The sequence below is a fragment of the Nymphalis io genome, chromosome 28 (genome assembly GCF_905147045.1).
Source record: "Nymphalis io chromosome 28, ilAglIoxx1.1, whole genome shotgun sequence".
Lineage (NCBI taxonomy): Eukaryota > Metazoa > Arthropoda > Insecta > Lepidoptera > Nymphalidae > Nymphalis > Nymphalis io.
Genome location: NC_065915.1, coordinates 4,999,257 through 5,221,553, shown reverse-complemented (window position 1 = coordinate 5,221,553; position 222,297 = coordinate 4,999,257). Strand labels below are relative to the sequence as shown.

At 35.3% G+C, this 222,297-nt stretch overlaps 8 protein-coding genes across 14 annotated transcripts; 4 read left to right on the top strand and 4 right to left on the bottom strand.

The window, feature by feature from the left end:
- The first annotated feature begins 358 nt into the window (after window positions 1–358).
- On the top strand, window positions 359–5,667 carry LOC126779026 (serine proteinase stubble). The gene is made up of 8 exons (XM_050502775.1): window positions 359–575; window positions 804–996; window positions 1,514–1,637; window positions 3,083–3,212; window positions 3,354–3,474; window positions 3,887–4,134; window positions 5,157–5,264; window positions 5,489–5,667. Exons 1-8 carry the CDS (start codon window positions 359–361, stop codon window positions 5,665–5,667), a joined length of 1,320 nt encoding a protein of 439 aa, XP_050358732.1.
- A 5,049-nt stretch (window positions 5,668–10,716) lies between these two features.
- LOC126779085 (probable chitinase 2) lies at window positions 10,717–28,232 on the top strand. Of its 2 annotated transcripts, none has more exons than XM_050502916.1 (9): window positions 10,717–10,882; window positions 17,201–17,365; window positions 18,587–18,782; window positions 20,946–21,042; window positions 22,717–22,932; window positions 23,600–23,794; window positions 24,452–24,585; window positions 25,225–25,400; window positions 26,313–28,232. In XM_050502916.1, the coding sequence occupies exons 1-9, from the start codon at window positions 10,807–10,809 to the stop codon at window positions 26,597–26,599; spliced, it is 1,542 nt and encodes a 513-aa protein (XP_050358873.1). In that variant the 5' UTR covers window positions 10,717–10,806; the 3' UTR covers window positions 26,600–28,232. The 2 variants fall into 2 exon arrangements, with proteins under 2 accessions (XP_050358873.1, XP_050358874.1); XM_050502917.1 differs by having other exon boundaries at window positions 26,229–26,373.
- A 555-nt stretch (window positions 28,233–28,787) lies between these two features.
- On the bottom strand, window positions 28,788–51,861 carry LOC126779091 (probable chitinase 2). The gene is made up of 9 exons (XM_050502927.1): window positions 51,698–51,861; window positions 38,911–39,075; window positions 37,713–37,908; window positions 36,208–36,304; window positions 33,429–33,644; window positions 32,813–33,007; window positions 32,185–32,318; window positions 31,483–31,652; window positions 28,788–30,025 (listed from the first exon to the last, which is right to left on the bottom strand). The coding sequence occupies exons 1-9, from the start codon at window positions 51,771–51,773 to the stop codon at window positions 29,784–29,786; spliced, it is 1,491 nt and encodes a 496-aa protein (XP_050358884.1). The 5' UTR covers window positions 51,774–51,861; the 3' UTR covers window positions 28,788–29,783.
- On the top strand, window positions 51,790–142,044 carry LOC126779087 (probable chitinase 2). Of its 3 annotated transcripts, XR_007670269.1 has the most exons (10): window positions 55,910–56,036; window positions 57,241–57,405; window positions 58,137–58,332; window positions 58,779–58,875; window positions 59,311–59,526; window positions 59,797–59,994; window positions 60,579–60,709; window positions 78,505–78,677; window positions 78,985–79,332; window positions 141,977–142,044. XR_007670269.1 is itself a non-coding variant. In XM_050502923.1 (9 exons), the coding sequence occupies exons 1-9, from the start codon at window positions 51,883–51,885 to the stop codon at window positions 65,458–65,460; spliced, it is 1,503 nt and encodes a 500-aa protein (XP_050358880.1). In that variant the 5' UTR covers window positions 51,790–51,882; the 3' UTR covers window positions 65,461–65,612. The 3 variants fall into 3 exon arrangements, 2 of the variants coding, with proteins under 2 accessions (XP_050358880.1, XP_050358879.1); XM_050502923.1 differs by lacking the exons at window positions 55,910–56,036; window positions 78,505–78,677; window positions 78,985–79,332; window positions 141,977–142,044 and adding exons at window positions 51,790–51,931; window positions 61,138–61,316; window positions 65,189–65,612; XM_050502922.1 differs by lacking the exons at window positions 78,505–78,677; window positions 78,985–79,332; window positions 141,977–142,044 and adding exons at window positions 61,138–61,316; window positions 65,189–65,612.
- Window positions 66,022–221,159, bottom strand: LOC126779134 (probable chitinase 2). Of its 4 annotated transcripts, none has more exons than XM_050502992.1 (6): window positions 221,149–221,159; window positions 73,270–73,434; window positions 69,888–70,083; window positions 69,344–69,440; window positions 66,801–67,011; window positions 66,022–66,147 (listed from the first exon to the last, which is right to left on the bottom strand). In XM_050502992.1, exons 2-5 carry the CDS (start codon window positions 73,385–73,387, stop codon window positions 66,820–66,822), a joined length of 603 nt encoding a protein of 200 aa, XP_050358949.1. In that variant the 5' UTR covers window positions 73,388–73,434; window positions 221,149–221,159; the 3' UTR covers window positions 66,022–66,147; window positions 66,801–66,819. The 4 variants fall into 4 exon arrangements, with proteins under 4 accessions (XP_050358949.1, XP_050358948.1, XP_050358947.1 ...); XM_050502991.1 differs by lacking the exon at window positions 221,149–221,159 and adding an exon at window positions 220,242–220,341; XM_050502990.1 differs by lacking the exon at window positions 221,149–221,159 and adding an exon at window positions 74,535–74,622.
- On the bottom strand, window positions 79,563–85,953 carry LOC126779152 (U-scoloptoxin(01)-Er1a-like). The gene is made up of 4 exons (XM_050503025.1): window positions 85,865–85,953; window positions 81,350–81,519; window positions 80,986–81,066; window positions 79,563–79,959 (listed from the first exon to the last, which is right to left on the bottom strand). The coding sequence occupies exons 1-4, from the start codon at window positions 85,893–85,895 to the stop codon at window positions 79,906–79,908; spliced, it is 336 nt and encodes a 111-aa protein (XP_050358982.1). The 5' UTR covers window positions 85,896–85,953; the 3' UTR covers window positions 79,563–79,905.
- LOC126779088 (probable chitinase 2) lies at window positions 144,198–150,250 on the top strand. Its single transcript, XM_050502924.1, has 9 exons — window positions 144,198–144,307; window positions 145,454–145,618; window positions 146,149–146,344; window positions 146,812–146,908; window positions 147,123–147,338; window positions 148,160–148,354; window positions 148,760–148,890; window positions 149,300–149,472; window positions 149,824–150,250. The coding sequence occupies exons 1-9, from the start codon at window positions 144,238–144,240 to the stop codon at window positions 150,090–150,092; spliced, it is 1,512 nt and encodes a 503-aa protein (XP_050358881.1). The 5' UTR covers window positions 144,198–144,237; the 3' UTR covers window positions 150,093–150,250.
- Window positions 211,017–221,289, bottom strand: LOC126779089 (probable chitinase 2). The gene is made up of 9 exons (XM_050502925.1): window positions 221,154–221,289; window positions 220,077–220,241; window positions 219,352–219,547; window positions 218,788–218,884; window positions 216,680–216,895; window positions 215,697–215,891; window positions 215,201–215,331; window positions 214,594–214,766; window positions 211,017–211,387 (listed from the first exon to the last, which is right to left on the bottom strand). The coding sequence occupies exons 1-9, from the start codon at window positions 221,221–221,223 to the stop codon at window positions 211,119–211,121; spliced, it is 1,512 nt and encodes a 503-aa protein (XP_050358882.1). The 5' UTR covers window positions 221,224–221,289; the 3' UTR covers window positions 211,017–211,118.
- Between the last annotated feature and the right edge of the window lie 1,008 nt (window positions 221,290–222,297).

Below are 222,297 nucleotides of genomic sequence, written 5' to 3'. Positions count from 1 at the left end.
AACAAAAATACAGCTGTTATTTTCGTATAGAGTATAAGTGACCTTATGTAATTATAGCCCAATGAAAAACACTTTCTCTGTTAGTAGCAAGTATATATTGTTTTTAAACATTATTTGTATAAAACTCGGATTAAAAACTTAAATAAAAAATTACCAATTTAAATCGTCGTTAACAAAATAAATTAAGCTACCGCTATTTTTTTATGTAATGCCAAAAGTTACTTATTAAACATTAAGCAAATTCACCGTTCATTCTATTAATATCTATTTTTTAATATTATTTGTTTCAGAAACCATTTCATATTGACCGGCCAGTTACAATTCACGCTATGTCCGAACACCATAAAAAACCTTCATTATGTCGACGGTGAACCACGATGACACATGGATATATTTTCTAAACTATGGAAATGATAGAACTAGCAATAGAAACTCACATACAGACAAAGTGTTAAAGAAAAGAAAAAATGTTTTTAATATCACAAAATGGCGGCCTAAAACAAGATGGCGGGTGACTGGAAGGATGTTAATAACGTTTATGATTTTGAACGTAATTGGGGTGACTCATGGAGAAAGTAAGATTATTGTTTATGAAAATTTGGTTTTTATGTTTTTTCAATTTCTTTTCTTAATTGAACAATGTAAAGGATTAACTTTATACAGTTCGAAATAGAGATTTTTTTTAATTTGGGTGATAATCATTGGGCACCGTAAAATTCCAGGGATTCTGAGACGAAAATAAAATTATATATATATATATCTTTTTGCAAAATATAAATAAAATATGGTAACTTATTTTCCAGGTCTAACGAGTCGCGTGCTGGCTTCCTTCCTCGGCTACCCCAGCTCGTGCAACATCGGCACAGAAGTGAGACCTTGCACATTGTCTCTCACTTGCTGGCTTCGAGGCGGAATCAGGGTGAAGGGATGTGGTAGCGGCTGGCTGTTCTCCTGCTGTGTGGCAGCTGAGCCTTTGAGGAATGACTTTGATAATACGTATGTGAGCTTTTACAAACTCTTTTGGCGTTACTGTAGAATTGAAGCATATCAATTGTAATCATAATGATTATATATTTTTACGATTGTACTTTATTATTGGTATTACGACCAGAACAAGGATTGCATCAAATCCCTGAGAATATTACAACTAAGTGTGTGTCTTTGTTTATATATAGTATATAGTATATTGTGTGATATAATTATCGCGTTAATTAATTCGTAGTAAATAATTACAAAATAATGTGTGAGAAATTAGACGTACGTTGTATTTATAAAAATTACCGTTTGTATAATGATTTTTATTTAAATACCTAATGTTTTTGTAAAACATCGTTTTCAACTTTAAAATCTAGGTTTTGCGGGTATGCCGTAACATCGATGCAAAATGGCGGACTACTAAAATTGTTTAAAAATAAATAGCATATCACTAAGCAAAAATATTATACTTAATCCACAATTTATTCATTTAATACAAGCTATTTAATAGAATACAGAACTTCTTAATCAATTTCAGGATACCTTCTGCAGACTGGAGGTACGAATATAAGGTTGTCCCGCCAAAGTTGCGTCAGGTTCCACAACGAAACGTGGTACCCACCAACGTCTTCCGGCGAAGAGTTGACGATGATGTCAGTCAGGTATAAATATACTTCAAATATAAGGTACAAATTGAAATTAATAATATATCCCATCAAAAACATAAATGTGAAATGAGAGCCAAGTTCAACGACAAAAGAAGTAAGATCTAAATGGGTGCCAAGTTCAATGGTCAGTCCTGAAATTTATTTACAATAATATAAAATGTTTTATAACAACTTAAAATATCATTTTTTCTTATAACTTAGAATAATATATTGTACCAACTCGCATTGGAGCAGCGTGGTGGAATAAGCTCCAAACATTCTCCTCAAAAAGGGAGAGGAGGCCTTAGCTCAGCAGTGGGACTTTTATAGGCTGTTACTTAATATATTGAAGCCTAAAGTCTGAGCCATGTGGATGCCAAATTTGAACTTTCTAAGTCAATAGAGGTTAGAGTTTTGATCTATAGGTCAATTAATATCTAAAAAACCGTTTGAGGTGTGTTTATGAAATTTGGAGCACATATGTATCTCGCAGGTCCTCAATACATGAGCTAAATTTGACATGTTTATGTAAAATAGTTTTTGAGTTATAAGAGGGTCAAAAGTGGTTCCAAATGGTTCGTGTAATATTACACACAGTGCTGCTCGTCAGTTCTGTTAGCTTGGCTTTGGCCTGATACGCTACCGTGTGTCTAGATTTGTAAGTAAGTCTTTAAATGTGCCACTAATAGGTTAATGCTTTTTCTTCTTTAGAGAAGGTTTAAAGTTTATTCCTGAAAGCTTCTAAAATACGGGTTAGTCCACATGTGGTAGATTTTCATCCGACTTATGCAAAAACGCAATGAACGGTAATAAAATATAATTCAAATTAAAAACCTTAAAATAATAAGTTGTACTGATTTGCTAACGAATCGCATCTTCCCGACTGTACTGGCCGTCGTCGCGTTTGGACTCTACTACCACTTACCATCAGGTAAAGTAGAGTCATTTGCCATCCCGGGGCATATAAAAAAAATAAAATCGTGGTGAATGTGTGAAATATACGTACGATACAAAATACTTTTCGTTAAGTCCCTAGCACGATTAAATTAAATCTAAAGTTACTATCAATTCGGAATGTAGATCCTATCGAGAAGAACTGGTAAGAAATTCAGTAGTTGCCCTTTTTCTGACTATTATGTTTTTTTTATAGAATAGAAAGGCGGGCGAGCATATGGGCCACCTGATGGTAAGTGGTCACCAACGCCCATAGACATTGGTATTGTAAGAAATGTTAACCATCGCATACATTAATATACAAATTGGTATACATTTTGTAACACTATTTTTATATAAACAATAATAAAGTGTATTTCTTAACATATAACGTTGGCCTCCTAATTAATTAATTAATTAAAAAAATATATAATACGCCTTATTAATTAATGTTTTCTTAACGTGAGATGAGATGATAAGATTTAATAATGCTAAAAAATAAACAGATTCTTAATCTCCTCTTCCAGGTCGATTGCGGTCTTCCATCGACGAGAATATTACAGAAAAGGATTATTGGGGGCAGAGAAGCGAGGTTTGCTGAGTTTCCATGGCAAGCTCATGTCAGAATATCGGAGTTCCAGTGCGGTGGTGTATTGAGTGAGCTATCCTCTAATAAATTGTGTAGTTTTTAATTGCTTTTTCATATTATATTATCAGCAAATCAGTTGTTTGCGGTTGAGAATTATTTTTTATTTTTCAATTTTAAATTTCTGATTTTTTTGTGATAATTAATTTCAGTATCGCGATGGTTTGTCGCGACAGCTGCGCATTGCGTCTCGCGTGCTCGGCCTCGTGATATCGCTGTGTGGCTTGGAGCCCTGGACACGACCGCTGGCACTCACACTGCTAGAAAGCTTGGGTATATATTCAATTAGATTATTTACATTGGATCTTTCAAAATAAATATTTGTAAAATCCATCCAATTCCGGTGTCTTCTCCAACCGATAATAATTAGTGTATTATGCTTCCTCACGTGCCTTAGATTTAGTTCGTGGTGGGGCTTTGCGAAAGCACGTCTGAGTAGGTACCACCCACTGATCATATTTGCTACCGCCAAACAGTAAACGTAGTATTGTTGTGTCCCGGTTTGAGCCCGTGAACCTGTATAACTAAAAGCATAAAGGATATGGTGCGTTTAAGATGTTAATATTTCTTACAGTGCCAATGTCTATGGGTGTTGGTAACTTACCATCAGGTGGCTTACTTCTCAGTCTGCCTAAGTAATATAATTTATTTTTTATTAGGTAATAGACATAGTCTAATTTTGCAGGGTTGCTCAGAAGATTTTGCATCCTCTATTCCAATTTCGAATGACTCAACCAGATAGATACGATATTGCACTTCTCAAGCTATCAAGGCCGATCACCTATACGAGCCACATATTGCCAATATGTTTGCCAGATGTGGACCTAGAGTTACGTGGGAAGTCAGGAGTGATAGCCGGATGGGGGAAAACTGATGCTAGTAATGGTCATACTGGCACGAACTTATTGAGGTCTGCAACCGTTCCTATTTTGAGTAAGTATCTTATTAGTGACGTTTTTTTAACTTGACGAAAAATATATCTCGGTTCTATTTCGGGTACTACCTTAAATAGTACATTTTTATGTATCTCATATACTTTTTAAATAAATATCTCCTTCAATACACACATAAGCCGTGTTTACGCTATAAAAAAAATTAACGATTAAGATCAGCCGAGATGGCCTAGTGGTTAGAACGCGTGAATCTTAACCGATGATTGTGGGTTCAAACCCGGGCAACCACTGAATATTCATGTACTTAATTTGTGTTTATAATTCATCTCGTGCTTGAATGTGGACCGACGACCTTAAGAAGGTGGCGGGCACCAACTGGATGCGGAAGGCGGAGGACAGGGAGCTTTGGCGCACCTTGGGAGAGGCCTATGTTCAGCAGTGGACAACGATTGGCTGTTGATTGATTGATTGATTTGAATGTGAAGGAAAACATCGTGAGGAAACATGCATGTGTTTAATTTCATTGAAATTCTGCCACATGTGTATTCTACCAACCCGCATTGGAGCAGTGTGGTGGAATAAGCTCCAAACCTTCTCCTCAAAATGGAGAGGAGGCCTTAGACCAGCAGTGGGACATTAACAGGCTGTTTCTAATTTGACTTAAAAGCTGAGATGGTGAATGAAAATCTTAAAGGAATATTGCGGGTTTAAATTTGCACAAGCGCTAAAATTTCATATCCTTAAGCGCAATTAATCTCGTGCTCGACGGTGAAGGAAGACGTCATCTAGAAACCTGCATGTGTCGGATGAAAATCTTCCACATGTTTATCCATCAACCCTTTACAAACCGTTTAAACTATCTCCTCAAACAGACCTTAGCCCAGCAATGGGACATAGAGTTTATTTAACTAAAGAATGAGAAGCATTTCCTTGAGCATTACAAGAGTTTATGGATACGCAATGATTACCAATATGATATTATATACGAGTATACATATCTTTGTTCTATTAAAACTTCTAATACATAACTTTTTCAAGTATTTGCTTGCTTTACTTTTCCAGGCACTGAACAATGTATAAATTGGCACCAAAGCAAGCAAATCTTGGTAGAAATCCACTCTGAGATGATATGCGCTGGGCATTCCGATGGTCACCAAGATGCTTGTCTGGGTAAGCCATATTTATCATATGAACATATTAATTTTACATGTTTATTTAAAAAAGGGGAAGGCCAACTGGAAATGGGAGCCTGATGTTAAATAGTCACCAATGCCTATAGACATGGTACTGTAAGGAAAACTAATCATACCTTCCATCGCCAATGCGCCACCAACCTTGGGAACTAAGGGAGCGAAAATATACATATATGCAATATTATTCTTATAACTTTCTAGGTGACTCTGGAGGTCCTCTAATAGTCCTGGACAGCGGGAGGTATTACTTAGTGGGTATCACGTCAGCTGGCTTCGGTTGTGGCGTAGACCACCAACCTGGTATATACCATAACGTGAAGATTACCGCTAGCTGGATTAAAGAAGTTCTCAGTCCAACTCCTAATTTTATAGACTTTTGATATTATTTACAACAATTAATATTTCTAATGAATCTGACAGTTAACGTTTCGTACAATTGGCCGTTAGTTTTAAAAGTTATATTATTATAGTGCAATGAATGCTTGACTGTCTATTTTAACTTAATATTAGTATATTGTACGGGACCAATGTTATGTAAAAAAAAACAAACCGTTAGTACTTTTTGTAAAATTTTATATTGTGATATGTTATTATGAATGTTAATAATTATCGATTATATATATAAGAAATAAAGGCCAAACGATAACCATAGCAATTGCAATATGGCGATCGTGGCTCATGACGTCATATGCTATGACATTTAAAAATACTAATCTAACGATACTCATTTGTGTATTTGAATGTAATATATATTTATTTTTATATTGCTTAATATTTCTTCGTAAATAATATTGAACACCATCGGATTTTTTCTATTTAATTTAGTAACTAAAATTTAGTTGATTAAAATTTTTAAAAAACACATTACGCGCTAAGAACATTTGTTACGTTATAATTTCAACGTGCTGATGATGTCGAGAGGAGGAATAAATGCATTATAAAAGAAATAATATTTTTATAAATAGAACACTTAATCATATAAATAAAAATCGTCAAGCCTTTTACGCGAGAAAGCTTCCAACTATATATATGAATAACTTTTTTATTATTATATTTATCCATTTATGACGAAGAACAACATTCAAATACCCAATAGTTGATCTATTTAAGATTATTATATATTCGCTCCGCTGCGATATAGCCGGGTGATAAGAATGTAAAAAATATGTCTATATAATAAAATACACTATAATTAGTAATAAAGAACAATTAAATCTGAAAATTAAGATGCATTTCTAATTGAGTCATTAAATATAAATTAATATTAACAACTCATTAAGGGTCAATCCAAACATCACAGTCATTTAAATATAATGATTGAAGTACGTCTGTATGTATCCTAAAACTGACTTAAGTCATATTCATCTAATATTTATAATTAAATATGATTAAGGGAACCACACATATATTTTCTTATATGCAAAGTCATTTAAATTTCTTTATATTGTTTTCATTTTGGCAAATTGTCAGATGATGGTGAGTGGTCACTTTTTATTGGACCCTCCTTTGATTACACGAACCTGTTAGTTATCTACTAGTGGTGATGGGTCTTTCAGCCAATGACCAGTTGAGACCGAGCCAGCACAATATGCATATACAATATGCACAGCGATTGGTGCAAGCTGGCACGCATAAGCAACTGAAAGACGTCAGCTTTAAAAGAGCCTAAGATGTTACGTCCTGTTTACCTGTACATACACTGGCTCACTCACCATTCCAATTGGAATCTCTCAACATAGTATGCCTGCTTGGAACTACTGATAAGTTTGTAGACGAGAAGTACACCAATTAAAGATAGGTCTAGTGGTAGGCCACTAGAGCACGTTGCTTTAAAACAATTTATTTATTTTACTGACAATTACAATACACATTGTTCATTTGAAACACATTTATTTTACACTAACCACCACTTAGTGACCTATATATACGGACAGACATAATGCTTTCACTTATTAGATATCTCAAGAAATTAATATATTTTTTTATTTATTTGCCATTATTTTATTTTATTGGCTGATTTGATCTCTATTTATTTTTGTTTTTATTGTTTTATTAAAAAATAAATTATTCAAAATTTTTTGTTTGTTTTAATAAACAACCCGTTGAAGTCTTGGAACTTACACCACCACGCAGCTCCATAATAGGTTGATGGGTGCACAAATGGCAGGACATTATCTAATACATGTGTACTCACGATCTTTTCCTTCAACGCTGAACACGAGGTGAATTATTACTAATTGAGAACATGAAAACTCAGTCGGTACCCAGATTTGAAAACGTTATCTTCAATAACGTTTGATGTTATTCTGTCTATCTGTGATTTTAAGCAGCCTCTTTTTAAAATTATATATCTATTCGCGAGTTACCAAAACCAAACAAACCATTTTTTACCTTAGACAATCGCCGCTACGTGATAATTTAAATATTTTATATGTATATATTATGATTATCAATCAGTTCAAATTGTAGATTTTAAAGGAATTTCATCACAAACAGAGTTCCACGCTCGCGAGGCCGCGGGCCTTATTAGTTTATAATATTTGATTATCTTGTTACACACACGGCATTGTAATGTAATTAGTATTACTATTATTATAGTGAGATGAATTATGTGTGAACGTAATAAACGCTCGTGTCACTTATCATTATATTCAAAAATTTGTCAACGATTTTGAGAACGACAGCATTTTAGTTTTGATTACATATTTTTCATTATAATTATTTATTATTCTCTGGATGCGTTCGTTTCATACCCAAGGTGTAATTTTATTTTAGATGTATATAAGTGCATTACTATGACGCCAGTAAGTATTCGAACTCTAAGATCACCCACCAGGAAGGTCTCGAGCTCTGGCAGGACTGAGACTCGTAAAGGATGACAAATGAGAATCGAAATCAAAAAGAACTTCTCCTTAGAAATAATATTTGGGCAATAATATTTATTAAATTCTTTTATTGAAATGAAAACTTCTTTAGGCGCGTTGCGCTTGTTTATCGTTGGGGATAGACTCTTGGCTTCGAATCACCGACATGCTAATGTTAACATAATGAAATCGTCGAAACAACAAACAAATTAAGTTTTGTGAAAATTAATGTGGATAATAATTATTGAAATTTATCTAAATACTAACGATATATGCAAATAATATAAGTGTATTTTAACTATTACTAGTTAAATTAAGCTGTATTAATATTTTGTACCGAGTTTGCGACATACTGTATATTTTGATGAATAAAAAGCTATATAATAAAAAGGGATAGAATTATTACTTGGAGTACCAATAGATTAAACAATTTCAAATTTTCATTTCTTTTTGAATACCCTATTGCCTTTATTTTATTTTTTTCTGTAACTTTTTTTTCTTCATAATATGTTAAAATATGCAAATGTAATTTACTGGTGGTAGAGCTTTGTGCAAGCTCGTCTGGGTAGGTACCACCCACTCATCAGATATTCTACCGCAAAACAGCAGTACTTGTTATTGTTGTGTGTGTTGTGTCCGGTTTGAAGGATGAGTGAGCCAGTGTAATTACAGGCACAAGGGACATAAAATCTTAGTTCCCAAGGTTGGTGGCGCATTGGCTATGTAAGCGATGGTTGACATTTCTTACAACGCCAATGTCTAAGGGCGTTTGGTGACCACTTACCATCAGGTGGCCCATATGCTCGTCCGCCTTCCTATTCTATAAAAAAAAAAAAAATTAAAAAAAAAAATGCTTTATAATGTAAGCAATATCTCCTTTTTCATTGCATGAGGTATATATGTAGTAATATATGTAGTATTAAGCTATAAGTGTTTTTTTTTCAATGTTGTATTGGTGCAATTACTCCTAGAATCTTAGTAAATAAATAAATAAAAGGATATTCATTTGAAATTTAATACAAGGGGCTAGGTATTACAAGTCGAATTGATAAAACTACACAAAACTTCATTTTTAATTTAAATAGCAGGAGCTAAAATTCGCGTGCATTGCACATGATATTAAATTTTACATATCTGCTCATTACTGTTGCTTCAAAATATGAAAACTTAACAGGTCAATGAATCACTGTTCGGTCAAATCTAGTTCGCATGAATGAGATAGATAATGAAATCGCTATAACAATTGGTTATAAAAATATATATATAAAACAGCCTACTAGGACTGCCTCGTTAATCTAGCGGCTACATGTAAGGCCGTAAATCCAAACGGGTTCAAATCCCAGGTCGGGTCAATAAAATGTTATAAAGATTTTCTGTCGAAAATTCTCAATAGTAGCCAGGAGTCTGGAAGTTGGAAGTGTAAGTCGGATTATGAGAGTTAGGGAATAGAGAGTGCACTTGTGTTTGCGCACACATTTGTGAACTATAATGTCCTGCGCAGTTGGCTAATCTCTCTTAAGATCAGCCGCCGTGACCGAAGTCGATCCGGAGGACTACTATTATTATTATCATTATTATTATTATATAAAACAGTGTCAGACGGATATTGCTAGTATAATATTATATAAACTAAATTATACTAATAAAATCGAGGTTAAAGTAAATTTTTATGATGTACTAGATACCCGACCCGATTTCGCAATTGAATAAGGGTCATACATACAGTACAGTAATAGCCTGTGAATATCCCACTGCGGGGTAAGGCCTCGTCTCCCTTTTTTTTTTGAGGTGAAGGTATAGAGCTTATTCCACCACGCTGCTCCAATGCGGGTTGGTGGAATGCACATGTGGCAGAATTTCAATGAAATTAGACACATGCAGGTTTCCTCACGATGTTTTCCTTCACCGTATATAACGAGATGAATTATAATCACAAAATAAGCACATGAAAATTCAAAAAAATCGGTTAAGATTCACGCGTTCTTCTCATCTTTTCATCATCAAGTTCATCTCGGCTGGCTATGTTTTACATACAAATCATTAATTAATTATATACTCATGAATCCCTCCGTCCATTGGTAAAAACCGTGTGAAATTCCATTCGGTAGTTTTTGAGTTTATCGCTGACAAACAGACAGACGCATCAGACAGACAATCAACCTTGAATTTTTACCATAAGATGATTATAATTCTTATATTTACAAATCGCGTATCTTTGAGGAACTTATAAAATCACTTTCAACACCGCTTATATCATGAAACCCAATCCTATAACCTTCCTTTATAAATATGCTCTACTGCTATATTAATAAAGTTGTAAATAGTGTAACCGTAATGCGTGGTTGGTTAACCGGTTAATGTAAAATAATTCAAGAAAATAACGACTTTAAAGTCTGCTACATTAAGTTCATTCTTGGTCGAATTTCGTATATTCAGTTAATATGTCAATCTACAAAATAAATACGACTTTAACACAATGACAGAAGGTTGATTTTACAAAGTCGAGAAATAGAATGTTAAGGTAAAATCGTGATGGTAATGTCAAACAGCACAGTCTGTAAGAATGTCGCGGCGCGACAACGTATTCTAAATTCAAATTTAAATATATTTTTAATTATAACGAGCCAGGTGTAACATTAAAATCGTTGTTATAAAATGGTGGGAAAAGTGAGTTTGATAATTTTAATCGTCGCCTTAATGGCGTCGGTTATGGATGGACAGACCTTGGGAGGTAAGTGAAAGGAGTTTTTGAACAAAAAGTTTTTATATGCGTGTAAAGTGGGATACCTTAGTCATATTAATGTTGAAATTACGCAATGGTTGTTAGGTAAAGATGGTATGTTTGTAGAGTTGCGGTTCCTTTTTCATGTTACGGAATATTTGTGTGTTAAAGGTTTTAAAATTTCCATTAATAAAGGTCCAATTCGCTTGCTTTTAAATTATATCATATAGTTCGCCTATGACCTTTAAAATTCTGTCATTATATTGTGGTGAGCCTTCACAGAAATTGTGATAAATGTTATTTAAACATTAACTTAACATTTAAAATAACGTTACATTAGTAAAAAAAAAAACAATATAAAAAATGCGAAAAATAAATAAATTTTTATTTAATAGTAATCAATATTCAAAAATTTATTGTAATTTTTTTTAATCTATCTATCTTTTTTATGGCCTTGACCTCCAGGCCTTTGGTCTTGAGATGTGACTCACATTGTTACTATCATAACTAGATCACAATCGTATTTACCAACCTTAAGTTTGGAAACTTCACTAGATTTTTTAACCTAACGAATAAAATATGGCAGTTATAGTCTACCATAATGTTAGATTAATAATGCTCTGTATAAATCTTTATGAAACCCCAGAATAACTTAAATATAATTAAGAGATTTTCGTTATTAGTTGTAACGTAAAGACAAATATTAAACGAACCTACTTCACATTTTATAATAACAGTAATACTATTAAATTATTCCTTAACAGAATACTCATTATAAAATTATGCGTCTGATATGTTTGAATCAATGATTCAGAAAGAAAACAATAAAAAAACGGAATGTACATGCATTTATACATTCATAAATATAACGAACAGCCTTATTATCTACATATATTAATGCGTGTTGCATTTCGAACATCTTATATTTTAAAATAACCTCCATTTAAGCAAACGGTTTCAACTGTCAAACTAATACTGTTGTAAATGTTTGCTTGACATTTGAGCAATGATTTCTCAATCGTGCATTGCATTAAGCTGATTTCGTACTAAAATTTGACAAATTCAATCAGCCTTATCTTAGTTTTGAATCTTTATGGATTTATCCAAAGCTGTAAATGTAGATTGTGTTTTTTTGATTCATTTATTGTTAACAATGAATGTGAAATGATATTGCGGCTTGCTAAAAGAGCTTATTTCAATTCTAGTTGTTCTTTTAGTACGTCATAAACGACTTCGTGGGCATATAAGGGTTAATAATGTATACAAACATAATATTTATAAAACAGAATTAAATATTTAGCTGAAATGTATGATATATAATAACGAATGAATTTATAATAACGAATGAAGTTAGTAGAGTGGGTACTCGAAATTCGTCACCTATTTTAACACTAAACATCTATTGCTTATAATGTTCTGTTCCGATTTGAAGGTAGAGTGAGTTAGTGTGATAAAAAAGAAATTTGACATTTAAGATGCCATTATTGGTGGTACATTGATGGTGAATACATCTTGCGGTGTCAGTGTGTAGGGGAGATTGTGAACACTTGTTTTATTAATAACAATAGGTAGGCATACTGATAGAAGGGCCACTTGGTAAAAGCCTCTATTGCCCAGATACTGACAATGTAAGGATTATTACCCTTTAAAACAATGAGCCACTAATCTTGGGAACGACGGTATTATGTAACTTATACCTGTAGTGTAATTGACTCATTCAGTGTAGTATATGAGGTCCTACCATCATGTTATATTGAATGGAGTGCATATTGCTTGTTGAGTGTGTCAAGCTGTTTGCTCATCTGTTTAAAAATAACACAACAATGATTCTACTAAACGTATACTAGTGTATATACATCATCACTAAGTTTTGTAGTGCAATTGCAGTTTGTTCATGGACATTGGTAGTGACATACCATTGGTAAGTTATATCATACATACCGTTTTAAACAAGAAAAGTCTACGATCCAGGTGGGCAGAGCAGTAAAATTTAACGTTACGAATAGCTAGTATTTTATACTTGGTGGCTTGGCTTGTGCAAGCCCGTCTGGGTAGGTACTGCTCACTCGTATATATTCTAACTCGAAACAGCAATACTTAGTATTGTTGTGTTCCGGTTTGAATGGTGAGTGAACAACTACAGACACAAGGGACATTACATCTTAGTTCCCAAAGTGGCGCATTAACGAAAATGAAGCAAGGAATGCTTAATATTTGTGACAGTGCCTGATAGGCGATGGTTAAAATTTATCACCAGATGGCCCATCTGCCCGTCCGCTTTACTATTATATAAAAAAATAAGGAAATTTTCATTTGTGACGTGGATTGCTAACATGGCTAGTAACAATATTTCAATTACACATTTATTCAACGTTGCGTGTTGTGAGCCGATATGGTAGCCTGTCATGTGTGAATGAACTAGGCACGATAGTTCAACGGTATACGGACCGTCCCGTGATGTGAAAGTTACAGATTCAATCAATACCTAGGTTTGTTATTTTATCGTAGACCTAAAACAGGTTTAACAAATAATTATGTACAGTAACAGCCTGTTAATGTCCCACTGCTAGGCTAAGGCCTCTTCTTCCTTTTTGAGGAGAAGGTTTAGAGGTCATTCCACCACGCTGCTCCAATGTGGGTTGGTAGAATACACATGTGTCATAATTTTAATGAAATTAGACACATGCAGGTTTCCTCACGATGTTTTCCTTCACCGTCAAACACGAGATGAATTATAATCACAAATTAAGCACATGAAAATTCAGTGGTGCTTGCCCGGGTTTGAACCTACGATCATCGGTTAAGATTCACGCGTTCTAACCACTAGGCCATCTCGGCTACACAATAATTAAAAAAATACAAATTCTCATATACATTTTTAGTTTAGAGTATGACGTGTAAAAATACTTTCAATAATTTTCATTCTTTCATTCATTCAAAATACAATCAATTATTCAATCGCAATTTTACACTTTAATTTAATTAATGTGTTATTTTAACAGATTATATTCTAATAACATATATAAATACCTCGAAAGTTTTGAAAACAATAAAAATATTTATATATAGAATAGGAAGAATATAATATATAGCATAGGAAGGCGGACGAGCATATGGGCCACCTGATGGTAAGTGGTCACCAACGCTTACATAGCTAATGCGCCACCAACCTTGGGACCTAAGATTTTATGTCCCTTGTGCCTGTAATTACACTGGCTCACTCACCTTTCAAACCGGAACACAACAATACCAAGTATTGCTGTTTTGCGGTAGAATATCTGATGAGTGGGTGGTACCCACGCAGACGAGCTTGCATAAAGCCCTACCACCAGTAAAAAAGTAAATAAAATATTGTCGACTTTAAAATTAAAAGAATGAATGAACAATGAAATAAAACAGGATCAATGATATCAAAACGAACTCTCGAATTTCACAATACAGTTTACAGAAGTTGGAACACAATGGAACTTTTATTTCATTGTTTATTATTAGTAATATTATTCATCAGATAATTTAGACGTTGCAAGCAGTTTTTTTTTAAATTGGAACATTGTTAGAGATTTCGCTTGTGAGCCGATATGGTAGCCGATGTAATATCATAGACAAAAGTTAAAAAATATTTTTCATAAAATACCAAAATTAATTACTTACAGATTAAAAAAACATGCAATCAAGTCAATGGCTTATAGACTGCCCTGAGGCATTGTATATTAATATCTTTACTTATATCAAAAAAATACGCATTTTTTTGTAATGGTGCTTATATTTCTATATGTATCCCTTTTCATTGTTTTATTCATTTTCATATCCTTAACCTAAAGGTTGTGTGAAAGGGACAGATATAAGATTTCTACTTTATTCATAAGTACTCGTTTTCCTGTTTGTCACTATATATTGTGTGGTAGTATAGCAAAGGCATATCAAATCAATCAATCAATCAACAGCCAATCGTTGTCCACTGCTTAACATAGGCCTCTCCCAAGGTGCGCCAAAGCTCCCTGTCCTCCAAAGGCATATATTATAAATAATTTTATTTTGTTATTAAGCGAAAGAATACTTTTATTTTATTTATTTTACGATATGAATTTGAAATATTTTATTCATATTTATAATCATACGATTTAAATCGTCTTTGCATGTTGCAACTGTCTTAAAAGGCATTATATGCGTATTCAGATTCTAAACTTAACTTCAACTTCCTACTTCGAACAACCACTCTTTAGAACCAGCTTTCGGCGGCGACTTTTCCGATCCGATATAACATAGAAACCTTCGAGAAAAGAGCCCTAAAGGCCGGCAAAGCACCTTCCAGTATTGCATTGCAGGTGTCCATGTGCGGTGGTAATCACTTTCCATCAACCCCTTGCCCACTAGCGCCCCCACTATTACATAAAATAATAATAATACATATAATTCTGTGTGTGTGATTCTAATAAAAAAAGTGTAATTATTTAACATATGAGCCTACACGGCATTGTCTGAATCATTGTGTTGTTAGTACTAACTGTAGTTATAATTTTACGGTCGGGGAAATTTTCTACGCGGGTGCGTTTTTAAAATTGTTTTATACTACGTAAGGCGGCCTAATTATGGGTCTTTTTCAACTTTCTCGAAGTTTCCAATGAAGGTTGATTGCTCAGGATTAATTTCGCCAAATATTAAGTCACGTATAAGTTCTGACGTGTATATTTTAGGTTAAATAAATAATCGAAAACATTTTCGCTTATTGCTTTTTGATTCATTTTTTAGTGACATAAAAAGACAGTTAAATTTTCGAAATGTTGCAAGAATGTGTATAGTCTGTGTTTTTGCTGCCTCAAACTTTAAATTACTTTTCCAAAAGACATTTATAGATATTCTTAAAAAGCAAAACCTTATCGAAATTCAAGATTTGAGCCAAATCGTTAGAACCATTTTCGAGATAAACGAAATAAATTTTTGTACAAAAATTGTTCATAAACAGGATAAACCAATTTATAAAATCTCTACGGGTATATAAATATTATCAATGACGGAGTAACATATTAAGTAAAATAAATCACGTCGCGACCTCGTTCGCAAAAGTATAAGATTTTAATAATAATACTTGGAAACGTTACAATCCAATTGGGTCTAGATTTGTGATTTGACTTTTTTGGCAGTAGCTTAAAACATAATTATTGTATTGTAAGTGATTTAATTCCCTGAATTTATTTATAATAATTTGAGAACAGCTTGGCTTATCATTTCTTTGTATAGCTATGATTCATCGTCTTAGCAAGACAAATGTACTAGCTTCGCACGCGTGTGTTGATAATAATAATATTTGACGGGCCGGTTGGCGTAGTTGGTAGATACTACTTTTCATGTCGAGGTTATGGGTTCGATTTCCACCCAGGACAGACATTTCTGTGCATGAACATGTCTGTATGGCCTGAGTCGGGCTGTACTTATTTAAACAAAAGAAAAGTAGTATATGTAGTATATCAGTTGTCTGGTTTCCATAGTACAAGCTCTATATAGTTTGGGATCAGATGGCCGTGTGTGAATAATGTCCCAGGATATTATTATTAATAATAATTTATTTGCATCAAATGTAGTTTTATAGATGTTATGTTTTCTTAACAGATGTACATTTCGCCCCTTATAGACAATATTTTGTACACAAGTAATTATATTGAATACAGATCACACCAACAGAACATTAAATTATTCTATAAATATATATAATATAAAAGATATAACAAATTGATTAAAAAGAATATTAATTTATTAAATTCAGGCAGGGTTGGGTAGCTAAAGCATGTTAATTATATATATTCCAAATTTCATTCAAATCCATCCATCCGTTTTTGTCCAAGCATATAAATTTTCACACTTATAATATTAGTACATGTATAATGCACAAATGTGTGCGCAAAACATGTCTCTCTTATATTTAGATTTCTCCATTACCAGCTAGATTCTTATTTCCTTTAAATGACTATATTTACCCTAGAGTTTAGACGAATTATGATATCGTTATTTACAGTACCATCGTTTTCTGTTAATGTCCCACTGCTGGGCTAAGGCCTCCTCTTTCTTTTGAGGAGAAGCTTATTCCACCACGTTGCGCCAATGCGGGTTGGTAGAATACACATGTGGTATAAGTTCAATGAAATTAGACTCATAAAGGTTTACTCACGATGTTTTCCTTCACCGTCAAGCACGAGATCTATTATAAACACAAATTAAGCATATTCAGTGGTACTACCCGGGCTTGAACCCACAATCATCGGTTATGATTCACGCGTTCTAACCACTAGGCCATCTCGGCTATTTACTTATATTTAAATAATGGATTTCCAGGTCCCATGCATGGGAAGGTGGTCGTGTGTTACGTGGCAACATGGGCGGTGTACCGACCAGGTGAAGGGAAGTATGGCCTAGCAGACTTGGAACCATCGCTTTGCACGCATCTCATTTACTCCTTTGCTGGGCTGGACGAATCTACGAACAGCATCAAGAGTCTTGGTATGTAGTGAATTTATTATAAATTAGAGGTTTTTATAGTGATGTTTTGAATTTGTTTGTTTACTTTGTCGAGCGTACCTCGATAATATACGCGAAAAAGGGTATTTTTTCATAACAAAACGGCTCACATTATTAAGCCGTTGCTATTTGTATCTAGGACTTCCCATATGGCTTCCCCATAAGTTTGCATATTCTAATTACTTGGGTTAAATTATAGGTCAAACAAATAAAAATAAATATTGGATTTTCCTGTCAAAGAATTTTTGGTAGAAGTCTGGAGATTTGGAAATTGGCATTGTTTACACTCTTGTGAAAGCACGCAAAGACGGTGCAGTTAATTATCTTAAGTTATCTTGAAATCGTCGTATCGTTATTACGAGTGTGGGAATAGAGAGTGCATCTGTGTTGCGTATATATTTGTGCACTATAATATTGCAGTCGGCTTGCCACCATCACGGTAATCAGTCAGAAAGACATAATAATTCCTATATAAGTTATACAAACCTTAAATTTAGCAAATGAAATATAATACGTGCGCGATCAGAATTAGATCCGACTTTTTGGAAATGAAATACGCGCGCTCCGCCTGGTATCGTCGGCAAATTCGTGACGACAACTTGCGAGACAATGTCTCTTGTTTGTTTCTGTGTATTTTTATTCGTGACTTACTGCTGCGTTTTTTTTAGAGATTTTTCATAGGCTTGTCTTTTCGACTAACAAATATTAATATAAACGAGTTTGTTTATACCCGTTTTTTTACTGCTTATCAACTGTACGTCTTTCCCTTTGAGTAAATCTTGTTGGTAGGGCCTTATGCAAGCCCGCCTGTGAAGGTACCACCGAATAAGTGATATTCTACCGCTCTGCGTTCATATTTAATATTATTGTGTTCCGGTTTTAAAGGCGAGTGAGCTAATACACGCACAAGGGGCACAACATCATAGTTCCCAAGGTTGGTGGTACATTGGCGAAATGGTTAACATTTCTTACATCGCTCTTGTCTTTTGGCGGTAGTGACTATTAACCATCAGGTGGCCAATTTGCCAGTCTGTACATAATTCATAAAAAACCTAAAATGTCAATTATTATATATTTAGGACATATAAAAATTTTGGTGATTGTTAGTTGTTAGTTGTTAGTTAGTTGTAGTTAAGTTGTTAGTTATGACATTCGTACCTCCAAACTTGGCTTTACTAATCATCTTTATTCCTATTCTTTCAGATCCCTGGCAAGATCTGGAAAAGGACTATGGGAAGGCAGGTTACAAAAACCTTGTAAGTCTAAAAGCAAGATATCCGCATCTAAAAGTAACCGTCGCTATCGGCGGCTGGAACGAAGGCTCATCCAAATATTCCGTCATGGCATCCAAGCCTGAAACTCGAGCGAAGTTTGTGCAGAGCGTATTGTTCTTTTTGAAGTAAGTATTTTTAAAATCAATATAATTTTTTTTTTTTTTTATAGAATAGGAAGGTGGACGAGCCTGATGATAAGTGGTCACCAAACGCCCTTAGACATTGGCATTGTAAGAAATGTCAACCATCGCTTATAGCCAATGCGCCACCAACCTTGGGAACTAAGATTTTATGTCCCTTGTGCCTGTAATTACACTGGCTCATTCACCCTTCAAACCGGAACACAACAATATCAAGTATTGCTGTTTTGCGGTAGAATATCTGATGAGTGGGTGGTATCTACCCAGACGAGCTTGCACAAAGCCCTACCACCAGTAAAATACAGTAAATACAGGGTTTAGAAGACTCTTAGGCAGTGATCAGATAATTATAATATCGTAGTATAGCTTGCGAAATATCAATACTCTTTAATAAAACCGAAATCGAAAGTTACCACCATCATCTAATACAAACATAGTTTAATAGGTTCGTTGATTTATTAGGTTACCTGTTCTAGAGTGTACCTGCATATATACATATATATATATATATATATATATATATATATATATATATATATATATATATATATATGGATACATATGGGTTCAATTTCCAGGTCGGGCCAGTAAAAAGATATTGTGTTTTCTGTCAGAAAATTCTCAGTAGCAGCCCGGAGTCTGGAGGTTGAAAGTGTGTACACGCCCGTGCCTCGGAAAACACGTAAAGCCGTTGGTCTTGCGCCTGAACACTTTCCGGTCGTATCGGATTGCCGTCCCATCGGATTATGAAAGTTAGGGAATAGAGAGTGCACCTGTGTTTGCGCACACACTTGTGCACTACAATATCTCCTGCGTAGTTGACTAATCTCTCTTGAGATTGGCCGAAACAGTTATTCATTAAGAATGGCCGTAGCTGAAGACACAGAGCACATTGATTAATTTTAAGCTCAAATTAATTATCTGTCTTTCTATGATTTGAAGAAGTAAACTAATGATTAGGTGACCTTATAAAAAATAATATACAATCCCAATTTTAGGCAGCAATCTCACGTCTATGTCTAAGTTATTTATATTCAGAGCTCAGATATTATGTAACATTTTGTTATAAGTTTGCTTAAAGGACATTGGAGGTCACTTGAGTCGGACTATTACTGGTTGGACCGGTTATGTATGAATAGAACAAACAGATTGGTATAGCATCGTTAGCCTAATTAAAATTCATAAATGGAATATCAATTATAATTAAATCGAATCATGATTGTAATATCGCTTCTTCAAATAAGATCTGTATTTTTTTTATTATTGTCATTTTATCTTTGTTCTACATTAGAAAATATACAGCCTTTGTTATTATGGGGTAATCTGAATACCTACACCTAAATATTAATCTTCAAGAAAATGTTAGAAATTTACTGCCATACCTATAGGCTTTGTGTTGCGGTTGATTAGTTAAACAATGCTGTGTCCTCTTCTTTCGAATGTTAAACTAATGATGACAGAGGGAGAGTAATCGCGTTTAACTAAACAGCCGCTAAGCAACGTTTATAAGTACGGTCGTTAGTAGTTTAAAAAAGATGTTTTGTCATAGGTTGCTTTTACTGGATTAATACATATTTAGAATTACAACAATTTCTATACTTTACTAATCGTTATTGTACCACAGTAACCTATTGTTTTTGAGTTACGAGCAACGAGTCGTTGAAGTCTTTTCTATTAATTTTTGCTTCACATACAATATATATGCTCGACTTGAAGTCAAAACTTCGAAACTTTTGTTAAAAGGATGCTATTTCGCCTCGTTGACAATTCTACAATCATTAAAAAAAATATTCCTGAACGTTATACCATATGTAATTAAATTGTAAGTGTTCAATTTTATTAACCACTTCGTTTTAACGATATTAATGAAATACGGCTCAACAAATTTAGATTAGAAATAGAATCAGAATATTATTTATTGCATAAGCTGTGTATATACATTTTAAAGATCTTATTAACAACTAACAGTCTACCATATAAAGCAATATATTATAATTATTATATTATAAATTCAAAACGAATATATAGTAGATACACGCCAGAAAAGAAAAAAATAAAAGTGATCTAAAGAAAAAGAAAAAACCATTTTGTTTGTTATTTTTTTATGTACATATTTTTAATAATGTCATTTATAAATATTGTTTTCAGTACTTACAAGTTCGATGGTTTGGATCTGGATTGGGAGTACCCAACGAAGAGAGGTGGAAACCCAGAAGACAAGGTCAACTACGTAGCTATGGTGAAGGTAAGATTTGCGACCTGAAAATAACTCCAGAAATTGTTAGAAGATTGTCAGTAAAGTATACTAGCGACTGTCTTATAATCATTACACGTCTATCATAGTTAGGTAATCAATACCGGATTGATGAATACCGATTTGTGGCTGTATACACTAACAACCAGTGAATGCCCATTGCTGGGCTAAGACTTCCTCTCCTTTTTTTAAGGAGAAGGTTTGGATCTTATTCCACTACGCTGCTCCAATGCAGGTTGGTGGAATACAAATGTCATAGAATGAAATTATACACATACAGGTTTCATCACGATATCCTCCTTCACCGTCAAGCACGAGATGACTTATAAACACAAATTTAAGAATTTAGAAATGAACAGAATAGTTCTCATTCAAAAAAAGTATTCGTGCAATATGTAACAAAGATCCAATGCAATCATGTAAACCTTTATTTAAAAATCTCAAATTATTAACGTTGCCATGCATCTACATATGCGAAGCAGCATGTTTCGTAAAGAAATTCAAAAACAATTACTTTGAGACTAATCGGAATATTGTATCATTTAATACGCGATATACAAATAAATTGTATATGCCACCCTGTAAAACAGCTCTCTGCTCAAAGAGTTGTGACCTTAAGGTAGTGAAAATTTATAATAAGTTGCCTTCCGACATTAAGGATCTGCCTTATTTAAGATTTAAGAAAAAATACATGACTGGTTTGTTGAAAAATGTTTTTACGCTGTAAAAGAATTCCTGCAATTAATATTTGACATTCATTTATCAATTTTATAAGTATTATTTCATTTAAATATTAATTGATTTCATTTAAATATGAATTATGATGTAATATAATGCCTTGTAAATAAAATAAAAATAAATAAGTTAAAATAATTTTATGTCATAAATTAAGTATGTATATTATGTTTATATACACCCAGCAGCCAGCGTTAGAGCATTGGACGAGCCGGTTGGCCTGGTTGGTAGATACTTACCTTTTCACGCCGAAGGTTGTGGGTTCGATTCCCACCCAGGACAGACATTTGTGTGCATGAACATGTCTGTTTGTCCTGAATCTGGGTGTTATTATCTATATAAGTATGTATTTACAAAAGAAAAGTATTATGTATGTAGTATATCAGTTGTCTGGTTTCCATAGCAAAAGCTTTGTACAAGCTTAATTTGGGATCAGATGGCCGTGTGTGAAAAATGTCTCAGGATATATTATTGGGTTTCATCATGATTGATTGAGTAGCTGAGACCTGAAAGCGTAACAAAGAAATAAATTAACAAACTCACATTCGCGTTTATAATATTAGTTAGGATTCATGTTTTTTTTTTTATTTATTTTTTAGTGTAGGTTGGCGGACGAGCATATGAGCCACCCGATGTTAAGTGGTCACGAACACCCGTACATACCGGCATTGTAAGAAATGTTTACCATCGCCTACATCGCAAATGCGTCACCAATCTTGGCAACTAAGATGTTATGTCCCTTGTGCCTGTAATTACACTGGCTCGCTCACCCTTCAAACCGTAACAGAACAATACCAAGTATTGCCGTTTTGCGGTAGAATATCTGATGAGTGGAAGGTACCCAGACGATCTTGCACAAAGCCCTACCACCAGTAAAATAATTACCATACTAAAACTGTATAATATGATAGTTATAATTTTAAATTCCAGGAATTAAAAGACGCTTTCGAACCTTATGGCTACATCCTGACAGCTGCGTTGGGAGCTGGTAAAGATACTATGGAGAGTGCTTACGACCTTGCTAAGCTGAGTCGCTATCTAGATTTCATCCATATGATGTGTTATGATTACCATGGAACGTGGGACAACTTGGTTGGAGCAAATGCCCCTCTAGATGGGATTGGAGACGAAGATTTCTTAAGTGTGGTATGTATTCACTTTGACACTATACTCAAAGGAGACTATCCAAACTTCACTTGACCTTCCAAAAAACCGTCAGTTACCGTCTGAATATAAAAAATAAGAATAATATTGATATAAAAGTTCAAAAGACGGGCCGGTTGGCCTGGTTGGTAGATACTTGCCTTTCACGCTGAAGGTTGTGGGTTCGATTCCCACCCAGGACAGACATTTGTGTGCATGAACATGTCTGTTGTCCTGAGTCTGGGTGTTATTATCTATATAAGTATGTATTTACAAAAGAAAAGTAGTATATGTAGTATATTATTATTATAAATGAATGTAGGTAGATAATATATTTTAGTATTTGGATAATGAATTTTTAAGTTGCGTTTGTGTGAATAAAAATGTTATGTTTTTTGTCGTTAAATTTACTGTCAAAAACGGAGTATATGAGTAAACATAAAATTGCGATTATGTTTGGTATTATAAATAGATCTCATTTGGGTGCATTGAGAGTAAAAATATTTTATTGTAATATTTTAAGTGCGAAGTTCAGTTGTATTTCAATACGTAATTACGTAATTTGTGATGCAAAAAATTTTCAATTCTATTAAATTTATTTTTAAATATTTTATTGATATTATGTATACTCTGATTTCATTATTATTGGAATAACTTTTGTTTATAACAGAAATACACCATCGAATATATGCTGTCCCATGGCGTAAGTCCCTACAAGATGGTTCTTGGCTTACCAATGTATGGTCGAACCTTCATCTTGAGCAATCCGAATGTCAAACACATTGAATTCGGCGTGACACCAACAAAATCTGTCACATTCGCTGGACCTTGGACCAGGGAAGCTGGATTCATTGGATACAACGAGGTAAGATATTTATATTATGTTTAGCTATTTTCGTTCAACTTTACCGACGCATGTGACCCCTCATACATACATATATTTTTTGACATACGACGTGTATACAATATATCATGGTGAAAGGTTGAGCAGTTAGGTCTTAAAAGTTAAATAATACTAGTTTTCGCCCGCGGCTCACCTGTATGTGTTCACGTATTAAAATCCAGCCTGGCACCAAATACTTTTTCACTTTCTTGATTTGTGTACATTATTTATTGGTCGGCGATTACCACATTGTAATAATATGTAAAGTTGCTCGCTTAGGATGAAAATATATGTGTTTTTAGCTTCCGTAAGCGAATACGCTTTTTACCAGCTGTGGCTTATTTATGGGCTGTTGGAGATGATGTTTTTTTATACATAGACAAATAGTTGTACAAATTGAAACTCAAATTTGAAATTCAAAATATATCTTACTCTTCTGTGACGGACGATGACGTGTTTTTTGTTTTTTAAATATATTCCGGCACAAGGAATGGTAAAGGAAAATGATATATTCGGTCGAAAATTGTTAAGAATACGTAATGATTTTTTTAAAAGAGAGAGAGAGAGAGAGAGAGAGTACGACAAGTACAGAAAATTATATTTAAAAACAATATTATTAAAAACTGATCGCATTATTAGGTCTGTGCAGAAATTACTAATAAGTCATCCAAATGGACTCAACATTGGGAAGATCGAACAGCAACACCGTATCTTCGAGACGGCGAAAGAGTTATTGTGTATGATAACCCAAGATCTATTGCTATTAAAATAAAGTAAGTTCTACGTTAGTCTTATTATTATAAATCTTTGTTTATTCACCTATATACTATTTACGTATTAGTTGTCACTGGGTTAGCTGACATAGACCTTGCTCACACGCGCCCTTGAGGCCGACTGTCGATAATCTTATGAAAGATATCAAGATTTACTTGTGGTAGGGCTTTGTGCAAGCTCTTCTGGGTAGGTACCACCCACTTATCAGATATTCTACCGCAAAACAGCAGTACTTGATATTGTTGTGTTCCGGTTTGAAGGGTGAGTGAGCCATTGTAATTACAAGCACAAGGGACATAAAATCTTAATTCCCAAGGTGGCAATCGATGGTTGTCATTTCTTAGAATGCCAATATCTAAGGGCGTTGGTGACCACTTACCATCAGGTGGCCCATATGCTCGTCTACCTTCCTATTCTATAAAAAAAGAAGATGAGATCATAGACATTTTTTAGTACTTTTTATAGTTTTAACATATAACATACTATAATAATGGAAGTACTTTTTCTTACAGACAGAACTCTGTTTCGGTGAAAACAAAAGACGGCATTGTTTAATAGAGCGTTCAATTAGAGACTCGATAGTTAGCAACCGTCCCCTTGGAATAATTATCCTCTTATATTTATCAATTTGTTTACAGAATGGCGATTGACTATGGTCTTGGAGGGCTCATGGTGTGGAGTATAGATACTGATGATTTTAAAGGTGCCTGCGAACCGGAACCTGGAGCGTATCAGGACTTTGTGGAGCGATACAACAACATGGTGGATGATCCTCTCTTGCAAGAGGCTTTAAAGAATCTTAATTTACCAGATGGTGAGTTTATATATATATGTATGTCGTGGATTCAAATGGATTGCCATGTAAATGGCCGCCATTGTCGTCCAATATGTTGATTTTATTAAATCAGTGCGCACGTCCTGCGCTGGCGCTGTCCTGAGAGCAAGAGACCAAAGGGGTCGCTTGACAAAATGATCACACGCGCTACTGACTGATACAACATTATATTTTATATTTCCATCAGTCGGCTGCATAATAAAATACCCGTCTTATATTTTCACACTTGACGTCTGACAACCGACTAACTTATATGACATACATCACGTTGTGTGGTGTTGCTATTCTAATAAGTGACGTCATATGCCCGCTTCAAGTTATTATCTCTGACATATATATATATATATATATATATATATATATATATATATATATATATATATATATATATATAGCATTTTCAACTATTTCAATACGCTCTGCCAGCCGTCCCATTTTCTACTAAGAAATATATAATTGGCAAAATCACGTATCATTTTATAAGAAAATTTTGTTCAAGACTGTCTCGCTCATTAATCACATTGTGGAGCCGAGAGTAGCTAGACAGAAGCTTAGTAAATTAAACAAGAGATTTTGGGTTCAAATCTGGCCATGCACCACTGAGGTTTTGTGCTTAAGAATAATTATTTTTTTGCTCGGTGAAGGAAAACTCTGCATCTGCTGCAAGATTCTCCCACAAGTGTCAATCCACTAATCTGTTTGGAGCAGCGTGGTGGAATAATCTTTAAAATTTTTCTTCAAGAGTACTTCAATCACATTAGAATATTTAGCGATATAGTTATATATATTGTAACTTTTCCTAATTAGGAAAATCTACGAAGTGATGAAAGAGGATTATTTCTTTTGGATCTTTTATAGGATTTTAAAGTTTAAATTACTTCCAAATTCCAGCAAACCGGATAGAGAATTTAAGCAGACGTACTTCATACGTTATGTCAAACAACAAACTCCATCTCCGACTGCCAGAACCTGAATTCTCCAACTACCCATTAATGCGAACCATAAACGATGCAACAACAATTGCGTTAGAAGAGAAAAGAATATTGGACGAAATGAAGGCGATAACGAGAAAGAATGAGATAGGTAATAATGAAGATGAAAAAGGTTCAGCGAAGGTAGTAGCCGGTAGTGTCGTGTGTGTTCTGATCTGTGTTATGTTTGCTTTCAAGCTATATTGACTTGATATTCTGTGATTCGTTTAGTTCTTAATTTTAAGACTTCCATAACATCCAGTTATTGTATTGAAGGACCAGCGGGCTTAGACAAATATTAATAATATAAATCATAATATCTCTATTGAAGTATTTTTGTCCATACAAAGATCACACAACAATGGATACACGCATAGCCTATCCCAATCAAGAGGAGTATAGTGAAATAAGCGTTTGACATTGAATTGACTTGATATATTTGGTCGGGGTTTCGAATAATCTATGGTATTCAGTATAGATTCATTTTTTTTACTTTATAGGTAGGCGGACGAGCATATGGGCCACCTGATGGTAAGTGATCACCAACGCCCATAGACATTGGCATTGTAAGAAATCTTAACCATCGCTAAACCCCATCAACCTTGGAAACTAAGTTATGTCCCTTGTGCCTGTAATCACACTGGCTCACTTCCCTTATCAAACCAGGACATAACAATACTAAGTACTGCTATTTTGCTGTAGAATATCTGATGAATGGAATAATTGGCATTTTGAATCTCAGCGAAGTTGTTATCGAATCTCTGGGAGTAACAGTGGATATAAGTACTTTTGTGACTGAGTATCGAGTTATAAATAAATCATGATTTGTTTGTAGTGTTATTAGCAGAGCTATTAGCAAAACGCGTGGAATATGTTAATCTAAGATTTGTTTATCTGTACTCCTTCTTCGATTGAGATAATGTCTACTTTTAATTGACGTGTAGTGTACTTTTATAAATAAGGTTAATTTTATATACATAATCAATTCAATAAATTAATACAAAAAGTGTATTACTAATAAGAGTTGTTTAGGGAGGTAATTAACAATGCTGCCTTCTTCTTTCGAATGTCAAATCAATGATGACAGAAAGAGAGAAATGATTTAACTAAGTACCCAACGTTTATATAAGTAAGACCGATACTGTTTATATGTAAAGATTTTTTTAATGAAGTACGATAGCTTAGCTTATATTTCCATTTAATTAAAATATTCGATTACATTCTATTAATGGTTTTGTATGTAAGAACTTGAATTAAACTATTTTTAAGACTATTATTAAATATGTTATTTGAACTTGAAACTCCGAGTTTGAAACTTGAATGACAAACTTTTTACATTAATATTCGTTCGTTGCGAGAATACGTTCCTGACAATTCCTTGATCAAATGAATAATGTAACTTTGATCGCCACATAAATTTTTTTTCAATTTCACGATAAAAATATAACTCTATTTCATTTGGCATACTCATGAATAATATGAGTAAAAACTAAATACGAAAAATGTTGTAATTTTGAATTAAATTTAATTATTAACAAATAAATAAGACAATCATTTTTTGAAGGCCGTACAATGTTATGTCAACGGTTTATTTATTTTGTGTCACGAGTCAAGAACTGACAGACGTCATACATTCGGGCTTTAGTAATTTGATGAGCGATTGGTGATGTTGATGGGAGATAGCAAATAACTCCCAAAGTATAATAACATTGTTGTTAAAAAGAGGACATATACATGAAACACAACCTTAAAATTGCGTATCTGTTTTTTAATGTATTTAACGTTTCTAGAAATGGATAGAACGACATTGTGTTTAAAATTAATGTAGTTAAGGCTTATTGTTAAAAAGAGTCACAAATATAACCTTGATCATAGAGCAACTGAACACTTGTGTTATACTGTAATAGACGTTTCTAGAAAGAGATGTAACGTCATTCTGCTTAAAATCTTTGTAAATAGATAGTTTTGTAGGAATTTTGGTGGTACGGCTTTGTTAAATATTTTAAATAATAATTCAAACATTTTAATGTATAGAAACTTGAAATATTTAAGGTGTCATTGTATTTGTAATAATATAGATAAACTTTTAATTAGAGCTAGAGAATAGCTTAAACGATCATATTTGATACTTGACAATTTCATAAAAAAACCATATAGACTAAGCTACAAAAGGAAATACTCATTTTTTACAAAATAATATTGATGACTGATAAATTGTTCGAATTATAAAGATTTTTTTGAATACTCTCTTTGTGATAATTTTCAATAAAAAATATCTTACAATAATTTTGTTTTCATTAATAATTGAATAATATTATTATAATTAAGATAACCTATCCTTACCTTAATTGTGATTCACGGAATATTTAATTCTTATTTAAAAACAAGACAAGTATGGTTTTTAAACTATAAATTTTATTCCTTTTGCTAAACTATAACATTTATTTCGTTTCTCTACCCCAAAAAGAGTCAATTTTAGGCAAATCAAAAATCTACCGTTTACTTGACAACCGGTAAGGAAAGGGGAAGTGTTCAACGATTAAAAAATTTTATTTAAAATTTTTATATTTGAAATACATGCTTACGTATTAACAATTTTTTAATTATATAATATATTATATAACTGCAAAATAGTTTTTTTTTTATTTTTTTATTTCCTTAAGTAATTCAATCAGTACAAAAATTTAATATAATAAATTACAGTTCATATTTATTAAGTACTAGCTACTTATACCGGTTACGCGCGGATAGAGATGATGATGTTCTCCTGACCAATTTGGCAGCTAGACAACTAGACCAGGCTAGGCATATTATTGTGCTGAAGTGTATGAGCATATGGGTACACTATCTATATAATAGCTGATGGGACAGCATATCCGACACGACCGGAAAGAGTTTAGGAGCAGGACCAGCGGCTTTACGTGCTTTCTGAGCCACGGTGTATACTTCCAATTTCCAGACTACGTTGTGGTATTGAGGTTTTTTCAACGAAAAAAAGCCGCCTGAACATTTATCGAAATTACCTAGGATTATAACCTTTCTACCTCGCTTCATCAAAATGGATGAACTGCTTAGGAACGCGTAGAGGACTAATATACAAAAATACACTTCTATTTATTAGGCATTTGTCTTATCATTAATTTATTTTTATTACAAAAGTTATACAACTGTATTGACTAGTCAAAGTAAATAATGCAACTAACTTTAACTAAATAAAAATAAAAAATAATATTAAGATCTTTGTATTTTTTTTAAAGTCCATCTAGGTTTAAAAACAAACTGTTACAAAATTTAAAAAAAAAATAGTATATGAGGTATCAAATCTACATTCTATGTTATCTAAAGTAATAGTAGGAAACTGCACATTGTGACGTCACCGTCATCTGTCACCTTACAAGCCATAAAAGCAGACCTCTGTGCAAGTCCTAATACAGGGAGAACTGCCCTTCTCCAATTCATTCCTTCTTTGAGTTTTAATCTTTTCCATTTCATCTAGAACTTTTTTCTCTTCTGTTGCTAGGAATATAGCTTCGTTGACAGTTCTTAGAAGGGGATAATTAGCGAAACTCGGCTTCGGAAGACGTAAGCGTACTTTTTTATCCGATATCACGTAGAATTGATTCTCATTGTCGCCTGAAAATCAAATAAATTAAAAGTTAATAAAAATGCTCCTACAATATTATAAATGAAAAAGGAAGTTGTTTGTTTATGGTTACGTTTTTACGTCTTATCTACTCAAATAATCATGGTGAAATTTTATGTACATTATCAGGGGATCAGACAATGATACGGGATATCTAACACATGCAATTTAGACACGAACGACACTACACTAGTGTAAATAAATATAAGAACAACTGTGAACGCATACGGGATAAGGAAAAACTAATATTTATATGAATAAGTACGATACACTTCTCCTAAATTACCACCGAACACGCGAAGCCATGGGTGGAACTTTTTTTTTTGTTTTTTTTTTTGTATATATATATATATATATATATATATATATATAAGCTAGCGCTTGCCTAGAAAATGCCCATTCACTCTAGACTTGAAGGTACCCATATTGTAGGTGGTGGGAAAAACGGAGGTCGGGAGGATATTCCAGATCTTAGCGGTGCGTATCAGAAACGAGGAAGCAAATCGTTTCGTACGTGTCTTAGATACATCAACTACGTACGGGTGCAGACTTTACGATGCCTTGCAGTTCTGTGGTAAAAAAGTGACGAAGGAACCAAATTAAGTAGTTCCTGGGCACACTCTCCGAAATATATTCTGTAGAAAACCGACAGACAAACATTTTTTCTAATCTTGGTTTAAATATTTTAATATTTAAATATTTTAAACCAAGATTAGAAAAAAAGATCACCTCAATGGATAGATCATGTGGACTTTAAGTGAAGGTTACGTTATCAAATCCGGTTCACTGACGTTTTAATGGACTTAATTGTATAGTGAAGGAAATATCGTGAAGATACACACGTGTTGGATAAGAGATATGGATTAGGCTCTAATCCTTGAGAGGAAAAGAGACCTTTGCAGTGGATCATTCAGGCTGTTAATTTAACTTTATATAACCTATGTTTATGTGTTTATATGTAGATTTTTATGATTCTTTGACAGTATATATAAATATTCTTATAGGAAGGTTTTAAGTTACAAAATATTACTATTTATATGTACAGATAAAATAATTATACTTCACATAAATAGGTACATTTATAAATTGCAATCCAGATAAACAATGTTGTATCTTCTTCTTTCGAATGTCAAATTGTTATTCTACCGCAAAACAGCAATACTTGATATTGTTGTGTTCCGGTTTGAAGGGTGAGTGGGCCAGTGTAATTACAGGCACAAGGGACATAAAATCTTGGTTCCCAAGGTTGGTGGCGCATTGGCTGTAAGCGATGGTTGACATTTCTTACAATGCCAATGTCTAAGGGCGTTTGGTGACCACTTACCATCAGGTGGACCATATGCTCGTCCACCTTCCTATTCTATAAAAAAAAATCAGTGATGTCAGAAAGAGAGCTTTAAATGTGCATAAAGCTTGTAAGTAAGGATGTAAGAATTTATTACTTTACCTTCTGTTAAACTTATTAGGGCATCTTTCAATAGATTTTGGTCTGAAATCTTATTGAATCTCTCAATGTAATCTTTGTAAGTATCTGGTTCCTCGTCACAGGAACCCCTGAAGTCATCAGTGACGATACTCCAAGCTGAGAAGCCACCGAAACCACGATCCATTGCATATCTGTTGAAATCATATAATTTAAGAGCGAGTTAAAAACTTTTTTTTTTAATATATCGCCTAGCGCTTGACTGTTATCACACCTGATGGAAAGTGAAGATACAGTCTAAGGTGGAGCGCCATTGCAAAGAAAATGGCTATTCAGTCTTGACTTGAAGGTATTGTAGGTGGTGGGGAAAACGGAGGTCGGGATTGTTGTAACTATATTATAGTATAAAGTATTGAGTTTGATAACATTTTGATCAAATCAAAACAAATGTAATTAGATTCTCTCAATAGAAAATAATAACGAAACAACCTCCGTCTCCGAGTTAAATATTTCTGAAGCGATTCTTTAAAGACAAAATTTTGTACGAAAACCTTTCATATTTAAAAAAACGATCTTTGGAAATTGTTACTGCTATTTCTGAATTAGACGGGAGACGACTCCCTATGATAATAAATTGAGAACTAGTATTCAATGACTTTATATAAGTTTGATCAAAATACATTACGTTCTCAAGTATATGTGTATTTAGTATAATATAGTTCTTACTTCACTTTATTGGCGATGGAGCGAGGATTATCGTAAGTGATGAAACGTTCATCATCTCGGATGTACGGCGTGCTCGTATGCTCCTCCCAGTGTTGAGTCCATAGTGAGGATTTGTTTGTAATTTCCAAACAGATCTGTTAATTTTTTTTTATATAATATTGAAATTAGTATTTAAACAACGATGTAAATATAGCTTAAAAAGAATCGCATGTGTTTTTTAATTATATATTAAAATATATATTTAACATAAACCGATGTTCTTAATAATAATAATACAAAATAATTATACTTTGACAGTAACGAAAGCAAATAATATTTAGGAAATATCAGCGACATCGTGTGATTTATTGCACTAAGAATTAATTGAACATTGAACTAGTAATTTTTTTATGTTATAGTCAGGCGGATGAGTAAATGGATCATCTGATGGTAAGTGGTCACCAGTGCCCATAGACATTGGCTATGTATGAAATAATAACCATCCCTAACATCGGCAATGCGTCACCAACCTTGGAAACTGAGATGTAATGTCCCTTCTGCCTGTAGGTTCATTCACCTTTCAAATCTAGATACTCATAATTATATGTAAATATCACTTCGAAATCATCATGATATGTAATATTCTCACCTCATTGTATCCCATGAACCCGTCTTCTTTACTGAATTGCCCTTGAAAACCAGTTGTTTTTGTTGTTGTTTCGCCAAAGATTATGTCTTTTACACCACGAGTATTGAATGTATAGGTTCGTCCGTACATGGGTAAACCAAATACCATTTTACTCGGAGTGAGACCATGCGACAGGAGGTAGTTGACTGTGTATTCCTAAAAATTTACATCACACCCATTAAAAAAATAGACAAGTATAAAAGTCCCATTTGTAAAACGATTAGCTGTACCGCGCAGTTTTTCAGACGTAGTTATATCTATACGAATATCATAAATGCGAACGTAATTCAGTCTGTTTGAATGTTTGTTGCACTTTTACAGCTAAGCCACTGAACTGATTTTAATGAAACTAACTATAAAGTACGCTTGAACCCCAAGGAACGATATATATTTCTAATAACTAATACCCCCTCCGGGATATCACAGGCGATACCAAGTAATCTTTATAAGTAACTTAACTATAATTGTTATTGAAATCCTAAGCAAAACTCTAATCCTCTATGATTATCAGTACATACAGACTTGTTCTTACGTAGTACAAACAGGCATAAATTTTTTTACCAAAAAGTTTACTTACTATGCTATATATATCATCTTTGTGTTGGCCACGTATTGGCGCATTGGCTCCAACCACACCGTCCCAAGCTCCATGGTAGTCATACGTCATAATAATCATAAAATCCAGGTAGTAATTGACATGTGTTAGATCATACACAGTGTCCATATCATCTTTACCAGGTCGCAATGCAGATGTGAGAAGGAAGCCATATGGTTCGAAAGCCTCTGATAATTCCTGGAAAGATAAATATTGCGAAATTGAAGTGATTATTCTAGCAATGTGAATTAAGTAACTTGGGGTATAAAAGAGATAGCTATATTAATCATAAGGTCGGCTTTTAATTAACATTAATGACGTCTGAAAAACAATATTTGCATTTTTTTATAGTATAGGTAGGCGGACGAGCAAATGGGCCACCTGATGGTAACTGGTCACCAACGCTTACATCGCCAATACACCACCAACTTTGGGAACTAAGATGTTATGTCCCTCGTGCCTGTAATTACACCACCTGTAATTAAACCGGAACAAAACAATACCAAGTACTACTATTTTGCGGTAGAATATCTGATACCCATCAAGGTGATACCTACCCTGACAAGCTTGCACAAAGCCCTACCACCAGTAAAAATAAAAGTTTACTATTTGTTTTGTTACAGTATCCTAAATTTGCGTCCGTGATAATTGTTTTGTTTGCAGAAGTAATAAAAAAAAGGAAATCCATATTAAGAATGTTTTCCATTAAGTATTTAATGTATAAAATTAACATTATAAAATACTTATTATAAGAATCTTGATCGTGTGGGACGCTTATTATTTGTTTTTTAATTTTTAAGTTAAATATTATGTCATCGAGCTTTAAATAGGATGTTGAGTGTGGGATGACAAAAAAGGCGAGATTTTTATATAATTAATATTGATAAAAAACGTGATGTGTTCACACGAGCCGAGAAGGATTAGCAATGAAATATCTCGTGTTTAATTTGCTTATTTTCGCGAAGAAATCTTTATATATCAGATGAAATTCGTTACCAGCTCCATTACCATTTCTTCTCCTCGAGGGAAGATCAGGTATCTGTCCAGCAGTAGGACATTCACAGGCTGTTATTTGCTAATTTATCCAACGATCTTACATATGTCATTAGAAACAAATTCATCAATTATAACGCTGTCGTTGTGTTAGTTGATCAAATTAATATGAGAAAGTTACCTTAATAATAATCCTATCCTATATATATCCTATATCCTGGGACATTTTTCACACACGGCCATCTGATCCCAAATTAAGCTTGTACAGAGCTTGTACTATGGAAACCAGACAACTGATAAGCTACATATACTATTTTTCTTTTGTAAATACATACTTATATAGATAATTACACAGACTCAGGACAAACAGACATGTTCATGCCCAGAAATATCTTTCTTGGGTGGGAATCGAACCCACAACCTTCAGCGTGAAAGGCAAGCATCCACCAACCACGCCAACCGGCTCGTCAAAAGTTTATTTCGTTACTAGAAAACCGTATATGATTGTGTTTCGCGGAAAAATAGTTAATTAGAGGTTTTGTTTAAGCCATCTACGGATGGATTAATGAACGAATCTGCGGCCTTATTATTAGCTACTAGACCAACGAAGCCGTCAACCATGATATATGAAAACTATCACAAATATATCATATTTATATATTTGATCATGAATTGTTTTTTTGATCAATTTAAATCACTGACGTCAAAAGACGTTCGTTTCAATTGACACTAGCCAAATGCGCAGGAGATATGCACAAGTGTATGCTCATAAATAACACACAATTATTTACACTAGATTTATCTAAGCAGACGACAATTTGACACGATTAGAGAGAGTTCAGGTACAGGAATAGCTTTACGTGCTTATATAATAGGAATGGATTTCATGTTAGACAAATCAAAAAACTTTTATTTACCCGACCCGTACTTTGAACTCTATCTAGCTTCTAGACTTGACTAGACTAATCGTAAGAGGATAGGATGTGGTTATATACGCATTAAACTCAAACAATATTTATAAACAAATCATATAACTACGAGAACAAACTCCGAGTACCGATAACGATGTTTGTGTTTTATTTAACAATGTTTTCATTTAATTCAAGTAAAGTTTACGATTTATTTTAATTTTTACTTCGATAACAATATATTGTAAACACAAGTGACGTAATTAATTTATTTCATATACTTTATCTTATATACAAAAATGGATGTTGTTATTAATATTTGATATTATTAGACTTCAATACTAGTTGATATTAGTTAATTAGTTATATAGAAAGTTTTTATAATGTCGGCTTCATTATAACTTGCCACCAGATGACGCTGGAGTATCAAGTGCCATTTAGCCGATCGACATGAGCTATGCGCTGTATAAAAATAAAATATGTTATAATTGTTACATACTTTTTCCTACTATTGAATTATTTAAACAATCCTTTGGAAAAAACCCATAGATTTGTAATAGAATAGATTTGTAATTAAATTGTTATAGCTTATGATTTTTTTTATTCGTTCTTGAAAAGCAAACGAGCTAATAGTCGCAGACATTGTATAATGGGCATATTGGTGTAAGTACAGCGATTTTATCAAGTAGATGCTGTGAGTTTAGGTTAAAAATCGTGAGTTCTAGACTTAGGACTTGGCTAATCGACAATTATCCAAATATTCTATACTTTTTTGTATCAACGCATTAAGAACAAAAACAAATTAATCAGTTTTAAAAGATAAAATACCAGTAAAATCGGAATGTCACGAATAATATTACCCTTATCAAGTGTACGAAGTTTTTTCTATCCTCCGGTTTACCTCCTCTTTGGGTCGGGTAATCCCAGTTCAGATCAAGACCATCGAATTTATGAGTTCTGTAAGGAAAATAAAACATTTTAAATATTAAAAGTCACAATAATGGAAATGGTGTTGTTCAACGATTTTGCGGTTCGTTCCAAGAAATTTAACAAATAACACAAGTCAAAATATTCTGTTAAGTCCCTTTTCTGTTTTGTAGTATTTTCTAACAAAAACACATAATTCTAATGTATCTAAGTTCATAGATGACTAAGGAGATAACATGTGATCTCAATTGAAGGTCGAGGATTGTTATTGAAAAGATCAAATAAGAAAAATATTTGAAAAGAAAAATTAAGTTACAGATGAAGAAAAAGACGCTTATAATCTATATGAGCTAAATTAATTGAAAGAATAAGGGTGAAAAGTGTAAGGTGCTTAAATTTAAAGGCGTTTTTTGTTTGAGCATTCAAGGACAATCAAGTTCTCGTATGCAAATAAAAATGAAACAGAAAAACCCAGATTGTATTTCCATACGTAGACCGCAATCCGTATTTACTTTACTTTATACATTCTATTATACACCACTTTTCACTGGTGGTAGGGCTTTGAGCAAGCTCGTCTGGGTTGGTACCACCCACTCATCAGATATTCTACCGCTAAATAGAAGTACTTGATATTGTTGTGTTCCGATTTGAAGGGTGAGTGAGTCAAACAGGCATAAGAGCATAACATCTTATTTCCTAAGGTTGATGGCACAATGGTGATGCTAGCGATGGTTAACATTTCTTACAATGCCAATGTCTATGGGCGTTGGTAACTACTTACTATCAGGTGGCCTATATACTCGTCCACCTAAATATTCTATAAAAAAAGATCTCTTCCAGGCAACCAACGGTGAAAGGAATTGATAGGAGTACTAATAGGTGTATCATGTAATAATAATAAATAAAATCAGTCTGTAACAAACAAGTAAATAAATATAAATATATATAATATATTGACAGGTATTCAATTGCTATATATTTAATGTATAAAATGTTTTCAACGTGTTGTGTCGACTAGATCATCTAATATTTTACTTTTGATTAGTAACTGTTGGTTTAACCCTAATATAATATTAATACGAATATCAATTCTATGTATTGCTGTGTTCTGGCATAAGAGATGCGTCAGAGCCTCTATGTTTAGTGGTTTTTATATCTTGTAGTGCCAATTTCTATGAGCAAAAGTGATCAAGGTATAACTTATCACTTACCAAATGTTTAAGTTTATAAAACAACCTTCTAGCTGTTTGTCAAACTACCATCAATGTTTTTAGATTGAAAATTTATTGAATGTAGTTTGGTAACTGAACTAATTGATAATGTTTCTTTCTATCTCTTTCTAATGTGTTAAAAAAGGATAGGAATATTTTTAGTTACTTCAAATGTTTAATCAAGTGAAGGTATACAAATTTGGGCTGGTATAGATGATTTTACTTACTCTAAAAAGTTCATGACGCTCCTTATAAATATATTCCTCAGTTTTGAGTCAGCGGCCATCTTGGAATATTTAGCAGAACCCTCATTCCATCCTCCAATACCAACTGATACTTTTAGATGTTTGTGTTTTTCTTTCAAGGCCACAATACGTTTGAAGCCTCCTTTACCATTATCTGTTTCCAAATCTTGGTGTGGATCTGTAATATTATTCGTTACTTTTCTGTTATTGGCTTTAAGTCAAATTAATATATTTTAATTAAGTTATTGGTTCTTAATTTCTTGATCTGTGATGTGTGACAATCTTTGTTGAGCTTTTAAAATTCGATTTTATGTTGAAGCAATGAAAACATATATTGGCTTTACATAACAAGTCTTGGGATCAAAGCGTCAATGATTTACATTTGATAAACATATGAGTAATAATGCACAATTTTCCTCAAAAACTCAATACAATATTATGTTTTATAAATAAAATACATATAGAAATTCAACAAGATTTGAATCAGACAATAAAGGTAATTCTAAATGAGGTAGTGTTTTTTTATGATTAGGTGATATTTATAGTTGATTAATGTTATTATATGTCAAGTGGACAAAACGGCAATACAAATGTTAATCGTCTATTGAGTCTTAAATAAAGTATTAATCATTACATTGGTAAAGCTGACTCACCAAAGTGCTGGATGTACAATAACTTATATAATAAATGATTATAATAATAAGCCGAAATCGCCCTAGTGGCTAGAACGGGTGAATATTAACCTAAGATTGTGGATCGAATTTTGGCAAGTATATGATTTGCTTGTGCTAAATTAGCGTTTATAATTCATCTCGTGCTTAGGTTTGAAAAAAATGGGTTAGAGGATGAAATTCTATATATGTAACCAAAAGCCACAATAGGTTGTGGTGGGAGAAGCTCCTAACAGTCTAAGAAGAAAATGAGGCGTTTAACCAGATGTGAAGGGATGTATAGGTTGATTTTTTCTTCTTTTTCTTTATCGATTCATACGTCTAAGAGTCTTCTGACACATGCAGATTTCTTTACGATATTCTTTCACTATCAAGTATGAGATCAATTTAAAAGAAAATTTAGCCCATCAAACTCAGTACAGCTTAAAATTAAAACCGAGTTTTTTATTTAAAATCCATATATTCTGATCAGTGTACCAAAAAGTAATGAAAAACATATCAAAACATACCAATATTTTTAATCTTAAACGAGTTCTCGTCAAGGCCGACGAAGCAATAAATGAGATGCGTGCAGAGAGATGGTTCTATATCGAATATGTCAAAGCTACCAGCTCCAGGCCTGTAAACCGACCATCGGGACACGTAGCACACTATAACCTTGTCATGTGAGGATCCTGTAACAAAATATGATTACTTTAGAGTAATACTATTACAAATTATTATAAAAAGCCGAGATTGTTCAATGTTTGGAACGTTGGCAAGGGCCATTTTTTTTTTATTTAGTCCACAAAACTGACTACAATTATATAATCAACAATGACATACAATAATACATTTAACTGAAAATATTTACAATTGAGTCTTCTCGATGTGGACATTACATGCTTATATGAGGGCTCAAAAGCAAAAAAAAATTACATTAGCTAGTAACTACAGCGTAACATTAGAACAAACATAAGAAAACTTATAAAAACTATCACCTATAAATTAAAAATAAATAACTAAAAAGCAAAACAGAATTAAACTAAACTAAAAAGTAACTAAATAATATAAAAATAGAACTAAAAATTAACCCATTTGTGTAGACATTTTCTTTTTAATGGCCCTGATATTATCGTTAAAAATATCTATAGTATCAGCGGACCATGCTGACCAAGATTGCTTCTTGTATGAGGCAAACAAAACGTCTTGCGATTTTGTAAGCGGCTACCGTCACGAGGCACTGCGAAACTTAAGAGTCGAGCAGTTCAGGTGCATCAATTAGGCCATTTATTAATTTAGACAAAAAAATCACATCTGCAACCCTTCGACGCTCCTTGAGTGACCTCATATTATAATGAGTAAGACGAGATTCGTATGAAAACAGTTGACTACATCTAAAGTCCGTGTGCGATAGGTGGTACAGAAATCGTTTCTGGATTCGCTCTATTTTGCCGGAGTGAACTTGGTATCCTGGACTCCAAACAGTGCTACAATACTCAAGGATACTACGTACAATACTATTAAACACAAGAATTGACAAATTATGGTCCTTAAATATTTTCATTTGCCTAAAAACTAGACCGGATATCTTAGATGCCTTAGATGTAATATGCACAATATGTTGTCGAAAGCTTAAAGCAGAATCTATGATAACACCCAGATCTCTAATACTAGAAACTTCTTTAAAGGTCATATTGTTAATTTTATAGCTACAGTAAATCGGCGACTTCTTCCTAGTAAATTTTGTGTAAAAACATTTGTTCAATATTCAAAGACATAGCATTTTTTGTGCACCACGAATAAATAGTATCAATGTCATGTTGTAAAGCTTCGACATTGGCTTGGCTTTCAATGTTTCTGTAAATTTTCAAGTCATCTGCAAACATCTTGAATTTAGATTTTATATCAAATGCCAAATCATTTATAAAAATTAAGAAGAATGTTGGACCTACGTGTGATCCTTGAGGTACTCCTGAGGGTACGTTGCTCTCTAAGAATTTAAAACCATTAAAAGCGACAAGTTGCGAACGGTTTTCCAAATATGATTCACACCAACGTAACAGTGAACCGTGAATTCCCATGCATTCAACTTTATATAATAAAATTTTATGGTTGACCAGATCGAAAACTTTACGGAAGTCAGTGTAAATTGCATGTACTTCACCAGTAGCATCGACTGACTCAGTGATATCCGAAACGTAACAAACTAAATTAGAAGCTGTGGATTTATGAGGGCGAAATCCATGCTGATTTGAAACTAGGGATGGTGCTATATGATAGTAAATTTTTTTTTGTACAAGGCTTATAGTTTGTAATATCTTTATAGATATAGGCCTATAATTTGTAATATCTTTTGAATTTCCGGACTTATGTATCGGAGTTACATGAGCAATTTTCCATTTAGCTGGAAATATACCTGTTTGCAAAGAACAATTATAAATAAGTGTTAGTGGTGCAACCAATTGTTTAGCGCATTTTTTCAAGAATATCGGAGCTAGATAATCTGGGCCCTTAAGTGGATCTAAGGTAGAAAGTTGTTTAAAAACTTCATCTTCAGTAAGCTAATTATTAAATGGTACATAAGAATTCTGAAATTGAGTTCGATTGTTCAAAATTAATGTCGAAGAACTATTTACTACCTCATAATTTGTGCTTTCTATGTATACCGATGCGGAATATTTAGCAAAAGCGTTGCATATATCTTTCCCTCCCTTCACTACGTGGTCATCTAGAGACATTTCGTTTGGTATACATTTAGTGCCATTTTTTCTTTGTTGTTTAAAAAAGTTCCAAAAATATGTACGGTCATTTCGAATCAGCTACGCGTTTTTTAAAACTATCATAGCAATTTTTAATCATCATTGTGCAACGTTCTCGCAACAACTCGTAAGTAAATTTGAAAGTTCATGTGCTAAATTAGTGTTTATTAATTCATCTTGTGGTTGACGGTAAAGGAAAACATCGTGAGGAAACCTGCTTATGTCTAATTTCACTGAAATTCCGCCACATCTGTATTACACCAACCCGCATTGGAGCAGCGTGGTAGAATAATCTCTAAAATCTTCTCCTCAAAAAAGGAGAGGAGGCCTTAGCCCAGAAGTGGGACATACACAGGCTGTTACTTTACTTTTACACTATTACATTTGACACTTATGAAATAGTTTTAACTTTTAAAAAGAGCCATTCGTTATAAACCTCATTGAGATAGATCGATATAAAAAAGTTATATCCTGATAAAACCCTTATGGGTATATACTATATTTGAATTGTACGCATATCCAATAATTCTAAAATTTTTACAATGAATTCAACGCAGCCTATTATTCCACCAGCCTGGTGGAACACCAGTAAAAAAAAGTAGCGGGAAAGCGCCAGCACAGCTTGACCGCGGCTTTGTCCAGTAGATTGCGATTGGCTGATATTGGCCAGCAAATTACTATAGTGCCATGTGATTGTTATGCTACACTCGTTTATTTGTTGGCGTTGAGGATATCCATAGTAAAACATTTTTATTTTATTTTAAGCAGACTGGAAAATGTTCTAATTAATTGCAAGAAGAAAAATTGAAAATGGTCACTATTGCCTATAAACATTGGCAAACACTGTAAGAAATATTAATCGCTTACATCATCGTTTCCAACTTTGGGAACAAAGATATTAAGTCCCTTGTGCTTGTAGGTACACTGACTCACTCGCACTTCAAGCTGTGAACACAACAACACAACACACAACACAACAATACTGTGAGTGAAGTACTGCTTCTTGGTAAAAGAATATCTGATGAGTTGGTGGTAGCCACACAGACAGGCTTGCCCAAAGCCATACCAATTTGTGGAAATATTGAAATTTGGTTACAAGCTTAAATAATATAAATGATTCAAATGTTAATACGCTTAAAAATAATGCCTCTATTATTTTTAAACACTACATCTCATTAAAAAGTATGAAAGCTGTTAATTTGATTCAACCTTTTTCGTTCATTAATAAATACAAAAGAGGTTTAATTAAAAAAGGAATACTATTATTAGTACTTTATTATTATATTTTTAACTAATCTTATTTCAAAGTTCGACCATAAATTCGTATCTGCGTATCAAAAATACTAAAGGTCACGAAGTTATTGGTGTTATAATTCAAATATCTTATAATTAATAATATTAAATTTTATATATGTTTAACGAAAATAGATTGTCACGAGATATCACAGTTTGTGATATTGTTATGAAAGAGCCTGCCAGTTTCCCAATGCTGGGCAGTCTTCAGTCAGAGCTGGTTGCTAGATATATATGTGGCAGAATTTCATATATTTTTTAATTGATTTAGCTGGAAAACCGCATGTATGCGTTTCCGCCATATGAGTGGAGGCGTAAGTGGGATTCTTCGGCATCGATTGCATCGGAATATCTTCTAAACGGTACCCATTTAAAAAAAAAAAAAAATAAATAGGTGCCGTACTCGTGCTCAGCTCTGCGGGCCTCTAATTACAATTAGGGGTTTCCCAGAGCACAGAAAACCCAGAAAACATTAGTTATGCTTATGTGCTTATGTTTTAGACTACAAAAAGATCACACGTGGACACGTCTTCGATTTTTTCTTTTTTTTTGTATAAACCAGCAATGCCCATTTTTAAGGAATAACAATATTCCTATTAACCCAATTAAGCGTACTGTTTTTTTATAGTATAGGTAGGCGGACGAGCATATAAGAAATGTTAACTATCGCTTACATCGCCAATGCGCAATCAACCATGGGATGTTATGTTCCTTTTTCCTGTAATAACACTGGCTCACTCACCCTTCAAACCGAAACACAATAATACTAAGTACTGCTGTTTTGCGGTAGAATATCTGATGAGTAGGTGGTACCTACCCAGACAAGTTTGCACAAAGCCCTACCACCAGTAAAAGGTTGCTACAGCTTCTTTTAGGAGTGGGGACGACAAGTTAAAGTCCAAGGGGTCGAAACTGCGACTTTTGCATCGCTAGGCTGCCCGTAAGTCATTGATATTGATTAAAAATTTCAATGCGATGTCCCCATTCTGCTATGAAAAATGCAACATTGCTAACATACTCGTAATAATAAAAAAAACAACTATAAAACTTTATTCAAATTTACGGTAGAAACTTAATTTTTATTATTACATATAATAAGATAAGAAATATATTTCAGCATCTCAATAATATATAATTAAAATTAAAATTCTAGCATTACTAAACATAAATAAACGTTACATCATCTGGATGTAATATTTCTTTAAGCAGATATTCAATGTGAGGATGTGAGCATTACGCATTAGATTGTCTACTTAAAAAACATATTTAAATATGTTCTACAACATATTCAAGATAAATAACCACTTATGTACATTGATGAACTGCATTTAATGCTCATTTAAGTAAATTATTAAAACGCATGTAAATAAGGAAAAGATTCATAACTGACGGAATGTTTTTTAATATGGATACCAAAAACTTTTTCTTATTTCTTTTTATTAAATTCTCAAGTATCGGGTTTTGGCATTCTTAATTTAAACAATTCAACAAAATATTTTTCTCAAACATACTCGAAAATATTAAAATTTTATTCGAAAAAAGAATATGCAAAATTTAAGGCTGGATATAAACAAGTCAACTTAAAATGAAAAAAGAGAAAAGAACTATGATATTATTTTTGGTTTTTATTTTTTTATAATTGGCATTTGGTTTGCTCTGTATTTTTTTATTTAGACATTTTTAGGATGTACTGTTGAGTACCTTTGTCTCAAGAAAGGTGAGCAAACAAAATAAATACAAATGTAGGGAAAACCAACAAATTAAAAACGATTACTTTTTCTTTCAATAATGAATACCATAAAACCTTAACATGAACAATGTTAGTCAAATTAAATATCACTATTTTTTTTTATCTTTTTCTACAGAAATTTATTTATATAATTACTTTTTTTGAGCAAATATCGGTGGATTGGCATTGCTTATATTTTGATATCAATGTACTATTTAAAAAAAAATTACATTTAAAAAAAAGCCGAGATGGCCTAGTGGTTACAACGCGTGAATCTTAACCGACGATCGTGGGTTCAAACCCGGGCAAGCGCCACTGAATTTTCATTTCCTTAATTCGTGATTATAATTCATCTCGTGCTTGGCGGTGTAGGAAAACATCGTGAGGAAGATTGCATGTGTCTAATTTCATTGAAATTATGCCACATGTGTATTATACCAACTCGCATTGTAGCAGCGTGGCGGATAAGCTCCAGACATAAAATTTTAATAATCAATTAAACTGATCCAAATCTATTCAGACGTGTTTAATTCACTTCTTAGTTTTTTTTTTAAATACAATTTCGCTCGACGGATACTTGACTACCTAGTTTGGGCTCTTGTCTCCCACATACAACCGTATTTATTATTAAGATACAAAAAAATGTAAATATTTGTCTGTGGGAGAGAATAAATAAATTTATTATTATTATTATTGTATTTAATCAAATTTTATTGTTCTTTAAATTAAAATTCAGAATTAAATGTATCTTGGAGTAATAGCGCAGAAATATTCAAGCTAAAACTCCTCGCTTATTGCCTCTACTGGTGACAGGAGAACTGGGAACATTCCAAGGGAAGTAATTGCTAGCATTTTGCCAGCATTCCACGCAATCATTATTTATATAAATATACTTTACATCTTCAATTCCACCCACTAAATATTCTAGTATCAAACAGCAATATTTAATACTGCTGAAACAATTTATCTACAGGCATAAGTGATATCTTAGTTTCCAAAAGTGCATTTTTGATGTAAGGAATAGACAATATTTCTTACAGTGCCAATGTACTACGGGAGGTGCTGACTGCTTCTTATTCAAATAAATAAAATATTTTTAGTATGCCCTTAAAATGTATCGATATTACAACGTTGTATATATGTATAATGTCTAACGAAATACCAGGTCTGTAGATTTGTAAATTTATCGAAGGCAAAGTCGTAAATTAAATGGGTCTTTTTATTTTTGTTAACATCGGAATGTGATCCGGTTTCCAAAGTCCAGCTCTTAACATATATATAATAAAAAAGCAACCGTTTCGTGTTCCTTAATATAATAATATTTTCGACAAAGATGGTAAATGTAACAATAAAAATTAACATAAATTTTTTATTCACTTTGATTATATACTTTATGACAGGTTATATATATTAATTTTGATGATATAAATAATTGATATATTGGTATAGTGAATCGCTTTTGTGTCTGTATATTATGAGGTCTTGGGTTTTAAATCCCGGCTTATGTAAAAAAAACATAAAGAATTCTTATAAGCATTCTAAACTTTTTTGAGTTTCTAGTCGGTTCTTCGGGGATAAATACTAATCTACATAGGGAAACATTAGTTGATTTTCATTAAATATTAGCATAGGAGACTATTTGTATAAAGCTTCTATGGTTTGATTTTGGTGAGCTACTTTTACTAGTAGTACAGTACAGTACAGTAGGGCAATTCTCTAAGAAAAAACTCTGAATTCACTTCAGAAAATGGTCGTGAAAGCCGAAATGTCAGAGTGATATGCGTCATTGACTATAATAATCATAACATTTCAAGAATACACGCAATAAAATAGTATATCACTATAAGTCGGTTGTCAACAATTCACGTATGAGTAATGAAGTGAGTTCGCACTACTGTACTAGTCTGCTTTAACTAATTAAAAACAATTAATATTTGATGTACTTTATCTAAAAAAAAACGTCCAATAAAGTAATAAAAATGATAAACGGCACACACGGGTCAGTTAAGTTAACTTTAGTTTATTAATAAACCTTAGATTGGATACACTACTAACAATAACAAAAAAGAAATGATAAAAAAATCACACATACAATCACACATACTCGATTGAAAATTTTAATTCATATATCACACACATCAATGTGATGTCGCAAACAGGAAAGCCACTTATCTTTGTTTTTCACGCAATGGAAACTTTAGAAAGGTCTGGAAATTTATAACTGTCTAGTTCTCGCTCGCGGCTTCACAACTGTTATATATAAACAAAGCAAGCTTGAACCTTAAGGAATCCTTTCTTGGGGTTCAGTGCCGGACCCAGGGCCGGTCCAGACTTAGATCAGGGTAGAGAGAGATTGTCTTTCCGGATTTCAGTTAGTGTTATATAAATAATAAACTACGCTCATGTACCCCTGGTGATTATTTTTGACATTCGTCCTCTCGCTTTACCCCAGGGTGGCAGGGCCTGAGAGCGTCGTGGTAGCATGCGCAAGCGATCCCGTGGCGCTCCTTGTTATGACGGAAAGGGTACTGCTGGTTTTTTAGTGGGTATTCCGTTGTTGGGGGCGCACTCGGCGCCTCGGACATAGGCGAGCCCCACATACCCCCCCACTGTTCCCGTGAGGGAAACGCGTAATGCGTTTTTCCAGCGACAAAAAAAAGGGTGGCAGGGCCTCATAACGAATTTTATCAATAACGGTTTAGAGATGTAAGCGTAACAGATATACAATGTTAGTTTTGCATTTATAATATTATAATAGATTATTAGAGCCAAACGAGTCTCGGTCGACCGGGTGATATAGATGAAATAATTATATATTATATTAAATTATTATATATCCTACAAAAAAAATACAAAAGCAGGCCGTAATTTTCGTAATATCAATTTTCCTTCGTTTTTCCCGTTCCATGTTTGAATTACAAACAATAAACATTTTTTTTTATTAAAACGTTATATGTGTGTCTATTACGTAACAGTATTAATGGCATTTATATATCGTAACCGTAACAGCCTGTGAATGTCCCACTGCTAGGCTAAAGGCCTAATCTCCTCTTTTTTTTGAGGAGAAGGTTTGCAGCTTATTCTACCACGCTGCTCCAATGCGGGTTGATGGAATACATAATTTATCTGGTGGTAGGATGTTAAATATCCGCCTGGCTTGTTACCACCGTACGCATGGTGAAAGACTCGTGAAGTGGCTTGCAGCCGCGTTTCGAGGTCAGCCAGCGTACAGCCAGTGCCCGAGCGAGTATTGCCGCGATGGTTGTTGGTCCAATGGAGACGGCTGTTGAACCAATGCCGAGGGAAACTGTTTTGACCTGCCAGACAGGGAGACCCGGAGAAACGGCTGTTCCGCTGGCCGCTCGTGGCATAGTACAGGGGCCCGAGCGTGCCTAACCAGCTCGCGAGGCTGCCCTACCAGGCCACGCATAATCTCGGGGTGGACCGTCGTGCCGGTAGGTGACCGGATGGTGGGGTCCCGGCGGCCACTTCCGGGGACGTTCAGGGGCCCTTCCGTCGGGCGGGTCAGTGTATTTTTCCTTTTGGCAACCACTTGGGGAAACACGCCTCCACACTTTTCCCATCCCTATCGTGGCAATACGTCGCTCGCTTCACGTCTCTTTTCCATTTTTTTTTCCTAAATGGTAGCGCAACAAAATAGAAATAACGGTCGTACAGCGGTGCACACCCCCACCATACCCTCGCTGTTTGAGGTCGAGTTCTCTAACATCCGTGGACTCCACGCTAACCTCAACAATTCTCCATGTTGGTGGTATATGTGGACCTGGTTCAACAGAGTCGAGTCTACGTGTGCCTCTACAGATTCCACAATGGTGACTTGGAGACAAGTCGATTATTTGACCATCTTAGTCGGCTAGCAGATGCTGCGCAAGAGCATTTTCCTAACGCGGAATTGGTGTTTTTGGGGGATTTTAATGCTCACCACGAATCATGGTTGAAATCATTCAAAACTGACCATGCTGGTAGGACTGCTCATGCTTTTGCTCTCACACATGACTTGACCCAACTGGTTGATCAGCCCACCAGGATCCCAGACGTTGATGGGCAAGCACCTTCTCTACTGGACCTTCTGCTGACTTTTCACCCGGTGGAATATCAGGTTGTGGTTCAGGCTCCTCTTGGCTCTTCGGATCACAGCCTTATATCTACCAGAGTGCCACAGGCCAAGCTGCCGCCACTAGCGATATGCATTAGCGGGGCATCTAACATTGACTCACTGAAAGCAAACTACAATAAAAATTCCAAGTTCTGTAGAAAGGCATACACGAGAGCGGATGCACAGCGCATTGTACAGATTGGTCATGACCTTGTTTCGCATCCTAGGGGCTCCCGTAGCTTCTGGCGTCTGACCAAGTCTGTGCAAAACAATTTCTGCCAACCTTCACTGCCACCGCTCAGAAATCCGGACGGATCCGCAAGAGCAAGCTGATCTCCTGGCTAAACTCTTTGCCGATAATTCCGTCATCGATGATTGTAGTACGCTGCCACCTACAACACCTTCATGTGGCCATACGATGCCTGACATCAAAATCAGGCAACGTGATGTACGTGCTGAGCTGCAATCATTTGATGTACGGAAAGCTAGCGGTCCCGATGGAATACCAGCCATAGTGCTGAAGAATTGCGCAGCGAAGCTGTCTCCTGTGTTAACGCGCCTGTTCCAACTTTCTCTCTCTTCAGGATGTGTGCCGAAGTCTTGGAGAAGAGCTAATGTGCAAGTGGTTCCCAAAAAGGGGATCGGTCTGACCCGGCAAATTATCGACCAATAGCTATCACTTCAGTACTTTGTAAGGTGATGGAACGGATTCTAAACAACCAACTGATCCATTACCTAGAAGATCGCTGTCTAATTAATGATCGTCAGTACGGGTCTTGACCAAAACGCTCCACAGGTGATCCTCTAGCGTACGTAACACACCTCTGGGGTGAAGCTATCGACAAGCATGGAGAATCGTTGGCTGTCAGCCTCGATATCTCCAAGGCTTTCAACAGGGTCTGGCACAGAAGTCTTCTCTCCAAGCTGCCGGCATATGGTCTGCCTACTCAGCCATGCACCTGGATTGCCAGCTTCCTACACAAGCGTAGCCTTCGTGTTTTAATTGATGGTTGCGCTTCACAATTCTATATAGTGAATGCTGGGGTCCCCCAGGGATCTGTGCTATATCCCACACTCTTTCTTTTGCATATCAATGATATGCTCTCTTATGGGAACGTACATTGCTATGCAGACGATAGTACAGTACATGGTGAATACCACAGACGCGCAGTGGCTGGGCGAGCGGAAATTGAGGATAGGCGGAAGGATCTTGTCATTGAACTCGATACGACATTAGACCTCATCGCCAAATGGGGCTCTGATAATCTTGTTGAGTTTAATGCCAAGAAAACGCAGGTATGCACTCTCACAGTGAAAAAGTCAGCATTTTCCCCTCTTCCCTCCCTCTGTGGTACTCCGCTGGTAATACAAAGCAAAATCGCCATGCTGGGGATTGACGTTCGCTGGGACCTTAGTCCAAGGGATTACATCGAGGCTATTATAAAAACAGCTTCACGGAAACTCGGAGTTCTGAACAAGGTGCGGCGTTTTTTCACGCCACAACAACTGTGCCTGCTGTACAAAACACAGTTACGGTCTTGCGTGGAATATTGCTCGCACCTTTGGGATGGCTCCGCTAAGTACCTATTGGAGGCCTTGGACCGGTTGCAGCGACGTGCGGTGCGCATTATTGGCGACGTAAAGGTTACAAACACCCTTTAACCTTTACAATTGCGTCGTGAGATAGCAGCACTGAGCGCTTTCTATCGACTGTATCACGGCGAGTGCTCTGAGGAATTATTCTCTCTAATTCCTGCTTCCCCCTTCCTTCTTAGTCCACGCGAGCTGGTTCTCGATCGGTCTGGTCACCGCCTAACTGTGACATGAATTCCATCGCGAACAAAGAAATTTGGCAACTCCTTACTTTGTCGCACTTCCAAAAAATGGAATTCCTTACCAGCTCACGTGTTCCCCTCCTCTTACAATCCGGGTTCCTTCAAACGAGGCGTGAAGAGGCATCTTGCGGGCCGGCAAGGCGAAGGCGGCTAGTGCAGAACGTTTTTCCCGTCTGTACTGGCCGTTGTCGCGTTTGGACTCTACTACCACTTACCATCAGGTGGAGTAGAGTCATTTGCCCTCCCGGCGAATATAAAAAAAAAATTAAGCACATGAAAATTCAGTGGTGCTTGCCCGGGTTTGAACCCACGACCGTCGGTTAAGATTCACACGTTCTTACCACTGGGCCATCTCGGCTCTTATTTATATACAACCTTAAAAAAATTATTTAACAATAATAATAATAATGCTATACTTTGTAAATAAACTATAATTGTCGTGTGTATTTTCCTTATTATATAACCAATACATAAAATATGTTAATTACTGAGTACTCTATATCTAATGACATATTTAAACGGCATTTCATTCGGTTTGATATGACTTATATATTTTATAACTTATGTATCGTTACTTTTTACTTGACTTGAAATATTTGAATAAAGTTTAAGATACATAATCTATCCTTTAAATGTTTATGTTACATCCCTCGGTTCTAATTAAACTGGATTTAAATGGTTTTTACTATAACATTATAATATAATGTTTTTCCAGGTTAAGTATAAATTGTCATATTAACCAGGAGAATTACTTGTTTTTTTTACATAATTCTCTATTAAATCTATCAGAAGAAAAAGGTATAGAAAAATATCAAACGAGCATAAAAAAAATATACTTAGTGTAATGATTACCTCTTAAAGAGATTTACCACGCGGTTACGATTTGTACTGTAGCTATTCTTTTATTTTATTTATATGTATTTAAGGCTTTAATATAAACAATTCAAATGTTAAATAAATATATATACAAATATTTAGTTCAAAAAAAGTTATATATTCAACCGAAAAATGTTATTCTAAGTTGATTTTCACGCAAACATATATTATACACGTTCTTTCTACATTTACAAATATTATTTTGTTAATTTTAAATGATTCACTTTGAGTTATCCTTAAGTTAAATGTTGTGTAATGTTATAAGTAGCTTGAAAATCCCGTTATATTTCGTTGCTCTCCTCAGGTCTGAGGTATTTTTGGCAAACTGGTGGTGGATTTTTATTTGGTGTGTGGAAAAAAATCATATAAAACTCTTCGTTTGTCAGCCACGTTTCGAATAACTTCACACAGACATTTCTTTTACAAAGTAAATAATATTTATATGTATCCGTATAATAAAATACAAAAAAATAAGGCATAAAATATTACAGTCGTAGCTTAGAAAAAATAAAGAAAAAAATATATTCATATGTATAACGCGAATATAATGTTAAGATCAAGTAAGACATAGCCACACATGTTGTAAAACGACTACTAATTAACATTGCATCTACACGACATGAATATAAAATAACCTTAAATTTATTATTTTTCATATTAATAAATTTGTCATTTTTCATATTGATAATAAAACCTCCTTCGTACCTGCTAATCCACGGCCGTCGACTAACTCATGTAACAGTGTCACAAATAAAAAAAATAAACTTATAAATGCCGCCATTTTGATTTCAACAAAATATCGTGCGACATGTAATTCTTAACGCGCACACGCGCGTACTGACCTGTGGAAATAATGTCTTTAGTGCTTTTATCTTGATTAGTGGTTTTCAATGAACTTGGACGAACGTCTTTTATTGTTTATATCAAAAATTCTCAAGCGTATGTATTTAGTTTAGTTTTGTGAATTGTTTTTCCTGTGTATTTGATTTTCAATAAGATTATATTGTTTAGACAAATGAGCATTCAATATTTTATTTTGAATTTAGAAAATCTAAATTCGAACGTTTTTTTTTCAATTCATTCTCACATTACAGAAGCTAAATTATTTATTATGTTTTTATCATATATACATAAAAAACTATTTATTTATTTAATATGGGATAAATAAAATATTAATACCTATGTGATTCATAAAGAATAGTTACTAACAACACAATCCACTGGTGGTAGGGCTTTGTGCAAGCTCGTCTGGGTAGGTACCACCCACTCATCAGATATTCTACCGCAAAACAGCAAAACTTGATATTGTTGTGTTCCGGTTTGAAGGGTGAGTGAGCCAGTGTAATTACAGGCACAAGGGACATAAAATCTTAGTTCCCAAGGTTGGTGGCGCATTGGCTATAAGCGATGGTTGACATTTCTTAGAATGCCAATGTCTAAGGGCGTTTGGTGACCACTTACCATCAGGTGGCCCATATGCTCGTCCACCTTCCTATTCTATAAAAAAAAAACAAATTATTTTGAAGTTCTTATCGATAACTCTTCATTCCATTTTCTTGAAAAATGTCAGCAGATTACCGGTGTCGGTTAAAACACGTTAATTTAATTCGAAAATTGCGGGTTCGAATCGAGACAAGTACAGAGGATTTCATGTGCTTTTTAGTGTTTATAATTTATTTCATGCTCTATGGTGATGGGTAATAACCTGGCTATGTCAGAAAGCTTTACCACCAAATAAGTCCGACGAGAAATTACTATTACTTTAAAAACTGGCATTTAATATTCTATTTATTTAAAAAAGGGGGTTCTGTTATACCATAGAGTAGTTATACAATCAGCATTTAAATTAAAAATATATATATTTTATTTACGGTCTCATCTTTGAATGGTCATTAAAAAATATAGTGAGATAAGCCGATTAACGAAGAAACTCGGGGATTACCCTATTCTCATATATGATGTGCAATAAATAATCATAATACATTAAATTTTTATATCCTGTATGCTAATTAACTTTTTTACTATATATATATTTATAACAATATAATAGTCAATACATTTTTTCACACATGGGAAATATTTATCAGCTTCTGGGGCAACGGGTTTTGGTTCTTGCCCTTTTTTAGGGGGGGTATGTAGGACACGCCATCGCCGCACATGCGCCGACTCTTCGAGGAACGTCACGGGATCGCTTGGGCATACTATCGTGACGAGATTCTTGCTCTCCGATGGCCACGGGGACGACAAATCCTAAGACATCAGGAGAGAAGAGACAACATTTGATTTTTTGAATATTTGTTTGTAATGGATAATCATAAAAACATAACCAATTTAAAAACTTCTTTCACTTACAAAAAAGCTGCATTATCAGCGAGTAACATAGACGAGGTCGGGCGGGTTTCTAGTTATTCATATATTTCCTCAATCATTCAATAGTGATAATCGAATTTCAACCACAGGTCGAAATATAGTATAGCAAATGAACTGAAACCAAAGATAACCTTCTTATAATATTTAATCGTATATATGCCAATCATCGTAATTACATAGGGCCATTTTATTATTATATGATGTAAACTTCTAATATTTATAGGAAAATAGTCTTTATCGAAATAATTATATGTGTGGGTTTTGTTGGTGAAGTTACGTTAAAATTATAATGACGCAATTCTACTAATAAATTATCACTTTATCGCATTTGAATCGAAACGTAATGGTTTCCGTTTATTTTCTTATTGTACTAAACTTATATATATTATATTACATTTGACTCCCATGTTGGTCTAGTGGCTAGATAAGGCCGCTGACCCTGAGCTCCTGGGTTCAATTCCCGGGTCGGGCCAATAGAAAGTTATTAGGTTTTTCTGTTAAAAAAATCTCAGTAGCAGTCCGCGATCTGGAGGTTGGAAGTGTGTACACTACAGTGCCTCGGATAGCACGAAAAGGCGTTGGTCCTGCGCCTGACCTCTTTTGGTTCGCGTTGGATTGCTCATCCCAATCCCATCGGATTATGAGAGCTAGGGAATAGAGAGTGCACCTGTGCTTGCGCAGACACTTGTGCATTATAATAATATGTTCTGCCTAGTTAGCTTATCTCTCTTGAGATTAACCACCTTGACCGAAATCGGTCTGGGGGACCATATTATATTACTATATATATTATAGCTGAGTATATATTTCGTTGATATTATATGCATATTTTTGTGTACTGTTGATTACTAATTACCGCCTTCACGGATTTGTGCTTAGCCTAAAGGTTGACTGACAGAGAATGCCTCCAGGCATTAACTCCACCTTTTTTCTATGTTTTGATGTATATTTAACACCAACAAGCGTCATCCAATCGTCTGGCTAACCAGACGTCTGACGAAAAATGTGATGAGTGGGTGGTACTTAGGTACCATTTTTTACCGCCAAAATTATTGTCGTGTATGTGGCTTGAAGCCAGTATCACTAAAGGTATGAGGGGCATAACATGTCAGTTACCATAGTGGGTGGCGCATTGGCGATGTAAGTGATGATTGATATTTCGTATTATAAAAATATTTAAAGTAACGATCCATTAAAGACGTTTGAAATTTGAAATTTACAAAATAAATGTACAGGTTGCTTTTGCATTACGCTTCGTAGACCGTTCGACCGTTAAGCGACTTTTTAAATTTTCAACCATTATAACGTTAAGCTGTTTAAAAAATTTTCGACACATTCTGGTATAAATTTAGAAGATTAAAAAATAATCTTAAAGTTATTTTTATTACGAAGTAGAGTAATTTTAATAATAATTGATCCATTAGTAAAAAGTTATAATAGGCAATTATTTATTAGGTTTTTAGCTTAGAATTTTAATTATCTTTAATTATCAAAACAGCCGAAACAACCCAGTGAGTGAGCCAGTGTAACTACATGCACAAGGGACGTAACATCTTAGTTTCCAAGGTTGGTGGCGCATTTGCGATGTAAGGATCGGTTAATATTTTTACATCACCATAGTCGGTAGTGATCACTTTCCTTCATCCATCTCGTGGCCCATTTAGCCCACCCGCCTTTCTATATTGTAAAAAAAACAGCAGTACGTTTCAGCTATTATTCCATTCGAAGTAAATAAACAATTACGGAATTGACATTTTTTTTTCATTCACAGTATATCAAGTATCGATGGTTAATCGTTTTGAATTAATCGAATTACTGTTTTTTTTATTGATGTTTTTTTATTTTTACTTTCGAAGGGTTTGCAACACTGCAAGTACTATTGTTTCACGTTAGTAAAGTTCGTGAGTGTGAGCGTGAGTAATATACATACCTATTTCAAGTTTCGTTCTTGTAAATGCAAAATATACCGTCAGCAGAAAAAAAGTTGATCTATTAAAAACGACAACATTAATGGTTAGTTATATTTTATGTTATTAATGTCAGGATGCAATAAGGATTTCCGAACACATTTTTTAAATATGTCGTTATAAATTAATAAGTTATTTTTGAACGTTTTTATAGTTAATTAAAAATCAAACAGACATTTTAAGTTTTTATTTTTATAGAATATGTAGTCGGACGAGCATATGGGCCGCCTGATGGTTAATGGTCTCCACCCATAGACCTTGGCAATGTACGCAATATTCACAATCCCTTATGTCACCAATGCGTCACCAATCTTGGGAACTATGTGACATCCCTTGTGTCTGTACACTATCTCACTCATTCGGTATTGTAGGCGGAAGAACATGCCATAAGTGGGTGATGGCCCAAAGTGTGTTTTAAACCAGTAAGTGATTCACTGAATTCTAATAATAATAAGTTGTTTATATACATATATATATATATACATAGGATATATATAAATAGGATTAATTACAATATATATATATTATAATTGGGACCATTATCAATAGTTTACGCGTTTGTAATATTTAGAACAGTTTACCTTCCTCTACGACGTTCGCGGTTATAACTCATTTTTAGTTGTAGTTTCTTTGTAAAATGTTTTGCAGAACAAGTTTATTATTAAGCGTGATTGTGTATCTGATTGTGGGTGGCAGTAATATCGATGGTGAGGAAGATTTATTATTTTAATTATTATTATGTAGTATTGAGGATTGATCAATTATGATTTTTAAAAAAACTTTAAAAAGTAAAAAAAAAACAATTGTTTTTGTTGACGTGTTAACTTTGTTATAAGTACATAGTTAATATATATACATACATATAAGCGAAATACCAGTCATCACGAGATCTCCTAAACTATCCGTCCGATTGACTTGAAATTTGTAACAGTTACTCCCTGACGTAATCGTAGTTACTCACTAAGAACGGATTTTACGCAAATCCTATCCAAAATACTTTTTTCTTCTTATCGTGTGAAGCTGAGAAGATTAGCTAGTATTTTATTATAAGCGTCGCCTTATTCGTCTATTTTAATATAAGTTAGTATAAGGGGATAATTTGTTTATAAAAATGAGCATCAAAGTTACAATTCTTATGTTGTGAATATTTTGCGACTTGGAGATACAAATACACTGCATTGTGTGTGATGGTGTTTGTTTATTATAAATTATCGGTGAAATTCAAATAAAGCTTGCAAAAAAATAGATTCATTAATAGAAAATAATAACATTACTTTCTTAAGTTGGTTCATGTATACGTAAAGGCACAAATAGAAAATGAAATAAACTGATATATGTAACGAAATACGCACAATTTTCATAACACATTCAATTATTATATAAAATATTCATTCTTCAATTGATTTTACTTGTAAATATAAAATATATTAAATTACTAAACGTCAACTAAGGCATTTTTGTGTCACAGTAAATGACTAAATGCTAGGACTTTGTGCTGGACTGGGATGTTGGATCGAATCGAGCACGCTCAATCTATTGTTAAATAACTCGTTGAGCCAGTGTAATAACAGACACAATTGATAGTGGCGACATATTGGATCCCGTGATGAGCTTTAATCTTAATACCGAAATGATAATAGCCGAGATGGCTCAGTGGCGATACATGAATAGTAAAACAAATATTGAGATACCAAATCGCCACTGATATTTCAAATGCTTAATTTTATTTATCATCACGTACTCTCTGTGAAGTAAACCTTCGTGAGGTAACCTTCCATGTGTCGGATGTAGGTCTGCTCTGGAGCGGTCTGGTGGAATAAGCTGCAAACCTTCTCCCCATAAGATCGCGTTTAGATTAGAAGTGGATATGTTACTTCACATTTATTATAAAGTATTGTATTGTCTTTTCAGGTCCAAAACATGGCAAAGTTGTCGTCTGCTACTTAGCGTCCTCGGCGATGCTCAGGAAGCCTCCTGCCAAATTCGAAATATTAGACATAGATCCAACATTATGCACTCACATTTTCTACTCTTTCGCTGGCTTAGATGAAGAATCGTATACTAATAAAAGTCTCAGTAAGTCCTTTTTTATATGAAACATATATTAGGGCAACTTAGGGATGAGTCTGACTGACAACTGTTGATATTTATTATTATAATAAGATGATAATTATAACCACTATAGACAACAAATTTATTTTTATTGATATTAAATATAATTTTTTTTTATATATAAAGTTACCTATAAATAAAATCGTGATCGATTAATTATTTATGTGGCATATTCGTGATACGACTGACTAACAAACATTATTATTATACGAATCAATAGTAAACACTACAAATCAATTCAATTTGTAGTATGCATCAGCTAATCATGCCTTTTTTTTAACACTGGAAAAACGCATTACGCGTTTCCTCCACGGGAACAGTGGGGCGGTATGTGGGACTCGCCGGTGTCCAAGGCACCGAGTGCGCCCAGAACATCGGGATACCCACTAAAAAACCAGCGGTACTCTTTCCGTCTTAACGAGGAGCGCCATGGGATTGATTTCGCATGCTACCGTGGCGCTCTGACGACTGGCCCGCCTATGCGGGCCTCCATTCTCTAGGGAGGGTTCACAGTACACTGGGAGTCCTCCACTCCCGGAGCCGATTGTGGCGGGAGCTAAGCTAATCATGCCTATTAAAATAATGCGTACAAATGTTATTGTTGCTAAGACATCCTACTTTAATAATTGATTTAAAAACCTCTTTTATTAAACCAATTATATCTGATAAGAAATTTCATTACTGTGGTTTTCCAGACCAATTGCTTGATATAGAACAAGATAATGGTAACGCTGGTTATAAATACCTGACCGGGATTAAAAAGAGTTATCCTCATATAAAAGTTACTTTAAGTCTTGGTGGGTGGAATGAAGGTTCCGAGCAATTCTCTGAGATGGCTGGCAATAGATGGGAAAGGTTCAGATTTATCAGAAGCGTCATGCAATATCTTGAGTAAGTTTTAGAGTACATAATTAATATATTGTATTATTCTACTACCTACACGTCCCAGCTTCGCACGGGTAGTGTGAGTTTCAACATGAAACGTTTTGTCCGTCATGATTTTTTCCGCCATCTTCAACATTTACCGTCCTATTATAACCAATTTTCACTAAACTGATTTATACACTTAAACCTTTCTCATGAATCACTCCGTCCATTGGTGAAAACTGTATGAAAGTCCGTTTAGTAGTTATTAAGTTTATCGTGTTCACACAGACATAGACGACGGAGGACTTTTTTATAATATGAACTGATATAAATATAACAATAATACGAAATGAATTATTTATCCTTCAAAGTTTGGTCATGTAATTGGCGGCCGCCATTAAAATAAACTTCTAAATACCTATCTTTTATTCACTGTCGCATGACTTCCTAACCCAGAGTTTTTTTTGTAGGAAATACGAATTTGATGGTCTAGACATAATTTGGAAATATCCTACAGTGGGAAGTGGAACTCCTGAAGATAAAGATAACTTCGTCACTTTGGTCAAGGTACCATATAAATTTTCGCATGTTACTAGGTGTTAAGGCTTTGTGCAAACCCGTCTGGGTACAACCCACTCATCAGATATTCTAACGCTAAACAGAAATACTTGGTATTGTTGCGTTCCCGTTTGAAGGGTGTGTGAGCCAGTGTAACTACAGGCACAAGGGACATAAAATCTAAGAACCCAAGGTTGGTGGCGCATTGGCGATGTAAGCGATGGTTAACATTTCTTACAGAGCCAATGTCTAAGGGCGTTTGGTGACCACTTACCATCAGGTGGCCCACATGCTCGTCCGCCTTCCTATTCTACAATATATATATATAATTAATTTATTTTCTCTATATTAGTACATAATATGTAATATATTACGTTATACACTATCTAAAAACATGAGGCCTATGTTTTCTAATCATATCAGAGTTATATGATATGTTTTTAGGAATTAAAAGAGGCATTCTTACCATACGGCTACATTCTAAGCGCGTCACTGTCTAATATCAGAGAAATAATGAGTTCTGCGTATGATTTAGTGAACCTGAATCGTTATTTGGACTTTATTTATTTACTTGGGAACGATTATAGAGGACCTTGGCGCAGAACTGTCGGAGCATCCGCACCATTAAAGGGATTAAGTAAACGGGATGATAGAAATGTGGTATGATAACATTATATTTTTTTTGGTTATAAATTGCAATGTATTACAGTTATTATTGTGCGCAGTTTAAAATAAGACATGCAAATTGATAGGTGGACGCACCACATAGGTATATAAGTTTTCAGTCCTTAGATCTTAAAAACATTATGTAAATAATAATGATATTAATAAGTAATGGCGTCTATGTGATCATTAGCCAGTCTATCACCATATTATAAATTAAAAAGAGCAGATAGGTAAGTAATTAAATATAATTATTTATATTTTCAGGAATATATAATTAAATACTTGCTTTCGTTCGGACTAAGTCCTGATAAATTAGTTCTCGCCATACTTTTCACCGGTCAGACGTTTATTTTGAGAGAATCCGATGTAAAAAATATTGAATTTGGAAAAACTAAAGCAGTTGGATTTTATGGATTTTCTGGACCATATATTAATGGGTTTAATATGTACGGATATAACGAGGTAAGTGGAAATATCTTAAATAACGCAGTTAGAATCCATTCGGCTGTTAAATATCTATTGCTGGTCATAATCCTCTAATTGTCCCAATTCCGACCAGTTATGTACTGGCTGAATCCAATTCATACGTTCTTTGGGTTATCAGCTCACCTAGTCAATGGTGTCCTATAGCGAAGGTGTTCTGAGCTGTGATCTCCCTTCGTGATCGCAATACTTAGTGCTAAATCACCTAACAGATAAGCTGATATTTGTAAAAGTATTCCGTAAGAAGGCTTTATTTGTTTTGATAGGCACAGGAGTTTAAGCTCTTTCAATGTTAAGGTTTTTCAAGCTGCTACTGAATATTTCTTAATAGAATAGCGCAATATTTTTTATCGGTTAGACCCAGTGTTTGAACTTTGGACATCATAATCAACGGGGCTAGTCATAATTCAACATGACAGACTTTTAAGTAACTAAAACTCTTTGTAGTTTTAAAATTTTATTTAATTCTGTATTCAAAATGACGATTCAAAAAGTATTATTTTCAAAAAGTATTTATTAATCCTTCTTGAATAATGTATATTTTGTAATGATTTTTTATCCAGGTATGTCTAGATTTGAAAAATAATTCCAAGTGGGTTTATCATTGGGATAAAGAATCGTCGACACCGTATTTGCGTGATGGACGTCGTATTATTACTTATGATGACACTCGTTCTATCGCCAATAAAGTCAAGTAAGACACATATAACTATAAGTTTATGTATATGAGGGTTAAGTGACTGGTAGGATTAATGAAAGGAATGATGTTTTACAAGTTAAAGTCAAGGAACAGCTTGTGAATGTCCCGCTGGGCTAAGGCCTCCTCCCTTTTTGGAAAGAAAACTTGGAGCTTATTCCACCAAGCTGCTCCAATGCGGTTTGGTTTTCAAGTTATGTTAAGAGCTTTTAAAAATAACCAGAACTATTGCAAAGAAAACTAGAACACTTATTTATTATAAAAGGAAATGAGACTTATATTATCTGAATGCTACTATGCCATAAATGTGACATAGTAGCGTTCAGATAATATGAGTCTATAAAAAATCGTTAAATTTCGTAGATTTTTTTTAACTAGATACAATTCTTGTTATTATATATTGTATTTTTTTGTATGAATTACAGATTGGGTATTGAATACAATATCGCTGGGTTTATGGCTTGGAGTATAGACACTGATGATTTCAAAGGTCTCTGTGACATGCCAAACGATACTTATACTTATATGGATTTCACTGTGAGATTTAATGACATAACAAAAGAAAAATTCTGGCAAGACTCTTCGAAAATTCCAAATACCCAGAGTGAGTATAAGTCTTTTTTTTATATTTGCTGGGATGGCAAATGACTCTACTCCACCTGATGGTAAGTGGTAGTAGAGTCCAAACGCGACGACGGCCAGTACAGTCGGGAAGAATGTTCTGTACTAGCCGTCCCCACCTTGCCGGCCCGCAAGATGCCTCTTCACGCCTCGTTTGAAGGAACACGGGTTGTAAGGGGAGGGGTACACGTGAGCTGGTAAGAAATTCCATTTTGTGGTAGTGCGACAAAGAAAGGAGTTGCCAAATTTCTATATGCGCGATGGAATTGATGTCACAGTTAGGCGGTGACATCGAGAACCAGCTCGCGTGGACTTAAGAAGGAAGGGGGAATGAGAGAGAATAATTCCTCAGAGCACTCGCCGTGATACAGTCGATAGAAAGCGCTCAGTGCTGCTATCTCGCGACAAAATTGTAAAGGTTCAAGGGTGTTTGTGACCTTTACGTCGCCAATAATGCGTACTGCACGTCGCTGCAACCGGTCCAAGGCCTCCAGTAGGTACTTAGCGGAGCCATCCCAAAGGTGCGAGCAATATTCAACGCAAGACCGTATCTGTGTTTTGTATAACAGGCACAGTTGTTGTGGCGTGAAAAAACGCCGCATCTTGTTCAGAACTCCGAGTTTCCGTGAAGCTGTTTTTATAATAGCCTCGATGTAATCCCTTGTACTAAGGTCCCAGAGAACGTCAATCCCCAGCATGGCGATTTTGCTTTGTATCACCAGCGGAGTACCACAGAGGGAGGGAAGAGGGGAAAATGCTGACTTTTTCGCTGTGAGAGCGCATACCTGTGTTTTCTTGGCATTAAACTCAACAAGATTATCAGAACCCCATTTGGCGATGAGCTCTAACGTCCTATCGAGTTCAATGACAAGATTCTCCCGCCTCTCCTCAGCTTCCGCCCGCCCAGCCACTGCGCGCCCATGGTATCCACCATGCACTGTACTATCATCTGCATAGCAATGTATGTTCCCAAGAGAGAGCATATCATTGATATGCAAAAGAAAGAGTGTAGGAGATAGCACAGATCCCTGGGGGACCCCAGCATTCACTACATAGAATTGTGAAGCGCAACCATCAACTAAAACACGAAGGCTACGCTTGTGTAGGAAGCTGGCAATCCAGGTGCATAGCTGAGCAGGCAGACCATATGCTGGCAGCTTGGAGAGAAGACTTCTGTGCCAGACCCTGTCGAAAGCCTTGGAGATATCGAGGCTGACAACCAACGATTCTCCATGCTTGTCGATAGCTTCACCCCAGAGGTGTGTTACGTACGCTAGAAGATCACCTGTGGACCGTTTTGGTCGAAACCCGTATTGACGATCATTAATTAAAGAGTGATCTTCTAGGTAATGGATCAGTTGGTTGTTTAAAATCCGTTCCATCACCTTACAAAGTACTGAGGTGATAGCTATTGGCCGATAATTTGCCGGGTCAGACCGATCCCCTTTTTTGGGAATCGCTTGCACATCAGCTCATCTCCAAGCCTCCGGCACACATCCCGAAGAGAGAGAAAGTTGGAACAGGCGCGTTAACACAGGAGACAGCTCCGCCGCGCACTTCTTCAGCACTATGGATGGTATTCCATCGGGACCGCTAGCTTTCCGTATATCAAGTGATTGCAGCTCCGCACGCACATCACGTTGCCTGATTTTGATGTCAGGCATCGTGTGGCCACATGAAGGTATTGTTGGTGGCAGTACATTACAATCATCGATCACAGAGTTGTCGGCAAAGAGTTTAGCCAGGAGGTCGGCTTTCTCCTGCGGACTGTGAGCTAGCGATCAGACTGGATTTCTGAGCGGTGACAGCGAAGGTTGGCAGAAATTGTTTTGCACAGACTTGGTCAGACGCCAGAAGCTACGGGAGCTCTTAGGATGCGGAACAAGGTCATGACCAATCTGTACAATGCGCTGTGCATCCGCTCTCTTGTATGCCTTTCTACAGGACTTGGAATTTTTATTATAGTTTGCTTTCAGTGAGTCAATGTTAGATGCCCCGCTAATGCAGCCGTTGATCCACTTGCGATATGCCGCCTGTTTAGATGATACAGCATCGGCACATTCACGAGTGAACCAACGGTTACGCGTACTCCTACTGACGAGATCTGAGCTAGGAATGTAGTATTCCATTCCCAACATGATCTCGTCAGCAACAGCAGCGGCACCAGCTGTCGGGTCATTCCCACTGAAGCTACGTTCCTTCCAAGGGACCGACGCATAGTAATCGCGCATACCGTCCCAATCCGCCGACTTATAGTGCCAAACGCGACGTTTTCATACCGCTAGTGGCGGCAGCTTGGCCTGTGGCACTCTGGTAGAAATAAGGCTGTGATCCGAAGAGCCAAGAGGAGCCTGAACCACAACCTGATATTCCACCGGGTGAGAAGTCAGCAGAAGGTCCAGTAGAGAAGGTGCTTGCCCATCCATGTCTGGGATACTGGTGGGCTGATCAACCAGTTGGGTCAAGTCGTTTGTGAGAGCAAAAGCATGAGCAGTTCTTCCAGCATGGTCAGTTTTGAGCGATTTCAACCATGATTCATGGTGAGCATTAAAATCCCCCAAAACATCAATTCTGCGTTAGGAAACTGCTCTTGTGCAGCATCTGCCACCCGACTAAGATGGTCAAATAATCGACTTGTCTCCAAGTCACCATTGTGGGATCTGTAGAGGCACACGTAGACTCGACTCTGACAAACCAGGTCCACACGTACCACCAACATGGAGAAGGAGGGGTCCTCCAAGCAGCGCAATCGGTGACAAGAAACATCCGCCTTGACGAACAAGCATACTCCGGCTTTCGCTTTGAAAGAATCTTCAAGCATGTAGCCGGGATAGTTAAGGTAGCTGGTGTCGGCAGGGCGGAGTTTTTGCGTCTCCTTGAGAAACAACATTGCTGGCCGCGCTGTCTCGAGATGGTGGTGGACAGCGTTGAGGTTAGCGTGGAGTCCACGGATGTTAGAGAACTCGACCTCAAACAGCGTGAGTATGGTGCGGGTGTGCACCGCTGAACGACCATTATTTCTTAGTTGCGCTACCAATTGGAAAAATAAGGAAAAGAGACGTGAAGCGAGCGACGTATTGCCACGATAGGGATGGGCAAAGTGTGGAGGCGTGTTTCCCCAAGTGGTTGCCAAAAGGAAAAATACACTGACCCGCCGGACGGAAGGGCCTCCGAACCCCCCCGGAAGTGGCCGCCGGGACTCCACCTTCCGGTCACCAACCGGCACGACGGTCCACCCCGAGATTATGCGTGGCGTGGTGGGGCAGCCTCGCGAGCTGGTTAGGCACGCTCGGGCCCCTGTACTATGCCAAGAGCGGAACAGCCGTTTCTTCAGGTCTCCCTGTCCGGCAGGTCAATACAGTTTCCCCCGGTATTGGTTCAACAGTCGTCTCCACTGAACCAACACCCATCGCGGCAATACTCGCTCGGGCACTGGCTGTACGCTGGCTGACCTCGAAACGCGGCTGCAAGCCACTTCACGAGTTTTTCACCATGCGTACGGTGGTAACAAGCCAGGCGGATGTTAGCATCCTACCACCAGTTGAGCAGATGGTCGCTCAGATATCCCTTAGTCGCCTCTTACGACACCCATGTGAAAGAGAGGGGCAGTGAAATGTATTCTTTCTCCGTCACTGCACGGATAAAATTCAATAAATTTGCAATTCCGTGAACATTTTTCCGCATGAACCCAAGCCAAATCTTTATTCAATGTCCTTATTAGTTAGCTCGCTTCATTATTAAAAATACGCCGCCAATGTTTTGGCCGAGATGGCCTAGTAGTTAGAACGCGTGAATATTAACCGATGATCGTGGGTTCAAACCCGCGCAAACACCACCGAATTTTTATGATTACAGCTGACTCAGACGGGAACGTATATGGATATTTAAGAAATAAACAAATTTTCGGATTAAAACAAAATAATTTCAGAAATTATCCCCTTTTGAGGACAATTAATGAAGCGATATACATAGCATTAGAAGAGAAGAAGATAGTAGATACTATTAATCTAGCTACAACTAGTTTAAAAGAGCAGAAATACGAGCAGAATATAGGAGATTACAGTGACACACATATACCGTGTGAAATAACTTGCTCAAAAGTATGTTTTTATGAACCTGGTTATTAGGGTGAAAAAGAAAAATATTATACAGCCTAAAAATATATTGTAATTAAATTGGTGAATTCCTGCACTAACAGTTACCCATGTGTTAGTCTATATTATTGTTAACATTATATAAATTGTCATAAAATTAATTATAGAGTAAAACTTTTGAAATGAATCTAACCTTTGTTTTAATATTTAATTTTTATTAAAACATTTTTGTTTTGAAATATTTATTTTGTTATAGGTTGTTCTTTTTTTTTAATTACATAAATTATTAATCATATAATATAAACATAATAAAAATATTTAATGTATAAAATGTGTATATCTAGAGGCTCGGTGCTGGGAAAATTAAACATTAAACTTTCATAGGTATTTTAACGGTACTACGGTACACGGTATTATATTTGTATGTATATTTTTGTGTATTGTTGATTACTAATTACCGCCTTCACGGATCTGCCAGACAACTAGCAGAGAATGCGTCCAAGCATTAACTGCCAGTTGTCTGGCAGTCACACTAGCTGCTTCAGGTAATTGTAGTATATTTTTGTCATAAGTAGAAAATTTGACATTGGTAAGTTTTTCCAAATTCAATATTTTTACTTCGGATTCTTTCAAAATAAAGGTCCATCCGATGAATTGTATGCCGAGAACTAATTTATCAGGACTTATTCCGAACGAAAGCAATTATTTAATTGTATATTCCTAAAAATATAATTAATCATATTTAATTACTTATCTATCTGCTCTTCGTCGTTTTATCTAAATTACTGCTTCATTTTCGCTTCGTTCCGACACTTAGTATTTTTTTAAATTTAAAATATGCTGATAGACTTGCAAATGACAATATAGACGCCATCACCAATGCGCCACCAACCTTGGGAACTTGTTGTGTCTCTTGTGCTTGCAGTTATACTGGCTCAACCGTCAAATCGGAACACAACAATACTAAGAGGTGCTGCTGCTACTGTACTGCTGTTTTGCAGTAGAATATATTATATCATTTGTTATAAGTCCATATTTTAGGAGAATTATGTAGTTCAGAAACATGGTATATTCTCCTTTTTTTCTGCTCAACACTTAAGGTACAAACAATATTTTATTTATTTCGTTATTTTTTTTCATTAATTTCCAGCGGCGCCAACTGGTGAGCAATGAGAGCAAAGATAGTCCTCATATATACACAAATTCGAAACAAATATCCTTATTATTTACATAATGTTTTTAAAAACTAAGGACAGACAGCTTAGATACCTATATGGTGCGTTCACCCATCCATTTGCACGTCTTATTTAAGCACACAAGAATAGCTGTAATACAATGAAATTTATAACTATAAAAATATAATGTTATCATACCACATTTCTTTCATCCCGTTTACTTAATCCATTTAATGGTGCGGATGCTCCGACTATCCCAGGGTCCCTTATAATCATAACCAAGTAAATAAATCAAGTCCAAATAACGATTTCGGTTCACTAAATCATACACAGAACTCATTATTTCTCTGGTATTAGCTCGTGACTTGCTTAGAATATAACCGTATGGTAAGAATGCCTCTTTTAATTCCTGAAAACATAAAATATAACTCTAGATCCCATTTGCAAAGCAAAGGCCTCATGTTGTTAGATAGTGTATAACGTAATCTATTACATGTTATGATATTATATAGAAAAAATAAATTAATAATATATTATATAACTATTATAATAAATCACTTAAAAAATTAATAGCAATAAAGTTTCGTTAACAATTGCAATGCCAATTATAAATACTATACTACTATAGGCTATGCACTCAACAATTATATATCATATGGCGAAAGTGCTATTTGATTAAGTTAGGAGCATTTTTTATGTTACTACTACCTGACCCGTGCCCACATCGTTTGGGGATAAACATTTTTCTTTGTGATCGATTGGCCAAATATGAATGAAATTGTCTCGCGTATTTGATATTTTAAATTATCTCTTAAACTATGCCACCAAAAAACAAACTGTAAAAAATGAATTTTATCTAAACAAAATTTCCTTGGTAATAAAACAATTTAAATTTCAATAGATTGATGTATTAGGTCCTTACATATGACATTAGCGTTTTGTCGTCCTGGCCACTTTTATTTGAAATATCTCCTCTTTGGTTAAGAATTCCAAATTAAAATTTATGAATTCATTTAGCTGGTACATTTGAGTTTTGAAAACAGTCATTCATTTGTTTTTTTCCTCATTATTTTATTCCGTGGCGTCGCTTATTACCGCACAATGGAAAACATGAAATAACGGTATATTTACGAGTACGAGTTCTACCATGGCACTAGTGCTGCAGAAACAGCTCGAAGGATTAATGATGTGTACGGCGCTGGTGTCGCAAAAGAAAGCACGGTACGTATTTGGTTTCAACGTTTTTTTCTGGAAATTTCGACCTTCAGAACCAATCCTGTGGACGGCCGGAGACCATCCATCACAAAGCACTTCAGAGATAGCTACAGACTTCGGGGTAAGTGATAAAACTGTATTAATCCACTTGAAGTAAATCGGGAAAGTAAAGAAACTTGAACACGCATCAGAACAGAATAGAATCGAACTTGCAAACACGCGTCGACTGCTGTGTTACTTTGCTCAACCGACACAATAATGAAGGGATTTTAAATCGAATCATTACTTGTGATGAAAAATGAATACCGTACGATAATTGGAAGCACTCGTTGCAATGGCTGAACCCTGAAGATCCAGCCAAATCCTACCCTAAACGAAAATTAACTCAGAAAAAGTTACTTGTGAGTGTTTGGTGGACTAGCGCCGGTGTCATACAGTACAGCTTTCTAAAATCTTGCCAAACAATTACGGCAGATATCTATTGTCAGCAACTGCAAACAATGAAGGAAGAACTAGCTGCTAAACAACCGAGACAACGCAAGACCACACACTGCACAACAAACAACTACTAAGTTAGATGAGCTGCAATTGGAATGTCTGCGACATCCACCGTACTCCCCGGAACTTGCTCTAACAGATTACCATTTTTTCCGGAATTTGGACAACTTCTTACACGGAAAAAAATTCAATTCCGATGCGGCAGTCCAAACCGCCTTCAAAGAGTTTATTGATTCTCGCCCCCATGGTTTTTTTAGTAAACGGATCAATGAACTACTTTGCCACTTTTGCCATCTCATAGATGGAAAAAGTGCATAGATAACAACGGCGCATACTTTAATTAATAAAATATATTTTACAAAAAAAAAAAATTGACTTTATATTCCTCCCGTACAAAACGCCAATTTCATATGTAAGGACTTAATATATGAAAAAACCGTCAAGCTCTACAACTTTTCTCTAGAACTTAATCATATATCTCATCTCATCGTTAAGGCTGCATTCGTAAGAAACGTTTTTGTTCGACCGTTTTTTCTACGACTTACTTTTCAAATCCCACTACTACGAAAAAGTCTCAATTTTTCGGGTTAATATTACAGCCTATGACACTCACAAATAGGATATGGCTTTCTATTGGTAAAAGAATTTTCAAATTCGGTTAAGTAGATCCAGAGAATACCCCCTACAACTTTACCTTTAAAACTTTACCTCTTTATAATATTATATAGATTGTTATTATTTTTAAAAAGCAGACGGGCAAATGGGCCACCTTTTGTTAAGTAGTCACTACCGCCTATGACATTGGCTATGTAAGAAATAATAACCATTTCTTACAATTACAATCTTGAGAACAAAACTGTTATATTCCTTGTGCCTGTAGTTACACTGGCTCACACACCCTTCAAACCGGTACACAAAAATACTAAGTATTGCTGTTTAACGTTTGAATATCATGATGAGTGGGTGGTACCCAGACAGGTTTGCACAAAGTCCTACCACCTAGTAACATGCGAACATTTATACGATACCTTAGTCAAAGTGACGAAGTTCTCTTTATCTTCAGGACTTCCACCTATCAGGGTAGGATATTTCCATATTATGTCTAGACCATCAAACTCGTATTTCCTACAAACAAAACCATGGTTTATGAAGTCATGCGACAGTGAATAGAAGATAGATATTTAGAAGGTTTTTTTTTTAAATGGCAGCCGCCAATTACATGACCAAACTTTGAAGGATAAATAATTCATTTCGTATTATTGTTATATTTATATCAGTTCATATTATAAAAAAAATCCTTCGTCGTCTATGTCTGTGTGAACACGATAAACTTAATAACTACTAAACGGACTTTCATACGGTTTTCACCAATTGACGGAGTGATTCATGAGAAAGGTTTAAGTGTATAAATCAGTTTAGTGAAATTGGTTATAATAGGACGGTAAATGTTGAAGATGGCGGAAAAAATCATGACCGACAAAACGTTTCATGTTGAAACTCACACTACCCGTGCGAAGCTGGGACGTGTAAGTAGAATAATACAATATATTAATTATGTACTCTAAAACTTACTCAAGATATTGCATGACGCTTCTGATAAATCTGAACCTTTCCCATCTATTGCCAGCAATCTTAGAAAATTGCTCGGAACCTTCATTCCAGCCACCGGTACTTAAAGTAACTTTTATATGAGGATAACTCTTTTTAATCCTGGTCAGGTTTTTATAACCAGCGTTACCACTATCTCGTTCTATGTCAAGCCATTGGTCTGGAAAAACAGAAATGTAATTTCTTATCAGATATAATTGGTTAAATTAAAGAGGGTTTTAAATGAATTAGTAAAGTAGGACATCTTAGCAACAATATCATTTGTACGCATTATTTTAATAGGCATGATTAGCTGATGCATACTACAAATTGAATTGATTTGTAGTGTTTACTATTTATTCGTATTATACCACTGTTTTTTAGTCAGTCGTATCACGAATATGCCACATAAATAATTAATCGATTACGATTTTATTTAAAGGTAGCTTTATATACAAACTTTATATTTAATATCAGTAAAAATAAATTTGTTATATCCATAGCATGTATCTGCATGATGTTCAGTGAATCTGAATATCATGCAGATATATGCCTCTACTAGCACTGCAAGTGAAGAGGACATTGAGAGATTCTATTCTGAAATAGAAACTTCCATCGCTAAAGTACCTAATAGAGAAACTCTAATAATACCGGGCGACTTCAATGCCAAAATTGGAGAAAATTTTTTACCAGCCTGGACATTGTGTGGGCAAATTTGGACTTGGAACACGCAACGAAAGAGGAGAACGTCTCATACAGTTTGCAAATGAAAATGACCTGGTGATAGCCAATAGCCTTTTCCAGCACCATCCTCGCAGGCTATACACTTGGACATCGCCAGATGGTAAATATCGCAATCAAATAGATTATATCCTAATTAGATCGCGATGGAAAACATCAATTAGAAATGCCCATACATTACCCGGGGCAGATTGTGGATCTGACCACCAACTTCTAATTTCCAAGTTTAAATTAAAGTTAAAAGCGGCTCGAAGTCACCAAAAACAGAGAAGAATTGAAGTTCAGGACAACTCAAAGTTTTACGCTGCTGCAAAACAGAAGTGGGTAGAATGGGCAATTTTTTTTTTTTTTTTATATGCCCCGGGATGGTAAATGACTCTACTCCACCTGATGGTAAGTGGTAGTAGAGTCCAAACGCGACGACGGCCAGTTCAGTCGGGAAGAATGTTCTGTACTAGCCGTCCCCGCCTTGCCGGCCCGCAAGATGCCTCTTGACGCCTCGTTTGAAGGAACCCGGGTTGTAAGAGGAGGGGAACACGTGAGCTGGTAAGGAATTCCATTCTTTGGTAGTGCGACAAAGAAAGGAGTTGCCAAATTTCTTTGTGCGCGATGGAATTGATGTCACAGTTAGGCGGTGACATCGAGAACCAGCTCGCGTGGACTTAAGAAGGAAGGGGGAAGCAGGAATTAGAGAGAATAATTCCTCAGAGCACTCGCCGTGATACAGACGATAGAAAGCGCTCAGTGCTGCTATCTTGCGGCGCAATTGTAAAGGTTCAAGGGTGTTTGTGACCTTTACGTCACCAATAATGCGTACTGCACGTCGCTGCAATCGGTCCAAGGCCTCCATTAGACTTAAATGCAGACTTTACAGAGATTTTTTTAAATGCAGACTTTACAGAGGAGACGCCTGAGAGGTTGTGGGACCGAACCAAAAAACTAATAATAGAGTCTGCTTCGGTCTCGGGATCATCAGCTGCAACATGCAAGCGACAACACTGGATGTCAGATAATACCTTAGAACTAGTCGAACGGAGATGCACGCTAAAGTCAACAGGTGCAGGCATTGGCGACTTAAACAAACTGTCAGCACAAATTCAGGCAGGTTTCAGGAAGGATTATAATGCCTATCTCTGCAAAATATGTGAGGAAATCGATGCTCATGACATGAGTCCAGAGATCTAGTAAAATTTTACTATGCATACTCAATGAACGACTGAAGAACTTTTTGTCCAAGGAAATTGCACCAGAACAAGCCGGTTTTGTAAAAGGAAGGGGTACACGTGAATAGATCCTCATTGTTCGCCAGATAATAGAGAAGGTACGAGAGTTTAACAAGCCTACCTATATTTGCTTTGTTGACTTCTCAAAGGCATTTGACTCAGTAAAATGGCCCAGACTACGGAGGGTGTTACTGGACATGGGTACACCGAAACACTTAGTTCATCTTCTTAGACGTCTTTACAAAGATGGGACTGCATCCGTGCGGACGGATGATGTTTTATCTGAAGACTTTCATCCCAGCGCTGGAATTCGCCAAGGATGCATAATATCACCGCTCTTGTTCAATGCTTACACAGAACTGGTAATGCGCATTGCGCTTGAGGACTGGAGTGACGGTATTGCAGTTGGTGGGCACAAGATTACGAATTTGCGCTATGCCGACGACACGACCCTGTTTGCGTCTGACGCGGTTCATATGGAAGAATTGCTTCTTAAAATGGAGCGCGTATGTCAAGAATTCGGATTAAAGCTTAACCGCAGTAAAACAAAGATGATGATTGTAGACCGGGCAAAAAACAACTCGCCCGAGATCACTCAGATTGCGAACTGTGAGGTCGTCCAATCCTATACATATCTAGGAGCTTTAATATCGAATAATGGTGGATGCGTAGATGAGGTCAAGCGACGTATGGCAATTACGAGAACTGCAATGGAGGGGCTGAAGAAAATATGGAGGAACAGAAAAATTACCAAAGCAACCAAGATCCGGCTCGTACAAACGCTTGTTTTCCCATATTTTTATACGCTGCGGAGACGTGGACTTTGCGGCAGGTCGAAAAAAAAGAATTTCGAACCAATATCTCCATTCTTCAAGAACTCGGCATCAAACAGCGTCTTTTGGCGCTGGTTCGAAAGCGCATACTAACATTTTTTGGACACGTCTCCCGGCAAGGAAATGACTCCATTGAGCGCCTTGTTATTCAAGGCAAGGTGGATGGCATCAGACCACGTGGAAGGACGCCCATGCCATGGACCGACCAAATAAAAACAACTGTTAGCGGTCCTTTGCATGAATGCACGAGGCTTCCCACTAACAGGGACATATGGCGCAGGCTCGTGAGGCGAATATCATCTGCGCCGAATAATTTATAATACTTCATGGCGACCACGACCGCTCTGACAAGAGTGTCACGACAAAGAATATCTATAGCAGTTATAATTTTCTTCTTATTATAATAATATATGTCAACAAATATATATATACCGCATACACAAGACATTCGAAAGTAGCGTCTGAGCGATGTCGTCATAAGAGAGCGTCACGCCGTTTGCCGTCCCAGCATACGAGTCCGACTATCCCTAAGTTTATATTAATACATGTTTCATATAGTAAAGGACTTACTGCGGCTTTTAATAGTATGCGATTCTTCATCTAAGCCAGCGAAAGCGTAGACAATGTGAGTGCATAATGTTGGATTTATGTCTGATATTTCGAATTTCACAGGAGGCTTCCTGAACATCGCCCTGGACGCTAAGTAGCAGACGACAAATTTGCCATGTTTTGGACCTGAAAAGACAATTTACTTTATAATAAATGTAAAGAAAGAGCTCCACTTCTGATCTAAGGTGATCTTATGGGGAGAAGGTTTGCACTTTATTCCACCACACCGCTCCAGGGCAGACCTTCATTCGACACACGGAGGTTTCCTCACGAAGTTTTACTTCACAGGGAGTACGTGATGAATTATAAATACAAATTAAGCACATGAAATATCAGTGGCGATTTGGTATCTCAATCTTTGTTTTACTATTCACGTATCGCCACTGAGCCATCTCAGCTATTATCATTTCGGTATTTAACAAGCTCATCACGGAATCCAGTATGTCACCTCTGTGTCCGTTATTACACTGGCTCAACGAGTTATTTGACAATAGATTGATCGTGATCGATTCGATCCAATATCCCAGTTCACCAGCACAAAGTCCTCGCACCGATTAAAGGAATTGATATCAAGAAATAAAAATAATCAGTCATTTATGGTCGTTACATAACAGTTTCGTCCATTTTCTATTTGTGCATTTACTAATTAAATGAACCGACGAAATAGAGTAATGTTAGGATTTTCTATAAATAAATCTATTTGCAAGCTTTATTTAAACTATCATCGATAATTTATTATAAACAAACACCATCACACACAATGCAGTGTATTTGTATCTCAAAGTCGCAAAATATTCACAAAATAAGAATTGTAACTTTGATGCTCATTTCTATAAACAAATTACCCTCTTATACTAACTTATACTAAAATAGACGAATAAGGCGACGCTTCTAATAAAATACTAGCTAATTTTCTCAGCTTCACAAGATAAGGAGGAAAAAGCATTTTGGATAGGATTTGCGTAAAGTTCGTTCTTAGTGAGCGTCTAGGTCAGGAAGTAACTGTGACAAATTTCAAGTCAATCGGGCGGGGATAGTTTATGAGATCTCGTGATGACTGGTATTTCGCTTATATGTATTTATATAGATTAACTATTTACTTATACGAAGTTAACACGTCAACAAAAACATTTGTTTTTTTTTTACTTTTAAAAGTTTTTTAAAAAAAAAAACATAATTGATGACTCCGCAATAATACATAATAATAATTAAAATAATAAATCTACCTCACCATCGATATTACTGCCACCCACAATCAGATACACAGTCACGCTTAACAATAAACTTGTTCTGCAAAACATTTTACAAATAAACCAACTAAAAATGAGTTATAACCGCGAACGTCGTAAAGGAAGGTAAACTGTTCTAAATATTACCAACACGTAAACAATTGATAATGGTCCCAATTATAATATACATTCGTATATAAACAACTGATTATTATTAGAATAAAAAATATTGTTTTATCTTAGCTACTTTATGCCAAAATATACTATAATAACGATAATAGGATATTTATAAGTTACCAATAATGTATTACTAATATTGTAGTGGTAAAAAATATTGGTTACGTCACACATAACGCTGTCTCATCTCGTTACCAGCTGGTGCATTCTAAATTTCAATGGTAATTATTTAGTTCATATAAGTGTAACAAACCACACAATGCGTGGTTAAATATTAATTAATATATTTATTTAATATTTAATTAAATGTACAATGTTGAAAAGTATCGCTATGTTGTTAATGGATGAGTTTGATTATCAGTTATATTTTTTTATTTTTTTTATTCAACCTTTTGCCGTCCACTGGACGAAAACCTTTTATATTTTTCCCGAGATTTGTGTCGGTTTTTCTCGGTAGAATCTATCCAAACTGGTGGAAGCTTATTATTGTCACGATTTCAATTATCCAAATAAAATTTTTCATCATCTCAAATTGGAATATAAGTTTTCAACTGAATTATAAAGGTCAAAATTTATTTGTTTAGATTTTAGCCGCACCAAGTCGACATTATAAAACTACGGTATACAAAAGGCTGTCTCTCTATCAATGTACTGATTAAACTATAAGACAGATGTTTAAATTATGTAGATAATCTTTGTTTTGTAATAGAGTACGACATCATCATCATCATCATCATCACCCTTTTCTCGTCCACTGCTAGACATAGGTCTCTCCAATAGCACGCCACTGAGCTCGATTTTCAGCTCTTAATCTCCAACCGCTGCCAGCCAGAGTACGACAACGATTCCGAAATTATATTTTAACGGGCAGACTCAACGTACCAATTTCATATTTCTCTAAGACTTCTTTTATGTATTAATATGCTCATATCATAGGAAGATATACTCATATATACCATTCCAATAGCAGGAGGAATTAAGGATGAATAAAGAAATCGTAAATTAACAAATTGCATATGATTGTGGCTGAAATAGGCTATATGTACATGTAACGCGAGGGTAATAAAAATTAAATATTTTAAATAATTATTGCAGTTAATAAAGTTTTTGTGTCAATTACTTCAAAACCGATTCATAAAAATGTCTTCCATATGTTATAATATTTTTATAAATACATTAAAGCATTTAATATACACAAATAAAATTAAAAAATAGCTGTAAAAGTGCTGTGGATGCGAGAATGCTAGCAGCATTTTCCCATCGCAACGCCGGGTGTGTTTCCCTGCTGTCTGTATAGAATTTATTACTATTTTTAATTAGAATTATAAAGTTAAAGATTGTTTTTATTTGTTTGGACGCGCTTTTTCTCAAGATCCAGTTTATTTAATTAACTATTTCGAATTTCACAGGAGGCTTGTCTTCTATAGCACACACTATACGGTGAAGGAAAACATCGTGAGGAAACCTGCATGTGTCTTATTTCACTGAAATTCAGCCACATGTGTATTCCACCAACCCGCATTGGAGCAGCGTGGTGGAATAAGCTCCAAACCTTCTCAGCAGTGGGACATTAGCAGGCTGTTACTGTACTGTACTGTAATATTTTGGATGCTAAGCAGTCACCAAATTGCATTGAGAAATTAATCATTCATTTCTGTATTGAGATGAATTATAATCAAAAATTAAGCACATAAAAATTCAGTGGTGTTTGCCCGGGTTTGAATCCACGATCATCGGTTAATATTCATGCGTTCTTATCACTAGGCCATCTCGGCTATTTTTAAGCATTATTCATTAATTGCAGTTGACTCAGAAGGAAACGTTTATGGATATTTAAGAAATAAACAAATTCTCGGATTAAAACAAAATAATTTCAGAAATTATCCCCTTATGAGGACGATTAATGAAGCGATATATATAGCGTTAGAAGAGAAGAAAATAGTAGATGCGATTAATCTAGCTAGAACTAGTTTAAAAGAGCAGGAATACGAGCAGAATATAGGAGATTACAGTGACACACAGATACCGTGTGAAATAACTTGTTTTTATGGGCCTGGTTATTAGAATGAAAAAGGAAAATGTTATACAGCCTAAAAATATATTTTAATTAAATTCTTGAATTCCTGCACTAACAGTTGCCCATGTGTTAGTCTATATTATTGTTCGTTAACATTATATAAATTGTTATAAAATTAATTATTGGGTAAAACTTTTGAAATGAATCTAACCTTTGTTTTTTATAATTTAATAAAATATTTTGAAATACTTTCTTTTGTATTAGGTTGTTTTTTTCAAATTTAAGAACCTATTTTATTTATAGATAAAATAATCAATAGTCTTCCTATATAATATAATTATATAAAAATATTTAATGTATAAAATGTGTTTATCTAGAGGATCGGTGCTGGGGAAATTAAACATTTAACCAACTTTCACAGACTATGTGTATTATTTATACTATATATGTAATAGTTTTGTATTTATTTTGTTGGTATTATATGTGTATGTATATTTTTGTGTACTATTTGTGTTGTGTAAAATATCGTATCATAATTAAACTATGAGATATGAAATCAATTTTAAAAGCTATAAATCTATCCCCAGGTTTGATAGGGGCTTTGACAAGAGCTTTGTGCCATCTCGTCTGGATTGGTACTACTCATCACATAATTTACCGCCATTCAGAAATACTTAGTATTGTTGTGTACCGGCTTAAAGGGTGAGTGAGTCAGTGTAACTACATGACTCAACATCTTAGTTTCCAAGGTTTGTGGCGCATTGGCGATGTAAGGCTCGATTAATATTTTTACATCACCATAGTCGGTAGTGATCACTTTCCTTCATCCATCTCGTGGCCCATTTGTTCGCCCGCCTTTTTATGTTATAAAAAAACAGCAGTTCGTTTCAGCTATTATTCCGTTTGAAGTAAATAAAGAATTACGCAAATGACATTTTTTTTTTCATTGAATGTCAATGTTTGATTTACTGTCAACATTTATCGATGATAAATCGTTTTGAATTAATCGTATCACTGTTTTTTTTTTACTTTTTACCATCAGACCCAGTGTTTGAACTTTGGACATCAGAATCAAGGGGCTAGTCACAAATCAACATGATAGACTTTTAAGTAACTATAACTCTTTGTGGTTTTAAATTTTATTTAATTCTGTATTCAAACGATGTATGGCGATACAAAAAGTATTATTAATCCTACTTGAATAATGTATATTTTGTAATGATTTTTTATCCAGGTATGTCTAGATTTGAGAAATATTTCCAAGTGGGTTTATCATTGGGATAAAGAATCGTCGACACCGTATTTGCGTGATGGACGTCGTATTATTACTTATGATGACACTCGTTCTATCGCCAATAAAGTCAAGTAAGACACATATAACTATAAGTTTATGTATATGAGGGTTAAGTGACTGGTAGGATTAATGAAAGGAATGATGTTTTACAAGTTAAAGTCAAGGAACAGCTTGTGAATGTCCCGCTGGGCTAAGGCCTCCTCCCTTTATGGAAAGAAAACTTGGAGCTTATTCCACCACGCTGCTCCAATGTGGTTTGGTTTGGTTTTCAAGTTAAGGCTTGCAAAAATGACCAGAACTATTGCAAAGAAAACTAGAACACTTATTTATCATAGAAGGAAATGAGTCTTATATTATCTGAACGCTACTATGCCATAAATGTGACATAGTAGCGTTCAGATAATATGAGTCTACAAAAAATCGTTAAATTTCGTAGAAAAATTTTAACCAGAGTCAATTCTTGTTTTTATGAATTACAGATTGGGTTTTGAATACAATATCGCTGGGTTTATGGCTTGGAGTATAGACACGGATGATTTCAAAGGTCTCTGTGACATGCCAAATGATACTTATACGGATTTCACTATGAGATTTAATGACATAACAAAAGACAAATTCTGGCAAGATTCCTCGAAGAGCCCAAATACCCAGAGTGAGTGTAATTATTTGCCATTCCGTGAACATTTTGCCGCAAGAAACCAAGCCAAATTCGATGTCCTTATTGGATGACTTGCTTTATTATTAAAAATATGCCGCCGATGTTTTGGATGCTAAACAGTCACCAAAATGCATTGAAAAATTAATCATACATTTCTGTATAATCAAGTGACACTATGTTACTTGTGCCTGGAATTAAATTGCCCCACCAATTATAAATTACTAAACCATGGCAATACAATGTTGTTTGTTACAAAAACTATTGACTGGATGACCAGATAAACGTAATTCATTAATTTCAGTTGACTCGGAAGGGAACGGATATGGAAATTTAAGGAATAAACAAATTCTCGGATTAAAACAAAATAATTTCTGAAATTATCCCCTTATGAGGACGATTAATGAAGCGATATATATAGCATTAGAAGAGAAGAAGATAATAGACGCGATTAATCTAGCTAGAACTAGTTTAAAAGAGCAGGAGTACGAGTAGAATATAGGAGATTATAGAGACACACAGACGTGTGAGAAAGCTTGTTCAGAAGTATGTTTTTATGGGCCTGGTTTTTAGGGTGAAAAAGGAAAATATTATACAGCCTAAAAATATATTTTAATTAAATTCTTGAATTCATGCACTAACAGTTGCCCATGTGTTAGTCTATATTATTGTTAACATTATATAAATTGTTATAAAATTATATATTGAGTAAAACTTTTAAAATTAATCGATCCATTGTTTTTACTATTTAATAAAATATTTTGAAATACTTCTTTTGTATTTGATTGTATTTTTTCAAATTTAAGTACCTATTTTATTTATATTCAAAATAATCAATAGTCTCCCTATATACAGGCTAAATAACCTTAAATTATTAATCATGTAATATAAATATAATGTAAATATTTAATGTATAATATATGTCTATCTAGATGGTCGGTGCTGGGAAAATTAAACATTAAACCAACTTTCCCAGACTATCTATAAATATGAAAAAGTGACTGCATCGTATAGTCGAGTGTCCGTGAATGTTCAGCTAAATAATATGTTAGAAGTGGTTTAAAAACTTGCAATCAACACACACAGACATGAGATGTTATTTTAAAAATTGGAATCATTTTAATTTAATCTTAGAATCGAATGGGAATAGTTTCATAAATGATTTTCTATTTGAGATTATTATTTCATTTTAATTAAATTAAATTTAACAAGGATCACACGCTTATCACAAATCTTCGTAAGGAGAACCGCAGCGGACGTTGTAGAAATGATCACAAACCTGAATAAGAAACGTATTGTTATATATGTATAAAGGTAGGTACTTGTAAATTAGCGGCTGTTTAGTTAAACAATGCTTTATCTCTTTCTATCATTATTCTTTTGATATTCGAATGAAGAAGACAACATTGTTAATTAAATTACCCGCTGAACAATATTTATAAGTAAGACCATAATATTTGTATTAAATTAACTACTAATAGAGCTTTAATAATAAATTTGGTGTTATTTTTTTATACTATATTTCTGGGCATTTTTTTAGTAAGGCTAATAATCAAAATCAGTTTTGTTTAATAATAATAATAATATCCTCGGACATTTTTCACACACGGCCATCTGATCCCAAATTAAGCTTGTACAAATCTTGTGCTATGGAAACCAGACAACTGATATACTACATATACTACTTTTCTTTTGTAAATACATACTTATATAGATAATTACACCCAGACTCAGGACAAACAGACATGTTCATGCGCACAAATGTCTGTCCTGGGTGGGAATCGAACCCACAACCTTCGGCGTGAAAGGCAAGTGTTCTACCAACCACGCCAACCGGGTCGTCATAACAATTAGTTTTTGTCAAACAGCTAGACAGTAAGTTACCTAGAATTGGTACATTTATAATTTTTTTTATATAGAATGAGAAGGCGGACTAGCATATGAGCCTCCTGATGGTAAGTGGTCACCAACGCCCATAGACATTGGCATTGTAAGAAATGTTAACCATCGCTTACATCGCCAATGCGCCACCAACCTTGGGTAAGATGTTATGTCCCTTGTGCCTGTAATTACACTGGCTCACTCACCTTTAAAACCGAAACACAACAATACCAAGTACTACTGTTTTGCGGTATAATATCTGATGAGTGAGTGGTACCTACCCAGACGAGCTTGCACAAAGCTCTACCGTCAGTACAAAGCTCTACCACCAGTATATATATTACTTAATTGTTTCGAATTATCAAGTATTTTGCATATGTACTGAAGATGCGCCTTTTCAAATAAAATAAACTATTTCCTTTACCTGAAACTGTTCATTGAACAGCGTTCCATTGGTGCATAAATCCGTACTGACTAGACGCTGACGCCAGCAGAAATGAAATGCCTGGAATGATTCATTAATCTTATATAAAAAAATGGACGTGATAGAATTGAAACTTAGAATATATATAATCTCTCACTTTCTACGTCATATCTTTCCTCTCTCTCATGTAACGAAAGTGCTTAAACGTTAAATGCTTCCTAAGAATTTTCACTTCAAAATGATATGACTTTTGCAAGTATTCTATGAGATGAGATGATGAAAATGTTACTTAATCGAATGAACTATGCGTGACATTGTAAACAATGAGGTTGATTTTTTTCTATCTCTTTCATTTTCTAGTTACCTGACAGCCGCTGTCAACGTCAGCGTAATAGCCCCGAGTCCGCCCTTCGCAAGTGAAGCGCGTTGGTGGCGCCTTCTCGAATACGGGATGGAGTGGCGGGTCATGGGGTAGATGCAAGATGTGATAGTACTCAAAGTCTTTGGGATGCTGACTGACGACGGCAGTTAACGCTGTAAAATTACGTATTTTGTTATTCGAAGGATATAAGCAATCTGCAAATAGGCAACGAAGTTTCCACTGCAAATATGAGTAATAGTTTTTACAATAAAATATTAGTATTAGATTAGTAGAAATAATAATAATGATGTCCTCCAGACCGATTTCGGCCGCGGCGGCCAATCTCAAGAGAGATTAGCCAACTACGCAGGAGATATTATAGTGCACAAGTGTGTGCGAAAACACAGGTGCACTCTCTATTCCCTAACTCTCATAATCCGATAAGACGGCAATCCGACACGACCGGAAAGAGTTCAGGCGCAGGACCAACGGATTTACGCGCTTTCCGAGGCACGGGAGTGTGCACACTTCCAAATTCCAGACTCCGGGCTGCTACTGAGAATTTTGTGACAGAAAAACCCAATAACTTTTTATTGGCGCAACCTGGGAATTGAACCCAGGATCTCCGGGTCTGCGGCTTTCTATCAAGCCACTAGACAAACGAGGTAGTTTTTATTATTTATATATTTATATATAATTGTTTACAATGTATCAATCAATCAATCGAGCCAATCGTTGTCCACTGCTGAACATAGGCCTCTCCTAAGGTGCGCCAAAGCTCCCTGTCCTCCGCCTTCCGCATCCAGTTGGTGCCCGCCACCTTCTTAAGGTCGTCGGTCCACCTGGCTGGAGGGCGCCCTACGCTGCGCTTGCCGATTCGTGGTCTCCACTCTAGGACTCGTCTGCTCCAACGGCCAACGGTCCTACGACATACGTGACCAGCCCACTGCCACTTCAGCCTGCTAATTTTGCAAGCTATGTCGGTGACTTCGGTTCTTTTCCGGATAATCTCATTTCTGATCTTATCCTTCAAAGATATTCCGAGTATAGCTCGCTCCATAGCACGCTGAGCGACTTTGAATTTGTGGACTAGTCCCGCAGTTAGTGTCCACGTTTCGGCACCGTATGTCATGGCAGGTAAGACGCATTGGTTGAAGACTTTCTTCTTCAAACATTGCGGTATAGACGACTGGAGGACTTGACGAAGGTTGCCAAATGCAACAATATATATAAATAAGTATTTAAAATAGAAATAAATAAAAATTAATATGTAATAGCCGTAAACTTGTCATGTAAACGGTACGTAATAGTTGCATTACTTTTTTCCTTTTACCCACCTACGACAATGGTAAATTATAACAAACTAGATTAAGAAATTACTAATACCACTTCTTCCATAATTTTTGTATCTACTTATATGATTAACGTATATTTCTCATATTAAGTGAATTGTATTCTTTTTTGAGAAATAAATGTCTTAAACCATAATATTAGGCAGACTTGTGCCTGTAACTTTTATTATAAATAATAATAATTTCATTTAAAAAACATCATATCAGATCAGAAACAAAATGTGAGCGATAATAACTGCTATAGTGTAAAATTACACTGGTTACCTCACCCTTTAAGACGGAACACAACAATATTAAGTATTGATGTTTGACTGTACAATATATGTGGAGATGATTGTCTGTTATAATTTTTATGGGTATTTTTTGCGCCTTGTTCGCCAAATCTTTAAATACTAAGCAACATATATTTTGTAATTGTCGCTCGTTTTCTATTCAATAACTAAAAAAAAACTCGTGGTATTTTTTTTTACAAAAAAGGCTTATTATAATTAAATAAAAACATACATATATATGATAGAAGAGCACGGAGTTAGTATTCGTTGATGTTTGTACTGTATAATAATAATAGCCTGGGAAATTATTTACACACGGCCATCTGATCCCAAACTACGCAGAGCTTGTACTATGGAAACCAGACAACTGATATACTACATATACTTTTCTTTTGTAAATACAGACTTATATAGATTATTACACCCAGACTTAGAACAAACAGACATGTTCAGGCACACAAATGTCTGTCCTGTGTGGGAATCGAATCCACAACCTTCGGCGTGGATTGCAAGTATCTACCAACCACGCCAACCGGCCCGTCGAATATATATATTCGAGTATATATAGATATAACTGCATATGATTATTCCATGTAATTTTTTGGCTGTTAAAAAGACTAACTTCTGAGTTTCTTGCCGGTTTTTCTCGGTGAAAATTACGTTCTGAACCGGTGGTAGTTTTATATTTAAAATTGTAAAATGACAATTCAAAAATGCTTCTTGAGCTTCTTAAATAAAGTATATTTTGATTTTGACGAAGCAACAAAAAAGAGCCTTAGTTTAGGTCTTTATTTTTTATTGCCATTTTAATATTATACACTTCATGTATATGCTATCCATTTGATACGGTTATTTATATATAATAATCACAAGCGAGCTGAGATGGTCCAGTCGTTGGAATGCGTGAATCTAAAACAAGGATTGCGGCTTCAAACCCAAGCAGTATTGAGTTTTCATGTGCTTATTTATTTATAATGCATGGGCGCGGCGGTGAAGGAAAACTTGCATGTGTCGGATAAAATTCAACCACATGTGTATCCAACCTCTTTTGAGGAGTGGTGAAATAAACTCCAAGCCTTCTCAACAAACTCTCAACGACAAGACAACGTGTGATGGTATCTGCTAGTTAAAAATAAATAATATTTTAATATCTAATTAATTGTCAAGTTACCCTTCAACTTATTGATATATTGGCTTAGAGGAAAAAAACTGTTTAAAAAACGTGTAATGTTTTTTGTGGCTGTTAAGTATTAATAAAAACGGCCTAGATACAATCGCTTAGTCCTAATTGTATAAATATTATCAACCTGTTTTTTTAATTAATTAATTTGCTTTAAAAGAAAACAAATTCTATAAGCGTATACAGATTGGCTCCTTTGGGCGTTTTTACCCACGTTAAACCTTATTGCACCGGCTCCATGGGCAACGCATAACGCTATACGGCATGTAATTTTCCCCAGAAATATAACCCAAAAAGATTTTTGCAATTTTAATTGGTGCAAGTGGCCAACTGATAGTAAGTGCTCACCAACCCCGGAACCGCAACTACACAAGTATTGCTGCTTAACGGTAGAATATCTTATGAGTGGTAGATACCTACCCAGACGGGGTTTGTACAAGACAAAGACCTACCAACTAGTTATTTAAATAAACTGGAACTTGAGATAAGCGCTTTCAAACAAAAAGAAATAAAATCTCCAACTTTATATTTATAATTAAAAATAGTAACTAATAAATTCTATACAACGCGACTTGTATTTACCGCTCGCTGAAAATTTAAAAAATATATGTATGTATGTTAGAGTTTCTGGTTCTATAGAATTCCGTCAACTATTTATTACAGTTGATCTTTGCACTACGTTAGAAGAGAATAGAATATTCTTTATTGTACACCAAAAGAGTTACAGTTTACTACGGTAGTTCACAATAGAATGATTCGTAATACTATCGAGCATCCCTTTTTATAGAATCAATGTGACTACAAATAAATATTAATCGCAAATAATCCATCGCCTCACTGGCGGCAAGATTGTTCATATTTCGCCCAGAAGATCGGAATTTCGATTCAAAGGGAAAATGCTTCTGGCATTCTCGCATCCGAAATACTTTTACAGCTATTTTTTTTTTAATTTTATTTGTGTATATTTAATGTTTTAATGTATTCATAAAAATATTATAACATACGGAAGACGGTCTTTATGAATCAGTTTTCAAATAATTGACGGAACACTTTATTAAGTGCAATAGTTATTTATAATATTTAATTTTTATTACACTTGCGCTACATGTACATACACTCATACTTTCGTGAAAAGTATACCATCCTATAATATGAACATATTAATACTTAAAAGACGTCTTAGAGAAATATGAAATTGAGACGCTGAGCTTGCCCGTTAAAATAAAATTTCGCAATCCCTCTTACTCTATTACAAAACAAAGATTATCTCCATAATTTAAACATCTGTCTTATAGTTTAGTACATTAATAGAGAGACATACTTTTGTATATAGTAGTTTTATAATGTCGACTTGGTACGGCTAAAATGTAAATATGATTTGTAACCCCCTTAATTTTGACCTTAATTTCTTAATTCAGTTGAAAATTTATATTCCAAATTTCAAATGATGAAAAATTTAATTTGGATAAGATTCAATTGAATATTGTTTATCCAAGTAATTTTTATTTAAATCGTAATCAAACTTAAAGTCAGGCTTCCACCGGTTGGGATAAATTCTACCGAGAAAAACCAAGCCAAAACTCAGTAACTCCATAAAAAAAACATATAACTGATACCGATCGGGATGTTTGGAGTTCTATGGGAGGCTTTCGTCCAGTGGACAGCAAAAGGCTGAATAAAAAAATAAAAAAATATAACTGATAATCAAACTCACCCATTAAAAACATAGCAATACTTTTCAACATTGTATATTTAATTAAATATTAAATAAATAAATAAATTACTATTTAACCACGCGTGTGGCGTGTAACACTTATATGAACTAAATAACATGAGATTACCATTGAAATTTAGAATGTACCAGCTGGTAACGAGATGTGACAGCGTTATGTGTGATGTAACCAATATTTTTTACCACTACAATATTAGTAATACATTATTTTTAACTTATAAATAAATCGTTATTATAGTATCTTTTGGCTAAAAGTAGCTCAGATAAAACAGTATTTTTTATTATATATATATATTATATATTTTATACGAAACGCTCAGGATCAAACAGTCGGATAAGATTTTTTTAGATTTTTGTTTAATGTATACGTTTAAACTTGTACAATATATATATTTTTATATAGTATAGGTAAGCGATCGAGCATATGGGCCACCTGATGGTAAGTGGTCACCAACGCCCGTAGACATTGGCCTTGTAAGAAATGCTAACCATCACTTACATCGCCAATGCGCCACCGACCTTTGGAACTAAGATGTTATGCTCTTGTGCCTTTCATTACACTGGCTCATTCACCCTTCAAACCGGAACACAACAATACCAAGTACTACTGTTTAGAACGGTAGAATATCTGATGAGTTGGTGGTACCCACCCAGACGAGCTTGCACAGAGCCCTACCACCAATAATAATTATAATTTTATGTAGAGGCTATATAAGGCGCATAGGCGATGTAAGGGATGGCTAATTTTGCAGCGCCAATTTCGCGCTGGTGACCACTTACCATCAGGTCTATTAGCGGCAATTTTATGGCTACAATGAATTCGTATCTGTTGCATAACAATCTCCACAGATCAGTGTATCAATTTTCGCATATTACAAAGGTCGTGATCACAAGAACCTTGTGGTCATCCACTGTCCTTTACATACTAGTGTAGTTACGTGACTTTACGTGACATTTGCTGACTGGCCAATTTGGCAATATTTTAATTAACCACCGATATAAAAAAAATCATTCCATTCATTCCATTCGTTTGGGAGCTACAATGTCCCATACACAATTACATACATACCTCAAAACACATATACAATCGAAAAATTTCAAGGGACTTTTTTTTATTTATATAATTTAATGTAATAACATATTATATACCTACTTTTATTTTAAGTAACACATTGATCTTATTACATAATATCAAAAACATAAATTTCAGATATCGTAAATTAAAAAAATGCGTTTAAATAATTTGAAATTAGAATAATAAGAAAATGCGTTCAGAATTATTTCAAATTATTGAAATAAATGCAAGTTGTTTTTTATTAATCTTTTTTTATGATAGTATGACAGAGACGTATCGTATGATTGTAAATTACATTGTGTGTTAGTTATTACTATAATCTTAAACCATAGTATCAAAATGCATAATTAAAGATAAAAAAGTATATATAACTTGCATGTTGGCAGAAAATCTACGTAAACAAATAAGTCAAAGTCAAAGTAAAAATCTTTATTCAATATAGAAGCGTTACACTTTCTTATAAATTGATTGTCATAAATCTACCACCGGTTCGGAAATAAACACCTCAGACCTGAGAAGAACCGGCGAAAGAAACTCAGCGGGATTCTTTTTTTTATATCTCATCCTTTACAATAATTTTCCTGCTTCCCGCTTCCTTCTTAAGTCCACACGAACTGGTTCTCGATGTCACCGCCTAACTGTGACATCAATTCCATCGCAAACAAAGAAATTTGGCAACTCCTTTCTTTGTCGCATTACCAAAAAATGGAATTTCTTACCAGCTCACGTATTCCGCTCCTCTTACAACCCGGGTTCCTTCAAACGAGGCGTGAAGAAGCATTTTACGAGCCGGCAAAGCGAATGCGGCTAGTGCAGAACGTTTTTCTCGTCTGTACTGGCTGTCGTCGCGTTTGGACTCTACTACCACTTACCATCAGGTGGAGTAGAGTCATTTGCCCTCCCGGCGAATATAAAAAAAAATAAGTAAGTAGTAAATTGATAAGTAAATAAACAACAGTATAATATATATTAAATAATGAGAACATGAAATTCACGTATGTGACATCAATAATATAAGCTTAAAACGGATGCAACTGCGAAGCGCAGCCACTTATACAATAAATACCAATATTATAAATGCGAAAGGAGCTTTTTCTGCCTGTCAGCCATTCACGGCTAGAACGCTGAACCGATTTTGATAAAAATGGTATGAACCAAGCTTGAACCCCGAGGAGAAAGGTTACTTTTTTATAACACTAGTAGTGTTATATACAAGTACTAAAACTTTCTCCAAAACGCGTTGCATTTTCTGATATAAGTTTTATATACTGGATTAGTAGTTTAATTAGGCATAGCAAAAAAGTCTCATTTATTAATAAAGATAATAAATATCATTGAATTGTAATTTGAACCCAGATGTACGTTAAATAATCCGTAATAAAATCATTGTGTACTGTTACTTGTCCTAAAGTCGTTTTAAGAATGGGGAACAAAACGAAATGCCAGAGGGCGTTTCTATCACGATATGATTCAAATGCCTGCTATGTATCATTATCAAGGGCGAAAAGTTTAATAAAATGATAAAAATTGCTTAATAAAAACCTTTACTACATAAAAAATATTATATAAATATCTATATATATATATATATATATATATATATATATATATATATATATATATATATATATATATATTTGATGAAGATATCACGTCATAAAACTAAATGTTTCGAAGAGTTTAATAGTAATATATAACATACGTACGAACTCTTTACTCAAAGTATGAAAAATTGCTATTAAAAAACAAATAAAAATAATTGAACTGTCGTTACTTTAGACAACTATTAATAAAAATACAGGTAAATCAGCCTGGAGACGTTTTTGCGTTTGTATTAAAGTAACACACACATTGGCTAAAACCGAAATAAACCAGTTTCCGCTGGATACCACGTGCCCCGAACGCATAAGTAGCGTGTCATGTTTATTATTATTTTTTTACCAAATAGTTCATTAGAAAATGGGGGAAACTGAAGTGTCCAAACTGATTAAGCTATAATAGTCATTGTTTGAAAAAGAAAAGGTTTTATGTAATAAAAAATAATTATGCAGTTACTGAAACTAACTGAATTTCTAAACAGTACAGTACAACATATAACAGCCTGTTAATGTCCCACTGCTGGGCTAAACTTCCACTCCCTTTTTGAGGAGAAGGTTTGGAGCTTATTCCACCACGCTGCTTCAATGCGGGTTGGTAGAATACACATGTGGCAAAATTTCAATTAAAGTAGACACGTGCTGGTTATCTCACGATGTTTTCCTTCACCGTCAAGCACGAGATGAATTATAAACACGAATTAAGCACATGAAAATTCAGTGGTGCTTGCCCGGGTTTGAACCCACGATCATCGGTTAAGATTCACGCGTTCTAACCACTAGGCCATCTCGGCTCACTCGAATTTCTATAACGGCTACCAATCTGGACCAAAATATTTGGTGCACAGGTGACAGTGTAAACACATGTGTACTACTGTCCATCACCTCCATATACTAATGAGAAGGAGACGCAGGACTTACACCATGACACGATATCCAAAGCACGAGTCTTTACGAAAATAATTATCTAACTCTGAGCGGCTATTAAGAAAACCCCTAAAACTTTTTATTTACCCAATCCATGGATTTGAAACTCAATCAAAAGGAATCCTTCATTATCGAGTTAACTTTATTATTCTTTTTAAAAATAAATAGGGGTAAAATCGCAAGATCATTATAGTTTTTTTTTCTAATCAATGTAGCCAGTAATGACGCATATGCAAGTAAAGGAGAACCAGTATCTTCATATGGTATACAGCCATAAACGTCACCAGCTCACCATCAGCGTTCAGTAACGTCGATATAGCTTTAATGTTATTAATCAAATAAATTCTTTTTTCTATAGAGAAAGCGTAATACTGATAAAACAATTTCATTGATTGTATATTGTTTAAATAATTATCTAGTACTTTTTATTATTTTAAATGTATTTAAATTTAAAAAAAAATTTGAAAAACAAAAGTAATAGACGTGACTAAGCGGGAACTTTTCAAAAGGTCAGTTATATTTTCGCAGACGTCAATGGATTGTTTTTTTTTTTTTATTTTATATAGCAAAGGTTGCTCACGATATCATATTTAATATGCGTTGATATATAAAAATGATTTATTTATAAATTTTTACGTAAACATGTTTTTTTTTTTTTTTTAATAAAATAACTAAAATGAAAGTATCCGTGATTTCAAAATAACTGCCTCTTTTTCTTTCTGCCGCTATTTGTGTGTTACCAAATCTTGTTTATACCGCTACTACTGCTAGCTAATAATTTAAATATATTATATATATAATTCAAATATGCAGTATGTACGTACGTTAAAATAGCAGATTTTGACGGATTTTCGACACAGACTGAATTCGACGCTGACGAAGCCGCGGATTTTGCTAGTTACAACAAATACATATAACTTAGTACCCTTCACCTTAGGATTTGTATACTCCCTAACAGCCTGTGAATGTCCCTCTGCTGGGCTGCTATTATGACATACCGTAACAGCCTGTGAATGTCCCACTGCTGGGCTAAAGGCCTCCTCTCCTCGTTTTGAGGAGAAGGTTTGGAGCTTATTCCACCACGCTGCTCCAATGCGGGTTGGTGGAATACACATGTGGCAGAATTTCAGTGAAATTAGACACATGCAGGTTTCCTCACGATGTTTTCCTTCACCGTAAAGCACGAGATGAATTGTAATCACAAATTAAGCACATGAAAATTCAGTGGTGCTTGCCCGGGTTTGAACCCACGATCATCGGTTAAGACTCACGCGTTCTTACCACTGGGCCATCTCGGCTTTTTTTTTTTACGCATTTTTGTATACTGTGGATCGGTAAACGCAGCATAATGTGTCTTTTATCCAGGTGGACCCATGACCGAAAAAAGGCGGCGGGACCCGACTGGATACGAAGAGAGCCGAGAGATTTAGCGCCACTTGGGAGAGACCTATGTCCAGCAGTGGCTAACCATTGGTTGATGATTATGCTTACCTAGCTATCAGTATATCTTACATATACTTTTATGACGTCATTTAGATAATGAATTGACACATACTTGCCAATTTTTTTTTTAAATATAATTCACGCAAGATTATGATCTGTTTACATATAACTGAACCATTTAAATACCTCCTGACATTTTAAAAAGATATTAAAAAAAAAAGATACATAGGACTTTTTTATTAAATGAATATCTATTATAGATATTAGTTATAATAATAACATTAGTATAACCTTAGGTTATTTCTAATATTACATCTGAAAGTAGTTTTAACCTAATGCACTGCGATACGAGATCGACCTCTCACTTATTCCACCTTAAACATGTCGGTTTGTGAAATAAAAAAAAAACTTGTTAAGAACGACTTATGTTTTAATATCGAGTGTTCCATATTTAAATTGTATTTATTTGGATCTCCAACAGTTGTATATAACACATATACGAAACACTTTTTTACATTAAATTAAAACGAATACGCCATTCCATAACACAATTAAAAAATAAACAAATCAAAAATAAAATAAAAATAGAAATATTTAAATAAAGAACAAAAACAAACATAGAAACAAAAGGTAGTAACTAATTAAATTTTTAAGCAATTTAACAGTTTATACTAAAAGAAACATCATTATCTAAACAACAGTATAATATTGCTTAGTTTGATATATATTTCTGTTATATTAATTCTTGGATGAATGATAGCTGGACCTCGTGTAGGAACTGAGTGAGTTTGTATTTCAAAAAAAAGAGTAAGTAATGAGTTTCTTGCTGGTTCATCTCTGTAGAATCTACATTATCTATATAAGTATGTATTTACAAAAGAAAAGTAGTCTATGTAGTATATCAGTTGTCTGGTTTCCATAGCACAAGCTTTGTTTAAGCTTAATTTGGGATTAGATGGCCGTGTGTGAAAAATATCTCCGGATATTCTACCGTAAAACAGCAGTACTTGGTATTGTTGTGTTCCGGTTTGAAGGGTAAGTGAGACAGTGTAATTACAGGCAAAAGGGACATAACATCTTAGTTCTCAAGGTTGGTGGCGCATTGGTGATGTAAGCGATGGTTAACATTTCTTACAATGCCAATGTTTTATGGGCGTTGGTGACCACTTACCATCAGGTGGCCCATATGCTCGTCCGCCTTCCCATTCTATAAAAAAAGGATATTATTATTACATTCCGAACCGGTGGTAGCGCTTCACGATTCATAAGTACTTGTAAAAGTCTATTTGAATAAAAACATTTTGATTGAGATTAAAATTATATTCGGTCGGGAGGTTTCATTGGTGGTAGGGCTTTGTGCATGTTCGTCTGGGTAGGTACCACCCACTAATCTACCGCAAAACAGCAGTACTTGGTATTGTTGTGTTCTGGTTTGAAGGTTGAGTGAGCCAGTTTAATTATAGGCACAAGGGATATAACATCTTAGATCACAAGCTTGGTGGCACATTAGTAATGTAAGCAATGGTTACCATTTTTTACAATGCCCATGTCTATGGGCTTTAGTGACCACATACCATTAGGTGGCCCATATGCTCGTCCGCCTGCCTATTATATAAAATAAATAAATAAAATATCGAGAGAAAACCACTTATGATGGACCTCTATCCAATATAGGTTTAGAGCAGCGTCGAGTAGAATTTCCAAACCTTATTCTTAAAAGTTGATGTATAAGCTTAACTAAGTTAGTCTTTCCTATAGGTGTTTGTGAATGACGTCAGACGCGACATGCCTCGTCAAAACTTACGAAACGTTTTTCATTGTGTGTCGTTAATAAATTTACTACCCGTAAGCAAAACGAATCGTTGCTTGACTTGTAATAAGTAAAGTATATCATTACGCTATTATGTCAGAAACCGGAAGTTCCATTTTAATAATCTATTTTTATTGAGTATATAAAATTTAATCCATATCTAATCGTTGATTATAAATAACGATAATTGATTATAATTGCTTAACGGTGAAGGAAAACATCGTGAGTAAACCTGCATGTGTCTAATTTCATTGAAATTCTGCCACATGTGTATTCTACCAACCCGCATTGGAGCAGCGTGGTGGAATAAGCTCCAAAACCTTCTCCTCAAAAGGGAGAGGAGGCCTTAGCCCAGCAGTGGGACATTAACAGGCTATTACTGTTACTGTTACTGTATATAATAATACCCAAATAATAATGCACCAAAATTTTGAAGGCACAATTTTTTACATTTTACAAAGGAATTCTAACAATTCAAATTTAATACGACCTCGGTACGGTATGCGCGACCCGCTCTCTTACATGATGATAATATTATAATGTATTTCTTTATTTTGGCAGGTGAATATATTTAGCTAACTTTATACCGAGGGACTGTTCATGTAAAAAAACCTTTTATATTCGTTACCATTTCGATCAAAGGTCGGCACCCTAAACTAAAAATTTTTACTTGATGGTAGGGCTTTGTAAGTCCATCTAAGTAGTTAACACTCAGATATTTTAGTAATATAGTATTTTTGTGTTCTCATTTGAGCCAGTGTAACTAAAGACAATTGACATCTGAGTTATCAAGATTGGTGGCGGATTGGTGATGTAAGGATTTGTTAATATTTGTTACAGCGCCAATGGATAGTGGTGCCCACTTAACATCCCGTGACCACTTTGCGAGTCCGTTTTTATATCAAAAGCAAATCCTACGCTGTCTTGGATCTCTTACAATCTAGCACTAGGCTACTTTTTGCATGATATCGATGATTTCGTATGCCGGGACGGAAAACGGCATGATGCTATGTCGTCATGCCTTTACTGTCTTGTGTGTATGCGTATATGCTTCGTATATAATATTATTATCTATTTGACATGTTTATTAAATGGTATTTCTTTAAAATATAATTAATTTATTCAATAACCATTCAATTTCAATGTTTCACATTTGCCGGACGTCCCGTGACGGTCATTTGCATTTTCTTTGATTAAGTTATTTGAGCCGATGGCGCAGCGGTGAATAATCGTAAAATTTAATGTAAAGTCACCGCCAGTTTGGACTATAAATTATAATATAACGTAAGCTTTTGAATATTTTTTTCGAAATTAAAGAAACAAATTGTTTAATACTATAAGCAATAGTGACCTCTTACTATCAAGTGGCCCATTTGTGATCTCGTAGAATAGCACGCGTGATGGTGATGCCGAGATGGTCTTGTGGTTAGACGCGTGATTCTTAACCGATGGTTGTGGGCTCAAACCCGGGCAAGCACCACTGAATTTTCATATGCTTAATTTGTGTTTATAAATTAAATTCATCTCGTGCTTGACGGTTAAGGAAAACGTCGTGAAGAAACTTGCATGTGTGTAATTTCATTGAAATTATGCCACATGTGTATTCTACCAACCCGCATAGGAGCAGCGTGGTGGAATAAGCTCCAAAACCTTCTCCTCAAAAAAGAGAGGAGGCCTTAGCCCAGCAGTGGGACATTAACAGGCTGTTACTGATGGTAATTACTTATAAAATCGAATTAAAAACATATCTATGATGTACTTAAATTCCACACGCACGAATAATTCAAATCGATATTATAATTAATCATTAATTATAATCGATAATAATCGATACATCGAAAACAAAAGTCGATAGTTATTGATCAACCTCATTTTGACATTTCAATGCTACTGATATAATCGCGCTATCGCAAACGAGATTTATATAGAGCTTAGATGCTTGTTAACTATTATTATGTTATATAAATAATAAATAAAATTTATCCTTACTATATTTTATTTATGACGAAAAAGGTTTTATATTATCTCTATATAAATACTAACCCTGGCCAGCAGTTACACTATGTTATTTTTATTTAGAACTTGTTTTCACACATGTTATCGGTAATTCAAGCTTCTTTTATAAAAAATATCATCAATGGCTTAAACGTAACAGTGTAACATACAGACAGAGAGAGTTATGTTACTTACGAATCAATAATATTAGTATGTGCGGGCTAGTAAATTGGAGTGTAAGTAATCACCGCCGCCCATAGATATATTACCCATTGACACTGTAAGAAATATTAACCATCACTTACGTTGCCAATGCGTCACCAACCTCGGGAACTGGTTAACATTTCTTACAATGTCAATGTCTATGGGCGTTTGTGAGCACTTACCATCAGGTGGACCATATACTCGTCCGCCTATACCGACCGATTCTATAAAGAAAACGATCGTCTCTCTAGTACGTTGATTTGTGATGAGTTTGAAGGAGCAGCGGCGATGTGTGTGCCTGGATTAGTCGGCTATTGATTAAACAAGACATAAAAAAGAAGAAACGAGTTTACAAGTATTATATAAAATATATAAAAGAAATACCATCGATTGACTCATCACGAGGTCTCCGAAACTATAGGTCTAATTGATTTAAAATTTAGCATAGTTACTCCTTTCATGACATTGATTCTATCTATCATTATTATTTCAGACTCCGATGTAAATTATGGACTTTTCAACGACTACCTTAGGCTGAAGAAAATGGATTTAAGCAACGCGAGATTTGGTCAGCTCGTCTATTACCATAGATGTTGTCAATGTCCTGTCAGCTTATGAGGTTGAACTTATCAGGTTATTTTTTTCGATTTTATTTATATAGCTGTTAATTTAACTGTATATTCTGACTATGATTTTACTACGAGACTAATGCACTTTACTTTAATATTATCCTTAATATTATACGTAAATATTAATGCTTGTGCTCAAACAGAGGTTTTAGCTCTCATAACCCGATGGGACGGCAATCCAACACGACCGGAAAGAGTTCAGGTGCAGGACCAATGGCTTTACGTGCTTTGTACACACTTCCAACTTTCAGACTCCGGGCTGCTACTGAGAATTTTCTAGCAGAAAAACCCAATAACTTTTTATTGGGTTTATAACGAACTGGGAATAGAACCCAGGATCTTCGGGTCTACGGCCTTACATCTAGCCACCAGATCAACGAGGTAGTCAGATCCATAATATCATAAATGTAAATAAGTTTGTTTGTTGTTACGCTTTCACGTATTAGCTACATAAACGATTAACAACGTCATGAAATTTTGCCTACTCGTTGTCAGGGGCATAGAAAAGGCCTCTTACGCTGAAGCCAATAATTGTTACTATTTTTTTTTTGTATAATTTATTCCCTTATTTTATTCATTAAAATAAAAAATAAAAATGACAACAACTTAAAACAAAAAAAGATTTATAAAAATATTCTTGCAAGTTTTTAAATTAAGAATTTCTTATTAATTAACAATTTAAATAATCAAATGTCTTGTCTTGTTACTAATTAGGTTAAAATATGATTTCTGACAGGTCAGAGAGCGTAGGCGTACAAAAATGATTGACATTATACTTATTTAGAAATTGTAGCACACATTATGCAATAATGGCCTTATACTTTAACCATAGCAAAGGCTAAAAAAATACGTTTATTGTTTCATTCTTTCGTCAGAAGGTCACTGGTCAGATTGACCCTAGTTTTTATTTATTTAAGTGTTGGCATGAATTACTACACCGATTGTTATGTGCCTTCTAATTTTAGAACAACCGAAAAAAAAATTGTGTCCGCCAATAAAGAAAATATTATATTATTTGTCATTCTTGTTTTGAGTTAATTGAAAAAAAAAACTAAAACAGTAAATTACAAAGGTATGCGTTTTTTAAGGAGTATAGATTACCAGGTAAACTTATACTCCCTCATAGCCAATTGTGAAATAATAATATAAATTTTTATATGTCGACGTAAAATCATAAAACTCTTTCCTAAATCTTAATTATGTTGATTATTAGTAAATTAATTTACAAGTTTATTTTACTAAGTAATGTTATGATTAAAATATATGATTTGACTAATATTAAAAAGAAGATGTAATGGTTGAGTACTCTTTTAAGAAACGAACTTTATTTTTCCTTATTTGTTAAAAAGTTAATCATTAAATTAAAAATTCAATTGTAAAACTTTTTATGATATTATCTGGGTCTATAAAAAATATTATATATCTTATATTATCTGGATTTATAAAAAAAAAACACATCATTGTTTAGTTAATTTGATTATTACATTTAAGTAAATAAGTTGCAATATTTTAGATATCATACAACGGCAAGTTCCAAGCAACGGTGTTAACCACCGTTTGTTGTTTTTAAAGATGTTTTGCTTAATAATTTGATCCTATTTTACGTTCTAAATTCTAAATGATTGCTAAAATTAAACTTACAATTTATAAGAAACAATGGTAATTTTTGTTAATGAATTTCCGTAACATATATATATATATATATAATATATATATATTAATATATATATATATATATATATATATATATATATATATATATATATATATAATATATATATTAATAGTAATAGTTTTCAATTTTACTCTCAGTCGGCAAACTTTGTATGCAGTTTTAAAATGTTTTTATTATTAGTTTTTTATTCTAAAAAAGCAGTGTTTAAATAATTCTTAAAAATTGTTTCATAATTTAATAAATTAAAATTGGGTTGCAATAACATTTTTAACTTTAAATTCATTATTTTAAAAGTGAGTGTATTAACTGAGTGACGGCCATCTTGAGAGGATAGCCGTCGCTGAGCGCCGCAGGCGATGGTTGCTAGAGGGGTCAAAGGGAATTCGAGGACTTTACTTTTTGGGCAATCATCGTCGAGGCAAGGTGTGGATTCACTGTGTGAGTACAACTCAGATTTTATTAAGAATAAGGAAAGTGTTATACATTGTCCGTGGTTTTCATTAATTATTTTATTAAATTCGCATTCGTATATCGGACAACACCGTATCTATAGATTCGGTTAGAGATCCTAATCCGTTATATGTATCACAAATAAGACATTTTTTATTTTTTATTGATATCAGGGTAGATTTACTTTCAGCTAAGTAGCAGACTAAAAATAATACGATTTTTTTATTGTGAAAATATGTTTTTTTTTTATTGGATTAAACTTGATGAAAAAGTTCAAGCTGATACAAAACTTAAAAATAACCCAAAAACAATACTTAAATTAAAATATGAAAATGAAACGTTTCGGCACCGTATGTCATGACATGTAAGACGCATTGGTTGAAGACTTTCGTCTTCAAACATTGCGGTATAGACGACTTGAGGACTTGACGAAGGTTGCCAAATGCTGCCCATCCCAAGCGAATTCTTCGATCGGCTTCCTTCTCGAAGTTGTTCCTACCGACTTGTATTATCTGTCCTAAGTAGGTATATTCACTAACAACTTCGAGAGGTTTCCCCTCGACGTATATCGGTCCCGGCACGACATGCCTATTGAACATGACCTTGGTCTTGTCCAAGTTCATACCGAGACCGACACACCGGGAAGACTTGAAAACAAGAAATATAGATTATTTATAGTTTTAGAGAACTGAATAAAATAGTAATATCGGAGGCCCAACCGTTTCCATTAATAGATGACATAGTAACAAAAACAAGAAATTGTAAGTATTATACAACTCTAGATATGAATTCTGCGTTTTGGTCTATTCCCTCGAGAATAGAAGACAGGAAAAAGACTGGATTAAGAAACACAGGAAGGACATTTCCAATGGACTTGTCTATCATTTGTATTAAAAACAGCACCTGCAATATTTCAGAGGATCTTAAGCAATATACTTAGAAAGCATAAACTTACAGATTTTGCTGTAAATTATATAGATGATATTCTAGTATTTTAAAAAATTTTTGACCAATATATTCAACATCTATAACAGCTGTTAGACGCAATTAAAACATAAGGCTTTAAATTGAAATTCACGAAATGCACGAAATGCCTCAGATACTTTAAAATATCTGGGACATATTATACAAAATAATTCTATAAAACCATTAAAACATAATCTAATTTCAATAAAAAAAATTCCCAAAAACAGAAATAAGTGACAGTTTCTAGGGAAAATAAATTATTATCATGAATACATTTCAAGAAGTGCAATTCCAAAATTAAACTTTTAAATAATAATATAAATATACTTTTTATCATAGCAACAGGATTTCATGGACTTCATGTTATTATTAGAACAATTTTTTTTAATTGCTTGTTTTACTCGACATTTAAATAATCACATCTCAAAAAAATCATCATTTTGGATTTGAAGCTGCTGCATGATATTGACACTTTGTAGATGTTGTCTGATTATTCCTTTATATTTCTATTTACCGATGAGGAAATTAACTACTTATATAATATATTTAGAATATTTGACTTCCAATCAAAATATTAATATTTTATTAATATAAATTCCATAACTTCTAAAGCGTTTCGTATGCTAGGATTTGTGCTGAGGATTTCCAGAGAGTTTAAGCGTGTTTCAACTTTTGCTCTTTTATAGTATAAATCATTTGTGAGACCTATTCTAGAATACGCTTGCACTGTCTGGAATCCACAGTATAGTAAATATATAGAATTCATCGAAAATATTCAGGAAAAGTTTTTAAAATATTTAAAATTTTCGTCTATAAATAATTTGAATCAAATAGAAAAGATACCGACAACTGAACAGAGACGACTTGAACGTGATATGGTGTTTTTATATAAATTGATCCACAACATATTTGATTCCCCTTATCTCCTTTCTAAAATAAATATCAAGTGTCCTCGCCCTGGTAGTCGCAATAAATCTATTTTTGATTTTCCATTGACAAAGACTAAATATGCAGCAAATGCATTTATTAATAGATCATCTAAACAGTACAATAACACATTTATTGAATGTGATATATTTCATCTCTCCCTTAAAAAATTCAAACTGCAAGTAAAAGAAATATTATACTCTCAAGAGCCTTAATTTACTCATGCATTTTTAATTAATTAATTATAAATTGATTATTTATTATTAAATTATGTTTTCTTGATTTAAAAATTAAATTTATATTAAATTAAATTATATAAATGAAATATATAATTTCATGCACCTATTAAATATAAAAAATGTCTTGTTTTGTAATTACTTATGATTAATTTATAAATGGAAACTGTTTTGGTTTATGAATTGTTTTATATTTTTTATTTTATTGTAATTATTTCACTGTTTGTTTCCTGTACACTAAATAAATAAATAATTGTTATTTTACTTTTTTCATCATTAATTACTACTATTATTTCTAATTTATTTATAATAATATCATTTATTATCTCAAAAACATCATTTATAGACCGAGAAAAATGTTCCCCATTCGAATGCGGATTTGATCCTATATGCTTAGCACGAATTCCATTTTCTTAGTTAATTTTTTTATTTGATATAAAACTAGCTTTTTCTTTATTATTATACTTTTAATTGGAACTTTTAAACTGAACTAATTAAAGGATCATAGTTTATAAAAACATTTGATTTGCATACAATAAATATTGTTATGCATCATTATCATCATCATCACCAGCCGAAAGACGTCCACTGCTGGACAAAGGCCTCCCCCAAGGATTTCCACGTTGGCCGATCTTGCGCTGCCCGCATCCAACGGCTTCCCGCGACTCGTTCTAAGTCGTCGGTCCACCTTGTAGGGGGCCTGCCCACGCTGCGTCTTCCGGTTCGTGGTCGCCACTCGAGAACCTTTCTGCCCCAGCGGCCGTCGGTTCTGCGAGCAATGTGCCCCGCCCACTGCCACTTCAATTTAGCAATTCTTCGGGCTATGTCGGTTACTTTGGTTCGCCTGCGGATTTCATCATTTCTGATTCGATCTCGCAGAGAAACTCCGAGCATAGCCCTCTCCATTGCCCTTTGAGTGACCTTGAGCCTTCTTATGAGGCCCATTGTGAGCGACCACGTCTCTGATCCATAAGTCATCACTGGCAACACACACTGGGATGAGATGATATCGTGTAGCTTCCCGAACGCTGCCCAGCCGAGTTGAATTCGACGATTGACCTCTTTCTCGAAGTTTGACCTACCTAGTTGGATGGTCTGACCTAGGTAGACATAGTTGTCTACAACTTCGAGTGCAGAATTTCCAACCTTGACTTGAGTGGGTGCAACATGGATGTTCGACATGATTTTCATCTTGTCCATATTCATTTAGACCCACTTGTTGGGAAACCCTGCTGAGGTCATCGAGCATAGTGCCGAGGTCTTCTAAGGTCTCGGCCATAATTACGATGTCATCGGCAAATCGAAGATGAGTGATGTACTCGCCGTTGATATTGATGCCAAGTCCGTTCCAGTCCAGAAGCTTGAAAACATCTTCCAATGCAGCGGTAAACAGTTTCGGACATATCACGTCTCCCTGTCTTACACCTCTCTGCAGTTGGATAGGTTTTGAGTTCCAATCCTGGAGTCGGATCGACATGGTGGCGTTCTCGTACAAGCACTTTAACACCCTGATATACCGATAATCAATTTGGCACCTTTGAAGAGAATTCAGCACGGCCCAGGTTTCGATCGAATCAAAGGCTTTCTCATAGTCCACAAACGCTGAGCAAAGTGGCTGGTTATACTCCTCAGTCTTCTGTATAACTTGCCGCAGCGTATGTATGTGGTCTATGGTGCTAAAGCCTTTCCGGAATCCGGCTTGTTCGGGTGACTGGAAGTCGTCAAGCCTTTGCTCGAGACGATTCGTAATGACTCTCGAAAACAACTTGTAAACATGACTCAGCAGTGAGATGGGCCTGTAATTCTTCAGAAGGGTTTTATCACCCTTCTTAAAGAAAAGTACCACCACACCTCTGTGCCATGCTTTTGGCGTTTGACCTTTGGCAATGACGGAGTTAAAAAGCCTCTGAAGAGCCCTGAGGATCGGTGTACCACCCGCCTTCAGAAGCTCGGCTGTAATACCATCATCACCAGGTGCCTTGTTGTTTTTGAGTTGTCCGAGAGCCATTCTAATCTCGAAAAGACTGACGTCCTGAAAATCTTCAGTGTAGTGTCGGGTTAGTCTTGCTCTGGGATCTGCAGCATGACTACTGACAGGTGATTGAGCTGTCGTGTACAGCTGACCGTAGAACTTCTCAACCTCTTCCATCAGCTCAGATCTTGACGTGACTATTCTGCCATCCTCAGTTTTCAGCCTTGTCAGTTGACTCTGACCAACAGACAGATCTCTGGCGAACACTTTAGAGCCTTTGTTCCGCTCGATGGCCTCTTTAATGCGCATTGTATTAAATAGGCGAGTGTCGCGAGTTAGAGACTTTGAAATCTGTCTGTTGATCAGCCGATAGCCGGCAGCATCAGCTGGGGACGTCAGAATCATTTTCCGTCTTTCCTCCATAAGCCGTAGGGTAGAGGCAGAGATCTTTTTGGTTCCTTTTGTACGGCTGGTCTTGAAGGTCTTAGACTCAGCCGTACGGACAGTTTCCACAAGCCTGTCGTTGTATGTGTCCATTTCCTCGCAGTCTGGTAGGCAATCGAATCGGTTTTGGAGTTCGAGCTGAAAGGCTTCGGGATTTCGGATTTGAAGAGGTGATGGTCGGAGCGTAGACTTCATCAGTCGGGACCTCTGGAGTTTAACATTGATATTTAAAGAGCCTCTTACGAGTCTGTGATCGCTCCCAGTTTGACTGCATTGATCACGGAGACGTCGCGAGCGAGCGAGTATTGCCGCGATGGGTGTTGGTCCGATTGGAGACGGCTGTTGAACCAATGCCGGGGGAAACTGTATTGACCTGCCGGACAGGGAGACCCGAAGAAACGGCTGTTCCGCTGGCCGCCTGTGGCATAGTACAGGGGCCCGAGCGTGCCTAACCAGCTCGTGAGGCTGCCCCACCAGGCCACGCATAATCTCGGGGTGGACCGTCGTGCCGGTTGGTGACCGGTAGGTGGGGTCCCGGCGGCCACTTCCGGGGGGGTTCGGGGGCCCTTCCGTCCGGCGGGTCAGTGTATTTTTCCTGTTGGCAACCACTTGGGGAAACACGCCTCCACACTTTGCCCATCCCTATCGTGGCAATACATCGCTCGCTTCACGTCTCTTTTCCATTTTATTTTTCCCAAATGGCGCAACAAAACAGAAATAACGGTCGTACAGCGGTGCACACCCCCACTATACCCTCGCTGTTTGAGGTCGAGTTCTCTAACATCCGAGGACTCCACACTAACCTCAACGCTGTCCACCACCATCTCGAGACAGCACGGCCAGCAATGTTGTTTCTCACGGAGACACAAATACTCCGTCCTGCCGATACCAGCTACCTTAATTATCCCGGCTACACGCTTGAAGAATCCTTCAAAGCGAAAGCCGGAGTATGCTTGTTCGTCAGGACGGATGTTTGCTGTCACCGACTGCGCTGCTTGGAGGACGCCTCCTTCTCCATGTTGGTGGTACGTGTGGACCTGGTTCGTCAGAGCCGAGTCTACGTGTGCCTCTACAGATCCCACAATGGTGACTTGGAGACAAGCTGATTATTTGACCATCTTAGTCGGGTGGCAGATGCTGCGCAAGAGCAATTTCCTAACGCGGAATTGGTGTTTTTGGGGGATTTTAATGCTCACCACGAATCCTGGCTGTAATCCCTCAAAACTGACCATGCTGGAAGGACTGCTCATGCTTTTGCTCTCACACATGACTTGAGCCAACTGGTTGATCAGCCCACCAGGATCCCAGACATTGATGGGCAAGCACCTTCTCTACTGGACCTTCTGCTGACTTCTCACCCGGTGGCATATCAGGTTGTGGTTCAGGCTCCTCTTGGCTCTTCGGATCACAGCCTAATGTCTACCAGAGTGCCACAGGCCAAGCTGCCGCCACTAGCGGTATGAAAACGTCGCGTTTGGCACTATAAGTCGGCGGATTGGGACAGTATGCGCGATTACTATGCGTCGGTCCCTTGGAAGGAACGTTGCTTCAGTGGGAATGACCCGACAGCTAGTGCCGCTGCTGTTGCTGGCGAGATCATGCTGGGAATGGAATACTACATTCCTAGCTCAGATCTCGTCAGTAGGAGTACGCGTAACCGTTGGTTCACTCGTGAATGTGCCGATGCTGTATCATCTAAGCAGGCGGCATATCGCAAGTGGATCAACGGCTGCATTAGCGGGGCATCTAACATTGACTTACTGAAAGCAAACTATAATAAAAATTCCAAGTTCTGTAGAAAGGCATACACGAGAGCGGATGCACAGCGCATTGTACAGATCGGTCATGACCTTGTTTCGCATCCTAGGGGCTCCCGTAGCTTCTGGCGTCTGACCAAGTCTGTGCAAAACAATTTCTGCCAACCTTCGCTGCCACCGCTCAGAAATCCGGACGGATCGCTAGCTCACAGTCCACAAGAGCAAGCTGATCTCCTGGCTAAACTCTTTGCCGACAATTCCGTCATCGATGACTGTAGTGCACTGCCACCTACAATACCTGCATGTGGCTATACGATGCCTAACATTAAAATCAGGCAACGTGATGTGCGTGCGGAGCTGCAATCACTTGATGTACGGAAAGCTAGTGGTCCCGATGGAATACCAGCCATAGTGCTGAAGAAGTGCGCAGCGGAGCTGTCTCCTGTGTTAACGCGCCTGTTCCAACTTTCTCTCTCTTCGGGAAGTGTGCCGGAGGCTTGGAGAAGAGCTAATGTGCAAGCGGTTCCCAAAAAAGGGGATCGGTCTGACCCGGCAAATTATCGGCTAATAGGTATCACCTCAGTACATTGTAAGGTGATGGAACGGATTTTAAACAACCAACTGATCCATTACCTAGAAGATCACTCTTTAATTAATGATCGTCAATACGGGTTTCGACCAAAACGGTCCACAGGTGATCTTCTAGCGTATGTAACGCACCTCTGGGGTGAAGCTATCGACAAGCATGGAGAATCGTTGGTTGTCAGCCTCGATATCTCCAAGGCTTTCGACAGGGTCTGGCACAGATCCCTGGGGGTCCCCCAGGGATCTGTGCTATCTCCCACACTCTTTCTTTTGCATATCAATGATATGCTCTCTCTTGGGAACATACATTGCTATGCAGACGATAGTACAGTGCATGGTGGATACCACGGACGCGCAGTGGCTGGGCGAGTGGAAATTGAGGAGAGGCGGAAGAATCTTGTCATTGAACTCGATAGGACGTTAGAGCTCATCGCCAAATGGTGCTCTGATAATCTTGTTGAGTTTAATGCCAAGAAAACACAGGTATGCGCTCTCACAAAAAATGCGCGAAAAAGTCAACATTTTCCCCTCTTCCCTCCCTCTGTGGTACTCCGCTGGTGATGCAAAGCAAAATCGCCATGCTGGGGATTGACGTTCGCTGCGACCTTAGTCCAAGGGATTACATCGAGGCTGTTATAAAAACAGCTTCACGGAAACTCGGAGTTCTGAACAAGGTGCGGCGCTTTTTCACGCCACAACAACTGTGCCTGCTGTACAAAACACAGGTACGGTCTTGCGTGGAATATTGCTCGCACCTTTGGGATGGCTCCGCTAAGTACCTACTTGAGGCCTTGGACCGGTTGCAGCGACGTGCCGTACGAATTATTGGCGACGTAAAGGTCACAAACACCCTTGAACCTTTACAATTGCGTCGTGAGATAGCAGCACTGAGCGCTTTCTATCGACTGTATCACGGCGAGTGCTCTGAGGAATTATTCTCTCTAATTCCTGCTTCCCCCTTCCTTCTTAAGTCCACGCGTGCTGGTTCTCGATGTCACCGTCTAACTGTGACATCAATTCCATCGCGAACAAAGAAATTTGGCAACTCCTTTCTTTGTCGCACTTCCAAAAAATGGAATTCCTTACCAGCTCACGTGTTCCCCTCCTCTTACAACCCGGGTTCCTTCAAACGAGGCGTGAAGAGGCATCTTGCGGGCCGGCAAGGCGAAGGCGGCTAGTGCAGAACGTTTTTCCCGTCTGTACTGGCCGTCGTCGCGTTTGGACTCTACTACCACTTACCATCAGGTGGAGTAGAGTCATTTGCCCTCCCGGCGAATATTAAAAAAAAAAAGTCATTAAATATTTGTCTTCTCGTCGACAAGATGAAGTCTATCTCATTCTTGGTTTTCCCATCAGGGCTCACCCAGGTCCATTTACGCTGACCTGGCTTCTTGAAAAAGGAGTTCATCATAAAGAGTCCTTCTCCATAAAGTCGGCCAACATCTGGCCCCGAGGGTTGCGGTCTCCAATTCCATGAGGTCCCACCTTTAACTCATCACCGAATCGTTTGCCCAGCTTCGCGTTAAAGTCCCCCATTACAACAGTGAAATGTATCTTGTTGGTATGTATGGCTTTAGATAAATCCTCATACATGACCTCAACCTCTTCGTCGGAGTGTGTCGAAGTCGGCGCGTATACCTGTATGACCTTCAATGAATACCGCTTGGTGATTCTGAGTATAAGGTACGCCACCCTAGCCGACACGCTCTCGATTTTCACAACGTTGTTAACGAGGTACTTGTGGACTATGAACCTTGAGACAGTTGATCGCCCTCTCGGAAATAGAGAAGGTTACCGGATTTCAGGATCATCGTATCCTCCCCCTGTCTTCGGACTTCGGATAATCCGACGATATCCCAGTGTAACCTGCTCAATTCTTCCTCCAATTCGATGATCTTCTCGTCGGTCCGCAGTGTACGCGTGTTATATGTTGCCAGAGCCAGAGGTCGTCGGTGTTGGTAAAACGAAATCTGCCTGGGATTCTTAGCACCCCCTGCCCCGCCGTTACCACAGCTGTTACCAAGGCTAGGAATAGGAGGGCTGCCGGGGAGTAGGGGCCGTGGTTTAGTTGCGCGAATCATGAGGGGATATGCCATAATGGCCACGCTTGGCAGACGGGTTGGCGATCGCAGTAAGTTAGTCATAGTACTCAGAGAGACGCTGCTGCCCGTTCTCTGGTGTATATTCCCTCGGGTCGACTTCTATGCCCCCCACGGGATGAGATGGGGTGGTGATATTCGTCGCCGTCACCACACGGCAAATTGTTATGCAATTCATCTTAAATAAGAAGCAATATTGCATTCAATTTCAACTTAAAAGGTAAAGTATATATATACTCCTTATTTATTAATTGAAACTAAATTAGAAAAAAAAAACTAAAGCTTAAATAACTATGTTTTAAATTGTTTTAATTATAGCAAGCGCGACATAAAATCATGTTTGCGCCGATACGGCCATTCTGATGAACAGTGCGTGCTCAGCACTTGTTCACACCTGTAACAAGAAATATTAGTAATTTGAAAAGCGTATTTGTGATACGTTATTAGTAACAAATTTAAGTATTCATGTTGAATTATTATAATTAATAATTTGTGAAACTGCTTCACGTCTCGTTACACTAGCGATAAATACATGAATTATTATATTAGGATTTATCTGTCATTGGTATTACTGAACGTCTCACTACGTCATCAATTTAGTTTTTAGTCATATTAACAGTTATGTCATTTGTAGTTGTAGTCAATTTTTTATTGTACGTCTCAATACGCTGAGATACGCTAGAATACGCTCATAAGTCCCTTATGTTATTGAAACGAGTGTATTTGGTAGAAGATGATTTATTAATGACTAATTAGTGCAACGATCTTAATATTTATACGCCATCTGACTTACATACTACTTATTACACTACACCTCGGGGGGTGAATTGAAAAAAAAAATGTTTTGATACATTTTTTTTTTTAGGAATAGGTACATAATAATTGAATTTAGGTTTTAAATGGTTTAGTTCTATTTTTATGGACAATATAAGGCTTATTACATTTTAAAATTTTTACATTTAGTCCTAAATCTTCTAAAATTACAAATGGTCCAATCCACTGTGTGTCCAGTTTATTTGCCGTTTCATTTTTAATTAAAACTAGTTGTCCATTTGTATAAGTTACATTATTTGTATATTTATCGTAATTACATTTACGATTTTGTTTGCTTAAAATTAAATTTTCACGAGCATCTTGCTGCGCTACTTGTAACTTAAACTTAAGATCTAAAGCATAATTATCTGGGTTATATAATGGTTCAATATATTGACTTACCCTACAAGGTATTACACTAGGTCTACCAAAAACTAGCTCGAATGGTGTGTATTTCGTTTCTGTGTGAACAGTATTATTAAAACTAAAACACCAAAAAGATAACCATTGACTCCAGGTGTCTTTCTGACCATCACACTGAATGCGTAAGAAAGCACCTAATTTTTTTTGCGAATTTTCAAGTGCACCGATAGATTGGTGGTGATAAGCTGTAGAAGTCAATTTTTGTATATTTAAAATTTTACATACCTGTTCCATTACAGTAGATACAAACTCTGTCCCACGATCTGTAGCTATGGTGTTTGGTATCCCGAACCTTAATATAAAATTATTAACTAATGCTTTTGCTATACTTACCGTGTCCTTATTTTTTAGAGGATAGGCCTCTACGAACTTAGTCAATTCACATTGAAGTGTTGAAATGTAGCAATTGTCTTCAATGTCCTTTTGCAAAGGTCCTACGACGTCAAGATAGATCTTTTCAAAAGCATGTGAAGCCGTTGTAGTTATGTCCATGGGCGCCTTGACATACCTACTATGTTTCATTTTTTGACACTGAACGCACTTGCTAACAAATGTTTTAACATCTTTATCCAAGCCTGGCCAGTAAAATTTTCTTTTAATATTATTTGTCATTCTACGCACACCTGCATGACCTGCGGTGGGTAGTAAATGAAAGTCATGTAATATGTATTTTCTTTCTTCCCCATCATATATTCTTTTAACTCCTCTTAGAACATAGATACGTGGACCACTCCAGTCCTTACGTTCTTTCATTTCTTTTAACAATTATTTTATGATATTTTCAATTTCATTATTCTTTACTATGCATAGTTCATTTATTTTTCTAGTTTTACAAAATTCTCCTAACTTAGTCACAAATTCGGCTCGCGTTAATTGTGCCCTAAAGTTAAGATTAATATATAATATTTTTCTACGTAGACTATAAATAAAACATTCTTTCTCTTCGTATAAATTATCATTATTTTTCAAATTATTTAACTCCTCCTTATTTATAAAAGTCATTTCCACTGAATCATTTGGTATCTTTAGTACCTCAACTACTCGTGGTTGATTACTAATTTTAATTGTATTATCCTGCTCTACTTTATTTTTTAAACGCCTCTTTTGGCCTCTAGTCATAACTAACAATATTTCTTCGTTCATTTGTTTTAAAGTGTCCGATGTTATGCTAATTCTAGACAAAGAGTCCGCTACGCTATTATCCTTACCTTTTACATATATAATTTTAAAGTCGTATTCTTCTAGTGCTAACCTAAACTTAAGAAGTCTACTTGAGGGGTCTTTCATTGAGAATAGATATAACAAAGGTATATGGTCTGTCATAATCGTAAAAGATCTACCGTATACATATGGTCTAAAGTATTTTACTGCCCACACTATAGCAAGTAACTCTTTTTGAATAGTGGGGTAGTTTGTTTCGGCTTTATTAAGAGGTCTGCTTGCAAAAGCTACCGGTTTCATATTTTGATTACACAAAACAGCGCCAATTGCTGTACCTGAAGCGTCAGTTTGAATGACGAATTCATTATTTTCTGAAAAATCGGGAAATTCTAATACTGGGGGACTTGTCAAAGACTGTTTTAATTTTTCGAAACTTTTTTGACACTCTTCAGTCTAAACAAATCGTTCATATTTTCTCGTTAATTTATTTAAGGGATATGTTATTTCGGCAAAATTTTTGATAAATTTTCGATAATAATTACAAAACGCTACAAACCTTTTAACTTCGTCAGTATTAGTAGGTATGGGATATTTTTGTAGGATTTCGATTTTTGCAGGGTCAGGTAAAACTACATCTTTTGAAACTAAATGTCCTAAATAAAAAATTTCTTTCTTCAAAAAATTACATTTCTTGGGATTAAATTTTAAATTAACTTTTCTTAGCCTTTCCATAACGTCAATCAAATTTTTATTATGTACGCTCAAATTTCTTCCAAATACAACTAAATCATCTAAATAAACAAAACACTTATCAAATGTTAACCCTGACATTGCAACTGACATGGCTCTGCTAAAAGCGCTAGGGCTAGTCTTAAGACCCATTGGTAATCTTTTCATTTGGTATTGACCAGTGTTTGTCGTAAAAGCCGTGTATTCCCTACTTCGTTTATCTAACTCTACCTAGTATAGTAACTTTGATTAAGATCTAAGTGTGAGAAATAGATAGAACCACAGAGAGAGTCTAAAATTTCATTTATATTTGGCAAAGGGAACTTATCGTCGACAATGCAGTCATTAAGTTTCCGATAGTCGATAACAAGTCTCCACTTTTTATCACTATCATTTTTTTTCGGTACTAACAAAATTGGACTTGATCACTCGCTCTTAGCAACTTCTATAATGTCATTCTTAAGCATTTCTGTAATTTGATTATTAACTTCATTTTTTAAAGAATGGGGTAATCTATACTGCTTAACATATACCGGACTCGTATTTGGTTTCAAAGTTATTGATTGTTGATAAATATTGGTAGTATTTAATTTATCGCCTGGCAAAAAGAAAACATCTGAATACTTTGCACATATATCCTGAATGGATTTGCGCTCCTCTGTATTGAGGTGATTTAAATTTAAAATGTTTAATAAAGCTTTAGCCCTATTTAAGTCATTAGCAGTTGACCTAAAGTCGCATAACTCATAATCTTGAATCGAATATATTTCCGGTTGAAACATTGGCAAAGTAACATCATGTTCATTGGTATTTAAAATTTTAACAAGTAATCTGTTATTTCGTATCCTACTGATACAACCTGCAAGGAAAACGTTATCAGCTAATTGCTGACTGTGGATAACAAAGTCATTTTCCGAATCATTATCCAAAAGTAAGTAATGAAATGATTCACAGCGCGCAGGTATAAGTAAACTTTCATTAGAATAATTCAACGAATCATAAAGTGGTAAGGAACATTCCATTCCATATTTGTTTAAGGTAATGGAATTGTTATCAAAGTTGATACTTGATACGTACCGACACAGAAAATCTAAACCTAAAATACCGTCAGCCTTTAAAGGTAATTAAATAATATTGAAAACATGTAGCCTTATATTAAAGTCAACATGAAACTGTTGATCACGATGAAATAAGATGACATCAGTGTAACCTATGGACTGAATTTTACCTCCAATACCATTTATGATAGTTTCGTCTCTAATTACTTTACTGTTACTGGGTAATGCCTGTTTCTTTATTACAGATAATAATGCTCCCGTATCTACTAACCAAAAATATTTCCTATTGTTAATAAAAAATGATAAATATTTGGCTTTGCCATTTAATGCCAAAATGTTATGTTTCAACACGAAAAAACTGCATTTCACTATTATTATCTGCGTTTACGGATTGATTTTGTTCAAGTTTTTCTGAATAGGTCTACCATGATAATATGTTTGGCCGCGTGGATAATTATTAAAATTTCTTCGATTATTAAAATAACTGGAATTATTTGGCTTACCTGCGTTATTCTGTGGGAAATATGATCTTTGACCGCGAATCTGTGGTCTAGTATGGGAATTAAAATGAGAATGTGACTTACCTCTTCCACGAGTGGAGAAATGCATGACATCCTCACCTCGCGACGAAGATGCAGCTGACAGCTCTTCATCTTTCGCAGCTTGAATCGCCTCGTTTAGGTGTTTGTAGTTGCGTGCTGCAATAATCGTACTTAGTCTTGAATTTCTTAGACCGTCAGAAAAACGTTGTATTGCGAATCGCTCATTAATAGGTTTTAAAATTTCGTATTTTTCAGCATCGCCGTCTGCCTGAGCTATCGTTAAATCTGCAAATAAGTTCTTTATCTCGGTTCCAAACTGTTCTATAGTGCGATATCCTTGAGATACAGTTTGTAGCCGTGATTGTATTGCGGTAGGACTTTTCTTTACCAATAATTTGTTTTTTAAATCCTTAATTAAGGCTTTTGTAGAACTGTATTCAGGTAACATTCGTAATTTAGCATTCTGTGACAGCCTACTTTTTAAAACAAATGTAATTAGTAATTTTTGACCCGATGATGACAACATATCCGAATACATTTCTATAGAGTCAATGATACCTTTAATGCTGTTTTCGTTATTATTCATAACAGGAATTACACTACATGCTGTTTTCAAATCGAACTCCATTTTTAGTTCAGGATTCGAACACGTTTCGCTGTCACTGTCACTACTACTCATATGACATGCAGGCTTAGAACATAAATTGATAATTTGTGAGTGTATTTCATCGCTTATTGAAGCAATGAATGTAAGAGACTTAGGCTTTATTTCTTTAGAAGTAATACATTGGATTATATTCGAACTTTTCTCAAATATTTTCTCAGTTTCCGCTAACTTATTTTTTATAACATTACCTTGATATCTTAACTTTCCCTTCCTAATTAAATATTTTCTTATCAATTTAAGTTCATCTAAACATTTAACTAAATCATCTTCCATTCCCTTATAACAACATATTTATAAAAGAAATACATACCAAGTATATTAACTCACTTACGAGTAGTTACCATGGTAGGGGCTACGACCTGATACATTGCAATATGAAAGTCTTTGTTTACATTATACATACTTAATCGATTAAATAATATTAATAGGATACATTTATTTTACTAGATTCTACACTAATTCGTTAAAAAAAAAAACACCTTAAAGTTTATAAATAGTCATTTTAACAGTTCAAAGTTTATTTCTGAAATGTTATTGGATCACTTTACAAAACACTCACGCACTTTTTATTGATATTAAATATAAACACCTGGTTTTCACGCACTTTCTTCGTAATTCTAATGCCGTCACTTCTCTACTGGTTGGGTATGTCTGTCGCGGGTGAATGACCGTCTTAAGTTGTTTTGCGTGATCTCATCCGATATCCAATTTTTATGGCATTTTTTGTACTTTTTATAAATAAAGTACAGTGCTGCAATGCCCAGTAGCACACAAATAACCAATAAAACTATGCTGATTGTAGACAGATGCATTCGTATTTCTTCAACTTGTGCCTGGTTCGAGCCTGCGGCGTTTTGATTTCCAAATACTGTTTCTTTCTCAACACTGGATCGGCACATAGTTAGATTTTTTTTTTTAGTAAAACAGTAACGAAGAATAAACTTAAATTTCTACATATTGCTTTAATTTGAACTTATATCCAATTCTTCAACTCATCGTCCGATTTTGGAGCTGCAACACTATACTGCGATCAAATTCGCGTCGCGCGCCCCAAATATGGCAGGGTCGCCATGAGGGGACTTATGTTATTGAAATGAGTGTATTTGGTAGAAGATGATTTATTACTGAATAATTAATGCAACGATCTTAATATTTATACGCCATCTGACTTACATACTACTTATTATACTACAGTACGTTAACAGCCTTAAAACGTACGATACACTTATTTGGTACACCGGCACGGATAGTTGTCGATGGCGGGCGCGAATTTATAGGAGACTTCAAAAATTATTGCGAACAATACAACATAAACATACATACAATAGCGCCAGGAGTAAGCCGAGCCAACGGGCAAGTGGAACGGGTCATGGGCGTGCTAAAGAACGCCCTTATTATGATAAGAAAATATGAAACCGAATTATGGCATACAGCTATAGACAGCCTACAGTTAGCTCTAAATTGTACCCCGCATCGCACTACAGGTACTGCACCGCTTACTCTACTCACTCGTCGAAAACACTGCGTCCCGCCCGAACTCATAAGTCTGGTAAACATAGAAGAGCAAAGCGTCGATATTGACCGATTATATCAGCATGTAACTCAGAAAATGATAGTAGCTGCTAAAAAAGAAAAAGAACGCTTTGACAAAAACAAAGCAAGGATTCACAGATATCAAAGAGGTGATTACGTATTAATTAAAAATAACCCTCGTAGTCAAACGTGCCTTGATTTAAAATTCAGTGAACCGCACGAGGTTTGCCGAGTTCTAGATAACGATCGCTACATAGTAAAAAAGGTGGTAGGACAAGGCCGGCCGAGAAAAGTAGCCCACGACCACCTTCGCCGAGCACCGCAACCGGGTCAGCAGGCAACCGTATCGGCGGACACAAATGACAGTGACGCGAGCGCATCTGATGACCTCCAACAGCACACTGCTAGACCAGAAGCCGCCAGCCACGAGCCACAAGCTTCCACATTACACGAGAATGCCCTAGACAAAACAGCCGACTAGCTCCACCACAATTAACCGGTAAGAAGTATTTAGCCCTTTGTTTATATTTAATTGAATTGTAATAAAACGTCAATACCTAATGAGACGTAATTGTTAACATAATGCGATGCTACAATAGTTAAACATGAACACCATCATAAATATTACTGTTAAAACCTGCTTTACGTCCTTACTACATGAATATTTTTCAGAGCCTCTGGGGACCACGGTCATAAAAATAAGGCCTAGACCCCAGCATCAACCTTACCCTATTCCTTTAGAGCCTCTGTGTACCACGGCACACAGGACCGCCCAGAGCACAGCATCAACCCAATTGTTTCAGAGCCTCTGGGGACCACGGTTATAAAATAAGGCCTAGACCCCAGCATCACCCTTTCACTATTTCTTTAGAGCCTCTGTGTACCACGGCGCACAGGACCGCCCAGAGCACAGCATCAACCTTTCCACCTTAATAAAAATATATTGTTGGCGTATTGAGACGTACAACGATAAAAAAAAAAAAAAACAAAAAAATTGACTACAACTACAAATGACATAACTGTTAATATGACTAAAAACTAAATTGCTGACGTAGTGAGACGTTCAGTAATACCAATGACAGATAAATCCTAATATAATAATTCATGTATTTATCGCTAATGTAACGAGACGTGAAGCAGTTTCACAAATTATTAATTATAATAATTCAACATGAATACTTAAATTTGTTACTAATAACGTATCACAGATACGCTTTTCAAATTACTAATATTTCTTGTTAGAGGTGTGAACAAGTGCCGAGCACGCACTGTTCATCAGAATGGCCGTATCGGCGCAAACATGAGTTTATGTCGCGCTTGCTATAATTAAAACAATTTAAAACATAGTTATTTAAGCTTTAATAGTTTTGTAATCATTATTATTGTAATGTATGTAATTATCTAGTTGATTATAAACACATATCTATGTGTTTGATGATTTTGTGAGTTGTGTATGCGTGAATCGTCATAAGTGTTAATAGTTTAATATTAGTTTACATATTTAACTTTATTACAGTTCTAAAATCATTTCATATTTTTAGACAATTATAGAAGTCATTATTTACATATGGTTATAACAATGATTTATGTTATTAATCGAGTTGACTATTTATTTGTAATTCTGTCATCTAATCCTAGATGGCGCTCAAACGCCATCTAGGAGTGGTAAATAAGAAGTGTTTAATATATATATATTTTTTTTTTTTCAGCCTTTTGCCGTCCATTGCTGGACGAAAGCCTCCCCCATAGAACGCCAACCATCCCGATCTTGGGCAGTACGCATCCATCCCGAACCTGCCACCTTTTTTAAATCGTCGGCCCATCTTGTCACAGGGCGTCCTACACTACGTTTGCCTAAGCGTGGTCTCCACTCCAACACGTGTCGGCTCCATCGAGCCATCAATGCGCCTGGAGACATGACCAGCCCACTTCCACTTCAGCGAGCTAATTCTAAGCGCGATGTCGGTGACTTTAGTTCTCTGGCGAATGTCCTCATTTCGGATTCTATCTGCCAGAGAAACCCCAAGCATCGCGCGTTCCATTGCTCGCTGAGCGACCCTAAATTGGTGGACCAGTCCTACGGTAAGTGTCCACGTTTCGGCACCGTAAGTCATTACAGGTAGGACGCACTGATTGAAGACCCTGGTCTTAAGCGACTGTGGGATCGACGATTCAAAAATATGACGTAACCTCCCGAATGCCCAAACGTATTCTTCTTTTAGCCTCCTTCTCAAAGTTGTGCCGGCCAAGTTGTATAGTTTGGCCCAGGTAGATATATTCCTGCACAACTTCAAGTGGAGAGCCATTTACGACCACTGGTCTCGGGGATACATGACGGTTTGCCATAATTTTGGTCTTTTCAATGTTCATCCCGAGACCTACTTGTCTTGAAGAATCGCTCAGGCTGTTTAGCATCTCTTCCAAATCCTGCAGAGTCTCCGCCATGATGACAATGTCGTCGGCAAATCGCAGATGTGTAATGTGTTGGCCATTTATATTAATGCCGCGTCCGTTCCAATCGAGCGTCTTGAAGACGTCCTCCAATGCATTGGTAAAGAGTTTCGGTGATATTACATCTCCCTGTCTTACCCCGCGATGCAATTGGATTGGTCTTGTGCTCTGATCTTGTACTTGGACGGTCATGGTTGCGGCTTCGTACAAACACTTCACCACCTGGTCATACCGACAGTCAATTAGGCATCTCTGCATGGATTCCAGAACAGCCCAGATCTCGATGGTATCGAAGGCTTTTTCGTAGTCCACAAACGCTAGGCATAGAGGCTGATTATATTCCTCGGTCTTCTGTATTATTTGCCTTAGTGTGTGTATGTGGTCTACGGTACTGAAGCCTTTTCGAAACCCAGCCTGTTCCACGGGTTGGAAGTCATCGAATTTTCGGGCAAGACGATTCGTGATTACCCTCGAAAACAATTTGTAAACATGGCTTAAAAGTGAAATGGGGTGGTAGTTTTTCAGAAGAGCTTTATCGCCCTTCTTGAAAAACAGCACCACCACACTTCTGCTCCATGTCTTCGGTGTTATACCATTGTGGAGGACGGAATTAAAGATGTTAGCCAGCTCTCTCAGAACTGGTGTGCCTCCTGCTTTGAGAAGCTCTGAGGTAATTCCGTCATCTCCTGGAGCCTTGTTGTTTCCAAGTTGCCCGAGAGCAATCCTAATCTCGCCCAAATTGATGTCGGGAAGATCGTCTGATAGATGGCGTGTTAGTCTGGCTCGTGGGTCATCCGCACTGTGGGACTCAGGTGGAGGTACTCGTGATGAGTATAAATCGCCATAGTACTTTTCGACTTCAGCTAGAATCTCTGGTTTTGAGGTGACGGTTGTGCCTTGTATGGTTCTGAGTTTTGTCAGGTGACAACAGGAGGTATGTGACTTTGCAAGAACCTTTGAGCCCCTATTGAGTGCTATAGCATCTTCAATATTCCGGGTATTCGCTCGTCTTGTGTCACGCCTTATTAGTTTTTTAACCTTCCTGTTAAGTGCCTGACACTCAGATGGCGTCATGTTCTGCTGTTCTCGTCTCCTCGTCATCTCGTTCAGAGTTTCGCCTGAGAGCTTCGACTTACGTCCATTGCTCTTTTGTCGAAAGTAATTTTGGCCTATCTCGCGGATGACACGCACCAGACCATTGGTGGCGTCGTCAACGCCCTGCCTGGTTTCCAACATGGCAAATCAGTTCTGTAGTTCCAGCTTTCGCAACCAGCTTCGACCTGAGGCAGAGTTGGTCTAAGAGTCGACTTCATTAACCGCGATCGTTCTATTTTAGTGTTAATATTCAGGGTGCCTTTTACCAGGCGGTGATCACTTCCAGTGTTGATCCTGGAACCTGTTGATCACGGAGACATCCCTAAATATTTGGCGCTTATTGTTTAATATTATAATAAAGGTAACTTTATAATTTAAATAATTAGTAAATATTATAAGACGATTTTAGAAATAACTACTTCTTATTAATTTGTTAATTTAGTACTTGAGAGTTGCCAAATTATTATAAGTGCTATCTATATACGCTAGCGGCGCTAGGTGGGTAGCTCTCAGGTAAAACCCGCGTCGGTAAAAAAAAGGGCGGATGCCAGATTAGAGTAAGGCTGGTTGCGAGAGAGAACGGAACGAGCGGCTCACCGAGGCGGACGTGCTGTGAATAAGTTACGTATTACTTTCTGTTTTCTATTATTTACGATTTGTGTTATTATAAGAAAAACTTATGAAATTAGCTTTATTTCTTCTTTATCATTTTCATATTGTAAATACTTGTGTACTATTTTATTTAGCATAAATAAATAAGTGTGGTTTTGATTAAAACTGTTAATTTACATGTTATAGTTTGTTTTACTGATTGAGATTTAAAACACGTACAAATTATTAGTTTAATATGAGTGAGAGTGGTGAACATGACGTCAGCCATGCTGACGTCATGTTCACTTCGACATCAGAAGTGGGATACATTCCCACTACTGCGATTCCTGGTGCATCAGAAACCGTAAGTACCCAGCCTACATTAATAACTCCCATGAATATTAATACTGAAACTGCGGGTACTTCACAACCTACCGTAACTTGTGAATGTCCCACTGCTGGGCTAAAGGCCTCCTCTCCTCTTTTTGAGGAGAAGGTTTGGAGCTTATTCCACCACGCTGCTCCAATGCGGGTTGGTGGAATTCACATGTGGCAGAACTTCAGTGAAATTAGACACATGCAGGTTTCCTCACGATGTTTTCCTTCACCGTAAAGCACGAGATGAATTATAATAACAAATTAAGCACATGAAAATTCAGTGGTGCTTGCCCGGGTTTGAACCCACGATCATCGGTTAAGATTCACGCGTTCTTACCACAGGGCCATCTCAGCTTTTTACTTCACAACCTGCAAATACTTTTTTTTTTTTTTTTTATATTCGCCGGGAGGGCAAATGACTCTACTACACCTGATGGTAAGTGGTAGTAGAGTCCAAACGCGACGACGGCCAGTACAGACGGGAAAAACGTTCTGCACTAGCCGCCTTCGCCTTGCCGGCCCGCAAGATGCCTCTTCACGCCTCGTTTGAAGGAACCCGGGTTGTAAGAGGAGGGGAACACGTGAGCTGGTAAGGAATTCCATTTTTTGGAAGTGCGACAAAGAAAGGTGTTGCCAAATTTCTTTTTTTGCGATGGAATTGATGTCACAGTTAGGCGGTGACATCGAGAACCAGCTCGCGTGGACTTAAGAAGGAAGGGGGAAGCAGGAATTAGAGAGAATAATTCCTCAGAGCACTCGCCGTGATACAGTCGATAGAAAGCGCTCAGTGCTGCTATCTCACGACGCAATTGTAAAGGTTCAAGGGTGTTTGTGACCTTTACGTCGCCAATAATGCGTACGGCACGTCGCTGCAACCGGTCCAAGGCCTCAAGTAGGTACTTAGCGGAGCCATCCCAAAGGTGCGAGCAATATTCCACGCAAGACCGTACCTGTGTTTTGTACAGCAGGCACAGTTGTTGTGGCGTGAAAGAGCGCCGCACCTTGTTCAGAACTCCGAGTTTCCGTGAAGCTGTTTTTATAACAGCCTCGATGTAATCCCTTGGACTAAGGTCGCAGCGAACGTCAATCCCCAGCATGGCGATTTTGCTTTGCATCACCAGCGGAGTACCACAGAGGGAGGGAAGAGGGGAAAATGTTGACTTTTTCGCCGTGAGAGCGCATACCTGTGTTTTCTTGGCATTAAACTCAACAAGATTATCAGAGCCCCATTTGGCGATGAGGTCTAATGTCTAACGTCTGCATAGCAATGTATGTTCCCAAGAGAGAGCATATCATTGATATGCAAAAGAAAGAGTGGGAGATAGCACAGATCCCTGGGGGACCCCAGCATTCACTACATAGAATTGTGAAGCGCAACCATCTACTAAAACACGAAGGCTACGCTTGTGTAGGAAGCTGGCAATCCAGGTGCATAGCTGAGCAGGCAGACCATATGCCGGTAGCTTGGAGAGAAGACTTCTGTGCCAGACCCTGTCGAAAGCCTTGGAGATATCGAGGCTGACAGCCAACGATTCTCCATGCTTGTCGATAGCTTCACCCCAGAGGTGTGTTACGTACGCTAGAAGATCACCTGTGGACCGTTTTGGTCGAAACCCGTACTGACGATCATTAATTAGACAGTGATCTTCTAGGTAATGGATCAGTTGGTTGTTTAAAATCCGTTCCATCACCTTACAAAGTACTGAGGTGATAGCTATTGGCCGATAATTTGCCGGGTCAGACCGATCCCCTTTTTTGGGAACCGCTTGCACATTAGCTCTTCTCCAAGCCTCCGGCACACTTCCCGAAGAAAGAGAAAGTTGGAACAGGCGCGTTAACATAGGAGACAGCTCCGCTGCGCACTTCTTCAGCACTATGGCTGGTATTCCATCGGGACCGCTAGCTTTCCGTACATCAAGTGATTGCAGCTCCGCACGCACATCGCGTTGCCTGATTTTAATGTCAGGCATCGTATGGCCACATGCAGTTATTGTAGGTGGCAGTGCACTACAATCATCGATGACGGAATTGTCGGCAACACTCGGCAAAGAGTTTAGCCAGGAGATCAGCTTGCTCTTGCGGACTGTGAGCTAGCGAGCCGTCCGGATTTCTGAGCGGTGGCAGCGAAGGTTGGCAGAAATTGTTTTGCACAGACTTGGTCAGACACCAGAAGCTACGGGAGCCCCTAGGACGAAACAAGGTCATGACCAATCTGTACAATGCGCTGTGCATCCGCTCTCGTGTACGCCTTTCTACAGGACTTGGAATTTTTATTATAGTTTGCTTTCAGTGAGTCAATGTTAGATGCCCCGCTAATACAGCCGTTGATCCACTTGCGATATGCCGCCTGTTTAGATGATACAGCATCGGCACATTCACGAGTGAACCAACGGTTACGCGTACTCCTACTGACGAGATCTGAGCTAGGAATGTAGTATTCCATTCCCAGCATGATCTCGCCAGCAACAGCAGCGGCACTAGCTGTCGGGTCATTCCCACTGAAGCAACGTTCCTTCCAAGGGACCGACGCATAGTAATCGCGCATACCGTCCCAATCCGCCGACTTATAGTGCCAAACGCGACGTTTGCATACCGCTAGTGGCGGCAGCTTGGCCTGTGGCGCTCTGGTAGAAATAAGGCTGTGATCCGAAGAGCCAAGAGGAGCCTGAACCACAACCTGATATTCCACCGGGTGAGAAGTCAGTAGAAGGTCCAGTAGAGAAGGTGCTTGCCCATCAATGTCTGGGATCCTGGTGGGCAGATCAACCAGTTGGGTCAAGTCATGTGTGAGAGCAAAAGCATGAGCAGTCCTTCCAGCATGGTCAGTTTTGAGGGCTTTCAACCAGCATTCGTGGTGAGCATTAAAATCCCCCAAAAACACCAATTCCGCGTTAGGAAATTGCTCTTGCGCAGCATCTGCCACCCGACTAAGATGGTCAAATAATCGGCTTGTCTCCAAGTCACCATTGTGGGATCTGTAGAGGCACACGTAGACTCGGCTCTGACGAACCAGGCCCACACGTACCACCAACATGGAGAAGGAGGGGTCCTCCAAGCAGCGCAGTCGGTGACAGCAAACATCCGTCCTGACGAACAAGCATACTCCAGCTTTCGCTTTGAAGGATTCTTCAAGCGTGAAGCCGGGACAATTAAGGTAGCTGGTATCGGCAGGACGGAGTATTTGTGTCTCCGTGAGAAACAACATTGCTGGCCGTGCTGTCTCGAGATGGTGGTGGACAGCGTTGAGGTTAGTGTGGAGTCCTTGGATGTTAGAGAACTCGACCTCAAACAGCGAGGGTATGGTGGGGGTGTGCACCGCTGTACGACCCTTATTTCTGTTTTGTTGCGCCATTTAGGAAAAATACGCCACCTGCACAACCAGTATCCATGAATATTCCTACTGATTTCTTTATGCAAATGATGCACACAATGAAAGAAATGTCTGATCGTCTGTCAACACCATCGTGACCGGAAAAGGTAAAAATTAATGATATTTTTCTACCCTCCTTTGATCCCAACGCTAACATAGGCGTGCGAGAGTGGTGCCAACACATCACTCAAGCTGTTGAGTTGTATAGCTTAAATGATTACGAAGTGCGAATGAAGGTAGGTAGCCTACTCAAAGGACGGGCAAAACTTCTAATAGACAATTGGCTTGTGACCACTTCAACATGGGAGGAACTTCGAATACCCGAATCCAGGTATTCCCGTGATATAGTAAAATTTCGTGAACATAATTATGATTCTAGCAAAGACATACCAGAATATTTATCTAAAGCGTGGGTTCTCTGGAAGCGCATAACTAAAAATAAACTAGACGACGAAAATGCAGTTGAGGCAGTTATCGGTTGTATTAATGACGAACATCTTAGAATAGAACTATTAAATGTTAGAGCAAAATCTGTACCCGAACTAATATCAGTAGCTTCAGCTTTGCGCGTTAAGCGTCCGTGTAGCAATACTAACGTTACGCGACCACCACACAAACGTCTCCGGCTTGACGAAAAATTAACCGCAACTTATTGTCAGATATGCAAAAGAAATAACCATATGACACGCGACTGCAGATTTAAAAGTAATAGCAACCTACAACTAACTAGTAATAATAATGTCGAAAAACCAAAAACCAGTTACGTTGTTCCTAATAAGCCTGTCTGTACTTTTTGTGATAAGGCCGGGCACACATTTGAAACCTATTTTAGACGTGAAAGGACTGTGGTTTCTAACGTGAATTGCGTGGGTAATCCGAAATTAAATTACATGGATGTTATTATCGGTGATTTCACGTTTCCAGCAGTTTTTGATAGCGGGGCTGAGTGCTCAGTTATAACCGAAAAAGTAGCAGCTAAATTACCGGGCAAGAGAATCCGTAGTGTTAATTATCTCCGCGGAATCGGACGAATTCCAGTAATATCATTATTTACATTGACCACTATTTGTGTTATAGATGACGTAAACGTTGAACTTAAATTCTTTGTTGTACCAGATTGTGACATGACTTCAAAAATGTTAATAGGTATGGATTTAATTAATAATTCTTCTCTTAACGTTTTAGTAACTGCATCGGGTGCCAAGTTAGTTCGTCAATGTATATCATGTATCAAATCCCTATCTCTGAACAGTCTATAGAGAAACGGCATTTGTCACGCCTGATGGATTGTACGAATATCTTACAATGCCATTTGGTTTGAGCAATGCGTGCTCTGTATACCAACGATGCATTAATAGAGCACTACAACATCTCTTGGGAAGTGCAGGCATTGCTCAAGTTTACATGGATGACGTCCTGAGTAAATGCATTAACTTTGAAGAGGGAATTTCTCATATAGAATGAATTCTCATGGCACTGGAAAAGGCAGGCTTTTCTATTAATATAGAGAAGTCTGCGTTTTTCAAGCGTTCTATTGAATACCTTGGGAACATAATAACTGACGGAAAAGTTAGACCTAGTCCTCGTAAAGTTCAAGCTCTTTTAAAAGCTCCTGTGCCCACAAGTGTAAAGCAAGTTAGATAGTGTAATGGTCTAGCTGGCTATTTTCGTCGTTTCATTCCCGATTTTTCCTGCATAATGTTACCTTTATACGAGTTAACCAAACAAAACTTTAAATGGGAATGGAACGAGCGTCATGAAGAGGCGCGTAATACTATAATTCAGTATCTGACGTCGGATCCCGTATTGTCAATATTCCAGGAATTATACCCCATTGAGCTACACACCGACGCCAGCAACATCGGATATGGAGCTGTCCCCATCCAGCTGATCGACGGACGCCGGCATGCTGTTGCCTTCATGAGCATGCGCACTACGGACGCTGAGAGCCGGTACCATTCATACGAGCTCGAAACGCTCGCAGTGGTGAGAGCTATCAAACATTTCCGCCAGTATTTGTACGGCCGTAATTTCACAGTGGTTACAGATTGCAATGCTCTCAAAGCATCTAAACATAAGAAAGAGCTTCTTCCTCGAGTATACCGCTGGTGGGCGTTCCTTCAAAACTATCATTTTGAAATTGAGTACCGAAAAGGACAAACACTTCAACATGCTGATTTCTTTAGCCGAAATCCAGGTACGATAAATGTAAATATAATGACTAATGATTCTAAATCATCAGGAAAAGACTTTACATAAAATCAAAGAGACTTATTGGTTCGACACCATGAATACCGTGGTGAGTACGTTCGTTGAAAATTGCATCGTGTGAAAAACATGTAAAGGTATGTCGGGCGCTATACAAGCACAACTTCACCCTATACCTAAACCTTCAACTGCTTTCGAAACCATACATATGGATATAACTGGTACACTAGGCACTACCTATGACTACGTCATAGTAACAATTGACGCCTTCAGTAAGTACGTCCTTTTATATCACGCTACAAATAAAAATCCGCAGAGTACGTTAACAGCCTTAAAACGTACGATACACTTATTTGGTACACCGGCACGGATAGTTGTCGATGGCGGGCGCGAATTTCTAGGAGACTTCAAAAATTATTGTGAACAATACAACATAAACATACATACAATAGCGCCAGGAGTAAGCCGAGCCAACGGGCAAGTGGAACGGGTCATGGGCGTGCTAAAGAACGCCCTTATTATGATAAGAAAATATGAAAGCGAATTATGGCATACAGCTATAGACAGCCTACAGTTAGCTCTAAATTGTACCCCGCATCGCACTACAGGTACTGCACCGCTTACTCTACTCACTCGTCGAAAACACTGCGTCCCGCCCGAACTCATAAGTCTGGTAAACATAGAAGAGCAAAGCGTCGATATTGACCGATTTTATCAGCATGTAACTCAGAAAATGATTGTAGCTGCTAAAAAAGAAAAAGAACGCTTTGACAAAAACAAAGCAAGGATTCACAGATATCAAAGAGGTGACTACGTATTAATTAAAAATAACCCTCGTAATCAAACGTGCCTTGATTTAAAATTCAGTGAACCGCACGAGGTTTGCCGAGTTCTAGATAACGATCGCTACATAGTAAAAAAGGTGGTAGGACAAGGCCGGCCGAGAAAAGTAGCCCACGACCAGCTTCAACAGGCAACCGTATCGACGGACACAAATGACAGCGAAGCGAGCGCATCTGATGACCTCCAACAGCACACTGCTAGACCAGAAGCCGCCAGCCACGAGCCACAAGCTTCCACATCACACGAGAATGCCCTAGACAAAACAGCCGACTAGCTCCACCACAATTAACCGGTAAGAAGTATTTAGCCCTTTGTTTATATTTAATTGAATTGTAATAAAACGTCAATACCTAATGAGACGTAATTGTTAACATAATGCGATGCTACAATAGTTAAACATGAACACAATCATAAATATTACTGTTAAAACCTGTTTTACGTCCTTACTACATGAATATTTTTCAGAGCCTCTGGGGACCACGGTCATAAAAATAAGGCCTAGACCCCAGCATCAACCTTACCCTATTCCTTTAGAGCCTCTGTGTACCACGACGCACAGGACCGCCCAGAGCACAGCATCAACCTTTCCACCTTAATAAAAATATATTGTTGGCGTATTGAGACGTACAATGATAAAAAATTGACTACAACTACAAATGACATAATTTTTAATATGACTAAAAACTAAATTGCTGACGTAGTGAGACGTTCAGTAATACCAATGACAGATAAATCCTAATATAATAATTCATGTATTTATCGCTAGTGTAACGAGACGTGAAGCAGTTTAACAAATTATTAATTATAATAATTCAACATGAATACTTAAATTTGTTACTAATAACATATCACAGATACGCTTTTCAAATTACTAATATTTCTTGTTACAGGTGTGAACAAGTGCCGAGCACGCACTGTTCATCAGAATGGCCGTATCGGCGCAAACATGAGTTTATGTCGCGCTTGCTATAATTAAAACAATTTAAAACATAGTTATTTAAGCTAATAATTGTGTAATCATTATTATTGTAATGTATGTAATTATCTAGTTGATTATAAACACATATCTATGTGCTTGATGATTTTGTGAGTTGTGTATGCGTGAATCGTCATAAATGTTAATAGTTTAATATTAGTTTACATATTTAACTTTATTACAGTTCTAAAATCATTTCATATTTTTAGACAATTATAGAAGTCATTATTTACACATGGTTATAATAATGATTTATGTTATTAATCGAGTTGACTATTTATTTGTAATTCTGTCATTTAATCCTAGATGGCGCTCAAACGCCATCTAGGAGTGGTAAATAAGAAGTGTTTAATATTATAATAACGGTAACTTTATAATTTAAACAATTAGTAAATATTATAAGACGATTTTAGAAATAACTACTTCTTATTAATTTGTTAATTTAGTACTTGAGAGTTGCCAAATTATTATAAGTGCTATCTATATACGCTAGCGGCGCTAGGTGGGTAGCTCTCAGGTAAAACAGTCCGCGTCGGTAAAAAAAAGGGCGGATGGCAGATTAGGGTCCGTTCACACAGACCGGCTCGGAGAGCATCGGCCTGCTTTTTTCTTTTCACACAGACCGGGTCGTATACGCTTGGAATTGGCCGGAGCGGAGCCGCCAACTATTTCACATCGACCGGCTGGAAGAGATCTGAAAGCGGGTGCGGTTGGATGTGCTCGGAGCCGGTCGGATGCGCTCGGAGTCGGGTGGATACACTACAAAGGCAGTGCCAGTATTCCGCGCAGTCTAAGTTTTGTTTTCGGTGTGTTAACGTGTGCTTTTCGAAACATGGATTTAGATAGCTCCGACGAAGAATTATATTTGTTAGCAAGATTACTTGAAATAGAACATAGGAAACGTAAGCGCATACGCGATAGAGAAAGAGCACGCAATCGGAGCCCATCGGCTGCGCGAGCGAGAAAGAGCACGCAATCAGAGCCGATCGGCTGCGCGAGCGAGAAAGAGCACGCAAGCGGAGCCGGTCGGCTCCTTTTATTACTTCACACGAAGCGCGTTCAGGCATTTTTAATGACAAAAAAGGTGCAAATGCAAAAATAAACTTTACTACAATCACTCAAAACACTGTTTCCAACGTGATAAAAATCTGCTCTCCTCTCCGAGCCGGTCTGTGTGAACGGACCCTTAGAGTAAGGCTGGTTGCGAGAGAGAACGGAACGAGCGGCTCACCGAGACGGACGTGCTGTGAATAAGTTACGTATTACTTTCTGTTTTCTATTATTTACGATTTGTTTTATTTTAAGAAAAACTTATGAAATTAGCTTTATTTCTTCTTTATCATTTTCATATTGTAAATACTTGTGTACTATTTTATTTAGCATAAATAAATAAGTGTGGTTTTGATTAAAACTGTTAATTTACATGCTATAGTTTGTTTTACTGATTGAGATTTAAGACACGTACAAATTATTAGTTTAATATGAGTGAGAGTAGTGAACATGACGTCAGCCATGCTGACGTCATGCTTTTTAAAAATAGTCTAGAGGCCTCCACTTCGACATCAGAAGTGGGATACATTCCCACTACTGCGATTCCTGGTGCATCAGAAACCGTAAGTACCCAGCCTACATTAATAACTCCCATGAATATTGATACTGAAACTGCGGGTACTTCACAACCTGCAAATACGCCACCTGCACAACGAGAATCCATGAATATTCCTACTGATTTCTTTATGCAAATGATGCACACAATGAAAGAAATGTCTGATCGTCTGTCAACACCATCGCGACCGGAAAAGGTAAAAATTAATGATATTTTTCTACCCTCCTTTGATCCCGACGCTAACATTGGCGTGCGAGAGTGGTGCCAACACATCACTCAAGCTGTTGAGTTGTATAGCTTAAATGATTACGAAGTGCGAATGAAGGTAGGTAGCCTACTCAAAGGACGGGCAAAACTTTGGATAGACAATTGGCTTGTGACCACTTCAACATGGGAGGAACTTCGAGATAACATCGTCACAACTTTTGAACCCGAATCCAGGTATTCCCGTGATATAGTTAAATTTCGTGAACATAATTATGATTCTAGCAAAGACATATCAGGATATTTATCTAAAGCGTGGGTTCTCTGGAAGCGCATAACTAAAAATAAACTAGACGACGAAAATGCAGTTGAGGCAGTTATCGGTTGTATTAATGACGAACATCTTAGAATAGAACTATTAAATGTTAGAGCAAAATCTGTACCCGAACTAATATCAGTAGCTTCAGCTTTGCGCGTTAAGCGTCCGTGTAGCAATACTAACGTTACGCGACCACCACACAAACGTCTCCGGCTTGACGAAAAATTAACCGCAACTTATTGTCCGACATGCAAAAGAAATAACCATATGACACGCGACTGCAGATTTAAAAGTAATAGCAACCTACAACTAACTAGTAATAATAATGTCGAAAAACCAAAAACCAGTTACGTTGTTCCTAATAACCCTGTCTGTACTTTTTGTGATAAGGCCGGGCACACATTTGAAACCTATTTTAGACGTGAAAGGACTGTGGTTTCTAACGTGAATTGCGTGGGTAATCCGAAATTAAATTACATGGATGTTATTATCGGTGATTTCACGTTTCGAGCAGTTTTTGATAGCGGGGCTGAGTGCTCAGTTATAACCGAAAAAGTAGCAGCTAAATTACCGGGCAAGAAAATCCGTAGTGTTAATTATCTCCGCGGAATCGGACGAATTCCAGTAATATCATTATTTACATTGACCACTATTTGTGTTATAGATGACGTAAACGTTGAACTTAAATTCTTTGTTGTACCAGATTGTGACATGACTTCAAAAATGTTAATAGGTATGGATTTAGTTAATAATTCTGCTCTTAACGTTTTAGTAACTGCGTCGGGTGCCAAGTTAGTTCGTCAATGTACAGTAATGCACATACAGTCAAATAACTCAATTTACGATACACTTGACTGCGATCTTACAAACGATGACGAAATCAATCGATTACGCGGCTTATTAAACAAATATTCACATCTTTTTATTCGAGGGTTTCCTAAAACACGCGTTAATACCGGACAATTAGAAATACGCTTGAAAGATACCAACAAGTATGTCGAACGTAGACCCTATCGTTTAAGTCCCGCGGAACGCGAAAAGGTGCAGAATATTATTAAAGAACTGCTCGAACATAATATTATAAGGGAAAGTGTATCTCCGTACTCGAGTCCGATTATTCTCGTTAAAAAGAAAAATGGAGATGACAGATTATGTGTCGATTACCGCGAATTAAACTCGAATACGCTCAGAGATCACTATCCACTTCCTTTAATTTCTGACCAATTGACAAATGGACATTACTATACTACTTTAGATATGGCTGCGGGATTTCATCAAATCCCTATCTCTGAACAGTCTATAGAGAAAACGGCATTTGTCACGCCTGATGGATTGTACGAATATCTTACAATGCCATTTCGTTTGAGCAATGCGTGCTCTGTATACCAACGATGCATTAATAGAGCACTACAACATCTCTTGGGAAGTGCAGGCATTGCTCAAGTTTACGTGGATGACGTCCTGAGTAAATGCATTAACTTTGAAGAGGGAATTTCTCATATAGAATGAATTCTCATGGCACTGGAAAAGGCAGGCTTTTCTATTAATATAGAGAAGTCTGCGTTTTTCAAGCGTTCTATACCTTGAATACCTTGGGAACATAATAACTGACGGAAAAGTTAGACCTAGTCCTCGTAAAGTTCAAGCTCTTTTAAAAGCTCCTGTGCCCACAAGTGTAAAGCAAGTTAGACAGTGTAATGGTCTAGCTGGCTATTTTCGTCGTTTCATTCCCGATTTTTCCCGCATAATGTTACCTTTATACGAGTTAACCAAACAAAACGTTAAATGGGAATGGAACGAGCGTCATGAAGAGGCGCGTAATACTATAATTCAGTATCTGACGTCGGATCCCGTATTGTCAATATTCCAGGAAGAATACCCCATTGAGCTACACACCGACGCCAGCAACATCGGATATGGAACCGTCCCCATCCAGCTGATCGACGGACGCCGGCATGCTGTTGCCTACATGAGCATGCGCACTACGGACGCTGAGAGCCGGTACCATTCATACGAGCTCGAAACGCTCGCAGTGGTGAGAGCTATCAAACATTTCCGCCAGTATTTGTACGGCCGTAATTTCACAGTGGTTATAGATTGCAACGCTCTCAAAGCATCTAAACATAAGAAAGAGCTTCTTCCTCGAGTATACCGCTGGTGGGCGTTCCTTCAAAACTATCATTTTGAAATTGAGTACCGAAAAGGACAAACACTTCAACATGCTGATTTCTTTAGCCGAAATCCAGGTACGATAAATGTAAATATAATGACTAATGATTCTAAATCATCAGGAAAAGACTTTACATAAAATCAAAGAGACTTATTGGTTCGACACCATGAATACCGTGGTGAGTACGTTCGTTGAAAATTGCATCGTGTGAAAAACATGTAAAGGTATGTCGGGCGCTATACAAGCACAACTTCACCCTATACCTAAACCTTCAACTGCTTTCGAAACCATACATATGGATATAACTGGTACACTAGGCACTACCTATGACTACGTCATAGTAACAATTGACGCCTTCAGTAAGTACGTCCTTTTATATCACGCTACAAATAAAAATCCGCAGAGTACGTTAACAGCCTTAAAACGTACGATACACTTATTTGGTACACCGGCACGGATAGTTGTCGATGGCGGGCGCGAATTTCTAGGAGACTTCAAAAATTATTGTGAACAATACAACATAAACATACATACAATAGCGCCAGGAGTAAGCCGAGCCAACGGGCAAGTGGAACGGGTCATGGGCGTGCTAAAGAACGCCCTTATTATGATAAGAAAATATGAAACCGAATTATGGCATACAGCTATAGACAGCCTACAGTTAGCTCTAAATTGTACCCCGCATCGCACTACAGGTACTGCACCGCTTACTCTACTCACTCGTCGAAAACACTGCGTCCCGCCCGAACTCATAAGTCTGGTAAACATAGAAGAGCAAAGCGTCGATATTGACCGATTTTATCAGCATGTAACTCAGAAAATGATTGTAGCTGCTAAAAAAGAAAAAGAACGCTTTGACAAAAACAAAGCAAGGATTCACAGATATCAAAGAGGTGACTACGTATTAATTAAAAATAACCCTCGTAATCAAACGTGCCTTGATTTAAAATTCAGTGAACCGCACGAGGTTTGCCGAGTTCTAGATAACGATCGCTACATAGTAAAAAAGGTGGTAGGACAAGGCCGGCCGAGAAAAGTAGCCCACGACCACCTTCGCCGAGCACCGCAACCGGGTCAGCAGGCAACCGTATCGGCGGAAACAAATGACAGCGAAGCGAGCGCATCTGATGACCTCCAACAGCACACTGCTAGACCAGAAGCCGCCAGCCACGAGCCACAAGCTTCCACATCACACGAGAATGCCCTAGACAAAACAGCCGACTAGCTCCACCACAATTAACCGGTAAGTATTTAGCCCTTTGTTTATATTTAATTGAATTGTAATAAAACGTCAATTCCTAATGAGACGTAATTGTTAACATAATGCGATGCTACAATAGTTAAACATGAACACAATCATAAATATTACTGTTAAAACCTGCTTTACGTCCTTACTACATGAATATTTTTCAGAGCCTCTGGGGACCACGGTCATAAAAATAAGGCCTAGACCCCAGCATCAACCTTACCCTATTCCTTTAGAGCCTCTGTGTACCACGGCGCACAGGACCGCCCAGAGCACAGCATCAACCTATCCACCTTAATAAAAATATATTGTTGGCGTATTGAGACGTACAATGATCAAAAAATTGACTACAACTACAAATGACATAATTTTTAATATGACTAAAAACTGCTGACTTAGTGAGACGTTCAGTAATACCAATGACAGATAAATCCTAATATAATAATTCATGTATTTATCGCTAGTGTAACGAGATGTGAAGCAGTTTCACAAATTATTAATTATAATAATTCGACATGAATACTTAAATTTGTTACCAATAACATATCACAGATACGATTTTCAAATTACTAATATTTCTTGTTACAGGTGTGAACAAGTGCCGAGCACGCACAGTTCATCAGAATGGCCGTATCGGCGCAAACATGAGTTTATGTCGCGCTTGCTATAATTAAAACAATTTAAAACATAGTTATTTAAGCTTTAATTGTGTAATCATTATTATTGTAATGTATGTAATTATCTAGTTGATTATAAACACATATCTATGTGCTTGATGATTTTGTGAGTTGTGTATGCGTGAATCGTCATAAATGTTAATAGTTTAATATTAGTTTACATATTTAACTTTATTACAGTTCTAAAATCATTTCATATTTTTAGACAATTATAGAAGTCATTATTTACACATGGTTATAATAATGATTTATGTTATTAATCGAGTAGACTGTTTATTTGTAATTCTGTCATTTAATCCTAGATGGCGCTCAAACGCCATCTAGGAGTGGTAAATAAGAAGTGTTTAATATTATATTAACGGTAACTTTATAATTTAAATAATTAGTAAATATTATAAGACGATTTTAGAAATAACTACTTCTTATTAATTTGTTAATTTAGTACTTGAGAGTTGCCAAATTATTATAAGTGCTATCTATATACGCTAGCGGCGCTAGGTGGGTAGCTCTCAGGTAAAACAGTCCGCGTCGGTAAAAAAAAGGGCGGATGGCAGATTAGAGTAAGGCTGGTTGCGAGAGGGAACGGAACGAGCGGCTCACCGAGACGGACGTGCTGTGAATAAGTTACGTATTACTTTCTGTTTTCTATTATTTACGATTTGTTTTATTTTAAGAAAAACTTATGAAATTAGCTTTATTTCTTCTTTATCATTTTCATATTGTAAATACTTGTGTACTATTTTATTTAGCATAAATAAATAAGTGTGGTTTTGATTAAAACTGTTAATTTACATGCTATAGTTTGTTTTACTGATTGAGATTTAAGACACAAATTATTAGTTTAATATGAGTGAGAGTAGTGAACATGACGTCAGCCATGCTGACGTCATGCTTTTTAAAAATAGTCTAGAGGCCTCCACTTCGACATCAGAAGTGGGATACATTCCCACTACTGCGATTCCTGGTGCATCAGAAACCGTAAGTACCCAGCCTACATTAATAACTCCCATGAATATTGATACTGAAACTGCGGGTACTTCACAACCTGCAAATACGCCACCTGCACAAAGAGTATCCATGAATATTCCTACTGATTTCTTTATGCAAATGATGCACACAATGAAAGAAATGTCTGATCGTCTGTCAACACCATCGCGACCGGAAAAGGTAAAAATTAATGATATTTTTCTACCCTCCTTTGATCCCGACGCTAACATAGGCGTGCGAGAGTGGTGCCAACACATCACTCAAGCTGTTGAGTTGTATAGCTTAAATGATTACGAAGTGCGAATGAAGGTAGGTAGCCTACTCAAAGGACGGGCAAAACTTCTAATAGACAATTGGCTTGTGACCACTTCAACATGGGAGGAACTTCGAATACCCGAATCCAGGTATTCCCGTGATATAGTAAAATTTCGTGAACATAATTATGATTCTAGCAAAGACATACCAGAATATTTATCTAAAGCGTGGGTTCTCTGGAAGCGCATAACTAAAAATAAACTAGACGACGAAAATGCAGTTGAGGCAGTTATCGGTTGTATTAATGACGAACATCTTAGAATAGAACTATTAAATGTTAGAGCAAAATCTGTACCCGAACTAATATCAGTAGCTTCAGCTTTGCGCGTTAAGCGTCCGTGTAGCAATACTAACGTTACGCGACCACCACACAAACGTCTCCGGCTTGACGAAAAATTAACCGCAACTTATTGTCAGATATGCAAAAGAAATAACCATATGACACGCGACTGCAGATTTAAAAGTAATAGCAACCTACAACTAACTAGTAATAATAATGTCGAAAAACCAAAAACCAGTTACGTTGTTCCTAATAAGCCTGTCTGTACTTTTTGTGATAAGGCCGGGCACACATTTGAAACCTATTTTAGACGTGAAAGGACTGTGGTTTCTAACGTGAATTGCGTGGGTAATCCGAAATTAAATTACATGGATGTTATTATCGGTGATTTCACGTTTCCAGCAGTTTTTGATAGCGGGGCTGAGTGCTCAGTTATAACCGAAAAAGTAGCAGCTAAATTACCGGGCAAGAGAATCCGTAGTGTTAATTATCTCCGCGGAATCGGACGAATTCCAGTAATATCATTATTTACATTGACCACTATTTGTGTTATAGATGACGTAAACGTTGAACTTAAATTCTTTGTTGTACCAGATTGTGACATGACTTCAAAAATTTTAATAGGTATGGATTTAATTAATAATTCTTCTCTTAACGTTTTAGTAACTGCATCGGGTGCCAAGTTAGTTCGTCAATGTACAGTAATGCACATACAGTCAAATAACTCAATTTTCGATACACTTGACTGCGATCTTACAAACGATGACGATATCAATCGATTACGCGTCTTATTAAACAAATATTCACATCTTTTTATTCGAGGGTTTCCTAAAACACGCGTTAATACCGGACAATTAGAAATACGCTTGAAAGATACCAACAAGTATGTCGAACGTAGACCCTATCGTTTAAGTCCCGCGGAACGCGAAAAGGTGCAGAATATTATTATTTCTTCAGAAATTTAAATTTCTTGAATGGTTAATTTTTACTATTAATATCTGGTTTAACTATATTTATAGCTGGGATGTGTGCTCTTTCTACTTTAAGAAATTAGAATTAATACTAAGAATTTTAAGAATAGGTCATGGTGATTTGGCTTTTTTTCATTTATTAACTCATGCAATATTTAAAGCTTTATTATTTATATAAGCTGGTGTTATTATTCATATAATAAATAATAATCATGTGGTATCTATCTAGATATACACATTTTTAGTGCCATCATAATATAAAACCCACACCAGTAACGTTAATAAGGTAGTCTTATATCAACATTCGAGCGTTTCATTTCCCTCGTCCTTATATGGCGACTCTGCCAGCGCAGTATGCGCATCGGTAACGCGAGTTGCCTTAATTTAAATTACCGACACGTGTAAAATCAAACTCGCCAAAGTTCAAAGTTAATAATGGTCACTGTAGTTTAAAATATGTGTAATTCGAAAGTAGAAAAGGAGGACATTTTTATAAACCAAAATTCTGTAGCTGCCGAAAATAATGCATATATAAAAGAATTGAAATTCCATGCGTCCACCACAAACATTCTTTTACTTATAATATTACTGTTGATGAGTCTGTTTATCATCTACGTTGTATGGAGAGTATACCGAAAAATGCATCATCGCTGGGTCCAGCAGGGTATACATCAATATGTACTTCGTGGATCGTTCAGACGTCAACGGGCTACCCTACATGGTTCTCCAACTGTTGCTGAACAAGAAACATAAATTGAAGTGATTTAGGATTGGAGCCGCGTCTAAAAATTGTTAATATTCAAGAAAGAAAAATTTGTGATTTGTCCAAACAGTGCGCGAGTAACGTGACTCCAGAATGCAGAACATGCCTATATAAGGGATGCAACACAGAGACGCACTTTGATAGTTTTATAAAATTATAATAATACATATTATGTAGCAATATATTTGTAATAACTAGATAATTAGTGTTAAAGTATTCATATTATTTTTGTATAACTTCAAAATACGTAATTAGTAATAATGAATTTTAGTAATATGTATAATTTTTATATTTTGATATGGCAGATAATTTAAAAATATTGCGCCAAGAGTTAAAATTGATTAAAGAATACTTAAGGAAAATTGGTCCTGAGCGTAGAAAGGGTAACATTTACATTGTTAAGTTAAGCGAAGCAAATAGTTTGTATAGCCAATATTTAACATTAAATTCTTATTTGCAAAAAGAAGTAAATTGTGGTAATATTAGTGCTAGCGATAGTGAGTTGATTGTCGATTATTCACAGCAATTTCTTTCATTGTATAAAGATATTGTTAGATACTCTTCAACGCCATCCGATTCGAAAGAATTTATTAGTAATTCAGGTCAGACTATAGAAACTATAAACATGGAAAAATTTGATTTAAAAGTTGCTCTGAGTTTGTTACCGGTTATGAATGACGACTTATCTGTAACTAAACAGTTAATAGAATCCGTTGAATATTATGAAACCACCCTACTACTAAATACTGCCGATTCTAAGCCCCAATTAATAAATTTTGTGTTAAAAAATCGTTTATCGCAATCAGCAAAACTTAAATTACATCCAAGCTATTCTAGTATTTCAGACTTAATTCATGATATGAAAAAAGAGCTTTTGCCGAAAAAATCTGCTACGGCCATCCAAACACGGTTGCTGAATTTTAAGCAGAATGAGTTGACCATCGAAGAATACTGTAAGCAAATCACTGAAATGTTTGTTGACTTAACTATTTCACAGGCAGATAACGACCCAGAGACTTATAAGGTGCTTAAGCCCTTAAATGAAAAGCAAGCAATCAAACGATTTGCTGATGGAGTGCGAAATCGTAGAACCGGGACTATAATTACAGCGCGTAACTTTACATCCTTAAAAGACGCTATTCAATCTGCATTAGATGAGGAGTTGCCATCCACTTCTAATTCCAATTTGATGACCATAAATAAAAAAGTTTCCTGTTTTCGAAATTCCAGGGGACGTTATAATTACCGAGGTGATCAATATCGAGGGTACCGTGCCTACCCACAGCACGGCGGTGGTATGAGCAGAGGCCAACAGCCAACGTGGCGTGGCACTCAGCGAGGTAGATCATGGCGTGGTAAATCCCGCCCGTACCAGAATAGAGGTATGAAAAATGGAAACAATAGCTTAAGCGTTGGGCAAAATCGAGGTTATGTAAACATCATCGATCGAAATAATTCACAGTCCCAACCCACCCCATCTGTTGATAATAATAATCAGTTTTTTCGTGAGTAAAGGTCATATATTTTCATGTAATAATCATTCGCGTTTAGTTCAATTTACTTTTAACAATTGTTTTACTTCACATTGTTTAATTGACACCGGCGCATCAATTTCCGCGCTAGAATCGAAACTTGTTTATACTTATAACATTACATTCCATAAAGAGAAATGTGAGTTTAGCGGAATTGGAGGTAGTGTTGAAGCAATTGGATATGTCTTTCTTAATTTGGAAGTGCCCCAAGGATCTTTTAAACATAAATTCTTTGTATTTGATACTCTACCTACTAAAGTTCCTGCTATAATTGGCGATGACTTTTGCAAAAAGTATGCGGCGATAATTGATTATGAAAACAATTATTTTTCATTGATTAATTCAAATAATGATCGAATTTATTTACCTACTTATAGTAATATTAATAATGAGGTTTTGTATATTCCGTCGCGATCGGAATCTATACATTTTATAAATACTGATATGAAAGATGATTGTGTGGTATGTTCGAAAGAGTTATCGGAAAATACCGATTCGAATAATAAATACAACCGACAGAGACTTTTGTTGGGGTGACGTAAGCCCTAACATTTATAGTGCGAGTGAGTATAATATATGTATGTTTGGAAAATCGAATAAGAATTCGGAACGCGTAAAAAAATTATTTTCTATTTTAAAATTACACGAATATCTAAAGGGGGAAGAACAGGTATCAATCGAAAACATATGTGCGAAATACTGTGATATCTTTTATTTACCTGGAGACAACTTGACTGTGACTGATATCTATAAACATACAATTACATTAAAACCCAATGTAGATCCAGTCTATGTAAAACCATACAGATTACCCCATTCTCAAAAAGTAGAAATAAAAAGGCAATTAGATAAAATGTTAAATCAAGGAATTATTGAACCTTGTAAGAGTGAATGGTCAAGTCCCATTCTACTGGTACCTAAAAAATCGGAAAGTAACGATAAAAAATGGAGATTAGTAATCGATTATCGTAAATTAAATAATTCCATAGTTGATGATAAGTTTCCTTTGCCGAATATTACAGAAATACTCGACTCTCTTTCAGGTTGTATATATTATACACATTTAGACTTAAATCAAGGTTTCTATAATGTGGAATTAGATCCAAATAGCCGTGGGTATACAGCATTCTGTTCTGGTCAATACCAGATGACCAGAATGCCCATGGGTCTTACAACCAGTCCCAGCTCTTTCTCTAGAATGATGAATATGGCTATGGCAGGCTTAACATTTGAAAAATGTTTTATTTACCTTGATGACATCATAATTTTTTTTATAAATTTAGCAGATCACAATAAAAATTTAACGGAAGTATTTGAACGATTAAAAGAAGTTAATTTAAAGCTAAACCCCGATAAGTGTACATTTTTAAAAAAGGAATTACTGTATTTTGGTCATGTTGTATCTGGAGATGGTGTTTTACCGGATCCTGAAAAAATCAAAGTCTTACAAAATTACCCTATTCCTACTAATACAGACGAGGTAAAACGCTTTGTAGCATTCGCGAACTTTCATCGTAAATTTATTCCAAATTTTGCAGAGAAAGCTTTTTATTTAAATAAATTATGCCGTAAAAATGTACAATTTCATTGGAGTGACGAGTGTCAACATTCATTTAATTCATTAAAACAAGATATGATGTCACCTCCGTTACTGCAATACCCAGATTTTTCTGATAGTAACCAATTTGTAGTTCAAACGGATGCATCAGGTTACGCTATAGGAGCCGTACTGTCCAATAAAAATGGTAAACCTATAGCATATGCTAGCCGAACTTTAAATAGAGCGGAAAAGAACTACCCAACAATCGAAAAAGAATTATTAGCGATTGTATGGGCTGTTAAACACTTCCGGCCTTATTTATACGGACGTTCTTTCAAAATTTATACGGACCACAAACCTCTCATTTATCTTTTTAACATGAAAAATCCTACGAGTAGGTTATTGAAATTTAGACTTGCGCTCGAAGAATACGATTATATAGTAGAGTATGTAAGAGGAAGTGAAAATTCCGCCGCAGATGCTTTATCTAGAATACGTATTACATCAAAAGACTTAAAAGATATGAGTGAGTGTAGTTTGAATGTGTTGACTAGAGCTCAGAAGAAAAGGATGGAAGAGGAACATAGTATGTCAGGGATGAACAATGATTCTTTGTGTGATAGTGTGAATATGGACGATTGGCTTGATCACCCAAGAGTCGTAGAGGTACACAACAAACCGAAGATATCGATAGAATTAAGATTTATCAACAAAAGTAATTTACAAAAATTACGAAAGGACAATGAAATCGCATGCGAATCTAGAACTTTTATATACGTTTTAAAGAAAATGACAATTTATATAAATCCAGCTATACGATCACAATTATCGCGAGGCGAATTTGTGAGGGAGCTGTCTGATTTTTGTAAAAAAATAAATATTAATGAAGTATACTTCATGAAATGTAAAGAAAAAAATAAATTTATAGAGCAAGTAATAAATGAAATTAAAAGTATTAAAAATTGGCCCGGTCCAAGAATTATTGTGTTAAATGAAATTGAAAGAATTGACAAAAAAGACGACCAAAGAGTAATATTAAATGATTTTCATCTCCTCCCCACTAGTGGCCACGCGGGTATTCAGAGGATGTTGAATAACATTAAAAAATATTACTTTTGGCCAGGTATCGAACGAGATATAACAGCATTTGTGAGACGCTGTGACAAATGCCAGAAACAAAAGTATTCTATACCCGTTAGGGAGGCTATGATTGTAACTTCTACAGCTCAAACTCCCTTCGAAAAAATTTTCTTAGATATTGTAGGACCTTTAGATAGAGATTGTAATAATTATTCATATATATTAACACTCCAATGTGAGTTATCTAAATACGTAGGAGCATATCCGTTAGTTTCTAAGAGTTCAGTTGAAGTTGAAGGCATTCGTAAATAACTTCATTCTTCGACATGGAATACCCAAGGAAATAGCCACAGATCGAGGTACCGAGTTTATGTCCACAGTAATGAAAGAGGTATGTAGTTTATTAAAAATTAAAAAATTAAATTCCACAGCATACCATCATGAGAGCATCGGCGCTTTAGAAAATTCCCATAAGCGTTTAGGAGCATTTTTACGCATACAGACTGACAATCACTCCGAGTCTTGGAGTTCCTGGCTACCCTTTTGGTGTTTCTCGTATAATACTTCCGTTCACCGTGAAACAAAATATACCCCATTCGAGTTAGTTTATGGCAAAAAATATACTTTACCTAGTAACTTAACAAAAACCGTAGAACCCCTCTATAATTACGATGATTATCCATTAGAATTAAAATATCGCCTACAAACCTCACAAAAAGAAGCAAGAGAAAATCTTATAAATAGTAAAATTGTTCGAAAATCAAAATATGATTCTAAAATGAACCCTATAACTTTTAAAATCAATGATTTGATATTAGTTAAAGAAGAAACAGGCAACAAACTCAGCGCAATTTATTCCTGTCCATATTTAGTTATTAAAGATTGTTCACCAAATGTTGAAATATTGAAAGATGGAAAAAATTATGTGATTCACAAAAATCGAACGAAATTGTATTACCCTTAAAATATACGTAAAAAAATTATTATATGTTATGTATACACATTGTAGTTCATTTTTTTTGTAATTATAATAATAGTCTTAAGTTTTTTTATGATTTCTTTAATGTTGTACCTATGTCAATAATATGATGATTGAAATACTGTTTTAACATAAAAAAAAGAAATATATGCATTTCTTTTTTCTTTGAGAGGGAAGGTGTGGTATCTATCTAGATATACACATGTTTAGTGCCATCATAATATAAAACCCACACCAGTAACGTTAATAAGGTAGTCTTATATCAACATTCGAGCGTTTCATTTCCCTCGTCCTTATAATCAAGATAAAGCCAAATTACAAATATTTATACATAAAGAAGTTAATGGAATATATAAACTAGTTCCCCCCATTAATCGAATATCTTGATTATTTAATGAATATGTAATATATGAAATAATATGGGGAATAATTCCAAATCCTGGTAAAATTAAAATGTAAACTTCAGGATGTCCAAAAAATCAATCAATCGATGTTGATAAAGAATGGGGTCTCCTCCTCCTGCAGGATCAAAAAATGAGGTATTCATATTACGATCTGTAAGAAGTATAATAATAGCTCCTGCTAATACAGGAAGAGAAAGTAAAAGTAATAAAGCTGTAATACCTACGACTCAAAAAAAAAAGGTGTTTGATCAAAAGATATTTTATTAATTCGCATGTTAATAATTGTTGTAATAAAATTAATTGCTTAAGAGTGGGGGGGTAAACTGTTCATCCTGTTCCTGCTCCATTTTCAATTCTACTAGTTATAAATTAATAATATTAGTGAAGGCGGTAAAAGTCAAAATCTTATATTATTTATTCGTGGGAAAGCTATATCTGGTGCTCCTAATATTAATGGAATTAGTCAATTACCAAATCCTCCGATTATAATAGGTATAACTATAAAAAAATAATATAATAAAAGCATGAGCTGTAATAATTGTATTATAAATTTGATCATCTCCAATTAAAGATCCTGGGTTTCCTAATTCAGTTCGAATTATTAAACTAAGAGAAGTTCCTACTATTCCTGCTCAAAATCCAAAAATAAAATGTAAAGTACCAATATCTTTATGATTTGTTGAAAATATTCATTTTCGCTTAAATAAAATGGCTGAATTAAAAGCGATAAATTGTAAATTTATTTACGGGAAATTTCTCTTTTATTAGCTTTATATTCAAAAATTATATAAAATTGCAAATTTTAAAGTGTAATAAATACTAAGGCTTAAAAAGAAATTTCTTTATAAATAATTTTGAAGATTATGTTTTAATTAACTTAAAACCTTAAAAAAATAAGATTCTAAGAATTATTCCTAATAAAGAGAAATCTAATAATACTAATAAAAATTAAATAATTATATTTAATGAAAATTTTATTTAATTTATAAATAATAATATAATAAATAATACAATTAATCTTGTTATTACATAAATAATGAATTAATAAATATATTATTTAATTATTAATAATTATTCATTTAGGAAAAAATCCTACAAATGGAGGTAATCCTCCTAAAGAAAGAAAATTAATTAAAATTGAAATTTTAATAAAAATAATTATATTACAATTAAATAATTGAATAATATAATAAGTATTTAAGATATAAAACACATATAATTATAATAAAAAAAGAATAAAATTACATATAAATTGCTGCTAATATTCACCCTAATTTATTAATAGAAGTTATATAACCTGGTTATTAGGGTGAAAAAGGAAAATATTATACAGCCTAAAAATATATTTTAATTAAATTGGTGAACTCCTGCACTAACAGCTGCCCACGTGTTAGTCTATATTATTGTTAACATTACATATATTGTCATAAAATTAATTATTGAGTAAAACTTTTAAAATGAATCTAACCTTTGTTTTTATAATTTAATAAAATATTTTTAAATACTTTCTATTGTAATTTCTTTTTTCAAATTTAAGTATCTATTTTATTTATAGTCAAAATAATCAATAATCTTCCTACATACAGGCTAAATAACCTAAAATTATTAATCATATAATATAATAAATCAACAGCCTTTCGTAGTCCACTGCTGAACAAGGTGTGAACTCCTCTCCCAAGGTGCGCTAAAGCTCCCGGTCCTCCGCCTTCCGCATCCAGTCGGTACCCGCCACCTTCTAAGGTTATCGGTCCACCTGGCTGCAGGGTGCCCTACGCTGCGTTTGCGATCCGCGGTCTCCACTCTAGGACTCGTCTGCTCCAACGGCCATCGGTCCTACGATATACGTGACCAGCCCACTGCCACTTCAGCTTCTTGCAAACTATGTTGGTGACTCCGGTTCTTTTCCGGCTAATCTTATTTCTGATCTTATTCTTCAAAGATACTCCGAGCATAGCTCGCTCTATAGCACGTTGAGCGACTTTGAATTTGTGGACTAGTCCCGCAGTTAGTGTCCACGTTTCGGCACCGTATGTCATGGCAGGTAAGACGCATTGGTTGAAGACTCGTCTTCAAACATTGCGGTATAGACGACGTGAGGACTTGACGAAGGTTGCCAAATGCTGCTCATCCCAAGAGAATTCTTCGATCGGCTTCCTTCTCGAAGTTGTTCCTACCGACTTGTATAACCTATAATTATTATATTTAATTAATTATAATATTAAACCAACTTTCACGGACTGTCTATATTACTATATATACATATATATATTACAGCTCTGTATTTATTTTGTTGGTATTATATTTGAATGTATATTTTGTGTACTGTTGATTACTAATTACCATCTTTTCGGATCTGCTAGTTGTCTGGCAGTCCCACCAGCTTCTTCAGGTAATTGTAGTATATTTTTGTGATAAGTAGAAAAGTTGACATTGTTAAGTATGTTATACATAGTTTGAACAATAATTCTGGGAACAGGAAAAGGATATGCGTAAAATATCGTATCATAATTAAACTATGAGATATGAAATCAATTTAAAAAAAAAAAAAAATCTATCCCCAAGTTTGATAGGGGTTGAGAAGAACTTTGTGCAAGTTTGCCTGGGTTGATACCAACCACTCATACTTTACCGCCATTCAGAAATACTTAGTATTGTTGTGTACCGGTTTAAAGGGTGAGTGAGTCAGTGTAACTACATGTACTGGGGACGTAACATCTTAGTTTCCAAGGTCGGTGGCGCATTGGCGATGTAAGGATCGGTTAATATTTTTACATCACCATACCATCACTTCATCCATCTCGTGGCCCATTTGGCCCACCCACCTTTCTATATCATAAAAAACAGCAGTTCGTTTCAGCTATTATACCGTTTGAAGTAAATAAAAAATTACGCGAGTTACTTTTTTTTTCATTGACAGTAAATCAAATAATGATGGTGAATCGTTTTGAATTAATCGAATTACTGTTTTTTTTATTGATGATTTTTTACTTTTTACTTTCGAAGGGTTTTCAACACTGCAAGTACTATTGTTTTACGTTAGTAAAGTGCGTACGTATGAGCGTGAGTATTATACATTCCCATTTCAAGTTTTGTTCTTATAAATGCAAAATATACTGTCAGCAGAAAAAAAGTTGATCTCTTAAAACTACAACATTAATGGTTACGTTTAATGTTATTTATGTCAGGATGCAATAATAAGTAATAAGTTATTTTTGAACGTCGCTTATCGTTAATTAAAAATTAATTAGATATTTTAAGTTTTTTTTATAGAATATGTAGGCGGACGAGCATATGGGCTACCTGATGGTTAGTGGTACCCACCGCCTGTAAACATTGGCATTGTACGAAATATTCACAATCCCTTACGTCACCAATGCGTCACCAATCTTGGGAACTATGTGACATCCCTTGTGTCTGTACACTATCTCACTCATTCGGTATTGTAGGCGGTATAACATGCCATAGGTGGGTGTAACCCTCACTGGGTTTTAAGCCACTAAGTGATCCACTGAATTCTAATAATAATGAGTTGTTTATATATATTATAATTAGGACCATTATCAATTGTTTACGTGTTTGTAATAATTAGAACAGTTTACCTTCCTCTACGACGTTCGCAGTTATAACTCATTTTTAGTTGTAGTTTCTTTGTAAAATGTTTTGTAAAACAAGTTTATTGTTAAGCGTGACTGTGTATCTGATTGTAGGTGGCAGTAATATCGATGGTGAGGTATTTAATATTTTAATTATTATTATATATTATTCAGGAGTGATAAATTATGTTTATTAAATGAACTTTAATAAGTAAAAAAAACAAATGTTTTTGTGGTCGTCTTAACTTTGTTTATTCTTATCTATACATAGTTAATCTTCATAAATACATATAAGCCAAATACCGGTCATCGCGAGATCTCCTAAGCTATCGGCCCGATTGCCTTGAAATTTGTCACAGTTACTCCTTTCCCGACGTAGACGCTCACTAAGCACGCATTTTAGGCAAATCATATCCAAAATACTTTTATCTTCTTATCGTGTGAATATAAGATAATTAGCTTGTATTTTAATATAAGCGTCGTCGGGGGCAGTTTGTTTATAGAAACGAGCATCAAAGTTTCAATTCTTATTTTGTGAATATTTTGGGTGATTAATTGACAAATACTAAGCTGTGTGTGATAGTGTTGGCCTATTATAAATTATCGGTAATAATTCGAATAAAGCTTACAAAATAGATTTATTAATAAAAAATCATAATATTATTCCGTCGGTTCATTTAATTAGTGAATGTACACATAGAAAATGAATGAAACTGTTGTATAACGAAATCCGTTTTTGTGTTGGCTTATAACTACTATGTAAAATGTCTTTATTAATAAATGTCAACAAACGCATTTCAGTTGACCATAAATGGCTGATTATTTTAATTTCTTGAAATCGATTCCTTTAACCGTTGCTAGGACTTTGTGCTGGTGGACTAGGATATTGGTTCGAATTGATTACTATCAATCTATTGTCAAATAACTCGTTGAGCCAGTGTAATAACAGACACAGTTGTGATATATTGGATCCCATGATGAGCTTCAATCTTAATACCGAAATGATAATAGCCGAGATGGCTCAGTGGTGATACATGAATAGCAAAACAGAGATTGAGATATCAAATCGCCACTGATATTTCATGTGCTTAATTTTATTTATCATCACGTACTCTCTGTGAAGTAAAACTTCGCGAGAATACCTCCGTGTGTCGAATGAAGGTCTGCCCTGGAGCGATGTGGTGGAATAAACTGCAAACCTTCTCCCCATAAGATCGCGTTTAGATCAGAATTGGAGCTGTTACTTTACATTTGTTATAAAGTACATTGTCTTTTCAGGTCCAAAACATGGCAAAGTTGCCGTCTGCTACTTAGCGTCCTGGGCAATGTTCAGGAAGCCTCCTGTGAAATTTGAAATATCAGACATAGATCCAACATTATGCACTCACATTGTCTACGCTTTCGCTGGCTTAGATGAAGTATCGCATACTATTAAAAGCCTCAGTAAGTCCATTTTTATATCTTAGGGACGAGTCTGACTCGTATGCTGGGACGGCAAATGGCGTGACGCTCTCTTATGACGTCATCTCTCAGACGCCACTCTCGATTTCCTTGTATATGCCGTACATATACAAGGAAATATATATATTACTTGATATATATTATTATAATAAGAAGAAAATTATAACCGCCAGAGATGTAACAAATTTGTTATTATTGATATTAAATATAAAGTTTATATATAAAGCTACCTTTAAATAAAATCGTGATTAATTAATTATTTATGTGGCATATTCGTGATACCACTGACTAACAAACAGTGGAATTATACGAATCAATATTAAAACTCTATAAATCAATTCAATTTGTAGTATTCACCTTGCCTATTTAATTGCATCAGCTTACCATGCCTATTAAAATAATGCGTACATATTATATTGTTGCTACGACATCCTACTTCACTAAATAATTGAAAAACCTCTTTAATTTAACCAATTATATCTGATAAGAAATTTCATTACTGTTTTTTCTAGACCAATGGCTTGATATAGAACGAGATAGTGGTAACGCTGGTTATAAAAAACTGACCGGGATTAAAAAGCGTTATCCTCATATAAAAGTTACTTTAAGTCTCGGTGGGTGGAATGAAGGTTCCGTGAAATTCTCTAAGATGGCTGGCAATAGATGGGAAAGACTCAGATTTATCAGAAGTGTCATGCAATATCTTGAGTAAGTTTTAGAGTACATAATTAATATATTGTTTTGTGCTACTAGCTACCCAGCTTCTCACGGGTAGTGTGAGGTTCAACATGAAACGTATATCGGAACAAATATAGTTCCCAATCGTCATAATTTTTTCCGCCATCTTTAACATTTACCGTCCTATTATAACCAATTTTCACTAAACTGATTTATACACTTAAACCTTTCTCATGAATAACTCCGTCCATTGGTGAAAACTGTTTGAAAGTCCATTTAGTAGCTATTGAGTTTATCGCGTTCACACAGACATAGACGACGGAGGACTTTTCTATAATATGTACTGATATAAATGTAACACTAATACGAAATGAATCGTTTATTCCTTAAAGTTTTGTCATGTAATTGGCGGCCGCCGCCATTAAAATAAACTTCTTCTAAATACCTATCTTTTATTCCCTGTCGCATGACTTCCTAAACCAGGGTTTTGTTTGTAGGAAATACGAATTTGATGGTCTAGACATAATGTGGAAATATCCTACCCTGAGAGGTGGAGCTCCTGAAGATAAAGAGAACTTCGTTACTTTGGTCAAGGTAACATATAAATATTCGCATGTTTACCGTCTGCCTATAAATAATAACAATAATAACATAAAAATGCTCCTAACTTAATATAACACTTTCGCCATATGATATTTAATTGTTACGAGTAATGCATAGCCTGTAATGGTAGTATAGTATTTATACTTACAACATGAGGCCTATGCTTTGCAAATGGGATATCTAGAGTTATATTTTATGTTTTCAGGAATTAAAAGAGGCATTCTTACCATACGGCTACATTCTAAGCGCGTCACTGGCTAATACCAGAGAAATAATGAGTTCTGCGTATGATTTAGTGAGTCTGAATCGTTATTTGGACTTGATTTATTTACTTGGTTATGATTATAATGGACACTGGGACAGAATAGTTGGAGCATCCGCACCATTAAAGGGATTAAATAAACGGGATGAAAGAAATGTGGTATGATAACATTATATTTTTTATAGTCATAAATTTCAATGTATTACAGTTATTATTGTGTGCAGTTTAAAATAAGACGTGCAAATTGATGGGTGAACGCACCATATAGGTATATAAGCTGTCAGTCCTTAGTTTTTAAAAACATCATTTAAATAATAATTATATTTGTTTCGAATTTGTATATGTATGAGGGCGGCTATCTTTTGATTGCTCACCAGTTGGCGCCGCTAGCGACTGAAGTTTATGGCTGTCGTTAAAAGTATTTGTTAGTGCGGCAGGGCCAATAAATTTATTTGGAATATTTTAAACGAAATTAATGAAAAAAAATGAATTAACGAAATAAATAAAATATTGTTTAATCCTTAAGTGTTGAGCAGAAAAAAAAGAGAACATACTGTGTTCCTGAAGTACAAAATTCTCCAAGAATTTTACAAGTGATATAATTAATATATTCTACGGCAAAACAGCAGTACTGCAGCAGCAGCATCTCAGTACTTAGTATTATTGTGTATATGGTTGAGTGAGCCAGTGTAACTGCACGCACAAGAGACATAACGAGTTCCCAAGGTTGGTGGCGCATTGATGATATAAGGGATAATTAATATTCCTAAACTGCCAATTTCTATGGGTGGCGGTAATGGTGTCTATGTCATCATCTATTATATTAAAATGTCCCAGGATATTATTTGCAAGTGTATCAGCATATTCTAAATTAAAAAAAATACTAAGTGTCGGAACGAAGCGAAGATGAAGCAGTAGTTTAGATAAAACGACGAAAAGCAGATAGGTAAGTAATTAAATATGATTAATTATATTTTTAGGAATATACAATTAAATACTTGCTTTCGTTCGGAATAAGTCCTGATAAATTGGTTCTCGGCATACAATTCATCGGACGGACGTTTATTTTGAAAGAATCCGATGTAAAAAATATTGAATTTGGAAAAACTGAAGCGGAAATTAATGGATTTTCTGGACCATATCTTAACGGAACTAATATGTACGGATATAACGAGGTAAGTGAAAATATCTTAGATAACGCAGTTGGAATCCATCCGGCCGTTAAATATCTATTGCGGGTCATAATCTTCTAATTGTTGCAATTCTGACCAGTTCTGTACTGTTTGAATCCAATTCTTACGTTCTTTGGGTATTCAGTCCACCTAGGCAATGGTGTCCCGTAGCAAAGGTGTTCTGAGCCGTGATCGGAATATTTAGTGCTAAATCATCTGACTGATAAGTTGATATCTGTAAAACTATAACGCAATATTGTTTTATCGGTCAGACCCAGGGTTTTGAACTCTGGACATCAGGATTAACGGAGCTAGTCATAAATCAACATGACAGACCTTTCTATTAACTAAAACTTTTTGTAGTTTTTAATTTTTTAATGTTTTATTTTGTGTTGATTTTTTATCCAGGTATGTCTAGAATTAAAAAATAATTCCAAGTGGGTTTATCATTGGGATAAAGAATCGTCGACGCCGTATTTGCGTGATGGACGTCGAATTGTTTCTTATGATGACACTCGTTCTATCGCCAATAAAGTCAAGTAAGACATACGTATATCTATTAGCTTATGTATATGAGGGTTAAGTGACTGGTGAAGTAATGAAAGGAATCATGTTTTTACAAGTTAAAGTCAAATAACAGCTTGTGAATGTCCCGCTGAGCTAAGGCCTCTTCACCTTTTTTTGAGGAGAAAATTTGGAGGTTGTTCACCACGCTGCTCCAATGCGGGTTGGTTTTCAAGTTAAGGCATGAAAAATGACCAGAAGTATGGTAAAGAAAACTAAAACACTTATTTATTATAAAAGGAAATGAGTCTTATATTATCCTAACGCTACTATGCCATAAATGTGACATAGTAGCGTTCAGTTAATATAAGTAAAAGTCTGTACAAAATCGTCAAATTTCGTAGAAAATGTTTAACCAGAGTCAATTGTTTTTATGAATTACAGATTGGGTATTGAATACAATCTCGCTGGGTTTATGGCTTGGAGTATAGACACGGATGATTTCAAAGGTCTCTGTGACATGCCAAACGATACTTATACGGATTTCACTGTGAGATTTAATGACATAACAAAAGACAAATTCTGGCAAGACCCTTCTAAAATTCTAAATACCCAGAGTGAGTATAATTCTTTGCAATTCCGTGAACATTTTTCCGCATGAAAGCAAGCCAAATCTTTATTCAATATCCTTATTGGTTAGCTCGCTTTATTATTAAAAATACGCCACCGATGTGTTGGCCGAGATGACCTTGTGGTTAGAACGCGTGAATATTACCCGATGATCGTGGGTTCAAACTCGGGCAAGCACTTTATCATTTCTGTATTGAGATGAATTGTAATCAAAAATTAAGCACATGAAAATTCAGTGGTGCTTGCCCGGGTTTGAACCCATGATCATCGGTTAATATTTACGTGTTCTTACCACTAGGCCATCTCGGCTATTTTTAATCATTATTCATTAATTACAGCTGACTCAGACGGGAACGTATATGGATATTTAAGAAATAAACAAATTCTCGGATTAAAACAAAATAATTTCAGAAATTATCCCCTTTTGAGGACGATTAATGAAGCGATATATATAGCATTAGAAGAGAAGAAGATAGTAGACGAGATTAATCTAGCTAGAACTAGTTTAAAAGAGCAGGAATACGAGCAGAATATAGGAGATTATAGTTATACACGGACGTGTGAAAGAACTTGCTCAGAAGTATGTTTTTATGGGCCTGGTTATTAGAATGAAAAAGGAGTATATGATACAGCCTAAAAATACATATTAATTAAATTCTTGAATCCCTGCACTAACAGTTGCCCACGTGTTAGTCTATATTATTGTTAACATCTAACATTTGTTTTTATTAATTAATAAAATATTTTGAAATAATTTCTTTTGTATTAGATTGTTTTTTTTTCAAATTTAAGTACCTATTTTATTTAGTCAAAATAATCAATAGCCTTCCTATATACAGGTTACATAATTTAAAATTATTAATTTCAAAATTTTGCGGCACACTAAGAAAAATATAAGCTTAAAAATTATTTACCTACCTTTACACGCAGCTTAAAATAGTTTAAGATAATAATTTTAAATGTGCAAAATTTAATGTACCACAAAAATAACAGTACGTTTACTAAGGGATTACTTTAATACTTTTTTGTACATCACACCACAAAGAGAAAAATACAAAACATGTATATTGCCTAAATAAATGTACAATTATGGCGACCTTATCGCTACATAAAATAATATTAATATTTAATTAAAACAAAACCAATTATTAAATGTAAATATAAAATAAACATATTATACATACATATATAATATAAAACAATTTATATATATATATATATAATATAAAATACACATACTATACATATATCTATAAATAAATTATATTATCATTACATACAAAATTATAAGTATATGCAACAACGAATAAAACGATAAGTCCTCAAACATAACAAAAAAGAAAAAAGAAAAGCAAATGAATAATACAAGAAATACTGAAATAAAAGAAATAATAATAATAATAATAAATTTATTTTTTTATTCTCTACCACAGACAATAATGTATACATTTACTTTTTTTATAATATATATAAATACAGTTATATGTGGGATACAGGAGCCCAAACTAGGTTGCCCTGTGCTAAGGGTCTCCTGGCTCCCCCTCTTGAGTAAGGAACTATTTATTTGTTTAATTTTATAGAAAACAGGAGAAACACTAAACACTTTTACAATATTTTATCTAGTAATAAGTTATACTTATGCTAATAGAAATAAAAAGATAATGTATGCTTGTTAATATGTGCGTGTGAGCGCATGTGTGGGTGTGTGTGTGTGTGTGTGTGTGTGTGTTGGTGCCTGTGTGTTTGTATGCATGTGTATATATGGTGTGTAGATTTTTTTTTTACTACAATTGCTTGTTTATTATTAATGTATTAAATTAATATTTTTTCTGTCTCTTCATAGTCCAGTTTTAAAAGCCAGTCAGTTAATTTCCTCCTCCTCCATGCGAACTTCAAGATAATTCGAAGTATCCTGATTTAAGTCAGCAATATTAATATTGATGTCTCCCATTAATATTATGTTTTTGTATGATGAGAGCTGCACGAGCAAGTTGTGGAGAGATTCAATGAAATTATTTAAAAGGCGGAAACTAGGAGGTCTGTATATGGCAATTATCACCGTGTCTTTATTTATTTTTATTGTGAGGCAATTAGCCTCCTGCATGTTACGTTCTTCTACTTTAAAATCTATATTATTATTCAAAATAACAATGACCCCATCGTTTTGATTGTAGTTTATTGAAGTGCTAAAACACGTGTATCCCGGAATGTTGGGGAGATTAATGACGTTAGAAAGCCAGCATTCAGATAAAATAATTATGTCAATGTTGAAATTGAATCTCGATAGTAGGACATTTAAGCTGTCAAAGTTTTTATTTACGCTTCTGATGTTCTGTTGCAATATTTTAAGATAAGCATTAGGGTTCAAAATTATGGTATTACAATATTCCGGATCACAACATTTTAAGTCTGTTAATTCAAAGTTATCAATTTTGTGATATATTTGTATATGTGTGAGTGTGCAATGTGTATACAAACAATAGATTAATAACTAAGAGAAAAGAATACAGTAATAATAAGCCCGAGTCGCTTATGTAGTCTCCAAGCGCTTGAGGTCTTGTTCGTGTTTTAACCGAATTGAGGGCTCATTTTCTTTCTTACGTAACAATATAATACCTGGAGTAGCCCAGCAGAACTTGGACTTGTTTTTCGCAGCAAAATCTCTTGCAAGGAAATAGAGTATTTTCATGCTTGGTGTAAGGAAGTCCGACACATAAACCGTTTTTTGAGGTCCATCGAGGCTCAGGTGCTTGGTGTTCAGTCTGTCGCCATTATTGTCCTTAGTGAAACGTTTTGCCGAGCTCAATATTTTGTCCTTAATGATTACCGACGAAAATTCCACAATTAATGGTTTAGATTTCTCATTTTTTGAAAACCCCCTGTGGATGTTTCGTATTTCATAAGGGTCAATCTCGACTTTGAGCACATCACTAAGTGATTTAACAATATCTTGTAATTCCTGCGTTTTTTAGGTTTTCAAACTCGGAATATTTCTAATTTCTATACAAGTAGCACGACTTCTTCTTTCTAGCATTTCTATTTTTTCCTCCAAATTTCTATGTTGTGCTTTGTCTTCTAGATTTTTTTGCATAAGTGTGTCGTATTTAATTTTCAGCTCTTCGTATTTGTTACTCCTGAACTCAATTGACGATGAAATTTGTGAGTTCTAATCTCTGATTGTGTTGACGGTACTGAGTAGTGATTCATACTTCGCGTCCTGTGCGGCTGTCCATGTAGTGAACAAATTTTCAAATTTGCTCAGAAAACATTCCAAGTCATCTCCCTGTTTACGCTTTAGTCTCTGTGACCTCATGGTTACATTGGAATCACCAGTTATATCCGGAGATGATTGAGAATGCTGTAACATAGGAGTAGGTGTTTTCGGAGGGGAGTGTTCAATTGGCATTTTTCTATATATGCCCTTGACAAAGTGTCACCCCAACTTTATTTTTAATAAATAATTAAAAGTGATCGTATTTAAAGTACCAGGGCAGCAGGATTTCGCAAGAGGTAGGCGGGGCCTTATAAATCGTAGCCACGAAGCGGATTGTACTAGGCGCAAAGTACCAGGCGCCACGATGAACGTATACCTTCTTATTGGTAATGCACTCCTATTTTATAGCACGGATTTATTGTTTTTAATTGTAACTTTAACAAACTATTTTAGTCACAAACAAGCCATAAAATACACATGCACTCAGTAAGCGGTCCAAGAGGGAAGAGGAAGAAATTATTGGTGATAAGGCATTAAAAGTGATCTTTCACAAGTTTTTTAAAAATATTTATAGATTTGGCCTCCCGAATATTTATAGGAAGATCGTTCCAGAGTTTAATAGCCTGAATTGTAAAAGAATTATTATAAAATGATGATTTATGTTCGGGCACCCTTAAAATTCATCTCTTCACAGAACGAAGTACTTCTCCAGTATTTCCTAAAAATAAAAATTTCTCACCCTTATGACCCTTATACTCCCCATAAGGGTGAAACAATACGCAGTACAGAATAAACAGGATGTGCATATTCCGGCGAAGTCGAATGGGTAACCAATTAAAACAAGAACAAAATTGTGAAATGTGGTCATATTTGCGTAATCCAAATATAAACCGAATAAATGTATTTTGAAGTCTCTCGAGCTTAGTTAATTGGTCTTCGGTTAAGTCAACAAAGCTTGCGTCAGCATAATCAAGAATAGGAAGGAGTAGAGTCTGTGCGAGCATAATTTTGGTAGGAATTGAAAGAAAATGTCGAAGACGACGCAAAGACCTCAGTGCAACAAACACCTTCCTGCTGATTTCATTTACATGGCGAGTCCAGCTAAGTGTATTATCAAGGAAAACTCCCAAGTTTTTAACACAATCGGAATAAGACATGACAATATTGTTAAACATTATTGATGGCAAGGAAGACCAGTCGACTTTTGATAATTTTTTCCGGCTGCCAATTATTATGGCTTGAGATTTGCTAGGGTTAACATTAAGATCAAGAGATTTACTCCACACAAGAATGGTATTGAGGTCGTTATTCATCCTTGCGATAGCCAACGGAAGATTCTCCAAAGTCGACTGGGTGTAAATCTGGACATCGTCTGCATACATGTGGTAGAGAGAGGATAGGTTATGAGTAATCGAATTGATGAAAATAGAGAAGAGTAACGGAGACAACACGCCGCCTTGCGGTACGCCAGCAGAAATATCGCGCCATGATGAGTACGTATCATCAGAGCGAATTCGCTGCCGATGACCACGAAGGTAACTGTTAAACAAGTCAATGATTGCAGGAGATACGTTAAGAGAACGCAGCAGACTAAGTAGGACATCAAAATCAACACTATTAAAAGCATTGCTGAAATCCAATAAAATCATAATGGTGAGTTGCTTATTGTCCATACCCCATCGAATGTCATCAGTAACTTTTATAAGGGCAGTAACCGTATTATGTCCAGGGTGAAATCCAGATTGGCAGGGATTGAGCAAATTGTTCTTGCTTAGGAAGAGATTTAACTGAAAGTGGATTAGTTTTTCAAGAACTTTGGAAAGGAAAGGTATAATAGAGATAGGACGAAAATCAGAAAAGGAAACAGAATTAGCTTTCTTTGGAAGAGGTATAACATTAGCGCCCTTCCAAGCTACAGGAAATATACAGCAAGAGACACGTTCATTTAGAGTATGTGTGATCACGGGAGCGATAATATCATGAAGAGGAATGATCATAATACGACTCACATTATCGCTGCCGATGGCATTGGATGAGACGGACAGAATGTTCTTCTTAACATCACACACAGTAAACTGACTTAACGCGAACGGAGGATAAAGAGGAGTCGAAGTCGTAGAAAGTGAGTGAAGAGTACGTGATTTAGTTGACCTATCAAATAAGTTCGTTGGAGCAGAAAAATAATGATTTTAGAGTTCTGTATCTACATTAAGAACAGATGAGTTCTGAGAAGATTTACCAACTCCAACAGTCTCAAGAAATTTCCAAACTCTGTGAGAGTCGCCGTTCTCGACTGATGTATGAATATAGAGTCGTTGTGCATGCCTACATAATGTATTGCTGCGATTCCTAGCTTTATGATACTTCCTTAGATTTACTTCAGAGTTATTTAATTTACATTTTGTTTTAGCAACGTTTTTCCTGTGTATACTATTTTTGATGTCTTTAGTTAGCCCGGGAGCAGGAAGGTGTTTCAACTTGACTGAATCAGAAATACTAATTAACAAAGGAATAAAAAATAACTGATACTTGACGAGTTACACGTTGGCAGAGTGAATTTGGAGTTAGTACACATATGTCAACGGTGTTAAGTATTCTTGTGAATAATATCGACACCCAATACTCGTACAGGTTGTATTTAACTTTAATATATATAAGAAATATAAAAGGTTTGCACATTTTGTACCTGTATTAATTATTTTAATTAAGTACCAACTTGCATTTTGAATGGTTCTCATTTTTCATATTATATACATATGATTAGCAGAAATATTATATATACAATAATTAAAATATTATTGTAGAAGTAATTACTTCGTTTTATAATTTTAAAATTGCATTTAAGAGACATACATTCAATTATTACGGTTGATGCGTAAGTACTTGTTAAATATAATGTATTAATAAGTGTTAGGTATTATTACAATCCATTTACTTTTAATATAGTTAATTAAGCCGTAGTGTACTTAAAATAATTATTTATCTATTTATATATTAAGAAACACGTGTAGGTTAAAATAAATTTGCCGTTTTAAATTTAATAATTATATTGTTAACATGTACTTTAAAGATTACCTATTTACATTGTTAACTTGTTATTGTATACATTACAGGTCGACAACAACCGAATCCCAGTGTGTCCGAGGAAAGGGAGTTAGTAAAAAAGCGTGGAAGTTTTAAAGGTCGCTTAACAGCATTTATTAATTACCTCGATGCATTGAGTGATAAAAAATTAAGCAGTTGTGATGTTACTGAATTGCAATTGCGGAGGGAACGGATCGAGTCGTTGTACGTGCAATATGATGAGGTACAGTTGCGTTTGGAATGTATAGTTGACGATGTATAGTTGACGATGTATATTATAAGGTATTGTCTAGATCTCAAGAATTTTTAAAGTTTTACAATAAAGACAGTGAGTCTATATGTAGTGATAGGAATACAGGTGTCAGTATTTATAAACCTATTAAGTTGCCTACAATACAGCTACCATGGTTTAATGGGTGTTGTAGTAATTGGCTAGAATTTCGTGACACTTTTACTAGCCTCATCCATAATAATGATGAAATTGACCAAATAAATAAATTCCATTATCTGCGTGCTTTTTTGGTGGGATCTGCTGCTGTGGTTATTCAATCGATTGAGTTTTCCGCTAGTAATTATACAGTTGCTTGGAGTTTAATATGCGATCGTTATGATAATAAAAGATTATTAGTGCAGAATCACGTGTCAGCCTTATTTTATATCGAAGCTGTTACTAGGGAGTCTTCTGTGGCATTAAAAGGGTTGATAGACCAATTAAATAAAAACTTGCGTTCTTTAGAATCCTTAGGTGAGCCAGTTAAACAATGGGACACTTTATTAACATATTTAGTTACTCGCAAGTTAGATCAGAAGTCTTATCGTGAGTGGGAGGAGCTTAAGAGCCGTGTAGACAAGAATAGCAAAATTACATTCGATACATTCCTTCAATTCATTCATACGCGCGCTGACTTAGTTGAAACTTTAGAGTTATCACGAAACAATACGCCTATGACTAATAAACACGTTCCAAAGATAACATCCATGGTAACGACACAGAGTTCTGGTTGTCCAAGCCCTGAATCAGTCACTAAGACTTGTCCCTGTTGTAAAGGTGACCACAGTCTAACTAATTGTTCACAGTTCCTTGCATTAAGTAACGAAGCTCGTCTTAAGTTAATACCGAGTTATAAAGTGTGTTACAACTGCTTTCGTTCAGGTCATTTTGCTAACAATTGTAAAAAACCAGGGTGCAAGTTATGTAAGCGTATGCACAATATATTAATTCGCGTCTCTGACATTAAAGGTAATCGCTATGAAATGAATAATAATATATCAGCGTCTCAGTCAACGTCTGATGCGCCTGAGCGCTCGATTCACACTGGCGCTGGTAACGTCGCTTTATCTGCGAACCTCTCGCCTTCGTAAAGCAAAAATAATAACAAGCAGCGCGGCGTGTTATTATAAAGCTTTAGTTAAAGTATACGATCATAATAGTGTTGAACATATAGTGCGTGTGGCACTCGACAGTGGCAGCACATCATGCTTTATGTCGGAGCGATTATGTAAACGGCTCAAGTTATATACTAAACAAGTAGATGGATCAATCTTTGGCAAACGTGAATTCTCGCGTAGGCAATACATGTCAGGTTAAAATGACGTCACTAGATAACAGCGATAGAGCTAAGTTATTTTGTTTTGTATTGCCGTTAATAACAAATGACATGCCCTGTTGCCTGAGTGCCTGATTATTATTTGAAGCAACAATGTAAGCCTGTGTACCGTCAACTTAATTTTGCATATAATTGCCGCTCACCGTCACCGTTTGATGGGGATTAGCGTACTTACCGACAACGAGTTAATACACTTTCTAAGTTATCCAAATTCGCCTGTTTTATTTCGTCGAGCCAGTTATTCCCGTACAATACATGCTCTATATTTTTCTCTTTGTGGTGTGGTGTACAATAAAGTATAAAGTAAAGTAAAGTATTTGATCAAAAGATTTATTATTAATTCGTATGTTAATAATTGTTGTAATAAAATTAATTGCTCCTAAAATTGATGAAATTCCAGCTAAATGTAAAAAAAAAAAAATTGCTAAGTCTACTGATGAGCCTCTATGAGCAATATTAGAAGAGAGTGGGGGGGGGTAAACTGTTCATCCTGTTCCTGCTCCATTTTCAACAATTCTACTAGTTATAAATTAATAATATTAGTGAAGACGGTAAAAGTCAAAATCTTATATTATTTATTCGTTGGAAAGCTATATCTGGTGCTCCTAATATTAATGGAATTAATCAATTACCAAATCCTCCGATTATAATAGGTAGAACTATAAAAAAATAATATAATAAAAGCATGAGCTGTAATAATTGTATTATAAATTTGATCATCTCCAATTAAAGCTCCTGGGTTTCTTAATTCAGTTTGAATTAATAAACTAAGAGAAATTACTACTATTCCTACTCAAATTTCAAAAATAAAATAAAAAATTACCAATATCTTTATGATTTGTTGAAAATATTCATTTTCGCTTAAATAAAATGGCCGAGTTAAAAGCGATAAATTGTAAATTTATTTACGGGAAATTTCTCTTTTATTAGCTTTATATTAAAAAATGATATAAAATTGCAAAGGCTTAAAGAGAAATTTCTTAAAAAAAATAAGATTCTAAGAATTATTCCTAATAAAGAGATAAAAAAGAAAGAAAATAATTTAAATATGGAAATTTTAATAAAAAAAAATATATATTAAAATTAAATAATTGATTAATATAATAAGTATTTAAGATATAAAATAAAACACTTATATTAAAATAAAAAAAGAATAAAATAATATATAAATTAATCATAAATTTTCTCTAGTAGATAATGCTGCTAATATTCATCCTTAATTTTAATAATTTAAATTAATGAAATTTGATTAAATCTTCTAATTGTACCTAATCTTCTAGTTGTATTATTTATTGTCGTAATTTTTAATGTAATAATTCAATAAGAATTACGACAATAAATAATAAATTGCAATTTATATAATATAAGGACGAGGGAAATGAAACGCTCGAATGTTGATATAAGACTACTTTTTTAACGTTACTGGTGTGGGTTTTATATTATGATGGCACTAAACATGTGTATACACCTTCCCTCTCAAAGAAAGAAAAAAAAAAGAAATGCATATATTTCTTTTTTTTTATGTTAAAACAGTATTTAAATCATCATATTATTGACATAGGTGCAACATTAAAGAAATCATAAAAAAAACTTAAGACTATTATTATAATTACAAAAAAAATGAACTACAATGTGTATACATAACATATAATAATTTTTTTACGTATATTTTAAGGGTAATACAATTTCGTTCGATTTTTGTGAATCACATAATTTTTTCCATCTTTCAATATTTCAACATTTGGTGAACAATCTTTAATAACTAAATATGAACCGGAATAAATTGCGCTGAGTTTGTTGCCTGCTTCTTCTTTAACTAATATCAAATCATTGATTTTAAAAGTTATAGGGTTCATTTTAGAATCATATTTTGATTTTCGAACAATTTTACTATTTATAAGATTTTCTCTTGCTTCTTTTTGTGAGGTTTGTAGGCGATATTTTAATTCTAATGGATAATCATCGTAATTATAGAGGGGTTCTACGGTTTTTCTTAAGTTACTAGGTAAAGTACATTTTTTGCCATAAACTAACTCGAATGGGGTATATTTTGTTTCACCGTGAACGGAAGTATTATACGAGAAACACCAAAAGGGTAGCCAAGACTCCAAGACTCGGAGTGGCTGTCAGTCTGTATGCGTAAAAATGCTCCTAAACTCTTATAGGAATTTTCTAAAGCGCCGATGCTCTCATGATTTTATGCTGTGGAATTTAATTTTTTAATTTTTAATAAACCACATACCTCTTTCATTACTGTGGACATAAACTCGGTACCTCGATCTGTGGCTATTTCCTTGGGTATTCCATATCGAAGAATGAAGTTATTTACGAAAGCCTGTGCAACTTCAACTGAACTCTTAGAAACTAACGGATATGCTCCTACGTATTTAGATAACTCACATTGGAGTGTTAATATATATGAATAATTATTACTATCTCTATCTAAAGGTCCTACAATATCTAAGAAAATTTTTTCGAAGGGAGTTTGAGCTGTAGAAGTTACAATCATAGGCTCCCTAACGGGTATAGAATACTTTTGTTTCTGGCATTTGTCACAGCGTCTCACAAATGCTGTTATATCTCGTTCGATACCTGGCTAAAAGTAATATTTTTTAATGTTATTCAACATCCTCTTAATACCCGCGTGGCCACTAGTGGGGAGGAGATGAAAATCATTTAATATTACTCTTTGGTCGTCTTTTTTGTCAATTCTTTCAATTTCATTTAACACAATAATTCTTGGACCGTATATGGTATACTTCGTTAATATTTATTTTTTTACAAAAATCAGACAGCTCCCTCACAAATTCGCCTCGCGATAATTGTGATCGAATAGCTGGATTTATATAAATTGTCATTTTCTTTAAAACGTATATAAAAGTTCTAGATTCGCATGCGATTTCATTGTCCTTTCGTAATTTTTGTAAATTACTTTTGTTGATAAATCTTAATTCTATCGATATCTTCGGTTTGTTGTGTACCTCTACGACTCTTGGGTGATCAAGCCAATCGTCCGCATTCACACTATCACACAAAGAATCATTGTTAATCCCTGACATACTATGTTCCTCTCCCATCCTTTTCTTCTGAGCTCTAGTCAACACATTCAAACTACACTCACTCATATCTTTTAAGTCTTTTGATGTAATACGTATTCTAGATAAAGCATCTGCGGCGGAATTTTTACTTCCTCTTACATACTTTACTATATAATCGTATTCTTCGAGCGCAAGTCTAAATTTCAATAACCTACTCGAAGGATCTTTCATGTTAAAAAGATAAATGAGAGGTTTGAAAGAACGTCCGTATAAATAAGGCCGGAAGTGTTTAACAGCCCATACAATCGCTAATAATTCTTTTTCGATTGTTGGGTAGTTCTTTTCCGCTCTATTTAAAGTTCGGCTAGCATATGCTATAGGTTTACCATTTTTATTGGACAGTACGGCTCCTATAGCGTAACCTGATGCATCCGTTTGAACTACAAATTGGTTACTTTCAGAAAAATCTGGGTATTGCAGTAACGGAGGTGACATCATATCTTGTTTTAATGAATTAAATGAATGTTGACACTCGTCACTCCAATGAAATTGTACATTTTTACGGCATAATTTATTTAAATAAAAAGCTTTCTCTGCAAAATTTGGAATAAATTTACGATGAAAGTTCGCGAATGCTACAAAGCGATTTACCTCGTCTGTATTAGTAGGAATAGGGTAATTTTGTAAGACTTTGATTTTTTCAGGATCCGGTAAAACACCATCTCCAGATACAACATGACCCAAATACAGTAATTCCTTTTTTAAAAATGTACACTTATCGGGGTTTAGCTTTAAATTAACTTGTTTTAATCGTTCAAATACTTCCGTTAAATTTTTATTGTGATCTGCTAAATTTCTACCAAAAATTATGATGTCATCAAGGTAAATAGAACATTTTTCAAATGTTAAGCCTGCCATAGCCATATTCATCATTCTAGAGAAAGAGCTGGGACTGGTTTTAAGACCCATTGGCATTCTGGTCATCTGGTATTGACCAGAACAGAATGCTGTATACCCACGGCTATTTGGATCTAATTCCACATTATAGAAACCTTGATTTAAGTCTAAATGTGTATAATATATACAACCTGAAAGAGAGTCGAGTATTTCTGTAATATTCGGCAAAGGAAACTTATCATCAACTATGGAATTATTTAATTTACGATAATCGATTACTAATCTCCATTTTTTATCGTTACTTTCCGATTTTTTAGGTACCAGTAGAATGGGACTTGACCATTCACTCTTACAAGGTTCAATAATTCCTTGATTTAACATTTTATCTAATTGCCTTTTTATTTCTACATTTTGAGAATGGGGTAATCTGTATGGTTTTACATAGACTGGATCTACATTGGGTTTTAATGTAATTGTATGTTTATAGATATCAGTCACAGTCAAGTTTGTCTCCAGGTAAATAAAAGATATCACAGTATTTCGCACATATGTTTTCGATTGATACCTGTTCTTCCCCCTTTAGATATTCGTGTAATTTTAAAATACAAAATAATTTTTTTACGCGTTCCGAATTCTTATTCGATTTTCCAAACATACATATATTATACTCACTCGCACTATAAATGTTAGGGCTTACGTCACCCAAACAAAAGTCTCTGTCGCTTGTATTTATTATTCGAATCGGTATTTTCCGATAACTCTTTCGAACATACCACACAATCATCTTTCATATCAGTATTTATAAAATGTATAGATTCCGATCGCGACGGAATATACAAAACCTCATTATTAATATTACTATAAGTAGGTAAATAAATTCGATCATTATTTGAATTAATCAATGAAAAATAATTGTTTTCATAATCAATTATCGCCGCATACTTTTTGCAAAAGTCATCGCCAATTATAGCAGGAACTTTAGTAGGTAGAGTATCAAATACAAAGAATTTATGTTTAAAAGATCCTTGGGGCACTTCCAAATTAAGAAAGACATATCCAATTGCTTCAACACTACCTCCAATTCCGCTAAACTCACATTTCTCTTTATGGAATGTAATGTTATAAGTATAAACAAGTTTCGATTCTAGCGCGGAAATTGATGCGCCGGTGTCAATTAAACAATGTGAAGTAAAACAATTGTTAAAAGTAAATTGAACTAAACGCGAATGATTATTACATGAAAATATATGACCTTTACTCACGAAAAAACTGATTATTATTATCAACAGATGGGGTGGGTTGGGACTGTGAATTATTTCGATCGATGATGTTTACATAACCTCGATTTTGCCCAACGCTTAAGCTATTGTTTCCATTTTTCATACCTCTATTCTGGTACGGGCGGGATTTACCACGCCATGATCTACCTCGCTGAGTGCCACGCCACGTTGGCTGTTGGCCTCTGCTCATACCACCGCCGTGCTGCGGGTGGGCACGGTACCCTCGATATTGATCACCTCGGTAATTATAACGTCCCCTGGAATTTCGAAAACAGGAAACTTTTTTATTTATGGTCATCAAATTGGAATTAGAAGTGGATGGCAACTCCTCATCTAATGCAGATTGAATAGCGTCTTTTAAGGATGTAAAGTTACGCGCTGTAATTATAGTCCCGGTTCTACGATTTCGCAGTCCATCAGCAAATCGTTTGATTGCTTGCTTTTCATTTAAGGGTTTAAGGACCTTATAAGTCTCTGGGTCGTTATCTGCCTGTGAAATAGTTAAGTCAACAAATATTTCAGTGATTTGCTTACCGTATTCTTCGATGGTCAACTCATTCTGCTTAAAATTCAGCAACCGTGTTTGGATGGCCGTAGCAGATTTTTTCGGCAAAAGCTCTTTTTTCATATCATGAATTAAGTCTGAAATACTAGAATAGCTTGGATGTAATTTAAGTTTTGCTGATTGCGATAAACGATTTTTTAACACAAAATTTATTAATTGGGGCTTAGAATCGGCAGTAAGGGTGGTTTCATAATATTCAACGGAATCTATTAGCTGTTTAGTTACAGATAAGTCGTCATTCATAACCGGTAACAAACTCAGAGCAACTTTTAAATCAAATTTTTCCATGTTTATAGTTTCTATAGTCTGACCTGAATTACTAATAAATTCTTTCGAATCGGATGGCGTTGAAGAGTATCTAACAATATCTTTATACAATGAAAGAAATTGCTGTGAATAATCGACAATCAACTCACTATCGCTAGCACTAATATTACCACAATTTACTTCTTTTTGCAAATAAGAATTTAATGTTAAATATTGGCTATACAAACTATTTGCTTCGCTTAACTTAACAATGTAAATGTTACCCTTTCTACGCTCAGGACCAATTTTCCTTAAGTATTCTTTAATCAATTTTAACTCTTGGCGCAATATTTTTAAATTATCTGCCATATCAAAATATAAAATTTATACATATTACTAAAATTCATTATTACTAATTACGTATTTTGAAGTTATACAAAAATAATATGAATACTTTAACACTAATTATCTAGTTATTACAAATATATTGCTACATAATATGTATTATTATAATTATATAAAACTATCAAAGTCCGTCTCTGCGTTGCATCCCTTATATAGGCATGTTCTGCATTCTGGAGTCACGTTACTCGCGCACTGTTTGGACAAATCACAAATTTTTCTTTCTTGAATATTAACAATTTTTAGAGGCGGCTCCAATCCAAAATCACTTCAATTTATGTTTCTTGTTCAGCAACAGCTGGAGAACCGTGTAGGGTAGCCCGTTGACGTCTGAACGATCCACGAAGTACATATTGATGTATACCCTGCTGGACCCAGCGATGATGCATTTTTCGGTATACTCTCCATACAATGTAGATGATAAACAGACTCATCAACAGTAATATTATAAGTAAAAGAATGTTTGTGGTGGACGCATGGAATTTTAATTCTTTTATATATGCATTATTTTCGGCAGCTACAGAATTTTGGTTTATAAAAATGTCCTCCTTTTCTACTTTCGAATTACACATATTTTAAACTACAGTGACCATTATTAACTTTGAACTTTGGCGAGTTTGAATTTACACGTGTCGGTAATTTAAATTAAAGCAACTCGCGTTACCGATGCGCATACATCCTGGCAGGGTCGCCATATAAGGACGAGGGAAATGAAACGCTCGAATGTTGATATAAGACTACTTTTTTAACGTTACTGGTGTGGGTTTTATATTATGATGGCACTAAACATGTGTATATCTAGATAGATATCACAATAATATGAAATTAAGATTATTGAGGAATTTTTTTGTCATCTTATTAAAATTAAAATGAAGGAGTCTGAACGAGGTATTACATTATGTTTTGCTAATATTTGGCTGTCGGTACGGTGCGACACAGAATAAAAAGCTCCGTAATATTCTCACAGTAAAAAATTACAAAAGTTAATAAATGTGTGTCTTTGTGTGCTTATAATTGACTGATGCCTAAATGTTATTGTATTGATAAATAAATATATATATATAATAACTCTAATATTATATGATAACTCTAATAATTCTCGTATATAGGAGTGTACCTAAGAAAGAAAAAAGAAGGGTAATCTTAATAGGTGTAGTGAGTGGCGATCAAATGTGATTGTAGAATGAGTGTAAGATTATTAATAAACAAAATGATAAATAAATCGGAATAAATAACAATAACTTTTTGCGTCGGTAACGGTTCAATAAAAATAATGACTGAGATTGAGAAGTATTATCCTACCTTCAGTTAATTTTATACGTCATTCATTGTATAACAATGTATACGTGCGAAGCATCCTAGAATATTGTAGTACAGTATGGGCACCACATTAAAACGTGAATCAACTAAAAATTGAGAGAGTACAAAAAGATTTTTGCGTCATTTAACTTTTTCAAGTGAAGGTTCAAAACAAAATTATAACTACAAAGACCAATTAACATTTTATAACATGTACAGCCTTTCAAATCGTAGAACTCTTGGATCTTTTTTTCTTGTACAAAATAGTCAGAAATAAAATTGACTGCCCTCAAATTCTCAGGGGAATAAATTTCAATGTGCCTAGGAAATATGTCAATATTATCCAATAAGTGTTTTTACATTAGACCATCTTAAAATAAACTAGGACAAAATGCACCTCTTGTAAGATTAAGTAACATATTTGAGGACTCCATTAATAAATACAAATCTCGGGGAACTGTTTCTCGGGGAACTGTATCCCCACCCAGGCGAGTTTGTCCCTCCACAGATGGCCCCTCGCTCTGTGATAGAAGACCTAGTGGCTCCACCATTGATCACGGAGCGAGAAATGGAGATGGCCCTCGGCCGCTTGAGGATCAAAAACACGGCGACGGGTCCGGACGGTGTTCCAGGGCGTGTTCTGTACGATGCCCTGGAATACCTAGGGTACAAGGCTTCGGGAGCTGTTCAACGAATGTCTGCGCAGCGGGCAGTTTCCGAAGTCTTGGAAGCAAGGGAAGTTGGTGCTCTTGCCAAAGGAGGGGCGGGCACCAGGCTCCTCTTCGGCATATAGGCCGATAGTGCTGTTGAACGAGACGGGCAAATTGTTTGAGAAGATTCTCGCAGCTCTTCTCGTTCAACACCTCGACGAGGCCGGTCCGGGTCTCTCGGAGGCTCAGTTCGGATTCAGGGCGGGCCGTTCAACGATCAACGCCTTGAACGCCCTGAAGACTCGGACCACGGAAGCAGTGGCCCAGGGGCAAGTGGTCCTGGTGTCGTTAGACGTTGCAAACGCCTTTAACAGTCTCCCAAGGGGTGCCGATCTATCTGAGGAGACTGTTGGAGGCGTACCTCCAGGACAGGGAGGTCGTATGGGCAGGAAGCGACGAGAAGTTGGTCCAGCGTCGGGTAGGCCGCGGCGTTCCACAGGGGTCGGGCCTTGGCCCAATTCTTTGGAACGTCGGTTTTGATTGACTTCTGAAGGCACCCGTCCTTCCCGTTATGGGGGTGTTCTGTTACGCGGACGACACCCTCATTACCACGACGGGGCGGGACTTTGGGGAGGTAGCCCGCCTGGCCGAAGTTGGAACAACTTTGACCGTGGACCGAATGGAAATGCTGGGCCTGAGGGTCTCCATATCCAAAACGGAGGCTCTCCCCTTTCACGGTCCACGGAGAGGCCCCCCTCGGGGGGCGAGTATTACCGTCCACGGGACGGTGATCAAGGTGCAGGCCCAGATGAAGTATCTGGGCTTGATCCTGGACGGGCGATGGAGCTTCAGACAGCACTTCGTGCAAGTCGGCCCGAAGCTCATCAATACAGCTGCCACCTTGTCGCCTCCTACCCAACGTGGGAGGACCGGGATCGCTATGTCGGCACCTCTATGCTGGCGTAGTGAGGTCGATGGTACTGTACGGTACCCCGATGTGGGTCGATGCGCTCACTGCTCACAACCGGACCCTCCTGCGAAGGCCGCAGAGGGTCATAGCGGTAAGAGCGATAAGAGGGTATCGTACGGTGTCTTGGACAGCGGCGACGCTCCTCGCGGACGATCCGCTCTGGGAACTCCAGGCGGAGGTACTCGCAGAGGTGTACCGCTTCCGGGCCGATGCGAGAGACCGCGGCGACCGTCCAGGGTCGGCGGATGTCGGGCGGATCAGGGCTCTAGCCCAGCAAGCCCTGATAGCCCGATGGGAGGAAGATCTCAGGTCCCCACAGCGGACCTGGCGACAGTGGAGGCGGTACGTCAAAAGAAAACGAGGCACGCTCTCGTTTAGGTTAACGCAGGTACTTCCGGTAAGCACGGCTGCTTCGATAAGTACCTGCAACAAGATAGCACGGCGGGAAATGTCACCTTCCTGCCACGAGTGTGGTGCTCCAACCGACACGGCGCAACACACCCTGACGGAGTGTGCCACGTGGGGGCCCCAGAGGCTTTCTCTGGCGGCAGTTGTCGGCAGAGACCGCTCCTTGCCGAGCATCATCAACGCGGTCTCGGAAGCGATGAGTGTTGGTCGGAAATGGTCTCCTTTTGTGAGAATGTAATGTCGCAGAAGGAGGCCGCGGAGCGGGAGCGGGAATAGGACGCTGCTGCAAACCTGCTCCGCCGAAGAAGACTGGGGAGAAGAATGAGGCGCTGTGCGCACCTTCTCCCTCCGCCGCAATAGTCGTCGCTGGGTCTAGGGGGTTCTCAGTACCCTGGTAATCCCCATAGAGAATAGAGGCCTGCATACGCAGGCCACCTGTCAGAACGTCGCGGTAGCATGCGCAAGCGATCCTGTGGCGCTCCTCCTTATGATGGAAAGGGTACCGCTGGTTTTTTAGTGGGTATTCCGTTGTTGCGCCCCAAACAACGGAATACCCACTCGACATCATCTTCACTGTTCCCGTGGGAGAAACGCGTAATGCGTTTTTCCAGCGTAAAAAAAAATACAAAAAAAATTTCTGCAATTATTATTAGAATTCTAATTACAAAAAAAACTTATGTTGCAAGCATGTTAGTTTAAGAAATTAATGAAAAAATGTTTTAAAAGTTATTATTATTATTCAACTTAAATTTTGAAATTTTTAATTAATTACTAATTATTGTTTTCTTATTTAAATTATTTTATTATATATTTTTAATGTGATAAATGAATTGAGTGCACTCGTTAATTATAATATTTACAGCATTATTTTCAATATTATTAATTATTATTATTTATTTATTTTTATTTATTTTTTTTTCTATGAAATGTGGTAACAATTTTTAGTAATTTAGTATTGTAAAAAATATTGCTTATGTTATAATCTGTTTATACTGTACCTTAATATGCATGTTGTGGCCGTCTTTAAAAGTCGCACATTATATGTAAGTTGAATGTGTTTGTTTTTTTTATTACATGTAAAAGTGTGGTGACTGCTGATGGTCCTTCATAAAACAAAAAAAATGAAACAATTTAATCAGGATAAACCTTCTATAATATTAAGAAATCAAAAATGAAAGGGTCCTGATCCTATTTTTATTAATAATGAAGAATTAATAATAATAGAAAATAAATTATCAGTTATGAAAATTTTGCGGGATAATATACATAATAAAACAGAAAATCACAAAATAAATTGAGGCAATTGATTGGGTAAGAATCTTCTGAGTTTAATAAATTATTGGGGTTAGATATAAGAGGGATAAAGCTTAATAAATTAATTTTTAATCCAATTCAATATCAATCAAAAATTATTTGAAATAGAAATTAATTCTAAAAATGCAATAAATAAAAAAAATATTTTATTTGAGTTATTTAAGAATAAAATTTGAAATAAGAATAATCTGTTATGAACAATTTCATATTATAATAATTATATGTTAATGTAAGATGCATGGTCATTTTTGAAATTACAAGATATAGTTTAATTCTATAAAATATAATTAATAAAGTTATACATTATTTACTGTAATTTTATAAAATATAACATTATTTACTCTATCAGAATAATCCTTTTATACGGCACTTTATTTTTAAAAAAAGGTATATCCTTTATATTTGGTGTATGAACTCAAAAGCTTAGTTTTAGCTTATTTTATATATATGTTAATTTAATATTATATATATATATATATATATATATATATATATATATATATTATAGAAGGCGGACGAGCATATGGGCCAATACCATATACCAATATAGGCCATACCTGATGGTAAGTGGTCACTAAACGCCTACATAGCCAATGCGCCACCAACCTTGGGAATTAAGATTTTATGTCCCTTGTGCCTGTAATAACACTGGCTCACTCACCCTTCAAACTGGAACACAACAATAACAAGTACTGCTGTTTTGTGGTAGAATATCTGATGAGTGGGTGGTACCTACCCAGACGAAAATAAATATATATTAAAATAATAATTAAAATAAATACTAAATTATCGGGTGAAATTTTAATTTAATTAAATTTTATTTAAATGTTTTGATTTTATAAATTTAAATATAAACTAGGATTAGACCTATTATTAAAATTTTAATTTATGGTACTACAATAGTAAATAATAGTTTATTGGAACTTAAATAATATAGCGGTATTTTAGTTCGTTTAGAGGAATCTGTCTCATCATCATCATCACCATCATCATCATATCAGCCGAAAGACGTCCACTGCTGGACAAAGGCCTCCCCCAAGGATTTCTACGTTGGCCCATCTTGCGATGCTCGTATCCAACGTTTTCCCGCGACTCTCTTTTACTCGCGTCTGCGAGTAATGTGCCCCACCCACTGCCACTTCAATTTAGCAATTCTTCGGGCTTTGTCGGTTACTTTGGTTCGCCTGCGGATTTCATCATTTCTGATTCGATCTCGCAGAGAAATTCCGAGCATAGCCCTTTGAGTGACCTTGAGCCTTCTTATGAGGCCCATTGTGAGCGACCACGTCTCTGATCCGAATTCCGAAATCCGATTCTTCTGGATCAGAATCTGTCTAATAATTGATAATCCACGAATAAATTTAATTGATTTATAATTTTGTATATCATTGTTAAAAACATATTTTTTAGTAAAAATAATATTTAAAATATAGAAAAAGAATAGAAATTAATTTAGATCAAGATGCAGATTATAATTAAGAATATGATGGATTACAATAAATATATTTAAATGAATAAAATATCTGTAATAAAAATTTTAAGGTGGATTTAAGTGTAATTTTAATTAGTTTATTAAAATGATTATAAATTAAAATATGTACATATTGCTCGTCACTTTCGTTTAAAATTGAAATAAGTCGTAACGAAGTAGAGGTACTGTAAAGTGTTTCTAGAAAGAACAAATTAGAGCTTGTTGAAGTATTTCATTTACATCTAAAGGAAATTAAAAATTAATTAATTTGAGGAGGTAAATTAATAAATAATAAAAAAAAATATTTAAAAAAATAATGGGAGTGTAGAGTATTTTTAATAGAAAAAAATTAATAGTTTTATAGTTAAATATTACTGTTAAGGAAATTATAAATAAATGAAAATTAATTAAAATAATCTTGTGTATCACAGTTTATTATTAATAACTTATTTAAATAAATCTAGAATTTAAAAGAGTTAATTCGTTAAAAAAAGGTTAATGTTGAATAATTTTTTTAAATAACTAATAAGAAATGAAATGTTAATCGGTTTTAAATATATCAATAGATTAGAAATGAATTATAATTATTTTATATTTTTTTAATTAATTATAAAAATTTAATATTTTAAGGGATAAGCTTTAAATTAAAATATTATAATTAATGAAAACATTCTTTTTTAAATGTATATTGTTTAAAAATTATAATTTATTATAAAAACATTTGATTAAAATAATTGATTTATTAAGACTTGAGTTTATTGTTTTAAGAATTTTTTAAATATTATTTTTAACAATAATAAACTATAATATACATATATTATTTGTTTTTTTAGTATTTTCTGTGTGTGAGGGGGTTTTAGGTCTTTGTATTTTAGTTTCTATAATTCGAACTCATGGAAATGATTATTATCAAAGATATAATTTAATTTACTATGATAAAGTTTTTAATAATAATAATACTTTTATAATTCCTTTGTTTTAAAAAGAATAGTTTATTAATCCTATAATAGCGATATGTAATAGCAATATTAAAATATTTAAAAAATTGTAAAATCATTGTTCTAAGCGTTGATAAAAACAAATAATTGAATGAATATATGTTAAACGATTCAATCCGTCATATGTGTAAAAATGTGGCAAACGTGGATTATATTTATGTTGGAAGATATGATAATATTACCAAAAACGGATGGGTAAAATATGTTTATCAAAAAATTAATTATTTCTTAGATTACCGTTACTATAAATATAAGTATTTAGTCTCAAAAAATTGGCTACTTAAAGCACATTTTAGTGGCTTACAAAATAATAAAATTATAAATACAATAGATAATTTGTATAAGGAAAATAGTGTTACCAGTAAAATCAGTAGCGTCTTTACTTTTTTAAGATTGAAAAAATAATACGAGTGAGAATGTAAATGTAATAGTATATTTTCTGTAGTTCATCAAAACATAACCGGGCTATTAAATAAACTAGATTTGATTGAATTAAATTTAAATGAATTATATTATAGCAATTTTCATGTCAATGCACTTTGTTTTACTGAAACGTTTATAAAAGAAGGTGAGGAACACAATATTAGTCTACGTAACTATAATACAGCATCAACTTATTGTAGAAAACCGGAAAAGCGTGGGGGATTTTTGATTTTTATTTAATAGTCTGTATACTATTAAATAAAAACTTAGAATGTAAACCAATACAACTATGCCGTTATATTTCAACAGATAAAATATTTGAATGCTGTGGTGTAGATATACCTCTCCTGAAATATCAAATTATTTGCTTATACAGAACACCCAACTCGAACATAAATATATTCTTTAATAAACTTATTTTTAAGAAGGCTTACCAAACAAGATAAAAAATCTATCATTTTAGCAAGTGATTTTAACATTGATATATTAATAAATAATAAAATCACAGAAGAATTTAAAAACATTCTATTAGAATATAATCTTAGATTAAGCATAAATGAGCCAACACGACAAAAATCTTGCATAGATAATATTGCAACGAATATTACCAAAGCTGGAACAATCTTGAAACAGTCTTACCTTTCCGACCGCTTTTGCGCACCATTTTTTTATTTTCTTTTTCTTTGATTGTTTCCTACTTCTCTTATTTTATGTATATGTTGTGCAAAAAGTGTTAAATAAATAAATAAATAAAAAAATAAAAGGGACCAAAAAAATCGTATCAATAACTTGGAGATATGCGGTGTTACACAAACTCCTAATGAAAACCTAGCTGATACGGTATGTCTAATAGTGAAAACCACGGGAGTGTCGATTCTACCCAGTGACTTAGAATGTGTATATAGGATAAAAACCAGAAAACATCAATCCCAAATGGCACCTGTATGTGGTGAAGAACAACCCACAACTGATTTGACGTTTGCTAATATAGCTTCAACCCCAAAAGGAGAAGAGCCGTCACGCATATTAGTTCGTTTTAAGTGCAAAGAAATAAAAGACAAAGTAATCAGTTCAGTAAAAAAATGGCAAAAGTCAAATCAAAGGAGGCTGCTTACAACATCGGATATAGGAATAAGCGGTATTACCCATTAAATTTTCTTAAGAGATAATTTGACTTTCGCAAATCAGCGTCTCCTTCGTACTGTAAAGGATAAGGCTTGCGAACGAAACTTTTCTTTTGTTTGGGTTAAAGATTGCAAAATTTTGGTGCGCAAATCAACAAACTCAGTTGTTTTTCATATAAACTCCATACGCGACATTAGTCGTTTTATATTATGACTATCTTTTATAATCTATGTTCTTGCGAATATACTATGATAGCAGAAATAAAAAAATATTGTAATCTTTTTGGTACTTTTAGAGACAATTGCGAAATTTATATGGTTCAATTAAAATATAATGTAATTATTATTATAAGGAAAATATTTCATGCAAACATTTTAAGAAGGAAAAGTTATGGTATTTTATATTATGTAATTATATATAATATATATATATATATATATATATATATATATATATATATATATAATATATATATATTAAATAATATATATATATTTATGATATTTATAATAAATGCTTAATTCTAAAAAGTTACAAAGTTAAAATTATCTGTGCTGAATGCTCAATCACTAAATACAGGAAGAGACGAATTATCATACACTATAAAATATTTTGATCCAGACATAATTTCTATCACGAAAACATGGCTATCTGAGAAGTTCACGCTAAAAAATTACAATATCCCAGGCTATAATTTTTTTCATGAACCACGATCAGGTTCGCAATCTAGAGGAGGAGGAGTAGGTGCATATATACATTCAAATTTGAGAGTAAAAGTATTGCCAGTAGATTCTTCGGCACTTGAGCAACAGTGGTTTGAAATTAAGATTAAAAGATGCATAACTGCTGTAGGAGTCATCTACCGACCTCCCAAATTTAGTTTTAGCACATTTTTATCTACGCTAGATGACAATCTATCATTTTTAATACCAAAATATGAATACGTATTTGTAACTGGTGACATAAACATTGATTTAAATTCGCATGGATATACTATATGATATGCATAAACTTTTACTGCACTGAATGTAGCGTTTGTGTTGGCAGCATATTTACAAGGCGTAGACTGAAAAGCAGCCTAGCTGAGACTACGACGTTTTCACCACATTATGATATTGTTAACTCTTTTTTATGGTTTTGTACCTTAATTTTTTTGTCTTTGTTTCTTTTTGGTGAATAAAGTTATTTATTATTACTATAATCAAGAGTTGTGTGTAAACTATAATCCGAGAAAACTGGCACATAATAATACAAATGATACAAAAGCCAAAAGATAACAATAACGAAATTGATATGGATGTATGTATTTGATATGTTATTGATATGTACTAGAAACTTAAAAAAGATCATACATATACAGGAGAAGTCTGTTAACTATGTACAATATAATTGTGTGTTAACTATAATCATCATGTTAAATATAATCATTAAAATATATGAATTGAATTGAATATATTACTGGAAACTTAAAAAGATCATACATATACAGGAATTGTGTGTTAACAATAATTAAAGAAAGTAATGACACATAATAAAATATAATATGTAACGTAGTTTTGGCGTACGTTACATGGTTGCTTTGCTTTAAAATAAATACGACAAATTTATTAAAATTATAACCTAAAAACATTAGTTGTCTTGTGTCAATTGACTTTGACAGGTGCAACTATAATTATGTTTATTTAACATTTGAAAAATACCGCTAAATTTGACGTCCCGTCATAATGCAAATTTTTATGCATTATGCATTTTCGAACTAATTTTAATTTATTATCTTTGAGATGCTCTTTGACATTTGTCTAAGACTTCACTTTCCTTCCGGTCATTGGGTCGCAATGGTGACCTAAATTAGTTTTTGCAGTTTTTGTAACTTATTTTTTGTAAACTCATAATATTGTTTAAAAGTACTGTTTTCATGAAAAATATTCCTTATTTTGGTTAAATTGATTATAATCACTATTGGATTGCTTAAATAATCGTGAATTTGATATTATCCTGGTAAACCTCGTGGGAATAAAATTCAAATTGGATTCTTAAGAAACCTACCCTTGGAAGATTTATTTCAAGATGTCTTCATGATATTCCTTGGGAAGACTTCAAGGAGGTTTAATCTTTAATTAAGTAACTTAAAGAACTGGACTATGGTATGTAATTTCTACATATTATTTTCGCCGCTGTAGTGGAACCGCGTGTGATCTATATAAACTGTAATTTGATATTTTATTTGAAAAAGTTGGCATTCAAAGGATTCAAAAAAAATATTTACATATTGTAACTTTGTATTTAGTTTGGAAAGTTATACTTTGATATTATTTATATTTATAACTTTAATTTTGCATTCATTTAAATAACAACTTATTGTTTTGTTAAACTTATTTTGTAAAATTTCACTTTGACTTGTTAAGAATTTAAAAAAAAAGAAATTAGATGTAACTTAATCATATTAACTTTTAACGGATATAATCATCCTGGCGCCCGAGCATTTTACATTTTGGAACTAATAATTTAGAAAATAGATTTACTATCCATTTGGTAAGTCGATATTGTAATAATATGGGTACTTATTCTGACTTCCGGACACTATTCTTTAGAGGTTTGTTTAATTTCTATTTTTCCATCTCTACCGATTTTTAGTTTTATTTGCCTCTTTAGAATTTTAAATTTAACTTAACAAATTCACAGCTACACCCATATAAATAACTTATAATATTACAAATAATGAAAAAATACATAAAAGTTTATAAAAAAAAGAACAAATGAATCTGTTACAACTTGTTTTTTTTACAATTAATAGCACAGCGTTTGGCCGTTGACTTGCCTGATGTTAAGCATCGACACGGTCTAAGATGTAGCACACTTGCCTATAAGAAACCTGTTTACTCTGGATTTGAAGACACTAACATTGTACCTTTCGGGAAATACGGACTCAGGCAAAGCATTCCATAGTTTTGCAGTGCGAATGATAAATGTAGACTCAAAGCGCTTCGTACGTAGGCGGGAAATTTCCACTGTGTACCTATGGTGCTTTGGTCGCGTTTGCCTGGCCGTTCGATAGTAAAAAGGGGCTGGAGGAATCAGTTCGTGTAATTCCTGAGCACATTCTCCGAACTCTCAACAACTAAGTACATTTTAACAAGATAAGAGATAAGATATATTATTTTTTAACTCTGGCTGCTCTCTTGGTCTTGCTTACTTCAGAGGAAGATGGGATAACTTTACTACTTGGAAGAGTAACCTCGCTGGCTATATCAATAGACGCAGTTAAATTAGAGAGATTCTCTTCAGTTTCTATACGATGTCTGGAATCATCTGGGAGCTTAACCATCACATTGCCTTCTAACGTCCAACAGTTTCTCATTCCAAGAGTTCTACGTGCATGGAGAAATAGTGATTGGCGCTGATGAGTCAAAAATTCAGAAACAACATAAGGAGAACCCTTCAGGCCTGCCTTCTTCTTCTACACAGTTGCTTTCAGAGTCAAATCGCTGAATCTCACAAGAACGGGGCGAGAATAATAGATATTTCCTTCTGTGCCTCATCTCAACATTATCAACAACACGGGATATATCAGCTATCTGTTGCCTTAAAATGTTCAAGATTGCCCAAACTTGTTCCTTAAAACAATTGAATTCATCATGCAGACTGCCAATCGAGACACTACTCACTGCTGATGACTTGAGCTGCTTCTCAAATTCTGAAATCTTCTTAAATAAAGATGCTTCTAGTGCTTTTTGAGACTCAATTACAGTGTAACAGTTTGCCATATTTGTGAGAAAAGCTAATACTTAGTGAAATGTAATTGACATTAAGTTGGCCAGTAGGCCTGCGCAGTTATTATGATTAAACTAGTGCTAAATGCATTTATTCCGTAGAAATAAAACTTGTATGTACAAAACACCTTTGAAAGTATTAAAACTGATACCCAAACTGGTAAAAACTTGAAGATAAAGTATTAAAACAAATTTTATATCCTTAAAAAAGTGTTATGTTTTTCTTTGCCTACCGCCAAAAACTCTACTATAATCCCTTTATCATAGATAAAGTGTTGTTAAAGAATTGTGGCAAGTCTGTCGACATGTCTACTAACTCATTAGAAGTAGAAAGTTTTAAAGTCATGTTATCATCTTCATTCGTCATGGCTATGTCCCAAATATTAATTATTTGCGACAATACAATTTGAAATTAAACAAACCTCAAAAGAATAGTGCTCCGGAAGTCAGTAAAAAGTACCCATATTATTACAATATAGATTCAACAAATTGATTTTAAATCTATTTCCTAAATTATTAAATTATAAAAATTTATATTTATTCTACATTATTAATTCCAAAATGTAAAATGCTCGGGCGCCAGGATGATTTCATCCGTTTAATTAATTTGTATTATATTTACTTTAAACAAATTTGTATAAAATAAATTTCTTAGTCTCAACAAGTGAAGTTTTACAAAATAAGTTTAACAAAACAACACAATAAGTTGTTGTCTAAACGAATACAAAATTAATTTTATATCTATAAATATTACCAAAGTTTAATTTCCCAATCCAAGCAACAAAGTATACCATTACTATTTTTGTAACTTTTGAATGCCAACTTTGTAAATAAAATATTAAGTGGCAGTTAATATAAATCACGGCGAAAATAATATGTAAAAATTACACAAGTACTAAAGTCCAGTTCTTTAAATTAGTTAATTTAAGTTTAAACCTTAAAGCCTTTCCAAAGAAATATCATGAAGACATCTTGAAATATATCTTCAAAAGTTAAGTTTCTTAAGAATCCAATTCAAAATTCCAAATGTAGTTCAAAAATATTGACTGCTGAAAGCAGCCATCCGGTCTATCCCGGTTATTTTCCATGAGGTATAATAGGATAATAGCACATCTACGATTATTTAAATATTCCATCAAGGATTTTAATTAATTTTACGAAAATGTGGAATGTTGTTCATGAAAACAGCACTTTTGAACAATATTAGGAAATTTACACAAAATAAAAGTTACAAAAACTTCAAAAACTAATTTAGGTCCCCATTACGACCCAATGACCGAAGGAAAGTGAATCCTTCGAGAAATGTCAAAGAGCATCAAAAAGATAATAAATTAAAATTAGTTCGAAAATGCATAATAATAATAATAATTTATTTTTTCAAGTAACTCATATACAAAATTACAAAAAAATAAAATAAAATAAACACTATTATCTACTACTTATACAATTTACTGGTCCAGCTAAAACTTTACAACAGCGGTTTATAAATATACAGTCTAGTCTGTTAGCAATCATGATTAGAATTTTGTTTCAGCTGGCCCGCACCCTGTGAACCAAGGATGCTCACTTTTTTCGTAAAAACAGTCTATATTCGATCAGCAAACATCCCTGAAGCACTAAAGAAGCGAGGCAATCTAAAGGCGTTATTGTACTGGACACGAAGAAGATTGTATGATTTTAATGTATAATTAGCCCATAAACTACATGTATAAAAAGAAGTATAGTAAGCGCGGAATAAAGTTTTTTTTACAGCCCTTGACGCACGCGCAAATCTTCTGACAATGATGTTAGCTTTTATTGACAATGCTCTCCTCTCCCTTTTAATGTCATTATCATCCTTGAGATTGGTGGTTAGTATATTTCCAAGGTATTTAAATTGGAAAACCTGAGTCAACCTCATATTATTAATTTTTACCGAAGGTATTATTTTCGGACAATTATTACCAGTTTCAAATATCATTATCATGCTTTTTTTACAATATATAAAAACGCACGTGTTTTGGCATAGCCTTCAAAAGTTGCTAATAGTTTTCTTAGACCACAAACTGATGCGCTAAGCAAAACCATATCATCAGCGTAACTGATATTATTGACCTTAACTCCATCAATATGGCAACCAATATGCTGGTTACTGAGTATATCAATGAGCTCGTAAACATAAAGATTGAAGAGCGTAGGTGAGCTTAGCCCTCCTTGCCTTACCCCACATTCTAAACTATACGATCGAGATAGCGCTCCATCCTATTTGACATTGTTAATTGGATTGCTATACCAATGTTTTAAAATTCTAGTAACCTCCGGTGGTATTAGTGTCTGTTCCGGCTTTGTCCAAAAGATATCATAGGCAACCAAATCAAATGCTTTAGACAGATCGAGAATACATGCATAAATAAGTGTTTTACGGTCCGTATAGTATTTTACAGTTTGCTTAATATAAAACAAATTAATTTAAAAAAAAGAGGTTTATAATATTTATACAATTAGAACTAAGCGATTGTATCTAGGCCGTTTTTATTAATACTTAACAGCTGCAAAAAATAATACACCATTTTTTAAACAGTTTTTTTCCGCTGAACCATTGATTGGTTAATAGTATTAAATATAACCATAGATTGGTTAATAGTATTAAATATAACCATAGATTGGTTAATAGTATTATATATAATAGTCAATCAGTCGTAAGGTCTTGACAATTATTTAGATATCAAATCTTTAGTTTCAACTAGCAGAAACTATCACACGTTGTCTTGTCCTTACCTAAAATTTCAGCCTATACACGTCTCCCTGCTGAGACCTCTCCCATTGAGGAGAAGGTTTGGAGTTTATTTCACCACTCTATAAAAGAGGTTGGATACACATGTGGTTGAATTTTATCCGACACATGCAAGTTTTCCTTCACCGCCGCGCCCATGAGTAATAATATATAAATGAGATAAAAATTCAGTATTGTTTGGGTTTGAAGCCGTAATCTTTGGTTATACTTAACCAAAGATTACGGCGTAAAAAAAAGTCAGTCAGTAATGGACGGTAGCATTAAACAGGCGCGTTATACTGTGTTCCGTATTCAATAATTCTAGAAGCTAAAAAATATTTGTCACATGATTACAAAAAGAAATGGAACTGTCCGGAGTGCACACTGTCTCAGCCGCGCCATCTGCATAAAGATAGTAAGTACCTGTGCGTGGTAACATAACCGATTTACAATGTAATGTTAGTGATAATATAAACTCGCGTAGAGGCGGCTCAGCCACAGTCAACTGTTCTCCTGATGTTGAAAATAAAATTAACAATACCATGTGTTCCTCATCTTTTCTGAATTTAGTTAAATCCATAATTACTTCAGAAATCTCAAGCTTAAAACAAGAATTCAAGTCTTCAATGATTCCTCTCGAAAACGAGTTAAAAGCTTTAAGACAGGAATTTTTATGTGTCAAGGAAAGTCTCGATTTCTTTAACTCAAAATTCGAAGACTTTAACTCAAGAATCGTACAATAAGAAACTGAAGTTAAAGTACTATCAAGTAAATTGTCGGACGTTGGCACTCTGAAATCAGGCTTCGAATCCATTGAGGCTGAGAACAATAACCGGGATCAATGGGCCCGTAGATCAAGCATCGAAATATATGGGATCCCTGAGAAGAAAAACGAAAATTTGCTCGCCATTATGCAAACAGTGGACCCGAAGTTAAACTTAAGCACAGATATTGATTTTATTACCAGAGTGGCATCGAAAAAAAACGAAAATAAGAAATCGAAGCCAATTATTGTACGATTTTTATGCAGGTGGAAAAAGGATGACTTTTTATCACAAGCCAGAAAACTTAAGCTTAAATGCAGTGATATAGGCTTTACCGGTAATAATAATCCAATTTATTTCAATGACCATCTAACTAGTGCTAACAAAACACTGTTACATACGGTTAAAAAAATGGCTAAAGAAAAACGGTATGAGTATGTGTGGGTAAAAAAATGTTGCATAATGATTCGTCGTACAAATACTAGTCCAGTTTTGCATATTATTACTACTAATGATTTAAAAAAGATTGTTTAAGTACCATTTTTATTTTTCATATTGTTATCAATCAATTTTTAATTTTTATCATAACTTTGAATCAATTAATATTTAATTTTTGTCTAATGAATCTTTTCTACTTTTTAGATGTAATGAGCGTACATTTGCATGATCCTTTATATTGTAGCATATTATTAAAGTGTTATTTAGGAGTGGGGTATTCGATAAACACTATATTAAGATCTTTAAACGTTATGGAATTGGGCTTTATCTTTTTTTTTCCAAATGTATGTTTTTCGAGGTGTATATGAAACTTGTTCGTTTATTTATTAATATCATCATTGACCATGAATACAAAACGTAATATTATTTACCAAAATGTACGTGGACTAAGAACAAAAACAAATTTATTTTACAAAAAAATTATTCAGATGGACAGTGACATAATATGTTTATCAGAGACTTGGCTACATAAGGGTATTTTTGATTTCGAAATTTTTGATTCGCGATATTCTGTATATAGAAGTTATAACGATAGAAATTATAACTCACGAGGAGACAAAATGGGCGGCGGTGTATTAATTACTATCAAATCGAACTTAATTGTTTTTTCTTCTTCCCCTATACTAATTAATAACAATGTAGCTGAGGTAATTAAGGTTCTGTTCTGTGTTGTTAGGATCAGTTCCTCCTACTAAATTACATATCTATTGTTGTTATTTTCCTCATTGTAACATCCAATTTGAAGCACTTTGCGAGTTATATGAGATTGTTTCTCATGAACATATGTGTTGTCCTGGTGACAGGTTTTTAGTGCTGGGCGATTTTAACATTTCTGTGGCGATTTGGACATGTAACGGGAATTATATGAATATTGTAAATTGGCAAAGTGATAATCGTTTAATTAATTCCTTCTGTAATTTTCTAAATTTTACTGAATTTAAGCAATACAATTCAATTCCTAATTGTAATGGCAGGTTCCTTGACTTAATAATAGGCAACTCTGATTGTATAGTCAATCGTTGTCTCTTTCCTTTGGTAGTAGAAGACGACCATCACCATGCATTGCAGATTCAGGTCACCACAGAGACATCTCATCTCCCTTTACAATCATCGCAACGTACAATACGTTTATTTCGACATGCTAACTACGATGCTATCAATGACGCTTTGGCTCAAGTGGATTGGTATGATACACTTCATGAATGTGAAATTTCTCATGTAGTTGATACATTCTATAATGTCATCAATTCGATAATTTCTAATCATGTCGGCGTCAAAGTTATTAAGTATGTTGAAAACTACCCGTGTTGGTACTCGAGGGCCTTGATAAAAATCATTTCAGAAAAATTGAAATATCATCGAAAATGGAAGATATATAAAAGGTTAACTGATTATGACTCATTTAGTATACTAAGAGACCGCCAAAAATTAGAGCAATTCAGATGTTATGATTATTATATTTATAAAGCTGAGTTAAAAATACGCAGTAATAGTAAATATTTTTGGTCATTTGTAAAATCTAAGAAATCATCTTTTGGTCTACCTAATAATCTCCCTCCCTCCCTCCACTCGAACCAATTATGCTCAAAATGAATTTATATATCGCTCTTGTAAGAGCTACAATAGGAAGTTTATTGCCTTAGACATGTTTTCTTGTACGCTCAATATATTTAAAAAAAGAGTTTGTGTGCATTTGTTAACTTAGTCAATGTTTTTATTTTATCTATTTAATTTTTATTATATAATATTGTTTTGCTGTTGTTAACTATTTGAACTGTTTGAATCTTAATAATTATTATTTGTAATTTACAAAATTGCTTGTTTACTGTCATACATGAATTAGTTTTGAGTGGAAACTTGATTGGTGTGTGATCGAGTTAATTTGTTGTGTAGTATATGTGGCGTGTACTGTTTGTTTCCCAGATATAATAAAAATAAAATAAAAAAGATTCACGCATGCTAACGACTGTGCCATCTCAGCTCGTTTTGTTGCTTCGTCAAAGACAAAATATACTTTATTCAAGAAGCTCAAGAAGCATTTTTGAATTGTCATTTTACAATTTTAAATAAAAAACTACCACCGGTTCACAATGTAATTTTCCCCGAGAAGAACCGGCAAGAAAGTCATAAGTTAGTCTTTTTAACAGCCAAAAAATGTATACTCGAATCTATATATTCGACGGGCCGATCGGCGTGGTTGGTAGATACTTGCTTTTCACGCCGAAGGTTGTGGGTTCGATTCCCACCCAGGACAGACAGTTGTGTGCCTGAACATATTTTTTTTTTGTACTGAGTCTGGATGTAATTATCTATATAAGTATGTATTTACAAAACAAAAGTAGTATATCAGTTGTCTGGTTTCCATAGTGCAAGCTCTGCTTAGTTTGGGATCAGATGGCCGCGTGTGAATAATGTCCCAGGATATTATTATTATACTTAACTTAACTTGAAAACCAAACCGCATTGGAGCAGCGTGGTGGAATAAGCTCCAAATTTTCTCCCCAAAAGAGGAGGCCTTAGCCCAGCGAGACATTCACAAGCTGTTACTACTTTAACTTGTAAAGCACCATTCCTTTCATTACTTCACCAGTCACTTAACCCTCATATACATAAGCTAATAGATATACGTATGTCTTACTTGACTTTATTGGCGATAGAACGAGTGTCATCATAAGAAACAATTCGACGTCCATCACGCAAATACGGCGTCGACGATTCTTTATCCCAATGATAAACCCACTTTGAATTATTTTTTAAATCTAAACATACTTGGATAAAAACAATACAAAATGTACATTATTCAAGTAGGATTAATAATACTTTTTGTATCGTCATACATCGTTTGAATACAGAATTAAATAAAATTTAAAACTACAAAGAGTTTTAGTTACTTAGTCTGTCATGTTGATCATGTACAATCCGTAGACTGAAAAGCAGCCCAGCTGAGACTACGACCTTTTCACCAAATTATGAAATATGATATTGTTAACTCTTTTTTTATGGTTTCGTACCTTATTTTTTTTTGTCTATTTCTTTTTGGTGAATAAAAGTATTTATTATTATTATTATTATTATTAATATGACTAACTCCGATGATTCTGATGTCCGAAGTTCAAACTCTGGGTCTTATCAATAACAAAATATTGCGCTATTCTAAGAAATATTCAGCAGCAGCCTGAAGAACCTTAGAAGTAGAAAAAGGTTAATCTCCCGTGCAACAGATTTCGATTTAGTGAGTAGATTTAGCACTAAGTACTCCGATCATGAACAGAGATCACGGCTCAAAACACCTTTGCTACAGGACACCATTGCCTAGGTAGACTGTAGACTCAAAGAACGTAACAATTGGATTCAGACAATACAGAAGTGGTCGGAATTGCAACAATTAGAAGAATTTTTTTTTATTAATATTTTTTTTACCCGAGGGCTGGCAGGTGCGTTGCTGGCCTTTAATTAATGAATGAGTACACTAATTTCTTGAAGATTTCTTTTGTCCCTGTGGAAATAGCGCTGTTTTGGATTTCCAGACATATTATGTCCAGCAATAGATATTTAAAGGCCGACTGAATTCCAATGTGTGTTATCTAAGATATTTTCACTTACCTCATTATATCCGTAAATATTAGTTCCGTTAAGATATGGTCCAGAAAATCCAATATTTTCTGTTTCAGTTTTTCCAAATTCAATATTTTTTACATCGGATTCTTTCAAAATAAACGTCCGTCCGATGAATTGTATGCCGAGAACTAATTTATCAGGACTTATTCCGAACGAAAGCAAGTATTTAATTGTGTATTCCTAAAAAGATAATTAATCATATTTAATTACTTAAGTATCTGCTCTTCGTCGTTTAATCTAAACTACTACTTCATCTTCATTTAGTTTCGATGTGAAACCTAGTATTTTTTTTAAATTAAGTATATGGTAATAGACTGGCAAATTATTACGTAACAGCCATTACCGCCATTGGCATTTTAAGAAATATTAACTATCCCTTATATCGCCAATGTGCCACCAATCTTGGGAACTTGTTATGTCTCCTGTGCTTGCAGTTATACTGGCTCACTCAACCGTCAAATCGGAACACAACAATACTAAGTACTGAGGTGCTGCTGCTGTGCTACTGTTTTGCAGTAGAATATATTATATATCACATGTTATAAGTCCATATTCTAGGAGAATTATGTAGTTCAGAAACATGGTATATTCTCCCTTTTTTCTGCTCAACACTGAACAGACTGGACTGTTTTAGGAGAATTATGCAGTTCAACACTTAAGGTACAAACAATATTTTCTTTATTTCGTTTTTTTTTTTTCATTAATTTCGTTAAGTATATTCAAAATAAATTTATTGGCCCTGCCGCACTAACAAATAATTTTATCGACAGTCGTAGACTTCAGTCGCTAGCAACGCCAACTGGTGAGCAATGAGAAAAGATAGCCCTCATGTATACACAAATTCGAAATAAATATCATTTTTATTTTATTCGGGTAGGTGAAAAAAAAAATAGAAACACGTTTTTATAAGAGCTCTTATTAATTTTAATTAAATAAATTGCAAGATCAATATATACACTTATACAAATGTGCTGATTGTCACTTAGAAACAGAAACATTGAAAGAATATATCATACATTCACATTTGTACTATGGAGTCCATCAAGCACTAAATTCAAGACCTGACTGAACACTTTAATACACGGATGACTGAATTTCAAGTCTCTTCAGGGTTCTAGGGCATCAAGTCCAACCCCCAACATAGCGACTAGAAGCAAGTTGAACTCCTGTCAAAGCAATACAACCAAATGGAGATGCGAAGTAGAAGGAAGATGCTCCTCTTGCATGCAATTCCTGAAGGAGTAAAGGAGAGTGTACCAACTGTGGGGTCAAAGGTTTTATCAGATCATCTCAAGTTGCCCGAGCTTACTATGGACAAGCTCAGTCGATACCAGCGATTGGGTCAATCCCCTCGAGATAAACCTCGAGCTATTCTTGTCAAATTCCATGACGCGTCACTACGAAATAAAATCTGGTACTCGAAAACGTCTCTCAAAAATACGGGTGTGACTCTTTCGAAATTCTTTACTAAGAAGAGACATGACCTGTTTATGACTGCGAGACGGAAGCTTGGAATATCTAAATGCTGGACGAAGGATGGTGCCGTTATTTTTACTGGGTCAGACGGTAAGCGCCACCGTGTTGTCACAACAACTAAACTTAATACAATTAATCCGCACACAGAATGATATTCCCTTAGCTACTATTCCTGCTGTTATTCCCAGTTGCACCAGTTTACCAGTTCTGACGACTCAATTACTAAATCTACCAGTTCCACTCAGGCTATTCGAAGCAAGAGAACTGCCAAAAAGTAAGCTTTGTTTTGTTAGACGTAGTGTAGCTTTAAATTATTATCGTACACTATAAAACATTAGTGTTTTATAGTTTTTTTTTTTTTATATTCGCCGGGAGGGCAAATGACTCTACTCCAGGTGGAGTAGAGTCATTGTGGTAAGTGGTAAGTATCATGGTAAGTGGTAGTAGAGTCCAAACGCGACTATTTATTATATTTGACTATTGATAGATTTCTATTCAGTATTTATGTTAGATAGCTTTTTGTTCTTCTTTTACTTTTATTATTTATAATTTATGGAAATGTCGGTACAATGTCAACAATTAGACGTTTGAAAAGTTTACTTGCTACTTGTAGTTCTGCACGGCTTTGGACTCGTGCATTTTGGTCTTTGTTTCTTAGTACAAATTACTGTAGTTCGCTTTCAATATTTTACACTTAATTTTTATTACTTTAACTAGAACGTCTTTTTATATCTCTTTTATTATTATTATTTAAATGTTTCGTCTTTTGAGTTTGTTTAATAGCTTATTCTGTTAGTTTTATGGTTAATGGTTACTTGTTGTGTAGCTTTTCATAATGTGTTTTTTACCGTGTTACTTAAATTTTTAAAAATTATATCCACTCCATTCGTTTATTATAATTAGTGTTATTATTATTTTAAAAATGATTTCTCACATACTGCTGGCGGGATAGATAATATGCTTTGGTTCGAACTTAATATATATATATATATATATATATATATATCTTTTTTTTAATAATTATTATAATTTTTATACATATTATAGTTCATTGTTAATATTTATAGCATTATTTCAAACATTCTCAGTGTGTATCTTAGATACTCAGAGCTCTCTAGTGATGATAGCTTTTATAGTGCTTCTCTTCCTATAAACTCTCTTCTAGATTCCACTTTCTCCAGTTTCACCAGAAACTTTAATGTAGTGCATATAAATGCAGGGTATTCCTTCTCCATACCCTGATTTCCTGTCTTTCTTCGATAGTAAAAATATTCATGCCGTCCTAGTATCCGAATGTTTTCTGAAACCCTGCTTACCTTCAACTTCTTACTGTTTGCCTGAATTTCATCTGAACATGTCTTTATTGAAGTCTTATTCGGTCATCTCAAACTACTACTGGTCATATTTTATAGTCCGTCCCTTACTATTAATTATTTTGATAATTTTGAAAATTTGTTGGAACAATTTAGTGCGTCTGTTGATCACACAATCATTATGGGAGATTTTAATACTTGTTTAATTAAAGATGATCAACGCGCCAAACGGTTTAAAAATATAATTAATAGCTGTAACCTTAATGTACTTCATACGAACGCAACTCATTTTTTTCCAAATTGTTTGCCATCGCTGTTGGACTTAATGGTTGTTTCCTCGCCTAGTCATGTTGATGCGCATGGTCAGCTTCCCGCTGAAGCCTTTTCTTACCATGACTTAATTTATTTATACTATAGGATTCGGGCTAAGCCCACCATAGTCATGCGGCGAAAGTATCAAAATTTGAATACTACCAATTTTATGACTGATCTAAATAATGTCGACTGGACTGCAATATTTATTTATTTTTTTATTTATTTATTTGGGAAACAAACAATTATAATTACACTTAATAGTAAAAAAACAAATATAAGAAAAACATAAATCAATCAAGTTTCCACTTAAAATTAATCAAACAAATGACATATTATATTAAAAATAAAAACAAAAACAAAAACAGAAAGCACAAAATGCAAGTGAAACTGCTATAATTTAATTATATGACGTAAACTAAATTTAAATTCGCTAATTTTTGAGTTAAATATATCTAATTCTGTACAATGTTTGTTATAACTTTTACATACACGTAACAAGAACATATTCTTTGAATAGTCACAGTTACAAAGGGGTACAAAAAATAAAGTTTAGTTTCTCCAGTTAAGGCGAGGACATTTAAAAAGTATATTATTAAAGAGACTCTTAGAATCAACAATGTTATGAACAATTTTATATAAAAATATTTGGTCTCTTATACTTCTACGCATATTTAATGGAATGATACCCGAGATATTATTATTGTCAGTATTATCAGAAAGGCCACCTCTAAATCGCAAATGTTTCAAAAATTTTGACTGAATTTTTTCTATTTTGTTTACATACGTTTTATAATAAGGGTTCCAAACTGTAGAGCAATATTCCAAGATAGATCTAACATAAGCATTGAAAAGTAGAATTAAGGTAAAGCTATTTTTAAATTCCTTAGTCAATCTAAGAATAAATCGCAGCATTTGATACGCTTTAGCTGTTATATAATTCATATGATAGGTAAAAGTTAGCTTCTGGTCTAAGTAAACACCCAAATCGCTAATCTCGGAAACTCTAACCAGACAGGTATTCTGCAATTTATAATCAAATAATATTGGCCTCAGTTTCCTAGTAAATGTTAGAATGTTACATTTTTTTATATTTAAGCGTAAGAGGTTTTTATCACAGTAATTATTTAAGGTATTGAGATCAGTTTGAAGTTTTAAACAATCTTGAGGCGACTTAATTATTTTGAAAATTTTCATGTCATCCGCATAAAGTAATATGTTACAATTATGAATAGATCGACTAATGTCGTTAATAAAAATATTAAATAATAATGGCCCGAGATGAGAACCCTGAGGAACACCAGAGGTAACGGGCACAAACGATGAACAAAAACCTTTGATAGAAACAGCTTGGCTACGATCCCTCAAATAAGATTCGAGCCAACGAAGCAAGTCACCGTGAATACCAACGGCAGCAAGTTTTTTTACCAACAGAGAATGAGAGATCTTATCAAAGGCTTTTGAATAGCGAGTCTTTATAAGTAAAGCAGGGTGATGACAGTCCTCGCTTATCAACGGTACTTTACAGTGACTGACGTTACAGTCGACATCACCGATAACCAAATCAAGAAATCTGTTATTAATATTGGGAACAACATTAAATTGATTAAAACTTGTAAATTGAAGAAAGCTATATAATGACTGAACACAAGTATCGTTAGTATTAGCATTTAAAGTATTATAAGAAAAATGTTAAAATCGCCTAATATCAAAAAGTGATCATGAGGCTTATTAACATAAGCATTTGAAACAGATTCAAAGAAGCCATCAAGGACATCAGACTGATATCGGCAATGAGGAAAATAGCAACAAAAGAGTTGTAGGACACTGGCAGTAGGGCGTTTGTTTATCTGCAAAGTAACCTGTATCACATCTGCACCAGCACCAGGGAATGCAATGGGCTTAAATTCAATTACTACCAAACCACGTCTAACTGCTACAAGCACGCCTCCACCCATCCGATCCCCTCTTAATGCATAGTCACGGTCGTATCTGTATACATTGTAACGATTATCGAATAGTTCAGCGTCAAAGATGTCCAGGAGTCAACCATGTTTCACTTAAACAAATAATATCATAATCATTACTCAATAAGCTCCTGAAAAATGTATTAGTCTTAGTACGTAGACCTCGGACATTTTGGTAATAAATAGAAAGGTTATTCGTACCCATTATACGAGGAAATTTTTAAAATACACATATTACTATACAATAAAGAGGAGTGGCGATTCCGATAACACTTACAGTAGACAATATGATATAAAAATAATAAGTAAATATACCAGACGTGCAAAACATGTAATGTATAACATGAATAAGAAAGACAATATTTAAAATTATACTCAAACATATTACAAAAACTTAAATAAATATAACAATAAGAAGAAAAAAAACAAATTAAACAATCTCTGATAGCAAACATTTTGTGATATAACATAATATAAATTAAGATAATTCCTACTTTATTTTGTTTAAATCAGAGATGCTAGAAATATATAGAATGGGACTTGTATCTGATCGACGTACCATAATAGCACAATTCTTAACCCATGTATAAAGATATTTGTTCTCCTTCGCTTTCACTTTACCCCGCTGTAAAAGAGATTTATTAGCACTAGTTAAGTGATCGTTAAAGTATATTTGCGATTTATTGTCATTAAAACCAATTTAAATTTTCTCGCTTTACTTAAAAAATCGTCTTTTTTATAGCGATCCAGAAAACGTACTACAATGGGTTTAGCCCTTTTTGAGTTATGATCCTTAGGGGCTACGCGAGTTATAAAGTCCAAATGCCATAATATAATGCCAGCTCGATAGATGACAAAATGAGTATTTTTAATTCCCTATTAAATTATCTATTAGATGGACATGACCCTTAAGACCTATCAAGCTTAAGCACCTACCAGCTCCTTGGCTAACTCAGGACATTAAAGCACTCATGACGAAACGTAACGCTGCGAAAGCTAGATACAAAAGAAATGCGAATAACGATAACATTTTAAAATACAAGCAGCTGCAAAATCGTTGCAGTATGCTTTGCCGTGATGCTCAACGTAAGTTTTTTTCAAATGCTATCGATAATAGCGCAACATTTAGGATTTGTCAGCTTTTGAGATCATTGGTGATTGGGCGTCAGCGGGAAACCTTTCATGCCAATTTCAAACTAGAATTTTTTTTTTTTATATTCGCCGGGAGGGCAAATGACTCTACTCCACCTGATGGTAAGTGGTAGTAGAGTACAAACGCGACGACGGCCAGTACAGACGGGAAAAACGTTCTGCACTAGCCGCCTTCGCCTTGCCGGCCCGCAAGATGCCTCTTCACGCCTCGTTTGAAGGAACCCGGGTTGTAAGAGGAGGGGAACACGTGAGCTGGTAAGGAATTCCATTTTTTGGAAGTGCGACAAAGAAAGGAGTTGCCAAATTTCTTTGTTCGCGATGGAATTGATGTCACAGTTAGGCGGTGCATAGGCACTTAAGAAGGAAGGGGGAAGCAGGAATTAGAGAGAATAATTCCTCAGAGCACTCGCCGTGATACAGTCGATAGAAAGCGCTCAGTGCTGCTATCTCACGACGCAATTTTATATTTAAATGCACTTAACCTGTTCTCTTAGGAAAATTCTTTCATCAAAGGTTGTCTGTGAGCGATCGCTATAAGCGATAAGACCGCCTCTGCACAATATTTTTTCTTTGATTGTTTTCTATTTCTCTTATCTTATTTATATTTTGTGCAATAAGTATTAAATTAATTAATAAATAAATATTATTCACATAATGTTTTTAAAAACTAAGGACAGACGCCTTTTATACCTATATGGTGCGTTCACCCATCAATTTGCACGTCTTATTTAAATTGCACACTGAGATTAACCGTAATACATTGAAATTTATGACTAAAAAATGTTATCATACCACATTTTTTTCATCCTGCTTACTTAATCCCTTTAATGGTGCGGATGCTCCGACTATTCTGCCCCAGGGTCCATTATAATCGTAGCCAAGTAAATGAATCACGCCCAAATAACGATTCAGACTCACTAAATCATACGCAGAACTCATTATTTCTCTGGTATTAGCCAGTGACGCGCTTAGAATGGCGAGATGGCCCAGTGGTAAGAACGCGTGAATCTTAACCGATGATCGAGGGTTCAAACCCGGGCAAGCACCACTGAATTTTCATGTGCTTAATTTGTGATTATAATTCATCTCGTGCTTTACGGTGAAGGAAAACATCGTGAGGAAACCTGCATGTGTCTAATTTCACTGAAATTCTGCCACATGTGTATTCTACCAACTCGCATTGGAGCAGCGTGGTGGAATAAGCTCCAAACCTTCTCGTCAAAAAGAGGAGAGGAGGCCTTTAGCCCAGCAGTGGGACATTCACAGGCTGTTACGGTTACGGTTACGGCGCTTAGAATAAAGCCGTATGGTAAGAATGCCTCTATTAATTCCTGAAAACATAAAATATAACCTAGATATCCCATTTGCAAAGCATAGGCCTCATGTTGTTAGATAGTCTATAACGTAATATATTACATATTATGCAGTAATATAGAAAAAATAAATTAATAATATTTTAAATTATTACTAGCTGACCCGGCAAACGTTGTTGTGCCATATAAATTATATAATAAAAAGTAACGAATTTATTATAAGTGTGTGGGGATAGGATCTAAGATAGAAAAAGGAAAGGAGCGCTGTAGACGGCCTTGCGACTTATTGATTGTCATTATACATATATGCATAAAGCACCACCCTGCGAATTTTTTCATGTCTTTATTTATTATTGTTTTCTTAGGTTATGTCTATGGATTTTGTGTGTTCATCGTACATTCGTCTCACATTATGAGACAGATCTTTTGAAAAAGGTGGTCCATTATTTGTTTTCTTTATAATATTGGTCACCCCCACCCGTATACTTTGGCACCATAAAAATATTAACCATTCCTTACATCGCGAATGCGCCACCAACCTTGGGAACTAAATTGTCCCTTGTGCCTGCAGTTACACATGTTCCATCGTCCTTTTAGCCGGAACACAACAATACTAAATATTGATGTTTGACGGTAGAATATGGGATAAACATAGTACATACGAATGGAGCAAAATCTTAGCGTTAGCTATTTCGCTGTCGCATCGTTGGGCATCACCTTAATTTTTCTTTTTGCGCGAGAATTTTAATTTTGCCGTGACTCCCTAAGATATTAATTTAAATTAATCCTTTTATAATTCCAGTGAGGCAACCGCGTCTTTTTATTGCCTTTCAATCGATTCAATTATTAGCAACTAACAGTTTCTATTAAAATGGATAAATTGAAATACTGTTAAATGATTTTTGAAATAGTTTAATATTTTACACAACTCGAGATGATTTATGTCACACAAGCTATATAAACAAACATAGTCTGTTCAAAGGTGGCGCTGCTAACAGAATTCAAATTGTATTAAGTTTTACTTATTGCATTAAATAATTAAATTTGATTCAGAATAATGATATTATTTTATTAAAGGATTTCATTTTGAATATTGTCAAAGTAATTTAAACCCTTAAACAATAAATTAAACATCTGAAATGTCATTAAAAGTTTCAAACAATAAAAACAGAGTCTACTATAATTTAAATATTGTTATAATTGCTTGATAAATAATGGTCATTGATTTTGTTTTTTTTTTTGTTTCCATAGTTTTTTTGACACTGAGCATATGATTATACTATCATTTCTCTGATTATACTGTCAATAGTAAACACTCGAATCATGTGTATATTGAATGTATGAAATGTATGTATACTTGAATTAATTTACATGATTTATTTACACATTTTTCAAGATTGTATTATTTACACTTGCTAAAATTTCGGTTTCTTGACTTTCCTCCATAAAATTGCGACGAGGACACGATATAAGTCCCGCGTAAATTAAAACAATAACAAAAAAAATTGTACAGTTTGGATAGATGAGACCCGGGGAGAAACAAAGTTTGCGAGTTTTTTCGTGTGCGAATGGACTTCAGGAACAGACTTGCTACTGGATACGTGCCGATGAGCAAGCCGTTCAATGGTGACATGCTCACACGCACATTTTCGTTATTTTATTGGATTTGTTCGTCTGTTCTGTCTGCTCTATTATTACGCATGCTTGATGCTTTATTAGTTCGACGGCCCAAATGGGCTTATTCGTCTTGCTGGCATTTTTCACTGTAACACACACACACACAAATAGACCAAATTGTTGTATTAACTGATAAAAACGGTGTACCGATAATTTCCTTGATCTTTTAGTATTTTACCAACCTTTTCAATATCATAAAACACGTTTATATTTCTTATCAATTAATTAAATCGTTAAATATTTTGCAAATTATTAAATGACGCTACGCTTTTCGTGAATGATGTAGACGAAAGTTCGATGAGGTTCCCTATAAGTAATTATTTTGATATTGTTCATACAAAAATACTAAAATTGTAAATAAAAAATGGGATGATGGGTTAGGAGGGTGAAAACTTGGGGTTATATGTGTTTTTGATGCTAAATCAAAATAAAATACAAATAAAAAAATGTCTACCAAAAAGAAAAAAAAAATCTGGATAGGGACAATCTTTTCTGCTATTTAGCATTATTCGTAACGATTAAATATCATTTGGCGAAGTGTTATTTGATTAAGTAAGGATTTTTTTTTTTGTTATTATTGTTATTATTTATAAGCGGACGGGCAAATGGGCCACCTTATTTTAAATAGTCACTACCGCCGGTGGGCACTGGCGATATAAGAAATAATAACCATTCCTTATAATTACAATCTTGAGAATAAAGATGTTATATTCCTTGTGCCTGTAGTTACACTGGCTCACACTCCCTTCAAACCGGAACACAACGATATTAAGTATTGCTGTATAGCGATAGAATATCTGATGAGTGGGTGGTACCCAGACGGTTTTTTTATTTTATTTAGTCCACAAAACTGACTACAATTATACAATCAACAATGACATACAATAATACATTTAACTGAAAATATTTACAATTGAGTCTTCTCGATGTGGACATTACATGCTTATATGAAGGCTTAAAAGCAAAAAAAAAAATACATTAGCACACACACATTCCAGTAATTACAGCGTAACATTAGAACAAACAAAAGAAAACTTATAAAAACTATCACCCATAAAATAAAAATAAATAACTAAAAAGCAAAAGAGAATTTAACTAAACTAAAAAGTAAATAAATAATATAAAAATAGAACTAAAAATTAACCCATTTGTGTAGATATTTTCTTTTTAATGGCCCTGATATAATCGTTAAAGATATCTATAGTATCTCTAAAACAGCATAAGATAGCATTCTATACAGCGGACCATGCTGACCAAGATTGCTTCTTGTATGAGGCACACAAAACGTCTTTCGATTCTGTAAGCGGCTACCGTCACGAGGCACTGCGAAACTTAAACGCTCGAGCAGTTCAGGTGCATCAATTAGGCCATTTATTAATTTAGACAAAACAAATACATCTGCAACCCTTCGACGCTCCTTGAGTGACCTCATATTTTAATGAGTAAGACGAGATTCTTATTAAAACAGTTGACTACATCTAAAGTCCGTGTACGATAGGTGGTACAGAAATCGTTTCTGGATTCGCTCTATTTTGCCGGAGTGAACTTGGTATCCTGGACTCCAAACAGTGCTACAATACTCAAAGATACTACGTACAATACTATTAAACACAAGAATTGACAAGTTACGGTCCTTAAATATTTTCATTTGCCTAAAAACTAGACCGGATATCTTAGATGCCTTAGATGTAATATGCTCAATATGTTGTCGAAAGCTTAAAGCAGAATCTATGATAACACCCAGATCTCTAATACTAGAAACTTCTTTTAAGGTCATATTATTAATTTTATAGCTACAGTAAATCGGCGACTTCTTCCTAGTTGTGCACCACGAATAAGCAGTATCAATGTCATGTTGTAAATCTTCGAAATCGGCTTCGATTTCAATGGTTCTGTAAATTTTCAAGTCATCTGCAAACATCTTGAATTTAGATTTTATATCAAATGCCAAATCATTTATAAAAATTAAGAAGAATGTTGGACCTAAGTGTGATCCTTGAGGTACTCCTGAGGGTACGTCGCTCTCGAAGGATTTAAAACCATTAAAAGCGACAAGTTGCGAACGATTTTCCAAATATGATTCACACCAACGTAACAGTGAACCGTGAATTCCTATGCATTCAATTTTATTTAATAAAATTTTATGGTTGACCAGATCGAAAACTTTACGGAAGTCAGTGTAAATTGCATGTACTTTACCAGTAGCATCGACTGACTCAGTGATATCCGAAACGTAACAAACTAAATTAGAAGCTGTGGATTTATGAGGGCGAAATCCATGCTGATTTAAAACTAGGGATGGTGCTATATAATAGTAATTTTTTTTTTGTACAAGGCTTATAGTTTGTAATATCTTTATAGATATAGGCCTATAATTTGTAATATCTTTTGAATTTCCGGACTTATGTATCGGAGTTACATGAGCAATTTTCCATTTAGCTGGAAATATACCTGTTTGCAAAGAACAATTATAAATAAGTGTTAGTGGTGCAACCAGTTGTTTAGCGCATTTTTTCAGGAATATCGGAGCTAGATAATCTGGGCCCTTAAGTGGATCTAAGGTAGAAAGTTGTTTAAAAACTTCATCTTCAGTAAGCTTACAATTATTAAATGGTACATAAGAATTCTGAAATTGAGTTCGATTGTTCAAAATTAATGTCGAAGAACTATTTACTACCTCATAATTTGTGCTTTCTATGTATACCGATGCGAAATATTTGGCAAAAGCGTTGCATATATCTTTCCCTCCCTTCACTACGTGGTCATCTAGAGAAATTTCGTTTGGTATACATTTAGTGCCATTTTTTCTTTGTTGTTTAAAAAAGTTCCAAAAATATGTAGGGTCATTTCGAATACTATCAGCTACGCGTTTTTTACAACTATCATTAATATTAGATTAATATTAGATTAGTAATTTTTAATGTAATTTCCAACGGTGGGTGATGGTTATCCATTGAAAGCAAGGGATTTGGTTTGCACAAAGTCCTACCACCTAGTAACATGCGTACATTTATATTTATACCTTGACCAAAGTGACGAAGTTCTCTTTATCTTCAGGAGCTCCACCTCTCAGGGTAGGATATTTCCACATAATGTCTAGACCATCAAATTCGTATTTCCTACAAACAAAATCCTGGCTTAGGAAGTCATGCGACAGTGAATAAAAGATAGATATTTAGAAGAAATTTATTTTAATAGTGGCGGACTTACATGACCAAACTTTGAAGAATAAACGATGCATTTCGTATTAGTGTTACATATATATCAGTATAAATCAGTTTAGTGAAAATTAGTTATAATAGGACGTTAAATGTTGAAGATGGCAGAAAAAATCATGACGGTTGGGAACTATATATGTTCCGATATACGTTTCATGTTGAACCTCACACTACCCTTGTGAAGCTGGGTAGCTAGTAGCACAAAACAATATATTAATTATGTACTCTAAAACTTACGCAAGATATTGCATGACACTTATGATAAATCTGAGCCTTTCCCATCTATTGCCAGCCATCTTAGAGAATTTCACGGAACCTTCGTTCCACCCACCGAGACTTAAAGTAACTTTTATATGAGGATAACTCTTTTTAATCCCGATCAGAGTTTTGTAACCAACGTTACCACTATCTTGTTCAATATCAAGCCATTGGTCTGGAAAAACCAGTAATGAAATTTCTTATCAGATATTGCCCTAATACATATTTCATATAAAAAAGTACTTACTGTGGTTTTTAATAGTATGCGATTCTTTATCCAAACCAGCGATAGCGTAGAGAATGTGAGTACATAATTTTGGATCTATATCTGATATTTCGAGTTTCTAATAATCTGATATTTCGAGTTTCTAATAAATAAAATAAAATAAAAATTAAAGAATATTCACAGGAGGCTTCCTGAACATCGCCCAGGACACTAAGCAGCAGACGACAACTTTGCCATGTTTTGGACCTGAAAAGGCAATGTATTTTATAACCCTTTTGGAAAGTAGACAGCTGCGCTTCTGATCTAAGGCGATCTTATGGGGAGAAGGATTGCAGTTTATTTCACCACACCGCTCCAGGGCAGACCTTCATTCGACACACGGAGGTTTCCTCACGAAGTTTTACTTCACAGGGAGTACGTGATGAATTATAAATACAAATTAAGCACATGAAATATCAGTGGCGTTCGTCCGTTATTACACTGGCTCAACGAGTTATTTGACAATAAATTAATCGTGATCGATTCGATCCAATATCCCAGTTTACCAGCCCAAAGTCCTCGCACCGGTTAAAGGAATTGATTTCAAGAAATTAAAATAATCAGTCATTTTTGGTCGAACTGAAATGCATTTTTTTACATTTATTAATTAAAGACATTTCATATAGTAGTTATATGCAAAAACAAAAACGGATTTCGTTATATAACAGTTTCGTCCATTTTATATTTGTGCATTTACTAACTAAATGAACCGACGGAATAGAGTAATGTTAGGATTTTCTATAAATAAATCTATTTGCAAGCTTTATTTGAATTATCAGCGATAATTTATAATAAACGAACACTATCACACACGACATAGTATTTGTATCTGAAAATCACCCAAAATATTCACGAAATAAGAATTTAAATTTTGATGTTCATTTCTATAAACAAATTACCCCCTTATATTGACTTATATTAAGATAGCCGAATAAGGCGACGCTTATATTAAAATACTAGCTAATCTTCTCAGCTTCACACGATTAGAAGAAAAAAGTATTTTGAATAGGATTTGCGTAAGATCCGTTGTTAGTGAGTAACTACGATTACGTCAGGGAGTAACTGTTACAAATTTCAAGTCAATCGGACGGATAGCTTAGGAGATCTAGCGAACTATGTACTTATAACAAAGTTAACACGTCAACAAAAACATTTGTTTTTTTTACTTTATAAAGTTCATTTAATAAACATAATTGATCACTCCTCAATAATACATAATAATAATTAAAATATTAAATAACTCGCCATCAGTATTACTGCCACCCACAATCAGATACACAGTCAACTTAAACTTAACAATAAACTTGTTCTGCAAAACATTTTACAAATAAACTACAACTAAAAATGAGTTATAACAGCGAACGTCGTAGAGGAAGGTAAAGTGTTCTAAATATTACAAACGCGTAAACAATTGATAATGGTCGCAATTATAATAATTAAGAAAAAACTTAAAATATCTAATTAGTTTTTAATTAACGATGAGCGACGTTAAAAAATAACTTATTAAATCCTTATTGCATCCTGACATAAATAACATAAAACGTAACTAAACATTAATGTTGTAATTTTTAATGATCAACTTTTTTTCTGTTGACGGTATATTTTGCATTTATAAGGACAAAACTTGAAATAGGAATGTATAATATTCATGCTCATATGCACGCACTTTACTAACGTAAAACAACAGTACTTGCAGTGTTGCCAACCCTTCGAAAGTAAAAAGTAAAAATCGCCAATATAAAAAAAACGATTAATTCAAACGATTTATCATTGATAAATATTGACAGCAAATCAAACATTGACATTAAAACAATGATTTACTGTCGTCAATGAAAAAAAATGTCATTTGCGTAATTGTTTATTTACTTCAAACGGAATAATAGCTGAACGAAACGAACTGCTGTTTTTTTTATATTTCACTGAACATTTATATATCTAGAAAGGCGGGCGAACACATGGGCCACGAGATGGATGAAGGAAAGTGATCACTACCGACTATGGTGATGTAAAAATATTAACCGATCCTTACATCGCCAATGCGCCACCGACCTTGGAAACTAAGATGTTAAGTCCCCAGTACATGTAGTTACACTGACTCACTCACCCTTTAAACCGGTACACAACAATGCTAAGTATTTCTGTATGGCGGTAAAATATGTGATGAGTGGTTGGTACCAACCCAAACGAGCTTGCACAAAGCTCTTGTCAAAGCCCCTATCAAACCTGAGGATAGAATTAATATGTTTTAAAATTATTATTATAATTAAATAAATTTCAGATCTCATACTTTAACTATGATATACGTATATCCTTTTCCTGTTCCCAGAATTATTGTTCAAACTCTCTAGACCATACTTACCAATGTCAACTTTTCTACTTATCACAAAAAAAAAATACTACAATTACCTGAAGAAGCTAGTGGGACTGTCAGACAACTGGCATTTAATGCTTGGAGGCATTCTCTGCTAGTTGTCTGGCAGATCCGTGAAGGCGGTAATTAGTAATCAACAGTACACAAAAATATACATACACATATAATACCAACAAAATAAATACAGAGCTATAATATTTATATAGTAATATAGATAGTCTGTATAAGTTGGTTTAATGTTTAATTTCCCCAGCGCCGACCCTTTAGATAGAAACATTTTATATATTAAATATTTTTATTATGTTTATATTATATGATTAATAATTATATATAATATATATTATATGATTATTTAGCCTAAAATATATAGGAAGACTATTGATTATTTTGACTATAAATAAAATAGGTATTTAAATTTGAAAAAAAACAATCCATATACAAAAGAAGTATTTCAAAATATTTTATTAAATAGTAAAAACAAAGGTTAGATTCATTTCAAAAGTTTTACTCAATAATTAATTTTATGACAAATTATATAATGTTAACAATAATATAGACTAACACGTGGGCAACTGTTAGTGCAGGAATTCAAGAATTTAATTAAAATATATTTTTAGGTCTGTATAATATTTTCCTTTTTAATTCTAATAACCAGGTCCATAAAAACATACTTTTGAGCAAGTTATTTCACACGGCATCTGTGTGTCACTGTAATCTCCTATATTCTGCTCGTATTCCTGCTCTTTTAAACTAGTTCTATCTAGATTAATCGCGTCTATTATCTTCTTCTCTTCTAATGCTATGTATATTGCTTCATTAATCGTCCTCAAAAGAAGATAATTTCTGAAATCTGAATGTTTTAATCCGAGAATATTCATTTTATATATGCCGGCATATGGTCTGCCTGCTCAGCTATGCACCTGGATTGCCTTCGTCCTACACAAGCGTAGCCTTCGTATTTTAGTTGATGGTTGCGCTTCACAGTTCTATGTAGTGAATGCTAGGGTCCCCCAGGGATCTGTGCTATCTCCCACGCTCTTTCTTTTGCATATCAATGATATGCTCTCTCTTGGGAACATACATTGATATGCAGACGATAGTACAGTGCATGGTGGATACCACGGACGCGCAGTGGCTGGGCGGGCGGAAACTGAGGAGAGGCGGGAGAATCTTGTCATTGAACTCGATAGGACGTTAGAGCTACGCCCGTCCAGGATCAAGCCCAGATACTTCATCTGGGCCTGCACCTTGATCACCGTCCCGTGGACGGTGATACTCGCCCCCCGAGGGGGGCCTCTCCGTGGACCATGGAAGGGGAGAGCCTCCGTTTTGGATATAGAGACCCTCAGGCCCAGCATTTCCATACGGTCCACGGTCAAAGTTGTTCCAACTTCGGCCAGGCGGGCTACCTCCCCAAAGTCCCGCCCCGTCGTGGTAATGAGGGTGTCGTCCGCGTAACAGAACACCCCCATACCGGGAAGGACGGGTGCCTTCAGAAGTCAATCAAAACCGACGTTCCAAAGAATTGGGCCGAGGACCGACCCCTGTGGAACGCCGCGGCCTACCCGACGCTGGACCAACTTCTCGTCGCTTCCTGCCCATACGACCTCCCTGTCCTGGAGGTACGCCTCCAACAGTCTCCTCAGATAGATCGGCACCCCTTGGGAGACTGTTAAAGGCGCTTGCAACGTCTAACGACACCGCCAGGACCACTTGCCCCTGGGCCACAAGGCGTTGATCGTTGAACGGCCCGCCCTGAATCCGAACTGAGCCTCCGAGAGACCCGGACCGGCCTCGTCGAGGTGTTGAACGAGAAGAGCTGCGAGAATCTTCTCAAACAATTTGCCCGTCTCGTTCAACAGCACTATCGGCCTATATGCCGAAGAGGAGCCTGGTGCCCGCCCCTCCTTTGGCAAGAGCACCAACTTCCCTTGCTTCCAAGGCTTCGGAAACTGCCCGCTGCGCAGACATTCGTTGAACAGCTCCCGAAGCCTTGTACCCTAGGTATTCCAGGGCATCGTACAGAACACGCCCTGGAACACCGTCCGGACCCGTCGCCATGTTTTTGATCCTCAAGCGGCCGAGGGCTATCTCCATTTCTCGCTCCGTGATCAATGGTGGAGCCACTAGGTCTTCTATCACAGAGCGTGGCCATCTGTGGAGGGACAAACTCGCCTGGGTGGGGATACAGTTCCCCGAGAAACAGTTCCCCGAGATTTGTATTTATTAATGGAGTCCTCAAATATGTTACTTAATCTTACAAGAGGTGCATTTTGTCCTAGTTTATTTTAAGATGGTCTAATGTAAAAACACTTATTGGATAACATTGACATATTTCCTAGGCACATTGAAATTTATTCCCCTGAGAATTTGAGGGCAGTCAATTTTATTTCTGACTATTTTGTACAAGAAAAAAAGATCCAAGAGTTCTACGATTTGAAAGGCTGTACATGTTATAAAATGTTAATTGGTCTTTGTAGTTATAATTTTGTTTTGAACCTTCACTTGAAAAAGTTAAATGACGCAAAAATCTTTTTGTACTCTCTCAATTTTTAGTTGATTCACGTTTTAATGTGGTGCCCATACTGTACTACAATATTCTAGGATGCTTCGCACGTATACATTGTTATACAATGAATGACGTATAAAATTAACTGAAGGTAGGATAATACTTCTCAATCTCAGTCATTATTTTTATTGAACCGTTACCGACGCAAAAAGTTATTGTTATTTATTCCGATTTATTTATCATTTTGTTTTTTAATAATCTTACACTCATTCTACAATCACATTTGATCGCCACTCACTAAACCTATTAAGATTACCCTTCTTTTTTCTTTCTTAGGTACACTCCTATATACGAGAATTATTAGAGTTATCATATAATATTAGAGTTATTATATATATATATTTATTTATCAATACAATAACATTTAGGCATCAGTCAATTATAAGCACACAAACACACACATTTATTAACTTTTGTAATTTTTTACTGTGAGAATATTACGGAGCTTTTTATTCTGAGTCGCACCGTACCGACAGCCAAATATTAGCAAAACATAATGTAATACCTCGTTCAGACTCCTTCATTTTAATTTTAATAAGATGACAAAAAAATTCCTCAATAATCTTAATTTCATATTATATAAATTGCAATTTATTATTTATTGTCGTAATTCTTATTGAATTATTACATTAAGAATTACGACAATAAATAATACAACTAGAAGATTAGGTACAATTAGAAGATTTAATCAAATTTCATTAATTTAAATTATTAAAATTAAGGATGAATATTAGCAGCATTATCTATTAGAGAAAATTTATGATTAATTTATATATTATTTTATTCTTTTTTTATTATAATATATGTGTTTTATTTTATATCTTAAATACTTATTATATTAATCAATTATTTAATTTTAATATATATTTTTTTTATTAAAATTTCCATATTTAAATTATTTTCTTTCTTTTTTATCTCTTTATTGTCTCTTTATTAGGAATAATTCTTAGAATCTTATTTTTTTTAAGAAATTTCTCTTTAAGCCTTTGCAATTTTATATCATTTTTGAATATAAAGCTAATAAAAGAGAAATTTCCCGTAAATAAATTTACAATTTATCGCTTTTAACTCGGCCATTTTATTTAAGCGAAAATGAATATTTTCAACAAATCATAAAGATATTGGTACTTTTTATTTTATTTTTGAAATTTGAGTAGGAATAGTAGGAACTTCTCTTAGTTTATTAATTCAAACTGAATTAAGAAACCCAGGAGCTTTAATTGGAGATGATCAAATTTATAATACAATTATTACAGCTCATGCTTTTATTATATATTTTTTTATAGTTCTACCTATTATAATCGGAGGATTTGGTAATTGATTAATTCCATTAATATTAGGAGCACCAGATATAGCTTTCCAACGAATAAATAATATAAGATTTTGACTTTTACCGCCTTCACTAATATTATTAATTTATAACTAGTAGAATTGTTGAAAATGGAGCAGGAACAGGATGAACAGTTTACCCCCCACTCTCTTCTAATATTGCTCATAGAGGCTCATCAGTAGACTTAGCAATTTTTTTTTTTTTTTTACATTTAGCTGGAATTTCATCAATTTTAGGAGCAATTAATTTTATTACAACAATTATTAACATACGAATTAATAATAAATCTTTTGATCAAATACTTTACTTTACTTTACTTTACTTTATACTTTATTGTACACCACACCACAAAGAGAAAAATATAGAACATGTATTGTACGGGAATAACTGGCTCGACGAAATAAAAAAGGCGAATTTGGATGACTTAGGAACGTGTATTACCTCGTTGTCGGTAAGTACGCTAATCCCCATCAAACGGTGATGGTGAGCGGCAATTATATGCAAAATTAAGTTGACGGTACACAGGCTTACATTGTTGCTTCAAATAATAAACAGGCGCACCAACATGCCCCCGGACGTTGAAAGCTCCTCTTTCAACACGAATCAGTAGAAATTGGTAGTGGGCAAATTTTGTTAAACGCTCGTCGGATTACTCCAGCAGACGTCCGTATGTCAGCTACACGGACAACTCCATCAGATCCTGGATGGATACCTAAAATTCGTCCCATCTTCCATTTTAGCGGTGGAAGGTTGTCTTCCTTCACAACTACCATGGTGTTCAGCTTCAATTCCTCATTTGATTTACGCCATTTGCTTCTTTGTTGCAACTCTGAAACATACTCCTTACTCCACCGAGCCCAAAAATGCTGGCGTAGTTGCTCGATTCTTTGAAAACGAGTTAAATAGTTAATAGGATCGTTTCGACAATCTCGTTGAGGAAGAGAAGTTAGCGGTCGACCAACAAGAAAATGACCCGGCGTCAGAGGCGAAAAATCTTCAGGATCAGAAGACAGCGGTGTTAAAGGGCGAGAATTCAATACAGCCTCAATTTAGATCAGAGTGGTGTGAAGTTCTTCGAACGACAGGTTACAATTTCCCAACACAGGTTTGAGATGATATTTTGTCGACTTAACACCCGCCTCCCAGAGTCCGCCGAAGTGAGGAGTGTACGCGGGAATAAAATGCATTTTTATTCCATCGTTACCTAAACTTCACCTAGACAATCGCAATTAGATTTTAAAAATTTACTTATATCGTTATACGCGCCAACAAATGAGGTACCATTGTCAGAATATATATCTAAAGGTTTTCCTCTGCGCGAAATAAATCTATATAATACTAGTAAATTTTTATTTGTGCATAAGTCACCTTCTAACTCCAAGTGAATTGCCTTGGTCGTAAAACAAATATATATCGCGATGTACATTTTTACTAGCCTACACCCACGACCTTGTCGACTAGCGCACATGATAGGACCGGTGTATCAACGCCAACACTTTCAAATGGATAGCCTCCTCGAAGAAGACGCTGCCTTGGCAAGTTCCCCATTAAAGGAGTAATTACATTACCTTTCATTCGACAACAACGTACACATTTACGATAACAAGCTTTCGCTAAATTTCGACCACCTATAGGCCAATACGATTCCCTTATGGAAGCTAATAATAGCTGCGGACCAACGTGCGTTAATTTATTGTGTGTGTAACTAAATAATAATTGTGTAAAAATATGTGTGGACTGTAAAAGAATATGTTGATAATATGAATATGATTTTTATTATAAGAGAATGTCGAATTTTCTAAACGTCCTCCAACTCACATTATATTATTAGAATCTAAGAAAACATTAAATTTAAGAAGAGCACTTTTCACAGGTAAATTTTGATTATTTATAAGTAATTTATAGTCTGGAAAGGACTCAATTTAACTTTTTACGATAATAATATGCTTCTTGTAATTCATCTTGTGCCAAGAATTTACGTGATATAATTTACTATAATCGGGTTTAGTTTTAAGTCTACGTTCAAGAAAGTATAAGCAATTACTAGCCTTACGAAATGAGTCACCAAAAATGGAAGAGTCTTTTTTTAAAGGGATATGAACACAGAAACGACCGTTCGGTAACCGCGTCGTATCTTTAATAAAATGTTCCTCACACAACCTTTCTTCTGGCGTATAATCAGATAACTGAGAGTTAATCTCCTCGAAATTCCAAAATTGCATTAAATCCTTCGAATTAAATCAAAATCAGTATCATCATGAGAACTGGTTTGAGTAAAATGACATGATATTTTATTTAATAATTTACCATCACAATAGGTGACGGGGCTAGAAATGATCCAGCCTAGTTTGGTTTCACATAACACAGCCTTTCCAACACCTAACTTAATTTTTTCAGAACCTAGCAAGTCCCAGAAGAGATCAGCACCAATTAAAATATCTACTTCCGACGGCTGGTAGAAAGTAGGGTCGGCTAAACAAATATTAGGGATATTAAGGTTAGACAAATCAACTTCACAACAGGGCATGTCATTTGTTATTAACGACAATACAAAACAAAATAACTTAGCACTATCGCTGTTATCTAGTGACGTCATTTTAACCTGACATGTATTGCCTATGCGAGAATTCACGTTAATTATGCCAAAAATTGATCCATCTACTTGTTTAGTATATAACTTGAGCCGTTTACATAATCGCTCCGTCATAAAGCATGATGTGCTGCCACTGTCGAGTGCCACACGCACTATATGTTCAACACTATTACGATCGTATACTTTAACTAAAGCTTTATAATAACACGCCGTGCTGCTTGTTATTATTTTTGCTTTACGAAGGCGAGAGGTTCGCAGATAAAGCGACGTTACCAGCGCCAGTGTGAATCGAGCGCTCAGGCGCATCAGACGTTGACTGAGACGCTGATATATTGTTATCCATTTCATAGCGATTACCTTTAATGTCAGAGACGCGAATTAATATATTGTGCCTACGCTTACATAACTTGCACCCTGGTTTTTTACAATTGTTAGCAAAATGACCTGAACGAAAGCAGTTGTAACACACTTTATAACTCGGTATTAACTTAAGACGAGCTTCATTACTTAATGCAAGAAACTGTGAACAACTAGTTAGACTGTGGTCACCTTTACAAAAGGGACAAGTCTTAGTGACTGATTCAGGGCTTGGACAACCAGAACTCTGTGTCATTACCATGGATGTTATCTTTGGAACGTGTTTATTAGTCACAGGCGTATTTTTTCGTGATAACTCTAAAGTTTCAATTAAGTCAGCGCGCGTATGAATGAATTGAAGGAATGTATCGAATGTAATTTTGCTATTCTTGTCTACACGGCTCTTAAGCTCCTCCCACTCACGATAAGACTTCTGATCTAACTTGCGAGTAACTAAATATGTTAATAAAGTGTCCCATTGTTTAACTGGCTCACCTAAGGATTCTAAAGAACGCAAGTTTTTATTTAATTGGTCTATCAACCCTTTTAATGCTACAGAAGACTCCCTAGTAACAGCTTCGATATTAAATAAGGCTGACACGTGATTCTGCACTAATAATCTTTTATTATCATAACGATCGCATATTAAACTCCAAGCAACTGTATAATTACTAGCAGAAAACTCAATCGATTGAATAACCACAGCAGCAGATCCCACCAAAAAAGCACGCAGATAATGGAATTTATTTATTTGGTCAATTTCATCATTATTATGGATGAAGCTAGTAAAAGTGTCACGAAATTCTAGCCAATTACTACAACACCTATTAAACTGTGGTAGCTGTATTGTAGGCAACTTAATAGGATTATGAATACTGACACCTGTATTCCTATCACTACATATAGACTCACTGTCTTCATTGTAAAACTTTAAAAATTCTTGAGATCTAGACAATACCTTATAATATAATGATTCAAACTCTGAACGCTCAGAAAACTGTAATTTTACATCGTCAACTATACATTCCAAACGCAACTGTACCTCATGATATTGCACGTACAACGACTCGATCCGTTCCCTCCGCAATTGCAATTCAGTAACATCACAACTGCTTAATTTTTTATCACTCAATGCATCGAGGTAATTAATAAATGCTGTTAAGCGACCTTTAAAACTTCCACGGTTTTTTACTAACTCCCTTTCCTCGGACACACTGGGATTCGGTTGTCGTCAACCTGTAATGTATACAATAACAAGTTATATAACTATGTACTTTTTAAATTATAAACTTTAGGCACTACGTTCTAGAATTTATTTTATTTTATTTAACAATGTAAATAGGTAATCTTTATAGTACATGTTAACAATATAATTATTAAATTTAAAACGGCAAATTTATTTTAACCTACACGTGTTTCTTAATATATAAATAAATAAATAATTATTTTAAGTACACTACGGCTTAATTAACTATATTAAAAGTAAATGGATTGTAATAATACCTAACACTTATTAATACATTATATTTAACAAGTACCTACGCATCAACCGTAATAATTGAATGTATGTCTCTTAAATGCAATTTTAAAATTATAAAACGAAGTAATTACTTCTACAATAATATTTTAATTATTGTATATATAATATTTCTGCTAATCATATGTATATAATATGAAAAATGGGAACCATTCAAAATGCAAGTTGGTACTTAATTAAAATAATTAATACAGGTACAAAATGTGCAAACCTTTTATATTTCTTATATATATTAAAGTTAAATACAACCTGTACGAGTATTGGGTGTCGATATTATTCACAAGAATACTTAACACCGTTGACATATGTGTACTAACTCCAAATTCACTCTGCCAACGTGTAACTCGTCAAGTATCAGTTATTTTTAATTCCGTTGTTAATTAATATTTCTGATTCATTAATTATCTTCTTTAATCCTTAAGCCTCCTATCCTAAGGCTCGACGAAATAAAACGGGCGATTTTGGATACCTTGGAAAACGTGTATTAACTCGTTGCCGGTATGAACGCTAATCACCATCAAACGGTGACGGTGAGCAGTAATTATAAGTAAAATTAAGCTGACGGTACACAGGTTTACATTGTTGCTTCAAATAATAATCAGGCGCTCCAGCACCCTGTTTGCCGTCCACATCGTATTCTTTGCCAGGGTTCCATCTCATTCGTAATGATCGTAACAACAGGACTGGTGGTGGTGTGGTGATCTATCTTAGATCCTACATTCCCATAAAATTGTAAGTTCGTCGTGTCAGCCACCTCCTGTTGATTCTGCTGAACTCTTACTGGTTGAAGTTTCTCTAAGCCAGACAAAAATTTTATTGGCGTGTTTTATTGTCCCTCTCTATTAACGAATTTCTTTTTCTCTTTTGAAGTCCTTGTAGAAACGTTTGTCCCAAATTATAGTCACACCATATTAATGGACGACTTCAATACATGTCTACTGAAGGATGACAATAGGGCTAATAGGCTTGTATCTATTTCTTCTCTTCTTGACCTTATAATTGTGTCTTCTCCTGATCTCGTTTCCAAGCACGGTCAGTGTCCTGACGATGCTTTTTCCTACCATGATTTAATGTTTCTTTCGTATAAATTGCGCCCTCCCAAAGTTAAACCTAAGATATTTCTGCGGCGTAATTTTGCTAATATAATTAATAATAATTTTTTCATTTCAAGGATGAATAACGACCTCAATACCATTCTTGAGTGGAGTAAATCTCTTGGTCTTAATGTTAACCCTAGCAAATCTCAAGCCATAATAATTGTCAGCCGGAAACAATTATCAAAAGTCGACTGGTCTTCTTTGCCATCAATAATGTTTGACAATATTGTCATCCCTTATTGCGATTGTGTTAAAAACTTGGGAGTTTTCCTTGATAATTGACTCGCCATGTAAATGAAATCAGCAGGAAGGTGTTTGTTGCACTGAGGTCTTTGCGTCGTCTTCGACATTTTCTTTCAATTCCTACCAAAATTATGCTCGCACAGACTCTACTCCTTCCTATCCTTGATTTCCTATCCTTCGGTTAAGTCAACAAAGCTTGCATCAGCATATGACGCAAGCTTTGTTGACTTAACCGAAGACCAATTAACTAAGCTTAGAGACTTCAAAATACATTTATTCGGTTTATATTTGGATTACGCAAATATTTTTTTTTTTTTTATAGAATAGGAAGGAGGACGAGCATATGGGCCACCTGATGGTAAGTGGTCACCAAACGCCCTTAGACATTGGCATTGTAAGAAATGTCAACCATCGCTTATAGCCAATGCGCCACCAACCTTGGGAACTAAGATTTTATGTCCCTTGTGCCTGTAATTACACTGGCTCACTCACCCTTCAAACCGGAACACAACAATATCAAGTATTGCTGTTTTGCGGTAGAATATCTGATGAGTGGGTGGTACCTACCCAGACGAGCTTGCACAAAGCCCTACCACCAGTAGACCTGTATATGACCACATTTCACAATTTCGTTCTCGTCTTAATTGGTTACCCATTCAACTTTGCCGGAATATGCACATCCTGTCTATTCTGTAAAAAAAAAAGCCGAGATGGCCCAGTGGTAAGAACGCGTGAATCTTAACCGATGATCGTGGGTTCAAACCCGGGCAAGCACCACTGAATTTTCATGTGCTTAATTTGTGATTATAATTCATCTCGTGCTTTACGGTGAAGGAAAACATCGTGAGGAAACCTGCATGTGTCTAATTTCACTGAAATTCTGCCACATGTGTATTCCACCAACCCGCATTGGAGCAGCGTGGTGGAATAAGCTCCAAACCTTCTCCTCAAAATGAGGAGAGGAGGCCTTTAGCCCAGCAGTAGGACATTCACAGGTTGTTTCGGTTCGGTCTATTCTGTACTGCGTATTGTTTCACCCTTATACTCCCCCTTACTTGAAGGAGAAATTTTTATTTTTAGGAAATACTGGAGAAGTACTTCGTTCTGTGAAGAGATGGATTTTAAGGGTGCCCGAACATAAATCATCATTTTATAATAATTCTTTTACAATTCAGGCTATTAAAATCTGGAACGATCTTCCTATAAATATTCGGGAGGCCAAATCTATAAATATTTTTAAAAAACTTGTGAAAGATCACTTTCTGTCTCAAATGCCTTATCACCAATAATTTCTTTTATTTCAGTATTTCTTGTATTATTCATTTGTTTTTCTTTTTTCTTTTTTGTCATGTTTGAGGACTTATCGTTTTATTCGTTGTTGCTGTATATAGTATGTATTTATATGATATACTTATAATTTTGCATGTACTAATAATATAATTTATTTATAGATATATGTATAGTATGTGTATTTTATATTATATATATATATATATATATATATATATATATATATATATATATATATTGTTTTATATTAAATATGTATGTATAATATGTGTATTTTATATTTACATTTAATAATTGGTTTTGTTTTAATTAAATATTAATATTATTTCATTCATACCACCACCTACCTCATATCCTATCTGTAATTACTTACACCGTTGGTTGCCTGGAAGAGATCGCTATGTAGCGATAAGGTCGCCATAAATGTACATTTATTTAGGCTATATATATGTTTTGTATTTTTCTCTTTGTGGTGTGATGTACAATAAAGTATTAAAGTAATCCCTTAATAAACGTACTGTTATTTTTGTGGTGCATTAAATTTTGCACATTTAAAATTATTATCATAAACTATTTTAAGCTGCGTGCATAGGTAGGTAAATAATTTTTAAGCTTATATTTTTCTTTGTGTGCCGCAAAATTTTGAAATTAATAATTTTAAATTACGTATCCTGTATATATGAAGGCTATTGATTACTTTGACTAAATAAAATAGGTGCTTAAATTTGAAAAAAAACAATCTAATACAAAAGAAATTATTTCAAAATATTTTATTAATTAATAAAAACAAATGTTAGATGTTAACAATAATATAGACTAACACGTGAGCAACTGTTAGTGCAGGGATTCAAGAATTTAATTAAAACGTATTTTTAGGCTGTATAATATTTTCCTTTTTCATTCTAAGAACCAGGCCCTTTAAAACATACTTCTGAGCAAGTTATTTCACACGTCTGTGTGTCACTATAATCTCCTATATTCTGCTCGTATTCCTGCTCTTTTAAACTAGTTCTAGCTAGATTAATCTCGTCTATTATCTTCTTCTCTTCTAATGCTATATATATCGCTTCATTAATCGTCCTCAAAAGGGGATAATTTCTGAAATTATTTTGTTTAAATCCGAGAATTTGTTTATTTCTTAAATATCCATATACGTTCCCGTCTGAGTCAGCTGTAATTAATGAATAATGATTAAAAATAGCCGAGATGGCCTAGTGGTAAGAACACGTAAATATTAACCGATGATCGTGGGTGCCCGAGTTTGAACCCACAAATCAATCAATCAATCAACAGCCAATCGTTGTCCACTGCTGAACATAGGCCTCTCCCAAGGTGCGCCAAAGCTCCCTGTCCTCCACCTTCCGCATCCAGTTGGTGCCCGCCACCTTCTTAAGGTCGTCGGTCCACCTGCCTGGAGGGCGCCCTACGCTGCGCTTGCCGATTCGCGGTCTCGTTTAGTCCACTTTAGGACTCGTCTGCTCCAACGGCCATCGGTCTGACGACATATGTGACCAGCCCACCGCCACTTCAGCCTGCTAATTTTGCAAGCTATGTCGGTGACTCCGGTTCTTTTCCGGATAATCTCATTTCTAATCTTATCCTTCAAAGATACTCCGCGCATAGCTCGCTCCATAGCACGCTGAGCGACTTTGAATTTGTGGACTAGTCCCGCAGTTAGTGTCCATGTTTCGGCACCGTATGTCATGGCAGGTAAGACGCATTAGTTGAAGACTTTCGTCTTCAAACATTGCGGTATAGACGATTTGAGGACTTGAGGAAGGTTGCCAAATGCTGCCCATCCCAAGCGAATTCTTCAATCGGCTTCCTTCTCGAAGTTGTTCCTACCGACTTGTATTATCTGTCCTAGGTAGGTATATTCACTAACAACTTCGAGAGGTTTCCCCTCGACGTATATCGATCCCGGCACGACATGCCTATTGAACATGACCTTGGTCTTGTCCAAGTTTATACCGAGACCGACACACCGGGAAGACTCGCCTAGGCTACGCAACATTTCGGTGAGTTGTTCCAACGACTCTGCTATGATGACGATATCGTCGGCAAATCGAAGGTGTGAGATGTACTCGCCGTTTACATTGACTCCATCCAATGCGTTGGTGAACAGTTTCGGGGATATTACATCCCCCTGTCTCACTCCTCTGCGCAGTTGGATCGCCTTCGTCTTACAGTCCTGGATGTGGACAGTCATTGTAGCGGCGTTGTACAGACATCTCAGTACCTCGATATATCTCCAATCGATATGACATCTCTGCAATGAGTCGAACACTGCCCAGGTTTCGATGGAGTCGAAGGCTTTCTCGTAGTCCACAAATGCCATACACAGCGGCTGATTGTACTCTTCGGTCTTCTGCACAATCTGCCGAACATTATGGATGTGGTCCACGGTGCTGTAGCCTGATCGAAAGCCGGCTTGCTCTGGGGGCTGGAACTCGTCAAGTCGTCTGGCGAGACGGTTCGTGACGACTCTTGAGAACAGCTTATACACGTGACTCAGGAGAGAGATTAGTCTGTAGTTTTTCAAGAGGGTTTTATCACCTTTCTTGAAAAACAGTACCACCTCACTCCCGCTCCACGTTTCCGGGGTCTTGCCATGTTGGATGACGGAATTAAAGAGGCTTGCTAGCTCTTTCAGGACCGGAGTCCCACCTGCCTTAAGCAACTCTGTTGTGATTCCGTCATCTCCCGGAGCTTTGTTGTTTTTAAGCTGTTCTAGAGCCGCCCTAATCTCTCCTTGGTCAACGACCGGGAGCTCCTCGGAGTAATGGCGCATAAGAGGGGCGCGCTGGTCATCAATACTGATTCCCACGGGTTTATCCGATCTTGAAGAGAACAACTGCCCATAAAACCTCTCTACTTCTCCGACAATCTCAGGCCTAGAGGTAACGACCCCACCAATTTCAGTTTTAAGTTTTGTCAGACGCGGCCTCCCAAACTTGCGAGCGAACATTTTCGATCCCCGATTTTGCTCAATCGCAGCCTTGATGGCACGGGTATTGGAGCGTCGGAGATCGCGTCGCGTCAGCGTTTTTATTATTCGATTTAAGGCCTTATCTGACAAAAACGATAGTAGTTCTCGTCGTTTTCTCATCAGCTCGAGTGTCTCAGCAGAGAGTTTTGGTGCGTTGTCTCTTCTCTGTGGCGGAAAACACTTGCGGGATGTGTTTTGCAGTATTTTGACCATCGTGTCTGTTCTCTCATCAATGCTGCTTATGGTTTCCAACGCGGTGAATTGATTTTGAAGTTCCATTTGGAACTTTTCGGAGCCTTGAGCAGTTTGGAGCATGGTAGGTCGGAGAGTAGACCTCATCATTCTCGATCTTTCGGCTTTTAAGTTGATATTTAGAGTGCCTCGAACCAAGCGGTGATCACTTCCGGTATTAAACCTGTTGATCACTGAAACATCTCTAAATATGTGCCTTTTATTCGAAATGATAAAGTCTATCTCGTTCCTTGTCACGTTATCGGGGCTTCGCCAGGTCCACCTCCTCTGAGGCTTCTTTTGAAAGAAAGAATTCATCAAAAAAAGCCCCTGCGCTTCGAGAAAGTTTACCAGCATTCGCCCCCTGTGATTTCTGCAGCCCAAGCCGTAAGGTCCGACTTTCGATTCACCGCTATATTGTACTCCCACTTTAGCATTAAAGTCTCCCATAACAACATTGTAGTGGGCCTTCAAGGTGTCGTTGAGGGCCTTTGCGATGTACTCGTACATCGCTTCGACCACATCATCAGAGTATGTCGAAGTTGGCGCATATACCTGTACGACCTTCAGGGAGTACCTGTCGGAAAGTTTTAGGACAAGGTACGCTACCCGGTTTGAAACACTACTGATTTCCACAATGCTGCTAATGAGATCCTATTTGACTAGAAAACCGACACCACCCTGGAAGAGGTTATCACCTTCGCGGAAGTAGAGTAAGTTACCGGACTCTAGAGTTATCGTGTCCTACCCCTGTCTTCGGACTTCAGATAACCCCAGTCTATGCCAGTTTATATGACTTAACTCTACTTCTAATTCGGCGAGGTGATGGTCCAGCCTCATCGAGCGTCCATTATACGTTGCCATGTGCAGTCGTTTTATACGGTAGCCTGCCGTGAACCGGTGATTCTTAGCACCCCCTGCCCTTCCGATACCGCGACCGCTACCTTGGTCGGGCCTAGCGGGCTTGCCGGTAACTGGGGTTGAACCCACGATCATCGGTTAATATTCACGCGTTCTAACCACAAGGTCATCTCGCCCAAAACATCGGCGGCGTATTTTTAATAATAAAGCGAGCTAACCATTAAGGATATTGAATAAAGATTTGGCTTGGTTTCATGCGGAAAAATGTTCACGAAATTGCAAAGAATTATACTCACTCTGGGTATTTGGAATTTTAGAGGGGTCTTGCCAGAATTTGTCTTTTGTTATGTCATTAAATCTCACAGTGAAATCCATATAAGTATCGTTTGGCATGTCACAGAGACCTTTGAAATCATCCGTGTCTATACTCCAAGCCATAAACCCAGCGATATTGTATTCAATACCCAATCTGTAATTCATAAAAACAGTTGTACGATATATAATAACAATAATTGACTCTGGTTAAACATTTTCTACGAAATTTGACGATTTTGTACAGACTTTTACTTATATTAACTGAACGCTACTATGTCACATTTATGGCATAGTAGCGTTCAGATAATATAAGACTCATTTCCTTTTATTATAAATAAGTGTTTTAGTTTTCTTTACCATACTTCTGGTCATTTTTACAAGCCTTAACTTGAAAACCAACCCGCATTAGAGCAGCGTGGTGAACAACCTCCAAATTTTCTCCTCAAAAAAAGGAGAGAAGGCCTTAGCTCATCGGGACATTCACAAGCTGTTATTTGACTTTAACTTGTAAAAACATCATTCCTTTCATTACTTCACCAGTCACTTAACCCTCATATACATAAGCTAATAGATATACGTATGTCTTACTTGACTTTATTGGCGATAGAACGAGTGTCGTCATAAGAAACAATTCGACGTCCATCACGCAAATACGGTGTCGACGATTCTTTATCCCAATGATAAACCCACTTGAAATTATTTTTTAATTCTAGACATACCTGGATAAAAAATCAACAAAAAGTTTTAGTTAATAGAAAGGTCTGTCATGTTGATTTATGACTAGCTCCGTTGATCCTGATGTCCAGAGTTCAAACCCTGGGTCTGACCGATAAAACAATATTGCGTTATAGTTTTACAGATATCAACTTATCAGTCAGATGATTTAGCACTAAATATTCCGATCACGGCTCAGAACACCTTTGCTACGGGACACCATTGCCTAGGTGGACTGAAGACCCAAAGAACGTAAGAATTGGATTCAAACAGTACAAAACTGGTCAGAATTGCAACAATTAGAAGATTATGACCCGCAATAGATATTTAACGGGATTCCAACTGCGTTATCTAAGATATTTTCACTTACCTCGTTATATCCGTACATATTAGTTCCGTTAAGATATGGTCCAGAAAATCCATTAATTTCTGCTTCAGTTTTTCCAAATTCAATATTTTTTACATCGGATTCTTTCAAAATAAACGTCCGTCCGATGAATTGTATGCCGAGAACTAATTTATCAGGACTTATTCCTGACGAAAGCAAGTATTTAATTGTATATTCCTAAAAATATAATTAATCATATTTAATTACTTACCTATCTGCTTTTCGTCGTTTTATCTAAACTACTGCTTCATCTTCGCTTCGTTCCGACACTTAGTATTTTTTTAAATTTAGAATATGCTGATACACTTGCAAATGATCACATAGACACCATTACCGCCGCCCATAGAAATTGGCAGTTTAGGAATATTAACTATCCCTTATATCATCAATGCGCCACCAACCTTGGGAACTCGTTATGTCTCTTGTGCGTGCAGTTACACTGGCTCACTCAACCATATACACAATAATACTAAGTACTGAGATGCTGCTGTTGCAGTACTGCTGTTTTGCCGTAGAATATATTAATTATATCACTTGTAAAATTCTTGGAGAATTTTGTACTTCAGGAACACGGTATGTTCTCTTTTTTTTCTGCTCAACACTTAAGGATTAAACAATATTTTATTTATTTCGTTAATTCATTTTTTTTCATTAATTTCGTTAAAAATATTCAAAATAAATTTATTGGCCCTGCCGCAGTAATAAATACTTTTAACGACAGCCATAAACTTCAGTCGCTAGCGGCGCCAACTGGTGAGCAATCAAAAGATAGCCCTCATATATACACAAATTCGAAACAAATATAATTATTATTTAAATGATGTTTTTAAAAACTAAGGACTGAAAGCTTGTATACCTATATGGTGCGTTCACCCATCAATTTGCACGTCTTATTTTAAACTGCACACAATAATAACTGTAATACATTGAAATTTATGACTATAAAAAATATAATGTTATCATACCACATTTCTTTCATCCCCTTTATTTAATCCCTTTAATGGTGCGGATGCTCCAACTATTCTGTCCCAGTGTCCATTATAATCATAACCAAGTAAATAAATCAAGTCCAAATAACGATTCAGACTCACTAAATCATACGCAGAACTCATTATTTCTCTGGTATTAGCCAATGACGCGCTTAGAATGTAGCCGTATGGTAAGAATGCCTCTTTTAATTCCTGAAAACATAAAATATAACTCTAGATATCCCATTTGCAAAGCATAGGCCTCATGTTGTAAGTATAAATTCTCTTCATTTTCACATTTTCGTCCCATCTCTATTTTGCCTATCCTATCAAAAATCCTTGAAGACGTTGTACATAAGCAACTGTCAGAATTCCTAACACATAATCATCTCCTTAGTCCTTTTCAATCCGGTTTCCGTTCCGGTCATAGTACTTCCACCGCACTGCTTAAAGTCACTGAAGACATTCGCTTTGCTATGGACAAAAGTGAGTTTACTATTCTCATTTTGCTCGATTTTAGCAATGCCTTTAATTCAGTCGACTTTGATGTATTGCTTGGTATCCTTCGCTCACTTAACTTTGCTCAGCCTGTGATTGATTGGTTCCAATCTTATCTTCGTGGTCGTCGGCAGATGGTAAAGTCTGATGAGGCTTCCTCGGACTGGGCTGATCTCTCTGCTGGCGTTCCGCAAGGCGGCGTACTTTCTCCTCTTCTGTTTTCAATCTTCATTAATGAAATTACCAAAGTTATTTCTTCTCACTACCATCTCTATGCAGACGATTTACAACTTTATAGACACGTCACCTTATCAAATCTGTGTTCGACCATACATGATATCAATTATGATCTTTAAAAAAATTAAGAACTGGGCTGCATCCTTTGGGCTTCTTGTTAATCCCTTGAAGTCGAAGGCATTGATAATAGGTACCAGACAGTTACGTAGCAAGATTAATTAGGACATTGTACCATCAATTGTTTATGATGGAACTCAAATTGCATATAGTGACCAAGCTAGTAATCTGGGGTTAGTCATAGATTGCAATTTATCATGGAGAGCTCAGGTTAACGAAGTCAGTAAACATGTCCATTTCTCTCTGCATTCTCTAAAACGTTTGCAGAATTTCCTTCCTTTCAAAACAAACTACTTACTTGCACAATCCCTTCTTCTTCCTTTCCTGGACTACGCTGATGTTTGCTATCTTGATGCGAATGAAGAGCTACTTGACAAACTAGATAGACTTCAAAATTTGTGCATTCGTTTCATTTACGGTCTGCGCAAATTTGATCACATTTCTCAATATCGACGTCAGTTAAAGTGGCTTCCTATCCGACTTCGCCGGAGCTTGCACATATTATCGCTTCTTTTTAATATATTAAACCATGGTAGCCCTGTTTACCTACATGAGCGTTTTCTGTTTTGTCCTGCTCGTGAAAGACCTGTACGCGCATGTGTGGCGTCGATAACTCTTGAGGTACCATTTTTTAATACTACTTCCTTTGGTAACTCGTTTTCCGTTGTTGCCGCTCGCCTATGGAACTCTCTTCCAGATAATATTTTCCATAATAATGTTACAATAAGATCGTTTAAAATCAGAGTTAAGCAACAATTTCTTTCCACTTAAGTTTAATTTATTTTATATGTATGTATATATATATTTTTTTGTGTATCTATGTAAGTTGAATGTATATATATATTATAGATGATGGTATATATTAATATATTTATTTGTATTTAGTGTGTAATATATTCATTTATCGTTAAGTCTACTTGAATTTTATAATATAAAACTAATTGATATTGTACCTACACCATAAATATGTATTACAAATAATCTCCACTAGATTCAGGGTTTCTGGAAGAGATCTCTTGTTAGAGATAAGTTTGTACACATTTTTCATTTATATAATTTTCTGTATACTCTGTTGGTACATAAATAAAAATAAATAAATAAATAAATACTATACTACCATTACAGGCTATGCATTACTCGTAACAATTAAATATCATATGGCGAAGGTGTTATATTAAGTTAGGAGCATTTTTTATGTTATTATTGTTATTATTTATAGGCAGACGGGAAACATGCGAATATTTATATGGTACCTTGACCAAAGTAACGAAGTTCTCTTTATCTTCAGGAGCTCCACCTCTCAGGGTAGGATATTTCCACATTATGTCTAGACCATCAAATTTGTATTTCCTACAAACAAAACCCTGGTTTAGGAAGTCATGCGACAGGAAATAAAAGATAGGTATTTAGAAGAAGTTTATTTTAATGGCGGCGGCCGCCAATTACATGACCAAACTTTAAGGAATAAACGATTCATTTCGTATTAGTGTTACATTTATATCAGTACATATTATAGAAAAGTCCTCCGTCGTCTATGTCTGTGTGAACGCGATAAACTCAATAGCTACTAAACGGATTTTCATACGGTTTTCACCAATGGACGGAGTTATTCATGAGAAAGGTTTAAGTGTATAAATCAGCTTAGTGAAAATTGGTTATAATAGGACGGTAAATGTTAAAGATGGCGGAAAAAATTATGACGATTGGGAACTATATTTGTTCCGATATACGTTTCATGTTGAACCTCACACTACCCGTGTGAAGCTGGGTAGCTAGTAGCACAAAACAATAAATTAATTATGTACTCTAAAACTTACTCAAGATATTGCATGACACTTCTGATAAATCTGAGTCTTTCCCATCTATTGCCAGCCATCTTAGAGAATTTCACGGAACCTTCATCCCACCCACCGAGACTTAAAGTAACTTTTATATGAGGATAACGCTTTTTAATCCCGGTCAGGTTTTTATAACCAGCGTTACCACTATCTCGTTCTATATCAAGCCACTTGTCTAGAAAAAACAGTAATGAAATTTCTTATCAGATATAATTGGTTAAATTAAAGAGGTTTTCAATTATTTAGTGAAGTAGGATGTCTTAGCAACAATATAATTTGTACGCTTTATTTTAATAGGCATGGTAAGCTGATGCAATTAAATAGGCAAGGCGAATACTACAAATTGAATTGATTTATAGTGTTTTAATATTGATTCGTATAATTCCACTGTTTGTTAGTCAGTGGTATCACGAATATGCCACATAAATAATTAATTAATCACGATTTTATTTAAAGGTAGCTTTATATATAAGCTTTATATTTAATAACAATAAAAACAAATTTGTTACATCTCTGGCGGTTATAATTTTCTTCTTATTATAATAATATATATCAACAAATATATATATTTCCTTGTATATGTACCGCATATACAAGGAAATCGAGAGTGGCGTCTGAGAGATGACGTCATAAGAGAGCGTCACGCCATTTGCCGTCCCAGCATACGAGTCAGACTCGTCCCTATGATATAAAAAAGGACTTACCGAGGCTTTTAATAGTATGCGATTCTTTATCTAAGCCAGCGAAAGCGTAGACAATGTGAGTGCATAATGTTGGATCTATGTCTGATATTTCAAATTTGACAGGAGGCTTCCTGTATATCGCCCAGGACGCTAAGTAGCAGACGGCAACTTTGCCATGTTTTGGACCTGAAAAGACAATGTACTTTATAACAAATGTAAAGTAACAGCTCCAATTCTGATCTAAACGCGATCTTATGGGGAGAAGGTTTACAGTTTATTCCACCACATCGCTCCAGGGCTGACGTTCATTCGACACATTGCTATTCATGTATCACCACTGAGCCATCTCGGCTATTATCTACAATGTCCTAGCAACGGTTAAAGGAATCGATTTTAAGAAATTAAAATAATCAGCCATTTATGGTCAACTGAAATGCGTTTGTTGACATTTATTAATTAAAGACATTTTATATAGTAGTTATAAGCAAAAACAAAAAAGGGTTTCCTTATATAACATTTTCATTCATTTTCTATTTGTGCATTCACTAATTAAATGAACCGATGGAATAATGTTATGATTTTTTATTAATAAATCTATTTTGCAAGCTTTATTCGAATTATTACCGATAATTTATAATAGGCCAACACTATCACACACAGCATAGTATTTGTCAATTAATCACCCAAAATATTCACAAAATAAGAATTGAAACTTTGATGCTCGTTTCTATAAACAAACTGCCCCCGACGACGCTTATATTAAAATACAAGCTAATTGTCTTATATTCACACGATAAGAAGATAAAAGTATTTTGGATATGATTTGCCTAAAGTCCGTGCTTAGTGAGCGTCTACGTCGGGAAAGAAGTAACTTTGACAAATTTCAAGTCAATCGGGCCGATAGCTTAGGAGATCTCGCGATGACCGGTATTTGGCTTATATGTATTTATGAAGATTAACTATGTATAGATAAGAATAAACAAAGTTAAGACGACCACAAAAACATTTGTTTTTTTTACTTATTAAAGTTCATTTAATAAACATAATTGATCACTCCTGAATAATACATAATAATAATTAAAATATTAAATACCTCACCATCGATATTAATGCCACCTACAATCAGATACACAGTCACGCTTAACAATAAACTTGTTCTGCAAAACATTTTACAAAGAAACTACAACTAAAAATGAGTTATAACCGCGAACGTCGTAGAGGAAGGTAAACTGTTCTAATTATTACAAACGCGTAAACAATTGATAATGGTCCTAATTATAATATATATAAACAACTCATTATTATTAAAATTCAGTGGATCACTTAGTGGCTTAAAACCCAGTGAGGGTTACACCCACCTATGGCATGTTATACCGCCTACAATACCGAATGAGTGAGATAGTGTACAGACACAAGGGATGTCACATAGTTCCCAAGATTGGTGACGCATTGGTGACGTAAGGGATTGTGAATATTTCGTACAATGCCAATGTTTACAGGCGGTGGGTACCACTAACCATCAGGTAGCCCATATGCTCGTCCGCCTACATATTCTATAAAAAAAACTTAAAATATCTAATTAATTTTTAATTAACGATAAGCGACGTTCAAAAATAACTTATTACTTATTATTGCATCCTGACATAAATAACATTAAACGTAACCATTAATGTTGTAGTTTTAAGAGATCAACTTTTTTTCTGCTGACAGTATATTTTGCATTTATAAGAACAAAACTTGAAATGGGAATGTATAATACTCACGCTCATACGTACGCACTTTACTAACGTAAAACAATAGTACTTGCAGTGTTGCAAACCCTTCGAAAGTAAAAAGTAAAAAATCATCAATAAAAAAAACAGTGATTCGATTAATTCAAAACGATTCACCATCATTAGTTGATTTACTGTCAATGAAAAAAAAAGTAACTCGCGTAATTTTTTATTTACTTCAAACGGTATAATAGCTGAAACGAACTGCTGTTTTTTATAATATAGAAAGGTGGGCCAAATGGGCCACGAGATGGATGAAGTGATGGTATGGTGATGTAAAAATATTAACCGATCCTTACATCGCCAATGCGCCACCGACCTTGGAAACTAAGATGTTACGTCCCCAGTACATGTAGTTACACTGACTCACTCACCCTTTAAACCGGTACACAACAATACTAAGTATTTCTGAATGGCGGTAAAGTATGTGATGAGTGGTTGGTATCAACCCAGACGAGCTTGCACAAAGT

Bases quoted from the DNA above. Each gene is read 5' to 3' on its own strand.
- LOC126779089 (XM_050502925.1), bottom strand. From the start codon at position 221,223: ATGTTTTGCAGAACAAGTTTATTGTTAAGCGTGACTGTGTATCTGATT. The intron at 219,548-220,076 runs GTAAGTCCTTTT...TGTTTTTTCTAG, and splicing joins GCATACTATTAAAAGCCTCG to ACAAGTGGCTTGATATAGAA. The intron at 218,885-219,351 runs GTAAGTTTTAGA...TTTTGTTTGTAG, and splicing joins AGTGTCATGCAATATCTTGA to GAAATACAAATTTGATGGTC.
- LOC126779026 (XM_050502775.1), top strand. From the start codon at position 359: ATGTCGACGGTGAACCACGATGACACATGGATATATTTTCTAAACTAT. The intron at 3,213-3,353 runs GTGAGCTATCCT...AATTAATTTCAG, and splicing joins CCAGTGCGGTGGTGTATTGA to TATCGCGATGGTTTGTCGCG. The intron at 3,475-3,886 runs GTATATATTCAA...CTAATTTTGCAG, and splicing joins CACACTGCTAGAAAGCTTGG to GGTTGCTCAGAAGATTTTGC.
- LOC126779091 (XM_050502927.1), bottom strand. From the start codon at position 51,773: ATGGCGGCATTTATAAGTTTATTTTTTTTATTTGTGACACTGTTACAT. The intron at 33,645-36,207 runs GTAATATTATTC...TTATCTTTCCAG, and splicing joins ACTTCGTACACTTGATAAGG to GAATTATCAGAGGCTTTCGA. The intron at 31,653-32,184 runs GTAAGAACTATA...TGATTTCAACAG, and splicing joins TCCATCGCCAATAAAGTGAA to ATATGCAATGGATCGTGGTT.
- LOC126779152 (XM_050503025.1), bottom strand. From the start codon at position 85,895: ATGTTGAAAAGTATTGCTATGTTTTTAATGG. The intron at 81,520-85,864 runs GTGAGTTTGATT...GTAATTTTACAG, and splicing joins TATTGCTATGTTTTTAATGG to CGTTAACTGCCGTCGTCAGT. The intron at 81,067-81,349 runs GTAACTAGAAAA...GAATCATTCCAG, and splicing joins ACGTTGACAGCGGCTGTCAG to GCATTTCATTTCTGCTGGCG.
- LOC126779087 (XM_050502922.1), top strand. From the start codon at position 55,967: ATGTTTTGCAGAACAAGTTTATTATTAAGCGTGATTGTGTATCTGATT. The intron at 58,333-58,778 runs GTAAGTTTTAGA...TTTTTTTTGTAG, and splicing joins AGCGTCATGCAATATCTTGA to GAAATACGAATTTGATGGTC. The intron at 61,317-65,188 runs GTGAGTATAAGT...TTATGATTACAG, and splicing joins GAAAATTCCAAATACCCAGA to CTGACTCAGACGGGAACGTA.
- LOC126779134 (XM_050502989.1), bottom strand. From the start codon at position 74,609: ATGTTTTGCAGAACAAGTTTATTGTTAAGCGTGACTGTGTATCTGATT. The intron at 73,435-74,539 runs GTGAGGTAGATT...TTGTCTTTTCAG, and splicing joins GGGTGGCAGTAATATCGATG to GTCCAAAACATGGCAAATTT. The intron at 70,084-73,269 runs GTAAGTCCTTTA...CTGTTTTTCCAG, and splicing joins GCATACTATTAAAAGCCGCA to ACCAATGGCTTGACATAGAA.
- LOC126779085 (XM_050502916.1), top strand. From the start codon at position 10,807: ATGGTGGGAAAAGTGAGTTTGATAATTTTAATCGTCGCCTTAATGGCG. The intron at 10,883-17,200 runs GTAAGTGAAAGG...ATGGATTTCCAG, and splicing joins GGATGGACAGACCTTGGGAG to GTCCCATGCATGGGAAGGTG. The intron at 21,043-22,716 runs GTAAGATTTGCG...TTTAAATTCCAG, and splicing joins ACTACGTAGCTATGGTGAAG to GAATTAAAAGACGCTTTCGA.
- LOC126779088 (XM_050502924.1), top strand. From the start codon at position 144,238: ATGTTTTGTAAAACAAGTTTATTGTTAAGCGTGACTGTGTATCTGATT. The intron at 144,308-145,453 runs GTGAGGTATTTA...TTGTCTTTTCAG, and splicing joins AGGTGGCAGTAATATCGATG to GTCCAAAACATGGCAAAGTT. The intron at 145,619-146,148 runs GTAAGTCCATTT...TGTTTTTTCTAG, and splicing joins GCATACTATTAAAAGCCTCA to ACCAATGGCTTGATATAGAA.